General features: G+C 33.6%; 30 protein-coding genes, 1 long non-coding RNA gene and 1 other non-coding gene across 52 annotated transcripts in view; 16 read left to right on the forward strand and 16 right to left on the reverse strand.

The window, feature by feature from the left end:
* Positions 1–1,315, forward strand: part of LOC114163117 (la-related protein 6B) — a 9,152-nt gene extending 7,837 nt beyond the window's left edge. Inside the window, exons 9-10 of the mRNA XM_028047205.1 lie at positions 463–609; positions 760–1,315. Of these exons, the coding sequence (XP_027903006.1) occupies positions 463–609; positions 760–999 (387 nt within the window). The 3' untranslated portion in view covers positions 1,000–1,315. The remainder of the gene's footprint in view (positions 1–462; positions 610–759) is intronic.
* A 2,967-nt stretch (positions 1,316–4,282) lies between these two features.
* On the reverse strand, positions 4,283–6,726 carry LOC114164507. Its single transcript, XR_003599556.1, has 3 exons — positions 6,522–6,726; positions 5,868–6,098; positions 4,283–5,035 (listed from the first exon to the last, which is right to left on the reverse strand). It is a non-coding gene; the product is annotated as an uncharacterized LOC114164507 (long non-coding RNA).
* Positions 6,727–11,708: 4,982 nt separating this feature from the next.
* On the forward strand, positions 11,709–19,117 carry LOC114163360 (ankyrin repeat-containing protein At5g02620-like). Of its 2 annotated transcripts, XM_028047628.1 has the most exons (4): positions 11,709–11,967; positions 12,241–12,711; positions 13,362–13,771; positions 17,990–19,117. In XM_028047628.1, exons 2-4 carry the CDS (start codon positions 12,288–12,290, stop codon positions 18,830–18,832), a joined length of 1,677 nt encoding a protein of 558 aa, XP_027903429.1. In that variant the 5' UTR covers positions 11,709–11,967; positions 12,241–12,287; the 3' UTR covers positions 18,833–19,117. The 2 variants fall into 2 exon arrangements, with proteins under 2 accessions (XP_027903429.1, XP_027903430.1); XM_028047629.1 differs by lacking the exon at positions 11,709–11,967 and having other exon boundaries at positions 11,984–12,711.
* Positions 19,118–23,403: 4,286 nt separating this feature from the next.
* Positions 23,404–34,377, forward strand: LOC114164731 (ion channel CASTOR). Of its 2 annotated transcripts, none has more exons than XM_028049482.1 (12): positions 23,404–23,717; positions 23,801–23,881; positions 24,020–24,631; positions 24,841–25,023; positions 26,010–26,069; positions 26,143–26,346; positions 26,762–27,010; positions 30,088–30,186; positions 30,795–30,989; positions 31,575–31,667; positions 33,401–33,664; positions 33,892–34,377. In XM_028049482.1, exons 1-12 carry the CDS (start codon positions 23,430–23,432, stop codon positions 34,108–34,110), a joined length of 2,547 nt encoding a protein of 848 aa, XP_027905283.1. In that variant the 5' UTR covers positions 23,404–23,429; the 3' UTR covers positions 34,111–34,377. The 2 variants fall into 2 exon arrangements, with proteins under 2 accessions (XP_027905283.1, XP_027905284.1); XM_028049483.1 differs by having other exon boundaries at positions 23,404–23,633.
* A 1,334-nt stretch (positions 34,378–35,711) lies between these two features.
* On the forward strand, positions 35,712–46,807 carry LOC114163381 (exportin-T). 3 transcript variants are annotated; one of them, XR_003599413.1, is made up of 14 exons: positions 35,712–37,659; positions 37,860–37,949; positions 38,039–38,128; positions 38,302–38,406; positions 38,607–38,666; positions 38,952–39,014; positions 39,099–39,194; positions 41,321–41,488; positions 42,384–42,557; positions 42,659–42,721; positions 42,791–42,889; positions 45,875–46,021; positions 46,279–46,469; positions 46,583–46,807. XR_003599413.1 is itself a non-coding variant. In XM_028047687.1 (13 exons), the coding sequence occupies exons 1-13, from the start codon at positions 35,944–35,946 to the stop codon at positions 46,363–46,365; spliced, it is 2,958 nt and encodes a 985-aa protein (XP_027903488.1). In that variant the 5' UTR covers positions 35,712–35,943; the 3' UTR covers positions 46,366–46,807. The 3 variants fall into 3 exon arrangements, 1 of the variants encoding a protein (XP_027903488.1); XR_003599414.1 differs by lacking the exons at positions 46,279–46,469; positions 46,583–46,807 and adding an exon at positions 44,192–44,301 and having other exon boundaries at positions 45,875–45,949; XM_028047687.1 differs by having other exon boundaries at positions 46,279–46,807.
* A 475-nt stretch (positions 46,808–47,282) lies between these two features.
* Positions 47,283–51,457, reverse strand: LOC114164525 (linoleate 13S-lipoxygenase 3-1, chloroplastic-like). Its single transcript, XM_028049236.1, has 8 exons — positions 50,954–51,457; positions 50,600–50,862; positions 49,920–50,160; positions 49,518–49,838; positions 49,225–49,418; positions 48,820–49,112; positions 48,447–48,713; positions 47,283–48,362 (listed from the first exon to the last, which is right to left on the reverse strand). The coding sequence occupies exons 1-8, from the start codon at positions 51,345–51,347 to the stop codon at positions 47,594–47,596; spliced, it is 2,742 nt and encodes a 913-aa protein (XP_027905037.1). The 5' UTR covers positions 51,348–51,457; the 3' UTR covers positions 47,283–47,593.
* Positions 51,458–60,308: 8,851 nt separating this feature from the next.
* Positions 60,309–63,855, forward strand: LOC114164522 (nucleolin-like). Its single transcript, XM_028049232.1, has 5 exons — positions 60,309–60,379; positions 62,159–62,745; positions 62,831–62,990; positions 63,073–63,139; positions 63,231–63,855. Exons 1-4 carry the CDS (start codon positions 60,316–60,318, stop codon positions 63,090–63,092), a joined length of 831 nt encoding a protein of 276 aa, XP_027905033.1. The 5' UTR covers positions 60,309–60,315; the 3' UTR covers positions 63,093–63,139; positions 63,231–63,855.
* A 393-nt stretch (positions 63,856–64,248) lies between these two features.
* Positions 64,249–70,522, reverse strand: LOC114164384 (potassium transporter 5). Its single transcript, XM_028049035.1, has 9 exons — positions 70,240–70,522; positions 69,943–70,165; positions 66,723–66,971; positions 66,576–66,617; positions 66,211–66,471; positions 66,078–66,130; positions 65,863–65,977; positions 65,502–65,756; positions 64,249–65,397 (listed from the first exon to the last, which is right to left on the reverse strand). Exons 1-9 carry the CDS (start codon positions 70,399–70,401, stop codon positions 64,355–64,357), a joined length of 2,403 nt encoding a protein of 800 aa, XP_027904836.1. The 5' UTR covers positions 70,402–70,522; the 3' UTR covers positions 64,249–64,354.
* Positions 70,523–83,557: 13,035 nt separating this feature from the next.
* On the forward strand, positions 83,558–85,047 carry LOC114164497 (alpha-ketoglutarate-dependent dioxygenase AlkB homolog). Of its 2 annotated transcripts, none has more exons than XM_028049198.1 (2): positions 83,558–83,751; positions 83,863–85,047. In XM_028049198.1, exons 1-2 carry the CDS (start codon positions 83,671–83,673, stop codon positions 84,808–84,810), a joined length of 1,029 nt encoding a protein of 342 aa, XP_027904999.1. In that variant the 5' UTR covers positions 83,558–83,670; the 3' UTR covers positions 84,811–85,047. The 2 variants fall into 2 exon arrangements, with proteins under 2 accessions (XP_027904999.1, XP_027904998.1); XM_028049197.1 differs by having other exon boundaries at positions 83,558–83,778; positions 83,863–85,046.
* A 235-nt stretch (positions 85,048–85,282) lies between these two features.
* Positions 85,283–87,989, reverse strand: LOC114162397. 2 transcript variants are annotated; one of them, XM_028046267.1, is made up of 4 exons: positions 87,037–87,989; positions 86,615–86,857; positions 86,248–86,339; positions 85,283–86,069 (listed from the first exon to the last, which is right to left on the reverse strand). In XM_028046267.1, exons 1-4 carry the CDS (start codon positions 87,676–87,678, stop codon positions 85,451–85,453), a joined length of 1,596 nt encoding a protein of 531 aa, XP_027902068.1. In that variant the 5' UTR covers positions 87,679–87,989; the 3' UTR covers positions 85,283–85,450. The 2 variants fall into 2 exon arrangements, with proteins under 2 accessions (XP_027902068.1, XP_027902067.1); XM_028046266.1 differs by having other exon boundaries at positions 86,615–86,872; positions 87,037–87,984.
* Positions 87,990–89,148: 1,159 nt separating this feature from the next.
* LOC114162810 (dnaJ homolog subfamily B member 3-like) lies at positions 89,149–91,951 on the reverse strand. Of its 4 annotated transcripts, none has more exons than XM_028046785.1 (7): positions 91,889–91,951; positions 91,571–91,730; positions 91,379–91,460; positions 91,226–91,293; positions 90,665–90,721; positions 89,706–89,906; positions 89,382–89,615 (listed from the first exon to the last, which is right to left on the reverse strand). In XM_028046785.1, exons 2-7 carry the CDS (start codon positions 91,676–91,678, stop codon positions 89,526–89,528), a joined length of 606 nt encoding a protein of 201 aa, XP_027902586.1. In that variant the 5' UTR covers positions 91,679–91,730; positions 91,889–91,951; the 3' UTR covers positions 89,382–89,525. The 4 variants fall into 4 exon arrangements, with proteins under 4 accessions (XP_027902589.1, XP_027902586.1, XP_027902588.1 ...); XM_028046787.1 differs by having other exon boundaries at positions 91,831–91,921; XM_028046788.1 differs by lacking the exons at positions 89,382–89,615; positions 91,889–91,951 and adding an exon at positions 89,149–89,375 and having other exon boundaries at positions 91,571–91,836.
* A 422-nt stretch (positions 91,952–92,373) lies between these two features.
* LOC114162500 lies at positions 92,374–95,985 on the reverse strand. Its single transcript, XM_028046414.1, has 10 exons — positions 95,715–95,985; positions 95,500–95,621; positions 95,179–95,400; positions 94,854–95,106; positions 94,545–94,777; positions 93,651–93,933; positions 93,454–93,575; positions 93,100–93,324; positions 92,761–93,016; positions 92,374–92,679 (listed from the first exon to the last, which is right to left on the reverse strand). The coding sequence occupies exons 1-10, from the start codon at positions 95,968–95,970 to the stop codon at positions 92,444–92,446; spliced, it is 2,208 nt and encodes a 735-aa protein (XP_027902215.1). The 5' UTR covers positions 95,971–95,985; the 3' UTR covers positions 92,374–92,443.
* A 1,257-nt stretch (positions 95,986–97,242) lies between these two features.
* On the reverse strand, positions 97,243–99,402 carry LOC114163766 (ethylene-responsive transcription factor RAP2-12-like). Its single transcript, XM_028048071.1, has 2 exons — positions 99,048–99,402; positions 97,243–98,352 (listed from the first exon to the last, which is right to left on the reverse strand). Exons 1-2 carry the CDS (start codon positions 99,277–99,279, stop codon positions 97,505–97,507), a joined length of 1,080 nt encoding a protein of 359 aa, XP_027903872.1. The 5' UTR covers positions 99,280–99,402; the 3' UTR covers positions 97,243–97,504.
* A 1,829-nt stretch (positions 99,403–101,231) lies between these two features.
* On the reverse strand, positions 101,232–103,972 carry LOC114163266 (subtilisin-like protease SBT1.5). Its single transcript, XM_028047470.1, has one exon. It carries the CDS (start codon positions 103,911–103,913, stop codon positions 101,601–101,603), a length of 2,313 nt encoding a protein of 770 aa, XP_027903271.1. The 5' UTR covers positions 103,914–103,972; the 3' UTR covers positions 101,232–101,600.
* Positions 103,973–104,807: 835 nt separating this feature from the next.
* Positions 104,808–107,891, reverse strand: LOC114195936 (translation initiation factor eIF-2B subunit alpha-like). The gene is made up of 5 exons (XM_028086382.1): positions 107,345–107,891; positions 107,124–107,276; positions 106,888–107,029; positions 105,266–105,507; positions 104,808–105,152 (listed from the first exon to the last, which is right to left on the reverse strand). The coding sequence occupies exons 1-5, from the start codon at positions 107,768–107,770 to the stop codon at positions 104,946–104,948; spliced, it is 1,170 nt and encodes a 389-aa protein (XP_027942183.1). The 5' UTR covers positions 107,771–107,891; the 3' UTR covers positions 104,808–104,945.
* A 3,174-nt stretch (positions 107,892–111,065) lies between these two features.
* Positions 111,066–111,972, reverse strand: LOC114162575. Its single transcript, XM_028046505.1, has 3 exons — positions 111,719–111,972; positions 111,495–111,619; positions 111,066–111,406 (listed from the first exon to the last, which is right to left on the reverse strand). Exons 1-3 carry the CDS (start codon positions 111,890–111,892, stop codon positions 111,265–111,267), a joined length of 441 nt encoding a protein of 146 aa, XP_027902306.1. The 5' UTR covers positions 111,893–111,972; the 3' UTR covers positions 111,066–111,264.
* A 1,431-nt stretch (positions 111,973–113,403) lies between these two features.
* On the forward strand, positions 113,404–116,855 carry LOC114195964. Its single transcript, XM_028086417.1, has 4 exons — positions 113,404–114,363; positions 114,925–115,411; positions 115,509–115,590; positions 116,500–116,855. Exons 1-4 carry the CDS (start codon positions 114,012–114,014, stop codon positions 116,722–116,724), a joined length of 1,146 nt encoding a protein of 381 aa, XP_027942218.1. The 5' UTR covers positions 113,404–114,011; the 3' UTR covers positions 116,725–116,855.
* Positions 116,856–116,967: 112 nt separating this feature from the next.
* Positions 116,968–119,933, reverse strand: LOC114195962 (pectinesterase-like). The gene is made up of 2 exons (XM_028086416.1): positions 118,757–119,933; positions 116,968–117,907 (listed from the first exon to the last, which is right to left on the reverse strand). The coding sequence occupies exons 1-2, from the start codon at positions 119,808–119,810 to the stop codon at positions 117,216–117,218; spliced, it is 1,746 nt and encodes a 581-aa protein (XP_027942217.1). The 5' UTR covers positions 119,811–119,933; the 3' UTR covers positions 116,968–117,215.
* Positions 119,934–126,364: 6,431 nt separating this feature from the next.
* LOC114163752 (pumilio homolog 23) lies at positions 126,365–132,265 on the forward strand. Of its 2 annotated transcripts, none has more exons than XM_028048049.1 (11): positions 126,365–126,530; positions 126,600–126,809; positions 126,895–127,258; positions 127,552–127,851; positions 128,330–128,497; positions 128,974–129,117; positions 129,330–129,449; positions 129,672–129,857; positions 130,596–130,744; positions 131,279–131,461; positions 131,598–132,265. In XM_028048049.1, the coding sequence occupies exons 2-11, from the start codon at positions 126,613–126,615 to the stop codon at positions 132,040–132,042; spliced, it is 2,256 nt and encodes a 751-aa protein (XP_027903850.1). In that variant the 5' UTR covers positions 126,365–126,530; positions 126,600–126,612; the 3' UTR covers positions 132,043–132,265. The 2 variants fall into 2 exon arrangements, with proteins under 2 accessions (XP_027903850.1, XP_027903851.1); XM_028048050.1 differs by having other exon boundaries at positions 126,606–126,809.
* Positions 132,266–135,232: 2,967 nt separating this feature from the next.
* On the reverse strand, positions 135,233–136,989 carry LOC114162499 (RING-H2 finger protein ATL60-like). Its single transcript, XM_028046413.1, has one exon. It carries the CDS (start codon positions 136,553–136,555, stop codon positions 135,692–135,694), a length of 864 nt encoding a protein of 287 aa, XP_027902214.1. The 5' UTR covers positions 136,556–136,989; the 3' UTR covers positions 135,233–135,691.
* A 966-nt stretch (positions 136,990–137,955) lies between these two features.
* On the forward strand, positions 137,956–143,409 carry LOC114163350. 4 transcript variants are annotated; one of them, XR_003599406.1, is made up of 10 exons: positions 138,163–138,813; positions 139,561–139,856; positions 139,940–140,293; positions 140,373–140,425; positions 140,735–140,772; positions 140,905–141,223; positions 141,612–141,925; positions 142,212–142,799; positions 142,947–143,047; positions 143,159–143,409. XR_003599406.1 is itself a non-coding variant. In XM_028047610.1 (9 exons), the coding sequence occupies exons 3-9, from the start codon at positions 139,844–139,846 to the stop codon at positions 142,792–142,794; spliced, it is 1,674 nt and encodes a 557-aa protein (XP_027903411.1). In that variant the 5' UTR covers positions 137,956–138,135; positions 138,439–138,813; positions 139,561–139,843; the 3' UTR covers positions 142,795–143,119. The 4 variants fall into 4 exon arrangements, 3 of the variants coding, with proteins under 3 accessions (XP_027903411.1, XP_027903412.1, XP_027903410.1); XM_028047610.1 differs by lacking the exon at positions 143,159–143,409 and adding an exon at positions 137,956–138,135 and having other exon boundaries at positions 138,439–138,813; positions 142,212–143,119; XM_028047611.1 differs by lacking the exon at positions 143,159–143,409 and having other exon boundaries at positions 142,947–143,119.
* An 806-nt stretch (positions 143,410–144,215) lies between these two features.
* Positions 144,216–144,287, forward strand: TRNAE-UUC. Its single transcript has one exon. It is a non-coding gene; the product is annotated as a tRNA-Glu (tRNA).
* Positions 144,288–144,450: 163 nt separating this feature from the next.
* LOC114164562 (O-fucosyltransferase 36-like) lies at positions 144,451–146,695 on the forward strand. The gene is made up of 3 exons (XM_028049279.1): positions 144,451–145,710; positions 145,838–146,087; positions 146,303–146,695. The coding sequence occupies exons 1-3, from the start codon at positions 144,560–144,562 to the stop codon at positions 146,477–146,479; spliced, it is 1,578 nt and encodes a 525-aa protein (XP_027905080.1). The 5' UTR covers positions 144,451–144,559; the 3' UTR covers positions 146,480–146,695.
* Positions 146,696–147,639: 944 nt separating this feature from the next.
* Positions 147,640–154,888, reverse strand: LOC114164007 (protein STRUBBELIG-RECEPTOR FAMILY 7-like). Its single transcript, XM_028048458.1, has 16 exons — positions 154,601–154,888; positions 152,428–152,557; positions 152,261–152,332; positions 152,125–152,190; positions 151,966–152,037; positions 151,802–151,873; positions 151,388–151,459; positions 151,236–151,301; positions 151,075–151,137; positions 150,656–150,978; positions 150,098–150,381; positions 149,474–149,745; positions 148,782–148,914; positions 148,544–148,680; positions 148,178–148,334; positions 147,640–148,057 (listed from the first exon to the last, which is right to left on the reverse strand). The coding sequence occupies exons 1-16, from the start codon at positions 154,698–154,700 to the stop codon at positions 147,905–147,907; spliced, it is 2,172 nt and encodes a 723-aa protein (XP_027904259.1). The 5' UTR covers positions 154,701–154,888; the 3' UTR covers positions 147,640–147,904.
* A 4,629-nt stretch (positions 154,889–159,517) lies between these two features.
* On the reverse strand, positions 159,518–167,904 carry LOC114163028 (ATPase 10, plasma membrane-type). Of its 3 annotated transcripts, none has more exons than XM_028047074.1 (22): positions 167,797–167,904; positions 167,505–167,584; positions 167,150–167,269; positions 166,252–166,350; positions 165,989–166,126; positions 165,740–165,874; positions 165,409–165,588; positions 164,903–165,109; positions 164,566–164,685; positions 164,062–164,181; positions 163,853–163,975; positions 163,556–163,660; positions 163,274–163,418; positions 162,766–162,927; positions 162,056–162,261; positions 161,772–161,804; positions 161,558–161,639; positions 160,864–161,024; positions 160,602–160,775; positions 160,341–160,523; positions 160,059–160,231; positions 159,518–159,981 (listed from the first exon to the last, which is right to left on the reverse strand). In XM_028047074.1, the coding sequence occupies exons 2-22, from the start codon at positions 167,568–167,570 to the stop codon at positions 159,885–159,887; spliced, it is 2,829 nt and encodes a 942-aa protein (XP_027902875.1). In that variant the 5' UTR covers positions 167,571–167,584; positions 167,797–167,904; the 3' UTR covers positions 159,518–159,884. The 3 variants fall into 3 exon arrangements, with proteins under 3 accessions (XP_027902875.1, XP_027902873.1, XP_027902874.1); XM_028047072.1 differs by having other exon boundaries at positions 162,056–162,294; XM_028047073.1 differs by lacking the exon at positions 167,797–167,904 and adding an exon at positions 167,696–167,714 and having other exon boundaries at positions 162,056–162,294.
* An 810-nt stretch (positions 167,905–168,714) lies between these two features.
* LOC114163031 (1-(5-phosphoribosyl)-5-[(5-phosphoribosylamino)methylideneamino] imidazole-4-carboxamide isomerase, chloroplastic-like) lies at positions 168,715–171,139 on the forward strand. The gene is made up of 2 exons (XM_028047075.1): positions 168,715–168,972; positions 169,858–171,139. Exon 2 carries the CDS (start codon positions 170,044–170,046, stop codon positions 170,968–170,970), a length of 927 nt encoding a protein of 308 aa, XP_027902876.1. The 5' UTR covers positions 168,715–168,972; positions 169,858–170,043; the 3' UTR covers positions 170,971–171,139.
* A 5,161-nt stretch (positions 171,140–176,300) lies between these two features.
* On the reverse strand, positions 176,301–179,854 carry LOC114163208 (tyrosine-sulfated glycopeptide receptor 1). Its single transcript, XM_028047373.1, has one exon. It carries the CDS (start codon positions 179,804–179,806, stop codon positions 176,450–176,452), a length of 3,357 nt encoding a protein of 1,118 aa, XP_027903174.1. The 5' UTR covers positions 179,807–179,854; the 3' UTR covers positions 176,301–176,449.
* Positions 179,855–186,513: 6,659 nt separating this feature from the next.
* LOC114163329 (uncharacterized protein C594.04c-like) lies at positions 186,514–188,388 on the forward strand. Its single transcript, XM_028047576.1, has 3 exons — positions 186,514–187,173; positions 187,262–187,525; positions 187,616–188,388. The coding sequence occupies exons 1-3, from the start codon at positions 186,919–186,921 to the stop codon at positions 188,093–188,095; spliced, it is 999 nt and encodes a 332-aa protein (XP_027903377.1). The 5' UTR covers positions 186,514–186,918; the 3' UTR covers positions 188,096–188,388.
* A 503-nt stretch (positions 188,389–188,891) lies between these two features.
* LOC114163328 (probable inactive purple acid phosphatase 29) lies at positions 188,892–191,433 on the forward strand. The gene is made up of 4 exons (XM_028047575.1): positions 188,892–189,320; positions 189,560–189,954; positions 190,143–190,593; positions 191,004–191,433. The coding sequence occupies exons 1-4, from the start codon at positions 189,029–189,031 to the stop codon at positions 191,036–191,038; spliced, it is 1,173 nt and encodes a 390-aa protein (XP_027903376.1). The 5' UTR covers positions 188,892–189,028; the 3' UTR covers positions 191,039–191,433.
* A 689-nt stretch (positions 191,434–192,122) lies between these two features.
* Positions 192,123–193,779, forward strand: LOC114164276 (1-(5-phosphoribosyl)-5-[(5-phosphoribosylamino)methylideneamino] imidazole-4-carboxamide isomerase, chloroplastic-like). 2 transcript variants are annotated; one of them, XM_028048883.1, is made up of 3 exons: positions 192,123–192,324; positions 192,435–192,510; positions 192,591–193,779. In XM_028048883.1, exon 3 carries the CDS (start codon positions 192,671–192,673, stop codon positions 193,595–193,597), a length of 927 nt encoding a protein of 308 aa, XP_027904684.1. In that variant the 5' UTR covers positions 192,123–192,324; positions 192,435–192,510; positions 192,591–192,670; the 3' UTR covers positions 193,598–193,779. The 2 variants fall into 2 exon arrangements, with proteins under 2 accessions (XP_027904684.1, XP_027904683.1); XM_028048882.1 differs by having other exon boundaries at positions 192,124–192,510.
* Positions 193,780–196,800: 3,021 nt separating this feature from the next.
* Positions 196,801–198,335, forward strand: LOC114196150 (chlorophyll a-b binding protein 7, chloroplastic). Its single transcript, XM_028086701.1, has 4 exons — positions 196,801–197,040; positions 197,195–197,418; positions 197,515–198,029; positions 198,113–198,335. Exons 1-4 carry the CDS (start codon positions 196,985–196,987, stop codon positions 198,128–198,130), a joined length of 813 nt encoding a protein of 270 aa, XP_027942502.1. The 5' UTR covers positions 196,801–196,984; the 3' UTR covers positions 198,131–198,335.
* A 14,362-nt stretch (positions 198,336–212,697) lies between these two features.
* LOC114162133 (B3 domain-containing transcription factor NGA1-like) lies at positions 212,698–215,708 on the reverse strand. Of its 5 annotated transcripts, XM_028045916.1 has the most exons (4): positions 215,289–215,389; positions 215,018–215,193; positions 214,631–214,766; positions 212,698–214,420 (listed from the first exon to the last, which is right to left on the reverse strand). In XM_028045916.1, exons 3-4 carry the CDS (start codon positions 214,737–214,739, stop codon positions 213,135–213,137), a joined length of 1,395 nt encoding a protein of 464 aa, XP_027901717.1. In that variant the 5' UTR covers positions 214,740–214,766; positions 215,018–215,193; positions 215,289–215,389; the 3' UTR covers positions 212,698–213,134. The 5 variants fall into 5 exon arrangements, with proteins under 5 accessions (XP_027901717.1, XP_027901720.1, XP_027901721.1 ...); XM_028045919.1 differs by lacking the exons at positions 215,018–215,193; positions 215,289–215,389 and adding an exon at positions 215,405–215,708; XM_028045920.1 differs by lacking the exon at positions 215,018–215,193 and having other exon boundaries at positions 215,289–215,374.
* Between the last annotated feature and the right edge of the window lie 19,659 nt (positions 215,709–235,367).

Here is a 235,367-nt window from a genome sequence, read left to right on the forward strand (position 1 = left end):
AACAAGGATGTCATAACCTTTTACAAGCTCATGGTTACTTTTCTTTGGAAACCAAATTCAAGAAGTGAGAAGAGAATGGTGGAGTTTATGTGTTTCAAATTAGTCTTTGGATGAAGTTCATGGTAGGTTTCTGGGTAGAAAACCTTTACCTTCATTGTGAAAAGTGTTCTTGAAGTTAGGAAGGAAGAATTACGAAACTTTGAAGGTAAAATGATGCAAGAGGTTTGAAATTTCAGCCTTGATCGTAAGCGGACAGGAAGCAAGAGGTTGGCTGGTCCGAAGGAAGAACACAAGTGACATTTGTGTCAATTCAGTTCTTAGTCTAATGCCATGTCATTACAAGCTAGATCACCCAAATCTTTTTTATTTGAAGCATTTACTTTTGTGAAGAACAAAAAGATTAGGTAGATGGCGAATTTTGTGAATTAAATGTATCATGTTATTGATATTTTTCTTTTCCAGTCTAAACCATCCCAAGGACGAGGAAAGAAGGGACTTGATGTTGAAGTTGGCTGTGATGAGGATTATACTTCTGTGCCTGAGCCACATGCAAGTGAGAAACAATTAGAAGAGGCTTCCTTCCCTGATACTCAGTTGCATGAACATGCTGTAAGTGTTTCTGCGTATTTTTATTCACAGCATATGTCCGTGCCCTGTTCAATTATCATACGAAAAATTCTAACTGGTAGTTTGAGGGCAAAGTAGCAACTGGTATTTAACTTTTGTATGTTTAGGCCATAATTCCTTTAAATTAAACAGGGAGAAGAGCATGGTTATGAAAAAGAGACTGGGCAAAGGAAAGGTCGAAGCCGGGGCCGGGGTAAGGGACGAGGCCGAGTGCATTGTCATCAGAATAATCGTGTGGGAACACCCCCTTCAAATAATACCATTTTCACGGATCAAGTAATTGCCAAGCAACCACCAGGGCCCCGAATGCCGGATGGTACAAGAGGATTTTCAATGGGTAGGGGGAAGCCGGTAGCTGTTAATATAGCCTAATTTGTTCGATCAATGCTTATGCAAGTTTGTCGTTGTACTTGTAGCTGAGTATATGTTATGCTGTAACAGTGTGATTGTGACAGTACTAGTTTGGCTGGGGCAATCTGAAACAGTCTTCTTAACGTGTGTTTTGTCTGTTAGAGACGATGTGAACCGCCTAGAAAGTACAAAAGAAATTTAAGGATAGACTAAGGAGGGAGTCAGCTTTTAGGTGAAAAAATGTGTGAAAATGCAGACATGCAATATAAAGCTCGTTTGATTGTGTGGAAAATAAAATATCTTGAAGGCATATGATAATGATTACAGTTTTGTAAAAGATGAAATTGTACCCTTTTTTTCTCACTTTGACATAGTAAATCTTGGAAACATAATGATTTTTTCTTTCAAAAAAGCATATTCAGTGCAATTATAATAGTTGTTTTTTTTTTTAATTTCTCATCATAGTGTACGACAACTTTATTTTCCAAAAGTGTGTTAAGTTATTTGAATATGATGTATATCAATTTACGAACATCAATGTGCCATGTATCCTATTAGTAATACATATAGTATTCATCCTTATGATTGAGCTCATTCTAATGTTTTGGGTCTTCATCAAATTTTAGTATATTTGGTGCTACGTGATTTGTCACTTCTATCGATGATGGTACCCAGGTTATATGAATTTTCATCATTAAAGAAAAAGATAAGGTTTTTAACTTGTTTGTCAAATTATTTAGTATGATAAAAATATGATTTGCAAAGTTAATTAAACGCTTGTGTTATGATAATTGGAAATAATATGGAAATCATAATTATAATCATTTTTTGAAGATGGTTTTGTTCATAAATCATCGCAAAAGAAATTACTAAAAGGAAAAAATAAACATATTTATGAGGTGACATGAATACTTTTTTTTCTCTTTCATGAGTTTTCCCTCATTGTCACCTATCTCAGTAATTTATTACTCATTTCTTGATTATCCAATATTCAAATATCCTTAGTGAATTTTATTTGATTATTTTTTTAAATTAAGTGATCAGTGAAAAAATATTAATAATCGAATAATTGTTAAAAGTTGACTTTACATATTTCTATCATTTTCATTATTAAACTTATGAAATTGAAAATAATTTTGAAAAGAATAAATTTTTAAAATTTATATTTTGGTGAAAGTGATTTAAATTTGATTTTTAGAAAAACTAAATTTATATAAATTAATTTTTTGATAAATAATTTGATTTGAATTATACTTCAAAATTATTATTTTTATCAATTTATATTTTAAAATTTGTTTTTGAATATTTTTATATAAATTTAAAAAGAATATAAAAATATCCACATATATCTATAAATACATGCGGATATATAAAACAATTTTGTTTTTCAAAATACCTGACGAAACGAATTTTTTTCATAGAAGAAAACGGATAGGTAGTGTCACTGTCAGTCACATGATATTTTATCATCCTAAAAATAGGTTGTTTCTTTATGCACCCATCAAATTTCTCTTTGCACTAAATTTTATTTATGAAAAAACTCACATGCTCTTATGTCATCAGGATTTCGTTATCCGTAAAGGTACTGGAGAATCAAAACTTACTTTCTGGAAAGCCCATGTAGACTTTCGGATTTAATTTCCGGTACGTTGTTGATGACGTTTGGAAATTGATTCTGGAAAAGAAAAAATTGGTGGGTTTTTTTTTTTTTTAATTTCTTTGAATTCATTTATGGCAGTGAGTAAGTAAGATGGATGGCATGTTGTTTTGATGGGAATATTTGATGATTTGGAGACGCGTGCGATTGAAGTTGGTTATGGAGATTAATGAATTGATTAATGAATGCAACTCACAAGGTTCCATAAATGTATTTAGAACAGAAAATCGTAAGTTTCTCACTAATTGTAAATTTGGTAAATGTTGAGTTAATTAGCAAGTTTGTGTTATGTTTTTGTAGGTGTTTGGTTTGAGGGATGAACTATTGCGATGAACAAGAAAGGTAACTTATAATTTAGACTTTGTTATTGTCATATTAAGGTATGATACAACAATGGATAACAAGAAAGGGAGACGTATGTATTATTAGGGATTAAGAGAGGAGGTATTTATAGATGATACAAGAAAGATATAAAACTTAATAATTCTTATAGTAAAAAATGCCAGTGTCCTTTTATGTTGATGGGGAAACCGGTAAAAGGTGGTGAAGGAATGATGTTGAAATTAATTTGTGCTTCTCATAATCACAAGTTGGCAAATCGTTAGTAGGTCATCCATGTGCAAGTAGGTTAATCGGTGAGGAGAAGTTTATGCTTGTTAATATGACCAACAATTCAATGAAGACTATAAATATTTTGCTTACAATGAAGGAGCATAATGAGAAGAATGTAATGACCATAAAGCAAATTTATAATGCTAGATATTCCTATCGTAAGACGAGTCAAGGTCATAGGACTGAAATCCAACAATTAATGTTTTTACTTGAACGAGATATGTATGTTCATTATTGGGTTGCAGTGGACAAGGTCATTGATAACAGTATTGTATAACGATCAAATTAATACTACTTATTTGTAATAATTTCAATGTTGTTAAAAAAGTAGCCAAAAGATTATTATGAATAAAGATAACTCAAAGTCGTCTCCCCACAAACACGAAAATCATTTCTAACAAATTAGTCCTTATAAAATCTATACAATAGAGTTAATCAAATAAAATAATATTGGAAAAAGATAAAAAGATATAAAAAATAATATTAAAGAAAATAGATTAATTCCATCGCCTTTTCAAAATAGGATTCATCATTGGTTTCCTAAAGATTATTGTTATTGATTTCTTCTCTAAGATTTTAATTTAACGAATGTAACTTCTCAATTAATTTGTTGATGTCCTCACTTTTAACCAAAATAACTTCTCAATTAAATATTACTACGTATAATCATATCTATTCTTTTATCTAGTAAAAAACTAATTAACCAAAGTAACTTTTTCATTAATTCTAATTAAAGTTTTCACCTTTAATTAAAGTAACTTATTAAATATTAGCAAAAATTCATTCAATCATATGAAAGTTTCTAAACTTAATCAAAATAACTACTCAATTAAAATTTAAAACCATTTGACTCATATGATTGTTATGCTATGTAGATTTAACAACTTGTTAACATTCTACGATGTAAAAATCATTACTTTTACTTGATTAAGAGACGAACAACATAGATAAAAATATATCATAACAAGAATGAAAACAACAAACAAATTTATTCATTCTAACCTCAAAATCCAATTAAGAAATTATAGTGGAACCAACTTTGAATGTTTAGCCCTCCGTGAAATGCAAAAGTAACATAAAAATTGAAGAAAAGATGATAAAGAAAGAGGTTGTAAGGTCTCTGTGATCCTCATACAAATATTCTACAAAAAAGTTTGTGTGTCAGCATTATTAATTCAATAATAAACATACCAAAAAGAAATAAAATCTCATCACAACAAGATGCATTGGATGAACGTCATGTGGTTCATTATGGGCCCCCTCCTTTGCACATGCCATCGGTGGCATACCATGAGGTCACTTAGTATCATCCCTTTGAACCATGTATGAATGCGACACAAACATAAACAAATCCATATACCTTGGTGCACAAGCACCGACATGATCCCCCAACACATTATGGAGCACATATTGATCAAAAATGGATCCAACATCGATCCATTTCGGCTGTATTAGTATTCCCATCAGTGACTATTGATGGATACCGAGGAATGGTTTGCATATACCCATATTGACGAAGCACACGTTCAGGCAAGTGTAGTTGTATGAATGGGCCCAACCTAAAATATCCCGAGAACAACGATAATTATTCAAAAGGTTGACTTTGTATATGTTCATTGTATGGGTAAAATTCACACCAAACTGGACAAGGTTATCCAATTATAATTGTACAATTCCTATGGCTGATAGTCTCCTCACTTGATAGCTCCTGCATCGAGGCTCATCCTTTGTATAATCAGGTATAACATCCATAAACCCAATAGTTAGGAAGTGCTCATAAATCCATGCCTACAACATACAAATGTACACCCAAATGCATGTCATGTGAAATGATATGTTTTCAAAATTTATAACAATTTAAAATAAATTAATACATTCATTAAAACTAACATGCAATAGAGTTGCATAGCCACCTAGATGTTTCATCTTTGCATAGTATGCATCTCCCAATTGGTTATACATGTGGGTCAAAGCGGTTGTCGCCCACGCATATTGTCCAGTCACTCGCAAGTCAGCAAAGAAACTCGATAACAAACACTTATTAAGGTTGCACTTTTATCGGTAAAGATGATGCACCTAACCAAATGCAACAAATATGATCCAGCTGCAACACTTCATTGTCAGCTACTACAAACATTCTCACATACATCTCTTAATCAACTCAAACGCACATGCCTATCCCTACATTGTTTGGTTTCGGTTGTGGTTGTCTCAGGGTCAACCTAGAGCGTTTTTACCAACATGTTTGTCTCTCCATTCGTATCCAAAGTTGCATAGTTGTACAATTGTCCGACAAATGGCAACGGTAACAAATTTGACACATCATCCAAAGTGATGGTCATCTTGCTAATAGGAAAGTGAAATGAATTGGTATCACTGTACCATCGCTCCACAAATGCACACAACAAGCCTCACTATTATAGTTGGCTCATACAAGGCCTCCCAACCCTCACAACTAAACTACAACTTCAATTCGTTCGTGTGGACCTCCAAACTTATTCATCCTTTTGTTGTGTGATTCAACCTTCAACTCACCACGATCTTACAATTATCAATATTAGATTAATATCTCCAACACACATACTAATCTCAATTTAACTATATCAACATATGAGCTTACCACTTCATTCCACAATTATCTAGCAACATGGTCATCATAAGAAACAAACAAGGACTTGTCCACTAGTCCTTCAAAATTTCCTTCTTCACCAACATGATGGTCCTCCTCGCTAACATTTTCCTCCAGAGGTTCATCTTCAACAACTTCAAATTCAAAATTACTTGGGCTGTAGTTGGCCATATATGATCACTTTGAGATCCACCTCCTCTAGTTATTACCATCTTTATCTGACTATACATACACAAAATTACTAATATCCAAATATCAACATATTACACACAATCAACGCATTAAACAAACCAATACACAACAAGTCAAATTAACTTTATGCAAACAAATATACATAAACCAAAATTGATATTATACAATCGAAATGGTCCCACAACCACCCAAATTCACCTCAAAATGTCATTCAATGTTACTTTCCAAATCCAAAAAAGCATCTAGAAAATTAATTCTAGGGAAGGATATCGAAAAAAACTATCTAGACATTTTACCAAAATGGTGTTTCCGAGAGAAATTTCGAAAAGTTTTTTCCGATAGCCTTCCTCGATATTCAATTTCCAGAGGCATTTTCTCCAACACTACAAAAAAATGCATCCCTGAATCCCTCTTCCGACTGGCTTTCTTTTTCGAAACTGCAACGTCGCTTACCTCTTAGGTGGACGAAATTATTGTGCACACGCCCTACGAAAGAACCACCCATGTTGCACTCTACTCTGCTTCTTCTCTACTACAGAATTGATCTGCACACACACTACCCACACCTTCTTCTCTACTGCAGGAATGAGGGTTGACAACTTTAAATTACCCACCGCCAACGTTGAGGGAGGCGTTTCACTCAATGGGTTAAATGAAAGGTCAGCTTTGGAAGGGGAAAACAAATTGTAAAAGCTTAGGGTTAAAGTAAAAAAATATAAAAGGTTAACTATGGTATTTCACAACTTTGATAGGGTGTAGGAAGAAAAAAGGTTGGTTGCAGGAAGCGATACTCATAATCTTTTATCCAAAAGCACACACAACTTAAGTAGTAATTATTTGTTCCATGTAAGCAAGGGAATTGCTTCCTACACTCATCAAATTTCTTCATGCACCTTATCTTTAATGTGAAAAACCCATAATAACCTTGATAAGTATTTCATTTAACCGCAACTTTCCCCCACCTTTTTCCTCTTCATCGTGAGGCTACTATTGGTATGGCTTGAAGCGATGCATATCATCCTTAAAGACATTGTGGTGCGCGCTCGTCGTAATTGAACTTCTATTGGGCACCCATTTTAAGCATTACAAAGAAGTGTAGTAAGATAAGTACTTTTAATGTTGAGAAGATAGTTTATCAGAAAATGAAATCCAAAAAGAGGAAGATGCATGAAAACGCATACTGGAAAATACAATCCATATTTGTTCACCGGAAAAAGCTTTCCGACAATCTCATAATTGTCTTTCCCGTAAATATTTTTGAAAAATTATTTTCGAAAACTCCAAAAATTTTCTAGAAATATGTATAAAAAAAGATGATTATGAGACTATCCAAAAAGTTCCTGTAGACAACTAGGATTTATATTTTTCCGTGTGTGTTTTCTTTGGGGCAAGGGGAGGTGTTGGTCACCATTCTATGTTTGACAACTCTAATTAGGGATGTCAACAAGATGTGGTGGGTACGAATAGTAGCTCCTTGTTACTCTTCATACTGGATCAATATTCATCATGTATCTGTGCGAGAATCCATTATACAAGTATCTACATATTTATTTAATATCCACAAATATTTACCAAAAAAAATCTAAAAATATTTAACAAAATAGTTTGACCATAAAAATCTATAAATAAAATTGTATAAAAATATATAAAATCGTATAAAGTTATAAAAAGTTGTATAGTATGAAAATAAAAAAAATATCTATATAAAAATCTTTAAAAGATCTTTATATATAAAATTGAATTTTAAACATTCAATCAAACATAAAAATATCTAAATAAATTCAAATAAAATATAATACATTACTATCATAAGTTTCAATAAAGTCCAAATAAAATTACAAAAGTAAATATTAAATCACGTTCAATACAATACAAGTTCTTTAATAAGTGTTTGGATCAACAACCCACTTTATTATATATGAGGGTATTTTGGTAAATTAAAAATTAGCAAGTATGAGTATCTAAAAAAGGATACAGTTACTATGATACTCGTACACATGGGTATAGAAATACTCCTACTCTTAATATCTATTTATAATATCATTTCTTATCAGTTGCAAATTTTATTTATAGATCTGATTTTTTTACATCCCTATCAATAACTTACATTGAACTTACATCGAATCGGAAATGTTCTACAATTTGCAAATTATTTAGGAGCTCACAATTGCAAATCAAATTGTGCGCATTAAGTTTTCTGGAAGTATAAATACAATTTCGAAAACACTATCTACCACCCCAGCTTAATAGTGTTCAAATAAAATGGACAAGAGTGAAATTAAATTAAATTATGGGTGCTGGAAGAAAATGATGGATTGCAAGAAGCAATTCATGTAAGCAAACATGAGCATCTAGAGTCAACTACAACGCTATATAAAACAATACTTTACTTATATTTCAATATGGACCTTTCTAAACTTCTTCCTGGGATTGTTTCTACTCTACAAAATATGTTGAGAATATTACTTAATATCTTTTTTTTTATTTAAATTAGTTTTTGGGAAATATTTCAATTTTAAATATATGTTTCAGTTTTAGGAAATTAGTTATTATTTTAGATTAGGAGTGAGATATTCTAAATATTTTATATTTGGTATTTTGTTATATTTTGCTCTATATATAGGGTATATCAATAAAATACAAAAACATGTTCCTCCGTATAACATATCACATATATCTCATATCTCTTATATTTTCAAAAGCCCTGAAAATCCCAACAACTGCTATCAAAGCCATTGTTCTTATTGCCGATAGAATGGAAGGAAATATGTCACACGTCGTTATTCCACTCTTTGATGGTGAAAGCTATAATCTATGGGCGGTAAGGATGCAAACATATATAGAGGGGCTAGATCTATGGGAAGTTGTCGAGGAAGATGATGTTCCCTTGTCTGAAAATCCCACCATGGCTCAAATGAAAGCGCATAAAGACAAGAAAATGAGAAAGGCAAAGGCAAAATCATGCTTGTTCGCATGTGTTTCACAAATGATTATGACCAGGATCATGACTCTAAAGTCTCCCAAAGAAATCTGGAAATACTTGAAAGCGAAATATGAAGGGAACGAGAAGATTCGAGACATGAAAGTTTTGAACTTGATAAGGGAGTTCGAGATGCAAAGAATGAAAGAGTCGGAGACGATTAAAGAATACTCAAACAAATTGTTGGGTATTGCCAACAAGATAAAATTGTTGGGAAAAGAGTTTTCAGATTCTAGACGGTGCCGGAAAGATATGAGGCATCTATTGTTTCCTTAGAAAACACAAAAGATTTGTCTGCAATTATCTTTACAAAGGTGATACATGCCTTGCAAGCACAAGAACAACGAAGATTGATGAGAGAAGATCATGAGGCGGTTGAAGGTAATTTAAATTACACTGAAGAGAATGTGCTCATAGTCAAGAAAAATAGAAGGAGCAAATACAACAACACACATGTTTTTCCATCTTGTCCCCATTGCAAGAGAAAAGGTCATCAACCCAATTGGTGTTGGTGGAGGCCAGATGTCAAATGTCACAAATGTGATCAATTGGGACATGTGGAAAAGGTGTGCAAATCTCAAGATTCTCAAGAAAATGTTTAGATTGTGGAGAATAGATTAGATGAGGATAAATCAGAGGAGGATCTACTTTTTATAATATCATGTGTCACAACCAACGAATCCTCAAAAGATTGGATTATAGATAGTGGTTACACAAATCATATGACTCATGATAGGGAAATTTTTAAGGAACTAAATAAATCAAATATTTCCAAGGTAAGAATTGGGAATGGAGAACAACTTGCTGTGAAAGGTATAGGAACAATTTCAATTAAAACTCATTCAGGTATCAAATTAATTTTTGATGTCTTATATGTTCTTGAGATTACCTAGAATTTGTTAAGTGTTGCTCAATTGGTAGAGAAAGGTTATAAGATCTCCTTTGAGAATAAAGTATGTGTGATAAAAAAATGCTAACAACATAGAGGTATTCAAATGAAAGACAAAAGATTTGCGTTGAATTTTATGAAGGAGGAATTTGCTACAAAGAAAGTGAGTATGAAAGAAGGATCAAAATTAGAAAATAAATATCTTTGGAAGAAAGTAGATGGAGGTTCACATTCTAATATTCACAAAAGGTCCGATGCCACTCCAATGAAATCCACATCGGACAAAGAAAAAGAAGATGATGCCGATATAAGAAGAAATATGAAGGATGATGCCAAATTGAAGAAAGATGTGATGCCATGGAAGAAAGAGAAAAATAAATATTACAAGCACAAAAAGAGGAGAAGATCAAGCATCAAAAGATGGAGAATCAAATATGAAGATATAAAATTTAAATAAATAGATATTAAACAAGGGGGAATGTTGAGAATATTACTTAATATCTTTTTTTTATTTAAATTAGTTTTTGGGAAATATTTCAGTTTTAAATATATGTTTTAGTTTTAGGAAATTAGTTATTATTTTAAATTAGGAATGAGATATTCTAAATATTTTATACTTGATATTTTGTTATATTTTGCTCTATATATAGGGTATATCAATAAAATACAAAAACATATTCTTCTGTATAACATATCATATATATCTCTCGTATATCTCATATCTCTCATATTTTAAAAATCATGAAAATCCCAACAAAAATCAATACTAAAACTCAATTTGTGACATTTGCAAGTCACAATTTCTAATAGAAAGAAGGATAACGACGATAAAAACTTAAGCATTGCATTCACCTACTTTACAAAAATAGAAATTGAAACTCAACTTTGAGGATACCAGACCACAATAATTCCAACCCCTTCTTTCAAGTCATGATTTGTGTCCTCACTTTGAAGTTTTTTTAATGGTTTTCTCCACAATGAATAAAACACAACAAACATAAAGAGTTTCAAGACAACGCTTTTAATTTTTTTAATATAAAAAAAATAATGACGTGATGAACATGTGATACTGCTCACCTGGTGGTTCGTTAACTAGGTCTTGAGATAACTAATCACACTCACCAAAACAATTATGACAAAAAATAAGGATACAGTTAGATTTGAGAATTTTCAATTAAAATTATATTAAATTTATAATTGATCGTCAATAAATTTAACTTTTGAATTAAGTTTTCGTAATTAACTTTGTTTGTGATGATTGAATGTCATAAACAGTTAAATAATAATGGTGATTATTATCTTACCATTTTATCTAGTTCAGTTCTCATTACATATCTTATTTTATTATTTATATTTAATAATTTAATAATTTATAATTTAATAATTTTTATATTTTAGTTAAAATTATATAACTATAAAATTATCTGAAATATTTTTAAATTTTATTCAAATCATAAAATCATAATTTTATAAATATACAATTTTAAATTAAAATTATAAAATATAAATTATACAATTATAAATTTATAAATTTAAAAAATTTAAACTTTAAAAATCTTTAAATTATAAAATATTTAAAAAATAACTAATAAAATGAAATTGTGAACCTTAAATAAAGACTTACCACACAAGCCAAAAATAAAATATAAGGAGTGGCTATTTTTTTTAAATGTGAAAAAGCACCATTTTATATAATTAAACCTTACAATAATATGTAAATTACGCAAAAATCCTTTTTACAATTTAGTGCGTGTTGGCTGGTGATAAAACTGATTGTTTAGCATAGGATTAAAAAAGTTAGTCTGCGCTTGTTGTTGGCGGTATTAGTGTCACTTCAGCTGTGATTTTGTTCCCAAAATCTTAATTGTTTCTTATTCTGAAGAAATTTTAGAGGCATGAATCTTCAGTAATCCTATGCCTTCTTCGGAACAGTTTTAAGTCTTGAGTTTGTGAAAATCGGTCTTCGGGCCTCCAGATTTTCTGTGTTTCGATCTATTTATCTGTCCAACTTCACCGAGTTTAGCATCTAGGTATTATGAATTAATTTCTAATATTCGTGCTATTTTATGATTCTATTAGCCCTTCCAGTCAATGGGGCATCTCTGATTTCCAAGTTAACCATAGAAAATGGATAAAATAGATTTTGCCTTTTGGTTTGCTTCTTGGTATCTTTGGATTCTTGATGACTTAATTTACTAAAATAAGCATGTTTGATTTATACAAAACCCAATTATCCGTCTGTATAAGTTTGATTATTGGTGAATATTAATGGTCTTCTAAATTTTGCTTCTGTTGCGTCGTAGAGAGATAGAAATTTTCATTGTTATCAGGAGAAGGATTTCAAGTGATAATGGAGAAACAAAGCAGTTTTCGGGCATCTACTATGGAAAAACAGAAGAGTTTTCGTGGATTTATGGAAAAACAAAAGAGTTTTCGCATAGTGATGGAGAAGCAGCTCAGCTTTATGGGAAGCGAAAGGAAGAAGAGCAAGGAGTCACCTGGGAAACGTGGTGACTTACCAATTCATTTAGCAGCTCGGGCAGGGAACCTGAGCAGAGTGAAGGAGATAATTCAAAACTATTCTAATTGTGAGACAAAAGATTTGTTAGCAAAGCAGAACCTAGAGGGGGAGACCCCTCTTTATGTTGCTTCAGAGAATGGGCATGCTTTGGTTGTTAGTGAGATACTGAAGTACTTGGACCTGCAAACCGCTTCTATTGCGGCCAGAAATGGCTATGATCCATTCCATATTGCTGCAAAGCAAGGTCATCTTGGTAAGACACTTGCAATTATGTTTGGGCCTAAGCTCCCCTTAATTTTCTTGTTTTGGTTTTGGATTTTGTAACAGTTTTACAATGTAAATGAATGGAGCATAATTACCCTGAAAAGATTGTGCGTGGGTGTGTTATCTTATTGATTTTTAGTTAATTATGATCTAAACCAAAACCAAAATTCCATACTGTCCTGTCAGTCTTTTTCCACAATTTTTCCAATAAGCCGCTCTTTGGATGTGTTACTTTTGATTTGTTTAAGACAGTTGTTGGAAGTTTGTGTTTCCTAGTTAAAGAAACATCGTCCAGGACTGATTGTATTCTTCCATCCTTCCCTTATCCCTGCCTGTGCAACTGTCTCTCTTTATGCATATTGAAAATGAAGTTAGAGAAGACATGAGTTGTATAATTGTGGCTTCTCAGTAAATTGACATGCACATCTAATGTTAAAGTTATTGTTTGTTCTTTTACGATTATATATTTAGCTTCAATGGTTTTACTACTTTGCCTATGAGATAGTGTTGTTTAATTTTCTGATATACTACTATGGGTGAGAATCCTAGGCAAGCAGAACCAAAGATATTTTTCACAAATAGCATGTCTGTTATTTCATTCTCTCTCGATATATCTCTGACTGAAAAAGAATTTTGCAGAGGTTTTGAGAGAACTACTGCAGTCCTTTCCCAACCTGGCCATGACCACTGATTTGTCCAACTCAACTGCTTTACATACAGCTGCAAGTCAAGGTCATATTGATGTGGTTAATCTCCTTCTGGAATCAGATTCTAACCTTGCTAAAATAGCCAGGAATAATGGTAAAACTGTCCTTCACTCTGCGGCTAGGATGGGGCACTTGGAAGTTGTGAAAGCTTTATTAAACAAGGATCCAAGCACTGGATTTAGAACTGATAAGAAAGGCCAAACTGCACTACACATGGCTGTGAAAGGGCAAAATGAAGAAATTTTGCTGGAATTGGTAAAACCTGATCCAGCAGTTTTACGCTTGGAAGATAATAAAGGAAATACAGCATTGCATATTGCCACAAAGAAGGGCCGTACTCAGGTGATTCTTTATTCTGTATAACGCATATTGGACATGATAAACTAATCACGTAGACAGTGTAACATCCTGGTCGGATATTATGAATTTAAATAAAATAAAATAGTAATAAAAAGTAAACATCATTTATTATAATTCCATTTTCCCAAAACATGGAAAATTTAAAACATTTATTTCATCATAAAATACCTCGAAATCCAAAATTCATAAAACTCTAATACAATAACTAAGTTCAATAATCCAAATGATTACAAAGTCTTTAAATTCCATAAAATAATATACTCTGTAAAAAATCCTCGAGATAGCCCATGCTCCGGCTTTATGTCTCACCACGTCCACCTACAACCTTACCTGCTCCTATGTACCGCGTACACGATTATCGCCAAACACAAGCAAATAGGGTGAGCTAATAGTTTAAAACATATATATAAATCAAATATATATTCACACTCACACCAAAGGAATTCTATCATTTGATTCCATACCACATGGCCACCAGCATGTTCCCGTGTTCTACGTCTTCAGATGAATACCTCAAAATGTTTTGCTGTTACACCTACAAGCCACCACTTGTAGAACACGTGCGAAAAACCTGTTACGGACCACACTCCGTAACGCTAGGTGGAGTTCCCAATACGAACATAGTTCGTAACATCCCAAGACTACTAAACATGTCAACCAAATACTGAGGAGGACAATCTATCTGGACCCATCTGTACGAGCCACAACTCGCACACTCACACCGTCAACACTCGCCAACCCGAGCCACAACTCAATAGTTTCTCGTGTTCATCCGCCATCCCGAGCCATAACTCAAGAGATGTCATTCCGAGCCACAACTCAAGGAAAGCCACGTGTTTAACCCCTATCCCGAGCCACAACTCAAGGAGTACATTCTGAGCCACAACTCAAGGAACACTCCAGCAAGCCGACCTTTGAGGTATCAACAAAGCATTGTAGATCACGCACATCCAAAGCAAACAAAGCTTCTGCCACTGTGATATCGCCTGGCGCTACTCCAGAGCCACCAGGCGAAACTCACTTCTAGACCGCCTGGCGGGGGACATGTGCCGCCAGGCGCCAAGCGCCTCAGAGCACACTGACCTTGCAGACATCGCTTGGCAGGACCACCCTCACCGCCAGGCGCCACACGTCCCAGTGCACCACTGTTTTTGTAGCTATTGCCTAGCGGAGCAAACCCTACTGCTAGGCGCTACACCAGTACTCGTGCAGTATTGGTTTTTGTTCTAATCCAAGCATTGTTGCTCACGCATCAACTCTTCTCTGCCACTCATCCGAAATGCCACAATCCTGATTCATTATTGTCAACACCACTTTCGATTATCATAAATCCTCTTATGTACATCAATTCACTATATGTTATCACGTATGCAAAATCTCAATGGTTCACACTTATGCTTTCATTATTAAGTGATACAAGTAGCCCTCTCCCTTCCAACATAACTACAACATTGATTCAACCTTACAAATTTTCTCTTAATCCCTTGCCACAAAATATCACATTCTAACACTTGCCTTAAACCATGCCTAACTTGTCCACACAAATATACCCAATTTCCTAATTCTCCTGGTCCAGCCACTCCATTTCCAATGTTGGTTTAGTTACTAATTTGCCTCATTTATAATAACACAATTTTCCCACTTACCATTTGAAGCCCAAACCTTCATATATTTCCTCAACAACACCAAGACACTCGTGATCTGTCATTGCTCTAATTGATTCATACTAAGTCCCGCCAGGCGGCACATCAGTTTCTGAGGAACCGAAATTTTGTTGCACCTAACACAGAAACCCTAAAATCCCAAATTGCCTTTTTTCTGCCTAATTCCGCAATCCAATCCAATAATCATGCATTCAGAGGCTCTAATTATTAAATTAAAGGTGATCATAATAATTCTTTCCTAAATTCATACATTAATTAATCTCATAACATAAAACCCCCAATTTCCAAACCCTAAAGTAAGTGTTCATACAATGTCCTCTAATTACTTTCCAGTCGCCTGGTAGCTTTGAAGGTCAATGCACAACCAATTCAACCAACTCATGTTTCGTGATAACTCCTATAATTGATAATTTCTATAATTTTAGGATTATATTATCACTCATCATTATCAAATACTTTATTATTAAAATAATAATAAATTAAATAACACACAAATGACATACATAAGACTTGAATCCAAGTCCTCTCAATGCAACTAAATACTCTCAACCACTTGAGCTGATACTTTTCCATGTTATACCAACTAACATTAATTGTCATAAAGGCTTCCACTACCTGCATTTATTAATTAATTATTTATTTAATTAATTAAATTTTGCGGGTCTTACGTACAATCTTTATTGGCCTCCCTCTATGCCTAATATCCTAAACCTAGTCTTTGTTAGTTATATAGTTTTCTGCTTGTTATGTACTTAAACATGTATTTTGGTCTATTTCTTGTGAATCCTCAACAAGGCCTTAATTAAAGGTTTTTTTTTACTATCCTACCAGGCTAGCACCCTATTATCCAACTTGTACAACTCCTTTTGGTACCCAGTAACCAAGCAGTTTCCCCCTTTTATAACATTTGTATATGCCCCCCTTCCATGTGAAAGAATGTTGGAGGCCTTCTCTATATATTGGTGTTCCCTACATTGAAAGGATTGCTTCATGAGTGGAGCCCGCCATTCCGTGGGATTGTTCCCCTTCGGAAGATCTTTCATGTATAAGTATGAATGCCACTAGGACTGCTCCAATTCTGAAGATGTGGCATCGCCTCCATTTTTATTGGAGGTTACTGGATTCTGGCCTTCAGCCATGGAAGGTTGTTTTTGCCTTTTGTTGTTTTCTACTTCTGACAGTTTGCTTAATTTCTCTAGATGTTAGGGTAGTTTCCCCCAATACTTTTTCACTTACTTGGAGCTGATCTTATTGAGATAATTTCTCATGAAGCATCTGAACATGTCTCCAATATCTTCAATTTCCAAGTGGCCATTTGGAACTGGTACTAAATGATACAGCTTGTGGACTGTATAAAAAGTGAGAACTCAAGTTTGAGTATTTTTCTGAATAACAATAATTTTCTTTTGGGTTGAAGGTTGGATTTACATATTTTGCACTCAAGCAGTTCAGTCAAAAGTTTTTTCTTAAGCATTTTAATTATAAGCTATTCTGAAAGCAGACTAAGATGACCCAAAAGCACCATATTTACACGTGTAGAGTAGAACTTTAGTTTCCCAATTCACCAACTGTCATACAAACGAGTGAAACTTTAGACACCACTGCTGTGAAAGTTGCAACTTAATAGGTTCGTGACAATCATTACTCAATTTCATTCATACCTTGAAGGGAAAACCTGCTCCAGGATTATTGACTAAGTTACACACAGGCTCAACTAACAATTAACGGGCCATAAAATTAAGAAAAGAAAAATAATACCGACTAGAAGTTATTCTAACTCATCTACTGGTTAACATCTGTATATCAAGTACCATTCTGGCCTCCTATTCCAAGTGATGCTGATTAGTTCCTTCAACTCGTAGTCTTTGTTTTCAGTTATTGGACAAATTAGTTCCAATTTAGTTATCCAAACTCGAATAAATAACCACCCTTTGCATGACTAATACAAATTTTAATTTACAAATGTTAGGCCTTGATTTCTTCTTCCTATTCCTATGTATGATACAGACAGTAGAGTTACTAGAATTTTTCTCGTTTTTTTTATTCATTCATGATTTGTTATTAGCCACATTCTTATTCTTCTTGTTTTGATGGTAGACATTTTAACACGTCTGTTCGCTGTTACTTAAACATTGAAGTACTGTTGCTATAGTATCATGAAGTATCTCCATTTTTAGTAGTCTGCCCAACAACCCTGTGAATAATTGACCTTTGTCTTGTATAACCTAGGCCTCAAGGCAGCTTTATGATTTTGTTAAGATTATTGGTTTTCTTGTTATGCCTTCCTGATCTGGCATCATTGAATTTAACTGAGGCAGTTTTGTATTGCGTGCGTGCATACATGCAACAGAAGCTTAAGGAATGAACTCAAAGGAAAAATATGTAGGATAAATTTATACTTATGCATAGGCAGCATGTTTCCATGCTAAAATTTCAATTGTTCCTGTTTTTTCTTTGGAAAGACAAAGCGTATTCCTTGAAATGAAGAGAAGTTGGCTTTCAATGTCTATTCTAAACTAGCCATTTTTTATTGTAGAATGTTCGCTGCTTGTTATCAATGGAAGGTATCAACATCAATTCAACAAACAAGGCTGGAGAAACTCCTCTTGATGTTGCAGAAAAATTTGGGAGTCCTGAACTTGTCTCCATATTGAGGGATGCTGGGGCTGCTAATTCCACTGACCAAGGGAAACCTCCAAATGCTTCAAAACAACTCAAGCAGACTGTCAGTGACATAAAGCACGATGTACAATCTCAACTCCAACAGACACGTCAGACAGGCATGAGGGTTCAGAAAATTGCAAAAAAGCTGAAAAAGCTACACATCAGTGGCCTCAACAATGCAATAAACTCTGCTACTGTTGTTGCCGTTCTTATTGCTACAGTTGCTTTTGCAGCCATCTTCACTGTCCCTGGTCAATATGTTGAAAATAAAACAGATGGATTTTCTCTTGGACAAGCAAATATAGCAAACAATGCAGCTTTCCTAATATTTTTTGTGTTTGACAGCCTGGCATTGTTCATCTCTCTGGCAGTTGTAGTGGTTCAAACTTCCGTAGTTGTTATTGAGCAAAAGGCAAAAAAGCAGCTTGTTTTTGTCATTAACAAGCTCATGTGGATGGCTTGCCTTTTCATTTCCATTGCCTTCATTTCTCTTACATACGTGGTGGTAGGATCACACTCCAGATGGCTTGCAATATATGCTACAGTGATTGGAAGCTTGATAATGCTCTCTACAATTGGCTCCATGTGCTATTGTGTAATTTTGCATAGGATGGAGGAGACAAAATTGAGGGCCGAGAGTCGATCATTCTCCATGTCTCATGCATCAGACCAAGAGATTTTAAACAGTGAATACAAGAGGATGTACGCACTGTAATTGATATATCCGAATGAAATGGCTTGTATTATCCAGCATATTCTTGAAGTGGCGATAGGTAGTTTCTACTGTCAGTGTCAGATTGTATGAAGATAACCTACGGTCTTTGTTACAGATACCGTGAGAACAGAAGGAAATGAAGAAAAATGGGTGGGGAATTCTCGCCACTTCCACTCGTAAGTAGAAAGGATGTTATCAAATTTAGTATGATCTTGGTGAAATAATTGTTGTGGTGAAGACTTCTTTTAATGGAAGATAGGTATGCAAATAATCACTATATCGGCATCGTAAGTTATCAATCATTTCTAGATTGGCATCTTAAGTTATATCAATCATTTCTAGCATACCAAAATGACAAAAGAAATAGAGAAAACAAATGTAAGATGGTGAGGGACTAGACCAAAACCTACTCAGTAAACCTATAAAATGATGGATGAAACTTATTCCTATAAAATTCATGGCTAATGAAATTCCCCGCCTGTACATTGGTTATTAACACCATAGTTGCCGCTCTTTATTATTTATTACAAATGCACTGCATTTGTGTTGGTTTTATTTTGAACTTTATGAAAAAATTCAATATGTCCAAGATAAGGAATGAGAAAACCAATATGACCAAAAGTAATGAATAATATATCAGGAAGTGTTGCAATCGGAATCATGATGGGACAACAAGAATAATTTGAAAGATATATAATATTAGCATCCCATAATATGGGTCCTTAATTAATTATGTAAAATAAAAGTAGATATTTAATTTTTTTTTTCAAAAATCAAACAAAGTGATAAATATACAAAATAATAAAAAAATATTTTTTTACTTTTGAGTCTCATGATGATTGATTTCGTTTCTATGTATTTTCATCCCTCACTTAAAATAAGAAATCAAAGTTATGTAATTTTTTTGAAAGACTACTTGAAAAACAACTATTTGGTTGACCAATAGACGTTGAAGTTGCATAGATTATTTGAATGAAACCTAATAACATTAACTAGAGACAAAATATAGAATGAGTGTAAAATAATAATTTCATATTAATTCGAACCAATTCACATGCTTCAATTTTTAATAATATCCTGGCTAAAAGTGCTTCTTTATAGGTATCAAGTAAACATGCATGTAAGGGTATAATTGGTGATTTGATGACAAAAACAATAAGAAATCTCATATAGAAGATTATTTCCAGTGCCAAAGAATATGATTAATCAGTTAATGATTCAAAATTTAATGTTGGTTCTTTAGCGCTATAGAAACTCATACATAAAATTCCCAATAATAAAAAAAAAATTAGAACTTCCTGTAGTGTACAGAATAATCCTTATAGCTGAATACTAATGTTTGCTTTTCCATCTCACATAGATAAAAGTAGATAAACAGGAATTAGTTCTAATTCCTACATGATGACAAAAAGTAAAGTGTCTTAAGAAGAAAATGTTCTTAGTTGACCACTGTCCATTGCTAACATTAGAAAATATAATGATTTAGATTCTTTGATATTTTTTTAAAGTAAATCTAACAAGAATTGACACCGCTCTTAGTATCTCTATTCATAATGAAAGATCAGGAATCACATATTTATTAAGAAAAGCATTTTATAACATGTTGGCATGACAAGGTTGAAAATGATGAGGACTTCACAAGTTGCCCTTAATGTGACCCGATATGTTAATTTGAGAATTTACTTAAACTTAGGATGAATGATTGAAATGTATGGATGACAAACAATGTAATTGCCTCGAGCAAAGATTGGTTCTTCCTTTTGCCATCGTTCTTGCGCTCCTTTTCTTCATAGTACAACCATCGATTCTATTCAAGCTCAAAGCCTTACACGCCTCATACCCTCACTGGCACCCATCATTTACATAACTAGTGTTAAATAGAAGGACAATTCTACGCAATATACAAAGTTCAAATATATCAGACATAACATCATGGACTTCCATATTAACCATGAGTCTTATGGTCTAGCCTCACTCTCACCTATAGACTCATATGCTCATGCAATTATAACGATTATTGCAAAAGAGAAATACAAACAAAAGCACCAAAGAAGAAGGGTAAGCAAATGACAATTTTCAACATACATAAATTCAAAAGAAATTATATAATAATAATAAAATTCATATTGACTTGCAACCAAAACAAACCTTCTTCTTTAGAAAAAATATAAGCAAAATTCATGATATAAAAATTCTATACTCTAGTTGAGTTACTCGTTCAATGAGTTCTTATGAACTATTACTCACTCAACGACTACACGTCCTGTCCAACGAAATGAACACTGAAAATAAAATACATATTTATTCATCCAACAAAATTAGACTCACTTAGTGAGTCCTCGTTTCAAACTTTATATCAAACTCAAATTTAGTTTTCACTTAATGAAAGTATGCCCTCTTAACGAACACACATCTCCTAACTCTTTACTAAAAGATTAAACTTAAGATATTTTTTTATCAAAATTTAAGACTAAAGTTTATTAAAGTTCGGGATCAAAATTCATAAACTTTAAAGTGTTAATTCTTTTTGAGATCAAAATTTTGAAGATTAGGTACATATTTAAAAAAAAAAGAAATAAAATATTTTTTTTAAGCCAAACATAAAAGTAAAAAGTTTTAAAATTTTAAATTTAATGAGTTGACACATTAAAACGTAGGACAACTGTGTGACACGTCGGAGTCGCGGTATACATCTTCCATTTATCGAAAGGATAATGATAGAATGCCCCGTTTTTTTGACCCCCAAAGTTACCCGCCTACGTGGCAGTTAATATTTTAATATTTTTAAAGCAGACGGTAGCAGAAACGCGTGAGAGAAGGTGGAGTGAATGGTGAGGTTGTGATACACGCGCAAGAGTGGATAAAGTTTGTGTTAGAAAAATAGAAGTTTGCTTTGCGGTTTATACTAAAGGCGAGAGTGCGGCGAGAGTGCGACGACAGTGCGGCGAGAGTGCGGATTGCTGCCATAGCTTTGTGCGTCGAATTGGAAGGCCATACAAATTTGAATTCAAAGGCCATACAAATTTCCATGACCATCAATCATCACCATAAAACTTCATTAACTATATGAAATTCAACATTGAATTAAAAATAAACTTTTCTGTTGGACATTTAAGTGTCCTCTTCTGAGTTCATAAGTGCCTTTTTGCGTTGCAGTTTTTGTACACCTAGTACTGCAACTGTTTTTGTAGTATATAATGATAAATTTCGACACAATCCAAAGGCCTTACAAATTCAACAATATATTTTGTGTCGACAAAATTAATTAATCGTACCTTTCAATGAAAATAAAATACACATTGCATTATTAACTATTCATATAACAATTTCAAATTTAGCATGAAAAACATCATTTCAAAACACTTACTCGTTCCTGTTCTAAAACTTTGTCTTTTCTACTCTTTCTAGCCATGATTCATCAACAACCTATCAAAATTTATTAATAATACAATAAGGAATCACAACAAAAGAAATTCAACAAAAAATACACTTCACAAATCAAGAAATCATAAATTACTTCACAAATACAACAACCTTCTATGACAGGAATGAAAAATAAACTTCAGATGTCCAATTTGAGAAATTACTTCATATGGCTAATTACTTCATATGACGGGAATCAACAATCCAACAAACGCATCATCAACAAATTGTCATATTACAAAACAATATAACACCAAATAAACTAATTTAAATTTTGAACTTCCGAACACATACTTGGATAACCTCACAGACGAAATTAACAAAGTGCATTATAGGGTATTTCCACTTCAAAACACATTCATGTGTGCGAGGGACATATGGATCATCCCAACCCTGACAAAACCATCAATATTAACAATGGACGACAAGATAAACCAAAACAACCCTATACACACATTTTGGGGTTTCACTGCATTTATCAATTGTAATGGCAAAATGGCATAACATGCTAAACCCCGTTCAACCCAACATCAGTAATGTACCAGCAGCCAAGTTAAAAAAACCACATTAAATCTTCGAATAGGGGTTTTCCACGATAACCTGCCGGAGAAATCTTCGTTCCGTGAATGACCTTAATCAACCAACAACTACGCCAACGAGAGACCGCCCAAGCAATGAATCCAACGGTAACCACCACTTTCCGCGGAACCCGCCGCCTCCAACAACCCAAACCACTCTCCGCAACTCCGCTATCCGCTTCCACTGTGACCCACAACACCAACCTTTATGAAACGATAGCTTTTTTGGGAAGACAAAGCCTTGCGATTGAAATGCCTTTCTGCGTCTCTGCTCGAAGAAGAAAGTTGAGGAGAAGAAGAAAGTTGACGGGAAGAAGAAAGTTGAGGGGAAGAAACAGGGAAAATAGAATGTCCAATGTGTTTTTTTAAAAAGTTTGTCCAATCAAAGCGCGTGCACTTCACGCTAACTTTCCCAAACTACTGCCTCCATTTCCCGTCTGCTTTAAAAATATTAAAATATTAACTGCCACGTAGACGGATAACTTTGGAGGTAAAAAAACGGGACATTGTATCATTATCCTTATCGAAAAGAAAATCCTGTTACCACTATTTAGTATTTAGATTCTCTAACTTATTGAAAGTCTATATTTCTGAACATGTCCCTGGAATCAGAGACATCTGGCTCAGGCAGAGATTGGTTCTTCCCGTCGCCATCCTTCTTGCGCTCCTCTTCTTCACAGTACGGCCATCGGTTCTATTCAAACTCAAAGCCTTGCACCCCTCCTACCCTCACTGGCATCCGTCATCGCCGTAGAGTTAAATTCCCCCGGACTTCCACTCTCACGAACGACAAACCTCAGGTTTCCAACACTGAAAATGCTAAGTCATCTGCCAAGAATAACTTTATATTCCTTTCGCAATCTCGCTTCCAGTTTGCTCTCGTGGTAGGTACTAGATTGTTCTTGTCGCTCTGTCTCTCTGTCTCTCTCCTCTCACCGTTTCTTGTTTTATGTCCGTGTGGGTGCAGACGTTGACTATTGTTTTCTTTTTGCTGCTGCTGCTACTGCTCCGTAATGCGCATCTAGAAAGCCAACTCACTAAGTTGCAGGCAAGGCAACTTCTATTTATACGCTCTCTCTTTCATCTCAAATCAGATTAGTTCTATTCTGCTCTTCAATATCTCCACACCACCTCTAATGCAACCTTCATCCTTAACAACTGAACCAAACTAAACTTTTCTTTGTAGGGTGATATTCTCGGCCTTAATCTCAGATTACACGCGTGCCACCGATTGGACCCCTTGAACGTGACAAGTTCCACATCTGAAGACGCGAATCCTGGGTTAAGCGAAAATTTCAAAAGAAATCTAGCTCTCTTTTTCTCCTTCACACTTCTTTTTATCCCTCTCATCATTTTCAAGTACATAGACTATGTGTCGAAATCAATATTTTCTGACAATATACCCGAAAGAGTTTCTGTAAACAAGCAAATAGCATATCGAGTTGATGTCTTTTTATCGGTTTACCCGTATGCCAAACCCCTCGTGTTGTTGGTGGCAACGCTGTTGCTAATTTTACTTGGAGGGTTGGCCCTTTTTGGGGTAACTACCGAGGATTTAGCACATTGCCTCTGGTTATCTTGGACCTACGTTGCTGATTCTGGCAATCATGCCAGCTCCCAAGGTATTGGTCCAAGGTTAGTTGCGATTTCCATTAGCTTTGGGGGGATGCTTATATTTGCAATGATGCTTGGACTTGTGTCCGACGCAATATCTGAGAAATTTGACTCGCTGAGGAAAGGAAAAAGCGAGGTGGTTGAGCAAAATCATACTTTAATTCTTGGTTGGAGTGATAAATTGGTAAGATTCTGGTGTTACCATCTGTTATTGGTTTGTCTTGTCTTGTAACCATCCTTATAAAATTCTCAACGAACTAATGAATAATTCATTATAAACAATTCAAACATATATCAATTTATTGTTGTTTGGCCAAGTGATTTACCTGTTTGGTTGACTTGTTTTCAAATACTCACGTGTCTTGACCTCAAATAATGTGATTGGATGTGCAGGGTTCATTACTAAATCAGCTCGCCATAGCCAATGAGAGCCTGGGTGGAGGAACTGTTGTAGTGATGGCTGAGCGAGACAAGGAAGAAATGGAGCTTGACATTGCAAAAATGGAGTTTGGTTTCAAAGGAACATCTGTCATATGCAGAAGTGGCAGCCCTCTGATTCTGGCTGATCTGAAAAAGGTGTAGGATCTACTTTATCCTTTTGGAATTGTGATTTTCTTTTATGTCTGGTATAATAATAATAATGAATTCTAATGTTAACATATATTTTAAAGGATTTTCAAGAGCACTGACGGTGGCATATTCTGTATTTCAGTCATTCCTGTTCTGTTCTTCCATTAATTACCAGGACTAGGAATGCTTGTCTTTGTTTAAGGGAGGCAGTCTTCAAGGAATGTTCGTCTTTCTAGTTTTATTTGTTTTCGTAAAATTTCAATATAGCCCTGAGCCATGATGAATAGAAAACCGAGGAGAATGAAAATTGTAACATGATTGATGTGTTTATCAGTTTGGTTAGTTTGCTTTTAGGGATCAGATGGACTGAACTGATTAAGTTGGTCGCTTTAATTGGTTCAATAATAGTTACCAAAACTTGCTATCAGTGTTTAGCGAAATCTGTTTCTGCTGCTGTAAGAACTCATGCAGATTGCAATTTGGAAGATGCCAGTTCTTAGCAAGCAGTGTTCTCTTATTAGGAAACTATGTCAGATCAGAAGAAATAAGAATAATCAAAAGGGCCAAATGGGTAGGCCTCTGTTTGGCCTTGTTAGTAAAAAATTTAGAGAAGTTGTTATAGTTAGTTATTAGCTTTTCAACTACAATAGCAGAGGTACGACATAGATAGAGGAAGCAAATATAAGTAAATTCTAAGTTTGTCGATTAGTTCTAGGTGGGAGAGACCTGAGTAGGAGGAGCGTATTTAATAAAATTTCTCCTTTTCTTTCCATTAATTTCTACACTTTTACCATTAATTATTATGCTGCACAACCTGTTGATAACTTCTTATACAAAATACTACTTACTGCCACTAGCCTTTTTGTTTTAATCTTGTGGTATTTTTCTTCACTTGATACAGTATATTATTGCATAAATGTTCATTTTTTTGTGGAAGATGTTGGCCCTGTTTTAATTTGTATATTTGCTTGCTAAAACCATGTCATATGCAGGTTTCTGTTTCAAAAGCACGTGCTATAATAGTCCTCGCTGAAGATGGGAATGCTGATCAGGTCTGATTGAGTAATGATTTGCTCCAAGTTTAATAAGGGTGGGTGACCATTAACTTACATTTTCTTGGTACAGAGTGATGCCCGTGCATTGAGAACGGTCTTAAGTCTGACTGGAGTAAAAGAAGGATTACGAGGGCACATCGTGGTTGAATTGAGTGATCTAGACAATGAGGTCCTTGTTAAACTTGTGGGTGGTGATCTTGTTGAAACTGTTGTAGCTCATGATGTCATTGGTCGCTTGATGATTCAATGTGCTCGGCAGCCTGGACTCGCACAGGTCATCATCTACTACCATTTCATGGTGTTTTCAAGTTGCATAATTCACAATCTTAATCCAGTGCAAGAAAAACCTCAATTATTGGTTTCGAGTTACTTAATTCTTAACAAGAATAACTACATGATTGTTTGTTTGTTTGTTTGTATGGTGTATTACTAGTATTTTTTGGGTGATCTTCCTTCCTATCTTTCCATTTTTTGTAAGATAGGATTTGCCTTATTGCCTCCGTTTGGTGTTTTGTCTGTGCTACCTTTTTTTCTTTCAGATTTGTAGAGTGACTGGGGAGTTTTATTGTGTTGGCCTTGTTCTGCTTTATTTTCTTTTTGCAATTGCAATGCAGTTGAAGATGAGATATTGATACCCTCATCCTTTTGTTAAGATTTTTCTAAAAAAAATGATGAGCTATCTTTGGCAGATTTGGGAAGACATACTAGGATTTGAAAATTGTGAATTCTACATCAAAAGATGGCCACAGTTGGAAGGCATGCAATTCGAGGATGTATTAATCAGCTTTCCTGCTGCAATTCCTTGTGGAATCAAAGTTGCATCATATGGTGGTAAAATTATTTTGAATCCAGATGACTCCTATGTTCTACAAGAAGGTGATGAGATTCTGGTTATTGCAGAGGATGATGATACCTATGCCCCGGCATCTTTGCCTACGGTGCTTTGTCTCACATAATTTGATGTTTCTCAGTTCTCTCTTTCTCTATTGATGTTTTTTCCGTGGTTTGGTCATGACAAATACATGGTCAAATGATAAAAAGTGAAGTTTATTTGAGCTAGTTGGCATGTTAGAAGCTGTAATGAATCTTATGAAAAATCACAGAATCTGAAGAGAGAATAGAATGATTTTCTTTGATAATTTCAAACTGATATTACACCGGTATTTATAGCATGGTACAGCTACATAAAGGAAATAAATCACCTGTAATAATTAGAAATATATTCTAATAATTAAAACGAGTTTCCCTGATGATAATCTCCTTTGATTCTACCCTGATGGTACACTACGATATTTTCAATTAATTTACAATATCTACATTTACAGCTCAAGACCCCCATTGAGCTAAAGAATACACGCCTTTCATTCCTAGGATGGTAATTAGATCATGGAAATCACTCTATGATTGATAAAGAGAGTGTGGTCTTTGTGGCTTTGTTTGGTCCTAAACTCCACTATGACTTTTGCAAACCTCATATAAATAACTTTCCAGGGTCTGCACACTTTGTTATTTATTTGTCTATTCAAAACCTTGTGGAATACTCAGATTTTTTCATCTAGGCTGCCATAGAGATATGCATTCTTAACATTGAAGAGGTTTTCAACTAAAATGTAGCCAAATATAACAAAATTCTTGCAGTGTTCATTTTGCTAGTGGAGGAGAATATTTCTTAATAATCAATCCCATAACCTTTGGTGTAACCTTTTGTTAGCCTGCTTTTTTTGTTCCTAAACTCCTTCTTGACCTTTTCAAGCCTGCCATAAAGAGCTTTCCAAAGCCTGCCAACTTTGTTATTTATTTGTCTGTTCAAAAACCTTGTGGAAAACTTGGATTTTTCTCATCTAGGCTACCATGGAGATGTGCATTGTTAACATTGAAGATGTTTCCCACTAAAATGTAGCCAAGCATAACAAAATTCTTAGTGTTCATTTTGCTGCCAGAGGAGAATGTTTCTTAATAATCAATCTCATAACATTGGGTGTAACCTTTTGTTAGGATGCGGTCCTAAACTCCTTCATGACCTTTTCAAACCTGCCATAAAGAGCTTTCTCTAAGCCTGGACACTTTGTTATTTATTTACATCTCTTCAAAATCCTTGTGGAAAACTCAGATTTTCAATCTTGGCTGCCATAAAGATATGCATTCTTAACATTATTATTGAAGAGGTTTACAACAAAAATGTAGCCAAGTATGACAAGTTTTAACAGTGTCCATTTTGTTAGCAGAGGTGAATGTTTCTTAACAATCAATCCCTTGACCTTGGGTGTAACCTTTTGGCGACAAACCTTGCTTTGTATCTTTCAAGGGATCCATTTGCCTTGTACTTAAAATCCATTTGCAATGAGCAATGTTCTTCTCTTTTGGGTTTGTCAACAATTTCCCACGTATTACTCTTTTCCAAGGCATTCATCCCCTCTCTCATTTTATCCCTTCATTCCCTTTTTGACAAGGCCTTAGAAGTAGTTTTAGGGACAACTAAATTCAGACTCACGACGAGCCTGTTTTTGTGAGTATTTTTTGGAAAGAGTTCTTGAGGGATTGCAGGTGAACTATTTTGGGGAAGAGGTATTATATAAATTTGAATAGGAAAAAAATGCTTATTGGTTGGTTAGTTAGATTTTATTGTGGTTGGCTAGTTGTCTAGAAATAAAGCACGATTGATGTATTTTAGAGAGACTGAAATGATAATCAATAGAGCGCAGTGCACAATTTCTTATATCTATACTTCTGTTCTTCCTTCATATATATCCACTATCTTCTGTTATTCTTTTCACTTCCCCACTTTCTTTCTTTATCATTTTCATACAATGACCCAGGCATTAGTAAGTGTACTTGCGAAGATAGAAGAATAGAAATATGTAAAGATATTGATACAGTTGTAACAAACTCAGAACAGTTAGGGTAGTTACAACTAACTAGGATATACAATTGTAACTAATAGCAACCAGAGTAGTTATAACTAATTGCTCTGTAACTAGTTGAACAAATAGGAGGTTGATTAGAGATGGAAGGAGTTAGTGTATTCTGGAAGAGTTTCAAGGCAAGTGCATCATCTTCTCTTGGGTCATACTGATATGGAGAAAGGATCCTATAATAAAATAATTGTGTTCTTTCTGTAATTTTGTTTGGAATCCCTAAATCTTTTCCCAATTAGCAGTTGATTCTATGACTCTCTTCCCACCTAAATGGTATATAATTCTCCTTTGCCCTTGAGGTGTGTGTGCACAGTTTTGGGACCAGGTGAGATAGTTTTTTCCATTGAGCCTATAAAAGGCCTAAATACCTTTGAATCTGACCAATCTTCTGCACATAGCTGGAATCCTCTATTGAATTTCAATTGTTTGATATGCATGTCTGCAATCCAGATCCTGATATGACGTAGGTTCTGAACAGTTGCAGAATAAAGAGTGAAAGAAATGTTGGTTCAACCACTCAATAAATGTGTTGCAGCAGCAATGAAGACTGTCCAGGGAAAGAGAAACACCAATGAAGGCTTTCTTGAGAAGTTGCAACAATGATGGACATGAAACAAGGAAGGAGAGGCTAGAGCTCAAGCAAAAACGTAGAGCTCTGATGCAATGAGAAAAATTACAATTCAAAGAGAGAAAAATAGAATGATTCTCAATGATAATTTCAAAATGAGATTACACATTTTTTTATATAATGGTTCAAGGCTAGATAGAAGGAAGCAAATCACCCCTAATAATCAGAAGTAATCTCATAATAGTCAGAAATAACTTCCTAGACAGTCTCCTAAATAGAATCCGTAAGTTCCAAGGATTTCAAACTTGATACACTAAAATAGTTTACATTTAATTTACAATCTACATTTACAGCTCAAAAGAATTCTACTAAATTTTGTTCAACGGATAACATTCTGTTGTGGGCTTTAAACTTATTTATCAAGTGCTAACAGTGATCTTTGTTACACATTGAGAATAGTAAAGCCAAGGAAGTCAAGACCATTTTTTGAAGAGAGATTGACTGATATGGTTTCTTGCCCCTTTGATTTCAGGTTTGGAGGGGAAGCTTGCCCAAGGACTTTGTTTATCCAAAATCTCCAGAGAGAATTCTTTTCTGTGGTTGGAGGCGTGATATGGAGGATATGATCATGGTAATAGTATAAGAAATTTGTTGCTATGGTCCCGTTTTTTCTTTACTTCAGTTACCATAGTGTATGAAATAGAGAAATAGAGGGATAAGATGTTGAACCCATGTGTTTGAATGACACCACGGAACAAGGGAATGATAATTTATTATAATAAATACACATAATTAGAGGAAATTTTGTTTCCTCTAAACTCGGTACACTTTTCCTATGGTGAAAATAGTGAAAAACTAGGCATAAGATTAATTCCCCTGTGTAGAACATAACATACACATAACATACACATAGGTAATGTATTTGTAATAAAGAATCATACAGGAAAATATGGATTAAGCCCAAATATACATAATATTGTAACTAACACTATCTAATGATATTTTAACAATATCTAACAACTATAAACCATAAATACAACATATTCAATTCTGATTAACGTCTTCTAAGGCAATATATAAAACCTTTAATTTTAAGAGCCAGATAAAAAGTTACGCTTGATATGATATATCAAGCAATTTCTTGAGGGAGTGACGGAATTCCTGTGTCCCTGCAACTGTTTATTCGTGGTGGGTATCAATACTTTTTTGGGCCTGTTCAAGTTCTCTCTATTTGTTTAGGTTTTGGATGCATCTTTAGCACATGGATCAGAACTCTGGATGTTCAATGATGTTCCAGAAAAAGAAAGAGAAAAAAAGCTAACTGATGGTGGCCTTGACATAAATCGACTAGAAAATATATCTCTGGTTAATCGTGATGGGAATGCTGTTATACGTCGCCACTTGGAAAGCCTTCCTTTGGAATCATTTGATTCAGTAAGTGATATTTATTAGTTTGTCTTTTACAAGTGTCTTTGCTACATTATCTCCATTCTTGATGGATCACACTTACAAGGTCTGCCATATTTGATGCTGGTCAGGATCTTACTGGATTTTTCTTTCTATAGCTGCGCAATTACATAGAGGAGTTGGAAGCAAGTTGGGGAGTTAAAGTTAAACTGTATAATATGGGTGTTGAAATGTTGGTGCCAACATTACACATTTACTGTACAGTAATAAATATAGATTGATTGAATTGAATATAAGTATAGATTTGTTTGTATGAAATCCTTAAAATGAAGGGATTGGGATTAAGAGTTTATTTGCTAGATATGCTCCTGATTTATAACCTTTACTTTTGGAGATTTATTTCCATTATTTCAGGATATTACTTTCCTTTTATTAGGATTTCGTTTTTCTTTAAATACTCTTGTATTTTTTTTTATATCAAGAAAAGTAATTCCATAATTACTGCTTAATGCCTATACAATTTTTCACTCCAGGGAATAATTTAAAATTTGCCTACAAAACTTAGAATGTATTCAATTCAATTGATTGTTGTTGAAATTCTGGCCTTTACAGATATTGATTTTGGCTGATGAATCAGTAGAGGATTCAGCAATTCAAGCTGACTCTAGATCTCTTGCCACTCTACTTTTAATTCGGGACATACAAGTGAGTTTCTATCGCAACAGAATTTAAGCTTTGATATGATATATCTTCGTAAGAGCACTATATAAGGATGAAGAACCATAAATTCATTGGGTTAAAGTTTTGGGTTGAAGTGATGTCAATCTCTTATGTAGTTGGGCTCATGTTTCATTGATGTTGTACTGTATCTCCCTAAGTGAACCTTTCCCTTCATAGCCTGTGACACCTTTTTTCTTTAATGAAAGTAGGCATGCAAAAACATCACTATGTTGATTTAAATCTCAACTAGGTTGACATAGTAACTGTTAAAGATATGATCTGATTACATTAAATAAGAAAATATGATATGATTTTTTTTATAAAACATATGTTAAGCATCATATGAATGTTGACATCAAGTTGACACTCTTGAGTTTATTTATTATTTGCCATCACATAAATCATATTATTAAAAAAGAAAAGAAAAAGGACAAAGACATGGGGAGACCAAACCAAACCCACGCTCAAAAGAAACAAAGCAAACTATCCACAAAAAACCATACAACCCGAAACATAGGGAGTTGATACCTATTTTGAAAAAAATCAAGACTAAGAAAAGTAGGAAGGGAACTAAACCACTTGAACTCAAGCCTCTAATCAATCCCTAGACTAGAGAGGTTGATCGTATGTTGAGGTATATAAGTTTGATGCTCTCTTTTCTAGCTTGCTAAATTGAACATGAACAATGTTTTTAATGCTTTGAGTTGGTTCAGAATTTTTAGTAGTGTTTTTTTACTAGGCAATGTAATCTCTCACTGTTTTCTTGTTCTTGAGTTGCTTTATATAGGCTTTGTAGAAAGTAACCATTGTGAAACCTTTTTCAGCCGTTGAGTAGCATTTGCTCTTTTTGTATGTCTTCCTCTTGTCGGGAGTTTGATATTGATGATGCATTTATTGCACTCCATGCAACAATGGATGTTTTTTTCTTGTTCTTGGACAACATGCATTTTCTTGATTTGTCTAAATTGCAGTGTTGTACAAAGTATTTCTTTTGTTGAGTTGACAATGCCTGGTTAAGGGATTTGTCGAAGAAATGCAACTCTTAACTCTTTGTCCAAGAAATCTTCTTACGTGTCTTGTTCTTTAGCTAATAGATCTCTTTGGCAGACGGTAGTAAAGGTACCTTACAACATAAAATACACATGTATGTGTTTTCATTTAGTATGAAGTTAGTTTAGATCTATATTCTTATCGTTTGAGCACATCTCTCTGTCATGATAGACATAAAATAAGACTCTAGAGGGTTGTATTGTTTGTCCGATGAAACACATGTTTTACATGCTCTTTTATTGAGTTAAACTATCATCTTTTAGATGAAGCATAATCATGTTTTTATATTCAATTATTTTAACAATTAATTAAAATCACATGGTCTTGAACTTTTTCTCTAAAATTTTATTTGTATTCAGGTATCAATTTTAACCCTGCAATATGTTATCTGTGGTTACGTTAATTTTTGTGAGGGTGACAGAACACCAATTGCATCGTCTATGCGGTATTGTTTGTAAACACGATTGGATGATCTTCATGACTTCCACTCATGAATATTAGGATCAATTACTGGATGAACTTTAAATTGTTTTTTTCATTGTTGTAATCCTTATTAACTGATCCTATTTCCCTTTGAAGCTTACATATTTGACTTGTGTTTTGGGAGTTTCAATAATCTTGTCTTTTCTTGCTATATTATTTCTGAAGCTTTTGATGTTTTATTTCAGGCTAGGCGTCTTCCTTATGTAGCTATGGCCAGTCAAGCCCATGGAGGAAGTTTCTCTAAAGGCTCATGGATTGGGGAAATGAAGCAGGCTTCTGATAAAACTGTTATAATAAGTGAAATTTTGGATCCTAGGACAAAAAATCTTCTATCTATGTCAAGGATTAGTGATTATGTTTTATCAAATGAACTTGTCAGCATGGCTTTGGCCATGGTTGCAGAAGATCGGCAGATAAATGATGTATTGGAGGAGCTGTTTGCGGAGGAGGTACACATTTTATAAAAGTTAAGGGACAGATTATATTACATGTTTTGCGTACATTATTTCAAAAGTACTGAAAGGTCTGCCAAGTTTGGTTTTTGGTTAGATTATGTAGTTCCTATGTTATAGCAAATTGATAAATTCACATCCCTTGCAGTTAACCTGAATTAAAACATTTAATTTTATTTCATGTTTCATAATTTAATGAGTTTTCTTTTCTGGAATTCTATTAGGGAAATGAGATGCATATAAGGCCAGCAGATCTATACCTTTGTGAAGGTGAAGAATTGAGTTTCTATGAGATAATGTTACGAGCTCGACAGAGAAGAGAGATTGTGATTGGCTACCGTTTAGCAAATGCAGAGAGGGCAATCATTAATCCCCCAGCAAAAACTGACAGACGGAAGTGGTCATTGAAGGATGTTTTTGTGGTGATTACAGAAAAGGAATGAGGCATTTGTGGAAAGGGAAAATTTGTAAGCATTAGTTAATCTAGTCCTGACTTTAGAAAATCACCTCTTTAATTTCCTACTTTGTAAGTTCACTTGGTCCTTCTCTGTGAAAACTAGAGTCAAAGGAAGTGAAGAAAGTTAAAAATTCATCACTTTTTGGAAAATTAGAGACTAAAATTGGGATTTTAAAATGTAGGAATTCAAGTGAGTTTCATCTCCTTTCTAAAATTGAATGGATGGAGGCTTTTAATTCCTTCACCACCACAATTCCTCTCGTACTTAAATTTCACATGACCATGTCGGAATTTTCGTATTTTCCGTTCTTTCGGTCTTTGTTACATAATAATATGGCTTTATTTGATATTTTTTGAAGAATTAATATGATTTTAGTTTTTAAATTTAGATATAAAATTAAAATTTGTGTTTATTTTAAATTTGATATATTTTAGTTTTTAATCTTTAAAAGTAAATTAATATACTATTTTTAATTTAATATAGTTAGTTTTAAGTTGAAATGTATCAAAATAGTGTGAACGAAAATAGTGTGAAGGAATTGAATCTCATCCTAAAACACCTTTGACATGTTGGGTTAGGATATATATTTATGTTGGGTACAAAAACATATTAAAGTTTAGGATGAAACGAATTTTAATTTTAATACATATTTAATTCTTATTAAATTAAAGACACTTGAATATTAGACAACTTATTAAATGAAAAATTGGGTTTGGAATCATTTCCTTGAACAATGTTTTGAACTGGATTGTTAATTGAATATACAAGGGCATGTGTTATTCTGGTTTTGACTAAGTTCAAACTTTAATTTTTATGAATAATAATGACGATACAAGCATTCCGGATTACAGAGAATTTCTGTTAGCAGTTTTATATTATCTTTTACCTTTTTTACTATATAACTGAAAATTCATTTTCAATTGTAAAATTTAAAATTTAAAAATATATTTTAAATTATATAATTTAGAAACTTATTTCTACTTCGAATTGTATAATTTAAAAATACATTTAAATTATATAATTTAAAATTGTATAGTTTAGAAATTCAGAATAGATACATACATATATATATATATATATATATATATATATATATATAATATTTTATGTTAGTTTTTTAAGAAAAATCTTCTGCTAATGAAAATAAAGTTAAAATAATACATTATCAACTATTTTTCTTTATTTCTCTGGTTAAATCAAATTTGTATAATTTTTTGATGGTTTATTTTACCTTTGACCAATGTTTAAGTTCCTTTATTAATTATTCTTTAAATTGATTTTGCGGTTTATTTGAACCGATTGCTTGATTGATTTATTCTCCTTCGATCAAACTGATTTTTCAAACATGGTATAAATAATAATATTATATAATATATTTGTTTTTATTTTCACTCTATTATAACAGATTAAGGAAAAATATTAAATAATATTTTTAGTGATTTGTTAAAAAACATAGCTGAAGTTGAAAATGTTTAATATAAAAGATAAAATATAAATAAAATCCCCTCTAATAAGAAAACCTATTAGATTTTGTGCTTAGGAAATAAAAATCAAAATCAAAATCAAAAGTTAAACGGCAATCCAAATCCCTCCCATTACTATTAAGAAAAACCTTGAACAGAGAGGCAGACAGCAGATACAGAGAGAAAGTGATAGAAGCGAACAAAAACCCTACCCTAACCCGTATTTATGTTATTGGGTTCTTCCTCCATTGATCCGTCCGAGAAGGCAAGTCCGAGAAGGCAACTCAAAACCTGCCCTTGCGAGACCCATCCATCGACACTCCCACGCCACAACTCCACTCTTTAGAACAACACTATGGATGATCTGGATAAAGCGATTCTTATTATGTTTGATGAATCGGGAGCCCTTGACGATGACTTGAAGAAACAGGCCAAACTTTACTGTAACGCTACTAAGGAGAAGCCATCAATTTGTAGACTTTGCATTGAAAAATTATGCTTTTCAAATCTTGTTCAAGTCCAGTTTTGGTGCCTACAGACCTTACATGAAGTCATTCGAACACGGTACTTGACAATGACCCTAGATGAGAGGCACATGATCAGGGGCTCCGTCTTTTCAATCGTGTGCCTCGAAGACAAGAACCTCATAAGGGTTTTAGAAGGCCCTGCCTTCATAAAGAACAAGCTTGCACAGGTTTTGATAACTTTGATTTACTTCGATTACCCTTTGGTCTGGTCCTCCGTCTTTGTTGATTTTTTTCCACACTTGAGCAAAGGAAACGTGGTCATAGACATGTTCTGTCGAGTTTTGAATGCCCTGGATGATGAATTAATTAGTTTGGACTACCCTAGAACCCCTGAGGAATTGACTGTTGCGAGCCGGGTTAAAGATGCAATGAGACAGCAGTGTGTCTCTCAGATTGTCAGGGCCTGGTATGACATTGTTTCTATGTACCGGAATTCTGATCAAGAGCTATGTACTAGTGTGTTAGATTCCATGAGGAGATATATTTCTTGGATAGACATCGGGTTGATAGTCAATGATGCTTTTATCCCTTTGTTGTTTGATTTGATTTTGGTTGGTCATCTGTCTGATCAGCTTCGTGGTGCTGCAGTCAGATGCTTGTTGGCAGTTGTTTCTAAGCGAATGGAGCCCCAATCCAAACTTTCGTTGTTGCAAAGCCTTCATATTAGTCGTCTACTTAGGTTAGTGACTGAGAACGGCGATGCCGAGCTGGTCTCTGATATAGCTGCATTGCTTACTGGGTATGCTGTTGAGGCCTTGGATTGCTTCAAACGCATAAATTCTGAGGATGCTAAAGGAATCTCTTTGGAGCTTTTGAGTGAAGTTTTACCCTCCATTTTCTATGTAATGAAGAATTTTGAGTTAGATGCTACATTCAACATCATTCAATTTCTTTCAGGTTATGTTACCATTTTGAAGAGCTTTACCCCTTTGCGGGAGAAACATCTACTTCACTTGGGGCAGATATTGGAAGTTATCCTAGTGCTAGTCCGTTACGACCCAGCATACCGCACTAATCTTGATGTGATGGACAAAATTGGTAAAGAGGAGGAGGATAGGATGGTAGAGTTCAGAAAGGATTTGTTTGTTCTTCTTCGCACTGTGGGTCGTGTAGCACCTGATGTAACTCAGATGTTTATTAGAAATTCGTTGGCAAGTGCTGTTTCTAGATCTTCGAATAGCAATGTGGAGGAGGTGGAAGGTGCACTTTCTCTTTTATATGCACTTGGAGAATCTATAAGTGAGGAAGCCATGAAAACTGGGAGTGGATTGTTGAGTGAGCTTGTGATTATGCTTCTATCGACAAAGTTTCCTTGTCACTCTAATAGGCTTGTTGCCCTTGTTTACTTGGAGACAGTGACAAGATATATTAAGTTTATTCAGGATAATACTCAATATATTCCAATGGTTCTAGCTGCCTTTCTTGATGAAAGAGGCATACATCATTCAAACATCAATGTTAGTCGTAGAGCCAGTTATTTGTTTATGAGGGTTGTTAAATTGCTGAAGATGAAGTTGGTGCCTTTTATAGAGACTATTTTGCAGGTAGCAATTATATAATCCTTCCCTATTTCTTGTTTCTGTTTTTAAAATGTACTCAACATTACATTAAATAACCAAAATTATATATAAATTATTCCTGACTTGCACTCTTTGGTTGTCCTTGATGTGTATGGATGGATTGTGTGATTGGTCACTTCCACCATCTGTCTTCTTGATTTTTTAAAATGTTCTGTTGAATTCAGAGCCTGCAAGACACTGTTGCCCAATTCACTATTATGAATTATACTGCCGAAGAGCTATCAGGGTCAGAAGATGGTAGCCACATTTTTGAGGTATTCTCCTAATGTTTCAGGATTATGGACATTTCTGTGATTATTTTTGTTCTTTTTCTTCTCTTATATTCATTGAGGTACTTTGACAGGCAATTGGTTTATTGATTGGAACAGAAGATATCCAGCCTGAAAAGCAATCTGATTATCTATCTTCTTTGCTCAGTCCTCTTTGTCAGCAGGTTGTTTTTTACTTAAAAATGCAAGAGATTTTCTAATCTAAAAAATAATAAAAAAAGAGTGCAAGATACTTCATAAAAGTTATGTTTACCCTTGTTTCCAGAAGCATTTCTTCTTTTGAGATTATTGTGGTTGGTGTTTGGTGCATATAATTTCCTATCCTCGGTTAATACAGGTTGAGGCATTGCTCATAAATGCCAAGTTATTGAATGCTGAGGAGGCTAATGCAAAAATTGCTGTAATTCAGCAAATTATCATGGCAATTAATTCTCTCAGTAAGGTGCTTTTTCTAATTTAGACTTCTACTTTCCCCAACTTTTGTTTATTCTTTTATAAAAGCCTCAAAACTCAACAAATAGTGATAAAAAGATTTACGTTTTGTTTGTTTGTCTTAATTTGAAGTTTTAAGGGTAGTATTGTGGTAAAATACATCAATAATTTTGTTTTCCCTCCATTCTTACTATTTTTTATATGATATAGGGCTTTAGCGAACGACTTGTAACTGCTAGTCGCCCTGCCATTGGTCTCATGTTTAAGCAGGTTTGTATTTTCAAAACTTTTTCGGTCATGCTCCCTGGAGTTGTATATGGTTTATCAGATGTATAGTTTGTCTTTTTGTTTAAAACTCTAGAAAATAATCTTGCTACAATCTTATAGATGAAAATGATGGAGTTTTGCCATATAATGTATAGAACCCATCTTTGCATAATGCTTTGTGTGATTGATAATTTTTCGTAGTTAGCTTGTGTCTATTTCTATTAAACCCATGTTTGGTTTCTTAATCTTTTTGTTTTGCTAAATCTTGTCGTACTGTCTTCTATGTAGACACTGGATGTACTTCTTCAAGTTCTTGTTATATTTCCAAAAGTAGAACCTCTGCGAAACAAGGTATGAATTAGATTTAGTGTTTTAAAAGTGGTTTGCTTAAAGTAGATCTGTAAATTTTATGTAATATCCATATATGGTATGTAGGTTACATCTTTTATACATCGCATGGTGGATACACTTGGAGCGTCTGTCTTTCCTTACCTTCCAAAGGCATTGGAACAGTTACTTGAAGAAATTGAAGTACATATCTCTAATTTCTTTAACTTAAATCTTTTTAAATTTCTTTATATAAATGCATTTCATTGCATTTTGTTATTGGTGTGTCGAACATTTCCTTGCATTGGAATATGATGACATTTAGAATAATATTCCTCTCACATATTATCTTCCCATGGGCGGACCATTTGAATATATGATCCCATTAGGAACGATATGTATATGCATATATGATAATTAAGCCTGAGATTTTGGTATGTTGCACAGATGTTGCTGTAACCCTGCTGATAATTTGTTCCTTCTTGAACGCTTTCTGGCATTTTAGGATATTCCTTTCCTCTAACTGCAGGGTGTCTGACTGTCTGTTATATTTTGTCATCTTCGGTAGATTTTTGGTTTAATTATTCATTTGATCCCTATAGTTGCAGAATTTTCCCTTTTAGTTCTTATAGATTATCTGGGCATTTTATTTTAAATACCTTTTAATCCCTACATAATTCATTTTAATCCCTTTTAGTTCCTACATGAATTCAAAATGGTAATAGGGACTACAAGGGTATGGCTTTTTAAAGGATGGAAAAAAGATTGTCTTTTTGAGTTTCTTGACATTTTTCTGTATCACATGAATGTGTTTTTGGAGAATGTGTAATGTTGTAGTATCGGTGGTAACACTCTTGGAGTGGTTGGTTGACAACTATGAAACATCAATACTTTCATTTACTTAAGTATATACTTCACTAATATGTATCCATAAGGTTTCCAATCCTCTTAAAAAGTTTGTGAAAATTCAATTCAATTACATATGAGACATGGAAGCATGTTTCATATAGAAACATAGGAGAATAGCTCCTTAGTGAGACAAAAATGGAAGATGTCCTATTTATGGATGATTTCAACAAAGGTATGAATTTGATACTATTTCTATTTGTAGACAATAGGAAGTGATTTAAGGTTGCAATGATTATAACTTTTATTTAGTAATGTCCAGGAAGTATGTTCTTTATTTGGGTTTGAGAATTTGCAATTATATATTTTTATGTTTTAGGAACTTGTATAGTTATCTAGGTATCTATTTTACACGTATCATATCCTATATATTTTTAGAATAATCATAACTTCATATGGATAGTATCTTCTTTGTGCATCATTCGTTGACTTCGATCCTAATTTGAAATGGTAAAATGTATGAAAATGTCCAAAATATCTTGTATTATCTAGATTATCTTAGATTCCCTGTATGCCATTATATTTTAGGATTGGTTTGTTACTTTATTTCCTCATCTCTTGATTTTTTTCCTTGTTTAATTATAATTATAACTTTTATCAATAAGACTTAGTGCCTTTAGGTTTTATGAACATATCATCAACTCAACATCAAATTCAGTTTTTCACTTATTTCCTCTTCCTTCTATACACAAAACCTTGTAATTTCAATATAGTATTAGAACGGTACAGTGCCTTCCTCCAGACCTGTGCCGTTATCAGTCCGCTTTTGAAATCTTTCAATGCTGGAATTCTACTTTGTTTTCATGGTTGTTCCTTCAAATTAGATGTCTTTGTTGCTGCAACCATTTTCACAATCACCACTATAATGTCCTCCATCATGCTGTCCTTGACCTTTGTTCTTCATTCCAACCATTTTCTTAACTGGTTTTGTCTACTGGTGTGACATCTTCAACATGCCTTTACTGGCTTGTTTAAATATATTCTGGCGGAGTTTCTCTTCAAGTTTTGATCTCTGCCATAGTGATTTACTGGCATGTTTAAATCATCTTCGTAGTCTTCCCAGGGAATTCTGATGAAACAACCTTTTCTTAAAAAAAAATCTCCTGGCCCATGCAGATTAATTTGAAGTTTTGGCGGGTCCTGGGGCAGTCCCTAAGAACCATCTTCGTACTACCATTCTGTAGTATCATTATATGATTTAGTTTATTTGTATCAATCTTAAGGTTGGCTGTTAGAATATATGGAAATATCTAAAATATCTTTTCATACGAAATTAAGAATGTATGAGTGCTGTAAGTTCCATCTTCCTCCCTCTATATAAAAACCCCAAAATTCAGTACATGTTTTGCACCTGAATGTGGTTGTTTACTTTGGTTTTGGTTGAAGATAAAACTGTGTAATGTCTTGTTTACGTTCTATTGCAGCCAAAGCAAATGGTTGGTTTTCTTTTGTTACTCAATCAACTTATCTGCAAGTTCAATACTTTGATGCGTGACATTTTGGAGGAAATATTTCCAGCTGTTGTTGAGCGGATATTCAGTGTTATTCCTAGAAATGGGTTACCTTCTCCTGGTCCTGATGCAATGACTGAGGTATGAAAATGTTGTTGCAGTTTTGTAATAAGTAAATGGGATACAATTTTCCTTCTCTTCTAATACTTGCTTTAAGCTAGCTTTGTTATATGATTGGTCTTTATGATTTGATTATTTCTTTATTTCAAATTTTAAGAAGTTTGTGCTTGTGCTATAGTAATTGTGCTTGTTGTTTGTTCTATTGTCAAATGTTCACTTCTCTATGTTTGTTTTTCTTTACTTTCTACATGTTTTGGAGCTACAATATGACTATCTGATGAACCTTAGGTTGAGGAATTTCTTAGAACTTGGACTTAGTGTCCAACAATCCCTCAAACTTGACATATAAAGTTAGATTTGCCCGAATTCTAGGAGTTCTATGATTTATAATAAGGAGCAGATCTTATATGATCAAGAATATGTAGACCATATATGTATTATTAAGAACGTTTTTTATTATTCCTACATTGTATCTTTATTATTAGAGGATATCAATTCTCCTCTATTTATCGTATTGTTATCTTTGAAACGTAGGGTTTCAACTCAATGTCTTCCTCTTTCCTATACTTTAACTCTATGTAAGTCATATCTCTTGCTTTGGAACTAAACACCACCCTTGAGGCTTCAATTAAGGCAGCTCCTATAGAGATCACAACTAAGGGGGGCTAAGCAGCCGCAACTAGAGCAACTTTCCGATATAAACAATGACACTGCTTATCTATTTTGTTACTTAGTCGCTATGCTGTGTGGTATAATGTGAGTTTTGTTCTTAGTTCATTACTTAATTGTTTCAAATGTGAAATCTATTGTAGAAAAGCATCTTTTTGTGTTACCATCTATCTTATTCTTTGCTTATAAACTGTCTCAAATATATGTGCATGATTATAAGATTATCATTATTATGGTCCTTTTTCAGGAAGTTCGTGAATTGCAAGAACTTCAGCGTACATTGTATACATTTCTTCATGTGATTACTACACATGACCTGTCTCCTGTATTTCTTTTCCCAAAATGTAAAGCATACCTGGATCCAGTGATGCAGTTGCTTTTGTTCTCCTCTTGTAATCATAAGGATATCCTTGTAAGAAAGGTATATAGTGTTTTCTATTTATTCAACCGAGCCATTATTTTTCCTGGACCAGTTTTTTGACAAAACATACATTCTAAATCATACTTATTTTCACAATTTAGGCATGTGTACAGATTTTTATTAGATTAATTAAAGATTGGTGTGCCCAGCCTTATGAGGAAAAGGTATATTCTACTTACTTCTACTTATCCCATTTTCTTATAATTTTTTCCTAAATGTCTAATGGTTTTCAGGTTCCTGGTTTTCGAAGTTTTGTGATTGAAGCATTTGCTATAAACTGTTGTTTGTACAGTGTGCTGGACAGATCTTTTGATTTCCATGATGCAAACACGGTAAGATACATGAATTATGGTTTTGTACATTCTTTTTTCACTTCGTTTCTTTCAAGTGGTATGACACTACTGTTCAAAACCATTGCGTATATTATTAGTCCTCAATTGGCTACTTGTTATAAGATTGTTTATATTGCATAATAGAAAGAAGAGTTTGTGGTCTCATTCTTTGTCCCTTGAAGAGAACTATTTGCTTATTTGTTTTTAATAAAATGGATGTCATTTGAGGAAGTTCAAGGAAAAAAAACGCTCCCAAGCAGAATTTAAAAATATATTTTACATGTAAAACAAAAACAATGATGTGGATAAGTGAATATTCTATCAAGCACTTAATGCTTGACCAAAAGCTATAATTTATGTACCCTGCAATAATTTCCTCCTCAACAATTGTTTGAGACTAGGAATCAATCTCTTTGATTATGACTTGGCCCACTTGGCCTACACGCCACAAGACAATTGATGTCACTTACAACAATTGTCTCATTAGAAGGAATCGAATTCGTAACCTTAGCTATGATACCAATTGTTGAATTGGACACTTACCACTAAGCCAAAAGTTATAGTTGATAGTTAAGCTGCAACTCTTCAACCTAAGAGCATAACAATCCCAGTGCCATGTCTCTATTGTGGTCTAGTCTCACCTGACCTACGTCATCGGACAATTGATGCACTCTACAATTAAGAACACTCATAAGTATGGTTTGTTGGAGGATCATGAATATAAAGGGCTCAAATTACTTATAGAATTGAAATACTTTCAACAATAGAGTATAACATACAATATGCCTCTTGATTTTAGAATTTGAAATTGTCCAAACATGATCATCTAAAGAATTCTTTTTGAGAACTCTTTGCTTTGCCTTGATAGTAATTGGAGTTTATTATGTCTAGAGTTATCATAATTGAATAACTCTTATTAAATTGAATGTAATTAAATTCACATGGGGATTCCAACTAGGTTGAGTATTTGGTTCCATATAATGTAGTTAATCTTCATATTATTTTATGATAGTGGTTAGAATAAGTTGTCTTAAATAAAGTTTATTGAAAAGTTGTTCATAGCTTTGTGTTGGATCTAGTTCCTAGATAAGTCTTTTCTTATTCATACATTGTATTTGACATCTCCAAAGTTATTATAAGTGAGATCCTAAGAAATAGAAATTCATTCTCTTTAATTTATTTGTTCTTTTTGTATTTTTCTCGTGTTGGTATCAAAGTGGGTTAATCTCTCTTTGTGTGTATCTATCCGACAAAGTCATTCGATCTCCACTCTTAACCTTCTGTCATCATCAATTGCTGAAGTTTCGTTCGTTGACACTTGGGTCTGGTGTGCCTCAAGGAGTGTGACCCAACCTCAATCGCCGCCAATCCAAATTTCGCCTAATGCGTTGTCAGTGTCTTGGCTGAACAAGGTGCGTGTCTCATGCCACCTTTTAGTTGTTGCTATCCTTCCGTAGTCGCAGTCTTTTGAGCTCCTCTCAGCCCCCTATTTTTCGTTCTAGTACCATTTGGTGAGTTGTCTGGAGTTTCTCATGGTATCTCTTTGTTGAAACCCTAGGGCTGCCTTATGTTCTTTCTCTTATGTACATGCCTTTACCTTGTTTCAAAATGTCTTTAGGGACTATCTCCTGTTTTCCCAGGATTTCTTCTATAACTTCTAAGAAAATAAATGGGAAAAGCTACCTATCTTGGTCTGTGTCAATTGAACTTTGATATCTTGCTCAAGGTTTCCATGATCACTTAGAAGAAGATCAGAGTAGAGTACCACCAAATCAAATTCAACGGTGGAAGAAACCTGATTTTCGTCTTTGTGCTCTACTTTGTCACTCTCAGGTTATTCAAAACCTGTAACTCCTTTTTGAACAAGGTAAAAACTATTTTTGTAAACGGTAGCCAACACTTCTACGATTATGCTAATCGATTGGCTTCTCTTAAGCAATCTGATAATGACATGATATCTTTCATTGCTAAATCTCAATCAATAGTTGAGGAATTGAAAATATTGTTGGTAGTTCACTCAATAATTGAGATAAAATAAATGTTGGATAAGTTTTATATCGTTATGATCCTCTATGCAATGAATCTAGATTTTTATCATATTAGTGATCAAATTGTAATCCGTCAAGAAGTTTCTTCTATGGAAAACTTGACAAGACTCAATCGTATTCCAACAGTACTTAATGGATGAAAATTAATCCAATCATTCTTTTTTTTCAAAAATAATTCTTTCTTAAGCTTACTTTTTTAACAATTTTTTTAAATATATTTTAAGTTTGTTTCACAGATTTTATTTCCGAAAATATAATTTTAAAAATAGATTTCTAATTTTCTTAAAATATATTATTTTTATGGATGAATTGTATTCATGAAAAAATTGTTAATGGATAAATTGAATTGGAATTTTTATCAATTAGATCAGGATGAATAAGATTTTTTAATTAAATTTTTAGTGGATCAAAAGGGATTAATGATTTTTTTATCGTATCCATTATAATTCAAAATAAAATTAATCTAATCCGTCCAGTTTGTCATTCTTAGTCTTGGAGTTTATTTGTTTAAAGATGTTTGTATATTCAAGGGTGTCTCCTTGATCTTAGATTTGCTATAAAATAAGTGCATGTTTGAAACTCTTGTTCTAAAGAAAATACTTATTTGTCAAAAGCTCTGAGTAGATAGTATGAAAAAATAAGCTAATATTTTTTAAAAATAAGTTGAACCAAACACAGATTGTTTGGCTTGTCTAATGGGCTCAGTACGTTTGGTTTGTTTGAAGGAAATTTGTTTAGCTGAAAAGAAAAAAGAGGGAAAATTTGTATGAGGGTATGTACAACTAACTATAACGGTGTAATCGGAGAATACTTGTATATGGTTTTTTGGTGTTTGTTACTTTGGAAGATGGATATTGTATATTTATTTAAGTGTTTTGATGGTTTGTGCCAATTTTTAGTGCTCATGTTCTTCTTCTATTTTTGATTTTCTGTACAGTTTATTTTATTTGGAGAAATCGTGCTGGCACAGAAGGTAATGTATGAAAAATTTGGGGATGATTTTGTGGTTCATTTTGTATCAAAAGGATTATCTTCTGCACATAGCCCACAAGATCTGGCTGAGCAATATCGTCAAAAGTTGCAGGTAATAAAAGCTTATGGCGGTGAATGTTTAGAATATAGTCCTACTGTAATTATCGAAGTTATTTTTCCCCCATATAACATCCTGGAACTTCTTCTCTGCCATGCTTATGTTGTGAGTAATTTGATGAAAAGATTATTTATGCTCTGTAATGTCTCTTGCTAAGTAAAGTGTGAATCGTAGTGCTTGTTGTTTAATAGGTGAATCACCAGATGAATATCTATTGTGGTGGGCTAAAATACTACGATATTTTGGTGCAGGGTGATTTAAAGGCACTAAAATCATTCTATCAGTCAGTAGTGGAAAACTTGAGACTGCAGCAGAATGGAAGCCTTGTATTCAGATAGCATACTTGTATTGGAAAAATTAGCGAGTCCTCTTCCTATATAATATATAAGGCTTTGTTTTTTGGCCGTCTCCTAGTTTGGCGTTTGATTTCTTTCTACAGAAGGTAGTTACGATTTGTTTTTGATGAAATCAAGTTTGAGTTTTGATTTGTTTTTCAGTCATCAGTAAATTTTGTCCCTCAATAGTGCGGTAATGAAACGGTGGGGAATACTGCAGGGTTGTGTATATAGATTTTGCGGACGAGCGATGGATATTCTACTGGCCCTAATTTTGACGCCTTCCTCATGCAACCTCACCAATCAGCTAATTTTGTCTCAGGTCTTACATTATTCTTTTTGTCCCACACTTGTAAATTTTTGCTATTCTCTTGACACTGGACTTCCAACCATCGGTTCCAAGCTTGTCAATATGAGGTCAAGATTTTGGTTTTTGATTTCTCAACCCTTTCTTTCTCCGTGTCGCATCGTTTCCGTTTCCTTTAAGATTTGTTGATGCCCTTTCTGTTTACTCCATAATTACAATCACAATCCTGTCCATATATATATATTCAAAGAGTTTATTTATGACATTTTTTAATATTTATGTCAATCTGTTTTATTAACGATGTTATCAAATTCAATATGAAAAAATATTAGTATTTCTCAATCATACAAATTTGAATTCAATATAAGTTGATACTCTGACGTTCAATCCTAGTGTCTAAGTTAAACTTAAGTTGTAATAAACCATCTTATAAAAGTTTAAGAAAAATATATATGCTATAAGAATGAAGCAAAGTTTTATTGAACGGAAGTGATGACAAATATGCTTGAAGCACTCTCGAACTTTTGTTCCACATAATTCGTTTTTTCTCCATCCCAAAAACATAAATAACAAAAAAAAAATAATCGAAGACATACATTTTACAAAAATGGTATTGAAGGGAAAAGTGACAAATGCCTATATGGTTTTTATATTACAATGTCGGGAACTAACGACATCAATTGCGGCACAGACAATGGGGGAAGAAGCAGAATGAAAAGAGATCTAAGAGAAATACAAATAATTAAATTTAATGAAAAAATGAAAATTAGTATCGCGTGCGTACAAGTTGGAAATTACAATCACATTCACAGTAGAGTTGTTTCCGTGAATTAGTGATCTTAGGCAGATTTTGGTGATGGACATATTTGCAAATGAGAATGAATATATGTGACAAAATTTGTAATGGGTGGGGAAGGTGAGACTTTACGTGGAGACACTGTTAGGAATCCCTCTGCATGTAACGCCGGGTGGAGAGGTAGGTGCAAGTAACTCGTAAGGTAAAACCCCTGGGCCACAGCGGTTTCTGAGTGTTGGGTCACAGTTCCTTCGCTCAATCTCCTTCTCTATCCCTTTCATTTCTGCGGAGAAGCTGTAGAATGCCTCGATCATCTCTGCTTCACCTGACCAAATCGATGACTGTTGGCGCTCCCCCAAATACTCCTCGTCCGGTGAGTGGGTAGAGAGTGTGTCAACTATGGCCATATATTTTGTAGCTTGTAACAAGCTGGGCAGCGCATTTAGGAAATACTTTTCGGGATCTGCCATGAAATTCGCATGTTTTTCACTCTTTTTTTCCTCTTCGTCTTCTGGGATTAATCTTCTCATTAGCGGAGGACGATTGGGCACATAACCTCCATAAGGGTACTGTCCAAAATTAATGGCTGCATGCTGTGCGGATACCGTCCAAATCAATGTGGTAAGTATAGACACAAGATCCTCACTATCATTCAACGTGGGCCACCACCTTTCATGCCTAAGATCAGCATGCCCCACATTTATTGATTCAGAGTACCATGCTTGTAGCTCCCTGTCATTGCAAACCTGGCCTGGATGGCCGTAGTAGTGCTGCACATAGGTGCGGACCCAGTTCTCGATTGCAGACCAGACCATAAGCCCATCTGCAGCATAAGGGTAGTCTTCTATTACCAGTTTTACACCATTTGGCTGTGTTGCGTCAGGTACCGCCATTCCCCTGCACCGATGGATCATGCAATGAGACTCTCATTTATAAGATTCCTTCAACTCAGAAATGGGTCTCTTTTCTTTTTCAACTAACCTGCGTATGAGATCTGCCGGGAGGCCTTCCATGTCAAAGCGCCACAAGTGTTTGTATGCAGCAGAACTGATCTCCGTGCAGTAGCGCCCAGGTGTAAAACTAGACTCGATGATTCCATCAGCATTGATCAGTTTCTGGCGAGCTAAAGCATTGATATCCAATGTGTACCTCATGTGTGGATCCAACAGCTTAAAAACAGGATGCATTGCACTTAATTGTCTATGAGCAGACAATATAAATGGTTCCATGCAGGCATGTGTGCGTAACCTGCATACAGTTTACCAAAATTCTTTTTGGATAAGTTAACCAACAAGATGTAATCAAATTAATTGTAGTTAAATGTAGTACATATGTTGCTTCCGGATTCTCTTACCAATGGTTAACAAGTTGGTGCACACCAGCATCATTGGCACAAACATGAGCTTTGGCAAGCTGCCACTTCCAATATGTGGTTGCGTCCACAGGAGGGGTAACTACGCGTTTCGATCCGGAACTTGGTCCGAGGCTAAGTTCTATAGCAATTGGTTTGAGAGTGCCAAGCGGTGTCAAGAAAAATATGGTGCGGGTAGCATAGGATTTTCTACCATCAAGGGCGTTGATCCGGTCAACAAATGGAACATAGACATCGTGATAATTTATCATAAACAGCTTGTTTGCCTCTATTGCCTGACAAATTGGAAGTAACAACGTTAGTGTAGGGTCCCAATTGTTTAAGATAAGTCATGGGATTTGGCGACAAAACATTTTCAGTCATGTTGTCGAGGATTTTGAGGAGTACCTGTTGCACGGTCATGCCATTAAGTTGTGCCAAAATATGTTCTTCTTTGAGTGCAGACTCTTGGTGGCCATACATTTCCGGGTCAAGTTTGCTCACCGGTGGGAAAACTTTAAGCCGCTCAATGTTAACAGGGTTGACTCCTGCTATTGCTTGCCTGGCGAATTCGTCATCTCGAAGCCAGGCAAATTTGTCCTCTGTATGACAAGCACGAGATCATTAGTTTAATCAGCAAGCAACACCTTGTTTACCATAACAATATAATAATTATGAAGGAAAACAGCAGGGACACTCACTGGAAATAATTTTAGGCGTGTCATACTTGAGAAGTCCCTGGCTGCATTGTTGTATCTTGATGATCACTTGTGACAGTGGGATTTTCTTTATAATTTCATCTTGCAAGGGCTGGCCATCATTGTAAAGGTCGTCGAAGTCTGAAAATCGGTTGAAGTCTTGGTTATCAGCAGAAAGACTAGCCTTAAGGCCAGGGATCAAGTTATGGAGAACTGCCTTCAGCCTCTTCATTACGAATGTGTTCATCTTAGCCTCGTCGAATTGCTCGTCTCTTGGTACGTACATAGGCTGTGGCAAATCCACACGACTCTCAGCATGCATATCTATAACACGCAATTTACTGTGTTATGCTCACGTACGTAATAATCAACCTTAGACGAGTGAATGAATTGTTATAATGTTACCTGTATCAGTGGGGGCCCGACCAGTACGACAGCGTCTTGGGTATGGATGGTTTTGGGTTCCACCAAGAGTCGGTCTGGTAAGCTCAATTCCTTCATCTGGATTACCCAGATCGTTGTATATGTCGAAATCATATATTCTATCACACAATTTTCTAACTCCTTTCCCATCACCTCTAAGATTTATCAACTCTTTCTCCCTCAGTACTCTAAGCCCACCAGGTGTATCACCAGGTAAATATGCCTGACAAAGTAAACCAGAATTAGCAGAATAAAAAATAAAACAACTTGTATGTATTAAATTGGGTAGCGTCCATGTTGTCGGTGGTTGATATACGTAAGCTCAAATTAACCCCAGCATTAGTCGATAAGAATTTTGAAAACACATTTCACGGGTATAATAATCTATGGCTGCTTGTTTACGATTTGTAACTTGTGATTATGGAGGAAGACTTTTTCTTTGATCAAAATAGCCGAGTCACAATTGAAAGTTGAAAATTTTGAATAATAAAAAGGAGAATGATATTTTAACTAACAAAGTTTTGACAAACTTTGACAATCATGTATCTTTTTTTTTTTTCCAATCAAAGTTAAAATTTTTAAAAGAAAAAAAAATGCAATGCATGTTCCACCGGTTAGCATTAAATAGTAATTAAATGCTTTGACCTTTCCAAGTTGGGTACCTTGTTAGAAAAGAATATCCTCTCTCCCTGTACCCATGAGTTGCAGGGGAAATGAACTGCTCCACTCACAAACCCTTCGATCACTATGCTTTCCAAGAAGAACTCTCTTTGGTGTTTGTTTGTCACAGCAATAGCTCCAGGGACTCCAAAATTCGAGTCCACAATAAATTCGGCTGTATAATTAACTCTCTCTGCTTTGACACTGGATTTCTTTGACCAGTCCTTTAGGGCTGCTTTGTTGCTCTTCTTTGGAGATTTCGTTTCTAAGAAGCAGATTAAAATAACATTAGATTCGTTTGATGTGTTTTCGAAGAGAGAGTGGGAAGTAATAATGGTGAGTTGTGAAAGGCTTACTTGGGTCAATGTCAGTGCTGATAAGCTCCAGCACAACATTTCTTGTCCCTATCCTATCAGTGATGGCGTCCAAATGCTTCAACATGGTCTCTTTGAAATCCTCTCTGATCTTGTTCCTCACTGTTACCACAGCTCTGACCTTGAATTGCACCGGTTTCTCTGCATGCACTCTCAGTGTGGTCTTCATAAAATCCTGACTGATAGCTGCCACCGGAAACCTTGCTTCCCTTCTCAACCTCGTACCCCTTGTTGTGTTCTGGAAAGGAAGCGAGATAGGATTGAGGCCGAACAAGGGTTGGTTGTGTCGAAAAGTATTATTCTGAAGAAGAAGTTTGGAGGAAGCAGAAGCAAACGAGGTAAAACCCATGAGTTCGTTATGAAGAGCCACTGGCATGTTGGCTGCTTCTTTTTCACAACGGATGAAGCGTTGAGTTTGTTTTTATGTTTAGGGCAGAAAGAAGAAAGAAGAAAGAAGAAAGAAAAAAAAAAAAAAGAGAATTGAGTATGCAATGCAGGTGAGTCTTTCCGTCCATATTTATTTGTGAATCTAGAGTTATATTTTCTCCCCCGCTACCAAGTCAAAACCATTTTTTTTCTTTTTAATTTTTAAGTATAAACACTCCGCGTGGACCAGAAACAAACTATGTTTTATTTTTTAATTTGATTAGAACCCAAATAAATAGTTTTATCTTGCCAGAAGATATGTTCCTGAATACGTTTCATATTATATCGGATACATTCGTGCAAATGTAAGGAATGAAAACAATTATCCTAAAAAAAAATTAACATTAGATTCCTTTGTTGTGTTCTACTTTTTTAAGAGTCGTTTCTCTTAGGGTTTCTTTAAAAAAAAAACATTTAGAGGCTAATGTACAAGCAATGTTTAAGGAAAATGTTTAATTACATACATTGCGTAGTACAAAAAGCTTTTCGAAAAACAAGCTAAAGTAACATTGTGTCTACTTGTGTCATCAAATATTTCCTGTAAAGCATTGATCGCTATTATTATTGGAACAAGTAGAAGCATTCTTTAAGTCAACTTACCAACTCAATGGTACCTTTCGAAGCAAAAGAAAAAAGCACAAAATATTTTCCTCCAATTGTTGCAGTCTGTAATTCATTTCTTTTTCCGTAAACTGTTTATGTGAAGAATGTATCCATCCAAAGCATATTCAGAACACTCTCATTACTTCCTATATATTGAAAATAAAGGAAGACAAAGTTAGGTTTGCTCTCAAAGAACTAAGTTACAAACACTTCATTTGATAGAGTTATCTAAAAAAAAATTGATTTGTAAAGCTAAGAAAGGTTTAATGTTAAACCAAGATAAAATTGTATTATTGTTGAATATCTCGTTATGGGATAAAGAGAATTTATAATATATGTGACTAAATTTCGTACAAATTCATTTTGTAAAATTGATTTAAATTTAAAGTTTACTATTTAAGATAAAGTTTTGAAACAAGTCACCATTAAATTATATAACACTTAAATTGTTACGATGTTAAGTAGAAAATAGTTGTTTTTTAATTAACAACAATAACTTTTTCAGTAATAAAAGTTTTATTAAATAAATAAGTGGTGTAACTTCGTATATGATTAACCATTAAAAAAAAACTCATTTTCATAATATAAAATCAATTTCCAAAACACTTGATAAAACTAATCGATGCAGTTCTAACATTAGTTTTGAATAAGAGGAAATAGGGTTATTGGTTAATTGGTTAGATTTGAAGACACGTATAGTAATGAGGTTCTTATTATTGTATAAGAAAAGTATTCCTAGTTACCGAGACTTTAGACTCTATAATTTCTTTTTGTCAATCACAAAAAACAAAATTATATCTGTGTGTGTTTGTTTGTGTGTGATAATCTAAGAATATGAAAAATGTTTTATGGCGGCTTAAACCTTTGCTTAGTGTTCTTGAATTACATATTTTTAATATTCAAAATAATATTCACATTTAAACAATAGTTAAATATACTACAAAAGCGTAAATAAAATTGATGACGCATTTTAGTAGAAAATATTGTTATGACGAAAAATCAAGTCAAATTTATTTCGTTATATTAAGGTCAATATTTTTTTTTTAGAGTTCAATTCGATCAAATTTGTCAGATTTGAAAATAAAAGTCATGACTGAATCAATTTTTGATAAAAAAAAAAATAAAAAAACTAATTGTAGTTTTAAAATTTTGAAACCTACAACTAAAACATTATATTGAGAAGGACTTTGAAAATAAGAAAACAATTAACAAGAATAATTACTCTCACTACAATAATTTTTGCATACTAAATAGAATTGTTTTATGCAAAACAAATTTTTATAATGACATCACATTTTTTTATTATAACTTCACACTTTAATAGAAATCTGTCAGCGCATTAACTTATGACTATACCATTCAAAATAAAATTTCAATTATATATATCCATCATCTAATAGGTATTATGATTAAATAATAAATTATATTTATCCAGACAAATTATTTAACGAAATCTTGTTTCAATTTTCCATCCCCTGCGGTATTAGATCCATAGAAGCAGGCCCACCGGATGGAAAAGAATTAAAATAAAAAAGTAAATGAAACACAAAAAGTTGAATTAATGATAGCATGACCTAGTTAACTTGTTTAATTGAGTTCAGAGAAATGACATTATTTTAATGCTAAAAACCCTTCGGGGGAAGAATATTAAAGTGGAAGTTGCATTGCATTAGTTGAGACCATAGAATTGTTGTAGAATTTGTAAACATTTTAAAACTTGGGACTTTTCATTTTCACATAACCGCGGAGATATGAACACTTCTCTTTAAAATTGGAGATGGTTGAATTGAATAACAAGTATTGTGTCGCTTAGTCCAACTCCAATCAACCCAAAACCCAATAAATCAAAGTCATACATATAATTAATTATTTAAAAATAGGTAGGTAGTTTAGTTTAGTCATACATTTATTATTAAATACAAAAATAATTATCTTATAAATTTTATTCTTTAAGTGATTCTTTTTAAATTTAATTACTTTTTATTTAAAGCAGAGTTTAAAAGGTATTGAAGAAAGAGTTAAAAGCATTAAAAAATAGAATTAATTGTTTAGTATGTGTAAACGGCAACAGTAGGAATACGTGGAGGTAGATGTTGACCGAGGGAATGAGTGCTCAAAAGTTCAACCTTTCAAGATTCCAAATTCTATAGGGCCGACGCGCTCACCACCACAACCAAAGACTAATTCCTTATAACTCTTTCAAAATCATGACTTTTAATTTTCTTTTTCTTGGAGATGGGTGACCTAAATGCCAAACGGAGAAACATAAGAACCCATAAAAGTTTATTATTGATCCTACCCTAAGGACAAAACTCAAACAAACCAAAACAAATATTTCAAGTAAATAAATACAAATTATAGTACCTTCAAAGTTACACCCATTTTTAATTAATTGAATTGTTATAGTCAAGAGAATCCTGACTTTCTTTGTTAGAGTATGTTAATAGTGCTGGAAATTTACTAGACATATCATTCATCCAAAACTTTCAGTTACATATACAACAAATGAAAAGAAAAATATCACTCTTTAAAATAAGCATATAAATAAACAACTTATCTCTTACATCTCTTTCGGGTAAACTCATGACTAACAATAAATTCCAAATAAATAGGTCTTGACTTATTCAAAATAGAGAATACTAAATAAATATTAAGATTTTCCTTCCTTAAATTTGTTATCATCTCAACTTTCTTTCTTGAATACACCCTATCATGTTTTGAAACTTCTCAAACATAATTGTTTTGAGAGATTTTGTCGTTATACATACAATATGCTCCTCACTTTTGCGATAGATAACATTAATAACAACATCCTTGTACAAATCATGTAAAAAAGGGAATATGACATTTATATGTTTACTCCTTCCTTGTAAATCAGAATTCTTTGACAACTTAATTGCAGAAATATTGTCACAAAATACTATATAGGCCTCCTTCATCATACCCAATCTCTTTAAGTAATCTTCTTAACCAAATGGCTTGGCAAGCACATGAAGTATAAATGCAATAAACTCAACTTCAGTAGAGGATAAAGTAACTTTAGGTTGTTTCTTTGACAACCATGAAATAACACATGAACCCATCATGAAAACGTATCTAGATGTTCTCTTCATCTTCATCTCCAGCATAGTCACTATCACTAAACCCAATCAAACCTTTATGTTCTCCCATTTATAAAACACTCCAAAATCAACAGCTCCTTTCAAGTACTTGAATATTCTTTTGGCTGCCAGGAGGGGCAATTCTATTAGATTCTCCATGTAATGTCTAATAATATTAACTACATGTAATAAGACTAATTACATGCATCATATCGGAGTGCAAACTGCATTGTAGTTTTCCATTTGGAATTTATTCGAAATCTCCAAAGCATACTTCCTCTGTGACACAAAAATTCCAACTATTGATTGTACCACCTCAAGCCCAAGTTTGTCATCTCAAATTCAACCATCATAAAAGCTTTAAAGGAATCAATCATGACATTATCCTTACCTCTGAAGATCATATCATTATTTCATCAACATATATGCATACAACAAGAATTTTCTCTCCTTCCACAAGTTTCATGAAAAGTTTATGTCCTTCTACAAGTTTCATGAAAAGTTTATGCTCATATGGCCATTTACAAAAGCCTAATACAATGAAATAAGATTCAATACAAATATACCAAGCTCGAGGTGATTGCTTTAGTCTGTATAGTGCCTTCCTCAGTTTATAGACCTTATGCTCATTCCCTTGCTTCACATATATCCCAACGGTTGCTAAACATAAACATTTTCTTGTAGTTATCCATGTAAAAATGTTGACTTGACATTAAATTGATAAATGGACCATATGTTTCGAGCCAGTGGTGGAACTTCATGCAATATGTTGGGGGTGTCAAAATTTTGGTTAAATTATTCTTTGGTCCATTTTTTTGTCTAAAAAAGTAATTTTTTAGTTTCAATTATAAAAATTAATGCAATTTTATCTTTTTCATTAAATTTCTTGAAGCAGAACAAGAATTTTTCATCAAAATTGATACTACGATTATGCCCATTACACCAACAAAACAAATCATTCACAACTTCAATTTTGATGAAAAATTCTTGATTTGATTCAATAAATTTAACGAAAAAGGACAAAATTACATAATTTTTAAAATTCAGACCAAATTGAGATTTAAAAAAAACTAGATGACCAACTTAATATTTTTGAACGAAAATAGGAACCAAAAGAATAATCATAAAATTTTTATATAAACTAGTCAAAACATTGTATTTACTTTTTTATGATAATAAAAAATAATAAATTACAATTATTATTATTATAATTATAAAATTAGATATAAATAATTTTATAATTTTAGTATAATTGATTCTCATTTATAATGGTTCAATTTTATAAATAAAAAATGATTAAATTAAACAAATAACCATTTAAAAAATAATATTAATAAAATAATTATTTTTATTTTAAAAATGTTTAAAACATTAAATTGAAAAATAAATGTGAAAAAGAAAACTTTTTCTTATATATATATATATATATAAATGTGTAAATATTTATTAAAATATTAAATTTAAAAAAAAATTATTTAAAATCACATATTAAATTATATAAATGTAAAAAAAAAAATATGGGGGCCATGACCCCCTTAGTCCTAATGTTGTTCCGCCATTGTTTCGAGCTGCAATTGAAATAACCAATCTAATTTTGTCTAGTCTCAAGACTGGGCAAAGACCCTTTTATAGTTAATCCCATATTCTTGTTTGTAGCCCTTCACTACCAGTCGTGCCTTGTATTTATCCATCTTACCATCTACAATAAGATTTGTTTTATACATCCATTTAACTGCAATAGACTTTTGTCTCTTGGGAAGATCTGTTAATTCCCAAGTGTAATTTTTCTCTATTGGTTTAATTTCCTCATCCATAGCCTTTTACCACTTTAATTATTTGATGGCATCATGAAAAACAATAAGATCGTGGTCTAAAAGTAAAGCAAAATGAGTAAGTTGACCATAAATTTGATTAAGCCAAGCCCACTAACCTCATAATCTTGCATCCATGCTAGCCTTCTTCTTGTGCATTGGAGTCTAGGCTCATTTGAGACATCATCTTTCCCCTTTACTTGTAAATTTGAAGAAATGCTTAACGGTGAATCTACTATAACAAAGCTTGAAGTTTAACTAAACTTGGACACAAAATTAGAATTTGTTATATTTTCAAACTTTGATAAATTTTAGTCTTCAAACTTTAAAAATTAATGGATATAGTCATTTGAAACTAACAATGTTAACCTTTTTTAGGCTTGCTAAATGGTATTTTAAATTAACATATGAAGTGAAACTTGTCAAAATAATGTACACAAGTGATCTTTATACGCATTTGATATGTAAAAAAAGTTTAATACATTTGGGTTATGAGGATTATATTATTCATTTTAAAAGTTTGGAACAAAATTGTATCAGAGTTTAGGACATGAACGAATTACAATTTTGAGTCAAAATTTAAGGATCAAAAATATATTTAATTTTTTTTATATAATTAAGTACTATTATGGATTTATAACTTTTATGCTAAAATTAATATTTATATCCTTAATTTTTTATATTGTGGTTTATTTTTTTAATTGATATTTTTTTGATTCTACTATATTATTTGATTTACTAGGATTTACTATATTATTTGATTTTGTCTATCCTTACATAATTCGTGCTGTTTCATGATCTGGTACACTGTAACAAACTTATTTGTGTGAGGTTTTAGTATCAATGAATTAGAAAAGGAAATAGAAGAATTTTAATAACCTAATTAACACATGACAGATAAAACCCGCACAAGATAAAATTAATGCCACTCCATAGGTTCACAATATTTGATCGCCCAATAAGCAAGTGGAAACGATGATAAGTTAGCTTTTTGTGTTTTTTTGCGGAGTCATGTGCTAAGCTTTCCATAATTGGCAAGTTTCGTTTGAGATTACTTACTTTACTGAGTATGATCTCAAACCCCATGCACGTTCATTCCCTATCCCAATAATTTACCCTTTCTCATTCAACATTCATTCATTCTTTAAATTACTCCTCTCTCTCTTTCCTGCATCTCGAGGAAAACTTTTATATCCTAAACAACTTCTTAATCAATTCTAGTGTATCTGTAATCAAACATTAATTAAAAAATATCATTAATCAAAATTTAAAAGTGTTGGTAAATCACAATGTTGTTATGTATTATGACCAATTGTTTTGGTTGGGTTTTGGTCTTCTAATATAAGAGACATTATTTGTCGTTAAACATGTGCTTATTTCGTGATAAATGACAATGAAGGTGAAAAGTTGTGTATTTCACATACGATGTGGATGAAACAAGAAAGTAAAGCATGACATTATGACGATGAAGGTGAAAAAGGGGAGAAGAGAAGATAGTTATATAAACATGACATACATTGCGGATTTAAAATATCATCATCATTGTAAGCGCATAACAATTCTTAGTATTATCGTAAAAAAGCATATGATGACGGTTGTTTTATAAACTATCAAAAATTTAAACTAATTTCATGTTTTTATTATCATTCACTTGTAACTATTTTATAAAGACATCGCCATTAACTAATTTTACATCATTGAAAGAAAGAAATATTTGCGATGAGAGAAAAACAAAATATATATAAATTAGGTTTTTTCTCGAATACTTTGAAATGTAAAGATGTGATATTAGAACATGTTAATCTAACTGCTTCTTAAAACTTTGGTTATGGTCTCATGGTAAACATCAATGTTTCTATTATAAGTTCGTTGAATGATATCGTAAGATTAATTATTATACATCTGAGGTATTGTATGTTTTTATTATAAGTTCGTTGAATGATATCGTAAGATTAATTATTATACATCTGAGGTATTGTTATTTTTGAGTTAAGAATTAAGTCATGATGTTGTCTTTAAAAGTGTATCAGAGAATATAAAGAGGAAAATTATTTAACTGTTTTAACTCTTGAACACGGTAGGAATTGTAGTAAATGATTTAGTGAAAATGAAAAGTATTTTATTGTTAGGGAGACATTGGGACGGGGTAGGTGGTTGGTTTGTTAGTTGTTGTATTGTAGCTTTGCGCGGAAAGGTTGTCTTATCAAGTTGAATTTGATATTAATTGGTTTACGGTAATAATTAATTGGCATTAGTGAGAGTATGGAAGAAAATGTGAAATAGTGTAGCGATGAAGTGGATGTACTAAAAGCAGTAGCTTATAATTATAATTGGAGCAGGTGAAATCCAGGAATCGGTCCGGTAAGTGAGCGACATTCCCATGCGAGTGTGGGTGCTCTTCCTTCCTTTCAAATGTCGCACATACTCGTACTTATATATGCTAATCACCACATTCTAATCTCTTTTTTCTTTCTTTCTTTCTTTCTTCTTCTTCCCTCAGCCCATACCATCCATAATCATTATATCACAATTTATATTATTCATCATCAACACAACACCTCACCTAGCTATAATAATAATAATAATAATACTTCTAAAACTTAAAACCCCTTCGCATCTCTTCAAACTTCAAAGTAGACTCACCTCACCCCCCAAGTTCCAAGACCACATGCCTTTTGCATATCCACGTTAGCAAATAATACTATCACAGATTATGCTACCATTATTAATTATGAGGAAAATTATCTCTTGACAAAAACATTTTTAACAAAGTTGACAAAGTTACTGTAAATGAAATTAAAATAAATTTTCATTTTATTTTTTAAGCAAAATAAAATAATAAAATAATACTTTTTTACTTAAAATAGTAATTTGTCAAAAGATTGTTAAAAAAAATCTTGTTAACCTATCACTTCCCTAATTATGATTATGCTACCATCTCACACCAAACCAAATCGACAAAAACTACACTACGCGCCCAATTGCTTCCTTCTACCATTCTGGGACTTCAAATTTATCTATAGATGAAGGAGGGTCAATTTCTCCATCAAATTGCCTTCTAAATTTTCTACTCCCAAAGCTCAACACTTGCACTCATTGGCTTCCAAGATCTCACCACAAACAAAATTACTTGGCTTCTTTTTACACTTCGCTCACCTTATTACCTTCCAACCACATCACCACCTTTAATTTCTTCTCACCTTATATACTTTTTCCTAAACTTGCTGCTACCATTCTCTAAGCCCATTCATTCCCTCTGCTCTCATAATGAAGGTAGGTCCTCTCTCTCTCTCAGAGACCAAATTATACTGTTATCTTACACTACTTCTCCTTATTCATACCACCACAATCGAGATGAATCAATCAATATCTTTTTTGTCATTTGCCTCAGTTCCTCAGCTGGATGCAAACTAAAATTGGTGGAAAACAAGATAACAGAAAACCAGACACTTATACAACTACTACTTGTAAGTTTTCTACTTCTTTCATTCTTCTTTTCTTTCTCCCTGCTTGATGCATATGTAAGATTATTCATTGCCTGCTCATACACACACCACACCATCTTCTCTCCATCCATCGCACAAATACAAGCAAACCTATAGAAAACCAGAGAGACTAACGAATGTATATGTGTCTTCATGTGTTGCATATGTTTACCCTTTCAGATGCACATCGAGAATGGTTTTTGAGTTAATTAACTTTTTTTTGAAGTGCCTGAAGAAAAAAATAAGATGTTAATCATGTATTTCCGAATTCTAGCTCACACAAGTTTTTGTGAAACTTTTAGCTTTTGACCTTTTATGAAGAAGTTGATCATCTTTGGAAATGGGCGATCAGATCTATAAAAAGAAAAAAGCCACCCATGCACCCAGCAAGCTTAAGATATCTTAATCATTTCTGTTTCAATTTTTCCTATTAAATTTTTTAACCTTTTCATCATAGATCGATCTAAATCATTACGATCCGAAGGTATATATATATATATATATATATATATATATATATATATATATATATATTTCTGTCCAATGCTAATGTTGCAATGAAAAAAATTAACATCACATATAATGTAACCTATTGTTTTATTTACTTTTTTATTTATACATCTTAATAATATTTGTCTGCAATTGAAGGAGACAATAAGAATGGTATAATTTTAATTATACAAAGGGTGACATTTCCATGGAAGGTTGAGGATCTAAGCTGCCATATACGATCAATTTTTCATATGCCTATTACTTTTCTTAGATTAATGCGAACTAACTTTCCCATAGTTTAGTCGGTTGGTAGACTGATGATATTTAAGTTGACATATCAGAATTATTTTTTACATATCATAAAATTGTATAGTATTTTTTTTCCTGATGACTCAAGAATCTAACCTTTTTCTTCTTTTTTTTTCTTATACTAGTACCTGATACATACATGAATAAAGAGGAATTAAATTATTACAAGAATAATTCTAAAAGGAATAGTTTTCATTTTTTTTAATATAATGGTTATATTGAGTTACAGTATTAGACTAAAAGAAATTTGTTTATGTAAATTTGTAGGAAGACATTTTTTCTATGATTGGTTAATATTAAGTTTTATTTTTAAGTATTAAAGTAGACAAAATGACTTAACGAACCTGGACATACGGAATACTTGTCTATGTCTACAACATTATGGTACTAGTTTAGCTGTTCCTCCTGCACAGATACCAATACATTTCCTAACCTTAACTTTTATAATTTGTGTTCGACTTCTATTTTCTTTTTATTTATAATATATATATATATATATATATATATATATATATATATATATATATATATATATAAAGAACTCTATTTTAAAATATAAGGTTGTAAAAAACTGTGTTTTTTCCATTCATTTATTCTATTTTTTTGTTGCGTCACTTAACATATATTTTCTTTCTCCGACTATATTTCTTATTTTTTCCTCTTGCCACTTCAATCCATCTCATTTTTGCATAGACTCTGAAGGAGACTTTCGAAAATTTTCATCTAAATTGTCTCGCGTGTATAGAGGAATATATAAATATTATGTTAGGACTTGTGTGATGATTAAAATTCAAATATTTCAGAAACAAATAAAATTGTTGTAATTTAATTAATTACAGATTTGTGTGTGCATGTTTAATATACGTTACGTGAAGATATAAATGAATATTATTTTTAGGTTTTAAGATAATTTAGTTGAGTTGTGAGAATTGAAAAAAGTTTTGATTTGGAACTTATCAGATGATGGAAAACAAGAGGGTCGAGAAGAGTTTAGCGATTGGCCTGATGGCCTGCTAGCAATTGGTACATTTGGAAATAACAAGGAAGCAAAAGAGAAGTGCATCACTACTAAAGAGGAACCATCCTCCTCTGAACAAATCCCTGACTTCACTCCTGAAGAAATCGGGAAGCTACAAAAAGAGCTCACTAAACTGTTGAGACAAAAACCCAAAGTGGAAAAGGAAATCGCCCACCTTCCTTTGGACAGATTCCTCAATTGTCCATCAAGCTTGGAGGTTGATCGGAGAATCAGCAACGTACTCTGCAGTGATTCAGAAAATAAAGATGACGAAGAAGAAGTAGGAAAACAAGAACGAGAAGAAGAAGAAGATGATGATGATGATGATGAAGAAGAAGAAGACATCGAGAAGACTCTCGGTGTCATACTTGGTAAATTCAAAGAGATTTGTGCAAAAAACAGTAAGAAAGCAATTGGGAAGAAATCAATTTCGTTTTTGCTGAAGAAGATGTTCGTTTGTAGAAGTGGATTTGCCCCAACACCCAGCCTTAGAGATACCCTTCAACTACAGGAGTCAAGAATGGAGAAGGTAGGTAGTCCTTTTGGCTCCGTTGGATTGCATGTATGTGCATTGCATGAACTGTGTGAATATAATGTAGCGTTTTCTTATGAAGCTTTTGAGGACGATTCTTCACAAGAAAATAAACTCCCAGCATTCTTCTCGGGCACTGTCTCTGAAGAAGCGACTGGAGGACAGGAAGAAGATGCCGATGGAGGAGGAAGCAGAGGCTGAAACTGATGATGGCTGTAAATGGGTCAAGACTGATTCTGAATGTCAGTATAACTTCCTATTCATACATATACACTCTTTCTTTCTTGTACATATGGAGGAACCAAATCTCTTTTCTTCTTGCAGATATTGTTTTAGAGATTTAACAAATCCACCTCAACTTTTAACATCTCTTTCTTTGCGTCTCTGTCAGGTAAGGTAACCTTCTGTTCTGTCTTTGCCTCATGTAATGTAACTGAAAGTCTTTCAGAAGTACTCAAAAATTACCAATTATTTTGTCTCAGATTAAATCAAGAAGCAAGGAGATTATACAAAGCATTACGAGGGAGCGTGAAATGAAGCTCATTTTTTTTTATGAGAGTTTATCTGTGATCTTGCACCGGCCTGAGTGCCTCGGATCATCACAGTCGATCTCTCTGTTCTGTTAACAGCTACCCGCTTCCCTTTGTTTTTTTTTTTTTTTTTCATGGTTGTTTCTGAGTATGCAGAGCAACTCATGTTATACTTAATCGTAAACACCATAACTCCTATCAACACCAATGGCCAAACCTACACATTCTGAACCTACTCTCTTATCTGCTAATTTCATATCTACTCTCCTTGTAATATCGCTGCCACTCAATAATATTCACAACATGGGCTAGTAAAATACAATTTCTATTTTACTTTAAAAATGTTACATTTTTTTTTATTTTTTAAATGCAGTTTACGATGTCTTTCAATCACAAACTATTGGACAAGATAGGTTTTATGTAAGTCTTATAATAATTATGCTAAAATTATTTCAAGAACAGTGACGAAAAAAGTCCTAGGGTTCTGCTTAAAATGGAATTTGACGTCGGATAAGCCTTGGGCCGATGTCCACCGATGTCGGGGGTTTTGTGAGCCGACGTTAAGTTACGTCGATATTGTGTAATCTGACGTTTTTTTCTGAATGACGTCGGGGTGTTAAATGGTGTTGGGAAACGTATGAGCCGACGTCAAACTTGTCTATTTATTTATGAAAACATTACCAGTCATTTTTAGGTTGGACTTCTTTTGGGTGAACGTTTAATGGGTGGGTGACGTTATAAGATTTTTATTAGTGCACGGACATTAATATGCTTGAACAAAATTATTTTCTATAGTAATAACTAAGTTTCTATCATAAATATGTAATTGTAATTCTTGATTTGGTTGTTGAGTTTTATTTTTATATATATATTTGGCTTCCTTGTCCATTTTTTTATTCTCTAAAGACAATATAATTTTGTTAGAAATGGTTGAGTAGGATTCAATTGCATTACATGGGTATATATCATATCCATTATAAGTATTGTTTTGTTGATGATTGGTAATTAAAAAGTAACATAGAAAATTAAAGGGAAATGGATATTTATTGTGTTTAGGGAGGGATGAAAGAGATGTGTCATATTTCATACGTCATTCCAACCTTGAGAAGTCTGTTGCGGGGGATAGCCATGGAACTCTGGCCTTGTCTGAAGTTCTTTCTGAAGAAACTGTACACATAATTGACAATGATCTTATTGATGATGGAGGAGTTTGGGTGAGCCACAACCTCTGCTTCTGCCAGCATGTACACCACGCCTTTCTCCGATGCTTTTTCAATGAATTTGAGTTCCTCTTCAGCTCCATGGATGGGTGGGGCAAGGAAGTTAGCAGATGACTTGGTGCCACTCCCCCCTAATGATCGAATGGAGTCAGATGAGGCCGATGCTGATTGATTTGGGATTATTTTGCTGGAGGAACGATGTGCTTCCCTCTGATCACTGCTTTCAACCACTGCTGCTTGTTCGATTGCATTTCCACTTCCCTCCACCTCCACCTCCACCGTATAATAGTTCTTTTCTTCAATGAATGCCTTTAAATTTTGTATCAATTGTGACTCAAACTCTGCAGGATCTCCAACCACATCATTGTAACCATGCCTCACAACACAGCGAAACACCCTGTACTCTCTTGGCTCCACTTGCCGAAACAAGAACCTCTCCTCCGATGCAACACTACTCACCGGAATAGCTTTAATAGACACAAACACAAGAATTGAATGGACAGATGGGATGCTACCTATAAGGTGTGGGAATATGGGGGGAATGCCTTGCACCAGCTCAGAATACAAAAGCCCAATTCCTGGCACTCGCCTTACGTCTGGGTTGTTTGCTAATTCATTCAGATATGCGCTTGATACCTTGTTTTTTAACTCAAACATGTATCTTTCTTTGTGCACATAGTGCCAGGTTCCCATTACCGTCGTCAGGAACATAGCTGATACAATTGGAAAATACCCTCCTCCTGTGAACTTGGTCAGTTGAGATGATAAATAAACTAATTCAACGAAACCGAATCCAAAGAAGAACAAAGCCACACGCCACAAACTCTTCTTCCATAAAACAAGCATTATCAGCGAAACCAGAGTTGTTGAAATCATCATATCACCAATAACTGCAATCCCTGAATACATCCAACCAAACATATATGTATATAAGAATCACTTCTCCCTCATCCTTTCCTAACATAACATAACATAACATATATCAATAATAATTATTATTTACCATATGCATGACTAATGTTGTCTGTGGTCTTGAAGGCAGCACACACCACAATACATGCGATCATGAACATGTAGTTGATTTCAGGGATATACACCTGACCCTGATGATTGATGGAAGTGTGCACCACCCTAACCCTTGGAAAACAACCTAGACTTAGTGCCTGGGATATGATGGAGAAAGCTCCTGAAATCATTGCTTGGCTAGCTATGATGGCCGCAGCAACAGCCACAACAAAAGTTGGCCAATATAAGGGACCTACATGTTATTTTTAATTATTAATTAATACAAACATACAAGGAGAAATCAATTTATTAAATGTGTTACTTGCTAAAAAAGGATTACTTCCACTTGTTAACTATACCTGGAATGCAATCATAGAAAGTATTAGCTACATTCTCAGGAAACTTCCTCAAATATGCTGCTTGCCCAATATATGCAACCACTATTGATGGACATGTAATGAAAGAAAAGCTTATCTACAACACATTATAATATTGCATCATCAATTACAAACAATTGTAGCTCGAAACAATTTTTGTTAAGAAATTAACCTTAATAAAAAACATATCTACTTACTTGAATGGCTCGTACATTAAAGTGGCCCAAGTCAGCAAACATAGCCTCGGATCCTAAAATTACATATATCTTAGTTAAAATAAAAAAGGTTGAATAATTTAATCGAGAAACATTAAGAAGAGATATTAGTCACCTGTTATGCATAAAAAAACTCCACCAAGTGATAACCATCCATTCTTTCCATTCCGTTTGAAGTAATCAAATATATATTTTGGATAAAAGGCACGTAATACTCCAATGTCATATTTGAATAAGTTGTAAAAACCAATTCCACCGATGAACATAAACCACACCAAAATAATTGGAGCAAATGAAAACCCCACTTTATCAGTGCCGAATCGTTGAACAGAAAATAGGACTACCAAAATTGCAATTGTGATTCCCACAACAGCATCTGAAAAAATAGAAACAACATGCACACATTGAAAATGACATAAGCACATTTGAAAGAAATTGAAAGAAATTGAAAGGTAACATGGTAAGACATTGATGACACACCTTGACCTAATGATTTACTGATCCCACTTACAGCTGAAAGAACTGCATGACATTAAGCAATATAATAGTATGAGAGGAGCTTAATTGTTTAGAAAAAATGTTGTGAGATTAATTAGGAAAAATTAGAAATATAAGAAATTTGGGAACCTGATATTGATGGAGTAAGAATCCCATCTCCTATAACCATGGAAGTTCCCAGTATTGCAAGAAAGACAAGTAGAACTCGAGCAGTATAACTGGCCTCGAGTTTCTGCTTTAGTTTGTGGGCACGTTTGACCTGACTAGATGGGGTTTCTAGTTTGTAATTAGAAAGCTCCCTATCCTCTGGTTGTTCATTTGGAATCAAACTCATTTTTAAGTGTCTACATATCAACGAATACAGTGCAAAGGCTCCACCTGTAAAATTAAAACTCACATAATCAATAACTTACTATAACCATTTTAAATTCAATACACACATTTTATCTGACATAATAAATTTGGCGTTAATTATAAAAATATCACTGCTCTATTTTTCAAGACAGGTCTAACATTTTAGCAAAAGAATAATGACATATTTCATGTGATTTTTCAATACCAAGGAATAATATTAATAATTATTTACTATATTGTAGTATTAGTCGTTTATTTGATTTATTTAGTTTAAAAATGAAGTTAAAATAATGAAGAACAAAAAATTATTGAAAATGGGTTTGAAAAGTATTTTTCAAATAACATTATTGAATATGATGAAAAACAATTATATATATATATATATATATTATTTCACAGTTATTGTTTTTTATACACTTGAGCTAAAAATAAATAAAAAAATTGTTACAAGAATGTTAATTAAATGTAAAAAAAAAACAACAAAATGAATAACATGTATTCATCTTATTATTTTGTTTGATTAGTTTTGTCATAAAAAACAAAACAAAAAAGGATTTTATAATATTAATTATAGGATTAAAATGTTTTTATCCTTAACTTTCACAATTAAAATTGGAATTATACTTCATTGTTCTAAACATCGTTTAAATGTGTTTCATGATAACATTTCAGTTAGTATTGAAACGGAAATATGTTAAAGAGTATAAATAACTAAAATGCTATATCATGAAATGTGTTTTTGAAGCATCAAATAAACTTAACAAAATTTAGTTACCAGGATTAAATTCACACATATCTAAAGATGGATGACTAAATTAAGTCAAAATTTTGATGATTAATTCTAATTTTGACGAAAAGTTAAGTGACAAAAAACAGGGGCGGCTCAACGGTTTAGGAGGCCTAAAGCAAACTTAGAAAATGAGGCCTTTAATTTAAAATTTATTTTACGAGTTTTTTTATGCAAAATTATTTATTAAATTGTCATAATTAATTTCATTTAACATTTCTTTCTCAAAAGATAATGTTTATCTTAAATAAGTTGTTATTATCTTGATAAGTTGTTATTATCTTGATCTTTGAAAAACTCCTTGCGGTTGAAACAACTGACAATAGAATTGTTAACATTATTCTATAAGTTATGTATACATTTGAAAAAAAAAATTATTCTTTTTATATAATTAACAATGTCAATTAATTTATCATTTTTCAAACCTATAATTTCCTTTAAGATATATAATTTTTAAATTAAATCAAATTCATCAATATCCAACGAATTATCATGTTTTAAAGATTTTTCAAGGTCTAAGCATTTTTCTTTCATAAACCGTAATACATAAGAAATTTGCTCTTTTTTGTTAATAGCTCTTTTTTTTTATTCAATTAAAGTTTAATTCTTCTTTTCTTTTGAGTTTTTGAATAGTCTAATTATAATTTTCTAGTTGACATATCTATATATTTTTATATGAAATAAAAAATGATAATATATAAAACACTACTAAAGATAAATATATAAAACAAATGAATTAAAATAATAAAATCTAGTTCTGGTTGTCAAGAAAATAAACTCTATGATAGACTTGCAGTATCTTGAAGTCTCAAGTCTCTTTTTCGTTCTTAAGTCTCAACTTTCTCACAAACTTGTAAAGTTGTTTATTTTAAGATTAATCATTAATACAAATTAAAAAAAATATTGTTATTCTGAACTTGAGTAAGTCTTTTTTTTTTCTAAAATTGAATTATCTTTCTATAGAAAAATGAATTTTGAATTATGTTCCAATTAATCTATAATCCACCAAAAGATTAAACTATAATCTAATTAATAGTTTTGTAAAAAAATTCAGTTTCTCCTCAAGATATATGCAAAAAAAAAAAAAGTCTCTCAAAACCCGTAAATCTAAAAGTACTGAAAAAACAAAACTAAGTAAAAGAAACACATTTCTAATTCTAATACAAATCCAAAACAGAATAAAAATAACAACAACACAAATAGAAAAAAAAATAGTAACAAAAAATGAGGATGAAAAAATTGGTACACACAGACAACATAAGATTCAAGAGATTTAAGATATATAATTTGCCAAAAGCCTAGAAAAAAAAAGACTATTAGAAGAAAATAAATTAAGGAAAGGTAAGAGAAATCTTAGAGAGATAAAAGAAGAAAATAGAATTCAGATTTATTATAAGAGAATAAAGATAGTTAATTCATTCTCTTTTTTGTAAACAAAATTATAATTCACTAAAAGGATATTTTAACTCATTATAATTACAATTTTTACTACCAATAAATATTAACATACGCTAATAATAATTTAATTAAATTTTATTCCTAAATGTAATCTTATAATTAATTTAATAGAACTATATTAGTAAAAAAATATTTTTGTGAGGCCTTTTTTATCTTAAATATAATTTTATAATTAGTTTAATAGAGATATATTAATTAGTATTAAAAAAAATTTGAGACGATTTTGTCTTAAATATAATTATATAATTAATTTATTAAAAAATATTAGTTGTAAAAAAAAATAAACCTTCTTATGCTTGAGGCCTAAAACGATTGGTTTACTCACTTTACCTTGAGTCGATCATATATATTACAAAATATAAGCATAATATTTGATATTTCATTACTGCTAAAATTGGATTTTTTTTTTCTAAAACGTGAAGAAATAAAAAAAATCACATAAAAGGACAATACCTCTGTCAAAGAAAAAACAATAAGTTAAAGTCTTTTGTTAAAGTCGATAACCGATCCAGGTTTCAGAAAAGGACAAATTTGACACCAAAACCAAAGCAAACCGATCTGAGTTTTGTTTGAGTTCAAAATTGGACTACTCTCTTTCATTTGTTTAGTGTATATTGTAGTGTTGAAATTGAAATATAATGAAATAAAGAATAAAGAAGGAATGTAACAGGAAGTGATAGAAGAATGTGAAAGAAGATTTGAACATGAAGAAAGAAGTAAGTTAAGATAGATGTTTAAAAAGAATGATACCGTTGCCATTGTCGTTAGCCCACAATACGATGAAGACGTATTTGATCATAGGTATGAGGAGGATGGTGTAGATGATAAGGGACAAGACACCCAGAATATCATCCTGATGCTTGATTCCATTGTTGAAGGTGCTGGCATATACGTAAAGGGGTGATGTCCCAATATCACCATATACAACTCCTATGCTTTGAAATGCTAAGCTAAGAGTTATTCTCCACCCCAACTGTTCAAATAGTAAATAAAATGAGTACAAGTTTTCATAAATTATGAACTGAGATGCGTGTATAAGATTTATACCTTGTGAGGGTTGTGTGTAACCATAGAAACTCTTCCAGCCTCTAAATTCAGAGAATCTATGCGCCTTAGTTTTGCCCATGATACCTTTCGCTCTTTCAGCTTAGGGTTCTTCTCTGCCTCTGCTGTTACACCTGTTTCTGTTTCTCCTTCTGCTCCAGACATCTTCACTCTCTCCACACACTTGTCTTCTTTTTCTTCTTCTCTGGAGTTGGAGTTGGAGTTGGAGATGTTCAAGTCGCGTTCCTTTGCACTAGTTTTTATAGGCGCACAAGTCAGATCTTGATACCCTCTTGCTCATAATATTATTTTATCATCAATAATTGTACTCTTTTTTTGTTTAATCTTTAAACTGCGCCTCCCTCACGAGCTCTTCAGTTGACTTTTAAGGTTCTTGTTATTAGGTATTATGAAAAACAATTACTTGTTTACTTTCATTTCTAATTATCAATTATTTCCACCCAAGTTTAACATTTATTCATTCAATTATTGCTGGCTTTACTTGAATTTTTTGCATGCGTCACCACGGTAGAATAATGTGTCTTTTTTTAGTTCATTTACAATATGTCTATATCACAGAATGACTTTAATGCTAATAAATTATCAGTATAACGTTAAAACTTTTTAATTAACGTATTTAATGGTATATTAATACGATAATTAATGAATGGATATCGTGTTGAAAGAGAAGTGTAGAAACGTTAATGAGATAAAATTAAAAATACTTTAAAAAATAATTAATGAGAAGTGTATTAATACGATGAGTTATGTGCTGACAGTTTCTTTAAACTTGTTATTTGTTGGTAAGTTTTAATTGATTTTAGTGTCTAACTGTTATATGTGTTTAAACATGTATTATGTATTGTATTAACTTAAATGTTAAAGTGTTGTACCTCATGATTTCTTATGTAAAACTTCTTTTGGATACTAGCTCTTTTGGATTTATATATTTTTTCATATATGGTTATAGTTATACTCATTGAGAGATTGTGGTTCCATATGGTTATATGACATATAAGACTTTTGACATCACTTTTACACCAAAACCTTAAGACAATAGTGTTATGGACTTTTATTCTTATAGTGTTTAACTTTGCCTATTTTATCCAATGTGAGACTTTGACTCACACTTAGGCTATTTCCAACACTAGCATACCCTATGGTTTCTATGTTGTTTGGTTTTCTCTTGTTTTTTTTTCACAATAATCACTTAATTGTTTGAGCAGAAGAGAACATATGTGTGAATACTCCTTTAGATGAACAACAATGAAATTGCTTAATAGAGTTTGCTTATGTAATGAAATTTAGGATTAGTTCGTTTTGAAAAACACTAAAGAGATTTTGATCTAGTTATATATATATATATATATATATATATATATATATATATAATTTATTTATTTTGGATAAATGTATTATAACTATCTATTTTTAATAAGAATATTAATGTTTTAGTTAATAGTTTATATTATTAAATGAGATATTATAATATCTATTCAAAAAAGGACAAGATAAAAAATAAATTATCAAAATTAAAAATGAGTTATGAAAACACATATCGATTAAATTTTTTTCTTGTTCATAAAAAAATTATTATACAAAAATCTCATATAATAACAGAAAGTATTATGTTATAAAAGTAATATTTTACTATCAAAATAAAATAAGAGAAATATTTTTTTTCTTGAAGAATGGAACTCATGATAAACAAAATTGTAATAAGTTTATATTTATTTTCCTTTTTTCTTCCGATACAAAGAAAAAGAACATATGAGAGACTAAGAATGTCATAGACAAAGACACAAATCATATATCTTAATAATTATTTTTTTATTATATTTAATTTTATGTTTTATTATTTATTAACAAATTTTATAAAATAAAAATAAAATTTATTTAATTTAATGATTTTCATTATAATTCACCGAATTTGAAGATTTTGGAGAAAAAAAGAGCCCCGAATGATGCTCCGTTCATACAAATCCTATTATCATTAAACTTTCGGCATAGTGTGAATATTCTATTAGCATTGAGGTTATGTAAGTAGTTATCAATAAAGTCTATTAATATTCTAATTTATATTTTTAGTTCTAAAATATTTTATGAAATATATATTAAAAATATAATATAAATGATAGAAGAATATGCACAAGTCTAGGAGGAAAACGTTGGCACAGAGAAGTAAAATTAGAAAACCAAAAAAATACAAATGGTTTAGTTTTGAAAAATGAGTACTATTTTATTAAGTACATGTTATTAAAGAGTACTATTTTATTTGTTACATCCTTTCTCTTTTGGTGATGTGTGCGGTGGCACTAATTCGTATTATGAAATTCTTTCGAAAATAAGTATAATTTAAAACTACTATTATTGTAATAGTTTGCAAAAGTCAAGACATAAAAAAAATGGAGTTTGACGAAAATCACGCCAACTACTCGTTTTAGCGAAAGTTTTCCGTACTAACCAATAATACTCATTTAAATTAAAATTCTAAAACTCTTCCAAAATTAATTAATTAAGCTTAGTAAAATATTTTAAGAATAAAATGTTACTTGAATAACGCTATAGCCAATTTAAAACAATTTCTGTAATAATGCTTTCTCTGTTTTAAGGAAGTATGTAAATGAAGAGAGAGAATGCAGTTGTTTGGTTGTATAATATATATAATAACAATATTTTTATTGCATTACAACCACTTAAATTTTGTTTTATTATTCTTCTCTCCAAATTGAGAATGAATATTTGACTGACCTCGTTGCCTTTTCTCTTTGTTTTTTATATCACATAGGGAGAAACATTTACTTTATCCTTCCTCTGTCCTATTCTATAGTTTTTCTTCGTTCCAAACAAAATTTATTGATACGTTTGGTTCGGAAAATAATTTAAAAATAAGAAAAGAAAAGGAATATTTTTTTATATTTTAATAAAAGAAACTGAAAGATAAAAAATACATAAAATAACACATATTTTTATAGAGATACACTGATTTACTAATAATTTTCTTTCGAACAGTAAGTTGTTTTTGCTTTTAAGTTTAATGTTAAAGTGAAAGGATTTAAAATCTTGTTTCTTTTGTTTCTTCCATTACTTATTCTACATGAAACCAAGAAGAAGAAGGCATGCATATGTGTTCCCATTCCTTCTTTTATTAATTAACCCTTCACTGTTTTTTTCTTCTTCATTGATCCAAAAGAAAGGGAAAAAATTAAAATATAATTAATGATGTAATATGAATAAACACAAGTATAAAAATATTGTTATTATTACAACAATTGCGTGTTTGAATAAAAATAAAGCAGTGGAAAAACCTGTTCCATTCAGACATTCAAAATTGTTTTTGACTCGCACGTTATCATTTGAGGTTTTGTTATTCATGTAATTAATATTTGTTACAAAGTTTTCTTATCACTTTTTATTGTATAAAGGTATATAAATATAATTTCCTATATATTTCACTAGTATCTCCTCCGATCCAAAATAACTTGCTTAAGGTTATGTGTCAGAAGCATTTAAATAAAAATAATAATATATTTTGTTTAAAATATTATTATTTAATGTAACATGTAGACGTGTTTTATTAATTGTTGGGTTATTTTTAAATATCCTCGTAAATTTTAAATATAATTATTTTTAAAATGGTGTGTATATAAAAATAAAAATTAAATTTGAAAGTTACTATAAAATTTTGGAGCTCCAGCAGTAGTAATTTATTTAGGTGTGTGGAATGGAAAATGTATTATTTTGGGAGTGATGTGATGAATTAAGCATTAAGAATTTAGGAGAAAAGAAATAAGACAGTGACAATTAAAATCATAATAGTTGGATGCGCATGCTGGTAGATGTGGTGGACAATTTGCTTGGTAAAGTCAGAAAGTATTCAATTTTTTACTAGACCACTATACTTTTACAAAATACAATTTAATTTCGTGAAGAAACATCTAGGTGTGTTCAAATATGGCAAATATGTAAATATTTTTAAAGTAATTTTTTATTTCACTGATTAGTGTACATGTTATATAAGGGAAAAACAAATTATTTTGTATATAACTTGTATAGTTTACTTTGTTAAAATTATATATAATTTATTACTTGTAGAGAATATGTAAAATTATTTTTAAAAAGAATGTGAAGTGGCATTAAAATTTTAAAAGTTTGTTGATTGCCTATGAAGCGTTCTCCTGAGCATTTATTTATGAAGCGTTCTCCTGAGCATTTATTTATGAAACGTTCTCCTGAGCATTTAATTTATATGAAGAAATATTTTAAAACATAATTGGACCACAATAGATTTTTCCGCCTTCAAAGTGATGAAATATGGGATGTGGGATATGACAACACATAATCAAATATAATTAACTATATCTTTTAAAATGTAAAATTTTTAGTCTACTGTATACTTTTATAATGATATGTGATTTAATAATTATTTTACATTTGTATTATAATAAAAGAAAATAAAGAAATTTTTTATTCATAAATATACAATGCTAATTTGTATTGTTTATAATAATCAGATGGTAAAAAATATTAATAAAAATGAATAAATTATTAATAATTAATTAATTAATTAATCTAAAAGAATATTTAACTTTTTTCTTTAATTTTTTTATTCCGTCCACTAAACAACCTCTTTTTCTGTTGTTTTTTTAACCTACCTTCTTCCCCTATTACCAAAATATGTTTTATTGTAATATACACGAGCATTATTCGTTTTCATTCATAAGAAAAGAAAAACACACTTTGATCTTAAGTATAATTAATATTCAACTAATTTTACTTCATTTAACAATATATTCAGAAAATATGTCACCTTTAATTAAGGTTTAACTTTCGTACATCATCATAATGGGTATATTTTTACTCATAATTGTTTCTTTAAGTCTTTAAAAATATGGAAATTAATCCTCTAAAGTTATAATTATCTTTTTAGTCCTTAAAAACACATCTAAAAAAGATAGTCCCAGAAGGTGTTGGTAATTTTCTATATACTCTAATAATATTGTTGTTTAGGTGACAAGTGTATGATTTGCTACGAACGGTTACATATATGATTAACGAATTCATAGTAAATTATCAAGAGAAGTGTATGATTTTATATCCATAGAAGGCCATGCTTTTTATACCTTATAAGAAATGAAATTGAAAGAAAACAATTATGTTTTTTTAAGAGTAGTTTTTTTATATGATTTTGAAAGACTATTCAGCAAGAGAGATAGATGGATGATGGGTGGAGAAGGAAAGAGAGAAAGAGTGTGGGCATTGTTGTTTGAATGTTTGTGAGTGTTGTGTATCTGTTGGAAGATGCATGGCCACGTGTAGGAGACCTCATTAGTCATCACAAACTAGTCAATTCTGTGAGCACGAGGAAAGAAAACAGAACAACAACTCCTTCTCTTGTTATGTTATGACACAACATTCCACAAGCTATCTTCCCATACTTCTAAATTGACGGCTTTTTTGTACTACTACTACACTTTCTAACTCTCCTAGGATCTTCCATTTCTTTATAGACATTTTTATTTTTTGTTTCGCAAATCACCCTCTATCTACTCTTGCTTTCTTAAATTATGTCCATGGATCTTGTATACACTTTCACTTAAAACATCATTCATATAATCATCAATTTCCATAATTTCAAGGTTCCCACTTTTCTTTTATCCATGTTCCAATTTCTGAAGTTGAAAACCCCAACAACATGTTTTATATGCGTACCTGTTTTAGCTAACTAAATTTTGATTTCTACTGGCCGTTGAACTAATTTATTGATAGTAGAGTTTTCACTAACAACTAACACTACTAGCTGTGAATTCCATGACCACAACCACAGTGAGAACAACTGATATGGAATTTTTTCCAATCCCTTCGAACAAAGGCTTTATCAGATACAACCAATGTAGGAAGTATCGTACAATCCACAATACGGATCGTACAATATGAAACGATTCAGGTCCTTGACGATATGAATCGTGAGTTGTATCGTTTTTACTCTTATATCGTACGATACGAGTCTGGATCGTGTGAATCATGATTCGATTCACGATACGAATTTACCCTAATTTGAAAACCTAGTTTTTCCCTCTACAGATTTATCCCCAAATGGAAATCCTAATTTTTCTCCCTTTATTTTTCGCACATTGAAACTTATTAACGTAACTTATTAAGGTTAGTGTGCTCGAAAACATGTTCTCCTCCTTGCCTCTCGTGATCACATCATCTCTATTTCTTGTGGTGGTCGCACAATAGTGCAGTGTTGGTTGCGCGGTGTTGCGGTGGTGGTTCCATGTCATCTCATGCATGCCTTTGTTCGTTTGTTCAGTGGGTTTGAGCTTTTGCACTTGTAGTACAATGGTCACATGGTGGTAAATCTTAGAGAGGATGAGGATGAACTATGAATGATTAGAATATAATTTTTTTTTTTAGGTTGTTTAGGATACAAGGAGCAAACACTTATTTTTTAGATGGCTATAATGCATAATTTGTTTAGTAGCATATAACTATAGTTGAAGGAATCTTATGCAGTGACCACATTGTATTTTGAAGGCGATGTTGTTGAAATTGTGAAACTCTGTGGTAGATACACATAGATACAACCACTCTATTTGATTAAGATTGTTTTGTTATTAATTTTCTCTTTACATATTTATCTATCTTATATATTTAAGTATAAACTGCATTCTTTTAATGTTTATAAAATGTTTATGAATTGTACGATTCACGAAATGATACGATTCACGATTCAAAATTTAAGCTCTCTGATACACGATACGATTCACGATTCAACTACCATGGATACAACAAAGAAACCAGTGTCAAAGCCAATCCCACTTTCAAATAGTGGACCACCTTTCTTGGATCCTCTTATCAATTATAATAATTAGTTTTAAATTATACTAATGAGTTTTTATTAGTCAGATTTTATATATCAGATTTTCCCTTTATTTAGGTTAATTGTTAGTGCTAAATTGGTGGAGTTTGTTCCCTGATTCTTTCCAATTTACGTTACCAATCTGTATATTTATACTACTGCAATCCAAGAATAAAATATCAATTCAAACTATATCTCTATATGGTATCAGATTAATACACGATCCTCTCATTCCTTACTTTTCCAGCACAGGACGCCGCTCCTTTCTTTCTTTTCTTTTTCTTCCTTTTTTTTTTCCCTCTCATGGCCACCGAAAACTCCTCCATTAGAAACCCTTATGAGCCCTCTAAACCCTTCACTTGCATCACTCTCAGCAGTGTCACCAGGCTTCTTCCCTCCAATTACCTTACCTGGAAACTTCAAGTTGAAGCTCTCCTTGATGGCCATGATCTTCTCAAATATCCCGATGGATCCTTTCCTGCGCCAGCGACAACGGTCTCCACCACTGATGACCCTCCAGTGACAATTTCGAATCCTGCTCATCAAACTTGGCGTCGCCAAGACCGTCTTATATATGGTGCTCTCCTCACCACTCTATCCCCTGAAGTGGCCTCCTTAGTGTCTCAAACAACGACATCCCATGATCTCTGGACTCTTCTCCAACGCACCTATGCCAAGGCATCCCGCAGTCACCTTCGACAGTTGAAAGAGCGTCTCCACACGGCATCCAAAGGTACCCAATCCATCACCACCTACATGCATTCTCTGAAGCAAACTGCTGATCTCCTTGCATCACTTGGCTCTCCTGTCTCCGTTGAAGACATGACTGACCATGTCTTACGTGGCCTCAACGACGGCTATAGAGCTGTCATTGATGGCGTCAATGCAAGGGACACTGCCATTCTTTTTGATGACCTTCTCGAGAAGCTTCTCATTCATGAACTCTCTCTTGTTGCTGCTCAACGGCAGGTTCCTGCTCCCATGACAGCCTTGCATGCACATGCTCGACCCAACCATTATGACAAAACTCGGTCTGGGCAATTTTCTGCATCCTCAACTTCACGCCCTGGCAATCGCAAACCGTTTCTTGGTCGCTGCCAATGGTGCAATGTCAAGGGTCATGTTCTGTCTCAGTGTCTTACCTTCAAACAGCAGCACCCTAGTGTCCCACCGCCTCCTCGTTCCTCTTCTGCTACCCCTGGACAGGTTCAGGTCCATACTGCAACTGCTGGCACATCTCCAACTAATTTTCTGGTTGACAGTGGAGCGACCCATCATGTCACAAATGATCTTGCGAATCTAGCGCTTCATCATCCGTACACGGGTCCGGACTCACTGTTTATGGGTAACGGTTCAGGTTTAAACATCTCTCATTCTGGAACACTTTTACTTAATGATTTATCCCTCTCACATGCTTTGTGCGTTCCTTCCATGCAACAGAAAATCATTTCTGTCTCTCAGCTTACCAAACAAACTAACTCTGCTGTTGTTTTCTTGCCAAACTCTTTCCATGTGAAGAACTTGCAGACGGGTCAAACCACCTATAACGGCTTATGTGTGGATGGACTCTATCTCTGGCCAGCCAACTCTCCGTCCGTCCACTCTGCCCGCACCACCTCCTCTGCTTCATGGCACCATAGACTTGGGCATCCTTCCACTTATATCTTTACATTTATTCAACAGCATTTTTCTTTGGGTTCACCTAAATTCCAGCAATCAGATTGCAACTCATGTCAAATTAGCAAAAGTCATAAACTTCCTTTTCATGAATCCACTCTTAAATCATCTTATCCTTTGGAAATAATTTTCTCTGATGTATGGACTTCCCCTGTTTTATCAATTGATGGTCTTCGCTACTATTGCATGTTTGTTGATCATTTTACTCGCTATATTTGGCTATATCCGCTAAAACGTAAATCTGATGTGCAAACTCTGTTTCCCAAATTTAAATCGCTGGTTGAAAATTTTTTTCATCACAATATCAAAATTCTTTACACGGATAATGGTGGCGAATATATTGGTCTTCGTTCTTTTTTAAGCACTCATGGAATAAGTCATCACACCACCCCACCTCATACACCTGAACATAATGGAATTTCAGAACGCCGGAATCGACACATTGCCGAAACCGGTCTCTCTCTTCTCCACCACTCAGGCTTGCCCCTCACATATTGGCCTCACGCCATGACAACGGCAGCCTATCTCATAAACCGTCTCCCAACACCAATTCTTGGGTACCAATCCCCTTATGCCAAATTACTCAAAATTAACCCGGATTATCATAAGTTAAAGTGTTTTGGTTGTCTGTGTTTTCCCTGGATTAAACCCTATGCTAACCATAAACTTGCACCCAAGTCTGCTATGTGTATTTTTGTAGGTTACTCGGCTGATCAACATGCTTACTTGTGTCTCGATCCCACCACAGGAAGGATCTACACCTCTCGCCATGTCAAGTTTGTTGAATCTGAATTTTCGTACAGCTCCCTAATACCTCAAGCCAGGCCGAGTGCAGAGCAACCAGCAGAGCAACCAACAGGCCAACTTCAGCTCTCCATACTCCATCCTATAAACCAACCCATGAACAGTACAACCCTAAACCCACCGGAGGAGGTCTCGGTTGCACCTTCCTCTTCATCCTTCACCAACTCCCCACCTCTGGTCCAACCCTCCCCTGGACACTCTGAATCCCCTCCAACCTCACCACCATCCCCACCATGTTTTGTGCCACCATCCCAACCCGATGCCAACCCTACCAACAGACCCCAAACTGATGGAGGTGGTATCATTACTCGGTCTAAAAACAACATTGTCAAACCCCTCAAAAAGCTTAACCTCCATGTCCATCCCTCTTCTCCACTTGAGCCCAACACCTTCACCCAAGCTCTTCGTGACCCTGATTGGCGCTCCGCTATGCAAACTGAGTTTGACGCCTTACATCGCAATCGCACTTGGGACCTTGTCAGTCGGTCCTCTACTCAAAATTTGATTGGTTGCAAATGGGTCTTTCGAATCAAACGACACCCGGATGGCTCGATTGATCGGTACAAGGCTCGGCTAGTCGCCAAAGGTTTTCACCAACGCCCTGGTTGGGACTATACCGAGACATTCAGTCCGGTTGTTAAACCGGTCACCATACGCACTGTCCTCACACTTGCAGTTCATCAAGGGTGGTCCATCCGCCAACTTGATGTCAACAATGCATTTCTTCAAGGGACGCTCAAAGAGGAAGTATTCATGCTCCAGCCCCCTGGTTTTGTCAACAAAAATTTCCCTGATCATGTTTGCCGCCTCAAAAAGGCACTCTATGGGCTAAAGCAAGCACCACGCGCCTGGTATACGGAGCTTCGAGTGTTTCTACTTTCTCTTGGCTTTGTCAACTCAACTGCTGATGCATCTCTCTTTATCTCTCAAAAATCTGGTTCCACACTATATTTATTAGTATATGTTGATGATATCATTGTCACTGGGAGTTCCCCTACTGAGTTGTCCAACCTTATTTCCACCCTTGCTGCTCGATTTTCGCTGAAAGACCTTGGATGTCTCACCTATTTCTTAGGCGTCGAAGTAATTCGTTCCGCTACAGGACTGTTTCTTTCACAAAGGAAATACATAACTGATCTTCTCCACAAATCAGGCATGGCTAACACAAAATCATCCTCCACTCCCCTGTCCGCCAGTGCTCCCTTACTCAAGGATTCTGGTGATCTCCTACCTTCCCCAACTGAGTATCGCACCCTCGTAGGAAGTCTTCAATACTTAAGTCTTACTCGCCCGGACATCGCCTTCAGCACCAACAAACTTGCGCAATTCATGCAACATCTAAGAACGACGCATTGGTCTGCCCTCAAACGGGTGCTCCGTTATTTGGCGGGTTCTTGCAACAAAGGCATCTTCATCTCGGCAACTGCTCCGCTAACCTTTCATGCTTACTCAGATGCAGATTGGGCGGGTGATAAGGATGATTATATCTCCACCACTGGTTACTTGTTATATCTCGGTCGCACTCCCATCTCTTGGAGCTCCCGGAAACAACGCTCTGTTGCTCGTTCCTCAACCGAAGCAGAATACAAAGCCTTGGCTGACACGGCCAGTGAGCTTCTATGGGTCCTATCCTTGTTCACTGAACTTGGTCACATCCCCACAGCCTACCCGGTTATATATTGTGACAATCTTGGTGCCACAAGTCTCAGCGCCAATCCTGTTTTCCACTCTCGGATGAAACATGTAGCCTTAGCCTATCATTTTGTTCGTGAAAATGTTCAAAAAGGCAAGTTTCGGGTATCCTTTGTATCTACTGATGATCAACTTGCTGATATACTCACAAAGCCTCTACTTCACCCTCGGTTTGATTCATTACTGTCCAAGTTGCCTCTCTCTTCCAGATCGTCCAACTTGCGGGAGGATATCAATTATAATAATTAGTTTTAAATTATACTAATGAGTTTTTATTAGTCAGATTTTATATATCAGATTTTCCCTTTATTTAGGTTAATTGTTAGTGCTAAATTGGTGGAGTTTGTTCCCTGATTCTTTCCAATTTACGTTACCAATCTGTATATTTATACTACTGCAATCCAAGAATAAAATATCAATTCAAACTATATCTCTATACCTCTTTCCCTACTTTCACTATTGTTTTCCATGCCAAACCTGACCATCTTCTCACTATCTCACCAAAATCTTCACACACATACTTCCAAATCCAATCACTTGCATAATAATTGGTTTCTTCCATGGCAGCTGAATTTCAAACATCAACCCATTTCTTATCTTTGCATGACTTGTTAATTGTCAAATAGAATCATTTAGACATGTATGTATGGCTTTTAATTCTGACAAATCATAGCAAGTTTAATGTTTGTATTGGGAACCAAGATCATCTCAGCCCAACTAGGGACAAATAGATCTCGACCCAATTTATGGATAAATACATATGGACTCAGGTATACAGACGTACATCTCAATACATGTGGGTGGATTCAGACATACAGACTTATATTCCAATACGTATGCTAAGGTCGAGTATATCTCAACCCATTGTCATCAAGGAAGCCAAGAAAATCTCGACCCAGTTAGGGGCAAGTGTATCTCGATCCAATTAAACGATACGTGATATACAGATGCCTACGGATGTGGATGCTCAATCCCAATTCTCGACACTTATAATGAGGTATTCATGTGATTTATTAGTGTTTAAGGTAATTAAGTTATGATTAAAGCCAAGTATTATAAAATAAGGTTTACTGGCAATATATGGTCTGAACTTAGTGATTACACATATATTAAAAAATAAAATAATTTGAATAGTTATGTGTAATGATATGATGTATAAATTCAAACAAATTTTTTTTATCATGTATAGATAAGTTGTAATTAAGGTAATTTACTAATTTGATTTCAAATGGTAGAGGATAAAATTGAATCCTTCTAAAAAAATGAACGAAATTGAATAAAAAATTTAAATAGATGAATAAATTGAAAATAACTAATATCACTATGATGTAGCATGATGATAATCTGTCACGTGACACGATTGTAATCTAATACGTGACAATTTTTGTATTTTTTTAAAAAAATAAAAAAAATTGAAAATTTCACCACGTGACATATACAAACACAATAAAAACTGAATCTTTTTAAATAATTAAAAAAATAAATTAAAAAAAAAGAAATGAACCCAAGAGAAAATTAAAAAAAACTAAATCATGATAATCTAGAATCAGGAATAAGGATTTTTTTTTCTTACCTTAAACCGGTGCTATGTGTCGGATACAATATAATTTTTAGTTTTGGTGGATAAAGACCAAATTAGTGTAAATACGTGTTTATCTTCATCTTTAGTTTTTACAGAAGGCTTTTATAAAAAAAAGAATTTACTTTTAAGTCAATAAGTTTTCTAGAGTAGAGTTTCGACGACACAATTAAACATTTTTTTTTATTATTTAAACACTAACAGCTCTACTATTTCAACGCCACATTCTATATATTCTATTTTTTTTATTTTTTTTATATATGTGCTTTTCACACATGAAATTTGAGGGGGAAAAAATTCTCAATGGTCTCAAATTGCTATTTTTTTATCCAAATAATTGATTTTTTTAATAGTATATATATATTTTATCTACTTTTTATCTCACTCTAAAATAAAAATTCTATATTCTTAAAGAATTATTAATTTTAAAAAATATTCTTACATCATAAATTAAATTATCCATAGTAAATATATAAAATTTAATTTATATAATTAAGTAGATATGTATTATGCATTATAATAATATTATAACCCAGTTTATATGTTGAAAAATCTTGTTTATTATTATAAAGTTTGATTATATAAAAACGAATATTTAGTTATAAATGAAGAATTTACTTGTTTGTTGGAGTGAAGAAAAGGAAACGACTGAAATATGGAAATAAATGCGGAAATAAATAATTTGGTTGCTGTGGTTAATGTGAATAACAGGGAGGAAGAGTAAAAGAAAAGCACAGAAGCGGCGAAAACGAACAGCCGAAAGACACATTGGAAGATCAATCGATAAATAGTAGCAGCAGCAAGGATTGTGGACGCAATGGAACCTTTTGGTGGCGGTCATGGTCGAGTTCGAGGTCGTGGTCGTGGTCGTGGCCGTCGCTCTCCATCTACTTCACCGGTAACTAATACTTGCTTGTGTTTGAAGGTAATTAGGTTATTATTTTTTAAACAAAAAAATTACTTTGGGGGTGTGACGATGTATTGCATGAATATGAATGGTTGTATGCAGGTTGTTGTTGGGAACGAGCAATGTGCGCGAGGTAGGGGCAGCGAGGAGAAGAAGCAACCGCAGAATTCATCACCTGATTCTCGTTCCGATTCTGACTCTGTTGGAATGGGAATGTCAAAGTTAAATATTGGCGATGACGTTGATAAGCCATCAGCAGCCGCCGCATCAGTAGGAGAGGGAGGGTTCGATATATGTCCCCGTAAACAACCTGGAAGCGTGGTTCTGAAACCTCCATTGCTTGTACAGAACAGAGAAAAGAGAAGATCCGGAAGTAGTAATAACAATGGCAATGGGTTGTCGTTGAGGCCTGGGATGGTGCTTCTGAAGGGTTACCTTTCACTGAACGATCAGCAGAAGATAGTGGAAAGGTGCAGGGAGTTGGGGGTGGGCGTGGGAGGATTTTACCAGCCTGGTTACGGGGAAGAGACCAAGATGCATTTGAAGATGATGTGCCTCGGAAAGAACTGGGATCCTCACACCTCTCAGTACGGAGAACGACGACCGTTCGACGGAGCCAAACCCCCTCACATCCCTCCCGAGTTTCAGACATTGGTCAGCAATGCACTTCGTGATTCCAACGCCCTCGTTCCTCAGAATCGCCTTCCCTCCATCTCACCCGACATCTGCATTGTCAATTTTTACTCCCAAACTGGCCGTTTGGGTCTTCATCAAGACAAGGATGAAAGTGAAGACTCTCTTCGCCGAGGCTTACCCGTCGTATCCTTCTCCATCGGAGACTCTGCACTGTTCCTCTATGGAGATCACAGGGATCCCGACAAGGCAGAGAAACTGCAACTCGAATCTGGGGATGTTTTGATCTTTGGTGGCCCCTCCAGAAATGTATTCCATGGAGTTACCGCTATTCATCCAAACTCTGCCCCCAACCTCTTGCTGCAACACACTAATCTACGCCCTGGTCGCTTGAATCTCACTTTCAGACAGTACTAAGTTAAATCCATATATATGGCTTTCTTTCTATTCTCACTAATCTATTCTCTCTTTTTTCTAAAGTAGCCTCGCATTTACTGAAACGATATGCTAATTTTGAAACCACTGTTATACTAATGGTTTGTTTTTGTTTTCCAAAATGTCTGTTCTTCACCACACTAGCTCGTTATTTGTTACTTTGCTTGTTTATCTATTATGGATCCACTCTCTTATTACTGCAATTCCGTCACAATGCTTGGATTCATCACTTTGTATACCGCAAGTTCAATTCTTTCTAGTCTGGATTTCCTCTAGAACCAAGTGTTTTTTTTTCACTGTTACGGTCATTGCATTTAGTCAAAATACAGTACTATTCCTCCCGCTGTTACCATTTGGGCAAGAAAACCATGTCATAATTCAACTTTCAATGTCTCCAAGAGCCATAAACGGCTTTGCTTTATTTTTCATTTACAAGATAAATTGAAATGTAATATAAAGTCAGTACCTTAGTTATTTTTTATTTTGGGTACAAGTATAGACCAACATTGCATTGCCCTCAAACAGAGCAGTCGAAGCATTCATTGCCAATGTTGGCTAAATACATTTAAATAATAAATAGCATTAGAGTTATATTGTTGCGGAGCTGTTTCTTGACTTTGAATCAGGCTCGGTTCCCCAATGCTAGTGCAGCGGAATCAATATGTACGAGCAAACAAGAATAAACTTTTTGCTTCAATCTGTCAACAGTCTCCACCATCCCTTCACTTTCCGTGTTGCAACTGCTCCTCAGTTTGTCCAGCCACTCGTTTGCATGCTTAAGGTGTGACAGTGTTAGAGCAATATTGTTGGCTTGCTCAATTTGTCTCCCTGCAACATCCTTACTATCCTTGCCCTTCTCATGGGAGCCAACAGAAAACCCAGCATCTAATGTCTTTTCCAGATACATCAAAAACCATGATCTTGTTTCATTTAAAAGTAACTCTCTCAGCTCGTCGATCTCTTTCATACCACCCCCTTTGGCCCATTCTTGTTTCTCAGTCCCTGATAGTTCGGTCAAAGGTTTTGAAGACTTTGCCGTGCTTTTAGCGGGCATCAAACCTGCTGTTGTGCCAGATTTATGCTTTTCTACGGGAGTTGAAATTCTGTATAGTTGAAGTGATTTTTCATTCAATTGAGCTGTACCATTTGGCTGGTCCATGAGCTGTTGGAGAGCAAAAAATTTGTTTAGTGTTGCATGAGGGTTCTCTGAAGATGCGAAAGAGCAGATGCTGGCGAACATACTGAAAACCAAAGAGGAAGAGGTGACAATTGAGGGGCACAAAATAGCAAAAGGGAACTATGCTTTCATTTGTAAGCCAAATTAACCGATGAACTAATGATGCGTTTGATTACTCCCGAATGGATGTATCGTCTATGTACAAACGAGTACCAAGGTTTAGATTAAAAGACAGTATATACCTCAGGCATTTAACTGTGGTTGTTGCTGCAGATGCTTCTTTTTGGGCTTGTACTACAACCTGAGATGCTAGATGTTTCCTTCTAAGAATAACCTTGGGTAAAATGAAAATAAAGTGGGCAAGGAGGAAATTAGGTTTGTTGTTTTGCATGATTGCCAAGTAAAGAATGATGTGAATACGCAATAACCAAGTGCTCTGATCCAATTAAATATAGTTTGTTTTAAGCCTAACTCATGTTTCAATGCACGTTTAGTGCTAAACCGTCACGTATTGGATTGGCGATTAATGACAATAATCAACGTTTCATTACGTTTAATAGAGGGACGTGTGATAAGAATGTACAAGAGAGAGAGTAAATTTCAATGCACCTTTCCGGGCCTGAGAAGCTTGGCTGGCAAAGAAGACCATGGAATTGTCTCAGTGCTCTTGCTTTTATCTTTAGCGCGAGACAACAAATTCATATTCAAATTTTCCTGTTTAGTAGAACTACTCTGTTTGGCAGAAGTCCGCACAGAAGGTGCTGTGACAGCTTCCCTGATGTTAGATTGAGCGATGTCTTGCTTTGGTGAAAATGCTTCAAGTCGAGTGCCACTTTGAGTCATCGGGAGCACCTGTGATGCTAAAATCTATTGAATAATTTTCAGTAACAGTGCAAAAAATATCGACCTGATTGTATCTGATAAATTCATTGAAATTCTTTGCAATTTTCGTTCAAGGCTAATCATTTCATAATTGTTTCTATATATCACTCTCACTTTCCCAGTTACTCCATACATAGCAAGAATCATACCTGACCTTTGATGTCTAGTTGCTTTCCTTTCGCAGATCCCACCTTTTTCCCCTCTACGCCCATTTCTATATCATTTCCTTTGCTTCCTACATTAGCCTCCAGCCCGTTGAGCTTGGAGTTTGGATTTAGAACACCCTGCATATACCTGGATGCAACACCTAGTTTTTCCTCTTTAATAACAATCTTGTGCCTTGAACTTGGATTCTCTTTGGCTTCTGTTAAATCCGTGGATTTGGAACCATTAACTCCATCACTATGAGGATGCTCTGATTGCTCTAACATCTGCATTAAGTCCTTAGGATTGCCTTGAAAAGGGTGGCGTCCAGGGAGTGGTCTAGCCCCAACAAGAATAGGGACAGGTGTGCCTGCCTCGATTCCATCCACATAAAAGAATTGCCCAAGCTGCAGCTTATTATTCAATATGAGCTCGTTGTCTTCCTTCGAGAGTGAAACATAGGTTGAGTGAGAAGAGTCGGAGACTTTTATGAAGAAACCTCGGTTAGGCCATAATTCAGAGCCAGATAGTGCAGGCACGATGCTGATCACCTGCAGAAGGACAGAGCGATATTCCCCGCGTACTTTTACGTTAGAGTTCATACTCTGTAGAAGCTTCAGTAGAACTCCAGGAACCAGGGATGCCATTCTTCTTCACCTTGCGACTCAAATTTTGTAACTCTTATGCATTATACTTTTCAAGTGTCAGTAATAGAAAATTGAATGTTATCATGAGATCTTTAGTGCACAACAAAAAAGTGAGCAGTTGATATGAAAGAAAAAGGAGCTACCAGAGGAGCATAAAGAAGCAATAGAAGTGAACATGTATGATATTACTGTTTATGGGTTGATTGAAAGCACAGGTTTACATGAAGGCTTAACAGAGAACCTCGAAAGGTTTGCATGAAGGGCACGTAACCATCGAATTCTCTTGGCTTCGAAGCCAAGCCAAGGGACCATCATATACTTACAACACATTCTGTCAGACACAAAAATGACAAATCAGCCCCTTTTATAACACAGAATAGATAAGAAAAAATGAGATATTATTATGTCCATCTCTTGGACATTGTGGTCTTTCCGGTGGTGGGGTTCAATCTGGTCGCGTTTCATTTTTTAAGTTAGAGGCAATGTAAACATTAAGAAAGGTAAGGATATTCCCATGTCAATTTCTCCTAAGATTACCCACAATGGATTACTTCTCTTTTGTCATTAATAAAAAAGATTTGTCTCTAAAATCGTATTTATTGATAATTTCACCAACAAATTTTAGGATTTTAAGTACGACATAATAAATCTGTTGATTATTTACTTATTTACAGTTTTTATTATCAATCAATACTTTTATCGATAACTTTTATCGGGTAAAATAAAGATTAAAATTTTTATTTTAACTTTATTGAAATTGAATTTGTAAAAAAATTATCAATAAATTCGTTGATAATTATATTTAAATATATATTGATAAAGTGGACATTTATATTTTTCACCAAATCTGATTTAACTTTTCTTATAAATTAAATGGAAATGGATAAAACAAAGAAGAAAGAGTCAAAAGTGATGAACGTAACAATAGCACGACACCAAAGTGACAACGATGACAATAATGGTAACGGACACGACAATAGCGGAAGCGTTAACACGACCATTGTACTTTAAGTTGTTAAGAAATTAAACGTAACTCAACTCCATTTTAAATTAGCATCATCTCTGATTTTGGTTGTGACTTTAATGAAATATGGCCTTACGCACGTCCCAACAGATGTGGATTCAGAGACTTCCAAGAAACAGTATAATTTAATAATTTATAAAACTTTCTTCTTACATTGAAAATCTTGATAAAACTTTTGCTTTAGATACTACAATATTGTAACTAACAGCGATACCACCCGCAAAAATAATCATGAAAGCGTAATCATTTTTATACCATAAAATGGTAAGCATCATCATTTTAAGGTAAACAAACCAAAATCATAAATGTATTCGTCCATAGTGAAAAAACCAATTGATATTTTTATTATTACTAATTTTAAATTTCATTATACTAACCAACCTTCTTTCAAATTAAAGACTTCAACACAACCCTCGATTTGAAATAAGAGAAATTGAATAGAGATGGAAACATAAAATGGGACATATATATTTTGAAGAAAAACAGCGATTCAACCTTAAAAAAACAATGCTTAGAATAAAAACGATAGCACAGCATAAAGGAAAAGAGCAGGTGCTCCACCTCAGACTTGACTATTGAGAGCAAACATGAAGATCATCACAATGACCATGCTACGGTGCTAACTCCTCCTCATGGAGCTCCCTTCTTCATATCTTGGAGCTGCTCCACCTCCCTTCACATCATCAACACCAATATCTATCAGTAGTAGTCACACACCCACTTTTACTTATATGTCACCGTATGTAATATGTAATCTAAGGCAGATACATTTTACAAACTCCTAACATTTCATTACCAACCCAACAACTTTGTATCCTCCTTTTTAATAGAAAATGACATCACAACCATGACATGGACAACAATTGAGATGCAATTGCACAGCTAGGAAGTTCAGAATCTTTACGACCAGAGCCTATACCATCAAAACTCACGTCTGTTTTAAAATGCACAACACACTGACAAGGCTAATCATAAAACGAAAAATGTGTATAAATATACTAACCCCTAAGCAGAAGTTCTGGTCGCTGGGATTGAGTTCGGATGTATTTTCTGTCTTTCCAAAATTAATTTCAGTGGAATTACGTCTATTTGATCTAGAACCTTCACCATTAGTCATGATGTACGTAGGTGAAGCAGGTGCAGTGGCTTGAAACATTTCTCCAAAGAGCTGTTGGAACTCCTCAAAACTCTCCTCCCCATTGTCCTGTTATGTCACATCACAAGCCACCCAGAATCACCAAACGTGAATTGCCCAATTGGCTAGTAACAAAGTATAGATGCATGCAAGCTGCTGCTGTTGCTGTTCAATACCAGACAACATAACTAACACACCCTTTGTACTGTACGTTGTATGCATAACAGTGCCATCAGCTACAATAACAATACTAACACATACAATAGCATATGATACGAGACTAATTTCTCTCAGAATCTCAGATGGTGGGCCCATGGTACGATGATAAAATCAATACCATATCATATCTATCACATGATTCATCTTAGCCATTGAGGCCCACCACTAAGACGAGACCAGGCCAACAAACATCATGAATTAATTTATTAATTCATGATGTTTGAAACTACGAACGAGTGCATGTGTTTGTTTATCACATTATATCCATGCAATCCAATATCTGCCTTTAACTCCTTCCCTTCCTTTCGCTTAATTTTAATTTCTGTTTTAGAATAATTGGGCATGAAACTTCATCCATAGCCTTCTCAAAATTCTGACAGCCCATTGTGCATCTTAGTGAATTCAACAAAAATCATTCCCCGCAACAACTATAAAAACCCCAAACCAATATCATTCGTCAGAAAAAGCTATGGCAACAACTTAGTATTTGACAGAGGCCAACACTCTAACTTTATCCATACAACATCAAAAAAAGACGTGAAAAGCGTGGAACCTTCGGTTCAGCAATGTTGAGAACAATTGGAACAAATTAAATGGAGATCACTTACAATGGGTTTTGATTGACTCATCATTGTGGCCATTTCATTCAAGAAATCACCCATGCCCTGCTCAAACAAACATACCAAATGGCTCATTACAAAAAGAACAGTCCTGAGAATGAAACCACCACCAAATTCTGATTCTGTTAATTGTATTTGTCCATATCCCATGTAGGAAATTCTGGTATGGACTTGATCCACCGGTTGGTTGGGTTGCGTGTAGATCACAACACAAGACAAGCAGTGGTATGCAAATTTAACTTAGCAAAGTTAGTGCCTGGCTAGCTTTCCTGAGTAAAGATGAAAACAAAGGATTTTAACTGGTCTCACATGGTACCTTTTCTCCAGGAAGAAGAAAAATGGACGATGCAAAGCCCAGAAACAGGACAAGACTGCTACAGACGACAGGACACCACACGAACAAAAAATTCATTTTTTAAATAAAGGAAGAAAGAAAGAGAGAGAGGAAAGTGAGCAAGGTCAAAGAAGGAGAAGGAGTATTGATATTAAAGCATATTTATTTATTTAGCTTGTAGAAGATAAGGGGATGGAGAGAATGAGAGTAGATACGGTTTGGTCGTCATCGCTGTCATAGACACCTACGTCGTACAGTAACCTTGTGTTGGCGTCAGATAAGACTGGGCAAAAACAGAGTGAAACTAATTAACAATGGAAGGAAGAGAAGAAGGTAACATGAATTGAATTGAAGGAGATTTGACCAACCAGAATAGGCGTGCTGGATTGCCTGGAACTTCTTCTTCCCTTCTTCCTCGTGGCTCCCTGAACAACGATCTGGGTGCCATTTCTATCCCATCAAACAAAACAAATTCCTTACTTTTTAATACCCAATTCATTCTATTCTGATGAGTCACAAGAACAAAAATCTTAAAATGAAATGTGCCAATTCATTCTAACCAGTGCAAGTTTCTTATAGGCATTCTTGAGCTCAGATGGGGTACACTCCTTCTCTATGCCCAGAACCTCATACAACTCCTCATTGCATTTCTCTCCTCCCTTCGCCATTTCTTCGATCAAACCAAACCCAACTTTCTTCACTCCGCTCAGCTCAACCAAACTTATCAAATCAAACCAAAAGCCAATATTTTTAATTTTTTATTTATTTATGCATTCATTACTTTTAATATTCTAAGTAAGACATGGATGGATCAAGGAACCTTTTATGATTTTTATTGGGAGGGAAGAGGAAAGCAGAAACAAAAACAGTTCACCCACCTTAAGAACTCTCCAGAAGCACCCTCTTTACACAGTTTCCCTTTTTTTTTACAAAGGTTACAAAATATACTATGTTTCAATTTTTTTAATATTTGATTATGGATTAGAGTTTACTGTAGACGAAGATGATGTACGGTGGAGATTGGAGACTAATACTTATTTATTATATGGTTGGAGTGTGTTTCCAGAAGGTTCCGTTCTGTGTAAATTGTACGAGAATATATATACCACTACCACATGTTGGATAACATTTGTCTGCTCCGCTGTAACATTTTCTAGATTTTGGTTGAGATTTTCGATTCATCTTAACCAATCCAAGTAAGATTATATTCGAATTATATTCTGGCAAATATTTTCACAATTATAACAAATACACTGAATAAATTATTTTTTGGTTATTAAAAAATTAATAATTAAGAGCGTTTTATGATTTCTTATTTTGATTAAATTGTTTTTAACAATAAATAATTATTATAATCTGACAGAGCAATTAATTTATTTAATTAAATTAAAATTATTTGGATAGATAGTGTACATAAGATGGTTGGATCGTTATTATGGTTGAAACAGTGATCTGAGGTTGTAGGGAGCAGCAATACTCTGATTTCCGCTCCAGACAAGCTGGGAAACAATCTGATGAGCACTTTGGGTGGGATGAAGAGAGTCAAAGAACACGTATTGCTTTGGATTCTCACATAACTCGTAATCTTTCACTTCTCTTCTACCTCCGCAGCTGTAATATCCCCTGTGGGGTCCACTGCCACAGCATGCCACGTCACCCTCTTTCAACCCTTTACCTCAAAAAACACTGAATCAGATATATATAAGCCATGCCACCAAAATCATATCTACTAAATATATGCACTACTTACCATATTTTGAAGGATTGTTTATGACATCAAAAGTTATGGTAAAATAATCCACGTATGAATATTTAAATCCTTCTAGTTCTTTCTTTAACTTCACAAGTTCCAGGTAAAGCACACTGTTATGTAGTTTGGGCAGTGCTGAGGCTTCTTCCACGCAGGAACCTTTTGATCCATTCACCAAAGCCTTCACGAATGGAACACAACCCGCAGCTGGTAGGTTAAAAATACCAAATTTCCTTCCTCCTGCCTCGTGTATCCCCTGATTCATACAATGCGTCAAATTAGAATGGTTGAACTTTGATGCTTCGATGCAGAGCAAAGTAAGAAGAAGCTGCTACATACCTTGATCACTGATGTAATATTACCAACTACCATCTCTGCATGTTTCTCAGCCGTGCGTGTATTACTTGAATTTTCTGACAAAGAGATTTCATAATCATTGATTCCAATGTTGATCAAGTAAACAGCTTTCGCAAGCAGAGCTGTGGTTTCTGCATTTCCAAGTTGCTGTCTCAATTCCTTGCTGACTTTCCTGAAATAACTGAGCTGAGTTTTTAGATCTATCACCTGCAAATTCAACACTGTCAGATCAAAATAGATGGCATGAACCAAAGTTAATTGAAGTCCAAGTCAAAATAATACAGCTAGCATCCAATTTCATTCACAATTAATAGTTAGCAAAAACACATAACAGACCAGTCCTTGATGGGTTTGAACCAAAGCCCTAGCTCCAGCTGATGCAAAATTGACTCCATCAACGTATCGATGATTACCAGGGAATAGATAGGGTGGGATTAGAGGCAACTTAGCATACTCAGCTGCAATAATATTGTAAGCAGTGAGGTATTTGTTGATCTTAATTAAACACATAAAAAAGCAAAGTTGTTGTATACCTATGAAATCTGGAAGAACACGACCGTCAGAAAATCTGCCTGTTGGATACTTGAAGAAGGTTTCCCCATATGGAGAGTAATTTGCCTGATTATCAGCAGTAGTATTTATGTAATTGTTGTTTCCAACGTCAAATAGTGAATCTCCAAATACAAATAATGCTGCGTGTTCTTTTGGCTCGCAAACATCACCAAGGCTTAGGCAGCAACTTATGCCATAGCTTGCCAGAAAAACTAAAAAACAGAACCCGAATTTTGAACTTGCCATGAGTTTCACTTCAATTTTCTAATGTCACAGTCTGCAACTTGTGTTTATATAGGCTACTTTGACTTCATGCACAAGGAAAACTAAATTTCCAGCATTATATCAGTAAATAATCTAAATATTGGAAATGTATTGTGGGAACATCTGCACAGATTTAAATCAATGGAGAATTGGTCTGCTCTGATTTTTTATTCCTCATTTAATTATTAATAATAAGCTCTTTTAGTCAAAAATATAACTTCTATGTTAAGTTATAGAGCATGACATGATTCATATTGTTGACTTTTTTTTTTTATCATAATGCATATAGAATTTGTTCGGTGATTGCATTTGTGATATAAGACAACTTTCTAAAGAGTTTATACTGTGTAATTAGATTTTGTCAACTAATTGAAACTGGGTTGCAAAATTTATTCTCCAATTATTGTTATATTTGTGCTGGCACAAAGTTGTCCACTGTCTATTATGCATGTTTGCTAGCTAGCTGATAACTTCAATGTTGCCTTTCACAGTGGCCTTTTTTATTACTCCAACTACAACATATCTATCCCAAATGGATCAAATGACACAACTACTACCATGAAGATGTCACAATCATGAACAAGGTCATTTATCTGAACATGGTTGGATTATAGCTGAAATAGAGTTTTGAGATTGTAAGGGCCTGCAATGCTTGAGTTGCCGCTCCACATGAACTGGGAAATAATTTCATCAGCCCTTTCAGTGGGATGAACTGAATCAAAGAACACATACTCGCTAGGATTCTCACACAAGTTGTAATCTTTCACTGCTCCTTTCCCTCCACAGCTGAAATATCCATTGTAAGGCCCGCTGCCACAGCATGCAACATCGCCTTCTTTAAAACCTTTACAACAATCACCAAAACCAAAAGTCAGATTAACTTTTCACTTAATCACTATAAATTTGCTAAAGCTACTTACCATGTTTTGAAGGGTTGCTTATAAGGTCTAGTGATAAATCAAAGAAATCCACGTATGAATATTTAAATTCTGTTAGTTGTTTCTTTAACTGGTCAAGCTCCACAGAAAGAACCTTGTTATGCAGTTGCGCTAGTGCTGAAGCTTCTTCCACGCAGCCTTTAGATTCATTCATAAGAGCCTTAACGAATGGAACACAACCCATAGCTGGCTGATTGAGAACCCCGAATTTCCTCCCTCCTGCCTTGTGTATCCCCTGATCATGTTCTTCATGTTAGATAATCATTCATTATATAGCTAGTTCTACTTATATGCTTCATCAACGCACCTTTATCACAGTTGAAAGATTACCAACTACCATATTTACATATTTGTCTGGAGTAATGACACTAGATTTTTGTGTGAGGTAGACTTCATAATCATTGCTTCCGATGTTGATCAAGTAGACAGCTTTGGCCAGTAGGATTGTGGTTTCTGCATCTCCCACTTCCTGCCTCAACACCTTGCAGACTCTATTGAAGTAACTTAGTTGAGTTTTAAGATCTATCACCTGCAAATTAAACATCAAAATGCTTGCAGTTGGATACAAAATGAGCAAGTCAGAAGAAGAGTTAACAATAACATGACAGTGCTATGCAATGCAACAGACCAGTCCTTGATGGGTTTCAACCAAAGCACCGGCTCCTGCAGATGCAAAATTGACTCCATCAACATATCTTTGATTACCAGGGAACAGATAGGGTTGGATTAGAGGCAACTTAGCATACTCGGCTGCAACAATAAAGTTCTGACTTTGTAAGCATGAAGGTGCAGAAACATTAATTAAGGAAGCTGGTAAAAGGAAAATAGAACAATCTTATGTACCTAAGAAATCTGGAATGACACGACCATCAGAAAATCTGCCTGTTGGATAGTTGAAGAAGGTTTCCCCGTATGGAAAGAAATTTGCATAGTTATCGGCAGTGGTATTGATGTAATTATTGTTTCCAGCATCAAATATTGAATCTCCAAATACAAATAATGCAGCTTCTTTTGGCTGGCATATGTCACCAAAGCTGAGAGTTATTCCATTGCTAACCAAGAAAACTAGGAAGCAGAAACTGGATTTTGAAGTTGCCATCAGAGTTTTACTTAAAATGGAACGAAATTTGTGTTTATAAAGACCACTGTCACATCATCCAGACTAAAAATAATCAAAAATTAGTTCCTAGGAGAAATGATTTTAATAAATATAAATAAATGATAAGAAAATACAATCTAAATAGAAATATAAAATTTCAAAGCAACCGAAAGCTTAATTAGCCCATCTCATGAACATATTGTAAAACAGTACAGGTTTATAAATCTTAAATTAACAATTATCAACATATCTCTAATGAATTATAAACCAGTGATTTTTTTTTTATCAATAAAAGCAAATAAAATTAATAAAGGCGGAAAGGTTGCCTGACCAATATACAAAAGAAAAAAAAAAGATATGTCACCATGATCCTCTCTAACTTATCTAAAAAATATATTCATTAAATTTTTTTCTTATTCATCTTCATCTCCTTATATAATGTTCACATGTCCTTCATAAATTTTTAAAGCAAATTATTAATAAATTATATAATAATATTACCTAAATTTATAAATTACTGATTTATTTTAAAAATAAAAATAATATTACATAATTATAAATTATATAAAAAAAGAATATTACTTTTCAAATACATCCTTTATTTCTAAAATACTATTGACAATACTTATATTTATTAACATGATCGCTGAAAGTAGTTTATAAAATTAATATTTACTCAAATGTTATTTCATAGTGTTAGATTAAATGAATTTGTTATATATATATATATATATATATATATATATATATATATATATATATTCTTGATTTTGTTTTTTTCCATTTATTTTGTCATTATATTCTCTAAATTTCATCGACAATTTATTTAGAACATACGACATTGTGTTGCTGCTTTTGACATTGAAGACGATTGTTTAGAGAACACCATATTTCTACATCATACATCATGTACAATAATTGCAACCTCAACATTCAGACATTTTGGACTTCTACGCAATGGAATTGAGTTGGAGCACGGAAGAACTTTGGTTCGGTAAACTTCTCCATCTCTTACATACCAACCTAACAACATTATTGAAATCAAATATTTATAATTTCTGCATCTTGCTCATCATAGTGCTCTTTTTGATCCTTCAAATTTTCTCACACGAGGATAACCGTAGAGAAATAACCGAGTTCAAAAATATCAGCACCCAAGACTGTTTCACAGATCATTATAATCGCCCTGCAACATCAATTGAGATTCCCTAAAGCTAAAACCATGGACTTTGACAGGGTAAAGAGCGCCTAAATAGCTATATAGTCCCATAATTTAAAAACAAGAGAATAATAAACTTCACTCGTGCTGAGCGAGTTAATTGTTTTCAACTCTATCCTCAACAGAGATCACAACCATTCCAGTGAGTAAGAAAAATGGAAATAACATCCTATTTTTGTCAGGCACAAGCAAAGATGTTACTTGGGAGGAATAAATGCAACAAAAACACAAACAAAATTAATGAACTCCGAAGGAAAATGAAAAATAATGTGCAGTTTATTTAAATACACAGGGAGGAGGCCAACAAAAGGCTGTTCAGAAAACTCCGCCAGCCATGGAAGGAATGTCATCAAAGCTCCAAAGGTTCATCAGGTTTCCACCATCCTGGGTTGTATCACAAGATAGCAAGGACTCCAATGAAGTATCATCCCAGCTCCCTCCAAGATAAGGCATCTGAAAAAACTTCAACTCAGATTCAATATCCACAAGCTCCTCAGAGAGGGTCTTGGAAGAATCATCTTGCATAGATACCACATCCTGAGAGTTAGTCTGATGGTTGGCATCCTGTGCAAAATGAGAATCGCGATCCAAAGGAGCAGAAAGCATGGATGAGATCTCAGGAGTTTTGGGGGCCTTTTCACTCCACCCAAGATCTGCATAATCAAATGAGTTACTCCCCTGATCTGAACTGAAGTAAAGGGTCACATCATCATTCGAAGGCAGAGATCTGAGTCCATTTCCACTGCCAGGGAATGAACCCATGTCAGCAAACTGGTTAACTAGGGGTTTCTGTTCCATCAGGTCCATAGGACAGGGAAGGTCCTTCTGATTGTTCCCAGCATTGAACTTGTGAACATTGGGTTGAACAATCTTCCGATTTCCCAGTGGATTCACCTTAGAACGTTTCACGGAAGCTTCTTCAGGGAAATTCACCTTGGCTTTCTTGCCACGAATCCTCCGTGCTTCAGCATCATAAGCTCTTGCAGCTTCTTCAGCAGTGTTGAAGGTTCCAAGCCAGACACGAACGCCCTTTCTTGGATCCCTGATTTCAGCTGCCCATTTCCCCCAAGGACGTTGACGAATTCCCCTATATTGATTCTTCCTCTTTCTCTTTGCAGACTTCTCAGCTCCACCATTGAATGCCACAGATTTCACTGCCCGCTCTTTAATAAACACATTTCACAGCGAGGAAAACAGACACTCAGAACCATTAAACAAAGAAAAGAACAATAATAATATCATACACGGATCATAAGAAAATTTCCAATTCTCCCAAAATCCCTTCGAGGACTTTAGAAGTCTCACCAATAAAGTAAATTCATTTTTAGTACTTTAGTTTTTTAATCAAGGCGAAGGTTACCACCCACTATACTGAGAAAGAGCAGTTGCAGTGGTGTGCGACCGAGAGACAGAACAGTTTGTGATAACAACAAAACAACATGATGAAATGAAACATCTATCAATTTCAACAAAATCCACAAAGTGATCCTTTGAGTTAAAATCAGTAGAAAGTGAACTCTTGTACGAAAAATGGATAAACATACACTCCTAAAGAAGAAGCATTTCTCCCAAAAAAATCATTCCAGAAATCAACTCGGGATCCATAACGAGACAAAGAATTTCTAGTAGATCTAGAAAATAAAATTCCATGTTATCAACTCCATAAACGAAAATCACAAATTAGATTCACTTTAAAATTGAGGGTCCAGAAAATCATATCACACGGTGACCAACAAAATTGATTTCCAGTGCATGAATACAAATTGGTCCGAAAATCAATCAGAAAAGTAAACATTAATAATTTTGCATACGAAAAAAATAGGGAAAAAGAGAATTGTGAAGAAGAGAGAGAAATTACGAGAAGAGGCGGAGAAAGCAAAGGGTTTGACTTCGTGGTCGGCGTCGACGTCGGTTTCGATGTCGGAATCGTCCTTGAAATCCCTAAAATCAGCCTCGAAGTCATCATCGGAGTGGATGACCTCAGATGTCCGTTTCTTCAAATCCGACCACAGGTAACCGGCGGTGATCCGGCGAGACCTGGCAGTGACCGCCGCCGGAATGAAGTCAGAGATAATAGCTCCTCCACACATCGGTCAGATGAAAAACAACACAGCTATGAATGAATATCCAAAGACTCGGTTTTGGTTGAATGCTGCGAATCGAAGGTTTTTGCTTTTTCTATTCTGCGTTTTCTAAGTTTACCACTCTTCATTTGTTTCTTTTTATACTCAACCTTTTTACACAAGAACGACTCTTTTGACAAGAGGTTTAAGTGATACTATAAAATTTACCTATAATAAATACTGATTTGGTACTACAACTTTTTAGAAAAGTTCAATTTGGTATCCGAATTTTAGGAATGTTTAATTTGATACCCAAACTTTTTAAACGGAATTATTTTGGTACATTCCGTTAAACACTACATAACGCTATTTGGCTTCTGTTGAGGTGGCACTGTACAAGGCATACGTGGCAGAAACATGGTTGGGCACGTGGTTTTTATGATAAAAAAAAATCAAAGTAAATAATTTGTGAAGTAAAAAATTTTACAAAAGCGTTATCGTCGATTTGGGGAAAAAATTAGGGATGTGAAATCGAAAAATTTGCAAAACGGAAAATTAGGACAGAAGCTAAATTTGGGAATTAGGGTTCAGTGGTTGATTTGCGTTCGGTGATCGGAGAAGAAGAACAAAGATTTCCTTCCGTTCGTTGGAGAGGGCGAAGCTGGCAAGAAGAAGCTTCAGCCGTTCTCCAAAATTGTCTCCCACCATTCTTGATAGTTCTAGCCGTTCTCAGCACAACTTCCATTCTGCAATTGCATGTGGGTGCTTCACCCAACCCTCTACAGCCACCACTATTACAGGACAATCTTTGATTTTGCATCAACCATGAATTGTGAGAGCAAGAGGAAGATGATTGAGCCCTTGACATTTTTTCAATGTCTAGAAAAATCAGAAGAAGAGAAAACCACCTATTAGGGCACTCTCCACAAAATAGGACACTTAAAGTTTACAAATAAAGGGGGATTCCAACTCATTTTATATGAATCATTGTTTCTGCCACGTATCCCCAGCACAATGTCACCTCAACAGAAGCCAAACGTCGTTATGTAGTGTTTAAGGAAAGGTACTAAAATAAACTCGTTTAAAAAGTTTGGGTACTAAATTGAACTTTTCTAAAAAGTTAGGATATCAAATCAGTATTTATACCTTTATTAAACTAAAATAGAAGTTTAAAAGTAGTTTTTTCTCGTATTAGGTTTTTTAATTAAATTTTTCATAATTTCCATATAATTTTCATTTTTCTAGTAATAGGCAAAAATATTTAACTTGGATCATAGTTTTGAAAGAAACATAAAAAGAAAAGGAGGATTGGTAGAGTGAGTTCCAACTCGATGATTGGATGCTTTGTTTAAGCGCTTAAATTGATAGCTCAGAGATGCATTAGGCGGCTAACTTCTCCTACTTATCCCATTAAACCAAGCGGTAATAAAATAAAATAAAAAATTAATTATTTTATTATTTATTTGAAATTTTAAATATTTAACAATATTATAATATAAATCACTAACATTAAATTCTCAATACTAATTATAATAAAATAATTTAACATTTAAAATTATATTCATTTTAATTTATTTAATTAAAAATATTAAATAATTAATTAAAAATTTAGAAAATATGTATGTATATAACATTACATAAAATAAAACAAAATGTAAAAACGTAAAATAAAATGAATTTAGAAAAACAAAATTGAAAAAAGAAATTGGTCCCGTTTTATTTTTGGTGGCATTACCAACAATTGTTCCAAAATATATAACGATCCCATGTTACTTAAATGTTCATTTTGTTGGGCTATGGAAATGTTGAATCCATAAGGTAATGAATGTGCTAATACACACAAAACAAAAAAGAAAAACCATTAATGGAATACGTCTAGTTTGTCATTATGAAGGGTGAAAGTGTTGCTTCAGTGTCTGATGAGCGTGGCCTACAAAGATTCATATGCATCAAAGATTACCGTGTCTGCGCACATGTGCTTGCAAAATCTTTGACTAAGCAAAGAAAAGGAACACTCTGAAACCATCCAACAAAAAATTGCTGTAAAAGGATACGAATCTTTCCCTTATTCTACTCCTCTTCTCATGACACCATTTCCTACAGACACTCCTTCATTCATTCTTAATTTTACAAACATGAAAGAAGGATATATACACCTCCACAATGTTTCGTACCATCCATCCTTCATCATCTCACAAACGTTTCGCTTTCACCATTATACATACATACTTTTATGTGGAACAACAACTAACTTAGGAATAAACAGAGTCCTAAGGTAAGAATATGGAAAAAGTGCAAAATTTATACACCCACCCAAACCAAACCCGGAACTAACAAACAGATTTAGATCAGAGAGGTTGGTGCATGGTGACAACCAAGGGAGTGGTGACAGTGTGCTTGGCATCAGACCAAACTATGGAGCCAGTCTTGACAGTGGAACTCCCGGGTGAAAGCTTCACTTCCCTGGTTTGCACCCTCACAAGGAAGTTCAGTTTCTGACCCAACCTCCTGAAAGCCAGTGTGTCCGGTTCAACAGTGACATCGGTGTCGGCAGGGGCAGCAACAGTGACCCTGTAAATGGAGTTGGGGTCTCCAACGTTGGTGACAGTTCTAATGAAGTGTGTAGACATGCGTGAGCCTTGTTTGCCATACTGTTGAAAGGCAGCAGATAAAGAGGGGTAATTGAGATTGGCAGCGTGACCGGCCCTCTTTGCTCCACTGCAATCTGCGACCTTTCTGGTGATAACCCGAATATTGTGGGCAGTGTAGTTGGAATTGCAGAGGAAATCGACATAATCGTAGGTAGAAATGTCGTAGACGAGACCGGGGTTGATGGCCTTCTCCGGGTGAACGTGACCAGCCCCATAATCGAAGACGGAAGAAGCATTCCCAGTGGACTCGTCCAACAAGGTCCCTCCATCTCCTCCATTGTCGAGAGTGTAGGCAGTGGTGATGAGAGCAGATCTTATGGCGGCGGGACTCCACTCAGGGTGGGCCGCTTTCAAAAGAGCAGCCAAACCAGAGACGTGAGGGCAGGCCATAGAGGTGCCGGAGAGTATGTTGAAGTCAGTGGTACGGTGGTCAGAAGGAAGGGAAGAAGGGGGAATGGTAGAAGGCCAGGCCGCAAGAATGTTCAGTCCAGGCGCAATCACATCGGGCTTCAAAATCTCAGGGGAGACCGGATTAGGCCCTCTGGCCGAGAAAGATGCCACCTTTGGCGCTGGCTTAACCCCAACCCTCGTGCCCCTGAATAAGATGGTTGCGGTGGGTGGCGACCGTAACTGTGAGGCCAAAGAGATGTATCTTCGAATCTGGTCGCCCCCGGCGGCACCGACGGAAGTGGCCGGGAGGACGTGGCAGTCAGCAACCAGACCTTCTCCATCGAAGGGGCCATTGGCCAAAATCATGGCAACACCACCGGCATTCTTCACGACTTGGCCTTTGGCAGGTCTTGAATTGACGCCTCTGTCACAGACAACAATCTTACCCCTCACGGATTTAGGGTCCAAGGAATCTTCCAAGCAGAGAGAGGAAGAGTAGCCATCAGACCCAGCATACACCAGCTGGTACAGCCGACCCGGACTCAGACCCGGCCCGCCGTACACACTCACTCCACCAATCACCTTCCCGTTCCCAAGAATAACATCCGCCGGGAAATCTCTGTCTATGGTTCCGGCCCCCACAGTCGTCATCCACGGTGCCACATTCGTCACCGTCAGCCCTCCGGGGCCGCCGTTTCCCGCTGAGGCAGACACGAACACGCCTGCCTCCGAGGCTCCGAAGGCCCCCACAGCGATGACGTCCAGGTGGTAGGGCACTACCACGCCCCCGACGCTCAGAGACACCACGTGCACGCCGTCGGCTACGGCGGCGTCGAATGCGGCCAGGATGTCGGAGTCGTAGCAGCCAGCGTTCCAGCAGACCTTGTAGACGGCGAGGCGAGCCTTGGGAGCCATCCCGGCGGCCATTCCCTTGGCGTAGCCCATGATGGAGGCTGGAAAGACGTACCTGCCGGCGGCGATGGAAGCGGTGTGGGTACCGTGACCGTCGGTGTCTCTCGGAGAACGGTACTCGAGTGTTTCGTTCATTTTACCGTTGGTGGCTTCGTAACCGCCGCAGAAGTAGCGGGCTCCGATGAGCTTGCGGTTACAGGAGTTGGGCGGGAAGCCTTTTCCGGCGACGCATTGACCCTTCCAATTGGGGGGAGGGAGGCCTAAGTCGCGGTCGTTGAAGCTCTGGCTTTCGGGTGAAATGCCGGTGTCGATGAGTCCGATGACAAGATCGGAGCCGAAATCGGTTTCCTTTAGCAAGCCAGCCCTGTCGGCGGTGTTGAGGCCGAGGAAGTGAGGGGAGCGCGTGGTGTGGAGTTGGCGCACCTGCTCGGGTATGAGGGCTATGACGTGCGAGAGTGACTCCAGGTTCTCCACCTCCGCGGCGGAGAGAGTTGCAGAGAATCCATGGAAGACTGTTTCGTATGTGTGTATTATGGAGGTGGCCTCGCCCAGGGATGATTCGTACCAGTGCCTGTGCGTGGGGAAGATGGAAGGCTTCGCATCATGCTGCACTTGCACTATGAATGTTTTCTTCTCTTCTTCCCAAGCTGAGGCTGTCACCAACAGCAAAACCAGAATGCTGCTTCTGAGATGATAGGGAGAAGCCATGGAGAATGAGATTCAGTTCAAGTGAAGTGAGAGTGCTCTCTCTCTCTCAGGTGAACAGAAAGGGTAGGACCTAGTGTATGTGTCTATGTTATAATAATGTCGATCAAATTCACCAACACTGACAAAACATTCACCGATACAGAAAACATGTGTTACCACTATTCCCCCATTTATTAACTATCAACCATATTTTACATTTATCAAACAATATTTTGTTTTTCGTTTCTCATGGAACAGCTTTATCTTTTCATTTGCTTTTTGGACTTATAGGAATCTTACTTAGCTTAAAAAGTCAAATTATTGCTTTTATATCATTCATGATTATACTTAGTGAAGGTGATCTAAGTCCAATTTACACAATCTTGGACTACCATCAACACCCGAGAATTTTGACGAGATTCGACAAGAATCTACATTCGATATCAATTGAATTTAACAATGTTCCGTTTCATTATTCATGTTACGTATACTGATTTAAGATCTTTTCATTAGAAACATTTTCAGAAAATAAAATATATTTACTTTGAAATTAAAATACCAAATAAATCTTCAAAACAGTTTACTTTCTAAAACTCAGCAATATCTTCAAACCATGGAATGTGCAACAACAATTCTGAAAGGGTTCGGCCATCAGTGTGCACGATGAGTAATGACATAATAATATTAACTAAAAAGTGTTCGTAAAATAAAAGGCATTAACAATGATGACATAAGTTTCATCATCCCTGAAAATCAGATCCAAAAAAGTCAGAAAATATTGTTTTAAAATTTAATTATTCAAAAAACGGAATGCAGTTCTATTCCTCTCACTGACAGAACTCGCGTTGTGCTTCGAAATTCAGACAAAGAATGAACAGATTACGTGTGAAAAGAATGAACAGATATGCAATGCCCTAATACTAAAAGCCACCCCGAATTAATTAAAACGATACACGCGCTTGTCACAAAATTGTTTCATGTAAAATACATGATCTTGAATAGAAGCCAAAATTTGTAAAGAATACAGAAAGAGATATAGATATACATGGATTACTATAAGTATAGCTGGATCAGCTCATCACTGACAACAGATGGAGTAAGAACACCTAAATCTGTGAAAAGCAGAGTCAGGTATTGAGGAGGGGTGTAGTCCCGCGCGGACCTTTCAACCTCAACCTTGGATGGAATAGGTACACCGAAATCAATAGGGCGTAAAGCAGGGGCTAAATCCTTTTGGTCAAGAGGGTAGAGACGAGCAAACTGCAGAAAAGCATAACAAACAAGACATTAACTACACACATATTCAAAGCAACCTTTCTAAAAAGATGAGTGCAAGCTAACATAAAGTCCAACTTAGCAAATTGCAAATATACCTTGTAGCTTTCAGCGGCGACATAAACTGGTTTATTCATACCGTGTGCAACCAATGCAATTTGGTAGGTTCCCATCATGTTGATTATGCCCCCACTTTCCACAACTCCATCTGCACCTACGAAAACCATGTCCACCTCATCCATAGTATATGCCACAGCAGAATCTATTAGTAGTTTCACAGGAACATCAAGCTTGGCCAGCTCATTGGACAACCGCAATCCTGTTCGATCTGGTCTTCCCTCTACAAATTAATAGACACGAGGTTGAAGTTCAGATCACAATGAAGATGCCAAATATATACACACCACAAGTTTTAAAATGGGTTCCACAAATGGAAATTATGACGACAAAAAATTGAAACTTCTCCAAAATAAATCTCCTTGTAGCTAAAGGTGACCAAAAACACAACATTCGAGTTATGTGTGTTTTGCCTTTTAGTTACCTAATTGCCTATGATATCGAACCACAGTTTCCTAAGTACTGGATTGTTGCCCCACTTATCATTGGAGATTCCTCTTTCTGAAAATATCTGACCCATAGGTTAAGGTTACACTCCTTGAATATCATTCGACAGTTTCCTAAGTACTGGGACGGGTACAGGGATTTAGTGGGTTGTTGAACCACTTATACTTTCCGAAAACATCTGACTCATATGTTAGACAGTGATAAGGGTTCTGTAGGATTTGAGCAAACCCATTAACCAACCCATCAAACACAACCCACTCTTGAGCATGTTGGATTCAGTTGGATCAATTACATCAACATTTTGAAATAAATTCTTTTTTCTTGTTAAAAGTTGTAATTTTCAAGTATCAACCTAATTAAAAAATAACACAATCTTTACAAAAATTAATCCAAGACTTCAAACAAGGCAATGAGTCAAGTTATAACAAGTTTGTCCAAACTAATTTAAAACATGAAAAGAAAAACATAACACAATTTGTTCATAACATACAAAATCCATGACCCAACCATTATAAGAGTGGGTTACTTCGAGTTGGATTGGATTTGATCCAATTACAAATGAAACCCAACCCAATCTAATTGTGTTGGATTGGGTCAAGTTGGGTCATCGAATCCGATCCAGTGAACACCCCTATATAATGACCAAGTGAAGTCAAACAGGATCCCTTGATCAATTGTTACCATGATCGAATCCCAGTCTGATCAGGAGGGTACAGAAACCATACTTTACAGGCAATACCAATAACCAAGCCTTATCTCACCACGTGGAGATGTTTCTATGTATCAATCAATCAATAACAACAGACTAGCAGAAACCAAATTATCAGTAAAAACAATCAGAGAAAAGATTGGCTTCTTCCTTTGTTTTAAAAAGAATACAGAAATGAATTGAGAATAACAATTTTAACTATCCTCCCAGGGCTTTAATACAAGATGAGACTGAAAAAATATGCCTACAATTATTTTGAGAAAAGAAAGCCTAAATCCATGAAATTAAAGTTTAAAAAAAAAAATACAAAGTTGCACATTTGTTATTTGGATTTTGGAACTAAATATGAATATGAGCCATCTGTTACAACTCTGAAATAATGCGCCCCTAAAGTATATATAAATAAAAGCAAAGTAAGAGGGCAAAAAAGAAAAAAAAAAAAAAAACCTGTGCAGAAGACCCGAAATAATTTCTTGTTTTGTGCTGCCAATTTAAGGACTTCAAACACAACTCTGGAAAAACCATGAACCAAAATTGTGCAACCATCAAATATAAAATCCTGACTCAACATTGCGATAACTTTGCGGGCCTGCAGAATAAAAATGAATTTGGGCATAAATGTTAGAAAAATAAGGGAAATTAGAGTGCAGTGCAGAGAGGGTGGAAAAGAATGAGAAAGTTGCCTTGTAGGAGATTTCGCCGAACTTCTCGGCACGCTCAATCAAGCGAGATTTAGCGGAATTGAAGTCTTCGTATTCTAAAGCAGAAGTCCGAGTGACATATCGCATGAAGAGATCACAGCCCGCTGTCAAAGAGATAGAGGTGGCATCCCACGACTGTAACGCAACAAAGAGTGTTGAAATCAATGAACGAGTAGATAATGAAGTTAGTGGTCTGAGAGTACCTTCAGAGTATCGGAGGCCTTCTTCAGCTCGATTTCCAGCTGCATCATGGTGGTAGCTTGGCTGGTCCTTATCACGGCGGCCAAGGCGCGAATGGCGGCGACGGCCTCCGCCAAATGGGGCTGTTTTCGCCAGTCATTAAACTCGTTGATGACGCTGAATGGCTTGTCAGGATCGGGCCTGAGTTGAGGTAGAGGATCAGGGTCCGGCCCAATGGCGGCCTGAGCCTGGGCCAGCCAGTCGCTGGTGACAACGCCGTGGTGTGCTGCTCTGGTCTCATAGTAGGCAGAGGTCTTAGGGTTTGGGCTGGGGTTAGGATTAGGGTTAGGGTTTGATACTGAGGAGTCGGTAGGAGCGACGGTGTCTCCCCTGAGAGCAGCCTCGTTCTGCTGCCTGTCCATGATGAATGACGCTGATCTCCACCACATCTTTGATCACCCTTCCCACTTCCACACAAGATCGTTTCGATTCGATTCGATTCAGACGCGAATAGATGCCATGTATTGTTTTGAGGGTTAATCAACATTTATTACTAGGGTTCTGCGATTCCCAAATTCAATTTACATTGGAAAATTATATTATGACACTTAATTGTTTTCTTACTTTATAATAATAAAATATTATAATTAATAAGAAAAAAGTATAAACAAAATTTAAAAATAAAATAATAATATTCATGAATTTCAATTGGAAGTATAACAAAAGCGGGTGTCAAAATATAAAGTCCATTTACATTTATGACGACCAAGCAACTTAACATCTCTCCTCTCACCCTCTCCCTCTTCTTTTCAGATAAATAAGAATGAATCAACTTTTGCATTTAAAAACTGCATTGTCATAGTAAATACAGCAATGAACTAAAAACTAGTTATCCTATACTGAATTTAAAAATAGATCAAACTAACTTAATTGTATTTTGTTCTAACCAATTGAATTAAACTATCATGAATTGAACATTTTTTAGACTGCACATTTTTGAATCGAATTATATTATTTTTGCATTGAATTACACACTATTTTTAAACTGAATTGCACTAATTTTAAACCAACAACATAATTTTTTAATTAAACTAGACTATTTTTGAATGATATGTTTTGAAAAATTAAGGAGTTGAAAAGTTAATGTTTTGAAAAATTAAAGAATTGGTGAAGAAAATTAATGAACCAAATTCTGATATGACAAACCATATTAGTGATAGGAGGAGTATGTGTACATGTGTTTGTTTGTTATCTTGCATGCACTATTTTTGTCATATATGTCAGATTCACAAGCTTGATACACAATGGAAGATCTTTTCAACAAAAAGTATGTTGCTTTATCAATTCAATAGATATTAGTTTCATCAAATCAAGGGAGATTGTTAGCACAAATAAATTTGATGCATAAATATTTGATGAAGATATTGCATAATGACTTTATAAGGATATGAAGGATTGATGGGGATTGATGAAGACTTGATAAACCAATGTAGACTTGAAGAAATTGTGTGTTGATCTAGCTTGAAGTGTGCTCAATTTGGGTAACATCTGAAGATATTGAAGCTTGAAAAATGGATCTTAACATGAAGACAATTTGATATAATAGGTGTATTGTGTTTGGTTACAATCTTTTTGTCTGTTAAAAGGGTTTTTAACAAGTTAATTGGTTTATTGCTATAGTTTTGTTATTAACATATTTAATCAATTGAATTATCATTAATTGAGTTGATTTCACTTAAGTCAAGTTAAATCAATAGATTGAACAGATAAATCAAATTGTTGAATATACTAACAGACAGACTATAAAGTTTGGTTTTTAAGAGAGATCAATAACATTTTCATAATTTGAGCATGAAACCAGTGTGAATCTTCTAGGAAACTCATTCTTTATAAACTAGACAATACTGCAACTATCTTGATTGATTCTTAGAGTCTTGGAGCCCTAAAGAAATTATTTGGTTGCCTAGGAAGCGCCATCACCTAGGTTTGGTCTTTCTTAGGTATTTTGGTTTAATCTAATGTGATTCCAGATATGCAAGTGAGACTCTTATTGTGTTGAGCTTGATTCTTGTGGGATTCAAGAGTCTTGGTGTAGTTTTTTTATTGTCAAAAGTGTAATCTTGTGTCGATTGTGCACAACTTTTTATATAGTGAAAAGTTAGGCTAAGTTAAGCTAAGGTTGTCTTGACTACCTAGATGTAGTTTTGTTATGAGTGAACCAATATAAAAACTCTTGTTCATTGGTTTGGTTGTTCTTTTCTTAGTTAATATTTGATAAAACCATCAAGAAAACCTTTTTAATCAATCATTTTGTATGATTTAGATGTCTTGATGTAATTTGTTGTGTAATCATTGGTTATACTGTAAATTGGAATTAATCTTGATTGATTGTTTGATCAGATTATGAGTCCTGTGTTAGTTGCGTTTTCTGCATAATTATTGCAGTTTTTCAACCTATTGATTGTGTTTCTTAATCGATTGAATTATCCCGATATCATTGTATGTTTCTCTCTTAAGTGATTTTAATCTTTTGATTATATTTTCAATCAGTTAAAATGCATGTTCCATAAGTGATTGTTAGTTGAGCTTTTGGTCAATCTGATTCAAATAAAATGGTTTTTTTTACAAGATAAGTCTGGCCCTAAAAGGTCGCCTCAGTCTAGGACCAATCTTAACTGAAGTGCATCATTTAGGATATGTATGGATCAGGTTGAAACTATTACGAGCATGATGAGACTTGTCGTTTCTTTGCCAGTACCAAATATAATGTAAATATTAAGTAAATCACATAGTTTATCTTGATTAGTAATAATGTGATTCTTAATTTATCTTGATTAGTAGTAATGTAATTATAATCGAGTGATTTGTTATTTTCATTTTCTAATTTATTTACCAGAGGAAAAGAATAAGTATAAGAACAGAAAATCTATAAAAAAGGGTGTGAAGTTAAATTTTGTAAATAAAATCACTTTTACGTGAAAAAAAATTGTATGTTATTATATTATCAGAGATTTTTTTTTATAGTAAGACAATCTTTCAGAGGCTAATTAATCTATTTATGGATTTTTTTTTTCACACTAATAAGCCAAATTTTAAATAGGCTATTAGGCCAGATTATAAAGAAGTAATAGGGTGAAATTGTAAATACCTCAACAAATTAAAAGAGTTAAAATAAGATTTATTGATAAAACTTAATAAATCTATTCATAAATGCAAACATATTAAGAATCCACCATTTTGGTTCTTCTTCCATGCAAGCAAATGATTCAAATTCTCCTCATCATCAACCACTATTTATCTTTGACTTTGAAAATCCCTTATCTATGCTAAATGAGAGAGATCCAAGAGATATATTTTGGGCTCCACTACCCTTGTCAACCCATCCTCTCCCAACTCAACTCACATCTTATATCTATCTGTTAATCATACACTCTTCATATCACACTTAAACTAATAACAAACAATGTGATAAAAAAAATTGTTTATAACGTATCTAATTTCTGCAGGGTGAATAGTGATAAAATTCTAGGCATCGATGTGCTTATCTTATCCTTATTATGGGGGTGAGAGTGTGAAGATAAGTGAAAGTGTGTTTTATTTAATTAGTAGCTAGAAGAGCATCACTGAAACATGGCTTCTTCTGCTTTTCAGAAATTGTCTTTATCATCAGACAGCGAAGTTGTTCTTTTAGAATACAAGGACATAGAGACAAAATATGAACTAATAATCTAAACGAAAAGGAGATGCAATTAAGTAAAGGTGGCATTCCCATTATGAAGCCTTAAAAGTTACAAGTGGCAGCAAGAGGAACAAAACCCTCTCTAACATCTTTTTCCTTTCTGATCTTCATGCCTTTTTTTTTCATACATACACAGTCTATATATTATATATATGGTGCTAAGATCTCCGAGTCTGAAAAGATGAGATCGAATAAGGTAATGAATTAGCAGAGTGAGTTAAAACCATTACAGTTGAAGTCCTTTCTCACACGCCCTTCTTCAACACCACCATCGTTGGAGTTCTTCTCTCCTTTCATTATCTGAAGCCAACTTTGTCGAAGAAGAAGATTGGTGATTTGAGCCTCTCTGGTGAAGCCATGGATATTAGAAGTAGTAAAAATTGGAGTAAGAAAAGGTGTGATGTGATTTAATTACTGGGTATATATATATATACCTTGGATGATTGTTGGTGAGTTCTGGAATTCTTTGAAAACAGGGCCCTTCATCATACCCTTCGCAAATGATTTCCCCTCGCTCATCTTGGTAGCACACTATGCCCTCAGAACGATCTTCATAAACCTGTTTAGCCGAATAAATACACATTAATTAAAACAACATCTGTTTCCTTCTGCTAAGACAAGGGTAAACATCAAACATAAAAACATAAAAACATTAAACCTTGTTCTTCATGGATGCTGTGATCCTCACTATCGATGATGATGATGATGATGATGTTGCCCTTTTGAGTGGGACATAGGTTGGTTTGGACATGAATTTTTTGTTTGGGCAGATGAGAAATGATCCATATCTGTGAATTGGGATTTGAATTGGGGAAACAGAGGTAGCAGCCATGAATGTGATTTGTCCCAGAAGAAGAAGAATAAAAGTGGTGAGGGATAGGCCCTGCCTATATAGTAACGCAATGATCTCATCCTTTAATTAATTAGTTTTTTATTAATGGTAAGCATCGGTTAAAATATTATTAAAAAAATGTTATGAATTGAATTATTGGTGGGCTGTGTCTTATCATGATAAAATGTTGTAATATAAATAGTAATGTAGGACCTTGGTTGCCGGTGAACTCCGAGTCACAGTTCAGGTTTCATCATGCTTCATAGTGCTTCTCTCTTATCATTTTGTTGCTTCGTCCATTCACCATTTCACTATGGAATCAATCAATCTTTTGCTCCATAAATAACACTTCACACAATAATATACATAATCTCTTATATCAACACGTCACTCACTGTAAGACCACATGGGCTTTCAAGTAAGTTATCATGGTTTTAATGAAGACTCTTTCTAATTGAAGAAAATTTTCAAAACTTTAAGCTACGATCTTCAACCATGATTTCACCAACTATAATTACGGAGGACCAACGTCACGTCACATCAAACCACTTCACTCGTTCAATTTCTAACTTTGTCGAAATTGCATCAAATTAAAAATAATTATAAATTGCAATACATTTGAAATTGCAATACATTTATTATATTCACCGGGGTTATTCATCTTAGTTGTTTACTGTTATTTTAGTTTTCTTTTGTTCACATATATTCTCTTATTTTCTAGTATATATATATATATATATATATATATATATATATATATATATATATTTTTAGTTGATCGTACCTTCATTGTTATTTCCTTGATGACTTGTTTGTAACAGGCTCTTGTAAAAATTAATGTTCAAAATAAAATAGAGAATTCTGTAAATTTGAAGGAAAAATAAACAATCAATATGTAAGTTATTTTTAAAAAAATTAAACACAAACAAATTGAAAGATAATGTTTTGTGGACTCATATGAGAAACATAAATTGTGTTGGGTTCTTAACTTCACCACAATCTGGATGCAAGAGTGCAAATTCTCTATTATTTTTTTTCTTTTTTTTACTAAATTTTCAATATATATATATATATATATATTTAAACATCAAAACCAATTAGTTTATTTTTGAAAATACAGTATTATTCGTATAAATAGTTTTTCTCTATTCAAAGTTACAACATGTGTCACCTTAACCTACTAAGATACGGTAACGACAATTTCTCATATTAAAGTCTACATCACGTTATTATTCTGTTAATCCTTGATAAGACCCAATATTTTGTTTGTATCAAACAAAGTAACCAATGTCATTCAATCCCTGTATACGAATATATTAGAAATTTCTTCCACAGAGTAAAAGTATGTTGCATTAGCATTCACACCATAAAGATAATGTAAGTGGGTGTTAAAACATAAAAAACCAGAAAATAACCAATAATACTAAATGACATGTAATAGACAGTGAAGATAATATATATATAAACAATCACACATATCAAGTAACCTCAACTCAATAGAATCTCTACTATTTCTGTCTATTAGTATCATTCTATCACGTTATATCACTTACATAATAATGGTTGTAAGGTAATTTGTTGGTGTGTTGAATTTGATGTAGCATTAGGGAAAGTTAACCGTGCACGCTGAGTGAGGTAACAGTGCATGACAGAGGCGAATTCTGATGTTGTTTGTTGGTAAAAGGATTTGGTATGCAGGTCCCGAAGCTCCCTCTTCTTTTGATGAAGCAGTGGGTGAGCAGCAGTAGCACTACTTCGTCATCTTCCACACTCATGCTTCCGATCCATCCAGTCAACTCAACAGTGCCTTTTCCTTATTCAGTTCAGCGTGCTGCTCCTCTTCTGTTACTCTATCTGACTCTCCACTCACTTTCTCATGTGCCACTGTTTTATTTTTGGCATAACCCAAGCTCAGACAACACACATAGCCTTAGGCACTAGTGCCACTAGACTAGACTAGTAGCCACACCCTCTTTTTCTCCACTCAGTTACCCCAATAAGCTCATCTTAATACAGGCCCATGAATTTGTATGCTAATGCTACAACCAGAACCACACACAGCTCCACTTAATCTGCAAGCTCAATCTGAGTTTTTTTTTTTTAACTCAACTCCTTTCCAATGCCAAACAATGGTAACTCAGATAGCAGAGAGGTTTCTGCCACCAGAGATGGAAGCAGCTCTATCACTCACAGGAGGCTAGAGGCTCCCTCTACCCCGGGCAGACCCATTTTCAGCTTCAACAGTGTTGGCAAATTTTCAAGAAAGAGCTTCCCTTCCAAATGGGACGATGCAGAGAAATGGCTCATCAGCTCCCACCACTCCCCACCTCACACTATAAAGCTCTCTGAGCCTTCTAACATAAAGGTGCACCCTGACTCTGCCAACTTTCAAGGCTCTGCGTCTTTGGACCACCTTGACACACCCCATGCTTCTAATGGGATCTCTTGCTCCACTCACACTGTGCTAAAAGGTGCTATCACCATCGTTACTTCCCAACTTTGCGCTTTTGTTTTTATGCTCATCATCATCATCATCATTATCCTGTCTCTCTTCTCCTTTCTCTTTACTACTCTCAAACTTCTGCTTATCCGCATTCTACAATAATAATCTTGGATAAAACTTGTTTCAGAATGACTGTAGTTTGAAGTTACATTTCATGTTTTTTTTTTTTTTTATCTGGACATTTCCTTTCAAATGTTATTTTCTCTATGAATTTTTGAATTTTGAAATCTTCCAAATATAGGTTAAAAGACTCTTTTTTTTTGTCTTTAATAGATCTTAGACTGGCTGGGTTTTGTGGCTGCAAGTCAATTTACTAACCTAGGAGCCGGTTGCTGTAAAGAATGATGGTAACTTGCAGTCTACACTTGCAATGCAACTTCCAAAGAAGCTGATACTCTCACTACAAACATACTGATAAAAAATAAAAATAAAAAACTCATCCTTTTGCTATTAAATGATATGATTGAGTTCAAGTTCATATAAATTAAGCAACTCCTTGACAAACAGTGAAATTTCATTTGCAATGCAGATAAGTTTACAGACAGCACTGTGCCCATTTTCCCAAATCTGCAATATTCAGAGGCAACTGAAGAAGGGCTTTTGTTTGGAGACCCAGCTGGGGAGGCAGTGAAAGATGCTTGCAAGGAAGTGGTTCGTAAGGATGTTGGGACGGAGATGACGCCTCTTGGAAGTTGCACAGCTTCAAGATGCCACACCCCATTCAAGAGTTCATCTCCTGCTCGCCATAACACTCCTGCAAGTAAGTCGGGACCATTGTCCTCCGCAAACCACAATAACAAAACCTGCACCATTGACCTTATTCGGCTGGAGGAGTGTCATTTTGCTAAACTGCAAGTAGGAACACAGTATAATTCGGTCACATCACACTGGAGCTCAAGAGAAGAGGAGGAAGAGGAAATATCAAAGAGCTTGAGACATAATGCTAGCCAGAAAGCTGATTCAGACTGCAGGGCTGCTACGTGGGAACAAGAGGAAAAGACCAAGTCTTGTCTCAGGTTAATAATCCTTGTAGTAGTCAGCTATTGGAGTTTCGTCTGGTGTTGTATCAGTGTATGCCTGTTGAGAAGGACTAAATTGTAATATGTGCTGCAGGTATCAGAGAGAAGAAGCCAAAATTCAAGCTTGGTTAGACCTCCATAGTGCTAAAGCAGAAGCCCAATCAAAGAAGCTTGAGGTACTTAGTTGCTGATATTTTCTGATGAATTATGATTATTTATAATGGCTTGTATTCAACAACAATGCCTGTGGAAACCATCGGTAAAAGTTTTCCATACAAAGTTATTCTTAGCTCTTCACTGGGTATAGTTGACCAAATCACTTAAGCTCAAGTCTCTTATTCTCCTAAAATAAAATAGTTTCAGGCCTTCGGCACAAGTCATGACTGTAATTTATCAAATCTCGGCTACTCCATTTTCTTGTTCATGTTTTTTGCATCTGAAATAATAGTAAGCTTATACGCATGTACAAATCATCCTTCCGACGTTTTTTGTTTTTGGCATGCAGCAAGATGTTGACCAATTTATATGTCCATAATAGTAACCCAAAATGATTCCTTTGACAAAATACTGTGCATAGTAGTCGTAGCTGTTGCCCTTGATATATTCTCTTCATTGCTGTTCAACTTGAATATAAAACGGATGTGAATATTATATATTTTTTAGAACATGTCGATAATTTGTTTGGACAGACTAAAGGCTACAGTGTGATTGACTTGTAGTGAGTGTATCGTGCGAAGAATGTGGGAGGGGGGAAACAGAAAAATATACAGTTTCTTTTTATTCGCTTCAAAACAACACACTCTTTCTTTCTCAAGGTCGGTCACTTTTCGTTCTCTTCATTCTTCTGTTTAACGATTTATGGGAGAGTTTGAGTGACCGGTTGCAAAAGTAGCACTATTCAACTCGTTTATAAAGCCTAAATAGTTCTCAGGATTCTTGTCCAATTAATTGAGTACATGTAGGGCGGTGTGTTATATACTTAAACGTGTATGAAATATATTATACACATTACCTAGCAATTTCTTAAATTCAAACAAGGTTATGAAGCAAAGAAACTAAGGAATGTTGTTGAAACAATTGTTTAGGTGAAAGTTCAAAAGATGAGATCAACCTTGGAAGAGAAGTTGATGAAGAAGATGGCAGTGGTTCACAGAAAAGCTGAGGAGTGGAAAGCAGCAGCCAGACAGCAGCACTTGGAGCAAATCAAGAAGACCGCTGAACAAGCACAAAAGATTAAGAACCAATGTAACCCTCTAGTCTTAGGTCACAATACATGTGGTTGCTTCCCCTGCAATAACAATCATCACTAAACATAATATAACATTGATCCCTTGTCCTTGCATGGAGTTTACTCCTGAAAATATTTGTTTCCCTATCGTTTCACTAAATATTTTCCTCGTCTTCAATTAATGACTGTGATAACCAGAGGTAATAATACGTCAACTACTTTTCAAAATTGAATCGTGTTGAACAATTTAAGAGTGTGTGTGGATAAGAAAATATCTTACCCAACTAGTATAGACTGTGTAATATCTTCTTAACCAGCCACAGTGTTCCTCTTAGGATGAAAATTTGCATTTAATGATAAATAGAGAGGAGACTCAGGTACAAATTCAAAATTCAACTTACAATTACTACTTATTGATACAAGCATAGGAGAGGGAAGCTTGAGTTGATTGAGATCGCACTCACTTACTCATTATTTTCATCTCTCTGACCTGTCCTCAACTGAACCAAACTATATTTAGGAGGTGACAATGGAACAAGAAAGAGTGAAAGTGAAGAGGACAGAGATGAAAAACTAGAGGCCAAGAGAGAATGGGAAGCCAGTAGAGGACAACCAGCTTGAACCTGCAATGAAATTGGCAGGAGTGAAGCGCTGAGCCTCAGCAGCACTGGTGATGACCTTAAACCCTCTCCAAGTGACCCTCCTTGAGGTTGCAGCACCAGGCCCAGTGTTCTGATACTCCCCGTAGAACAACGTGTTCAAAGCAAAGTTGCCATTCCACTCGTGCCAGCCAGCAGGGTCAATGACGTCACTTATGGTTGACTGCATGATGACAGTACGAGAATACTCCTTCCATGGCCTCCCGAGAAACGTGGGGAAGCTGCTCTTCACAGATTCAAGGTCTTTGGTTGCACCAATCCTGCTTTTCTGAATTACAATGCCGGTGTTTTGGTTGGGGTCAACGCGGCCCTGAGCGGTCACCATGTTCTTCTGCCCACGATTGGGACGCCTAGCGTGGATGTCGGAGTTCTGGATTACAGCCGCAGAGTTGCCGAAGATGAAGTCGACGGAGCCTGCTATGTAGCAGCTGATAAAGAATTGGCGGTTGCTGTGGACGTAAAGGGTGTCTTGGTATGCAAGAAAGTCGCACCTGTAGAATGCTGATAGGTCAGCACCAACTCTGAGTGCAACCGCTTGGTGCTTCGAGGGACCAGCTGTGTTTTGGAAGGTTATGTCTCTTGCCAAGAAACCTTCACCCACCACGGCTGCACTTTCAAACCAAACTCTTGTTAAATATCTCTCTGTTCATTTATAGTGCAAGTATTTTAAGTTGAATTTTAAGACTGAATCAAATGAAGCTACGTTTTTCTTCAAAAAATAATGGTTAAATTCAAGTCATTGTGTGATCGTTAGAGATATTGTCAATGATTGTAAAATTGAATCAAATGAAGAGACTAGTCACCATGTCTACTTTTCTCAAACTGTTTTCAAAATTATGGTTGTCATTGTTGGAGGTATTGTCAACGATCGTAAAACTTTAAAGTCACACCTAAATTAGCTGAGTAATAATGATGCAGTACAAGACAAAGAAGACCGACTTCATCTTCTCACTTCCAAGATCCATGCTTAATTGGTGGGACAGACTGTTTATTTGTGTCGTGGTACGTTGGAAACTGGATCATCTTCTGACAAACATATCTACAGTATCTTCTATCTCTCTTTTTAATTTTCCTTTCTACATTAATAATCACACTCATTTCAACTTGATATAGACACTTTTTACTAATGGAAAGAGGCACGTTTAGCTTTTGAATAGAAAAGTTGGTATCTTTAAAATAATCATTATTTTAGCAATGTTCAAAACAAAGTTAAGCAGTCGTTTGGGAGACCAAGCACAATATGATTGAGAGGACATTGGGAGATGTTAGTATGCGAGAAAAAGAAAGTGGAGCGATTTGGATAATAATAATAATAATAATAGTAATAGTGTCTGAAGGTAAGCACTGAACCAGAGTTGAAGCATGTACCTTTTGTCTTTGACATCTTAATGTGGATGAGTTTAGCATGTTAGAAAAGCGGGAACTAAAACAAAGAAGAGTAATTAAGGAACTGACCAACTGTGGCAGAATTGAAGGTGGTGCTGCCGTCTACCACGTTTCTACTAGCTGTGATGATGGTGTTGGTTCTGCCATCCCCAAGGAACATTATGTTAGTCTTCTTCTTCGGCACATCCACGTTCTCTCTGTACACACCCGCTTTGATCCTGATCACGTATCTCTTGCTACTCCTCTCTGGAGCCGCAGCCACGGCAGCCGACACCGTCCTGAAGTTCCCGCTGCCGTCCGCGGCCACCACCACGTCAGGATTGACCGTACCCGTCTGCAGAAGGCGGCGGTCGGCGGCGGAAATCCAGCGGGGCCACATGATTTCATGGGGGTCCTCCATGGTTTTCCTGTGCTCGTTTTTGTCGTCGTTGTGCATGGCCATGGCCATGTCGGTGTCAGTGAGGTTCTTTGTCATGGCCAATGCGTTGCTGCACAAGTGCTCCGCGTGCACTTGGCCTGCCTGGAGATGCTCCCTCAGTTTTTTGTCAGCCAGGTCGTGAGAGAAGCCGTCGAGGCAAGTCTCTTGGTTGGTTATGGCAGAACTGATGAGAGTTTTGAGATCATCGGCGTGGTGCGACAGAGGCTTCTTGGAGGGGTAGTCTTTGAGTTCATCTATGGCCTTGTGGAGCTCGTCCAGGGTTTCGTCAATGGTTTCCAAGCAATCGTGGAGGGCCGTTTTCTGCCTCTTGGTCAGGCCCTTTTCGTTTAAGAGCTTCTGCACGGTGAAGTAATTCCGCTCAACGATTCCAGCGGTTATGTTCAGCGACTGCTCTATCACGTTCTTGTGGCTGGAAACTTTGTCGGCCAGGCCGGGTTCGGAGGCTATGCTTGAGAGGCACAGCTCCGGGTACAAGGTGCTGCTGCAGGCGCTTTTGATGATGGCATGCGACGAAGTGGAGGAGGAGGCATTGTCGCCGGAGTTCTTGCGAGAGCTGACTCCGGCGACGACGGCGAGCGCGACAAGGAGAGTGGCACCGAGAGCCAACAGGAGTTTGGTCTTGGTCTTGGTCTTGGTGAGGGCATCCGAAATAGCGGGAAGAGCTTTTTTGATTTGGTTGGTCATGGATTCCAGTTTTCAACCACTCTGAGGAAAGGAAAGTAACGTAAGAGATAATAAGTGAAGAGTGGTTTTGTTTTGGAGAGGCTGAGAAATGATAGGAGTGTGTGTGGCCTCTTTGAGAAGCTTGCACATGACAGAACAGCAGAGGAAGTTAATGATAGCTGGTCCCATTTTGGTTTGTTGTGGCCTGTGGGGTTCTAAAAATAAATTTATACTGCATAAATTCAAGTTCTTAGCCTCTTTTGTCTTCACCCCGATAATTCGTAAATTTTCAAAATTGTTTTATGCCCCTAGTTATACACCCTTATTCCCAGTCAAAGTGGTAACATGCAGTATTCACTATCATACAGTTAGCAACTATGTTATCTATGCCTAGTTTCTAAACTTATGTTACATTTAAACAAATCAAATTTAAGGTTCATGTTTGATGTCCACCATTCAATTTAGATGCTAATTTTACTTTACTAGTGTCAAAGGCAAACTTGTGTTTGAGCTGTCTTAAGTTAATTTTTGTACTGTTAACTTGTGACTTAGTGTTATGAGAAGGACAACAAAACAGAGTTAGAGGAACCAAAAGCCAAGTATTCAACTTATTATATGTTTTGCTGCTTCTGTTATTTAACTATGATTAGCAAGAACTATATATGTGCAAGGTTTTTGTGTCATACTTCTAAAACCATCATATACTGTTTTTTTATGCTGGAGGCTTCAACGTATCATGAACCTGAATACGTGTTGGTGTAAGAATGTGATGTGATGGTACTATAAGCATATCAGTATTTTTGTTTTTTGAAATATAATTTTGTGGATTTTAATCCCTACAGAATTTGTTCCTAGACTATAAATAGTTAGGAATTTGAAATCTGCAAGAAACTTTTGTTAAAGATATCTCATGAAAACAAACAAGAGTCTTTTACTTCAACTTTAATTTTCGAAGGTAAGTTTTCCTGCAAAGTTTAAACCCGCACGTAATTCATTAGTTGATATATTTTATCAGAATATATATTATTTTATTCTTAAATAATGATAAATACTATTAAATAATTTATTATAATATAAGAAAATAAAATACTTCAAATTTTATTTTATTATCTTTTTTTTTTGTGTTTTAAAAGTTAGTTTAATCATTTAACATTTTTAATTTTTTTTGTATTTATATTTATTTTGTTATATGTGCATGGAAGATTTTTTTATCCATTCATTTTATTTTTTAGTTTTTATTTATAATTATTTTGTCTTGAAATATTTCATTGATATATTTATATTGTCATTATATGAGTCTAAAATCATACATTTATTAGATGAGTCTAGAAACACACACTAGATGATAGAGAAAAAAAATGAGCTTAATAATAGACATTAATTAAATGGGTATAAAAAAATTAGGAAGTTTAGCAATATACATTAGGTGAGTCTATTCATATACTAATTAGACGATTATAGCAAAACACATTAGACAAGGTATTTTGTTCATTAATCAAACGAATATAACAAAAATATTAAACGGATTTTGCAATACATGTTAGACTAATTTTGTTCATTAATTAAACGAATATAACAAAAAATATTAAACGGATTTTGCAATACATGTTAGACTAATATGTCCATACACCATTAGATTAGTATAACACAAAACATCGGACAAGTTTAGCAATATACATTAGACGAATTTGTCTATATACTAATTAGACGAGTATAATAAAAAAATTAGAAGGGTCATACCATTCATTGATTAAACAAAAATAACAAAAAATATTAAGTGAGTTTGTCGATGCACTGATTAAATAAGTCTAACTGTAAGGCCCATTTAAAATCTGTTAACTTTTCTGCCCTAAAGTTAGTGGGCCACCCTTGTAAGTGGGCCTAAGGCCGGCCCAGCGTATAAGGTCCTAAGGTCTGCCCTAATTCCACTCTCACTTTCACTCTCACAGAAACGCAACAGCCGTCAACCCTTTCTCCCTCTCACAAAGAGCTCTGCTAGGGTTAGGTTTTTCGCCATCTTTAAACTAGCTCGAAGCTGTGCTCTACTCCATGTAAGTACTGTGCTAGCCTTTTCCGTCTCCATTGTTCCTTTCGTTCATTTCACAGCTAGGGTCCCAAGTAACCCATATCGTGCTTCTGTTTCGCTGCCTTTTCAGTTCTTCGTTCGCTCCTTGAGTTGTTGTGCTCGTGCGTTCGGTATCGAAGGCGTGTTGGGTCGTTTGCTAGCTTATTCCAGGTAAGGGAAGCTAGAACTCTTTTGTCTAGTGAAATGATAGTGGTTTGGTAGTGCTCTGTGATGTTTTTGTGCTTATATGTGGTTGTGATTGTATGGCATGATTTGTGTGGTGTTTGAGCATGAACTGTGTTGATAGCGGCGAGGAACAGTGGCGAAGTCTGTTAAACTCGCCCAAGCGAGCCTGCTTCGCCTAGGCGAGATTAACAGGGACTCGCAAGTGTATTTCTCCACGAAGGGTCGCCCAGGCGACCTACTGCACTTTTGGGCGAGCGAGTGTCTCGCTTAGGCAAGGAGGATCTCGCCTAAGCGAGAACGCGCGCAGGGGTTCTAATTCTGGAGGTCGAGCTCTCGCCTAGGCGAAGGGAGCTCGCCTGAGCGAGAGTCCTCCTCGCCTGGGCGAGACCCTTCTGCCTGAGCGAGATGCTGGGCGAGAAGGTTGTGGGAATTGATATTTTCTTTGGTTTCAAAAGTGGATAACATGCTTGTATGAGTATTCTTTTAAGTTTATGAACTGGATGGCCTTTGTGAATGAGGTGATGTATGAGTTATGATTTGTGGGCTTTAACGTGATGTGAGCATGATGATTGTATGAGATGATTCACGAAATTGAAATGACGAGTTGGTATGAGTTCAACATGAGATATGAAAGGGTTGGCATCAATGTGACATGGTAATGGTATGAGACAGAGCTCCATATTCTGGGCTCGAGAATAACGAGTTGGTAAGATTTGGTGGGGAATACGAAAGACGTGAACAGCGAGAAATTGTACGAGATGTATATGTAAAAGTATATTATGTGTAAGCATGCCGAATCTGTTTGATTGATTTTAGAAAGCTTGGTCCGTGTCAGTGCGTAAGTCCTTGGGATCTCTAGGTGAGATTCCCAGGGTCGTGCTTCAGTGGTCGGGACGTAATCCCATGACCCCTGTTAGTGGGTGTCCATGGTGGTGCCCCATCTATATAACTAGGTAAGGATTCAAGGTAAGGTTGCATCCTGACACTCTGAGGAGCCAGTTAGTCTCACCTAGAGCGGACTGACTCCTGTGGTGAGGGTAGCAGGAGGCCTGAAATCCATTAAGGGCTAACCTTGTGGTGAGGGAGATTTGATTCATCGCAACACTTGTAACATATGGCTCAGGATCGAGCAGCTTAGGGTCGAGCAGAGGTATCCACCACAAGCGCAAGCATCCGCTGAATCCGACTAAGTTATACGTATCCGGATGAGTCGAGTCGAGTCATAGTGTATTGATTGAAGAGTCTTAACATGATTGGTTGTTATATGGGTATGAGATGATGAAATATAATTGACGGTGTGATGAATATGTTGATTGGCTCTAGCTTACCCTTTTCTTCTTGGTTGCCTTGTATGTCATGTTCTATCTTTGCGATGATCATCAATTTATTGATGGGAGTAGATGCGAGGGATCATCGTGGTCATCAGGGAGGAGGCGACTCTACCGCTTAGTGTTCTTGAGATATCTTGAAGGCTATGGCCTATGTATTCGTTAGTCTTTATATACTAGTATCCTAGTAGACTTTTATGTTACTCTTTTATCTCTTGTGGCATCGTGGTGTGCCTTATCTTGTAAGGTCTTACGCTTAAACTCTAGAACTGCGCTGTTATATTATAATTATGTGACGCTTCCTTTAATTACACTCTTTAATTAATTGGGGTGTTACACTAACAATACACATTTAATGAGTTTGTTCATACAATCAGTAGACAAGTATATGAAAAAACATTAAACAACATATCTCATGCATTAATTGCACTAGTCTATGAATAGGAGTTTGCTCAAACACTAATTAGACGAGTCCACCAATAACATACAATGATAAGATGACTTTATATTATATTAGACAAGTCTATCTATACACAAATTAGAGTTTATTAATAAATATGAGTATGTCCATTTACTACATGGACGAGTCTTGCAATACATTTTAGACAAGTCTGAATAAACATTGATTAGACAACTTTGTCTATACCCTAATTAAACGAGTTTAACAAAAATCATTAGATGACTTATTTCATACATTTATTAGATGAAGTCTATTAGATGTCCATACACTCATTACACGAGCAAACACTAGACTAATTTGTCAAAAACTAATAAAATGAGTTTAGCAAAATATGTTAGACAAGTCTTTTGGTACACATATTAGACAAGTATATTAATGAACATTATATGAGTTTGTTCACTCACTAATTAGACGAGTTCTGCAATACACATTAGGTTTAAATATACATTGATTAGACGAGTCTAGTAGTACACATTATACGAGTGTGTCCATATACTTATAAGACAAGTCTAGTAATACATATTATAAGTCAATGCATTTAGACGAGTTTGAGAATACACATCATATAAGTATTTCCATACACTTATTTAAACGAGTATAACAAAAAATATTACACAAGTTTAATAATACACATTATACGAGATTATAGATACATTAATTAGAAAATTATAACAAAAATACATTAGATGAGTCATTCCATACGTTGATTATATGAGTTTCGGAATATTTTGATTAAGCGAGTTGTCAATAAATTGATCAGATAAGTCTAACAATACACATTAGACAAATCATTCATGTATTAATTAAACAAGTCTAACAATATACATTAGACAAGTTTTTTCATACACAGACTGTATGAGTATATTAATATAATTAGACAAGTATGCTTATTCACTAATTAGATGAATCTTACAATATATGTTAGATGAGTATGTTCATATACTAATTAAACAAGTTCAACACACATTATACGAGTTTGTCCATACACTTTTTAAATCAGTTTCAATATATATTATAAGAGCTTGTTTATAAACATATTATACAAGTCTATTAATACTTACTAAGCAGTTCTTCCCATTTTTTGATTAGATGAGTGTAACAATGAACATTAAATGAGTGTAGCAATGAACATTAGATGACTGTGTCTATATATTGATTATATTAGTCTGTCTGTATGTTCAGATTTAAACCTAATTAAGTTTATGACAAAACTAAAATTATAATAAATATTTTAACTTCAAATCGTATACCTGAACATAATAAATTTTTTAAATGCAGTTAAATTAATGAGGTTAAGGAAAAGATAAATTAATTTTCGAAAGTTGATGACGTTAAGGATTTTTTTTTTTTAGATTATTCAACTTTTAAGTATTTTTTAATTTATGCCATTTTTTATTTTTGGGTTGTATAATTAAAAAATCCGTTTTGCTTTCCGATTTTATGATTCAAAAGTATTTTAAAAATGACTTCTGAATAATACAATATAAAGAGAGATTACTTTTAGTTTTCATAATTCAAAAATATTTTTTTTTACTTTTAAATTGCATTATCTAGAAAAATAAAACAGAAATTGTCATGTATGATTTTAATAATTTTTTAAATCAGTGTTATTTAGCATTTTTTTTAAAGTACACACAACACAAGCTCACCCACTTGTAAAATAATAAAGGACAATGATACTTTAACCCACTTTTTTTGACCCACTTTTAACCCACCACTTCAATCATCATTAGATCATCACATCACATCACTAAAAAGAATAAAAAAAGATGATCTAATGGTGATTAGAACAATGGGTTAAAAGTTGGTCAAAAAAAGTGGGTTAAAATATCATTTTCCAATAATAAATTAATGAATAAGATGAAAATGACCAAATTAAATCGTTATAAATACTCAAATGATTAAACCGAAAACTTTTAAAAATAAAATATCAGATTGAATATGAAACTAAATTAAAAGATTTAATTGAGATAAAACTAAGAGTTTAATTTGTTTTTTAAGCGCAGATTACTTGCTATCTAAACATCAAATATGATATTGATGAGATATTAAATAGTTTTCGGTTGTTAGGAAATTTATAACCTTTAATTGTCTCAATTTACCAAAAGAAAAAATAGGTTAACACTTTCAAATTCAAATAATCACACCATAAACATTTTAAACATTTTTTTCGATTTAATATTTCAGTGGAAATTATTTCTTAAAAATATTTCTGTTCTTTAAAAGTCTCAAATATTCTATAATTTTTTTTAAATTTAATTAATTTATCGCTTCCAAACATTTTAATAATTTCATATTTAAATATTTTCCTAAATTATGATTATTTGAACGAGAAAATTTTACACAAAAATATAAAATATAACGTAAAAACTTAGTTTTAATAATTAAAATTTCATTCAAGTTTATTAGTATATTAGCATTGCAAAAATATTATAAAACTAACAAATATGATAATATTTTGTTTGTGGTTAATTTAAGAAGTAAAATAAAAGGCTTGCTAAATAAAAGTGAAAAAGGTTTGGAGAGACAACAATAGGGTTTATAACGGTGCGTTTCAAATTGTGAGTGATGCTTCTTCATACTTGATTTCATACCCTCCGTCGCGCCACCGAGAGAAGCAGAAGCGGAAGCAGCAGCGGCGGCGTGCGCCCAACCACAACCACAACCACAACCACAACCTCAACCTCAACCTCAACCTCGACGTAATGCTCTCTCTCTATTTAGTTAACAATAATGGTTATTTGATTCAATTTTAACACTAACCGTTACAGTGATAGGGTGCTTATGGTCTCCGTTGGTTCAAAAGCATTGGTGGCAAGAAGCTCAATGGGCGACCACGATTATGAATCCCTCAAGCAAGCCAAAAGTAAGAGGAGAAAGCATAAGAAAGGGGGAGCCGCTCATGAATCCGATTCCAATCCCAAACACTCAAACACAAACTCCAACACCTTCACTTCCCCGTCTCAACAATCCCGTGTTAGGTACCCAATATCTATTCTTCTCAGTTCTTTCTCCTCCCTTATACCAATTCAATTTTTTTTTTTCAATTTACGTTACGTTTTGTAGGAAACAGCTTGACCCTGAAACTACCCAATACTTCTCAGAGATTGCTAATCTTTTTGAAACTGAGGGGGTAGAATTGGAGGAACGTTCACTTATATGTGCTAATGCTCTCCAAGAAACCAAGGGGAAAGAATTCGAAATAGCAACCGATTACATTGTTAGCCACACTTTGGAGACCATTCTCCAGGGCTGTGATGTTGACCACCTTTGTGATTTCTTTCACTCTTCTGCTAACGACTTCCCCTATATTGCCATGGATAGATCCGGTTCTCATGTCGCTGAGACCGCCATCAAGTCTTTAGCTGTTCATCTCCAAGATGATGAGGCTCGCCCTCTGGTTGAGGAGGCTTTAACCGTCATATGCAAGGTGGAGTGCATTTCATACTAGTTTGAATTCTGGAGATAAATGCTTATATTGCTTGCCACTTACTGGTCCCCAACTTTATTTCTTGCTTTAATGTTTTCAAACTATGCATGTAAGCTTGAGTTTTAACCAGCAAAGGTAGTTGATGTTGGCAAAATTAATCTAGTCAGGTAGTGTCTAGATATAGTCAGAGAAACAAAATGTTAATTGTGGGAAGAGAAGAGGAAGATCCGACCAGGAAGGATGTTCCTCTGCTTTAAATGTGATTTCTTATACGTATACATGTCATTTGGCAGGTGATTGCAGCAAATTCTGTTGATGTAATGTGTAACTGCTATGGTTCTCATGTGCTTCGGACTCTTCTCTGCCTTTGTAGAGGAGTACCATTAGATAAGTGTGGATACTATTTATCAAAATCGACTACCCTATTAGCAGAGCGGTTGAATTCAAAGGAGTTTTCAAAGAAAGATGATGCAACAAATTTTCAGCCTGGATTTCCAAATTTACTGAAAGTACTTGTCTCAGATATTTTAAAGCATGCTAAGAAATATATCAAGATACTACAAGTTGACCAATTCAGTAGTTTGGTTTTCCAGGTATCATTTCCATTTCCCTCTCTCTCCTATATATTCTGCATTAAATGAATAATTGTATTCCTTCATGCTTGGCATTTAGTATTTACTATTAGATTGTGGCCCATCTATTGTTATTCAATGAGGTTCTCTATAAAGCCAAATTTAATTTTCTTGCTTTGGTTGATGGTGAGGGCATGTGTAGGTTTTTTATATTGTCTTATCCCCTAGAGGCTTGTAACTCCATTCCATAGTGAGTTGATATTACGATGGAGATTATGTGAGATATAGCCTTCATTTCAGTATTTTCTTAAGATCTGCTTGCTTTAGAACTTTATCATACTCTACAGAAGAGATTATTAAATTCACTCTTAACTATATTAGATTACCTCTTGGATAAAAACATTTTCTGTGGTGCTATTATGTGCTTATGGTTTATTGTGCTTTTTGCTTCTCTATTTTATTCCTCTCATCTCAGTGGGATTTCTTTAATTCATGGCAGACAGTGCTGAGGGTCTTGGCAGGTGATGATGAAGAGTTGTTACATGTGATTCCTTTCCTTCTTGGCTGCAAGGATAAGAATAATGCAGAGGGCAATTTTATAGACACTAAAGTAGTAGCAGATCTCAAGAATTTATTAAAAGAATCTAAATTTAGCCATCTAATGGAGGTGAGTATCATATGGATGAAGAAAACTGTATAATTAGCTACAGTAGTGCAGGAGCTTTTGAAAAATACGAACAGAAGTTCAATAGAACATTAGCTAGTTCTTATTTTAAAGATATTTATAAAAAAGTCTCACTTCCTTTCGTACTTTCCATAGTAAATGTGAATTTTAGTATATAAGCAAACAAGCATTATATACCTACCATCACGGTAACCTTTCCACAGGTACAATCTCAACAACTTTTATTAATCCCTAAATACTCTTTTCTGACAGTGAACATTGGGCATGTTATGCATGTGAATTGTTTTGTGATAGTTTATACAGCCTCATCGGACATATTTTCATGTGGCATTATATGCTTAACCATTTTATGCCTGTGCATTTTTTTATGGAGGCAGCAGCTTTTTTTTTTTATGGAGACATTGTGATTTTTTTTTCTACAGATTCTGGGATAATAAAATTTTGTAAATCTTTTTCAGGTCGTTTTGGAAGTATCTCCGGAGTCCTTGTTCAATGAATTATTCGCTAAAGTATTCAGGAATTACTTGTTTGAGTTATCTTCTCATCAACATGGGAACTTTGTTGTCCAAGCATTAATTTCTTATGCAAGCAATCAAGATCTGGTATTGTGTCTACTTTCCTTTCTGCTTTACAATACTGAACATTTTCTACATTTTTAAGTGTGACCAATTAATTTTATCTAATTATTGGTCGCAGAATGTTGCATATACGGCCTTTGTCTCATGCATTTTCTTTTAACAATGCTTATTTGTGTTGTAATTTTCTCTTTGCAATTTTTTTCCCGTGTTTGTTTTGACTTTTTATTGTTTGGTAGATGGAGTTGATTTGGGAAGAACTTGGGCCAAATTTGGAGGATCTTTTCAAAATGGGAAGGTCAGGAGTTGTTGCTTCACTTGTTGCTGCCAGTGAAAGGCTTCATGTTAACGAACGCAAGGTTTGCATTTTGGTTGTATTGTCTACAATATGCAGATCTGTATATTCTTGTGTGTTCGAGATTCTTAATTTATTGCTTCTAAAACCTAACTTCATGTCTACAATGATTTCTTCAAAATTGAAAAGTAAATGGTGTTACTTGCATTTCGTAAGTTATTTTTACATTATCTTGTTTTTCATCCTTGCAAAAACTTTAATGGCCTATTTTTTAAATCTGGGGCAGTGCTGTGAAGTCCTTGCTGAAGCAGTATGTCCAGTGGATGATTCTCCGAAAGGGATTGTTCCACGACTCATGTTTCTTGACAGTTGTTTCACATATGAAGACAAGTCCAACTGGAGCTGGCAAAGTGGTGCTAGAATGAATGTCATGGGTTCTCTGATCTTACAGACAGTATTCCGGTTTAGAAGCGTAAGTGAATTTCTTGAAAATTGATGTCTTAGCTGCTTTCTTTCTGGTTTTGTTAGCCAAAGCTATGAGAGGAAGCATTTTGTTGAAATCCTTTAATGTCACAGCATAATATTTCATGGGTGATAGCATTGCTGTTAAATTAATTAATTAGGAACAGATCTTCCATTTGTTGTTCCTAAAGAAATATTTTCATCCCTTATCATAAATAATGAAATCATGATGAGTTTCAAGTGTTGTTGTTGTGCCTTCTTTGATTCTGAGATATTAAAGATCTCCTTGTTTAGAGTCATTTTGTTTTTTTCTGGTGTATTTTTTTTGTGATAGTAATGCACAGTCTGACATTTGATAGTATGGTGAACTTTTTATAGTATTGTTGATGATTGAATGAGAAGAAAGAAAACATAGAGGGATAGATGAGAGAAAACATAAACAATGATGCATTTTTCTGTTGTTTGATTGAAGAGGAAACATAAAAGGAGAGGAAAGTTGACATCTACAATCAAAAGTTCAAACTTTTATTTCCTTCTATTTTCTAAGTTCAAATTTTAATTTTCTTCTCACTTTCTTTCCTTTGTACCGAACAGAGAATTACTGTTGGAGTTGATCGAAGCACTATTACATAAATTGTTCATTGCTAGTCATTGTTATTTTATTTGAGCCTGCTAGTTTTATATGGTGTTTAAATTAAATAGTTTATTGATGTGTTCAATTCCATTATCCCACATTTTATTTTCATAGGAATATATACAACCTTATATCATAAGTATAACTTCCATGGAGGCAACTCATGTTCTTGAAGCAGTGGGAGATTCAAGAGGATCACATGTTGTTGAGGCTTTTCTATGTTCAGGAGCTTCTGGGAAACAGAAGCGCAGATTGATTATCAAGTATATCTTTCTGCTATACATCTACCATTTATTTTCTCTAGGAAATTCTTATTTCTGCTGCAGGGCTTAATATCGTAAACAAGATTTTTAGATTATGTTTTCTATTTCTATGCTAAATTCCATTTTTTTTTCACATAATTAATGGGATCTCTGTTCAAGCTAATGAAATGGGAGCAATTGTTTTGCGGGAATCTAATTTATTTTATTCATAGTTAGAGATTTACCTTTTGCGGTTTAGGATCATTTAGATAATGCTTTCTTTTGACTAACACTAAGTGGATTGAAATATCTATTGAGATACTTTTAAATTGAGGTTGTTTTAAATTCCAAAATTGTAACTTAATGACCCTTGTTCCCAAAGCCTAAGTTTTGGAGGGGTATGTATTTTCCCCAGTCCAATGTACCTTTAATTTTTTTTCCGTACTTCATGTTGAAATTATTAATAATCTGTATTTAATGGATTTGAAAATTGCTACTTTATTGTCTTATATTTTCCCTTTTTTTGTCTTTCATAACTTATAACTTATTTTGTAGACTGCAAGGGCATTTTGGGGAGGTCGCACTCAACTCATCTGGTGCTTTTACCATTGATAAGTGCTTCACGGCCAGTAATCTGTCCCTAAGGGAGACTATAGTGTCTGAGGTGTTAGCTGTGCGAAGTGATCTTTCCAAGACAAAGCAGGGATCTTACCTATTAAGGAAACTAGATATTGACGGGTATGCTGATGGCTATTTAGTTAATTATAGAATTTTCAGATTATTACTTTCAATTGAGAACGTATTTTTTAACTTCTAGATTTGATAAGTTTTTTGAAGTTAACCTTCACGATTGATACCTGCTTTATTACAACAGATTTGCTGCGAATCCTGATCATTGGAGGTCAAAACAAGCATCCAAAGAATCTACTTATAAAGATTTTTACAGTATGTTTGGTTCCAATGATACAAAGTTGATGAAAAACGATTCCTTTCTTAGTGACACCTCGAATAACAAATCTAATCCAAAAGCTGTAAAGGAAATTAGGAAAGAAATTGACCAATCGCTAGGTTCTGGTGCACCTTTTTTGAGCTTCCAAAATAAAAACCCAAAAAAGGACAAGCAAAAAAATAAGAGAAATGCTTATATTACTGGAGATGATGGCGAGTCTAATAGGAAGAAGAGGTCTAAAAAGGAGAAGGTTGAAAGTGGGTTTGACACAGCTGGTACTGCAGCAACCGGGACGCCAGTGAAGAAACGACGAAGAGATGGTGCTCTTTCCGAGGCTTCTCTGAAGAAAGTGAAGGCATCGAACGCGTAGAGTTAAAGACAATTCCCCCCCCTCCTCAAGGACGAAGTTATTTTAAAGAGAATGATGTGTTAAGCAGGTCAGCAGGGTCCCAAGATTTAATGCTTGAAGATTTGTATGATTTCCTCTTTGCTAGTAATTTTGTATCATTTTACTATTTCACATAGAATGTCACTGGAAAATTGCATTAACAAAGGTAGTTTACTGCAAAATATGATTTTTTTTTGCCCTCCAATGATTTGCTTGACGCCCCTCACCCCAATTTACTGATATTTGCTTGCTGGGGTTCCATGTTTTCGGTACAAACCTGGACATCATTCCTCGTTTTTAGAATACGAATATTATAGATTTTTAGGTGTATCAGAACTCAACAACCTTGGTTAGCAAAACTGTAACATTCAATGTAAATTGCAATACATACAAACATTGGGACTTGGCAATTTGAAGGTAAGATACAAGTATACACAACAGTTATTTGTGTCTAGGAAGGCGCAGTTGAAACAAAACTAAAGAAACAAGATGAGAAAGGAAAAACAGGTGATTCCAATAATGGTGTATTGTTTGTTCTGTCAACCATATGTTGGAGGGTTGAACCTGCGAAAGAAATATGTTTTTTCTTGTCAGTCACGGGGTAGCTACGTATAATAGAAAGGCTAGAAACTGTAAATACTAAGAGTTACTTGTTTTGTGTCGGATTCGATTTGCTTGGAGGTATCCTTCGGAAACTGGAAGCGAACTGCTTAGAAAGATTCTTCCTATGAACTTGACGATAAGATGAAGTCTTGCTGGATCGCCAAGAGTGCACTCGTACTGTTGGGAAAACCTCAGCTCTGGCTCTGGTTGACCAGGTTAATAATAGCAGTGACAGTGTGAGAGCAAGAGCACCGAGTGCTGGGGACCAATTCTTCATGGTAGTGAAGGGAGAATCTTGGTTCTTATGGTAGCGATGCTGGGAGCATAGTGAGTCAAATAAAGCTAAGATATGATATGTGAGTGAAATGTGAATTATATCAGTCTTGATTCATTTTTTTATTACTGTCAGAAATGCAAAGGATATTGGGATCCGATGCCATTTTGGGTTCATGTGGGATCATGTGCTCGCCTTTTGACTGCTGCTGCATCCGGCCTTGTCCGGACTTTGGATTTGGTGAAAATGAAGACAGAAATTTCAGAGGGGTCATGTGATAAGCCACGTGATGGTACTGTATCTTTGAGTTTGAACTTTCTTGCAAATGATATTTTTGATAGATACTGAATAATAATAATTAGACAATAACTAGAGAAATCAGCGAAACCTAAAAAACGGTTCCTGCTTTTCGCTTATTTGAATGAAAGGCAACAATAGAAAAGAATAAATATTATATTTGTTGTTGTGTTGTGTTCTGCATATTTATCAGTCTCACTCAATCACTCAGTCCCTTCCTTTCCCCACTCAAACTTTAGTGACTGTTTAAGAGCTTTCCAGCTTGGCCATGAGGACGGCAGTCACACCTAGCAGTGCTTCTTCCATTCTTCAAATAATATTTTACTTATACTCTCAGATTATTTTTGAATTTCGATGATGCTCACGTGGGTAACTGGTTGCACCGTTTTAGAAAGTTAATACTCAGATATTATTAGTTTAACGGGTTATCAATCATAATTGATCGAATCAAACTGCTTTGTATTATCCCAATCACTTGAAAAATATTTATACAGTTAAGACACAAGTTCGTGAAGCCTACTAATTAATAAAAGGATAACCCTTTCGTCGGTAGTTCATGGTAGGGCACCCGATATGAGATTCATTTATTCTCTGTAATAATTTCTTTTTGAAAATCTTTTTAATACTACTTAGATATTTCAATTTTCTAGTGTATCTTGTACTTTTTGTTATTGAAGTAGAAAATACGGATATCTAAATAACATGCCTTGATTGTTTTTATACATTCCGTTGAGAAAGTCTTATTTTCTATTTTTTTTTTTTAAAAAACGTAACGTCTGAACAAATTAATTGAGACCCAAACCTCCAAATTGAGCAACTTTTTTTTATAAAGATGCTAGAATATTCCGATACAATTAATTACCACTTAAAAAAATATTTGAACTGGTCTGAGTTTTGCTAATGAAGGTTTGTGTGTCGTAAATATGGAGAAAAATTGAAGCAAATTCTTTATTTTTTTTTTTAAATTAAGAAACTATTGTTTATGATGAAGAAATCTCCACCACATGAACAATCTGAGGCATGTTATTACAAGGTCCGTGGGTTTGATCTGCACAACAAGGACTTTTCTTAGGTGCTAACAGTTTCATTAATTTTGATTGTTGGTTGTCTTCCCACTAATTTCACTTCGGAATACAGTTAATGTTAATGTTTTTTTATTTTAACAAAAAGGGTTGCTAAAGACATGCTGAAACCTACGGAGTTATTGGAGATTGGAGATTTAAACAAACACGTTTGGCTGTTTTTACTTGCATTTGATTCGATCATGTAATGTAATGTAACAAAGGTGGTTCTTTGGTTTGATCAGTGGTTGGAGGAAGCAAAGAGAAACGTAAATGAAGCAAAAGTGAAAAGTGGGTCAGTGCAGACGAGAATTGTCGAAAGTTAAAAAGGAGAAGAAAGAATGGAAAAGTAATGTGATAGCATGATGGTAGAATGATTCAACCTTCAAGCCACTAGTTTTGACTAGTTGTCAAACACTTTCAAAACTAATAGCAGCTCATAAATTCAAATCCAATTGTTATACCACAATCACGCATGTTTCGTCATTTTCGGTCTACTGGAACAGTAATTATAATAATACATTATTAAGTGCTGCACCTATTTTGTCCTTTACATCTCTCCATGCTCTATTCAATTTCAGATCAAAATTTCAAAAGATTTAACATATTACAGAGAACAGCTTACGTCTAACTTCTTCTAGAAGTTTTTTTTTTTCATGAATTAAAATTAATTCATAAAGTATTAGACTATCTGCGCCATCGAGTCCATGTTTTTCAAAGAGAATGAATATTCTGCATAAGATTTTTCAGTCAGCACATGATGGCCACATAACCAATGACATCATCAGTAATGTAAGAAAGTGTTATCTACCTTTCTCTTTTTTAAGATTAACCACCCTTTTCCTTTAATAAAAAAATCTACCAGTTCATACAATCAAAAGCCATGCACACTGACAGTTTAAAAAGTTTTGACACAAGAACACCAGCTTTATTCATATCTTGTTGCTAATCCAGTTACAGTGTGGACTTTGTTTATTATCAGCAAGATTCAGCAGAACAAAAGCTATGAATTACTGAAGATTTCCAATGCAATTACTATATTTCAAATTCGTGCTTGCAAGTATTGGTGAGATAAATCGATCCCATGTTGTATCCCTTCCACTTCACATCATATTGAAGAAAATCATCTCCAATAAAAGGAAGAGGGTGATTCTATTGTATTGTATTGCTAGAATTCGAAACCTATACTATATACAACAAAGACACTTCAAACAGTTACTCTCCTCAGCCATTATATGCACACGTATTGATAACAGCTACCATATCTACGAGAGCTCTGACCTCTCTCTCAAGAACAAGAACAGAAAATTCCACTCACAACTTCCTACCTCGAAGCTGAATATGCACATTAAAGAAAAATAAAAAAATAATGAATAGAACTCAAGTAATTCCTAACTCAGCTGTGTCCTCCTCCCCCTGAATTAGCTGCTTGTTGTTCTACATCTACAGAAGTAGGACTCCAAGGATTTAACCTTCTGTCTCTGCTCAAAAGCCTCTTCAATGATCTCAGTCTTCCCGTCATTGGCGATTTCAAGTCATCTTCAGCAAACCTGTTTGCAGAAGGCGACAAAGAAGATGAAGTGATATCACTTGGTATGTCAATAACCAATGTTCCGTGACGTCTATTGCTGTTGTTACTATCATCATCATCGCAGGTAGCAGCGGAAGAGGACGAGGAGGGACAAGGTGGCTGAGAAGCACTTTCCTCCAAAGAAGCAGCACCAGTAGAAGTTATTTGGTTGTGATCCCCCCAAACCAAGACGTTGGTGGGAAAAGTTGGAGACTCTGCTTCTGAGTTCTGTGCACTGTTATTTTCATCTGATTGAGCAGAAACAGAGTTCCTGCAAAGAGGGCACGTAGAATGGGATTGGAACCACATGTCAATACAACCAACGTGAAACCCATGATTGCATTTGGGCAAAAGCCTGGCCTTTTCTCCTTCCACCACCTCCGAGAGGCAAACCGAACATTCCAAACCCTCCTTGAAGTCTTGGGCTTGGAATACCAACACGGGAATGGAGCTCAGAACGGAGGGATCCAGTCCCCTTCGAAGACCACCCTCTTGACCGGAGGAAAACACAAAGCGGCGGCGGCGCCGTGATTGCGGAGCAGGCTCGCGCCACCAGAAGTTTCTTGTGAAGAGGTGAACGCCGAGAGCAATCACAACAAGGAAGAAGAAGATTATTATAACGATTATCATTACCTTTCCGATTAACTCAACGGCGGGGGATTCACCCAGAGTGTCAGTTTGCTCACCCATAATGCTCTCTCTTCTCTCTTCTCAAAGCACAGAAGAAAAGAACTTTGAAAGGATTTGGAACGGTGAACGAGAGTGAGAAGGGTGGGAGTTAAAATAGAATCATGGAAACGAGAGTGCGAAGAAATGAGGCTGGAGAGAAGAACCTCCACAATGGACTTGAAAATGAGAACAACTACCACGGCGTTGAATGGTCTAAGTTGAACTTGGGGTTGACCCACACATTCACATAAAAATGAAGATAATCTTAATCAGTATTGAACAAGAAGAAGATTCAAGATTAAATATTGAAGATGGTTTAGTTTAGTTTGGATTGGTTTCCCTTCCCTCCACGTCTCTGCCATCTCTCTCTCTTCTTATTCGTAATTCCTGTTTAAAACCAAAACATTAGCCGCAGCCTCTGTATCTGTACCACTCACACTCCAGCAACTAACCTTTTAACTTTTGACCATTCCGATGATTTAACTCAAACACGCTCCATTCACATAATTCAATTCAACCAACAATTATGTTAGAAAACGAAATGTAAACTACTTACAAATACGCTCTTTTTATCAAATTGATAAAATCATAAAATAAAAAGTCCAACTAGCTTCACATGTACTGCAGCATCAGAAATTTCGATTGAATTGCTGTTCCAGGGCAGGGCCTCTTAATTATGTGACGCTGTCGCTGTTATAATGCCACGGCAAACAAAATCAATGTGGATTTCCAAGAAATTCATGAAACTTGTACTTCTTTCAGTTTTCGGATGTGCTTATATTGCCTCTCTTAACCAGCAAATTAACAATAATAATAAAACATTCCTGTTCGAAATTACAAGGACAAGTATTTATGTAACAAAACCTTTGCATTTGTAAGTGTTCTAAATGTTACATGATTATGTCATAAAGCCATTTGTTTTTATTATGGTGAAATAGCTTGATTTAGTTTTTATTGTGCATGAGTATGACATGGCTAGATGGAGTAGTTTTGCAGACATTTTGATGCCAAATTTGATGGTAAATGACTGGAATCCTGGTTCTTAGCTGATTAGAAATGGCTGAAAAAGCTTGTCCACGAAAGAAAACCGTAATTTTTCTTGCAGTTGGTGGATCCAAATCCAGCTGTTAGTGGAAATGAATATCAATGTCCCTCTTAACGTACAAACAAACACCCCTTGTGGATACGGTCACTGACACTCCAACCATTAAGCATGCACTCCTCAAATGTGTCCATTTATTCACTGAACCTCCCACCATCACATCACTTTTCAGTATTTCTTCAATTCATTGAATCTCAATCATACAACTACAGAGGCTAACATGTATATTTTAAAAACATCAAGTATGCTCTAATGTTTCTTCTTTAGTACAAATCTTTAAATAACTAAATAATATATGTGAGGAATAAATCCAAACCACACACACGTACGCACACACATATGAGAGGTGCTGATCTTGATTTATTAGTTTGTCCTAGCTCTGTTTTGATCCTTATTTTACTGTACGAGGTTAAACATTATTTAACAACAATGGGCAGTGAATTTATTCAGATTAACGAAGCAGCAATCACTGCTAGGAAAGAGAAGACAGTCTCAATCGGTACAATTACGCTTAATTTTTTCTGCAATTGAGATCTGATACTTCACATGTTCTTAACATAATTTTCGTCTTATCTTACATTATCAAACTCACATCAACATAAACAACTCTATAATAAATCATATTTGAGCATTAGGTTTAGGAATCGATCATATAAAGTTTACCCATACTTATAATCATATTTCTGGTACAGAGCTCCTTTTTCCTTCAACTAGATCTTGTGTAGGCAGAAATCTAGATATTATGTAAGTATTCTGGTATGTGTTAATAGTGCGTGTGTGAAGTTGATTTTTTTGAATGAAGATTGATCCAGTGGAAGGAGAGTAAGGCGAGAAATTACAGTAGTATGGACCAGATCTGAATATATTACAAATTACATATGGAGGAATTGATGGAAGGTGTGAAATATTGTAAAAGTGATGGACAGAGAGACAGCGTTAATGAAGCAAGGGGAAACACTCACGATTGGTAGCTGAAGGAAGCACTATGTAATGAAGAACAATGAATAAATCAGAGAAACTGCGGAAGAAAAGAAGGAGAGAGTCCCTAAAAAGTTGGGGGTGTCCGTGATGGTTGTCGTGGAGAGTGATATTGTTTCTGCAAAGAGGGCAAGTAGAATGGTCGTGGAACCAGGGAGCAATACAATGAAGGTGAAAACGGTGGTGGCATCCCGGTAAGGTCCGTATCTTCTTCCCTCCATCAGAGATTTCACACAGACACACTGCACAACAATCTCCTTCACTCTTCTTTCCTCCATCACCATAATTTCTGCTATACACTTTATTGCTTCGGATTTTCAAAACAATTGCAAAGGCTGTAACAGTGAGTATGAAGACCAGTGTGGTGACCATGTTTCCTCTTCTCTTTTCTTTTCTTTTCTTTTCTTTTCTTTTCTTTTCTTTTCTTTTCTTCTCTTTTCTTCTTCTTCCTGGAATTTATTGATAGCCACTCAGACACCAGCGCCTGCAATGCATGCATGCCGGCTTTCAATAATGAGTTCCTTTGTCTTAGTGTCATTGGCCTAATGTAATCCGCTTTTTTTTTTTTTTTTTTTTACAATATTGGTGTTAGAAATCAGAAAACAAAAATCAAAATCTCATTTAAATTTGCTTCAATTAAATTTTAATTAAAATTTTCGATTACATCTTTGTGAAAAATTTGGACTCCTATTAAATATATTTTATTTTCATCTAATTATTTTACCTTCTTTCTTTAATCTTCTCCAACTCACCAAAATGAAACTAATCACCATGCAATCAATATGGAGCAGTTATAGATATCGTATTATTAATTTACTGCATTAGTGGTTGTGGAAAGATGGTACAGAAATAAATTTAAAAAAAGAAAGTTAGAAAAGCAGATAACCAGCCAAACTCCTTTTGTGTTTTAAATAATGTTATTTTGAAAGCGAAGTGCATGAATTAGAAAATATGCGAGGCCCAAAATGGATGGGTTTGGAGGGGCGCGAAGGTGAAGCCCAACGAGGAAGCCCAACCCAGAGTGTCAGAGTGATTGACATTTCACAATTTACATGTATTCTTGGTACTACTATCTTAACCGATTGGTTCCATTATCCTATTTTTCAATTTGTGGTGTGCGAGCGAACAAGCTTCTTTCAAAGCTGCTTCTTCTTCTGCTTCTTCCTCCGAGAAAAGGAGAGGAGATGCACTTTACGCTTCCCTGAATTGCACGCACTCTCTGAGCTTCCATGCCTTTGTTTGGTAACTTTACGTTTCTTCCTAATCTACGCGATTCATAGGATGGTTAAATGTTGTTAATTTGGGTTCTGTTGCGTTTTGAGCAGAGATTACGAATGCGCAACTATCCTTCCGTTATTCTCTGACGTTGAAGGCCCCAATGCCGTACCATGCGCCCAGAGGGTCCTGGATTTGCTTGGACAACCTTAGAAACAGAAAGGAGGCTAAGCTGAATGTGATTAAGGCTGTTGCCACCTTCGAACCTAACACTGTCGCTGCAAAACCACACTCCAACCACTTGGATGTAGTTCCTCTAACCCCTCCTTCCTTTGACCTTCAATTTTCCGACCAAGATACACAACAACCTCAACCCGATGACAGGGAGCAGTTGAGAAGAATGAGGATATCCAAAGCTAATAAAGGAAACACGCCCTGGAATAAAGGAAGAAAGCACTCTCCTGGTATGCTACCCTACTTTCTTTTCTTTGCTTTCATTCTCTTCTTCATTCCATCTCATTCTCAATTATGTGTCACCTCCAGAGACTTTGCGCAAAATCAAAGAAAGAACAAGGCTCGCGATGCAGAACCCTAAGGTGATGTCATGTAAGAATATTCTTATGTCTTTGTTCAACTAACATTTTTCATATTAATTAATAACACAACATCCAATCCATCTTAATTCTCTTCACCTCGAATGCCTCACTATTTCAAAGCAAAGCACACGATATCTCATGTTCCTAATTTTTTAGCCTCTCTCTGCTTCGCCTAACTGTTTCTTAGAGTCCCATAAAATAATCTATCATGATTAATCAGTAGTAAATTTAGATGTGAAAATGATATTTTGAATATTTGCTCATGTAACATTTGTGTATTGATTTCCTTAATAACATTTGGTAATGCAGATAAAAATGAAGCTCAGTAATCTTGGCCACTCTCAAACGTAAGCATATGCCTAATGCCTTTCCACTTTGGTTGCTGTTACCAGTAAATACTGCTTCTCATGTTGGTCAAAATGAATGCTGCTCTGCTTCTTTGTTATTAATAATATCTGCCTTCTTCATTGATTGCACAGCACAGAAACAAGAATGAAGATTGGTGCTGGAGTGAGAAGGCGATGGGAAGAGAGGCGTGAAAAGAAGAAGGCAGTGGAGTCTTGCTGCTTTGAGTGGAAAAATTTAATTGCAGAAGCTTCTAGAAAAGGCTTTGTTGGTCAGGAAGAGCTGCAGTGGAATTCTTATGAAACCTTGGATGAACAGCTGAAGCAGCAGTGGTTGATGAGTGTTGACCAAAGGAAACAAATGATAAAGACATCAGGTGGCAAAAGAGCACCCAAGTCCCCTGAGCAGAGAAGGAAAATTGCAGAAGCCATTAGTGCAAAATGGGCTGATCCTGTAAGTCTGTATGCTAAATACATTGAGGTTGGGTAAATAATTGCTATACTGCCACGAAATGTTCCCTAGATCTTTCACGTATCTTTCGCGCTAGTTGATACACATAAAAAGTTTTATGTCATGGACACTAATTTTTGTATGTCTAGCATTTTTGCCATATCTAAAAAGTGGACGTTGATATGTATGTGTTTACTCTATCCTTGATGTGCACTTTGACTTGTATTCTTACGTATGTTTGAATAACTTGTCATCCCAAATGTGGTAGATAAGTCTACTCAAAACTTTGTACCCTAACAAATAATGCTTTGTCAAAGTACTCAGACTGATTTGGGAGCTTCTTTTTTACTTTTTCCCCCTCTAAAAGAGCAATTTATTTCTGTTAAATCAGGAATACCGTCAAAGAGTTTATTCTGCATTGTCCAAGTATCACGGCACGGAAGTTGGAGCTGAAAGGAAAACTAGAAGAAGGCCAAAAGATGATACCCAACCTATCAAGAAGAAACCTACAAAAAAGAGAGATACTGTTACTAGTGCTCATGTTAAGAATGACTCAAAATCCCATAAGACCATCCTGTTGAAAAAAAGTAAATCCCCAGCCTACAAGGATCCTTTGGTGAATTCTAAGCTTGAAATGATAAAGAATATTAGAGCACAGAGAGCTGCTTCGGAAACCACACAAATTCAAGCCATTGAACGAGCAAGGTAAACCCATTTTCTACTAGCAAGGATCAGTGTAGAAGATTATATTATTTCAATAATAAGTAAATAATCCCCCTCCCTCTCCCAAACACACACACAACCTTTTTTTTTTTTTTTAACATTTGGCCTTCTTTTATCCGTGGTCATGGTGGATTCACAAAACATCAAACATTGTCTAATTCTGTTTGGTTGTGGAGATTAGGTCATAGAAATCAAGTTTTGGTTTATTTGATTGCTATCATGTAGTAGTCATCATGTTTAAATTCATGAAATGATATGTTACGCGCAGACTATTGATTGCTGAAGCTGAGAAAGCTGCCAAGGCACTGGAGGTTGCTGCGACAAAGAGTCCTTTTGCACAGTCTTCTTTGATAGAGACCAGAAAGCTTATAGCTGAAGCTATTCAATCACTGGAATCCATTGATACACAAGCTATAACTGACAGTAATGTTCCTTCGGTTGGTTTGAGTGAGGTCAATCAGGAAAAAGAATCAGCATCTGAAGTTCTAAACCAATCAAAGATGGCCCCAGTAAATGGACACACGACATTATCATCAATGGACTACAAGTTCTCTGAAAATTTTCGCAAATTTTCCTTGGAGAAGCCAGTTAATGGTGAACCTGAACGTCTCCTAACCAATGGCTGCCCATCCTTTCCTTTTAGTTTGAATAGTCAGATAAGCGAGTCTAGTCCATCTAATCAACAAAGGGAAGCTGAACAGGATCAGAGAAGTGAATACGAAACAGAGCCTTCTCCAATAGTGATGGGAATTCAGTCCCTTGAAAACGAGACAGTGTCTAGATCACCTATAGTAGTATCTAAAAGATGGGTTCGCGGAAGGCTCGTTGAAGTGGCTGAAGAGAAACAATAAAATGGGTAAAGCTTAGCTCAGTTTTCAAACATTAATACAATGCAATGTCACATTGTTTGTTGCATGTTATATAGATCATAAATGCCACAAATATTTTCTGCTTTAAATAGTGTGATCATTGCTTACTCATCCTTTCACTCTTTGAAATCAAGCAAGAGGTGAGTTGAATCAGCCTCGCAACAGCCGACCACGTGTAGACAGATCGAGGAAGACTAAAATAGCAATCACTAAGGAAAGGGCACACTTCTATTAGGTCACAGGATACTTCTCTTAATCATGTTATTACATTAAACTAAGTTAATCATATGATTGTTTTGTTACCGTACAGCGTATGAGTTGATTCTGTGAGTAATTTATATTGTAGTTTTGTAGCCACCGCAGAGTTGAGCCCAAGCAGTGGCCATTTTCCCCTTAGGCAGGATAATCCATTACACTCGGGATCCCACCCGAATCATTAAGAGTAGGGCAGTGTTGGTTAAGGGTCAACGAAATTTTCTCTTACATTTATTTTTTCAAATTCGCCCTTCAAGTACTGTATGGCAATTGACCAAAACTTCTATAGCTCTGCTCCTTCTCGGTGGTACTGTTTGTAAGGCTTTATAATAAAAGGTTCTTGAAAGATAAAAGTGTTCATTTTTAATCAAACAGATTTTTTATTAAAATCCAGATAGAATAAAAAAATTCAAACAAACTTGAAATAACCAACTTATCTTGGGGAGAAATGTTTCTCCTTATATTTGGAGTGTAATTAATATTTTGTTATTTATCTCAATCTGATCATCAAACTGTTACATGAGAAATTGTTAAATATGCATTACCTGTTTTATGAGCTTCATTCAACAATTAACATGCATGCAATAAATTAATATAGTGAAATGAATTTGAGAAACGAGATGTTTGACTGTGAGAAGCCTTAGAAGTGGCAAACCTCCGACTTTAACAACTATTACATCACTACTCATCATTCAATCGTGTAATGATAGAGGCTTCCATGCATATATTGACGGACCACGTGGAACGTAAGAATTATTTTTAAGACAAATGTATTTTATTTTCTATATTAATTAAAAGAAAATTAAGAAGTTAAAAATAGATATTACAAATTATGATTTAAAATAAGTAGCATTCATTTTCGTGTTCTTATTAACCTTTTCAAACTCTTTCTCAGTTTCAATCAGTCAAAATTCTAACATACATACAACCATAAATAGTTATACATTTGATAGTATATATTATATATTATTTTATGTAAATTGAATGTTAAAAGATAATAGTTATACTTACCAGTTAAACAGTGAGTATCAAATTTTGCTATACTGAATAAATTCATAATGAATACATTATACAAGAACAAAATCTTTTTGCTGCATGAATAAATTTATAATAGATAGATTAAAAAAGAAAATAAAATTATCAAATATTCCATTGTCGTCCAGCGGTTAGGATATCTGGCTTTCACCCAGGAGACCCGGGTTCGATTCCCGGCAATGGAAATTTTTAACTTTTCTTTCCAAAAACTTTCTCCTTAATCAGGTAATGTGATTTTTATTATTTTTGTTGTTGCGTGATTATTGTGGTAGTTGGGCCAGTTGAAGATTAAATTAGTGGAATAAGCAATGGGCTGAGATGGGCCTGGGCGGTAGGAGGTCGTTTTCGTTCACAAGCCACAAGCAAGACGTTATTTTCTTCCTTCCTTCAACTTCCGCAGTAACACTAACACAACAGTCATCGTCCTCCTCCGCTGACCAGTCACCGGCAAGCAGCGATGGAGAGGGATTCATCTTCCGACGAAGAAGACGAGGTCATCCATCAGAAGGAGAGGAATGCGCCTACGTCTCCCTCTTCCTTCCACTTCCAATCCCTCACTTCGCGAATCACTTCCTACTTCAATTTCCCTTTTCAGAAGAGATACCTCTTCGCCATTCTCCCTCTCTTCGCAATCCTTCTCTACTACGTCATCCCAGATTCCCACTCCCTCTTCTCCCTCTCCTCCGTCAACGTCAATCTCCGCCACCATCAACCCGAGGAATCTCAATTGCGCGCCCTTTACCTCTTGCGCCAACAGCAGTTAGGGCTTCTCCACGCTCTCAATTCCACCTCCCAAACTCACACTCTCAAATCCCTTCTCTCCAGTCAAATTTCCCTCAACTCACAGATTCAACAGCTTCTTCTCAGTCCCTACACCCCTGCCACCTCTCTCCATTTTGGGAACGCCGCGTGTGGAACAGTGGATCAGAAGCTGCCAGAAAGGAGGACCATCGAGTGGAAGCCCAAGGCTAATAAATTTTTGGTTGCAGTGTGCGTCTCGGGGCAGATGTCTAACCATCTGATGTGCTTGCAGAAGCACATGTTCTTCGCGGCTCTCCTTAACCGGGTCCTGGTTATTCCCAGCTCCAAGGTGGATTATGAGTACGAGAGAGTATTGGATGTGGAGCACATGAATAAATGCATTGGAGGTAAAGTCAAAGCGGTAATCTCCTTCCAAGAGTTTTCTAGCATGAGGAAGAATGGCAAGCACGAGGGTAAATTCTTGTGTTATTTTTCGCTGCCTCGACCCTGTTGTCTGGACGAGGAGCATTTGAGGAAGTTGAAATCGTTAGGGCTTTTGTCTACGAATAGGCCTGCGGCTGTGTGGGATGAAGATGCGAGGAAGCCCAGGAAGAGGAGCGTGGAAGAGGTTGTGTCAAGGTTTTCACGGGTGGAAAAGGAGGATGTTTTAGCCATTGGGGATGTATTGGATGCTGATGTGGAGGAAGAATGGGTGATGCAAGCAGGTGGTCCACTGGCTCATCGGTGCAAGACTCTGATTCAACCCAACCGTCTCATTTTCCTCACCGCTCAGCGTTTTATCCAAACCTTCCTCGGCAGGAACTTCCTTGCATTGCATTTTCGAAGACACGATTTCTTGAACTTCTGGTACCTACGTCGCCTCGCCTCGCCTCCTTAATCACCATCTATCATGACAGCGCAATTAAGTAAATAATTGCGTGCGATATGATTGTGATTGTGATGTGTGATGATCCGTTTTGTTTCTTGTTTACAGTAATGGTAAAAAACCAAGTTGCTTTTATCCTATTCCTCAAGCAGCAAATTGTATCTTGCGTGTGATTGAAAGAGCCAATGCACCCCTCATTTACCTCTCTACAGACGCCGCAGAGAGTGAAATTCGGCTGCTTCAGTCACTGCTTGTGCGAGAGGGCAGGCACGTGCCACTTGTCAAACGCCCACCTCGGAATTCGGCAGAAAAATGGGACGCTTTGTTGTACAGGCATCATATTGAAGGAGACCCTCAGGTCTGAATACAATGCATTATATGTCAATGTCATTCATTACCTTATTTTTTCCGACCGCTTTTAACATTGGGTCAATATTATTTCTAATTCTATGACTTATTCAGTCATCACGCTGCATCTCTTAGTTGTTTAGTTTGTATCCATGTGTGCAATGTGCGGTGTGCGGCTTGTAAATTCCTCTGCTAAATTGCCTTGTGGGCATTGTTGTTCTTAAGGTGGAAGCTATGTTGGACAAGACTATATGTGCCATGTCTAGCGTGTTCATTGGAGCATCCGGTTCAACTTTCACCCAAGACATTCGACGGCTAAAAAAGGACTGGGGATCCGCATCATTGTGCGATGAGTACCTTTGCCACGGTGAGGAGCCAAATGTTGTAGCGGAGATGGAATGAGAACCTCAAATAACTCTGATCTCACTTTCGGGGACACCTCATCTTTGTCCTGCAAACATTTGACTTAGACTAGGATTTTGTCAATATGTGTTGTCATGTATGATAGTAGAGTTGCCCGTTTCACTTGTAACTTTTACTGGTTTATATATATATATATATATTCTACCACAATAAATATAGTGTATGATTCACAGCTTTGTCCTGAATTTGTTTCCATGTATAATCCTTCTTCCCTATCCCAAACCCACATCCCGATTCTTTTTGGTTAGAGATGAGTGGAAATAGATGTACATTGGTTGAAAAAAATGGAAGATAAATAAAATATAAACAAAGTTTTTTTATTGAAAAAAAAAAAATTAATTATGTGTTTTTATTTTCGAGCATAATCCTCCTGGATAACATAATTAATTATGTGTATGCTTTTATTTTCAAAAGCAATTTTTCTATTCTTGACAATATAAGTAACTATGTTGCATCTTTTCTCAACTTTTTGCATTTTTCTTCTCATTTTTGTGCCGAAACTTGTTATATTTAATCTTGATTTTCGTGCTTTCCTCTCGAGAAGGAAAAAAAAATATAGATGTCGATTTGCCAATTGACATCAAGTATATAATAGGTATGAAAAGTGTTATTATGTAATGGTAATAGGAAAGAAAAATATAAAGAAATAATGGAGTTTATCACATCACTCTTTTTGGAAATGAATGCTGAAGGTATCTCTATCTATGGATTACATCCAAGGAACTTTGAACTGGTTTGGTCAGAGCTAAAAGGGAAAGGTCAAAAGCATCTCAAAGTATGTTCATGGATGAAGCCAACTTAACGTTTTAACTCTACTAAGAAAAGGGAAATAATCAGTAACAGTTTCTAAATCTATAAATAGGCTGTCTCTAAATCTACAAATAGGGGGAAGTGGGCGTAGCAACCCAACTTACACTCTACCATTATATCAATGTTGACTCTGAAATCTCTATCAACAACACCACGGTGTGTAAAATTAAACATGTTTTTCAAGTTGAAGTGTGTGTTTTAGTTATCACACATGCCAATTCATCCCTAGTTGGTACTGTCCTCTACTCAATTTTATTGTCATAATGTCATCTATCGTTGAACATTACAAGCAACAAAAGTAGTCTAGCAGCAAAAACAGTGGAAAAGAATAATACTGTTTCAATCATCTTCTGATTACTGTGAATAGATTACTTCACCGTTAATGGCTACATTAGCTTAGAAAGTTAGATTGCATAACTAGGAAACCTTTCATTATTACCAGTTGTTATTAACAGAATATGGAAGGCACCCATCTAAACTGAGCTTCAAATTTGTAACTATCGAAATTATATTACAAATAAACCACGTACATGACTCGGTGTCTAACTCAAAGAAAGGGAGAAAAATATAACTACATTTCCATTTCCATGGGGTTTATATCTCCCGTAGAGCTGCCTCATCGCTTCCTCGTAGGGATCCTCCATGATCACTATTGCTAAATGTTCGCTTGCTCATGTTAGCTCGCTGCACCAATCGCACCAGTGCTTGAACCACTTCTGACATTGGTGGTCGGAATTCAGGCTCCGGCTGCCCCAAAACAGTAAAATAAACACATTAACATGCTATGCACAAATATATTCTTTCCACCCAATTCATGTTTACATAATCAGTATATTTTGTGTGAATAAAAAACGTGGCTGACCATACCTGCACGCAAAGGGCAATAACATCCGCAAATCGAGAAAGAGACTTAACAGGATATAGCCCCTTCAATGTAGGATCAACCATTTTACTCAATGCATCAATATCATGGAGTTGAGGTGTTGCCCATCGAACCAAAGACTGCTCAGATCTTGGCCTTGAGCTGTTACAGAATATCAGAATCAGGCTACTAGGGGAGCCAACATATGATTTGTGTATAATTTGAAATGCTGCAGAGTATTGCTTAATAACAAGAAGAAACCAAAAATTCATACCATGAAATTATGTTAAGACATGTATTTATTTACATAAATATTTCAATTGTTTTACTTTATGCAATGTATATCTATCAAATGTGAGGTAATCATTTACCTATCAAATGGCTTCCGGCCGCTGAGAAGTTCCAACATGACAACCCCAAAGCTGTAGACATCACTTTGCAGAGTATACTGACCAGACAACGCAACTTCAGGTGCATCATATCCAGATCCAACATTATGACTCAATATCTGAATGAGACCAAAAGTTAGAACAATAATTTTATCGGGTTTGGCCAAACACAATCACGTTCAATTATAAAAATCTAAGTTCTAAAGATTTATAAAACCACCTGGTCTGCATTTGGAATATAGCTAGCCAATCCACTATCTGAAAGATGAGGATTAAGCTCTGTATCAAGTAATATGTTGGCTGATTTAATATTCTTATGAACAACGGATGGCGAACTAACTTCATGTAAGTACCTACAAAAAATTGTGGAGAAAGTCTGGTCGTTGAGTCTCAAGTAACATTGACATTTATGCTTGATGTCCAACCACATGTTGCCACATAAAAATCATGGGAAAAGAAAAATTCCATTGTAAGTAAAATCTTTACTTTCGCAAAGTGGGACTCTCCCACCTATACTGATAGTGCACTGATTTTCAAGGTGATAGTGGATAAAAAATAAACTCAATTCCTGCTTTATAGTCCAAAATAATCTTCCAGTGTTTATATTTCCAAATATGAACACTAGACAAAGTATAATCCAGAGTCCAGACAAATTTTTATTTGGCAAAAAAAGAGAAAACTAGAAACTGAATTTCAGTTTTAAATCAGTCAAGCCCAAAAAGGACAGGTCAGCATGCAATTTAGGTAGAATACCATACAAAATAAATAAAACAGAAAGATAGAAAAGCAAGGAGGAGCTAATAAAGGTGGAAAAACAGGTTAACTAAAATATTGTTCATGAATTGATGCAAAAATTCCTCAAAAAATTCTGTATAAGGACCTTATAATCCTATTAGTACATAACTAACTTACTCTAAAGCACGTGCAGTACCCAAAGCAATCTTGACACGGGAATTCCATATAAGTGGTTTACTATATTCGTCTGGTAGATGAAGGAAGTCATGCAGTGATCCATTTTTATGAAATTCGTAGACCAAGAGGTGTTGTCCATACTCTGAGCAATAACCTACAAGCTCTGTCACATTTGGATGATGCAAACTGGAGATGTTTGAAATTATTTCTATAAAATCATCTGACAAATCACTGGAAAGGACAGATGAATCTATCTTCTTCACTGCAAGAACCTACAACATAATTAAAAATTAAAAAAAAAAAAAAAGTCAATCATTAAAAACTTTTGGTCCAAAGTAGAAATTTTCACTATTTAATGGGATATTAGCTATATTTGTGCCATTTCATGGGCATGATTTTCGGGGCATCTTTGCTCTTTTTGCTTAGGGGAGAGAATATTGGAGACACTAAAACAACCTTATGCCATATCAGAAGTGCATGCATCTGTGTGCTTGTGCATAGATAATACACAGATTTGATCCTCTTTGGGGAATATTATATATTAATGACAATAATCTGGACATACCAATCCTTGTCATTGGAATCAGACAAAGTCAAATTATAGTAATATAAGTTAAGAAATACCTCTCCATCATCAAATTGAGCACGGTAAACACGCCCAAAAGACCCCTCGCCAACAAGATGATCCACATTGAAGCTACCAGTAGCAATCTGCAGGTCAGCAATAGAATATGATTTCACATTTGCAGGAGCTGTTACAGTCTTCTTCACAATTGTGGGCTTCTTGGAGAACTCTTCATCATCAAATGATTTATGTCGATCAATAGGTGGGGGTTTAAGATTTATTGAGGCAGAAGTATCAAGCGTCTTCATGTCTGGTACTGAGGATGCTTGCTCAGACTTCTCTTCTGCATTACGGCACATATGTCAATTTGGATAATCAAGTTGAAAAGCAAAATATATGCCAAAGTTTGAATTGCAAACTTTAATTTGGTAATAACCACATTACTAAACAGAAAAGACCAACTGGAAATATATAACAGCAAAAAAAGGACAAGTTGATCTTGTTCTTAAATAGTAAAGTTTGGCAACATCATAATAAATTTATCTAGAGAAGAATAACATAAGGATGCCCTCATCATTAAAGAAAAAATATCTTGAAATAGTATGCAAGACGCAGACCATGCACTCCATTTGAGGGAAGTGGAGCAAAGGATTGATTGTCCAGCTTTTCTAAATCTGAAGATGTCTTCTTGGATTTTCTCTTCGCCAGAAAGAACACTACTATTGCCCCAACAACTATGACGGAGACTACAATTCCAGCTATGGCACCACCTCCTATACTGGACTTTTTGCCCCCATCAACTGAGCTGCTGCTGCTGCCGCCGACATCTGGGGTGGTGCTTCCCCCTCCAGACTGGTGGTGTTTGTTCCTTTTTGGTATGGGAGGTGTACCAGGAGGAGGTGGGGGTGCAGATCCGGAGCTCCATCCATTACCACCGCTCCTAATGTTAAATTTGTCTAATATTAGAGCTCCACAAAAATTTATGATGAAAATCTGATTCTGAATTTCCAAATTGCTGACAATGAGAAATGCTTACTGTAGGTTTATGTTCTTCAACTGTTCCGGTATCCATCCAGTGAAATTATTGTTTTCCACATTCCTGAGAATAATTTAAGACAATAAATACAATTGGCTTCAAGTTTTTCCTTTTGGAAATATAGGAAAGGAGCTATGTCATATGATACAACAGAGACGCACAGATTATCCAGAGGAAGATTAGCAAGGACATCAATAGTGCCCGTAAACTGATTGTTTTGCAGATTCCTGCCCAGATATAAACAAATTAACTTAGAATGCAATCAATAAAATGTAATGTAGTAACAGAAAACATCAACAGTCAGTATCTTTACATGGTTGTTATGCGTGAAAGTGAGCTCATAGTCTGAGGGAGGTCACCGGTTAGAGAATTGAAAGAGAGATCCCTGTAATATGGAAAAAATATAAGCCCACTTGGCTCAAATTGTTTGGTATTACCAAGGACCAAAAGTAGCCATGTAAATAATGAAATTACCAAAACCATATCACATGAAACATATTTCAACAGCACATATGTATGTATTCTTTTCACATGCAAAATGTCTTGAAATGCAATCACAACTAATATTGTAAGACTATTGAACTACATAATAGTAATTCATCGAAAAAAGCATTATCAGAACATACATGAGATTAAAAGGATCAACACTTTATAGAAAGGTAACAATAACTTGATAGCCATTTAGACTATTGTTTTTATGCAGCTGAAGGGTAAGACAAATTCTCACAATGTGGAGAGGGTGGAAAGATTAAGAAAGTTAACAGCCAGTCCTTGCTGGAGCTGATTGTGACCAAGATTCCTGCATAAAAAAATAAAAAATTATCCCAGGAGCTTGTAGTGGTGATTGATACAGTACAACTATGATAAATTTACAAGAAGAAAATTACATACAGGTCTGTAAGAGCGGTCAGGTTTGAAATAGAGTAAGGAACAGTCCCTGTGATGTTATTATGAGCAAGATTTCTGCACACAAAGAACTAAGAATGTTACAAATCATATCATAAATAAAATGCACAGAAGAGCCACAACCACATATCAATTGAAACATACAATCGCTGCACATATGGAGGGAGTTGATATGGTATGCTGCCGCCAAGACTGTTGCTACTCATGTCTCTACAAAAGTTTATAAGGTCACACAATAATAGCAACGAATATATGTAAGGAAAGAGACCATTAATCTTACAGGGCGCTCAAAGATGTCAAGACTTGTAATCCATAAGGCAACGACCCAGTTAGTCCAAGATTAGACAACTTACTGGCAAGTCACAAATAATAGTCATTAAAGATAAACACCAAAGCCTAAAGGTAATGATCAAATTATATAAAGTGAAGAAGAGAGTGGGACTATACATCTCTGTAACACGGTTGCCTGAGCAAGAAATTCCTTTCCAAGGTTGTCCACATGGATCATCACCATTAGCAGGCCAACCAAGCTGGGCTGGTGAGTTCAAATTTTGAAATAAAAATCTCAAAGCAGCAGCTGCAGAAAACATTCCAAAAATAAAAATATTAAGCAAACCCAATACATGTACTATGGATTTTCATTATCTAATAGGTTATGGCCTCAGCACAATCCATTTACATATTTCAGGGTATAGAATTCTTTTCAGGAAAAACTAATCCATTATGATAGAATCCTTGAATATACTACTCCTAAACAAAAGTGAATAATTTGGACCTTAGCCTTGAATACAGATTAAGAAAATGATTTCTGACAATTAATTGGTTATTCATAGATTATAAAAGTTGCAAGTTTATAAATATCAAAGCGTAGAAACTAAAAAGAAACCCAACTTTCACCAAGTATTCTCAAAAGGGTACATCGTAATTTCCAGGGTGGAAGTGGTATGGATAGGAGATTAGTAATTGTTTTTTTGTGCATAATGTTAGTTCAAATAGCATCACCAAATATTAGGCACCTGAAGAAAAGCCATTCAAAATTATATCACCGGGCCAGTACAAAACAGAGAAATTTGAAGGATCATAATGCACCCATACAAGTCTGTATTTAGGGATGTAAATGAGATTCAAAATCATCAGATGTTCATCAAGCAAACATTCTAGATATTCTGAAGGGTCACAAAAGCAATGCAGACTGCTTGTTGAGGATTTAAAGATGTGGACCACACAAGACAAATAAGGAAGTGTACAGCATTAAACTAAACATGAACTATATAATACAAAAAGGGTAAAAACAAGCTATTTAATGTGTACTCAAACCTTAAACAGAAAGCTAAACCCTACAAGATTTTGTTAGTGATTTGCCAATGAAAAGTCAGAATGGCCTAGTAGTCTAATGCAGTAGTTGGTTTATTTTTAACCACTTCGTATGAACTACTTCAAATCCCATATTTGAAATATGGCAGATCTAAAATGTGCCATTTGATAGATAAGATTAAAGAAGTCCACATACAACTTTGACAAGAATTTTGGAATTAAGCACAGGTGAAGTTAACACATTTCCACGTTACTGCTCGTGCTGTTAAAGCATTTATCCTCACGGGACAAGGGCTTGCTGAGGCTACTATAAAGGATGGTTCCGAAGTCCAGAAAGGCAGCTGCAGCATAGAGGGCTTACCACAAACTAAAAATAACGCACATGCTCCAGTGCGTTGTAGACATTACCATTCAGTACTCTACGCTGCTTACCTCTGAAAATTTTTAGCTTCATTTCATTGCGTAATATAACACATGCATGATTTACTTGCACATCAAACTGAACACCAAATGTTGAAGATAAGAAGTCAACGGAAGGGGATGAAAAAGGAAAGACCAAGAGTGTCGGCAAACTATAAAACACACACAAAAACAACTCATAAAGCATTAAAATATCAGAAAGTGATTACTAAAACAAGCAGCTTATTTTTCTCAGACTCTGTGTGCACTACTACATAAACGTTTTGGCATTTGATCCATAGTTGATGAAAGTTGAGCAGGGAGGTAGAGGAAAAAATTGAAAATTTTCCTTGTCAAAAAGTTGAAGGGTAGGAGATATATACACGGAAAAGAAAAGGCCATGGAAAGAAGTGAGACTTCCATCAACAAACGAATAATGCAGAAGACTCTGTGAGAGAACTCTAAGGATTGATTATCACTTATTTAGCACTTAGCATAACATAAACCTTAAAAATGACGCAAGGCAAGGCGACCAATTACAAAATAGTAAGAACCGACAATCAAGTGTACCAGAACATATTGTTCAAACTGGAAAGGAAAAATACAATTCATTTGATGAGACCATTGGCATGCAACGCAAGCTGTACTTCGTAGAGAAAACCAGCAAACTGTCTAAAACACTAACAATCACGGTAATAGAACTGATGTGATGTGAGCCACTCAATAGATCAGCTACAAAGCTTCTCATTGTCTCAGAATAAAGGAAAACTAAAAACTACAAATAAATTGTTTGAACAGTTCAGAGCACACAAGTGAAATGGGGGAAGAGAGCAAGGTTTTACAAGAGTAGCACAATGCAAAAAGCAACAAACAGATAGAGTGAAGTGAAGTGAAAGAAGAGACTAACCATCATTTGGATCTGTAGCAGAAGTAGCACCATTGGGCATCCAACAAAGAATGCAGGAAGTGATGCACAGCAACAGTAACAACCTTCTAAACTCCACCATCTCTCACCAAATTCTTCCTACCCAGAAAGCTGAAAGGGTTTTTCAGTCACCCCTTTTCAGCAAGTTCTAATCTTTCTCTCTGATTATTTTATGGGTCTATGCTAATGCTGCCCCCCATGACCAAGTAAAGCTGGCCAGCACGAATTGCCAAAAAGAATCCAAAGTCATGGAAATTTTATTTACTTTATCACAGTCACAGTGCCTCTCGCAGTATTCGTATACATAAAAATAAATTTATACTTCAATAATAGTACCTCACTATTACTATAAGAAAGAAATTTTTTGTGAAGCTTGGTTTTTCTGGATTTTTCTGTGCTGGATTTTTCTTTCAAGACAATTTAAGTAGCTTTCACAATACAGGGACATGAGTGAAAGACACGTTTCTACAAATTTATTATCATACAATAATATTTATTTTCTGCTATGTATTTATTCTGTATATACGTATTGGTCAATAAATAAGCGAGTATTGGTAAATGTGGCTTTCATGACAACGGCTATGCCAGGCAAAGCTGAAGAAGGAAGTCAAAGAAACCAATTACTTGAAATGATGTCATGCAATATTTAATAAATTACTAAAAAGAAAGCAAGTGACGCAAAACATTTATCTCTGTCTAATTTTAATGATGGAATTAACTTTTTTTCTAGTTACAGAATAATAATGGAAAAAGACGTTTGAACTAATGACACCTATTTTAAATGCCGTTTTTTGGGGTAATAATGAGGGTTCAATAATTCTCAGAGGGTTGTGACTCGGATTGAGTAACATCTTTAATTTTTAATTTTTATGTACTTTATTGTTTTCGAATATTATTATTTAATTATGATGTAACGTAATTTTCTATTGATGTAACATATATTGATATGTGCTCTCTCAATTATTACTATAGAACAACATATACAGTGACATTGTTCCATATAGTAAAACTAAGAAACAAAAATTTAGCAAAATAAAACAATTAATAGAGATTAAAACATATATTATCTTTCATATAATCTTCCAAATGAATGTGTGTGTGGTTGTTTGTCGTGGGTTGTTAAAAAAAATTAACATCATTAAAGTTTTCTTAATCGACAGAATAAATAAAAATGATGTGTTTTAATTTTATTCCTACCATTTATAAGAATAAATTAATTTAGTTTATATATATATATATATATATAAACAAAATTAATATATGATAATTAGATTTAAGTAGATGTGTAATAAATAAAAATCATAATTTATCTAGTCTCCTTAATTCTTCTTAGAACACATATTTCATAACTTATTCAGGTTGAAAAAACTATAAATAATAATTTAATACCCGTGATTTACATATGACACAATATATCTCTTAAAAAATATAATTAAATCATTTTTTTTACTAGTTTAATTAATTTATCATAGATATTTTATGATTTAAATGAAATTCAACACAATTATACTTTCATCATAATATATTTGACTAAATATATTATAGTCCACTAGAAAAAACATGTGTCTACATTTTTTAATATTTATATTATAACAAATTATTAATATTGTAAATTGATTATGTGGGGTGGATGTTTCTGCAGGTGTACGCGTGTTTGAGTGGATGAATGTGGATTTTTTTCTTGCATAACACAAATTAAATACCTAGGTAGCATAATGTGCTTCACATTTACTCTAGCATCACACTTCTTTTTTTCAGGTCTGAATTTGGCTTCCCGATAATTGAATTTTAACCCCGATAATCGGATTCTGACCTTTGTTTTAGCATGCGTTGGTCCAAATACTAACCAGAATTCAGTTTCCTGGGTCTAGATTTTTATTTTATTTTGGTTTTTTGTTTTAATTAAAAATAATATATTTTAAATAAATTAATATAATATTTTAAGATGGGAAAATAATGCAGTAACATTTGTAGTGTTTTGTAAACTTTTGGAAGTTGTAAAATATGATTTTTGAAATGTGTCAGTAGTTATAATTTAGTGATCGAATTACATTTTTTTTATTTAGAGTGTAATTATTTTAGTAACCAATAAATTTTTATTTTGTAAATTGATATCTATATTTATTATTATAGTGATTAACAATTTTTTGTCATTAAAATTTGTTATTAATAAAATATTTTTTTATAGTAAAATAAAAAATATAAAAATATTTTAAATTAAATGAATTTGAATTTCTTAAAATAGTAAATTTTTCTATTAAAACATAAAGGATTAATTTTTCATAAAAACTTATAGAAAAATAAAATTTGCAATCGAGAAAATTGTCTAATTGTGCCCTAAATACATTCTAAAATATGTATTTAGAATTTACAGATGATAAAATTCCTTTTGTAATCTGTACATATTATTTTTAAGTGATTTTTAATTCATTGTAGATCGATTGAATTTAGACAATTAGATTAATTTTGCAACATTTTATTGAAGACAATAAAACAAAAGGCAGTTATTTTATTGTTCAGTTTGACATATCAACATGTAACAATGTTCCACATGACAAAAAGAAGAAGAAGACAATATAGTCTAACATAAAAGTCGCAATCTCATTTAACTACTTTTGATTGATATATATATATAACAATAATGTGACTAACATTGATTGAAGAGGACATGACTTCAAATAAAATATTCACAACAAAATAAAACAATTACATAATCCATTCAATACCACAACTTATATATTAATATTAGTGTTACTAATATCACCGACATTTCTAATATAACAATCAATATGAAGAAAAATTATTAATATAACTCCTTTTATATTTAAACAACTCTTTCTCCATTTTAAACCACTCATAAATCTATATTAAGATAATATTTTTACTCTTAGTCACTAGATGCTCCTATGACCATATTCATTTAGAGTGGTCTAATCGAATAATTACTCCAATACCATTATTTTGTCATATTCTTTAATCTATATAGAAAGCTTAAAAGATAAAAAAATCAAATTCGATATAAAATTATCACATTATATTTTTTAATTAATATTTTGCATAAAGAACATCAAGTGTTAAATAAAGAAATATTAATATAGAATATCCCCATAAACAGACCTGTAACCACTATCTTTAATAATTTTTTTTTTTACAATGGATTAGATTAACATTTGTTTAAAATCACTAGTTTTTATTATTTAAAGAAAAATCATATAATATTTTTTGGTGGTGAGGTATAGTGGGTGTCACGAGCGAGTAGGAGAAGTTGCTAATAATGTGATCACAATTTCATATGTTAGCTCTGCAAATTTTTCCATCATAAACTACCAATTTATTAAGATACTATAACCATAATCTCAAATTTCACTTTTCAACTAAACATACAATTATCTTATTTTATCAAAAACTTAAATTATCTGCCATACATTTCATATCTATATACTAGTACATGCTTAATTAAATTAAATCTTAAACATATAATGAATTTAACAATTCTATTAAATTTAACAATTTAATATATTGATTTAAAACTTTAAGAGGTTAAAAATCACATAAAAAATATTGTTACTCCCTATTTTTTAACCTCTTCAAATTTAAAAATCACATTTAAAAATTTCATTCTAATTTTAAACCTACTCTGATCCTAAATTAATTTTTTTTTAATAAAATTGTGAATTTTAATAAAATTATCAGTATAAAATTTATATAGAAATTAAATTTGGTCTCAATTTGAAGAGTGATAAATTTACTCTATTTAAAAAAATTAGGATTAAATTGAACAAAAATAACAAATATAATGACCAAATTAAATATAAAATTGACTTGACATGTGAAACAATGTTGAATTGATACTGAACATTTCTTTAATTAAAAAAATAAATATAAATTACGATCTGACATGTGACAGTTCATCAATTATTATAACAATGTTATAAAAATGACCAAATTAAACAAAATTAACAAATATTTACTAAATAAAAAGAAATTGTGATTTAATTGAATAAACTCAATAAAAATAAAGATCAAATTAATATTTAATTTTTTTATTGAATATAGTATAAGTCCAAAGTACAAAATTTAATAAGTAAAAGAGTACTAAATTTAATAAACAAAAAGTACAAGATTTATAAATAAAAAAGTACGCAATTTACTCAAACAATCTATTAAAAATTATAAGAGACGATTCAAAGAGTGCATGAATTTTTTATTGCCACTACTACTATCATATTAACTTTTTTGTACCATCATAAAATTTTGTATGAATAATAAGAGAAGAAAATGTGAAAAAAAAGTTTTTCTATAAATTAAAACTAACTTATAAAAAACAATCGTATTACTTTCTCTAGAAAACCGATTTTCATTTATAATAATATAATATACATATTTATCTATAAATAGTCATAGCAGACACAAAGTCAACATTACACGTGAACATCTTCTAAATTAAAAATTCAAATATTTATTCCTTTTTGAGAAACTAGTTCATTGATGAATCTACGACCCTCCAATCTATAGTTTTTAAAGGACCAATTAACTCTTGAGAAAATATTTCTTTTGACCTTTTACTGATGTATTTCTAATTTCAATTTTTTTCGTTTTTACTTTATTTTAAAAATTAAAAAAAAAAATGCAAGTGCGTTGAAATTATTAAAATAAAAAATAAGAGATATATTCGAAACTAAACAAATTGAAATAGTTTCGTACGAAGGTGACAGGTAACTATTGTGTCACGGGTTAGTCGAAGATGACATTTGATAACAGAAGAGTACAAAACAAAATTTGTTCCAACTTCGTTAAACTTAACGGCTATCACGACATATGGTAAAAAGAATTGGCTTTTGGGAAAACAAACAAAAGAGAATAAATAAATAGAATTACAAATTATTAATTGACTGTATATTTTAAAAATAATTAGTATTAATTTGATTTATTTTGAATGTCGGTGACATTCGCATACATATATAATAAATGGTTTGGGTAGAGACGGAATATTCCCTAACATTGCCGACAGTCAGATTCTCTCTCTCCATTCCAAGTTTAAGAATTTGAAGAAAAAAACACACAGTACAAGAAGAAGAACAACCTGAAGAAGAGAAAGTACTACGGCTATGAACTGATGCTAAGGAGGTAAAAGATTAGGTTTAGTTTATGCGTAAGATATACTAAGTAGCCTTGTGACATGGGAAAGCTACAAAATTGGAGGGAGTGGAAGAAGATGCAAAGTTTTTAGAGAAACAGAAGAAATAATAGAAGGCATGCATCATCATCAGACTGTATGAGCTGATTGGATGACATTGCGGTGCAAGTTTTTGAGTCTGACAACAGATTCAACATGTCCTCTGAGAGTGTGCAACTCTCCCAGCCTGCAAAAAAAAAAGTTGATGCACCATTTTTGAGTTAAAAGAGGTTTCTTTGTATATGAATGAGATTAGAAAAGTACCTGGCTATTTCAGCTCGTCGTCTGGCTTGTTCAGCTATGATAGAAGAGCGCCTTCCGTTAACCTCGAGGCTTCCTCCGGCCATGAGATGCAGTCCTTGTAGAGTCCTCTGAGAAAGAACCCACTTTGCAGCTCTGTCTTCTTTTCCATAGTCTTTCTTTGATGTAAAAGCAGTCTGTTCAACACAAACACACATCAAAACTCAACCTACACTACACATTAATCAATGTGCAATCTTAGTTCTCTAAACTTTCTCATTCTCACTTTCTCACTTTCCCACTTACCTTTCTTTCAAATAGTAGTTTCCAGGCATCTCCACTCAAAGCATAACGCACTGTGAACTTAATGATGTCCAAGGGTACATAGAAGATCAAACTGTATAACCATATAACACCGGCCCATTCCCATCCAATTCCGCTGATCTTTGCAAAACTGATATTTGCGTACACTCCAATTAAGGTCGCAACCTAATCAATTCATACATCAACCACTGTTTTATGTGTGTTCAAAAGATTACATAAGTTCCAGAAATGGTGCAACATTACCAGTTGAGCTATTACAAAGGCGCACATCAGCAGAGCTCCGGGTCTCTCGAGAAATGACCATCCATAGCTTCGAGTAACAAAGATCAGAGCCTGGCTAATGATGCTAACTTGCAGATATACAGCTGATGAAACTTTCTCGCTGTCACTAGATAAGGAGCTTACATGGAAGTGGGTCTGCAACAACACTTTTTCGGCTTAAACATGTTTATAAATTTGAGGTCTAAAAACAAGAGCAGAAAGAGAGAGACATAGACTTTTGTACCTCAAAGAAAGTGGTCTCAACTATTGTCCAATAGAATAGGACAGTGACCAAAGCAAGATAAGTTCCAATCACTATTCCTGTTGCAAATATCTCTGGTAGCTTCCAACTGTCAGGTGTCGGGGATGGCTTCACTCTGTCTTTAGATATGGTCATGATGGTACCTAATTCAAAATTAAAATGTTATGACTACAAATCTTACATATCACTGCTACATCTTATTTGGCCTAATTGCCGATCTATTGCTATGTCTGTGATTATTTATTCAATACTACCTTGTAAAAAGTTGTGTTACCCCTTTGTTTAGTTATCATGTCAGTGACAAAGTAAAACTATTAAGTTAAGAAAAACTTCTGTTATTTACTCAAATGAAGATGATTTGTTTTCTGAGATTTTGTACCCTCAGATTCTTTATTTAAGCTAGAATTTTATAACTTTGCAACATTTACATTCTTGAATGAGAAAAAAAAATTGTTGGATGCTCTAAAATCAAGAGAAAACATGTATCACGCATTTTGGCTTTTTCTCGTAACTTTATGATGCATTTATCTCTTGTATTACATTGTCATAAAGTGAAAAAAAAAATGGTGAGTATAGTTTTCATCTATTGCTTGAGTACGCAGATACAAAAAAGGGAAAATGGAAGTTCTATAATTCATGTCCAGTACTGGGGTGAAGAAATGATCAGAAGTATTACCATCATTTAGTATTGCAATGATCAAGACCATGAAGGGTGGAAAATCATACTCCCAAATTAATGCCAGGAGAGTAAAACCAACCTGCAAAAGGGTTTGGTTTGATAAGTTAGACGCACGTCCATAGGGACTTTAATGTTTAGATAGAAATTCATGAATAGAGAAAAACATCATCTATAAAAATGACTCTGAAATTGGGGTAGGAACTTTTCTTACCACTATTCTTATGGTGATGGAGACAGCATATATCTGCATTAAAGAAAGCAATGAAATGAACATCAAATAAATATTATCATGAAAAACACTCCGAGTTATTACTGATTGATACATTTATGATGACTGGTGGTTTGAACAATCTAGATTTCAGTGAGAAACTTTTGACTATATTGTTCTAGCTTCTAGGAGTCTTGCTTTCTTGTTGATGCTACATAATGTATAAAAAGTCAAAAGGAGAAGTTTTCTATCATAGTGCAAAAGAAGAGGAATACTACACACTCAACTGTATAATTTTTCATTCTTTGGAATATAGCTCTGCTTGTTAACACAGCACTAACAATGACACTTAAGCCAGGCTCGGTTAAGACCAAATCAGCAGCACTTCTTGCAGCATCTGTAGCGTCTGACACAGCTATTCCGATATCTGCTTTCTTCAATGCGGGGGCATCATTTACTCCATCCCCAGTCATCCCAACAACATGTTGCTTTTCTTGTAAAATTTTCACTATTTCAAACTTGTGTTCTGAAAGTATGCAATGCAATATTGGTAAAATAATTGTTAAACACACTTGGTAAAATAGCAACACTTACGAAAATGATAGGTAACAACGAATAGGAGATACTCATCCAAAAGATTTGTGTAAGAACAAAAACTGGTGTTAAGCACTTCAGACTAGAAATTATTTTCATGCTTAAATCACTTCTTTTTTATTGTAAATATGAAACAACTCATATCTAACTACTAAATTATTGGAGGCTGACAGGTTCAAGAAAAGTGATCAATTATGCAAGATTTTGTACCCAGAAGGCTCATGATGTTGATCTATTAGAACAATATTTCACCATTCTCTTTATTTGATAGCTAAGATAGTGAGATGTCTGAAAACCATATTTTTGTAGTCGTAGTATACAGAATGAAAGGAAGCAAGAGTCAAATATATATATATGGTCTGAGAGAAGCAACTAACTTTCTTAAGTAAAGAAATTCATATACCAGGATAAACACCAGCAAAGCCATCTGCCATCTCAACGAGCTCATCTACAGGGAGAACTTCATGCTCTTCTTTTTCACGCCCTAACAAAGACGAAGAAGGGTACATGTTTGTTCCCATGCCAAGTCTACGGCCTGTCTCCTTTGCAATGGCTAATTGATCACCTAGAATGTACACAAAAAATTGATGACTTATTCAGCCACTTTTATTGGAAAATATTTAAAATTTATTATTTGAGAAAAGAATTTAGCAACGAACAAGATATTTTAATTTGGGTATGTTGCCGGTAAGTTCCAACATAGAGAAAATATAGTGAGTTAAACGGATTGATGATTAGTGATATTGATAAATTTTAGTAACATATTGAATGAACAATCATGTGTACTATTGAGAAGGAATACAGATCATGTTTGGTGAAGTTTGATGCCAACAATATTCTCCCATTGATCCTTTGATTCTATAAACCTTGTTATATTTTATTCTATGCGTCCATTGAAATTTCATGTTTACCTGTAATCATCTTTACACAGACTCCAAGGTTAAGTGCTCTTCGAATGGTTTCCGCACTATCATGTCTTGGTGGATCAAACAAAGGCAACAATCCACAAAAAGTCCAAGGACCTCCAGGGCTATCCTTGGATTTTTCAGGAACTTCCTGAAAGAGCAATCCTAAATGTTAAAGTAATTAACATGTTTTTAAAATTTCTATTAGTAAGCAACATTGACATCTTTTTCTTCATTTAATGATCCTTTTAGCAGGAAAGGAACAAAGAAGGGTATCATGCTGATAACCTGATAAGCAACTGCAAGAGATCGCAATCCCCTTTCAGCAAATTTGTCTATTATATCGTGCACTCTTTTGGCAATTTGGTCTTTCTCTTGACACAAATCTAGAATCTGGTATGCAGTAAACAGCAAAAAAACACTGAAGTTTTATAAAAGGCATTCCCATGATTGCAAAATTTTTTCTCTCCTCCCTTTGGATGAGGGTCCATTGGGAAAAAAACTTTGCATTAGATTTTGAAGCAAAACTAGGAGACGTTAGGCAATAAGAAAAGGCTATTCACCACCTTTTAAAAAGTTTGATACCTGTTCCGGAGCTCCTTTAGTGGCCCTATAAAAATTGCCATCAGAATCAATATACGTTATAGCTGTACGTTTATCTACAGGATTGAATGGTAGAAAATGAACTTCAGTGATGTTTGCACGTGCCTGTAGAGAGGAAGAAGGAATTATTTTTCTTTTATCATAATGAAAATTTGGAGAACTTCTGTAATAAACTAACATGGTATATTTACCTCCCTTGGATCAGCTAGCATATTAACTACGGCAGTATCAATGGCATCCTGGTTTTCCAGTCTAGCAGCTCTGGCTGCTAGTAGAACAACCGTATCTTTGTCCATATTTCTGTTAAAAACCTGTTCAACATGTAAGGTGAAACTCTAAGTAAGGACAATACCTCCTAACAGTCCTCTGAACAATTCACAATAAGAAAGCTAGTTCATGAAAAATAGTTAGTAGTAAAAAGTTCCAAACTATTGAGAATTCTTTGGATTGAAGTATTGCCAAATGGTAATTAAGAATTAGGACACTTAACATCATGATTCGTGAAGATGATGAAGCTGCTAACTAAATAAATTTTTTAGTGACTTGAGCAAATTGCGTTGTAGTTGTACTCGTTACAAACACATTGGATTCTATATTCTTAGCCAACTATTTAGTAATTGAATTCTGATCAAACATATGAAAATATTATTTTGTCTCAACAATACAGATAATATATGTCATTTTTAAGTACCAACCTCAATAAGGTTTCTATCAACAGTCAGGCGATTCAGTGTAAGAGTTCCAGTTTTGTCACTGCAAAGCACATCCATGCCTGCCATTTCTTCAATTGCTGTCATTCTTTTAGTTATGGCTCCCTTACAAATGAAGTAAAAATATAGAAAGAGCATAGTCAGAAGCATAAAGATTGGCTGCATTCTTTTGAACTTTGAGGGTAACACTACGCGCCCGTGTATTAGCAAAAGTGATATAGGTTTCGCCAAACTTTAAACTAAAACTACTATTATTGATAATGCAGACAAAATCTTAATTTCTTCCAATTTTAATTTCTAGTTAAGAACTAAAGAGTTGGACCTGCTGAGAAAGACGGTGAGAGCCAATTGCAAGCGTTACAGATAAGACTGTTGGCATAGCGATGGGTATTCCTCCAATTAGGAGAACAAGAAGATTGTTGATTCCATCCCTGTATGATCGATGCTCCACTGGGAACATTATAATTATTTCAAAAATTATCCCTATAGCTATAGAGCAAATGCAGAAGTTACCAATTGAGGTAAGGACCTGAAAAAGGTAAGAAAAACAGATATGGTCTGAAATTTGACCGATTGATCAAACACTTGCAAAATATATTTTGCATTGAAATGAATCTCCATATAAAACAAGTGCTTGAATCTCAATGTATATTCTCCTTACTCCTTTTCGCCAGTGTTGTCACAAGTTAAGCATAGCCACAATCCTTAAAAGCATTTTAACCTTCTATACAATCATTCAAACTTCTAGCTCTTTGTAAACAGTTTCGCTTGGCTATATTTCTTATCAATATAACCATGCCAAAAGAGTCAAAAATTTTCTAAAGTTACCTTCTGAAAATGTCCAACAACTTCGGTACTATCAACCAGGTATGCTGCCTTTCCAAAAAAGGAATGAACTCCTGTTGCTATCACTACAGCCTCAATCTCTCCATGTTTACATGTTGAACCGGAAAAGACCTCGTCACCAGTTCTTTTTGTGACAGGTAAAGATTCTCCAGTAAGGGCTGACTGCATAAAACAAAACCAGGACATCACATGAACTCTGTTTCTTCATCCTTGTACCAGTTTGTCATGAGAAAATAGATTACGAAATCACTAAATAGAAAGAAATATATACATTAGATTTACAATGTTCACTTATTTCATAACAAAGGCTTACCTGATCAATTTTTAAAGGATCCCCTTCTAGCAAGCGAGCATCAGCTGGAACTATATCTCCCAATTTTATGCTAATTATATCCCCAGGTACTAAAATTGCTGCATCTTGCTCTTGCCACTGCCCATCTCTGAGAACCTGAACAAAGATATTAGGGACTTTTACTCATTAATCTGTGTAAGATAGTAACACGGTACTAGAACAATTTATGTTTTTTAAGGAGATATGTTCACTCTGCATGCAATAACATACCCTTGTTTTAGGAGCTAAACGAGCCATTAATGCTGCTGCAGCATTACCTGCATTATTTTCTTCTATAAAACTAATAGTTGAGTTTATTACCAGTAGGCATATAATCCCTATAAAGTCTTGCCAATCAGGACCTTCCCCCTGAAAATTTATCTCAAAATAAGGAGCCAAGAAATGGAAATACAAACTAAAAACAAAGAATGCTGAACCAAAAGACTAAAGAACATATAGAATAATGAAGAACAGTTATTGCATTCTCCACTCACTCCACCATTAGCAAGGATAATCGCCATCAGTGCTGCTGCTTCCATAACCCATGATAAAGGATTCCACATAAAACCAAGAAATTTCAAAATTTTATTCTCCTGCAGTAGAATTTGAGGACGAAGTTAGGGTTAGAATTTCTTTCAGTGGACGCAAGCATGCTAACTGCAAACGAGGGCCTGGCAACAAAATGAGATGCCTCTTTCTCCTTCAAAATAAATGACCACAATGCAATATAGAACATATGAAAACACTTTTAAACAAATTTAAATGGAGAATTAACAACATCCAAGTATCTAATTATGCAAATAATGTTATTTGAGATGAGAAGGGAGACAACATCTATGTAAATGTGAGTGGATTATTAGTGTCAAGACATAAAAGTCATCTTCTTTATAATACTTTCAACGTTTATAACTTTTGATGTAAGAAAAAGTTTCCAAAATGAGCTCAAGACATTACTATCATTATCTTTGTTATCTTTGTTCTTTTTCGGGAAGAAGTACTAAAATAAATCACTACTCTCTATTTATATAGCCATAAGCATCCCAACTGCAGCTTGCCTAACTCTTCTACTTTCAACTGATTGATATAGAAAGTGTTAGGTAAAAACATACTGTAGTGCTTATTCAATAACTTTGTTACAAATTTGAAAGAAACTCAGTGTAATAAATTATGAAAAGAGCTAATTTTGATAAATTTCACCAAGAAACTTGGCAAAATAAGCTATAAAAAACTCACAATTTATAAGGTTCGAAATCTCAATGAAACAAGTACTTTAACAACTATGTTAACCCCAGTGATTTAATAAGGTACTTGAATGGCCAAATCTATCCTGATCCACATACTCTATATGACAAATTTATGAAAATAAAATATTTATTAGAAGTATGTTCTTACTTTCTTCTCTTCAAGTTTGTTTGGGCCAAATATCTCTATTCGAGCTTCAGCATCGTCAGATGAAAGTCCTCTTCGTGATGTTCTCAACTGTTCAAATACTTCTTCTAATGGTATACGCTCCTGATCAACAATGAAGTCGAAATTAAAATAATAAGAGTTTATTTCATTTGATAAAGTATTTTTATTTTTAATTATAATGACAGAAACGTTTTTTCTGTTCAGTATTTTTATGTTCAGTAATGACAGAAACGATATTTGTAATGAAACAAAAAACGAAAAACGATGAAGGAACAGTGCTAAGATTTTGATTGATTGATTTATTTATATTGTGTCGTGCCTTTGTTGAAGGACTTACCAAATCAATGCCATCTCGGTTGAAATTCTCAGGATCAAGCAACGGTTTATCCAGATCCTCAGCCATGTTATAGCTGCAGACTACACATGCAGCAGATAACCAGTTTGTAATTGAAATAATTGGTCAAAATCAGAATCGTGCCACTGAGAAAAACAAACAGCACCAAACCATGCAAAAAATTTACACTGTACATTGTAGTCGGAACAGTAGTAATATAGTTTTCGACAAAATGGCATGATGTGGTAGGGTGAGACATCAGGTACTAATGAAAATTTTGTGATGAAATACTTACTTGGAGGGAAAGTGAAAGTGGAGCTGAGCTAGGTAGTGAGAAGAAGCAGAGTGGTAGATTCATTTGGTTCCATTACATTAATAATGAAAGTATTAGTAACAACGTTAGCATGTTAGTTGCATGCTGACTGTTGGTTGGCAGTTGCGGAAGAGTAAGCGAGCAACGATGCAATGCTACTTTCCAACACATTCCTCAAAGAGATGAAACAAACAGTGAAAGTTGGCTCAACTTGCCTTGTCTTGTCTTCAGCCACCTTTCAAAACCTAACTTTCTCTCCTTCCCCCATTCAACTCTTCTTTTCATTTACTTATCCCTAATTTCAACTCTGCATTGCATGCACCACGCCTTGTCTCTTTTATGCTCTGTCATGCGCAACTGCAGACATACATTCTCAGACATCTTCCAATGTTCATCACTAAATTCGTCTCATTTCAGATGTACTACATTGCTGTTACTACAATTGTAAGAAAATACAAAAAAAAAAAACATAAATACTGAAAATTTGACAAAAATAACAACTAAATACACGTTCAGATACCATGTTACATGATGGCATAGCTATCAACAGGAATCGGTTCACCTTAATCCATCTTATAAATGGATTAGTTCAACATCAACCACCTAACTTTCAATCTTAAAATCAAAACAATTTAGTTATTCTTTTTTAAAAAGTTTCACCTTTTTAAATTTCTGTATCTATCTGGCAATACATAATACACAGATATTAAAACTCAGTAGTTAAAAATTAAAGATTTCGTACAATAAAAATGTCATAATTCCTCTTCAATATTCAAAAACTCCAAACTTTTTAAGTTTAAACATTATTTCTATCAATTTCAAAAAATGTAAATTTTCGCATTATACGTAATAAATTAAAAAATAAAGTTTTAACTCAATATAATCTTTGTTACTTAATAAGTTTTTTAGATAAGTTAATGTTGATTTCGAAATCATGGAAGATTGGATGTTAAACTTTTTAAAGAAAAGAAATTTAGAGGTCACAAACACTTTGGGCCTTTCTTGGTACTTTGGAAAATATGGGGATTTCTTCTGTACCCCATATTGTTCTTCATCTTTGACAGTTACATGGCTATGGTTTGCCCTAGTGCGTAGTTAAATCTCAACATCGGATTCGGATTGCTGTGTTGTCCTGTGCTCCTGCACGAATTTTGTATGGTGAGTAACTTAGGGTTTTGGTTAATTTAATTTATTTGACTTCGTTACTTTTCTTTTTTGGTTAGGTTAGATTTTCGTTGCTTGATTCTGTTTTTGTTAAACAGAGTCTATGAGCTGACGTAAATAATGACATGTATTCAGTTGTTTTGATTTTGTTCTAATTCTGAACCCTTCCAGTATTGTCCGAGTTTAATCATTTATTCAGATTTATTTATCTCTCAACCAAACTAGATTAGTTTAAGGTAAAAAGCTTACATAGTAGTAATCCATTTTTATAAAAGAACAAAAACATGAATAAAATCCACATTGTGCTTTTTCCAGTTTGTGTGCAATGGGAATGGCAAGAGGACTTGACCCATGATAAAATCATGAAAGTGTTATTTGACCGATAGACGTGAAAGTAGCATGAATTCCTAGAGGCCTTCTACATAGATTAGATTTTGCAGAATCATCTTGCTAACTATATTTGTCACCTCACCGCACACACATCAACAATTCTATCATCTTTTTTGTTGTTAATGAACTTTTTGAGGAGGATTATATTCAATTTCAACCTGTCACGTTGTTTTCTCCTTCACAGATTGTTTAATGATTCTGCATCTTTCTTATGCCTGGTTTAAGGTATTCAATTAGGTCTCATTCATCTACATCACATAGAACTCATTTCTGCATCATAGACCACATAAATCCTATTCTAAAAATATCTGATACGCTGTTGTGTAGTTCTCATTTGCTGCCAGCTTTGGTTTAGATAGTAACTTTGTGATTTCTCAATGTTTTATTAATTTTTGCATTCATATCATAAGTAGTTTTAGATAACTACTTTAATTAATATATTATTCCTGTCATAGAAGAACTGAATGCATTGAAATTGATTGCTCGTAGGTACTCGTAGGTAATGAATAAGGAAGTAAACTTAAAAGGACAAATGAAAGCTCAAGGCAAGATAAAAGTATATGTGATCAACCCATGATCCTTTCACCCAACACAGGTCCTTCAATGTTCATTCCGATAGAATACGAGTTCCTCCTTCTATTGTGTGAAGAAGGGTTGTCATAGTTGCCTTGATTAATGATGAGAAATCTCTCTGCATCTCATTTCTTCGGGCTTTTAGTTCCCTCACCCATCTTTCATTCCAATAACCATCCTTTTCTCACTCTCTCCTTACCTTCCAGCCGAAGATTCTCTCCTTCCATTCAATGCGCGGTTCAATTCCGTCCCTGCATCGACATCCACAAGGGGAAAGTGAAGCAAATTGTGGGGTCAACCTTGCAAGACTTGAAAGGGGGTGATGGGTCAGATCCTGTGACCAATTTTGAGTCTGATAAGTCAGCTGCTGAATTTGCTACTCTTTACAGACGAGATGGACTCACGGGTGGCCATGTCATCATGCTTGGTGCAGACCCTTTGAGCAAAGCTGCTGCCTTGGAAGCATTGCATGCTTATCCCGGTGGTCTACAAGTTGGAGGGGGAATAAATTCTGACAATTGTTTGAGTTACATAGAAGAGGGAGCAAGCCATGTCATTGTGACATCTTATGTATTCAATGATGGACAAATGGATATTGGAAGGCTAAAAGATCTTGTTCAAATTGTTGGAAAAAATAGGCTTGTATTGGATCTCAGTTGCAGAAAAAGGGATGGTAAATATGCAATTGTCACTGATAGATGGCAGAAGTTTAGTGATGTTTTTGTTGATCCTGGTGTAATGGAATTTCTTGCCAGCTTTGCTGATGAGTTTTTGGTTCATGGTGTTGATGTTGAAGGGAAAAAGTTGGGAATTGATGAAGAGCTTGTTGCCTTGCTTGGCAAGCATTCACCTATTCCTGTTACTTATGCTGGTGGTGTGACTGGAATGGCTGACCTAGACAGGATTAAAGGTGCGGGAATGGAGCGTGTGGATGTAACTGTGGGTAGTGCCTTGGATATTTTTGGAGGAAACATGTCGTACGAAGAGGTTGTAGCTTGGCATGCCCAGCAAAGGGCCTATGCAGTTTGATTAGTATGTTTTCTTCTAATTGGAGAAAGGATATGTTTTTAGTATTTCTCTAGATGTGTAACAATTTATCAGGTTATCTTTTAATGACTGAAGTCAAATTGAACGATTAATAACAAACATTCTAGGATGAATTGATAAATATTTTAATAATACTGGGTGTACAACAATACTGCAATAGCTATCTAATGCGACTTCAATAAAAGTTTCATTACACTTTTGATTATTTTTAGCTTTGATGGTGTGTTATTTGGATTTGTCAACCATTTCATTGGTTAAATATTTCCTATTTTTTAAAACTACATAATTTTAGTTTCTTAAATGATTTTATTTTATGGTTGATTTTACATGGCGTGAAATTATGATTGATTTTACATGGCCTTTGGATTATGAAGTTTCAAGTATTGATTATTGGTGCAACTGTTCAGCTTCTGTTGGACAGTGGAAGTTCAGATAATTTCTTACAATTGCAGTTGGCAATTGACCCATTGCCTCAAATTATCGTAGAACCTATACCTAATTTTCAAGTCTTGGTTGGTAATTGCAATGCTCATGTTGCAGAAGGTTTGGTCAGAGAGTTGAGCAATATGGATGATCACATATATAGTTATTAAAATCTTGGTACTGATAATCTGACAAGGAGAGTCATCGTTATGAAGTATAAATGATTTTGTATATTGAATTGGAACATTTTTTTGACAAGTATACATGTCTATTATCAGTATTTGTGAAGGACATACATTTATCTCTAGTCTTTATTCATTTACTGGTTGGATAATCCTACATTCCTCGATCATTCAGCGACTTCTCTATGCTTGGTCTTTTGAAAGGATTCTGGTTGACATCACCTTATGCATCTCTTCTCCAAAAGCCCTTGCCTCTCTCTCTTTGATGGATCAAAGACTTTATCTTGTTTTCCGTCACTCCTCATTTGTTGAACCCAAACATCTCTCAGAGTAGCCACCCATGCTTCTCCGTACTCTGGGGGCATGAACCTGTCATAAAAAATGTATAAGCATGTGTTTTGGAAACGATCTCGAGGACCTGGCTCCTCCTAAGTCCTATTATCCATACATAATAAAAACAGCGAAAGAAAAAACTCAAAAATTGAAGAAACATCCTCACTCTGCTTGAATTCTACTCTATTAATAGTTGCAAACAGTCTCTAGAGGGCAGCTTGTGCCACACTTATGGAAGTTCACTGAATGGGGATGCATAATGTCATAAAGGATTAAGAAATACTCTACCAATCCTACTGAATTGTTTGTGATAGACGAAGGGCATGTTAGTGCTTTTCTCCTCGTATATGCTTTCACTTCACTTTTCACCACATAATATTTAGAGTTTTTTAGTTCAATTAAATTCAGGGCATGATATTATGATAATAACGTGAAATGAAATAGTTTGAAACATGTAAAAATGGAACCATATCTTCTGCATATCGAGAACTCATTTGACCCATCACAAATTAATGCTAAACTAGAAGAAAGATAATCTTGATCTAAGTTCAAAATCGAATAGTATATCTATTCAAGGTAAAATTTGGCATCCTGAAAAGATCCTACTCAACATCATGCTTAGAATCCAAACTTTTTCACTGTAATGAAAAATATGATTTGACTATTTTTCAAGTAGTCCGGGATAAATCTACTGATTCGCATATCCTCCACCCTCAATTTCTATGTAAATGTCACATTTGACAGGACAACAAATCCAAGCATAACAACTAACTATTCTTATGTACAAATTTCTTAACAAATACCTATACAAAAGATAAATAAATAAATAAATTTCTTTTTTAAGTTAAAATTAGTTTTTAAAGAATTCAAATGATAGAATTTAATCAAAGTTAAACTTAATCTATGGAATAGCCTTAATTCAGTACTCACTAAAAAAATTTCTAACCTGAGTTGTATTTTTGTCAATCAGCTAAAGGAATGAAAAGATCTGAGATTTCATCTGTTCATATGATATTCTAAGAAGAATAAGTACTTTTACTTTTGATATAAAGAACAATAAGTAGATGGATGAAACGGAATTTTGGGTTTGAAAAGTTTTACTAACAAAGGAACATATTCTCCCTAGCAAAAACAGGATTCATCATGAAGATATTGTTTTAAACTGAAAACAATATATTATCTTTGGTTTGGGATAAGAAGAATTAGTGGTACAGATTCTCATACTTATTGTATTAACATAGTTTGTTGGCGTTCCCATGACTAAACACTGCGTGCTTTGTCTGAATTATAGCAGAGCCCCTCTTTTAATGTTCCATCACCTTTGCCACTTTTATAATAAACCTCAACCTCAATATTCTCAACCTTAACATCAACATCTACGTCAACGTCGCTTGATCTTGCACGCCAACAAGTTTATTCCACATTGGCAACACAGGTAAGGACAGTATTTTATTGCATCACGAAAACCACATTCATTCCCCCTCCCCTGCGTTGAATCTTAAACCTCAACTACACAAATCCTAGAGACCTCAGTTTTCGAGCCTACACACGTTCACTTCCTGTGTACTCCTTCACTCGGCACGTCAACTGTTGCCTTTGTACGTACGTACGTATATATATATATATATATATATATATATATATATATATATATATATATATATATATATATATATATATATATATATATTTATATAATATACATTCATACGTATGAGTATATAAGTTCCTCTGCTCCTCCACCAACTCCCTCAAGCTCTGTTGCGAGCGAGCTTTTTTTTGGGGTGTGAAAAGCACTGATATCAAAATCAGCATATAGATGGGTGAGGTTGAAGAGTTGAAGCGTGGTAATGGGTTCAGCAACAAGTGCGCTTCTTTGGTTAAGGAGCAACGTGCTCGTCTCTACATCCTGCGCCGCTGTGCCACCATGCTTCTCTGTTGGTATATCCAAGGAGATGACTGAAAAGGAAACATTTTTTATTCGTTACACCTTTCTTTTTCTCTCTATTTGAGTTCGTTTAAGTAAGTTTGAAGTGTTGTTACCCTTTTCAATCCTCCAACATGTTTGAATGAAGGAAGTTGAAGTTGTTGGTTTCTGAGTTGGATTTGCTTTCCCCGTTTCTCTCTTTTTACCCAAACCAATGGGGTTTTACGGGGACAGGACACTCTCATTTTATGGACAGACAGATCAATCTTTTACAACACAACCTCCTTTTTTTCTTGTAATGTAATATCCTATCTGTGTTGTTACCTCTGCAGGTGGTCAATCCAATTTATTGTATGTTCTATCTATAATGTCATATGTTGTGCCAAACAATTTGTTATTTTTTAAGAAGTTGCTTCATCTTCACAACCTGTTGTAATCATCCCTGTTCACCAAATGTGTGTCAGGATTTCCCAGAAACTCAATTCACAGACTCCAGATAACTTTTTTTTTTCTTTGCTGTTACTGGTAAGCAAGTACTAGATGAAATTGAAGTTGTTCATGAATGAAAAGCAAGAAGTAAGATTTTTATTAATCTATATTGGATGATTTAATTCACCACTTGATAGGGTGACAAAGTAATTCAATCCCACCTCTTATGACCTCTACAGCTAAAATCAGCTCCATCTATGATGAGTGACCATGCCAAAAAACACATCAAGTTTTCCAATTCATAAATTAATTCAAATTGATAAATTAACATAAACTTGATTTAAATATAAATCTTATATTAGGATGATAGGAATTCAATTTTGAAACACAAGTCAATTATAAATGTGTGTTTTTTTTTTAAATCCCATTCAAATTTGAAATTTTCAAATACTAAAATGTAATTTAATATTATTTAAATAGTTTTGATGTATACTTTATTAGTTTCTCAAATTATGTATCACCTTTTAATTTTTAACTATAACTTCTTTATAATTAGTGATATAAATAAATATTTGGATTATACTTTATAAAATAATCGGTCGATTAATACATTTTAATTCAACTGTACTAAATAAAATAAATTGATTCAAGCCATTAATCTAATATAAAATAGTTTGAACTAAGTTATAAAATTTTGGTTCACCATAAAATGGATTAAATTCACTCATTTTTAAGTTAACCCACAATTAGATTATACGAGTGAACCGAGGTAATTTACTTTAAAACTCATTAGCAGATTAAAGTTGAACTCAAATAAACTAAATTTATTAAATAAGATAAATATTATTAATGTAATTATTATTTTATTCATTTCATTATTTTGTTGTTTAAATGTATATTTTTAAAATATTAAATAATATAGTCTATGCTAACAAATTTAAAAGATTTTTTAAAAATACTTTAAAATTCACAAATGTTAGTAATTAAAATTCAAAACATGTAACATAATTCATTAATCCAGTTAAAAGGTCAATTGAGTTTAGTCTAGTAAAAAAACACACAAATCGGATTCAACTAAAAACTTTTCAGTTTATGAATTTATTCAAATTCAACCCCTCCTATTGAGTAACAGCTCATTCACAGAAAAAAAGAAGAAGAGAGAATAAAAGAATATAATGTAAACAATAGATTACCTTGGAAAAAAAAGAATAAAAGATAAAATGTAATACCATATCACCTGAAATTTAAAGTCAGCAGAATAAACATTAAAATATTAAAAATAATGTTAAATTATTCTTTAAATATTAAAGAGTTCTTTAAACTTATACGTGATAAAATATATGTATTTAGGGACCAAATTAATAAATAAAAAGTATAAACTTAAGGATGAAATTAATAAAGATTTAATACCTAAATATTAATCATATAATCTGATAATGAAACGGGTGGAATCTCTTTTCGCATGCCTCGGTCTGAGATTGGCAGCTTCTATACCAAACATGCAATGCATCATTCCATTCTATTTCTTTCATTTATTCGATGCTCTTTTTCATTTTTCTAACATGAAAAACTTCAAATTCCATTTACTGCCACCACCGACAATGGAACTATTTCAATTTCTTTAATTGTACTCACATCTCAAAAAAGATAGATAGATAGATACTCCCATTCTGTAGTCAACAAATAATCATCACCATCATTTCAATTAATCTCCACTATCTTTTCTCCACTCAATTCTGTCATACCCAGCATTTTCAAATTGTACCCCGAAATTATTGTTTAAAAAAGAAAAGAAAAACATAACCTTCTTGTAATGTCTTACTCTTTTGTTACTTGATTTTGCATATGATGTGTGACCATGAACTGTCATTTGTTTGTCTGAGTGTTCCATGATCTCGATAGCAAATTAGTTTGGGATGTTGTATAATTGGAAAGTCTTACAGAAGCAATTTGTGGCATTAAGGTATTCCTAAGATAGAAATTTTTCCTGAGCAATATGGATGATATCATATATACAGTTATCAAAATCTTGGTACTAACATAATCTGATTAGGAGAGTCATCATCATTTACAGAGGTAAAAATGATTCTGTATATATTGAATTGGAACTTTTTGCACAAAGTATACATGTCTATGGTCAATATTTGTGAAGAACAGACATTTATCTCTAGTCTTTATTCATTTGGTGGTTGGATAATCCAACATTTCTGAGCCATTCAACTACTTCTCGGATGCAGGGTCTCTTGAAAGGATTGTGGCTGACACACATGCAGGCTACATCAAGAACCTTGAGCATCTGTTCTTCAAAGCCCTTGGCTCTGAGAAATGGATCAAAGACTTGATCTTGTTTTCCTTCATTCCTCATTTGCTGAACCCAGGCAACTAACTCCCTTGACATTTTTGGCTTGCTTACATCAACAGGCCTTCTTCCAGTTAGAAGCTCAAGCATGACAACCCCAAAGCTGTACACATCTCCTCTCAGAGTTGCCACCCATGCTTGTCCATACTCCGGGGGAATGTAACCTAATGTTCCTACAAGTTCTGTTGTGACGTGAGTGTGATAAGGAAGAATGAGTCTGGCCAGACCAAAATCAGCAACATGTGCCTCAAACTTTTCATCAAGGAGTATATTGCTTGACTTTATATCACGATGCACTATATGTGGTTCACATATTTGGTGCATGTAAGCCAATCCACAACTTGCACCTTGTGCAATCTTCAGTCTAGTAGGCCAATCAATCTGAGATGGACCATCGGTTTTCTCATGCAGCCAGTAATCCAGACTTCCATTTTCCATGTAAGTGTATATGAGAAGCCGAACACCCTCATGCACACAGTAGCCTTGCAATGCAACCAGATTCTCATGCTGTGCTGTTGACAGAGCCTCTACCTCTGCTTTGAATTCCCTTTCCATGAGACCCAAATCTCCTGAAAGTTTCTTGATGGCCAGAGCAGTTCCATTTGGTAATGTTGCTTTATACACCAAACCAAAACCCCCACATCCTATTATGTTTGCCTGACTGAAGTTTTCAGTAGCTTTTAGTATTTCAACCATGGTAAGGTCCTTGATTTCACTTGTTTTATTAGGGAACAGCACCACTTGGCTCGCCTCTTTGTCAACCTCGGGATGAACCCCACTGTAAGAGTTGATAGAGATTGATTCTACTTCAATCTTGTCAGGGTCTCCACCTGGATTGATCCTCCTCTTGGATATTACCCACACTATCAACACTGAAACCAAGGAAACAAGCCCAAAACTGGCTGCAATGGCAAATCCAATTATCAGCTTTTTGCTTGAGCTGTGACCACGTGCAGCAGTACCCTGTTGGGGAAGACAAGACCGCCGAACAACTGAACCACACAACTGTGGGTTTCCTTCGAAGCTGGAAAAGGAGAAAGTATCAAATTGACCACCTGTGGGTACCGGCCCTTGAAGATTATTGAATGCTACACTGAAAGCAGACAAAAAATGCAAGCTTGTGAGTGAAACGGGAATTTCACCGGAAAGTTGGTTTCCTGAGAGGGATAGTTTCTCTAAGTTAATCAAGTTAGAAATTTCCGCTGGGATATTGCCAGAGAATTTGTTGTTACTGAGGTCCAGCTGATGAAGGACTCTGAGTTTGCCAATCTCTACCGGGATACTGCCGTTGAGGCTATTGTTTCCGAGATATATTGCCGGTGGTAGGTTGGAAATCTGATTGTATTGCATCTGAGAAACATTGTTGGCATTAGCGAACACGGGTAACTCCAGGTAAGTCCTTTCTACTGCGTCATAGGTCCGTTGTGATGTTAGTGCTGGAAGAGTTGTGAGCTCAGTTGGAAACATTCCTGTGAGGAGGTTAAAAGACAAGTCTACGTAGAAAAGCTCGGGAAGCGTGTGCAACCAAGGAGGAATTGAACCACTAATTTGATTATAGGACAAATCCAAGACCTCTAGCTTCTTCAGATTATAAAGCCAGTGTGGTATTTGGCCTGTGAAATTGCAACCTCCCAAACCCAGAACTTGGATCTTTTGGAATCCATCTGGGTTTGTTATGTTGACATCATCTGGCATGATTTCATTGAAAAAATTCTGGGAGAGCATAAGAGTGCTAAGGTTCTTGAGTCCCATAAGCAGCCTGAGAGCCCCAGTGACATTGCTGAGGTTGTTGGTAGAAATTGATAGGAAAGCCAGAGACTGAAGTCCAAGTACATCAGGTGAGATCTGTCCCTCAAAATGATTAGATGCAAGCCTCACTGCTTTAAGGGATTTGCAGGAATACATGGTCGGTGGTATAATACCAGTAAAACTATTGTTGCCGAGGTCAAGTGCCGAGAGTCTGAGGAGTCCGGAGAAATTCAATGCTGAGAGGCTTCCCTCCAACAAGTTGAGCCTTACATCCAACATGACAAGATTGACACAGTCCATTAGAGATGGGGGAAGAGTGCCATTTATGTTGTTGGCATGAAGGAGTAAACGTTCCAATTTGGAGAGCTTACCGATATCCGAGGGGATGGGCCCGGTGAAATTATTGGAGTAGAGCTCCAAAACTGTGAGGTTGACAAGGTTAACAATGGCCTCGCCGAGGGTTCCGCTGAGTTTATTGAGGGGCAAGGAGATTTCTTTGAGAGAAACAGCATCGAAAATATCAACAGGAAGAGGCCCGGATAGGGAATTGGAGCCTGCTCGAAATCTCTCCAGCTTGGAACATGCTCCTAGTCCTGGCTGAATCATGCCAGAGAAATCATTGGAGGAATAGTCCAAGAATCTAAGAGAGGAGGATGAGCCAGTGTTGTTACTGCAGAGGAGAGAAGTGGGGATTTGACCCGTGAAGCTGTTGTTACTGACGTTAAAAGATGTCAAAGTCCCTGCCGCGACTGCATCTGCCAGGTGGTGAAGGAGAGAGAGTGGTAGTTTTCCGTGGAATAAATTACTGGAGAGATCAAGCTCCCGGATAGTATTGGCACTGGTATTAGCAATAGCAAGAAAGGGTGGCAATTCACCAGAGAGACGATTGTAGCTTAAATCAAGAATCTGCAGGTGATTAAGAAGTGAGAAAAATTGGTCTGGGAGATTACCGGATAAGCGGTTATGGGATAGATCAAGCCGGGAGAGAGCAGTGAGATTTGTGAGAGATGGGGAGATGAAGCCAGCGAGAGCCCTGGATGGTAGCAACAGATGTACGACTCTGAAATTGTCATCACAGTGAATGCCTTCCCAGAGACAACAATCAACAGAAGCAGACCAATTGAGAGGAGAAGGAGTGGATATGTTCCTGGAGAAGGCAAAGAGTGAGTCTCTATCGAGTTGGTTACAGGAGGCGGCTTGAACAGGAAGAAGAAGAAAGAGGAGAGTGAGAGAGAGGATTAAGTTGGGAATCATGTAGATGGATGTTGATGTGGAAGTGGGAGGTGGAGCTGGAGCTGGAGCTCTCATCGGAACGAATCCCCAGAAGGAAAAGATGGAGTCTTTAAGGTGGTTCCTTGGTGAAGAATGAATGGGCATAAGGGTAATATGCATGGCATAGCAGCAGCGACCAGGCATTGACCAATGACCATGTCCCAGGAAAGGTAAGAAGGGAAGAAAGTGGAGTGATGTTGACAAGTGGGAGATAGATATATGATATATGAAAGAAAAGTATGGTAATAATAAAATAAATAATCTGTATTCAGCGTTTACTTTTGTTCTGAGGTTGGGTTGGGAGGGGCGGCCGGTAGTGCCTCAGTGGAATTTCTCTATTATTATTATCATCATCATCATCATCATGCCATACATAATAACGTGTGAAAGTGGAACTCACAATCATAATCACAAAACAAACTCGAGGGAATGGATATTCTGTCTCAAAATGCACTTTAAAACCGCACCATCCACTTTCGTTCTCACTCCCTCCTTTAGCATCCAACAACAATGGATGGATCCCTGTGTTGTTTATGTTTGTGTTTGTGTTTGTCTTGTGTTGTGTTGTACCACTCACACTGATTACCAATTTTCTAACACTCTGTGTTTCTTTGATATTGAATCTACAGATAAAATATAGGAATCATGTCAGTTTCACATTTGTGCGGGTGTGAATGATGATATACTAATAAAATAAAAGTAAATTCCACTACTTCATGCCATGTCCATATCGCTTACAAAGTACAATGCTTTCAACCACGAAACTTCCCCAGACAATTCCCGCAAATATAAAAAAAAATGACATTAAAATAATCAACTATTTGTTAACTCGGTCACCTATATATTGGGTCACTAGTTCATGTTAAAAAAAAGTTTTTCTTTATGGATTACCAACTCAATATCTAATTTAAAATAATATAAATATTTACATTAGTTTTTAAGGAATGAGACAGAAAAGTTATAAGTGTATCCGGTGAGATAAAAATGTATTTGGTATCCATTAATTACTATTAGTGAAAATTTTTACGGTAACTAAATTCTTTAGATTTTTTCATGTTAAATAAAAATTTTGGTATCATCAAGTTTTTTTTTTTTATATTCTGTGTATCTCATTATTTTACATATTATTTATATATGAAAAACTTAATCTAAGTTTAGTTTTCACTTGTTATTTTTATTTTCTTTTCAACGACTGATATATCAAAGTTTCGATTAAAAGCTTTGGTTTGTGTTTTGAAGATGGAAAATAATAATGGTACTGGAATAATGATTAAATTGGATTCTACCAATTATTAAATATAAAAATCTTGCATAAAAGATTTGTTATTTTGCAAAGACCTATGTAATCTTATTGAGGAATATGGTACTAAATCAACAAATAAATCAAATTTTTTATCATCACATATGATGTGAGACTCTAGTTTACAACTTATGGAAGAAATCAAGCGAGTTGATTGACTCTAAAACTTCCTTGAAAGTTTTCATAATATGTGAAACAATTGATCAATGTGGAGACTGTATTACATGATGAGTTACTAGCATTATTGTTGCTTGGCTCATCACCAGACAACTTGAAGACATTAGTGGAACAAATTACCAAAGAAATATGTTGCATGTTTTCATTGTAATAAATCAGAACACATGATTAAAAAGTGTATGATTTTCAAACAAGAGAGATAAGGGGGTAGGAGAATAATAACAATAGAAGAAAAGATGAAAGTAAAAACATTATTATAATTGTATCTATCAGTGAAATTGTCATTGTTTATGAATGTGACTCTATTAATCTCACTAGCCAAGATTATGAATGAGTTATTGACTTTGTTGCTTTGTTGCCTCATTTCATGTTACACCACAATGTGATTATTTAACATCCTATATTGTTGGATATTTTGAGCATGAGAAGATAAGGTCTAGCAAGGTTGATGGCATTAGAGAAGTCTGGTTAGAGACTAATATCGGTTGCAAGCTGCATTTGAAGATATTTGCCTCAGTCGTATCTGTATACATGTATTTGATGAGGATGATTATCATAATGGAAAATGGAAGTGCATTTAAGGAAAAATGGTGGTAGTAAGAGGAGAGAAGCAAAGTAAACTTTGTTTGACATCAACAAAGTTGTCTATACCTTAAGTGAATGCAATTGAGGATTGTTCCATCGAAGTATGCATAAATGCCTATTCACTTGAATGAGAATTTGCATGACAAGGTATGTTTTTTGTTAAAAGTAATTAATAAAAAGAAAAAGATGTATTTTTCTTTACGGGCCACTAGTCCATTATGTAAATTAAAGTAATATAATTATTTGTATCATATTTCAAGAGGAAGACAGAAAGACACAAAAAATCATAAATTATAAGTGTCTCTAGTAAGAAAATTATTGAAACCACAAAGAAAAGGTAAAAGAGAATAAATAAACAATTAGTGTATCATATACAAATACATATTAAAAAATTAAAAAATTAGTTTCGAGAAAATATTTCATCCTGCATCTTATCTTATGTATTTAGTTCCTTCTAATATTTAGTTAAATATCCATCAAATTTTTCCTATAATATTATGTACCTTGTATGTCAATTTTTTTTTTGTTGGTTATTCGAAATTCCAAAAAAAATTATCAAATCATTAATTATTATTAGTAAAAAAATTTTAGTAGATTAAACATGTGACTTTTTCTTTTATATTTAAATTTTTTTCGGTATTTGCTATTATCTCTTTTCTCTATTCTATACATCTCTTTATTTTACATATTATTTATATAGAAAACAAAATTATTTCCAATAGTTATTTTTGTTATAAGTATGCAAATTATATGCCACAAAATAATATGCATGGTAGGTTGACTTTGGCAAAAATGTTTTAGCATTACAACACGTAAATGTCATATTAGGAGCAGTGCCCCCACAGAAATGTACAAAAATATGATTAATACATTTCATTGACGTCAATCATAACAACAATAAAGACAGGTGAGGGTATTATATGAATCAAGTAAGATCATTATTCAATAAATTCAGAAAAAATTAAACTTTTTGTTTAAAGTAGTTTCTTTCATTCTTTTTTGTTAAACTCTAACTAATTATTGGATTATAATATGAACAGGTTTTAAATGGTCTTCATTTTAAATTTTAAACTGTGAAACAAGGGTAGGTTTTATTTATCATATCTTTTATATTGTTTAATAAAGCTGTCGGTATATATTCCCATCATCACAAACAAAACCTTTTAATATACTAATGCAAATGTAGTGTGCAACTTGGTAATTTAATTACAATACTTAGTGTTGACTTTTACAATAATTGTTTTTAAAATATATGATTAATATTCAATATTTATTTTATGTGTCTGTGTACTTGCAATTCATAAACCACTTGAAGTTATAATAGGCAATCTGAACTAGAAATGGAATTATTATATTGTTAGATTTTTATAGCAAATGCGTAGATTACTCGAAAAATGTGAATACATAATTGGATATACACACAAAAAATAAAGTATGAGGCTTGAAAAGTTTTCTTTGACTTGGTGTATTTAGGGTTAGGGATTTGAGATGAAAAAGCAAGTTGCAATTAGAAAAAGAGGGTTACTTTCGATGTCTACGCGCAATTCAAAACCAGATTTACGATAATTATGTGAATTATAAAACATTTGTGTTTGAATATTCAATGGAGGTGCATGTTAATCAACAAATTCTATGATTGATTTACCCAAATTGCACGCAACTGTCTTATTTTACAATTGTTTCATTACTTAATGCAGGTTGACTTAGGGGCATTTAAGACTTTCGACAAAAATTACGTTAATTAAACCCTTATAGTATAAAATTCTTTTAAAAAATATTTGAATTTTGATCTATCTTTTTTTGCCAATTATTATTTCATAAATGAAAAAATATACTGTTTTCGTTGAAATTAATGTTTAATAAGAAACGTATCTGTCACATTGTAAGGTCCTTCTTTTAATTATATTTTTAAATTTACAATATTCAAGTGTCGGGTCTTACTCGACAATAATTTAAATTTGATGTATTCAAAATCATTCGTATAAAGTGTACATTTATTATTTAGTTATCGAAATAGAACACTATTGTTCTTTAAAAACTTTAATTTTTTTTATAACATTTTAAAGAACAATTGTACTAAAAATCAATCTGCAAAATATCTTTTTAAATTCGTTAGTTTCAATTAATCTAATCTAAAGTATTGATGTAAGTTTTAGAACTCCAAACGTAGTTTTTTGTGTTAGGATCAAAATAATAAAAGAAAGAACAAGGAAAGAAAAATAAACAATAAAAAATTTAACGTGATTGGACATATAATGATTCGACATATAATGTATATGTTTACGTCCATGGACTATAATAGTAAGTATTTTTTATTTATTTATGGTATATCTCAAACTTCTTATATAGTAAAATAGAGAATCACATCTCACAATTTTAAATGATGTGAGACTAAATCAAGTACCATAATACTATCATTTTGTACTTAATATTTACATTATTTTGTCCAAATTTCAACTTAAAAAAAAGTCAATCTGATTCGAAAAAGATGAAAGATACATCACAGACCACAACATTCTCTTCAAAAAGTGTGACTTTCTTCCTTTTTTCTTTTATGTCTTTTTTTCTTGAATTGATATTCATTTATTTAGGACTAATATTTTAATTCAAACTAAGTCGAGTTTGATTTGATCGGACTTGATAAAAATTATTCGACTTGAAGGTTGACTTAAGTTCGATATGAACATTTTTTGTTTTGAATTTGAACTATTTTTTTGAGTGTGTTTTACATAACACAGAGACTATGATGGTTGGAAGTAGGTTAGATTGTTAAAATAGAAAACTTTTTCTTAAGTGTTTTGACACTCTTCTCTATGTATGAATAATTAAGATGCTATGTTATTCTCACCTAATTAGTTTATTTATGTAATTTTTGACGACATTTTTCTTTCTAAATATGTTATAAATATAAAATCAGACTATAATGTATAATAAATAAATAAATGGAAATGTAAGCAAAAAAAATATTATTTTTTGTTTTAAAATGAAAGAGAAAATGTAAATAATGAATAGAATGTAAATTCAAGTTATTATTAATAAACAAATTTCTAATAAGTAGATCTGAGATAAACTTTCATCATAATTATAAATTTTAAAAAGCAAGTTACTAAAATTTAATACATATATCATGTAGTAATTAATATAGCTACTATCACTATCTTAAATTTTTAACATTAAAAAACTAACTTTAAAATTTTCAAATAATTGTATTTATAATATGCTTTTAAGACAATTGATTATTATGATGCAAAATCCAAATAATTAAAATGTTAATATTGATGGTCCATATCTCAAATATTTAATGCAACAAAAAGTCGAAGAAAAAAATTGTCCTGATTTAACATGTGAAGCAGAATTTTAAATTTTAAAATTTTAAATTATTATCATAATAAAATATTTTAATAAAATTGGAAATATAACGAATACAATAAAGTTTATCGTCCTGAGCCTATGCGTAGAGAGATAACGGGTAATTTCTTTATGCACCTTCTTTTTTTTCTTCCTGCAACCCCATTAAATCTATATTCCCAGTTTTCCCCAGCTAAATTTAAAATGAAATAGAAAAGGTATTAAATAATCATGGGCTTGTAACGAAAAGTGTTATTCCCACTCCCCATATTTTCAACAAAATTACCCTTGTTTCCTTTGTGGGTGCGATTTCGCAATACATAAAAAAAATAAAAAAATCATATTGTGTTATTTTTAAAAAAATTTAATATAAACAAATACAAATACAAATTTCCATTTCATTATTTTTTAAATCAACACCGCAGAATGTATGTTTTGTTTTGTTGAGCAGTTTTTATATTGATATCTTATATTTTAAAAATATTTTCCCTTTTATTGATTTTATAACTGTACAAGTGGTATTAAAAAATAGAGACATCAACACAAAACTCTCTAATTTTGAATATCTATAAACCATACCTATATATATATATATATATATATATATATATATATATATATATATATATAACACGACAGAATTTATTATATTAATTTTTTTTTATTATTATTATATAGACTTCTCTGTTATATTTATTTTTTAAAATAATTACCATAAACTCATACAGAATAAAAAATTGTAAAAATATAACATTAACTTAATAATGTAAAAGAGGATTTTTTTGGTTAAAAAATTGTAAAAGAGGTAGGTGACCTAACAAAAAAAATGGGGTGGGTAAGTAAAAAGTTAAGATTTTTGAATCTGTATATGATGATGGTTAAATCAAATGTTTGTGAATGTTGAGAGAAACTTTGCATGGTGAGGAATAAGGAATGGTTTGGGGTTGTTGTTTAATAATATTCTGATTTTGAGGTGCATAAACACACACACAAATTAATTGAGTGACCATTATTGATTCCAAATGGTCCCTAATCCTCAGGTGTTCATCTTTTACTCCGTTGATGGCGGGGATTTATGCTGCAACTGCTTTGTAATGTATGATTAGGGACACTCCTGTTGGAGGCAAACATCATTGCAGCAATGCTAAGGTTATCATTTGGTTTTACTTTAATGATTTACCCAGTTTTCGTTTTGGGTTGGCCCCTTCTTCATCTTCTTCTTGCACTGCATCATTCAGAATCTTAGTAGTTAACTTTCAAAAAGCAAATTGCAGCTGTCTCCAACTCTAATAATTATGAACCATGCTTAATCACCTACTTCTTCCACAACATTATATACATGCATTAGCTTCAAATCAAACTGCTAATCAAATTGATGCTAAAATTTATATACATGCACGGTTAATAATGAGAGCCATTCATTAGCTTCAAATCAAACTGCATGGGTTGCAGTTTTGGACAATGAATATATCCATATCAGAGAATGATTTATTCTCAGATTCACTTTTCTGAATTTGAAAATAGTTCTAGACAGACAAAACTTTTTAACAGAGACTCTGTGTGAGTAGAGTATTTATATGGGTTTTTGACAGTAAGACATAAAAGTCAAATGAAATGGGCGTGGATATACAGACATTGGGATCATAGAATCCCCTAATCATTGTGTGGAACAAACAAAGGATCAGGCTAATTGATAACCTGGTGGCGTGGCTATGTGGGGAACCACAAGTAGAAACATAAAGGGAAATGTGCTGAACTTTGTCTGGGCACACATGATTTGGAGGTTCTGCATGCCTTGGTTCCCTTTTCATTTTTGAGAGCTATAAAAGTGGAAGGCACAAAGATCATGACAATAAATCACAACATGGCAACAAGTAGCAATCTGAAGAATGCTATCATAGCATTCTTGGTCCCTCTTCCTTCCATCCTGGTTTACCTCTCATTCCAATCGGCCATTAGTGGCTTTCCACAGTCTCCATCTTCTCCGTCAACTCTGTGGACATGGTGCTATCACCATCCTTTACTATTTGCCAATGTCCTTTTCTTCTTCAATGTCAATCTGCTCTTCTGGCTCATCGGCCTAATCCAATCCAGCCACTGGGTATACTTTCCAAACTTCCCTCTTTTCTTCTCTTCACTCAGATGTATGCAGTTTCGTTTCTGGTTTGATTTTGAGCCTGTTGGTGCAGATGATTGACCCGTATTGGACAGTGATACCGGTGATGCTTGTTCATTACTATTCAACTCACCCTTTGGCTCAGTATAACTGGTTAAGGTCCAGGACTGTGATCTTGTTGACTTGGTTGTGGAGTATCAGGCTGATCCACAACTACTTCAGGCGAGAAAAGTGGCAGTGGGGTGCCAGGGAGGATTGGCGTTTCACTGATTTGAGTCATCAGTATGGAAAGCATTGGTGGTGGGCTTCCTTCTTCGCCATCTACGTGCCTCAGCAGGTCACTCACCTTTTTTCATTCTGTGCTTTTTAATGAAAGATGCATGAACCCTGTTTCCATTTAAATTTAAATGGGTGTTTTTGTTTGCAGGTGTTTCTGATTGGACTATCATTTCCGTTCTATGTGATCCACTCGGTGAATGAGGCTCTGGGCATGTGGGACTTTGTAGCCCTAGTTATGTGTATCTCTGGTGTTGTCATAGCATACATTGCTGATACTCAGCTTCACAACTTTGTGAGCAGAAACACGGAGCTAAAAGAGGCAGGTATGGCAGAGGTTGCCATTCTTGAGAAAGGGTTGTGGTATTACTGTCGGCATCCAAACTACTTCGGAGAGCAACTGTGGTGGTGGGGAGTGTTTGTGTTTGCTTGGAAGTTGGGACATGGATGGACCTTCATAGGAGCTTTAGCGAACAGCATGTGTTTGGGTTATGTGACAAAGCTTGTGGAAGAGAGAATGTTGAAACAAGAGAGCAGAGAAGAAGCCTATAGGCTGTATCAGAAGACAACTTCCACATGGGTGCCTTGGTTCAAGTCCTCTCCTTTGGGACTGAAATGTAAGGATGTTTGATTGTGTTTTATTTTCTTCAGATCAGTTCTAGCTGTAGTAGTGTAGTAGCCTTGTTGCTTAGTTCATTCTACCACCAACTTCATCATCTTAATTTTCTCTACTTTGTTGATTATGTAAGAGAGCCAAGTCTTGAGTTGGATCATGTCATGTGTGTGTGCTCTGCTGGCTCTGCACTCCCATCATTTTTTGTATCATATTTATCACCATTACTAGCTCAGAAGAATCTCTGAAATGGATTCTGCATATACTCTCTTATCATTTTCGGTTTAATGAAGTTTAAAATTAGTAATGCAGATAAGTTCTTTGAATTCCTTTCGTTTATCGAATAAGGTAAATCAACAAGGCTAAAAATATAATTTTTAACTTTTTTCCCGATATCTTTTGATTTTTTTTATCAATATTTTTAGCCTAAGTTGTCAAATATTTTTAACTACTAATACAGAGTTTAATCCTAACTTCGTCCTACACAATCAAATCCTACAAGTGAGATTTAATCCTAATCATATAGTGTAATTTAATTTTATATCTAATGAATGTAAATCTCTAACACTTTATCGTAGAGATGAATCCATTGTTACGAAAATAATTTATTTGGGAATAAATGATTTTCTACACGCAATATTGTCTCAATAATGCGTTTGAAAATTACTTGAGTTAATTAACTTACAGTTTGTTCGCAAAGTTAATTACTTTATAAAATAGTTGTCAAGTAAATGAGTTTATACGCAGCATTTTTCTCCTTCTCTTCCTTTGAGGCAAACGTATAACAAGGATTTTTCCTGCCTTTGTTGACAGTGTATGTTGTCGTGTTCCATGTCTTTGTTGGTAATAACACCGTGCAATTGTCTTGACTTATAAGCAACAGTAGAAAAGCATTTGCTTAGTATAGGCATGAAATGATGATTATAAACAACACTGTGAGATTGGAGTGGTATGGCACTAAGAGGAAAATGGGTTTTGTTTCCACTCTATTGCTTTTGCCTGATTCCGATATGCTTCTCGGCGGCGAAGGAAGGAAAGCCGCCACAACAGCAGAAGTTGCGGTTCGGAAAAAACGGAGAGTTCAAGATCTTGCAGATTGCTGACTTGCACTATGCTAATGGGAAGACTACCCACTGCTTGGATGTGTTGCGTTCTCAGTATGCTTCTTGCTCTGACCTCAACACCACCGCCTTCATCCAAAGGATCATCCTTGCTGAGAAACCCAACCTAATTGTCTTCACTGGTTCATATTTTGACTTTTCATTTCTTTTGCCTCTTCATTCGTTTTTATCTTTATTTGAGTGCACAAAGATGATTCTTTTAGAAACACCATCCCTCCCCCCAATTATTTCATACATGTTTGGGTTCTAGGGCAATTTTTAGTGGAATCAAGGGAGGGTGATTTGCAACTTTTACTTTATTGAGCAAGTTGGAATTTGCTTGACTGTTGATAAGATTGTGTATTCATTTTTGGTGTGACAGGGGATAATATATTTGGACATGATGCCTCGGATCCGGCTAAATCGATGGACGAGGCATTTGCCCCTGCAATCGCTTCAAACATTCCTTGGGTAGCTGTTTTGGGCAACCATGACCAGGAAGGATCCCTCTCTAGGAAAGGGGTGATGAAATATATTGCTGGGATGAAAAACACTTTATCTATTGTCAATCCTCCGGACATACACATAATTGATGGTTTTGGGAACTATAACTTAGAGGTTGGAGGAGTTAAAGGTACTGATTTTGAAAATAAATCAGTGCTCAATCTCTACTTTCTCGACAGTGGAGATTACTCCAAGGTTCCTTTCATTCCTGGCTACGGCTGGATCAAACCCTCTCAGCAACTTTGGTTCCAACTGACATCGAAAAAGCTTAGGGTATTGTTTTACCTGTTTCATTGACCAACTATATTTTGGCTCCTGTACACTTTCCATCCTGTTTTTCTTTCTATTTTTTATTAGGTGGTTATGGATGGAAGTTAGTGGCTATTCATTAGACGCAGAGCTGATTTTTATTTCCTTCCCTTGATAATCTTTGGATGAACTATTTGCTCTTTGTTCTGCAGAAAGCATACATGAATGGACCAGTGCCTCAGAAAGAACCTGCACCTGGTCTTGCGTACTTTCACATTCCATTACCTGAATATGCTAAATTTGATTCATCAAACTTCACAGGTGTGAAACAAGAAGGCATAAGTTCTGCTTCTGTGAATTCTGGCTTCTTCACAACATTGGTTAAATCTGGAGATGTGAAGGCAGTTTTCACTGGCCATGATCATGTCAATGACTTCTGTGGCAAGTTAACAGGTATAAATCTTTGCTATGCTGGAGGATTTGGATATCATGCTTATGGCAAAGCTGGATGGTCTAGAAGAGCAAGAGTGGTGGTAGTTAGCTTGGACAAAACAGAGAGTGGCTGTTGGGAAGATGTCAAATCAGTTAAAACGTGGAAACGCCTTGATGATCAAAATCTAACCGGTATTGATGGTCAGGTCTTATGGAGCAAGAATTTTAGAAGTAAGATATATGTCTTGTTTTAAAACTTCTGCTGCAGACTCATAGATGAAATCTATCTTAAGAATTACATATTACAGAGGACAACTGGAGACATTTAAATGAACTTCTGTTGATGCTTCATTCTTGGGTTATATGAGTTGATATAAATATATGAAAGAAACACATAATTTTGCGTCCTTTTTATGATCAAAGTAGCTTTCTAATTACTATTACTTGATTTCCCTTGACGGTAGATGTTGAACTTTTCTACTTACCTATAGTAACAAATAGAGGGTAAAGAGTTTAAACAACTTTAAGCAAGTGATGAAATGGTTGATATTTTCTTTTGTTTGAGATGCTGACTGTGATTTATGTATTGCTTCCCATTTCAAGTCATCTCCCTTGATCGTTTGTTCTGGTGCATCTAACAGGCAACCGCAGGAAAAAACAAGATGGTGAATCTTGAGAATTTATGGTGTTGCAGAAAAATTTTAGTATCATGAAGGTGATTTTGGAATGTCTCAGTCTGTTTTATACATTTTTCTGTCAAAGGAACCTGTTCATTACACGTCCTATAATCAGGATGCAGCAATACGAGGTAGCTTGGTCAAAAATAATATGTAAAGGAATGGAAGTTCACTGATGTGGTGCAATGATTGCATGCTATGCGATTGCTACTGTCCGTTCAAAACAAGAGATGATGCACCATGAAATATGAAAGGCTTCTTTAAGATGATGCACCATGAATTTTGAGTAGATTTCTGCTTGTGTTGTGTGGATATTTATGCTACCTGATAATGATAATAATACGTTTGCTATAAAATCACAAAGTTATGGTACAATGACAATTAATGTATGCAACTATGCGTTGATTGCTAAGCATGTTGTTGAGAAAAAATGATGACATTTCATTAAAAAAGAATGGTTATAATCTGAAATGTCTTTTATAGATTGAAGCAATACATGCTATGAATTTAACACCCTCTTTACCTCTTGAGTTTCACTCTCTTTTTAAACCGCATCTTTTTCTACTCATTTTAAACTCCTCTATGGGATGGGAGATAAAAACTGTTGTCATGATGCTGTTAATATGATTTAAACATGCACTAATTCACACTTGCTGTTAATATAAATGCATAGATAAAAATAAATAGTTATATAACCCAATTATATTATTCTATTTGTGATATTATATAAGTTGAATTATGTGACTCGGTCTTGTAATATAACTTTAGTAGTATTGTTTACTTAAGTAATTATATAACTAATAATTGTACTTAATAATTGGAATCTGTCTTTAATTTTTAACATGAACTTAAAATTTATCTTTATTTTAAATTTTAATATAGTTTTCAAATTTTAAAAAATTCTCCCACTCCGATTGTGTTAAATTATTTGTAAGTATCAAACAATGTCTCACAATATTTGAACAATTTAACACATTATAACTTAAATATCAACACGAAACAACATTCACCACCTAAAAAAATTAACTAAAGTAATTATATCTGTTTACTTTTACGATTTATACCCTGTGCGTACAAAAATTCGTTGGACTTTAGAAAAGAGGCCCAACTATTGAGAAAGGAAGGAACAGCCAAGCGGAAGTGAAAGGTGCAAACGTAGAACCACCAAGAAAGACACCAACACTGAACTGTTGGTGCAATTGGAGAAGGCAACATCAACACTCAAAACTCAAACAAACCTTGCAAGGGAGAATCAGTGAACCACAAAATTATTACTCACTCCTGTGTAAATCCTCATCTACAAGCAATTAATTCCATTGTCATTTTTTTTTTTTCCTGGTGTCCAACCGAGTGTACGACTTCACGCCATCTTCGTAACCTTGCTTGAAATCCTAGGATCGCATTTCACTCGCGGCTGCAGCAGGGAAGCACTCTTCTTTCTTTGCTCGTGTCCGATCTGCCATGGCTGAAGGTAATCCCTGTCTCATGATTCACTATTGACCATTCTATTTCATTGTTAGGTCCCTGAAAAGAAAATTTTCCCCCTTTTAGTCCTTCAATATTCATCGCGCTAGAATGCGAGTCCCTCGATTTCTTTGAGTGAAGAAGGGTGGTCACAGTTTCCTTGAGGAATGATGAGAAATCTCTCTGCATCTCATTCCTTTGGTCTTTTCGTGACCTCACCCATCTTTTGTCCCAATAACCTTCCTGCTATCACTCTCTCCTCACGTTCCAGCAGAAGATCTTCTCCTTCCATTCAATGTGCGGTTCAATTCCGTCCCTGCATCGACATCCACAAGGGGAAAGTGAAGCAGATTGTGGGGTCAACCTTGCAAGACTTGAAAGGGGGTGATGGGTCGGATCCTGTGACCAATTTTGAGTCTGATAAGTCAGCTGCTGAGTATGCTACTCTTTACAGAGGAGATGGACTCACGGGTGGCCACGTCATCATGCTTGGTGCAGACCCTTTGAGCAAAGCTTCTGCCTTGGAAGCGTTGCATGCTTATCCCGGCGGTCTACAAGTTGGAGGGGGGATAAATGCTGACAATTGTTTGAGTTACATAGAAGAGGGAGCGAGCCATGTCATTGTGACATCTTATGTATTCAATGACGGACAAATGGATATTGGAAGGCTAAAAGATCTTGTTCAAATTGTTGGCAAAGAGAGGCTTGTGTTGGATCTCAGTTGTAGAAAAAAGGATGGTAAATATGCAATTGTCACTGATAGATGGCAGAAGTTCAGTGATGTTTTTGTTGATCCTGGTGTTATGGAATTTCTTGCCAATTTTGCTGATGAGTTTTTGGTCCATGGTGTTGATGTTGAAGGGAAAAAGTTGGGAATTGATGAAGAGCTTGTTGCTTTGCTTGGCAAACATTCACCAATTCCTGTTACCTATGCTGGTGGTGTGACTGGAATGGCTGATCTAGAGAGGATAAAAAGCGCCGGAGTGGGGCGTGTGGATGTGACTGTGGGTAGTGCCTTGGATATTTTTGGAGGAAACTTGTCTTATGAAGAGGTCGTAGCTTGGCATGTACAGCAAAAGGCCTATGTAGTTTGATTAATATGTTTTCTTCTAATTGGAGATAGGGACTGGTGTGCAAGGATCTGTTTTTGGTATTTCTCTAGATGTGTAACCATTTATCAGGTTATTTTTTAATGACTGAAGGCAAATTGAACAATTGATAACAGAATATCTAGTATGAACTGATTACTATTTTAATAATACTAAGTCTTCAAAAATATTGCAATTGCTATCTACTGTTAGTTCAATGAAAGTTTCATTGCATTTTTGGTTTTTTTTAGCTTCTGTGGTGTGTGATTTGGATTTGTCAACCATTTTATAGGTTAATTATTCTATATTTTAAAATTAGTTAATTTTAGTTTCTTTAATGATGTTTTCTTATGATTGATTGTTCAAGTTCCATGATTGATTTTAGATGGCTTTGGGACTATCAAGATTCAAGGGTTGATTAATGGTTTATCAATTTAGATTTTGCTGGATAGTGGAAGTTCAGATAATTTCTGACAATTGTGGTTGGCTAATTGTCTCAAATTATAGGTAGAACTTGTTCCTAATTTTAGGTCTTGGTTTAATCGCAATGCTCGTGTCACAGCAGGTTTGATAAGAGAATTGGATGTTAAGATTCTAGGACTTGTTACCTGTTTCAGGGGCTGATTTAGTACTTGGAGCTGCTTGGTTAGCAACCTTGGGACTTCAGGGGTTTGCCTCCATAGCAGCACCTCTTATTGAACTTTTAAAGAAGGAAAATTTGCAGTAGGGTCCTACTGCTATGTTTGCCTTTCAAGTTCTAAAGGATTCAATCACAAAGGCACCTGTGCTTGCCTTACCCGAATTTTTCAAGCCTTTTGGAAAAATACCCTAAACATATGCTCCCATTGCATTGTTTTCGAAGAAATTGACGCCAAGACTACAAAAATAGTCAGCCTACAGTAGAGAGTTTTATGTCATAACAGAGATTATTGCTAAATTTAGAAACTATTTGCTTGACCACCACAAGTTTGTCATCAGAACAGACCAAAAAAAACTTGAAAAGTTTGACATGACAAGTTATGCAAACCCCAGAGGAGCAAGTATGGTTGCACAAATTACTTGGGTATGACTTTGCTATTGAGTATAAACCTTAGAAAAGATAACTTAGCTGTTGATGCACTATTGGCTTGGTCTCAACCTAGGTTTGAGTTTATTCCAGTATTAAGGTCTGCAACCTGAGAACACAAAATATGTTCCAGATGGCGAGGATCCTTTTCTGTCGAGTAATTACAAGTTGAAAGAGATATGCTAACAAGAAGAGATATCATGTGTAATTTAAAGTAGAGATCAAGTGCTATTGAAACTACAACCATACAAGCAGCACTCAGTTGCTTTAAGAAAGAATCAAAGACTGAGGTATGTTGGACCCTTTCCGGTGATTGAGTGCATAGGACATGTTGCATACTAGTTACTACTGCCATCAGTAGCTAGAATTCATCCAGTTTTCCACTTCTCTCTGTTGAAACCTTATAGTGGGGATCATCTTTTTCCCTATATTCCCTTGCATATTGTTCTGACTGACCCAATGTTACCTGATAATGATAATACGTTTGCTAATAGATTCACAAAGTTACAGTACAATGACAATTGCTGCATGCAATTATGCGTTTATTGCCAAGCTTGATATTGGTTGAGTCAGAAGATAGATATCGTATCTGTTGTGCACCTATGTTTGATGATAATGCAGATTAGATTAACAGCATTGAGTTGGAGTGAGTCCAGCAAGGAGTGAATATAGGAAATGGCAACTGGTAACTCCAATGGGTCTTTGCTGCCTCAGGGTTGCTTTAGTGCTTAAAGTTGTTCATCTTGAACGTAGTAACTGGTGATTGATATGATGATCAACAACGGTGCAAAGTTGCTACAACTTGCAACTATGGAACTACATTTGTGAAGTAGTGAACAGAACAAAATGCTTCAAGTGCATAATGAAATAGTTAAAAAGATTAAATTTTCAAGTATGTCCTTTATATTTTAAATAGAAAATTAATATTGTTGAGAAAAAAATGATGATATTTCATTAAAAAAATCCGGTTATGCTCTTAAATGTCTTGTATAGGTTGAAGGAACTAATGGTGGTGGATTTGAATTTTTAACATCTCTTTACCTTTCAATTTTGATTCTCCTTTTGAACAGCATCTTTTTCTACCCATTTGAAACTGGTTTATTGGATGGGGGATAAAAATTGTTGTCATGCTGCTATTCTACTATTATCAACAAAACACTTAGCATTAATAAGTGGTGTCTTGAAACATTTTTATCTATCTACATTTGTACAGACATTTTCTTATTCTTTTTCTTGTATGGCTTTTAGTCAGCTTGACCAAGGTGCGTAGTTAAAAATAATAAAGGTCGCAAGGTGCTACTAGTGGGCTTCAAATATCTGTTATGTAATAAAAGTTCACATTTATACTGCAAGCAAATTCCACACTCAGAACTTCTTAGCCTACTATGAACTTTCTCTAGTTTGACTCAAATACTGACAAATAATATATGGAATGGCGAGTTTAAATTATATTCGAGTGATGAAAAAGAAGTAAAAAAAAAAAATCTGAAGTGATGAAAAGAAGAGCAATGTGGTTTCTTATTTATGCCCCAAATTTAAATCTGACGGTAGCAACATGAAATGACAAGGTTAAATTATTTGAATTTGATCAAATGAGGTTTTTTGAAAAAAAAAAAAAATTAGCGGCATCAATATTAAGGAAAAGGAAAATTGGTTAAAAAAAAATTGAGGATAATTTTTTTAATTGTTAGTTTATTAAAAATAAGAACGGTAAATTTTTTACATTGACATACGAAAATATGACTTTTTATAGTAATTAAATATAAATTTACTGAACTTTTGTATAATAATTAACAATAAGTATACAGTTTTATAGTAATAAAATTGTAACAAAGCACATTTTTTACAATTATTTAAGAACACACTTAAAATTTTTGGTTCTGAATACAGTATTCCTATAACTTGAATGGAGAAATTGGAGTAATTGGAGAAATTGTTAGAGAGATAATTTATATCCCACTAAGATAAAAAGGTCCCACAAAATGTGTGTGATTGGTGTGCAAGGAAAATAGCATATCAGAATCTGCATCTCCTCTGTCTTGTGATGACATGTGGCAACCAGTAGATTTTGTGGAAGGCAGAGAAGGGCGTGTGAGCCACCAGATTTTGATTTTTTTTTGAGGTAAACCTATCCCATTAGATTTCACATGCCACATGGCAACCCACAACTTCATTACCCATTCACACTCCTATCCTTTCGGATAAGATTCTGCATACATCAACAAAATTTGCATTTCTTTACCATTAATTAATCATCAAACATATACACAGAAACACACAGAGACTCACTCAGTGAATAATTATTCATTATTCTGAATCAAGGGTGAATGGCTTCTGCTTGTGCCTCCTCTGCCATTGCTGCTGTTTCCATCTCCACGCCAAGGCAAGTTTCTCCACTCTCCCACTATTTATTTATGTCATTTCATTCTGTGCATAAAATGTTGCACATATTCATCCAATTCAAGCTTTGTATGAATGAATGCATGATGCATAGATGCATAGACGTGATTGATGAAAAGTAGTGTGAATGTGTACAGTTCCCAGAAGAATGGATCAGTGTTGGGAACCCCGAAAGCTTCTTTTCTTGGTGGAAGGAAATTGAGGGTGAAGAAATACACAGCAGCAGTTGGAGGAGGATCCAGCACTACAGTGTGTGCTGTAGCAGACCCTGACAGGCCGCTATGGTTTCCAGGCAGCACTCCTCCTCCATGGCTTGATGGCAGTCTCCCCGGAGACTTTGGCTTTGACCCTCTTGGTCTTGGTAAGAACACGATCTTAACAGTATTTTGTTAATGAAAAACTTCATTTATGAAAGGAAATGAGAAAGAAAAAAAAATGGATTTTGATTGATATATAGGATCTGATCCGGAGAGTCTGAGATGGAATGTTCAGGCAGAGCTAGTTCACTGCAGATGGGCAATGTTGGGTGCTGCTGGGATTTTCATTCCAGAATTTCTGACAAAGATCGGTGTCTTAAACACCCCTTCATGGTACTCAGCTGGAGAACAAGAATACTTCACAGACACCACTACCCTCTTCATTGTTGAACTGTTTTTCATTGGTTGGGCTGAGGGTAGAAGGTGGGCTGACATAATCAAGCCAGGGTGTGTGAACACTGACCCCATCTTTCCCAACAACAAGCTCACAGGAACCGATGTTGGTTACCCAGGTGGGCTTTGGTTTGACCCTCTTGGATGGGGAACTGGTTCTCCCGAGAAGCTCAAGGAATTGAGAACTAAGGAGATCAAGAATGGGAGATTGGCCATGTTGGCTGTCATGGGTGCATGGTTCCAGCACATATACACCGGCACTGGTCCTATCGACAACCTCTTTGCTCACCTTGCAGATCCTGGCCATGCTACCATTTTTGCTGTAAGTTTATTCAACCACTGTGCCTTCAATTTCTTCCCATTTCTTTATGCTCTCACCTTATCTTTCTTTCACCACCACTGCAGGCTTTCACCCCTAAGTGATGAAGATCAACAATAGATCCTGGGAGAACAACATGTTTGACCTAAGTAATAGAGAGATCGAATGAATGTCTTAGGAGAGGAGTGTTTATTTATGTCTGTAGAAAGCTTTGTAATATGGCAACTTCTACTACATATATGCACAGAATCATAATCCAACTTGCCGACACCTATTTAAGTTTTAGATTACATGAATGCGTTTTGATAATATTAACATTTGTGCGTAAGATGATAATATTCCACGTCGAGCATTTCATCATTCACGACAGAAATCTGAGAAAAATGGTCACGTTTCATTCTTTAAACTTTTCTCTTTAGTTCATCAAAGTCTAGTCCTAACAATTAGAAATTCTTTAAAAGCAAGAAAAAGAGGCAGTTCCTTCTTCAATTCTTTAATGTTTTTAAGTTCAGAATAAGTGTCTCATTTATACTTCCTGACTTGTAGATTTAATCCGTCCAAAGTTTAACAATCAAGGAATAATAACAGCTATAAAATTATAAGGAGAAGAACACTGTTTAAAATTTCATGAGAAAAAAATAATCAAAAGAGCCTTTAACTCTAATTATTCACACAAAGGAAACGATGTTTTGGAAATATTAACAGACTTTATCTTCTTTCAGCAACAGAAAAAGGTAGTAAAAGTTGAGAAGCTGGAAGAATAACATGTTACATGAAGAAAATGAATTCCTATGAGTTGTCAGAAAATGGTGTAGAGAACGGAACATGACTGATGAAAAATCGGTAGAATAGTGAAAATAAAGTTTACAAGGCTATGTTTTGAACACTTTCATGCTTCCAATGGTGTCATTCACATGGTGAAGCATTTCTAGACACAGTTTCAACTAAAATCAACTTGTTTCATACTACATTCTATTCTGGAATGGAAAAGGGAAGAAAAATATCTCTGAACAACGAGACAGTGTTGGAACAGATTCAGATCCAGTCTTTTTTTCTCTTTTACTTTATAATTACAAAAATATAATTTTTTAATGACCATATTAAATTATCAAAATACATTTTCCTTATTTTTGTGATAAGTCTTTTTGCATTCCTAGTTTGAGAATGTCACATGCTAACATTTATATCTACAAGTGTTACAAAAATGCTGGTGTCAGATATTATTTATGCAGGATCCAAAATTGATATGGGCCAAACGCAAAAATGACAGTGACTTTTTTTTTTTTCTTAAAGAACAAGTGTCCATGAAATAAACTCTTTTGTCAAATTCCGAAGTAAGTCTCGTTACCTCTTTTATTTCTCTGTGTCAATTTATTTTTTATTTTATTTCATATGCATGCATAATCATTATTATAGATTTATTATTATTATTATTATTATTATTACATTTTAAAATAACAATAACAAGATGAGTTTATCTAAAAAAATAGTTAATATATGAATGACTCTAATGTTACTTTAATAATTTATTTTGAAACATGTGGTGGTAATTGCTTAATAATATTTTTTTTTAAATATATTAATTAGTCTTCTTTTTTTGTTGTTTTGAAATATTTATTACATAAATATATAAGTTTGATGCTTTATTTCTTTCATTTTAACTTGAGATATTTGAGCTATGATATTTTTGTACTCTTGATTTTAATCTTAAAACAAATTATTATTATTATTATTATTATTAGACTTAAATATGTTTAGTTTTAATGTTTCCATTCCTTTTAGATTCTTGACATTTTAGCGTTAATTTATAATTGTTATTATTAATGGTGGTTAGTTACACCAAATTAAAGTTTCTATAACTAAAGCTTTTCTACGATTTTGATTCAAATGATTGTTCTTCTGTTTCATTGTTTGATTCAACACACGGTTTATAGCAGACTTTTGATGACTCGTATCCAACAGAAACTAAAGTCGGTTTGAGTGACAGGATACACATGTGTTTGTATTCGGAAATGTTTAAGGACAATGAGTGATTTAGTAACAGTGTTGCGTTTGTATGAGGATGGTGTGTGAGTGAGAATATTAACCTGCAGCACAGTAAGCATAGTGAATAATGTGTTAAGAGTTTATAGCAGAGAGATAGCAGTAAAATTTGGTGATGGAAGGTTGAGTTTGAGAGAGTGATTGAAAAACGAGGACAAGTGAAGTCACGTGGAGAGTTGAAAAGAGAGGAGCAGGTGGCAACAGGTATGGTACCACAAAGAGAAGCTTCGTACAGATTACATTCTGTTGTTCCTTTCAAATTTGGTGCAATAAAACAAAAAGAGACAGAAGAAGAGGAAGATAGAAAGACATGTGGATGGTGTTGGAGATAGGTAACTAGATGCTCATATCTTCTTCATGTAACTTCAAACTAGTTTGGGTTTCTCATTTGGGAGGGCTGCACTTTGTAACTTCAAAAGGGTTACCACTCTTTTATTATTATGTGAGTGTATTTATGTCAGTGGTCACTTCCTCTTACAGGGCCACCATATGCCAAGGACTCTCTGCATCTGCATGGTCCTCACCCACATTTAATGTCCATGCATCATCCTCTTCCACTCTCCAATTTTTCCGAACCATCATCATGCATATATGCATATCCTCTTCTTTCATATTACTCATATTTAACCTATTTTAAAGGTTTCGTCTGATACATAAAATTATTATATCTGTAAAGGTTATAAGAGCTAAGAAATGTGTTTGAAGAAGTTTTGAAGAAGTTTGATCTTAATGTGTGTTATGTTAAGAATAACAGAAGTGTGTGAAAAGATTGTATTATTAATAATTGAAGTGAGCAGTGATAATAAAGAAAGGTGTGGTCCATATTTGAGGTTTTAGTACAATTATAGAATGATTTGGATAGATGAGTGAAGGACAGTGCATGCGTCCAATCCAATGATGGAATTAATGAAAGGGTGAGGATGAGAAGAAAAAAGGGTAGAATCTGGTATAGCTTTATGTTGATCGTAAATATATAAAGATAACAACACTATCTTCCTCCTCTTAATTAGCCCTAGCAGCAGCATGCTAGGGTGGGGGACCCTTCTTCCTTTCAGATCTACCACTCTTCATCATCTTCCTTCATTTTCCTTCTTCAACAACTTCCTCCTATTCTCTTTCTGCAACTTCTCAAATCAAAACATATGCATCCATCATTCCTTCACTAAACTACCTTTTCTGTGTAAATAACTTTTATTATATTTCTCTCTAAAACATGTACCTATACATACAGTGTTTTAATACCTTATATATTACGTACAAGTACCCTTTCAATAAAGGACAGAGGGAGGAATTTATGGCCTTCTGCACTGCACCCTTTGCAAGGACACACACGTATATAGTATGCAGTCTGTAATTCAACACTTTAATTAATTCATTTCATTCAATTTTCTCCCCAAATTATATACAGGCCTGTATGTTGAATTCAACATCAATTCTCTGTCATCCAATTAGAGGAAAACCAATGTTTTTTTTTTTTTTTTTAAGTTCATTAAATCTATTATTTAAAGAAAAGGAATCTTATTGTGAGGTTTTCCTAAGATTAATTTAACTTTTATGGTAATTTATACTAACTGATGAATTTTCACGTTATGATATATATAATAACATTGAATCAAAAGCTAAAGATATATAATTCAACATTTATTATCTCCTATAAATTATTGATTTAGTTCATACATGAAAAAATTATATCAATGAACATGTTAGTAATTAATGTGAGTGTTCGTCTACGGATCCAACTAATGTGTAATGAAATTATAAACCAAAATTTACAAATATAATAAACACCAAGTTAATAAGTTTTTAAAATGCTGATTAGATTACATATAATATAAAGACCCATTACAATCTAAACAATAACAACATTTCTTATTTTATTATTTTTATCTGCGTTACAAGTAAATAAAAAATAATAAAGAACTAAAGAAATAATAAATAGTTAAAGTCGTAGTTGTTTGAGTGTTTGATTAAAAAAAAAATTGTTATCAATCCAAAATGAATTATATGTTTAACTCCCCGGATATTGCAACGTATACCCTAATATTAAGCTTTAATCGTACCCTGCAAAATTTGATACAATTAAAATTAGATTTTTACCTTTGCACGTGCAACCATATACTGAATAAGCAAACCTTTATGGTACAAAATAAGTTTATACATTAGCATACTTATGTTTATCGTAAAATAAAAATAATTATACCAACAAAAGTTGATCCAATTATTAAGGATTTTTTTTAAATCTTATTTGCTGATAAATAATCTATAAATATTTTTTGAGTCTTCGGATAAATTCTGTGAGTGTTTGAGATTCAACTTATAAGAAAAATGTATTGGTCGTGTAACGGGTGAAGGCATATATACAGTTTCTTTCTTTTGTTCATGATATAATAATGTATAAAAAGACTTTAAAACAAGTCTATTTATTTTAAGAGTAAATTGAATTATATATATATATAATTTTATGTGCCTCTTGAATTATGGGAAGGTGTCTTAGTAATTAAGAAGTTGGAAATTTTTAATTAATTAATAAATAAAAATTAGGGGTTTGGTGAAATTTCTAGATAGTTCGACTGTCATTGTCCATTGTTTCTTAAAAATTGGAGAACATCAAAATATTAAACTTAAGAATTGAAAATGACTTCTTTCTCCGGCAGAAAAAAAAAAAAGAGAGGGTTACATGCTCTTTTGACTAAAAAATTCATTTATGTTTATAGTTAAAAAAAAAATAAACAGAAAAATTCATTTTTAATTCAAGATTATATATTAATTATTGTACCATAGTTTGACTAAAGTATAAAACAAATATTTGGAAATGATATAGTTGGGAGAAATTCTAGAAAACGACTGGTTTTGGGGAGGCATAGTAGATGGATAGTAGATGGAATTAAAAATAAACTAACCAAAAGAAAAGATAAACATCTTATTATTTTCAGAAAGAGTATAAGTTTATTAAAATTTGTGGTACTGTTATATGTGTGTATGTTTCTTAGATTTTTAATTTTTTTTTATAAGGGTTAGAATACCTAAAATACTCTACAATTAATGTATTATTTATTGTTGACATAAAAAAATCATTATTGTGGTAGAGGAATATTAGAAAAAGATTATGCTTTTCACATCCAAAACTTTTTTATATCCTTTTGATACTTATTATTTTACTCTTTAATTTTTCTTTTTCTTTATAAATATAAAAGATATATTTTAATAATTATTTTACTTTCAAAAGTGAGTTGTTAAGTGATTCTTTAAGTGTCAAAAAATCATTTACTATCAAAAGAGTAGCCAGGGAGAGGGAATTGGAGATTTATTTTGATGGTAATATAACATGAAAATTAGGATCAGGAAAGAAAATACACGTGTGGCAAATATATCACTTTGAGATAAATACAGGTTATATACTCTTAAATCTACCTATAATGAATTACATAATGAAATTGGTGGCATGTTTATCAATTCAACATTAGGTATAGGAAAAACATATGTAAGAAAATGTGTGGTGACATTTTTTTATAAATAAATCATCATTATTTAAATTAGACCTAGGAAAACATTTCTACCATTTATTTTTAAGAATTTTAATTGACAATTAATTTTTTTATGAGTAGTCATTTCTTATAAAATTATAAAATTTGCAAGTGTTTTTTACAAAATTTATTACGAAAAGTGTTTTATACAAAATATTTTGTAAAAAAATTGATAGTAATTTCTTGCAATTTTTCTTTTTCACAACAAAATTTCCTACGAAAAAAATTAAAAAAAAAATTGACAAAAAATATAAATTTTTTTAATAGTAAAAACAGATATAAATTTTCTGAATTGACATAAAATTACATTGAAATTAAAAGAAAACAAGCGTAAAATTACGTCTAATTGTAAAATAAATACAATATTAACATTAACTTACGGGTGAAGAATTGGGTTATATATATATTTTTTCCTTATAATCTTTTGGAAGTCAAGAAGAAGAGTGTAAAGGGTGTTGGAGGGTATTAAGGATCTATTGGACATATAAATAAGGTCCTATTGTATATATTTTATGTTTTGTAATTGAATAGAACAAATTTAATATGAAAAGTTAGAACATGCAACCTATGTAACCTATTCGGTCAAAAGTGAAAACAACAGTAACTATATATATTTTATAAATATAAATTATATAAAAGGTATCGGAAACTTCAATGCCCAAGATTTTCAGCATAAATTGCACAAAAATATCGGTTGTCGTTACTTCTTTTCTTCTTATCGAATTTGAGAAATTATATAAAATATAGTGTATCTGCTTTCATTCGAAATGGATTTTCATCGATAACATAAGTTTATTTTAAATGGGCTGAGTTCATAGATTATTAAAATATCGAGGTTTTGTTGGTCTCAAAAAATGGGTTGGAATAAGGTTTCTTAAAAAAAATAAATCAATTAGGAAAATCATGATTAAGTTTTTGTGTGAATATAGGAAAATGTCTATTTGCCTATTTGTAATCTGATTATTAAGAAAATTTCTTATTTAATTGTAAGAATAAATTATTAAATTAGACCGTGTAAAATAATTTAGTGAGGACTTTTTAGAGATATTTTTTTGAAACATTTTGATACCCTTTCTTTGAAAGAGAAATAAATATTGTAAGTTTTTCATCAGTGTGATATGAACAATATGAAAATTTTATTAAATAAGTGGTGAGCTAAAATTATATGTGCGCCAATAACTTTAGTATCGGTAAAGATCAATGGACAAAAATAGAAGTTTTCATCAGCAACGTGATTGTTTATTGATCATATAATAAAAGTCGTCAGCAATAATATAGTTATTTATGGATATTGGGATAAACTTTAGTCAGCAATAATGTGATCGTTTATCAGTCCTACAATAAAAGTCATTATTAATAACATGATAGATTCTATAATGAAAATCATTATATCATTAAAAGATAAGTTTTTTTCAACACTTGTGCATATTCTTATTTTTATAAAATTGCTTTCATCAACTACATATTTACACATTTTTATATAAACAAAACTTTTATATATATATATATATATATATATATATATATATATATATATATATATATATATATATATATATATATATATATATATATATATAAAAGTATTGGGGAAATACAACTCCAAAGAAAATGAATAAAAATAAGTCTTGTAGAGTTAAATACATTTTTCTATAAAAAGAAGAATAAAGGTTGCAGTAGTGACGGAAGGAATTTGATCGTGATTATTTTGACTTTTCACTATAAGAAAATGTTTTATTAGTAACCAATTTTAGTGACTAAAAGTTATTAGTCACTATAATGACCAATTTAGATATTATTTTACAAAATTAAAATTTATTAGTTACTAAAATAGTCACTAATATAAATAAAAAATTATAATTGGTTACTAAATTTGTCACTAATTAATTAGAGACCAATTTAGTAACTAAGTTATTTTGGTAGCCAAAACTTAGGTAGCTAATTTTTAGTGACCAGTTTTCTTTGGTAGCCAAAACTATGGTAGCTAATTTTAAAAACCAATTTAGTGACCAATTATAATTTTTTATTCATAATAGTAACTATTTTAGCAACCAATAATTTTGTTACTTTGTAAACTTGTATCTAAATTAGTAATTATAGTAACTAACAACTTTTGGTCACTAAAATTGGTTACTAATGAAGCATTTTCTTATAGTGTTTTAGTTTCGGTTTCACATCTGAGACATATGCTAACAAGGTAAAAAAAAATGTTTATGTCTCGGTTATGAACCAAGGCATATGCGAGGGTTACTGCCTCGGTTCTGGAGGGAACCAAGGCTTAATGGGTATCACGAATTTAAAAAAAAAAAAAAAACTTTCTGACCCAAAACCAGCATAACACGTGGCCATGATCTTGTATACACATATGCACCAACCATAGTGTGTCACATCATTATCTTCAACCTTCTCCCAAATCAAAAACCCTAGTCACCATTCAAACCCTAAATGTTGCTGGTGTGTTGTCACCACCATTTTCGACCACCGCATCACGCCGGAACAACCTCACGACGCCTTCATTCATATTGCCGGGAATGTAGAACAACCTCCCTTCACCACCATATCAAAATGGAAAACGTGAAACTACCAACAACTGAACCACCGTGAGCCAATCGCACGTTCGACACACAAGAGGGTTTCATGATTAGAAAAAGGAGAAACACATACCTACTAGCGAGATTGAATAACAACAACGGCGACTCTGCAACCTCTATGACGACAACAATGGAGGAGGCCTGTGGGACGACAGACCGGTGGTGGAGCAACGAAGGAACATCTCCGTGCTGCAACAGAACTCCAACAAAGGAATAGTGGCGTTCTGCAACAAAACTGGCGTTCGAAAATGGAAGAGAGAAAAATGGTTGTTGCTCACGCGAAGAAGACGAACAGTGGCACAATTTCTTTTCAACCCTAAGAAGGCTTGTTGCCTTGGTTGATTTTAAACTGAGGCATAAACATCTATATGTCTCAGTTACATGCAACCCGAGACATATTCCACTCGAAAAGCAATCAAATATGTCTCAGTTATAAAAGACTTGAGGCATAAACATCTATCCACCTCAATTAGATGTGACCTGAGACATAAAAGTCTGCCACCTGTTTAAAAATATCAAAGTAGTAAGAAAAATAACAATTTTGAGGAATTTATGCCTTGGTTCTGTGTACAATCGAGACATAAAAGTTCAAAAAAATTATAAAAGTGTCATTGCGTCTTCATATGCTTCGTTTGTGCCCTGCCGTATTCTCAGCTAGGTTGTGTACCCATTCTATGTCATTCCCCCCGCCCCCCAAATCGCGTTGCATTTCTCTTTACAAATTATTTTCGCTTTTGTTTCTTGAATACACACCGTTCCCAGCTCTTCCTTTCTAATGGTTTCACATAAAATACCTCCACTTTATAAGACCTCCCAAACCCCTTATATTCAAACTTATTATATTCATTAGATAACTTCTTCAAATTCGTGCTTTCTACATTGTTTTATGTTACTATCCCTCTCTTCCATCTCTTGTAATTGTTTAATACTCTACTTTCATCCCCCGACCATCTTATTCCTATCTCTTTACCCAAGTCCCATAATCTAGCAGCCTCGTTATAATCATTTCTCAACCAAAATAATTTATTACAATTAAGTATATCAATATCAGATATTGAATTACTGAATTATGGGTAACTAATCGTCTTTGGCGACACTGATGATTAGGTTTATCGAGGATTTTGTTATCAATATGTATTTTTTTTAATAAACTTAATTCAATGTAGATTATTTGTAAATAAGACTAGTAAACAATTATTTTTCAATTTAAATTAGAGTATTTTAATTGAGTACACAATTAACACAAAATTGATGAATAAACTATTTATATTATGAATCCAATTTACAAAAGCGTTTAATTTATTGAATTGTATCTTTGTGTAAATATCAATTAAAAATTTATGCATTTCTTTTCAATAATTTAATATTTGTATTTTTAGATGAAAATGGAATAGTGTGAATGCAGATGAAATGTGCCATGAAAAAATGGTTTTAAGTCTTTCACTATTGTTATTCTTGCTATATAAATAGTTTTAGTAATATTTACAATAATTATTACTCATAATTACAAAATATTTTCTAAATATCCTATAAGACGTAATTAGGAAGAACAAATCAATATATATATATATATATGATTGCATAGCTTATTCTTAAGAAATCATATTAAAATGTACTCACAATTACAAAATATCATGTAATATGAAATTAGGGAGAACAAATCGATCTCTGATTGCCTAGCTTATTCTTAGGAAATCATATCAAAATATTTAAGGAGAAAAATTAATTCCTGATTGACATCCCCCTCAAATTGATGGGGCTTGGTCAAACAACATCAATTTGCTAACAAGAAAGAAACTGATGACGTGGGAGAGGAACAACCTTAATAAAAGCATCTGCAACTTGAAGTTGAGTAGTGACATAAGAGAGTGAAATAACATTATCATCATAAGTTTCACGAATAGAGTGACAGTGTACTTCAATATGCTTGTTGCATTTATAGAACACTGAATTTGCAACAATCTGAATGACACTTGTATTTTCAACATAGAGAGGCGTTGAATCGTGTTGAGAAAACCCAAGTTCAACCAAAAGACGACGAAACCAAATTATTTCAAAACATGCGGTAGACACGACACGATACTCAGAATCAGTAGACGATTTAGATATGTGTGGTTGCTTCTTACTTTTCCATGAGACCATGAAGAACCTAGAAACATGCACCAACTAGTGAGTGGTCAACGAGTGTCAAGACAACCAGCTTAATCGACATCACTATAAACAATTAATTTAGGAGGTGTGCCAATGGGAAAAAGATAAACCTTATTGAAAGGTCCTTCAATTTTTTTTAATCTCGATTTGGTCCCGATTTTGTAAAAGGTGATGCAATTTGGTCATTTTTCTGTTAAATTTCTTTAATCGGATCAAGGTTTTTTCATCAAAATTGAAGTTGTGAATAAGACTGGTTTCTTTTATTGGTATAATTGACATAAATCTAGTGTTAATTTTGATGAAAAATTTTTGGTCCGCTTCAAGAAATTTAACGAAAATAATCAAATTGCATCAATTTTTAAAAAATCGAGATCAAATTAAGACTAAAAAAAAACTAGAAAATCAACTTGACATTTTTGTACAAAAAAATATACCAAAATAGTAATTTAACCAAAATTTTGACACCTCAACATATTAGCCGAAGATCCTCCACTGCTCTTATGTCGACTTTATTTTGATTCCCTATTTTGATTCTATGTATAACTATTTATTTCTTAATCTTATCATTGATCTCTTCATTTTTCAATGTATTTAACTCATTCTCTTTGATGTATTTTATTCCAGATCTCTTGGATCTCTCGATTTCAATACTTCTAACAATTTAAAAATTATTTACGTTTTTTGAGTTTAAAATGAGAGATATGTATATCAAGAATTTGCTAAAGTATTGAGGTTTTGGCAGCATCAGGATAATCGATAATATATGACCTAAACAGAGAACAGGATGATTGAGTAAAAGAAAAATGATAATTTGTTTTCTAGTAATTAAAAACTAGTAGTTTTGTTTTTAGATGAACTATAATAACATATTCAACATTTTGTAATGTTTTTTATCCTCCATCAACTCTATATTAATTATCTGAAAATGTTTGTTTAGGTAGTATATATTCAATGGAAAAATAATACCAATCAATTCAACCTTTTTTTTAATTCCATCAATTTAATTTTAAACTTTATACGTATCAGTTTCTATGATAAAATGTTTATGGGTAGGCTTCAACAGTAATAAATCTCAGTTTGGTATTCTAACAAAAATATTACTCTGGTATTGTCTGTACTTTATCAAAGTCAGTTTCCTAAAGTTAATACAGTAACGATGACATCATTTAAAGAAGTTTTCTAAAATAAAAATACTGCATAATTTTGTTATAAAAATGGTGTATTTCAAAAAATATATATATAAGAAAGGTTTATTTACATTTTTTTACTAGTAATAATGAGCTTCAAAATGTAGAACTCCATATTACGAAATTACCTTTTTCTTCAAATACATTTAAATACAAAATATCACTACTAATAACATTGAAGTTATCATGATTATGAATCTAATAATATTAGTAGCATTTTCTATCAAAAGAAAACTTTTGAAAGGCAACAGAACCACCACTACGTAGAGCCTAATTAACTTGTTTCCCAGATTTTTTATATTGGATATTGGATTAGCAAGTGAAAATTTTTCATGGATATATAAAATCTTTTGTTTCTTTCTTTTTTTCAGTAAATTGTCTTCGGAGATTTTGAATAATTTAATGTATATGATTTGTGCAATAATACCTATCACAAATAGAAGGCTTCATTGAAAAATAATGCTATCCAAAAATTATTTATGTGATTAATTATTTTCTTTTTCTGCAGATATATTGGAGAATGTATCAGTTTTGATCAAAAGAATATCCATTTTTCTACTGGATTTTTAGAATATATAAATGTAGAAATGCAATGCAAGTAGTATATTATTATTTCACAACTTTTATTTTTTCATGTAAATATCACTTCATATATATAGCTTAAAAGTGAAAGCAACTAAACCCTCTTCCTGAAAAAGAAGGCACAGACATATTGAAAAACCAAACATAACTACTTTGCTAAATATTCCTAAATTGCACTGGTGAAATTTAGCAACAGATCTTTAATTTGTCATGAGTTAAGGTTATTTTTCCACTGGCTTCCCCATAAATAACCACAGCTATCAAAACAGGAAAGTAGATGAACATAATTAACATAAGAGCACTATGGTTGTTTCATTCATACACAAAATTAACCAACAATTTTAATATATGTACCCAAAATGTGAAGTAAAAGCAAATAATACTTTAGATTAATCCAACTAATCAAATCTATTTAAGAAGCAATGAGTCATATATATATATATATATATATATATATATATATATATATATATATATATATATATATATATATATATATATATATATATATATATATATATATTCTATTACGTATCCATTGATGTTTTAACAAATTTATACTTAACTATCTCTTATAGTTAATAATAATCAACTAGGTTTGAAAATAGATTACAAGTTATATATGTATTTTTTTTTTATCCAAATGATGTCTTCAACACGAACTAGTTATATTTCTGAAAGCAGTTTAAATGAGCATGATACCGGTTAAGAAATTGAATTTAAAGTTTTTATGGATTCATCTTAATTTTTCATAAAAAAATATTTATTGATTCTTTAACTATTAACTATTATTTTAAAGACAAAAAAAACCATTTGAACAGTGAACTATGGAAATACTCACTTACCTTGTTTAATGTCTAGGTGAAACTGCAAACTTTCTATATATAATAAATGGGAAAACTCACCCGCAAACATAAATAGATGTTAATGAATAAAAAAAAAATACACAAACAGTGTTACTGAACAGTAGTGTGTAAGTTTTCAAGAAGTATTTGAAAAATTATATATAACTATAGATACTGTTAATACTACAACCTCCCATTACATTTATCTCGATCATCTACATAATAAATGATTTTATTAAATACATCATAAATAATTGAAATATAACTATAAATATAACATCAACCAGAACTGCATTCCTTGTCATATAAATATTGATCTATATCAATCATCATTTCAAAATAGAACATAAATTAAATAAGTCATTATGGCTTAAATAGAACGTCATTGTTATGATGCATGAGCTAAAAATGATATAATTGGGAGGGAGGGTGTGTGAAATATTTTGATAATTGATGATATTTTTTCACTTTGAATATTTTGTTAGAGTTTAAGCATATTAAATATGGTTATTGAAAGGAGTATAATTATTTGAAGTGTTTGGTACTTTAATTTCCAGCGGTTTGAATGAGTTCACATGGACATTGAAAGCAGAAACGGATCTGAAATACCCTTAACATTTGGATAGAAAAGCATCAGAGGTTCAATTGTGTACCTAAAAGAAACTCCTACTCCTTAGTCTCTCTTATATTTTGCTTTTAATTACTACACTCTGCAAATCACGTTCCGTTTAATCTCTCCTTTTTATGCCATGAACAGTCTATTTCTAATAAATGTGAGATTAATATTCAAACCTAGGGCTACTTTAACCATAATCTGAACCAATCTCTTTCATCAAATTCAAAATAAACATAAATCAAACATATATACATGCATACTTTTATATATATATATATATATATATATATATGTGTGATAAAATGCATTTACTGCTGTGATCCTCAAAGCAAAATCCATCAAATTGGATATAAATGACAAAAGAATATACGATCAAAATCTACGAAGTAAACTGTTTTTTTCATTGTTGTTCAAAAGTTTGTAACAGTAATTGTACCTATGACTAAAGTAAAATACAAAATGGTATTTAAGCAACCAGTGGCTAATGAACTTAGACTATTGTGCTAAAGAGTAGTCAACTAAACATCAAAATCCAGAGAGAGAGAGAGTGATATCTATCTACAGTACTTATAAGGAGCATGAGAGAGTAGAAATAAGAATAAAAAGAGAAAATTTAGTTTGGAGAAACATCGAGATACTTACTCTTTTAATACGTGGAAGAAATCTACACTGATACACTTGTGGTTGTCCAAAGCTTATTGCTGTTTCTGAATTGGAGAGAAGAGAAGAAAGTTCAGAGAAGATATAAGAAAGAGGGCCGGAGAAGAAAGAGTAACTACTCATTAAATATAACATCAATAGCATAAGAAATAATGAAAAAAGTAACCACAGATATAAATGAAACTTTGAAGAAGAATATAATTTATTCACCATTTTTTACAGCTGTACAACTTTCTGCTCTTTTATCAGTAAGCGAAAATGCCTAACTAAGCAGCTGCAGAAGCATCAGTGTTGTGAAGCGCATCAACCCAACAAGGCTAACAGAATCACTGGAGGATACAACAAAGCAACAAGCTTTTCTGTGTATCATTAAATGCAGTGAACGGAAAGAGAGAGAGTACATATGTAACAGTATATACCAATGCAATAAAAAAAGGGGACAGCAACAGTATATATATTATATATATAAATATAATATGATAAATTATAAATATAATATATTATATGTGTTGCATTATACACAATTGAAGTTCTAGCTAATGGAGATCTCATATTCCATCTCTTGGTCTTGAAACGATTTTTTTGTTTTCATTTCCTTTGAGACTGGAATTCCAGCTAATTAACTCTTCGTGCAGTTCAGTTCATACCAAAAAGTTCAAACGCTAACTTATACCTGCTGCTAATATATTACTACTGATTAGGAGTAGGAGAAAGAAGAATATAAAGAAAGTTTGGGAGCTCTTTCCTTTGTAGCAAGCTGGCGAGAGAGAAATATAGAGAAGAGAGAAAATTAAGTAAAGAAAAAACAAATGCCGCAAAAGAGAGGGTAGCTAGCCCAACTAACTCCGAAACTGCATCTTCTCCATTCATTATTGGTGGATGATGGATATGTTGAATTTATTTTGATGACTACTGCTGATACTGCAAGGAGGGATCCAAATCAAACAGCAGAGAAGTTCCGGTTCCGCCTTTGTGATCACCGAACCTTGCTGAAGAAGAAAGGGGTTCTTCATGGGGCATCCTCAGGCGTTGCTGGAGAGACGAAGAAGAAGGAACTGAATTTCCCACTGCGACATGCGCTGCCGAACCCAAAGACAACCCTTTGGAATCTTCACCGGAAGAGGCACACTCCATGTTCACCCCAAATAGCCTGAGTCGTTTTCCACTACTTGGGGTAGAACTACCACCCCCACTCGACATGCCACCATGCCCATGCCCATGGCGATGATTATGATGACCGACGTTGACCGGCACCGAATCGATGATCATGGGCACAATGTTATTCCCTCTGCCTGCCAAGTTTTGATCAGCAGCAGTACCCATCGGCACGGAGGACCTGAGGTAATAGAGTGAGCCAGGTCCAGATCCGGAATTATGGTCGGCATAGTTGCTGTGATGATGGGCGGAGGCAGTGGCAGTGGCAGCGGCAGCACCGTGAGCATGAGCATGACCAAGGTACTGGTGTTGGTGCTGAAAAGTGAAGAGGTTGTTGTAATTGAGGTGGTGAAAGTGATGATCGTGGTGGTAGCGGGGTGGGACGATGGGGGAGGTGGCGGGAAGAGAGTACCATCTGATAGAGGGAAGAAACAAAGGGGAGGCGGAGGGATCAGAGGGGGGATGGGCATGATCGGTTCTTCTCCTCCAATCTATGTACAATCTATGTCTATACATATCGCCAAGGCCACGCTGGAAAGAGACAATGTCACCTGCATCCAGCTTCTTCTCCTTCACAAAACGGCTCCACCCTTTTGTCATCACATAGCTCTGGCTGCTGTTCCAATACGAATATCTGAACCGCCACACCTTCCCATTCCGGTCCTCGAAATTCAGGAGCAGACCCTTCTCGTTCGACGACGAATCAAGGGGGAAGTACTTCTCCGCGTGCTGCTTCGGTATCACCAGCCTGTTCAGCTTCCCCACATCGCTCGGTGTCACCACTTTGTCAAACATGTGTTCTTTCTCCACTACTTCCTTCGTGTTTGAACAGGTTCCGTGACCCTCATGATGATGTTGATGATGATGTTCATGCTGTTGCTGTTGTTGGTGATGGTGATGATGATGATGAACCGCTCCTCCTCCTCCTCCTTGTTGCAAATTTCCCTCCCCTTCCTCTTCCTTGCTGCTCCCCAGTGACAACTCCATCAGGTCCAGCTTCTTTCCAAAATTGGATGCGGCATCTTGGTGGTGGTGTAACCCTAATTCATGGGGAGTGGGTGAGGTGTTAGTGGCGTAGAGAGATTAACGATGGTTCCCCAACCGTGGATTTTGAAGGTGTGGGGGCATATTTAATACATGAAGAAGAATTGAAGAAGATGAGGATGGTTAATTAAAGAGATGAGTTAATTAATTTGTGGTGGATCGATGAAGAAATTAAAAGGGGTAATAAGGAAATAGAGCTAGCTTACTGCTGCTTTCCGGTTCTCTTGTGATACCAATAATCTCTGTCACTTCCTCTTCCTCCTCTTCCTCCCTGCTATCAGAATAAGTGCCTTTAACTTGTTGTATCAAGTCCATGGAGTTATGGCTGACCTACCTTGAATTCTGTTAATAATAACCTCTGGATCTCAGGAAAAACAATGGAAAAAGATAGAAAGAATAATAATAATAATAATAATAATAAATGAAATGATTAGAATAAAGCGATCGAAGAAAGTAAGAGGGCAGGAAAGTAAAATAAAAAAGAAGAAATCTGAGAAGAAACAGAAAAGTGGGGGGATTAAAAAGACTTAATGAGATTAAATTGAAGGTTGGCATGACATAGCCGTAGTAGCATGGGGAAGAAGATATTTTACCCAGATTGCTGAGGCTCTAAAGAAAAACAAAAGCAGACTCTCAGTACACAAAAATTAAAACCGTCGGTGCCTTCATATTTGACCACAACACTCCAAATCCAAACCCTAAAGAAAGACAAGCCATGAAATGGAGAATTGAAAAAGGGGTGGTGTTATTGTTATATACTGCTGCTGACCTATAAAGCATAATATGATGAGAAGTTAGATCCAGAGAGAGAGAGAGAGAAAAAAAGAGTGAAGTCGTGTGGATTTTAGCTATAAGTATAGTTACCTCACAAGAAGGTTCTTTACAAGTAGGAAAAGAAGCAAAAAAATTTGTTGCAACCCAGTTTTATTCGTGGGAGAGAGAGAGAGAGAAAGGTAGATAGAAAGGATTACTACACTTACGTGGGGGCCATGAATAATGTGCCTATTGTGGTCATGTGAGCAACTTGTCGTTTTCATCATATTTGGTATAATCTGTACAGTACATATGCTTCTGGGTTGAGACCAAAAGCCCAGTTGTTCCAGAAGCAATCACCTTAACTTAACTCTGTTAAATCTAGCTTTCACACTCATTTTCTTAACAAATCCTACAAAGCAACGCAATGATATCCTTTAATTTATCTCGTGGCAGCTCACACACGAGTACGGGCTAAACTACATGGCTCTACCTAGTTGTAGCAGAGAAAATGGCAATGGCATAATGGCATAATGGAGAGAGAGAGAGAGATGATAGAGTAGTGTACACTTATTTTATTTTTTTTCTTTTTTTTGACTTTTAGTGTCATTGATTGAGTGTGTTGTGGATGGTCCCCGGGTGAAAGGTAAGAAAAGGAAAAGCAAATGGCTAAACTATGAGAAAATGAAAACAGACCACCCTGCCCTGCACTGCACCCTCTCTCCTGCCACTGTTTTCTCTCTCAATAATATATAAATAAATAAAACTTCTTCTTCTCTTCCCTTCAACTCATTGCTGTCCTTATAAACAATCAATATTAATTCCCCCTCCATTGTTTACTAAAGCAATTCAGTTCATTCATGGAAACTATCTTTCTCTTCCAACCCAACTCCAAGGACCCTTTTGCCCTACCTTTCTATCTTTTTTCTCTATTTCATTTTTCAAATCATAATCTTCATACAATTAACACCTTTATATTATATGCATGTCTTTACTTTATTATTCCTATATTAAAACTTCAATCATTGGTTAATGTAAGCAAATTGTATTTTCTGTAATGCTCTCACTCTTCGAGACTGATACCTTGAAATGTGAAGAGATATATATTATTATAACCCTTGTGGGTTAATGGTTAACCGTTAGTAGTGTATATAAGGTCGTTGGCTAATTCAATATAGTAAATTAGACAACTCTAATGCAATTTCCTATAATCATGTATATATATATATAGTTTACTAATTTTACTTAACGAGATTACTTATATGAACAGAAGAAACCATTAAATTTAACTTTAGGTGACAACACTGGTATTAAAATTGTATGCAGAGTGCTTTAATTATCCCGTGTACAAACTACACACGGTTTATTCAACACAGATTGTTTTAATACATTTATTAAGATAAAGTTGTTTTTGTTATGTTAGGCTAAAGTTTGTAAAGTTGCTTGGCCATTTTAGGTTTCATTTTTTAATGGAATAGTGACATTGGTTTCTCCTAAATTCTTTTCTTTTAGTCCGATTTTTCTTTTAATTTTTTTTTTACCACAATGTTTTAAATATCTGACACTGTCAAATAAAATCGAACACATGAACATAAATGAATAAAATTGGTACCATATGTTTATATATAAAATTTATTTATTATGGCTATGTAATTTAATCATTCATGGTTTTTATTTATTTATTATACGTTTAGTTCTCTTGGAGGATTTGTAAAGCATAAATAAACACAAAAGGGTTGAACCACATGTGATTTAAAAAAGCATTTCACAAATCTTTCTTAGAACATATTTGGTTAACAATCAAATGTTTCGTCTCTCCTTAAAACCAGTTGTCTTAAAGAAAATTTAAGTTTTCAACAAAAACAGAATAAATTCTTCCTTTTAAAATAGTAAATGTGTGTATATATCACTAGAAATTAATGCGAAATCAATAATAGAAGTAGGGATCAAACATGATATTTAATTTCGGAATTTACAAAGGAATATAGTTCGAAAATCAGCACTCTTATTTATGAATATTTCAAAACTGAAAAAAAAATCCATAAAACTATATACGAGAGATTGTTTTATTATCTTCGCATTACATTTACAATATGGCAGGATAATATTATGAGTATAATAGCTATATATATTGATACCTATTTTAAAGAAGAAAAAAAAGAAAAAAGGAATTGACATCCTGTAGATTAATCCTTCACCATATGTTTTTATAACACATTTAATAACTTCAAACATTGCCTAAGTTTACCAACCAATGAATTTAAGTTACCCCATCAAAAGAACTACGTTTTGAATATGTACTTTGTGTGACCCCAAAAACATCATTAACAGTTGTTTTAGGAATAGTATTATGTGAGGATTGTGAGACTTTCTGAATATAGATAACTTAACTAGGAAGTGGGAGGAATAGCCGAAAGTCGAAATTAATGCAATCTGAACTAATAATTATTTTATTTTTCGTAAGGGACGAGTATGAGTGTAATATTATGAATGTATATATACGTAAAACTAATCATTAACTTGCCTGCTCCCTGCACGTGATCTTTCGTTTCAACAGGTACTACTCATCAATTTATATTATTAAGTCTCCTTCTTTGATGTTAATTATATGATACAAACTACGTATTTAATGTACAATTTTAACACATTCACCTAGACACAGCCACACATGTCAGATATATGAACCTTTCTCTCTGTTTCACAACATCATCGTTTTTAAATTTATCAACAAATTAAACATATGTTGTTTCTTCAACACATATTCAAAGCATAGCCATCTCCTATATTTAACACGTACACATGAATTATTGTCTCCAGAAGTGAGATTCATCAACTCTCTCTACATGCACGTTGAAAACTACAGTATATCATGTACATTAAGATGTTGAACCACATGCTATATTTGTGTACTTTTACATGAACTGAGTGGTTAGTTAATTAACCATGAAAGCCTGGAGATTACAGTTGAACAAAATTAATAATCAGTTGCCTTCTTTTATATATAGACACTCAACCAGATAAAAAAACATAGACAACCAAAAAAAGTAAAATGTCATAAAATATATGATCTGTGTGTTTCTCTGGTCTGTAGGAGAGACAAGGGCAAGCTAGGGAATAATTATAACTCTATATACTTTCTTTGTTTTCATTATATATATATATATATATATGTATGTATGCAGTGAACACAGATACTGAAACAAAAGTGTTGAATAATGCATCCTCGAACCTCAAACCTCAAATCCTGGTTGGATGTTTCTGTTTCTCATTTATCTTATCGAAAATCAGAAAAATAAATATGATTCATATGACTTAGATGGCTACAAAGTAATTGATCATGGTGATGATATCTACCTCTACATCAGATAGTTGGCTATGTTTATGAGTAGCCAGTAGTATCGTCGAGTGGTCCACTGTGACCTGCTGCTGCCTATATTTTTCTTGGCTGGATGAGCCTCCAATCACCATAAATTACATATTTGAATCTATAATACAGACAACCAAAGTGAAAAATTAACGTTGTCATGTTCAACTTGTAGAGCTAGCACAGAGAAAAAAGAGGATGAAACAAGTTGCGTTTGCCTTGGCAAGAGGAATAGTGTCTAGTCATATTCCAATTACAATTCTATGCACTGGCATGCTGCACCTCATCACATATGATAGTGTGAGTCTCTTTATTGTTTCTTCTGAATCTCTCTTTGTAATATTATTATAGTTTTAAATGAAAAAAAACATATATCCTTTTTCTAAAGCTTCTGCCACACATATTTAATAGAAGAAGTACTAATAAATAGCATCATGAAGTAGCAGGAGATACAAGAGAGACCTGTGACTGTCTTTTATTTTCACAGCAAAGACTAATAGCATGAAAACTAGTCATCATCATTTAAGCAATTAAAAATCCTCCTTTTATGTTACCCTCATTTAAAAAAATAACTTCAATAATGTCTTCAGATCATCTCTTTCAAAAAAAGCTATTGTGAAAGCAAATATATGCAAGAAAACCACACCTCTGGGCTACCATATATACAATGCCACATCTGCACACAACTACTCTACCTTTTTTCTGGTTTCACCTATTTTTTAATCTATGTTCGGTGAGATGAATAGAGATAAATAATAAAATATAAAAGTGTGAAGTAGTTTATGATCATTCATTGAAGAAACTCTATAATAGTTGGAAGTCTATATACTTACGATAGTGAAAATGATGTGACATTAAAAAACTTTGAAAAAATTACATGACCTACAAGTAACTTTTAGTACCCCGTGAGAGTTGTTTAATGACAATAAATATAAACAATATATATTCATTCCATCCTCCATGTTATTTTATCTCTTTTCCTTTCATTTCTATTCATCAAATGAAATTCCTAGCTTTCACTTTCTTTCTTCCATCTCCCTTAACATCATTCGGTTGTTCTTCGACTAAGTTGTCTCAAAAGCATCGATTGATAAAGTGAAAACAAAAGAATTGACGAGTAACAATATGAAGTACACACTACAGAATCCTTAAAACACAAAATGACATCTGAATCCCGTCTTAAAGTTTTGTTTGATAGGAGATAATGCAATAAAATGCAGCAGAAAGAACCAATGCGAAAGAGTGACGGTGTTTCTTTGTTTGCTGCTTTCATTAATTGTGGGAGAGGTATGCGTGCAATGGAAAGCGATTGAAACCCTAATTGAGCAGTGGAAGCCATTAAATTGGAAAGAGAAGGAAATGGAAGAAAGAGGTTTGAGTTAATGTACTGTTGTGTGTGTATGTTAATTAATTAAAGAAAAAGTTGAATAATTTGAGGTTTTTGTTTTGTTGGGATCTGGTATTAGAGTGGAAAGGAAAGAGTTGGTAAAAACACTTACCGAGAATTTTCCGAGGAAATGTCACACCAGAAGGCCACATGTGGATGACAGAGAAGAAAACAATTGCATGCATGCCTAGGTACCTAGATTCCTGTTAAGGGTAAGAAAAGAAGAATTAGGGATTTCAAATTCAGAGTTTAAGAATTAGGGTGCCGCCACCCTCACCCTAAATTTACTAATACAAATGTTAAAGCCTTTCCTTGCATCTGAAAGAAGCCCCACTTTACATCACCATCACACCAAAAAATCTATTGGGGACCCCGTTTCGTTTCACATGTTATATTTGCAATTATATAAAATGCTTAAATTTTCTTTCCATATTCGTACACACATTAATATCTATATATTCAATTTTGTTTCTATTCCTATTACAATCTTTCATATTTTCTTGCAAAAAAATTATTTTAACACAAAAAATTCTATAAAATATACAAAACTTAACGGAGTATTTTACATTTTTTTTTCATTTCTACTAACATTTTTCATCAAATTTATTGAAAATCAAACTTATTACCTTAAGTCTCTTATATTAATTATTGAATTCATCTCTTAACTTATCACACGTTCAAAAAACTAAAAGGTTAGTCATGACAAATTTTTTCTATTTAAAAATGTAACAGTTTAAACATCATAATTCGATTATAGTTTGTCTCACTCATTGAATAATTTGTGTCATCTACAACATTAATAAGTCCCACAAATAATTTATTTAAAATATGAATGTATTTCTTTCAAATATAAAAAGTAAAAATACGTGAGTAAACTTTTGCACACTTGTTAAAATGTACTTACTTGTCCATTTATCATAGGTGCATAACTGGTGACAATTTTATATATACTTTAATAATAACTTATAAAGTTATATAAGTGTAAATTAATATATATATATATATATATAAATAATGTTACAAAACATATTTTAGAATTGTGACTATATCTAAAATCTCAAAACTGTTAATAAAAATTCTTGTTATAAAAGTATTAAGAAAATAAAAATTAGTTGTGCAAGAGACGAGATAGTGTGACATTAACGAAGGAGGACAATAAATTAGGGGTAGGTGGCAATTGTTGTCTTTTCAGAAGATAGCTTTCTTCAACTCTATGCATGTCTTGAAGTTTGGACCACATTTTTTTTTTTCTCCATGTTCTATCTATATCATAATTATGGAAAATGAGAAAGGCATTACTAATTTAGGATATACTCGAATTTCACAAAATATATATATATATATATATATATATATATGAAAAAGGTAAAATAAATAAAATAATAAAAAATCATTAATAAAAATTTCGATATCATTATTATTCTAGGTAAAAACTAATTTTATTATAATAAATATAGATATATTTTATTTCTAACTACAATAAAAAATATTATTATAATATAAAAATTTTAATTTTAGTTTTATTTAAATTCTTTTAATAGTTGATAAAATTAAATATATTTTTAATTTTTATAATTTGTCATATGTTATTATTAAAAAAATAATATTAAAAATGTTTTTAAGTTTGAGGAAAAACATTTACTCCTTTTACTTTGTAATTTTAATTTTTAATTTTACAATTTTAAAATTCCTAATATTTTTTTTAAAATTGTTACATATTAATGTTAGTTATCTTTTTTTTTTTTACAAATACATATTATCAGTTAGTAAAGAATAAAGACATATTCAGTTAGTTCAATCATTATTCGAATTCAAGTAAAATTAATAAAACTAAAATTTTATTGTACTTTTTATTTTTATTGTACTAAAAACAAACTGGTATATATTTAAAAGCGGTGTAACTAGATAACATAATTCGTTTTTATGAAAATATAAATAAAAAAATTAAGTTAATTTTATTTTTAGAAAAAATAACTTAATATGGATTGCAAGTGTTACAGTCAACTATTATTAATTAAGTGCTTTAAATATTTGTTTTTAATATTATTTCTTTCATTTTAGAAGTATTATCATTGTAGGAATGTTTCCATTCATTTAAATAATTTAGTGTTCACATCTGCACAACTGATTTAAAAAGAAGATACAAAAATGAAAAATTAATTGGAGTGAGAGGAAATTTTGTACACAATATATATTTTCTTAATGTAGTTTCTTTCATTTTATAAGTTATCATTATGAGAATGTTTGGATCCATTGTTCACGTTTTCATTATTTTGTTTTGAGAACGAAGGTTGGAAATATTGGGATAAGAGGCTATTTATCCCCTTGTGAGCGTTAAAAGAAAAAATAACAAACAGGTAATATTTTTAAGTTTACAATTTTTTTTTGTTCTAATTTTAAAATTTACTATGTATTTTTTTCATAAACAATATTTTAGATTTTTTATATCTTAAATTTTGATTTTATTAAGTCCTTATTTTTAAGAAATAGATGATTATAATTCTTTTTTCTAACAATATTAATTTTTTTTTACGTAATAAATCACAAATCACTTTAAATAAGCTTTAATTTTTCTCATATCAACAACATCCTAAAAAAAACAACAATTAACACTATTATTAATCAGAAAGATTACGTCCATATAATTCTTAAGTAAAAAACCTAACAAATCAAAATTTAGAACCAAAAACCACATTATAAAAAAACATAGTTAACCATCATTTTTAATTTTAATATAAGCGTATCTTCCTATTTTTTTTTTTTTGAATCTTTCTGTTTGTTCATTAATTATGAATATAGATATAAATGTTGAAATTGATTATGTACTTCTAATACCATAATCAATTGTCTTTTTTTTTCTTAACTTCCTCTCTTTACATGCATGTTATTAATATATTTTGAAATTAAGGTTTAACATTTTTGAAGTGTGAATTTAAAATTATACTTTTTTATTTCATGTGTAATTTCCATTTTTTATTTGCAAATTTTTATTCTGCTTTAATTTTTTTAAATTTGGTATATGAAAAAAATTGATACATGATTTACAATTAGTTATTTGAACTAATAAATAAATTTGAATTAGTTCACTAATACTTTTAAATTTTATAAAATAATAATTTCATAGGTAATTATATTTCCAATATGAGTATTTTGAAAATTAATTAATTATCTAATTATTCTTTTTCGTCGAATCAATAAAATAAATTACAAACTTTTCACTTATTTATTTTATCTTTTTTTTTAATTTCAACTACTTTATCTTTTACATTTTTTTCTTTCTTTTTCTGGCTTTCTCTCTCCTACATATTTTTATTAATACCTTCTTGGTCTACATGTAATTCACATTTTACACAGACTTATTTGAACAAAAAAGAGTTCATTAAATACTATAAACAAGAAAAAATTAAAAGATATAGATTATTCAGAATCTATTACTATATTTAAACCTTTTAATTAACTTAATTGTCATCTCTACACACTCAGTTGTCGATCAAACTAAATTATAAGAATACACCAAAAAGGAGAAATTGTAATTATATTAATCCTGGTATGTCTAATATATATCATAAGCATACTAAAAATAAAAAGTCAATATCTTTAAAGAAAGAAAAATATGTAAATTTACTAAACCTACACGTGTTTATTGACTATTGAATATTGAATATCCCCTATCTACACCAACTATGCAATGCATATAAAAGCTGAATTCATTGGTCCCCCATTGCCCTCCCTTCTCTTTCTATACACAAACTTCACTTTCTTACTATAAAACATAACTTTTTTAAATAAATCCATTCTTCTTAATTATAACTATAATCTATAAACTTCACTTTATTAAATCGGTTTAATTAATAAAACTAAATTAAGCTTAACTACTTCGTCATTGAGTTACAGATAAACACATCACAATAAAAAACAATACGATGAAATATACACATTTTATATAAACCCTATATTGCATCATTACACATAAATGACCCTACATTTTTTGTCACAAAATACTAATTAAGATAACATACATTCAAGAAAACAATTACACTCTATATCCTTAACCATCTTTATTCTGCAAAACAACCAAATGTTTGTGCCTTTAAATCTTATAAGTTTGCACATAAAAAAAAAAAAAAAACACAGCAATCACTGATACAGTGAAAACCAAACATTCACATAGCTTGACAAGCACAACCTTACAACAGAAACCACCCACCCTACATGATATCTAACATTCATATGACGAAACTGTAGCAAATACTCACCCACATATACCTTATTCACGAAATCAAACTATAAATATCAAATGAAGCATATATAATTTACAGTCATACATGCATTTCAATTTCTGTACAATTCCACTTTTTATGCTTGATCACTGAATTTCTACGTTTTAAATTCATAACTTTACAAAAACTTGTAAGTATAGGATGGTGTGAGGTGTAGGAGTGGACCAGTTTGTAACAAATGGAAGGGTGAAAAGAATTAGGATATTTACCATACATTTGTGTTGTAGAGAGACAACTACACTTGCCAAAGTTATATATATTACACTGCAAAACCCAACCTGAGATTACACACTCTCTTTTTTTCTTCTCCTCATTTATTTCCTCATTTATACATTGACAAAGTAGGGAGCATTATCACTCTATTTAGGCTATACTTTGTCTACTAAGTCAGTTTATTAATTGTAAGTGTTAAAATTGACAGTCTGTTATATTTGCCTTTTCCTTTCATCAAAACATGTCGAAAACGACCTAATTAATAATGTAGCCTTATTTGTTATCCTTAAAAACGACGTTAGAAAATCCTATAATCATAAATGATGTGTGTGATAGATAATAAGGGTAAAGAAAGTTATTTTGGAGCTTGAAATTCCACATCATCACGTGCTCAAAAGTCTAGAGAATATATATAGGGCTTAGCCATAATAATATTTGATTAAAAAAATGATGTACACATCTGATCTGAGTGGAGGATAAAGCAGAGAAAGATTTGTTTGTTTGTTGTATTGTGATCCCGCAGAGTGCAGAGAGAAGAATGAGAAAATATTGAAGAGTGTCACATGGTGGTCCAGTTAGAGAGAGTGTGGTAATATATATAGATAATAAGATGATCTGGGATTGATAGATAGATAGATAGATATAGAGATAGATGTATATGCAGGGATTTGGTGGTGACAAATTAGTATATTGGAGAGAGATGGAAGAGATGAATAGGTTACCGAAATAGTGAAAAAAGTGTTTAGTGTTAGCAATATAGATAGGACAAAGTGAAGGGAGAAAATAAATGTAAAAATGGAGAAAGAAGGGATAAAGGGAGACCACAGAAAGAGGGGTGGGACCATATGTAAGGGAATGGGGACACATGCAATTATACAAATCAACCAGATTGCTGGAAAAGGAACTTTATTCAGTGGTGGCGAGTTTACCAAAATAATTCCATTTGAGATGTATATATAACTATATATATGGGGCACAGTATGGTAGGGGAAGACAGAAGAAAGAGTATATGTGTAAATAGGCCAAATAATAGCTGCACCATGCAGCTGGCTAGGTAGCTGTAGAACAAGAATATGTAAATATATATATATATATATATATATATTATCAGAAGAGAAGAGTAACCAAATCTACCATTCTTTCTTTTCTTCTCTGTTCATTCATTCATTCATTCATTCACTTCTTCTGTTCTACCGAAAAATGAAAACAAAACAAACCCCACTCTACCACCCTACTTTCTCATCACATCCCCTCACTACTACACTACGCTCTCAGAAAACCGTTGGGGTTTCTCCCTGTCAGGTCGCTTTCCGATCTTCAATTGCCTACACTCTAATTAATTTACCCCACTACCTCCTACAGCCCCCCCTCTCTATCATTTATTCATGTATTACATACACAACCTTTTCTTTTCACCTTTTTCTTCTTCCTTTCCGCTGCTAAATTATATCACTATAATTATATACATGTGGAACCCATCTTTCTGTCGAGGAATTCAAGTGTGAGTCTAAGTCCCACATTAATTAAAAATGAAAAAGTAGAAACTCATAAATTTATTATCTTAAAATAAGATTTTGGACTGAGAATGATATCAAATATCTGATTTTACTCATGATTCATTGGTGTTTTATCATCCCTCTTAAAACTCCCGAAACCTCTATTCTTTCAAAATGCTAACTATACCCCCTTTTTTCTATTTTCACTCTAACTTAAAACCCAACACAAACAAAATTCATTTAAATACTTTTACTACCTGCACCCTTCCTCCACCTCATCTATCAAAACAAATACATGTATAATTAAGTTACTCGTACAATTAAATACATATTTAAAATTATGAATTCTTTTATTCAATATTATTTCACGATTTTCACGAGTTAAATCTATCCCTAACCATCAGTCGAGGGAAAGATTTTAAATTTAGAACTTTTTCTGATCATGTTAATTTATGTAATATTATTATCCTATGTGTTTGTTTGTGTGCATAATTAATTGCTAATATCGAAAAACAATGACAACGCAGGTGTATGTATAAATTGAAAGAACGTATATTAATATTGAACATTACAACTTTACAGACACAGCTATCTAACTAGACTCTGCTCCTTTAGTTCTTTCGTACATCGTATATATATAATGATTTTGCTTTTTATTCATAGATATATAATGATCCAAAATTATTATGTCAGATCATGGTGGTCCACAAATGAGAATAATAATGTAGCTCACTTATGCAATATCCAAAATAATATATAAACAAACATTTCAAACCATATAAACTTAAAACTTGCATTATATAACATGCATGAGTGTGTGTATATAAAAGTATAATAAGGGAGTGTATGATATCTCATACAGATAATCTTACAAACCCTGTATGTATTCACAATATTTTAAAATATTATAAAAAATGTTAACTATGAAAATATTAACTACATGTATTATCATGTATTCAAGTGTTAATGCAATCTCATAATCATAATACATGTATAAAATAAAAAGAAATGAATTTACAATTATCAAAATCAATATTAAATCAATCTTATCATCATCTACAATTATATAACTATAATCAATCAGTTTATCCATCACATTCGTCATCGAAATTTTTTGAAAGACACATATTAAGAATGTTTATAAAAATAAAACACATGACTCAATATTTGAATATATTCACTTGCAGGATAATTAAGATGGAATCAGACAGATTTTACATGATCGAACCAATATTCATGCATTGCTCAGAAACATTAAATTGAGTTCAACTTTTTTTACTGAATTTTGTGGTGTTGTTCTCTTTAATATATTTTAAAACATTAAAATAAGTATTAATTTATTTATTTTAAAAATACAGTAGAGACAAATACAATATTTATCAGAGAATCTAAATTTCATTCACTTAATAAATTATTACCTAGATAATTTTAACTATAAATAATAAAGACATTGAATAATATAACAAAAAAAGACAATTTTTTAGGAATTTACTAAACAAAATTAAAATTTGTTGAAATAAATTTAGTAAATAAGGATAATTTTCCCATACTTAATCTTTTAAGTGAAATTTTATAATCCGTTGAAGTTTTTTGCAAATACTTTTCACTTATCATGAAAATATTTTCATTGAATGAAACTTTTGAGGAAATTCATTCTAACATTATCTTAAATTTTGTTGAACAAATTCAAATACGTTAAGCCAATTATGAAAAACATTTCAATATTTAGATAAAAATAACTGAAAAAAAATAGTAGTAAGATCAACCTCTCATATTTACATTCCATTCTCCTAATCAATATTTATATTCCATTCTTCCTAATCAACTTGATATTCATATATACAGGTTTATTCTTCCTAAGCAACTTCATATTCATCTATTCAAACTTATATTTGTTGTAAAATCATAAACTCGTACCTAGCACAAATAATTGACTAATACAATATTTCAGCTCTTTGTAGAATTGTCTATTACAAAATTTTGCATGTAATTATAATCCTTCCAAAACCAAGCCAAAACATAATCTAAAATTTAAAATTTGGAGAAAATTCTAGCTTGTCTTACCTATTTATGATTGATAGATCAAGAGCTCGAAACAGAAAAGTTAAAAAATTTCTAAGAGTTATTGGATCGCTTCAAAAAGTTAACCAAGAATCATTAAAGCATTTCCAATTAAGTTTTCAAACTCAAAACCATCATTTTCTTGGTATTTAAAATGTTTTATACTGAAAATATAAGAGTTATTTGTGTTTGAGTATATAGAGATATCCTAGAATAAAGGTTACAGATGTGTGATTGGAATGTGTTTGTCTTTTGTTGGGCCAAACTTTTTTTGTTCCATTGATTGTCTTATGATCTTTTAAAGGAACATGGACAAAATGCACATGTAAGTTTATGATGATTAAGACTTCTTATATCCATCGACAACAAAACTGATAAGTTTGTTAATTTTGGAGACCAAAATTGATTTCGAATAGTTTGAATATTTTTATACTTTTTATTAGTTTGATCTTTTTTCTTTTTTCATAATAGGTTTCAACCTCCTTTGTTTTATTCTGGTGAGAGTTTGTTTTGTATTTCTTGCTTGTATTTTTATTCTTGTTTTTCTTTTATATGATGAAAAATGATAAATGACTTTGGAATATCAATTTTATTAAGGTGACAAAGTTTACAATAATAAATTTTATAGAAAAAAATTCCACAAATGACTTAGGTATGAAATAATTGTAAAAATTATTACGAAGATGAAAAAATTTGACTATGTTAAGAATTTTTTCTTACTTGGAAAAATATGTAAAAAATAGTTATTGATGAGAATACTAATCTATTTTCTTCTTCGAAAACTTTATGAGAAAAAAAAATACATTTTTTGAAAGCATAAAAAAAGTATACTTTTTATATTAATTTATTTTAAAAAAATATTTCAATTCTTACTTAATGACACTTTCAAAATACTATTTTTGAATTCCAATGTTTTTCCTACATTGCAGCTATTTATTAGTTTGAATAACTAATGTTACATATTTCTCTTGTAATTTGAAATATTAAAATTTAGTTTATATTTTCAAAAACTTTGGTCATTCGTGTTGAATCTTTGAGGTATGTTTATTTCTTTGGTTCCATTAAGTGAGTACGATAATTAAAGCGATAGTTGAAGGTGAATAAAATGAACTTGAGAAGAAATTGTTTAGAGGAAAAAAATTAAAGAGAAGAAAAGAATTATAAAAATAGTGCAAGTAAAAACTATTAAAGATATTCTAATTCTATAAATATTGTATAGACAAATGTATTAAGAAATTAAGAAAAATTTACATTTTTAAATTTTTTAATTTATGAAAACAAATAAAAAAGAAGAAGCTTATTACAAGTTTACACCTTTCTTACATTAGTTCAAATAATTTTCTCATAATGTTCTATCAGTATTTTTTTATTAACATTAAAATGACATTTCATTTCTTTGATTTTATGCACATACACAACTAAAAAATTGTAAAGCAAACAGTAATTGGCTGATTTAGAATGGCTCATCCAAATATAGACTAATTTAATTATCATCAATTACTATTAAAGATTTTATGTGTGCAAGGGTTTTATATGGTCATTATTGAGATAGGAAAATATGTTTGTATATGTTTAATTTATAGTTATTTGATGCATCTATACTCAGTTCAAGTAATTAATATTAATTATCATTGTTATTCTCGAACTATATTCAAGGTAGTTTAAATTGAGAAATTAGATTGTGATTAAAATATTGAGAAGATTATATAATCGTTAGTTCTTAACACGGATCATAAATTTCATTTTTTTATTATATATATATATATATATATATATATATATAAAAGAAAATAATTATTCAATTTTATTATGAATAGAAATTAAAATAATTTTATCCTTTGAAATTTTAAATAATATGTATGAAAATAATTAATATAATAAATATGGAAATATGAAAAGATTTAAAGTAAAATAAAAAGAGAAAATAAATAAAAAACCAATTTGTTATCTGTATTTATAAATAGCATTAATATATATGTCTTTATACAAGAAATGTTTCAGAAGTAATAAATATTAATGCTATAATTAATAAATACATGTTATTATGTTTTGAGTCTATACAAAATTGTATTTGTAAAATTGGAAAATTATAATTGTATTAAATTTTAATTGAGAAGTGTTGTGATATGTTGTAGCTGGATGTTAATTATATTAATTTTTTTTTGAAAAATGAATTTTAATTGTATTAATATTTAATGTAATTAGGTGAAAGGTGGTTGTGTTTCTGACAATAATATAACAATGTAAATTTTTAATTATTCATCAAAGAATATGAACACATAATACAACATAAAAATTGAAAATAAAAACGACGATTTATACAATTTTATGATTTTGTTTGACAATTTTACCAATCATACTGTATTACGATGATGTGTGACATCTGAGTCGTAAATACTATATGAAATTATAGGATCTTATAATTTTACGATTTAAATCTCGATTTTATCTACCTTAACTAGATGGTTAGTGTGAAAGAAATTATGTTTCTACGAGTATAATATTGATTATTTACTATATAGGAATAGTTATTAACAATTATACGACTTATTAAGTGCTATTAATTACTTAATTAATTATATAATTAATTAAATAATATTAATAAAGTTGTATTAAAATGCAGACTCTTATCTTTATTAATCTTGCACCACCTTACATAAAATATATTATTTATACTATAAGAAAATTTTCAAATCATGACAAATTTTAGTGAATAAAAATATGTTTAGGGATCAATTTTTTAATTAGAGACCAATTCTTTTAGTAGTCAAAATTAAAATAGCTAATGTTATTGACAATTTATAATGAAAATTATTTTAGTTACTAATTTAGGGACCAATCATAATTTTTTGAAACTATTTAGTTATAATAGCTTTTAGTTTATAAATTGATATTTAAAATAGTTATTATAGTGAGTAATTATTTTTGTTACTAAAATTGATGACTAAATTGGTAGTTTTTTATAATGACTCAAATGAAATAATATAATCGAGTTATAAAATATTATTTTTTATCTATGACTTCATAACGGTCTTTACAATATTAATGATAAGTGTAAACTATTGCGTATGCTTAAATTACATCATTTTAAAATTCATGTATATTTTTCTTTGTATTTTTCAAAATAAAACTCAATTGGCGTACTTAATCTTTGTTTTTTAATTAAAATTAAAAGTCAGAAATATAAAATTTAAATAATCCGTGGTTGTGAAAAAAAATGTAGATATTGAAAATTTAGAACATTCATATTGATATGAGATTACAGAGAGAAATATATAGCGGGACATTTCTTCCCGCACCTCCATCTTATCTTTGTGCGCCTCAATACATTCAAAAATTATAATTTTACCCTCTGTTCATTTTTATTTTGGAATACACTATCTAAAATGATCTCAAAATATTAAATCTGGATACAAAATTTGTATTTCAGATTATATAAGCTGAAATATAAAATTAAAAATGGAATTTAAAATTTGAAATACAAATTTTATATTTTTGGATTATATAATCTAAAATATACCTTTTCTTTTTTACATTTTGAATTGTATAATTCAAAATAAGTTTTTAATTTTACATTACAAAATTTAAAATTTAAAATATAAAATTTTTGTGTTTTAGATTATACAATTTGAAAATAAAAATGAAAAATGTATTTCAAATTACATAATTCGTAATATATACATTTGTTATTTTGTATTTTAGATTGCAAAATTTACAATGCATCTTTATTGAAAAAAAATGTGGAGGAGGGAGTTATGCTTAGAATAGGGAATTGAGCTATGAGTGGAAGGGAAGAGTGGAAAGCAAGAGAGCCATAATGCACGGATACAATTTTTGTATCACATCTATCTAATATGTTGATACATTTATTTTTTAAATAATAGAATATGATACGTAATCAATATGTGATATATGAATATCAATAAGTGAGCAGATCCAAAATAAAACTATATGTACTAAAGTTGTCAACATAAAAAATATAAATTATTGTTATCATAAAGTACCATTACAAGAAAATTTTTAAATAATAATCAATTTTAGTTACCAAAGATATGTTAGAGACCAATTTTCTAATTGAAGAACAATATAGACCAATTAGTTTAGTAGCCAAAACTTGGTTGCTAATGTTAGTGATCAATTTAGAAATCACTTATTTTAGTAGTCAAAATATTGGTAGTTAATGTTAATGGCCAATTTATAAACCAATTCATAATAGAAACTATTTTAATTATCAATTTAGAGACCAATTATAATTTTTTGGAACTATTTTAGTTGTTAATAATTTTTAGTTTTTAAATTATTATCTAAATTGGTCATTATATAGTGACTAATTATTTTTTGGGTTAAGTATGTTTTTAGTCCCTAAACTTTTGCCCAAAATTGGAATTCGTCCCTGGTCGAAACTTTGATAAATTTTGGTCCATAAACTTTAAAAATGAATGAATATAGTCCTTTAACCCAATTTTGTTAACTTTTTTTTTTAGGTTTCGAACGCATTTCTCAGTAAATATTGGAGTTGTTTACGCCGTTTAACACATTCTCGACTCTATATTTACTAAGAAATGCTTTCGAAACAAAAAACAAAGTTAATAAAATTGGGTTAAAAGGACTATATTCATTCATTTTTAAAATTTAGGGACCAAAATTTATAAAAGTTTTGACCAGAGACGAATTCCAAATTTAAGTCAAAGTTCAGGGACTAAAAACATACTTAACCCTTATTTTTTGTTACTAAAATTGGTCATTATTCACAAAAATTCTTATAGTGTACTACGACTTTATAAATTAAATAATTCATTGAGAAGTATCGATAAAGTATTCTAAAGTATCAGATACGAATATGTGTCGAGCACCGATACTTGACCCAAGTTGAAGTGTCGGTACATCATAACAAAAGAATGTAGGACTATATGTGTCGTTTCTAATCATATTTTTTTTCATCTTTCCCATAAAGTTTTTTAGCATTTCCTTTCACTTTGTGTAACTTTGAAATATTGGATAATGGGGGTGAAAGATGTGGGATGAAGGAGAAGGGGAAAGAGAAGAAGAGTGCATTGATAATTAACATTACCATAGTTTTATTATGTTTATTTTTTTATTACCTTTTTAAATAATTAAGGGTTTATTAAATAATTTTAGAAAAGATAAGTATTTTATCTTTTATTAGATAATTATGATTTTATTAGATAATTTTAGAAAAGATAAGTAGTTTGTCTTTTTTAGATAATAAAATAAATAAATATTTGGTTTATACTTTGGAGATAAGTGAAAATCTCGAAGATGGAAGAGGTTATCAACATAATCAATTATTGGTTACTTCAATTACAAATTCAAATACAAATTTCAAGTTTAATCCAATTCTGAAAGTCTTTTCGGGGGGAGGAAATGAAACTTAATCTTTGGTGGAGACTCATTATAGAAACATTCATCAACGAGGTTGAACATAATGTATCTTAACTCTTTATAATTTTTGTTGTTCAATATATTTATTTTTTCATACTTTTGTGTTCTATTCTCAACCTTAATTGCATAATAATTATTGATTATATATTTGTGAGTATCTAATCATTAAACATTAGAACTTAGACTATATATAATAGAACAACTAATTGATTAGGCCTCTGGATATAAAATTCATCACTCAATTGTTTTGCTTGAATTAGTAAAGAATAATGCTTTTCTAAACAATGTAAGTCTTTTAAGATTACAATATGTGGATTTTCCATTTTATTACTTGAACTATTTGGTACGCTTGCGAAAATTGAAACATGAACCTAAAGGAAGAAGATTGGAATAAGAAAGGGATAAAATGGTATTTTCATTTGACCTATGGAAGTGCAGGAAGAAATGGACTAAAAGTTCATGAATGCATATTACAATGTTCAAAAAAGGCCTACTATGATTACAATGTTCATGCTTATCTACTTCTTCCTTATTCATGTAAAACTACTTCTCCAAAGGTTTTTCTTCCTTCTTCCTTGTAGTTTGGATAATTAATCCTTTTATTATTTTCCACTATGTTGTTTTTCCTCTTCTTTCTCTTATACTCTTGCAAATCTCTCCCCTCTTATTTCTTTTTCCTTGTTTCATGAATAGGTATATTTACTATCAACCTAGTGTTTCCTATACCTTTTTGTTGTTTTTTTTTTTTTTTTGTTAACCATCTTTCATTCACTACATTTTTAAATCTTATAACACCAAATCTTTGTGTGACTCCCTAATTCTTCTCCTAGTATAAAGAATCCTCACACTCTCTCCCTACAAAAAACTTTCCATAGATATTTTTATTAATATTTGCTTGAGAAAGCATTTTAAGTGTCTTATCAATATTTTTTAACTTTTTTGTTGTACTTTCTTTTCCATTTTTCTCTTTCTACGGTTGGATATCAATTGATCATAAAAAATATAATGAGGAATACACTTTGATTAATATTAATAATACTATCAAAGTCAACAACCACATCTCCAATGTATCAATTAGATTACATAATATACTTATCCTGATTTTCACTCCATTGGAAAAGAATGAATTTAACTTATGCTTTCTTTCTTTATTTAAATCGTTTCTTTATCTATATTTAGATTATTTAAATATGGATAATGATAATTTGACCCACTTTTAACTCACTACTTTAATCACTTTTAGATTATGACATTATATCACTAAAAAAAATAAAATAAATAATTGAAGGGTGATTAGAGTGCTGACATAAAGTGGATAAAAAAAAAATTAAAATATCATTATTATATATACTTTAAATATACTTTTTTTAAGAAAAGATACTCACAAGCTAAGAAAAATATATTAAAAAATATGATTAAAGTTAAAAGAGTTAACGTAATATAGTTAAAAATATAATATTTATTTGATTCTATTTCAATACATTTCTTCATATATTGGTTTAAATCTTAATCAATTAATCTCAACTAAACAAATCCCTAACATGTAACAAATGAATTAAAGAGTTGGGTTCTTGTTGAGTATTTTCTTTGAATCTGTTGCCAAGTGCATGAAGTCTTAACAAGTACCTAATATAAGTATTATATTGTTTTCCAAAGGACTTTCTTCAATGTCTACCATAATTCATATTTATCATTAATTCAAGGTAGTAAAAATGATTCATTGGGATCGTTAAATTTAGTAAATCACAATTAATAGACAACCATCTTTGTTTAGATTCTCGTCAATATTTTACTCCAACAAGAAAAATTATTCATTGGCAGTGTTATTCTTAAGAAAAATTATATCATTTTTATTGACTCCATTTCATCATCATCGATCTTAGTTAGCATTGAAAGGGACATAAGATTGATGTTCCCACAACAACACTATAAAACTAGTTAAATATTAATTGAAACTTTTATTAAATACATATGTCATAACAAGTA

This window comes from Vigna unguiculata, chromosome 9, assembly GCF_004118075.2.
Source record: "Vigna unguiculata cultivar IT97K-499-35 chromosome 9, ASM411807v1, whole genome shotgun sequence".
NCBI classification, from domain to species: Eukaryota; Viridiplantae; Streptophyta; class Magnoliopsida; order Fabales; family Fabaceae; genus Vigna; species Vigna unguiculata.

Excerpts from the sequence above, each read along its gene's own strand:
- LOC114163360 (XM_028047628.1), top strand. The coding sequence starts at position 12,288 with ATGGAGAAACAAAGCAGTTTTCGGGCATCTACTATGGAAAAACAGAAG. Across the intron at positions 12,712-13,361 it reads TGCAAAGCAAGGTCATCTTG|AGGTTTTGAGAGAACTACTG; the intron begins GTAAGACACTTG and ends AGAATTTTGCAG. Across the intron at positions 13,772-17,989 it reads CAAAGAAGGGCCGTACTCAG|AATGTTCGCTGCTTGTTATC; the intron begins GTGATTCTTTAT and ends TTTTTATTGTAG.
- LOC114164731 (XM_028049482.1), top strand. The coding sequence starts at position 23,430 with ATGTCCCTGGAATCAGAGACATCTGGCTCAGGCAGAGATTGGTTCTTC. Across the intron at positions 26,347-26,761 it reads GGCAGCCTGGACTCGCACAG|ATTTGGGAAGACATACTAGG; the intron begins GTCATCATCTAC and ends TATCTTTGGCAG. Across the intron at positions 31,668-33,400 it reads TTTTAATTCGGGACATACAA|GCTAGGCGTCTTCCTTATGT; the intron begins GTGAGTTTCTAT and ends GTTTTATTTCAG.
- LOC114163381 (XM_028047687.1), top strand. The coding sequence starts at position 35,944 with ATGGATGATCTGGATAAAGCGATTCTTATTATGTTTGATGAATCGGGA. Across the intron at positions 39,015-39,098 it reads TAGAACCTCTGCGAAACAAG|GTTACATCTTTTATACATCG; the intron begins GTATGAATTAGA and ends TATGGTATGTAG. Across the intron at positions 46,022-46,278 it reads AATATCGTCAAAAGTTGCAG|GGTGATTTAAAGGCACTAAA; the intron begins GTAATAAAAGCT and ends ATTTTGGTGCAG.
- LOC114164525 (XM_028049236.1), bottom strand. The coding sequence starts at position 51,347 with ATGCCAGTGGCTCTTCATAACGAACTCATGGGTTTTACCTCGTTTGCT. Across the intron at positions 50,863-50,953 it reads CAGCACTGACATTGACCCAA|AAACGAAATCTCCAAAGAAG; the intron begins GTAAGCCTTTCA and ends TCTGCTTCTTAG. Across the intron at positions 49,419-49,517 it reads CACGCCTAAAATTATTTCCA|AGGACAAATTTGCCTGGCTT; the intron begins GTGAGTGTCCCT and ends CTTGTCATACAG.
- LOC114164522 (XM_028049232.1), top strand. The coding sequence starts at position 60,316 with ATGCAAACTAAAATTGGTGGAAAACAAGATAACAGAAAACCAGACACT. Across the intron at positions 60,380-62,158 it reads CACTTATACAACTACTACTT|ATGATGGAAAACAAGAGGGT; the intron begins GTAAGTTTTCTA and ends GGAACTTATCAG. Across the intron at positions 62,991-63,072 it reads GGTCAAGACTGATTCTGAAT|ATATTGTTTTAGAGATTTAA; the intron begins GTCAGTATAACT and ends TTCTTCTTGCAG.
- LOC114164384 (XM_028049035.1), bottom strand. The coding sequence starts at position 70,401 with ATGTCTGGAGCAGAAGGAGAAACAGAAACAGGTGTAACAGCAGAGGCA. Across the intron at positions 66,472-66,575 it reads CAGTAAATCATTAGGTCAAG|ATGCTGTTGTGGGAATCACA; the intron begins GTGTGTCATCAA and ends CTATTTTTTCAG. Across the intron at positions 66,131-66,210 it reads AGTTTTTTTATGCATAACAG|GATCCGAGGCTATGTTTGCT; the intron begins GTGACTAATATC and ends ATGTAATTTTAG.
- LOC114164497 (XM_028049197.1), top strand. The coding sequence starts at position 83,671 with ATGGAACCTTTTGGTGGCGGTCATGGTCGAGTTCGAGGTCGTGGTCGT. Across the intron at positions 83,779-83,862 it reads ATACTTGCTTGTGTTTGAAG|GTTGTTGTTGGGAACGAGCA; the intron begins GTAATTAGGTTA and ends GGTTGTATGCAG.
- LOC114162397 (XM_028046266.1), bottom strand. The coding sequence starts at position 87,678 with ATGGCATCCCTGGTTCCTGGAGTTCTACTGAAGCTTCTACAGAGTATG. Across the intron at positions 86,873-87,036 it reads AACTAGACATCAAAGGTCAG|ATTTTAGCATCACAGGTGCT; the intron begins GTATGATTCTTG and ends ATTATTCAATAG. Across the intron at positions 86,340-86,614 it reads AGCTTCTCAGGCCCGGAAAG|GTTATTCTTAGAAGGAAACA; the intron begins GTGCATTGAAAT and ends ATTTTACCCAAG.
- LOC114162810 (XM_028046785.1), bottom strand. The coding sequence starts at position 91,678 with ATGGCGAAGGGAGGAGAGAAATGCAATGAGGAGTTGTATGAGGTTCTG. Across the intron at positions 90,722-91,225 it reads ACAGCGATGACGACCAAACC|GGCATGGGTGATTTCTTGAA; the intron begins GTATCTACTCTC and ends TTGTTTGAGCAG. Across the intron at positions 89,907-90,664 it reads TGAGTCAATCAAAACCCATT|GACAATGGGGAGGAGAGTTT; the intron begins GTAAGTGATCTC and ends GTGACATAACAG.
- LOC114162500 (XM_028046414.1), bottom strand. The coding sequence starts at position 95,970 with ATGGCAACTTCAAAATCCAGTTTCTGCTTCCTAGTTTTCTTGGTTAGC. Across the intron at positions 95,401-95,499 it reads TTGAAACCCATCAAGGACTG|GTGATAGATCTTAAAACTCA; the intron begins GTCTGTTGCATT and ends TTTAATTTGCAG. Across the intron at positions 95,107-95,178 it reads ATCTTTCAACTGTGATAAAG|GGGATACACAAGGCAGGAGG; the intron begins GTGCGTTGATGA and ends GAACATGATCAG.
- LOC114163766 (XM_028048071.1), bottom strand. The coding sequence starts at position 99,279 with ATGTGTGGAGGAGCTATTATCTCTGACTTCATTCCGGCGGCGGTCACT. Across the intron at positions 98,353-99,047 it reads TGCTTTCTCCGCCTCTTCTC|AGCGGGCAGTGAAATCTGTG; the intron begins GTAATTTCTCTC and ends TGTTTATTAAAG.
- LOC114163266 (XM_028047470.1), bottom strand. The coding sequence starts at position 103,913 with ATGGCTTCTCCCTATCATCTCAGAAGCAGCATTCTGGTTTTGCTGTTG.
- LOC114195936 (XM_028086382.1), bottom strand. The coding sequence starts at position 107,770 with ATGTGGTGGAGATCAGCGTCATTCATCATGGACAGGCAGCAGAACGAG. Across the intron at positions 107,030-107,123 it reads TCGGCGAAATCTCCTACAAG|GCCCGCAAAGTTATCGCAAT; the intron begins GCAACTTTCTCA and ends TTTATTCTGCAG. Across the intron at positions 105,153-105,265 it reads TCGCCGCTGAAAGCTACAAG|TTTGCTCGTCTCTACCCTCT; the intron begins GTATATTTGCAA and ends GCTTTTCTGCAG.
- LOC114162575 (XM_028046505.1), bottom strand. The coding sequence starts at position 111,892 with ATGGCTGCTACCTCTGTTTCCCCAATTCAAATCCCAATTCACAGATAT. Across the intron at positions 111,620-111,718 it reads CAGCATCCATGAAGAACAAG|GTTTATGAAGATCGTTCTGA; the intron begins GTTTAATGTTTT and ends TCGGCTAAACAG. Across the intron at positions 111,407-111,494 it reads CTCACCAACAATCATCCAAG|AGAGGCTCAAATCACCAATC; the intron begins GTATATATATAT and ends TGGCTTCACCAG.
- LOC114195964 (XM_028086417.1), top strand. The coding sequence starts at position 114,012 with ATGCCAAACAATGGTAACTCAGATAGCAGAGAGGTTTCTGCCACCAGA. Across the intron at positions 115,412-115,508 it reads AAGACCAAGTCTTGTCTCAG|GTATCAGAGAGAAGAAGCCA; the intron begins GTTAATAATCCT and ends TATGTGCTGCAG. Across the intron at positions 115,591-116,499 it reads CCCAATCAAAGAAGCTTGAG|GTGAAAGTTCAAAAGATGAG; the intron begins GTACTTAGTTGC and ends ACAATTGTTTAG.
- LOC114195962 (XM_028086416.1), bottom strand. The coding sequence starts at position 119,810 with ATGACCAACCAAATCAAAAAAGCTCTTCCCGCTATTTCGGATGCCCTC. Across the intron at positions 117,908-118,756 it reads CTTCAATTCTGCCACAGTTG|CCGTGGTGGGTGAAGGTTTC; the intron begins GTCAGTTCCTTA and ends TTGAAAGTGCAG.
- LOC114163752 (XM_028048049.1), top strand. The coding sequence starts at position 126,613 with ATGGTCTCCGTTGGTTCAAAAGCATTGGTGGCAAGAAGCTCAATGGGC. Across the intron at positions 130,745-131,278 it reads AAGCGCAGATTGATTATCAA|ACTGCAAGGGCATTTTGGGG; the intron begins GTATATCTTTCT and ends CTTATTTTGTAG. Across the intron at positions 131,462-131,597 it reads AGGAAACTAGATATTGACGG|ATTTGCTGCGAATCCTGATC; the intron begins GTATGCTGATGG and ends TTATTACAACAG.
- LOC114162499 (XM_028046413.1), bottom strand. The coding sequence starts at position 136,555 with ATGGGTGAGCAAACTGACACTCTGGGTGAATCCCCCGCCGTTGAGTTA.
- LOC114163350 (XM_028047610.1), top strand. Across the intron at positions 140,426-140,734 it reads TCGCGATGCAGAACCCTAAG|ATAAAAATGAAGCTCAGTAA; the intron begins GTGATGTCATGT and ends TTGGTAATGCAG. Across the intron at positions 140,773-140,904 it reads AATCTTGGCCACTCTCAAAC|CACAGAAACAAGAATGAAGA; the intron begins GTAAGCATATGC and ends TTGATTGCACAG.
- LOC114164562 (XM_028049279.1), top strand. The coding sequence starts at position 144,560 with ATGGAGAGGGATTCATCTTCCGACGAAGAAGACGAGGTCATCCATCAG. Across the intron at positions 145,711-145,837 it reads CACGATTTCTTGAACTTCTG|TAATGGTAAAAAACCAAGTT; the intron begins GTACCTACGTCG and ends TCTTGTTTACAG. Across the intron at positions 146,088-146,302 it reads ATATTGAAGGAGACCCTCAG|GTGGAAGCTATGTTGGACAA; the intron begins GTCTGAATACAA and ends GTTGTTCTTAAG.
- LOC114164007 (XM_028048458.1), bottom strand. The coding sequence starts at position 154,700 with ATGGTGGAGTTTAGAAGGTTGTTACTGTTGCTGTGCATCACTTCCTGC. Across the intron at positions 149,746-150,097 it reads CTCAATTTGATGATGGAGAG|GTTCTTGCAGTGAAGAAGAT; the intron begins GTATTTCTTAAC and ends ATTATGTTGTAG. Across the intron at positions 148,915-149,473 it reads GGTACTGCACGTGCTTTAGA|GTACTTACATGAAGTTAGTT; the intron begins GTAAGTTAGTTA and ends AATTTTTTGTAG.
- LOC114163028 (XM_028047072.1), bottom strand. The coding sequence starts at position 167,570 with ATGGCTGAGGATCTGGATAAACCGTTGCTTGATCCTGAGAATTTCAAC. Across the intron at positions 163,661-163,852 it reads CTAAAGGAGCTCCGGAACAG|ATTCTAGATTTGTGTCAAGA; the intron begins GTATCAAACTTT and ends ACTGCATACCAG. Across the intron at positions 161,025-161,557 it reads CATTGCAATACTAAATGATG|GTACCATCATGACCATATCT; the intron begins GTAATACTTCTG and ends ATTTTGAATTAG.
- LOC114163031 (XM_028047075.1), top strand. The coding sequence starts at position 170,044 with ATGATGAGAAATCTCTCTGCATCTCATTTCTTCGGGCTTTTAGTTCCC.
- LOC114163208 (XM_028047373.1), bottom strand. The coding sequence starts at position 179,806 with ATGCCTGGTCGCTGCTGCTATGCCATGCATATTACCCTTATGCCCATT.
- LOC114163329 (XM_028047576.1), top strand. The coding sequence starts at position 186,919 with ATGACAATAAATCACAACATGGCAACAAGTAGCAATCTGAAGAATGCT. Across the intron at positions 187,174-187,261 it reads TAATCCAATCCAGCCACTGG|ATGATTGACCCGTATTGGAC; the intron begins GTATACTTTCCA and ends CTGTTGGTGCAG. Across the intron at positions 187,526-187,615 it reads CCATCTACGTGCCTCAGCAG|GTGTTTCTGATTGGACTATC; the intron begins GTCACTCACCTT and ends TTTTGTTTGCAG.
- LOC114163328 (XM_028047575.1), top strand. The coding sequence starts at position 189,029 with ATGGCACTAAGAGGAAAATGGGTTTTGTTTCCACTCTATTGCTTTTGC. Across the intron at positions 189,321-189,559 it reads CAACCTAATTGTCTTCACTG|GGGATAATATATTTGGACAT; the intron begins GTTCATATTTTG and ends TTGGTGTGACAG. Across the intron at positions 189,955-190,142 it reads TGACATCGAAAAAGCTTAGG|AAAGCATACATGAATGGACC; the intron begins GTATTGTTTTAC and ends TTTGTTCTGCAG.
- LOC114164276 (XM_028048883.1), top strand. The coding sequence starts at position 192,671 with ATGATGAGAAATCTCTCTGCATCTCATTCCTTTGGTCTTTTCGTGACC.
- LOC114196150 (XM_028086701.1), top strand. The coding sequence starts at position 196,985 with ATGGCTTCTGCTTGTGCCTCCTCTGCCATTGCTGCTGTTTCCATCTCC. Across the intron at positions 197,041-197,194 it reads GTTTCCATCTCCACGCCAAG|TTCCCAGAAGAATGGATCAG; the intron begins GCAAGTTTCTCC and ends GAATGTGTACAG. Across the intron at positions 197,419-197,514 it reads CTTTGACCCTCTTGGTCTTG|GATCTGATCCGGAGAGTCTG; the intron begins GTAAGAACACGA and ends ATTGATATATAG.
- LOC114162133 (XM_028045919.1), bottom strand. The coding sequence starts at position 214,739 with ATGGACTTGATACAACAAGTTAAAGGCACTTATTCTGATAGCAGGGAG. Across the intron at positions 214,421-214,630 it reads AAGAGAACCGGAAAGCAGCA|GGTTACACCACCACCAAGAT; the intron begins GTAAGCTAGCTC and ends CCCATGAATTAG.